The sequence below is a fragment of the Astyanax mexicanus genome, chromosome 1, assembly GCF_023375975.1.
Source record: "Astyanax mexicanus isolate ESR-SI-001 chromosome 1, AstMex3_surface, whole genome shotgun sequence".
Lineage (NCBI taxonomy): Eukaryota > Metazoa > Chordata > Actinopteri > Characiformes > Acestrorhamphidae > Astyanax > Astyanax mexicanus.
Window position 1 is genome coordinate 8302558 of NC_064408.1, and position 246597 is coordinate 8549154.

General features: G+C 38.3%; 9 protein-coding genes across 16 annotated transcripts; 5 read left to right on the plus strand and 4 right to left on the minus strand.

Annotated features, from left to right (window-relative positions):
- Positions 1-1125: 1125 nt before the first annotated feature.
- LOC111192170 (uncharacterized) lies at positions 1126-6781 on the minus strand. The gene is made up of 2 exons (XM_022668811.2): positions 6679-6781; positions 1126-4817 (listed from the first exon to the last, which is right to left on the minus strand). Exon 2 carries the CDS (start codon positions 4762-4764, stop codon positions 2899-2901), a length of 1866 nt encoding a protein of 621 aa, XP_022524532.2. The 5' UTR covers positions 4765-4817; positions 6679-6781; the 3' UTR covers positions 1126-2898.
- A 1704-nt stretch (positions 6782-8485) lies between these two features.
- On the minus strand, positions 8486-13980 carry surf2 (surfeit 2). Its single transcript, XM_007252080.4, has 6 exons — positions 13645-13980; positions 12109-12260; positions 11510-11613; positions 10119-10325; positions 8769-8905; positions 8486-8592 (listed from the first exon to the last, which is right to left on the minus strand). Exons 1-6 carry the CDS (start codon positions 13717-13719, stop codon positions 8503-8505), a joined length of 765 nt encoding a protein of 254 aa, XP_007252142.3. The 5' UTR covers positions 13720-13980; the 3' UTR covers positions 8486-8502.
- An 830-nt stretch (positions 13981-14810) lies between these two features.
- On the plus strand, positions 14811-18078 carry bbln (bublin coiled coil protein). Its single transcript, XM_007252081.4, has 2 exons — positions 14811-15133; positions 16609-18078. Exons 1-2 carry the CDS (start codon positions 15049-15051, stop codon positions 16845-16847), a joined length of 324 nt encoding a protein of 107 aa, XP_007252143.1. The 5' UTR covers positions 14811-15048; the 3' UTR covers positions 16848-18078.
- A 654-nt stretch (positions 18079-18732) lies between these two features.
- On the minus strand, positions 18733-42650 carry ciz1a (cdkn1a interacting zinc finger protein 1a). The gene is made up of 16 exons (XM_007252079.4): positions 42528-42650; positions 40012-40258; positions 39450-39574; positions 37451-37617; positions 36091-36184; positions 35862-35949; positions 35104-35180; positions 33453-33529; positions 33123-33356; positions 31318-31448; positions 31059-31152; positions 30224-30337; positions 29483-29602; positions 28334-28412; positions 28121-28242; positions 18733-25925 (listed from the first exon to the last, which is right to left on the minus strand). Exons 2-16 carry the CDS (start codon positions 40185-40187, stop codon positions 25485-25487), a joined length of 2139 nt encoding a protein of 712 aa, XP_007252141.3. The 5' UTR covers positions 40188-40258; positions 42528-42650; the 3' UTR covers positions 18733-25484.
- A 1370-nt stretch (positions 42651-44020) lies between these two features.
- On the plus strand, positions 44021-189085 carry dnm1a (dynamin 1a). Of its 2 annotated transcripts, XM_049486370.1 has the most exons (23): positions 44021-44466; positions 88854-88927; positions 92502-92651; positions 92779-92982; positions 94321-94419; positions 96565-96725; positions 98017-98159; positions 98664-98799; positions 104175-104242; positions 110745-110883; positions 115693-115779; positions 116748-116818; positions 117766-117817; positions 120231-120242; positions 121570-121683; positions 162701-162810; positions 163907-164018; positions 165372-165542; positions 167864-168105; positions 170597-170803; positions 175558-175594; positions 183128-183176; positions 185180-189085. In XM_049486370.1, exons 1-21 carry the CDS (start codon positions 44306-44308, stop codon positions 175577-175579), a joined length of 2535 nt encoding a protein of 844 aa, XP_049342327.1. In that variant the 5' UTR covers positions 44021-44305; the 3' UTR covers positions 175580-175594; positions 183128-183176; positions 185180-189085. The 2 variants fall into 2 exon arrangements, with proteins under 2 accessions (XP_049342327.1, XP_049342304.1); XM_049486347.1 differs by lacking the exons at positions 110745-110883; positions 120231-120242; positions 121570-121683; ... (6 more) ...; positions 183128-183176; positions 185180-189085 and adding an exon at positions 107052-107190 and having other exon boundaries at positions 117766-118647.
- A 1935-nt stretch (positions 189086-191020) lies between these two features.
- golga2 (golgin A2) lies at positions 191021-218046 on the minus strand. 7 transcript variants are annotated; one of them, XM_049485985.1, is made up of 28 exons: positions 217913-218046; positions 213484-213606; positions 212294-212374; positions 211036-211182; positions 209848-209897; positions 208898-208961; positions 208573-208635; positions 206908-206988; positions 205570-205608; positions 205222-205284; positions 204859-204952; positions 203931-204037; positions 203755-203813; positions 203489-203630; positions 202966-203055; positions 202764-202871; positions 201624-201711; positions 200780-200916; positions 200394-200612; positions 199339-199452; positions 198024-198248; positions 197654-197753; positions 197457-197545; positions 196965-197121; positions 196659-196826; positions 196361-196467; positions 196101-196269; positions 191021-195115 (listed from the first exon to the last, which is right to left on the minus strand). In XM_049485985.1, exons 1-28 carry the CDS (start codon positions 217958-217960, stop codon positions 194844-194846), a joined length of 3204 nt encoding a protein of 1067 aa, XP_049341942.1. In that variant the 5' UTR covers positions 217961-218046; the 3' UTR covers positions 191021-194843. The 7 variants fall into 7 exon arrangements, with proteins under 7 accessions (XP_049341942.1, XP_007252135.3, XP_049341993.1 ...); XM_007252073.4 differs by having other exon boundaries at positions 209848-209900; XM_049486036.1 differs by lacking the exon at positions 212294-212374 and having other exon boundaries at positions 209848-209900.
- A 1019-nt stretch (positions 218047-219065) lies between these two features.
- On the plus strand, positions 219066-223694 carry haus4 (HAUS augmin-like complex, subunit 4). Its single transcript, XM_007252066.4, has 10 exons — positions 219066-219217; positions 220114-220198; positions 220322-220461; positions 220614-220745; positions 221487-221627; positions 221775-221871; positions 221951-222096; positions 222207-222337; positions 222985-223053; positions 223228-223694. Exons 2-10 carry the CDS (start codon positions 220135-220137, stop codon positions 223400-223402), a joined length of 1095 nt encoding a protein of 364 aa, XP_007252128.2. The 5' UTR covers positions 219066-219217; positions 220114-220134; the 3' UTR covers positions 223403-223694.
- A 1311-nt stretch (positions 223695-225005) lies between these two features.
- ddrgk1 (DDRGK domain containing 1) lies at positions 225006-231900 on the plus strand. Its single transcript, XM_007252065.4, has 9 exons — positions 225006-225188; positions 226520-226669; positions 227349-227488; positions 228417-228518; positions 229400-229522; positions 230185-230223; positions 230435-230491; positions 230582-230630; positions 231604-231900. Exons 1-9 carry the CDS (start codon positions 225101-225103, stop codon positions 231762-231764), a joined length of 909 nt encoding a protein of 302 aa, XP_007252127.1. The 5' UTR covers positions 225006-225100; the 3' UTR covers positions 231765-231900.
- A 2406-nt stretch (positions 231901-234306) lies between these two features.
- Positions 234307-241893, plus strand: LOC103023503 (transmembrane protein 127). Its single transcript, XM_007252064.4, has 4 exons — positions 234307-234646; positions 236466-236664; positions 236868-237029; positions 237846-241893. Exons 2-4 carry the CDS (start codon positions 236490-236492, stop codon positions 238184-238186), a joined length of 678 nt encoding a protein of 225 aa, XP_007252126.3. The 5' UTR covers positions 234307-234646; positions 236466-236489; the 3' UTR covers positions 238187-241893.
- The last annotated feature ends 4704 nt before the right edge of the window (positions 241894-246597 follow it).

Here is a 246597-nt window from a genome sequence, read left to right on the forward strand (position 1 = left end):
ATATATGAGTTTCATATTTTCAACTGAATTACTGAAATAAGCATCTTTTCAATGATATTTAATTTTTTTGAGATGCACAAGTATAGTATTTCAATTTGATTAACACTCAGCACTGTCTAAACACCTGTAAAGTACTGATATACAGTATTTCAATACTTGATGGTGTTTGCGACTGCACTTGAGGATACTTTCAAATACGTTTTTCTGATTGACTGATCTTCATTTATTTATATTATATCTTAATTATTTGAGTAGTTCTTCCCATAATGTGGATTAGAGTATTACTAAAATAGAGCTATTCACTGTATACCAACTCTACCTCTTCACCACTTTACAACTGATGCTCTCAAACTAATTAAAAGACAAGAAATTTAAGTAATTAACTCTTGAGAAATTCAGCACAGCTGTTAAATGAAATCCTGAATTCCATGTCACTCTACCTTATAAAGCTGACTGAGTTGCTGTCATCTAAGCATGAGGTGTACTTTGAAGAATCTAAAAATAAAACAAATTCTGATGTATACCTTTTTTTGTTTGCTAAATAATTATATGTTTCCATAGTTCTTTATGGTTTGGATGACTTCAGTATTAATCTACAATGCAGAACAATTTTAAAGTAATGTTAAAATAAAAACTAGTGAATTTAAGGTTTTGATTGGTACTGTATATACACGTGTAATAAGGGATATTGGCATTGGCTCCGAATTCCCATATCAGTGCATCTACACCTAGTCCTTATATACATTAAAGATATAAAGGAAGGTGGCTGCTATGATGGTTGGTGTGTATACACTTATCATGTAGAGTTTTTAAACATTGTGTCACTCACTCTACACTCCTACCAATAGCTGCTACTTCTCTAGTCCTTCATCAGTGCTCACAGGTTGCTGTTCGTGGAATATTCACTAAGGTGTTTAGCAGCATCACAACTGCACTGTGCCTGATCCACTGCAGTGCTGAGAATCATGACCCACCACAGTAAAATTAACATAATACAGTATGCAGGATCAGATACAGGACTACATTCTGTAATTATAGAACTACAACATATCCTACATAATCAGTGGAGAAACAAAAGGTGATCATAATGTTGTGAAGCACAAAAGGATTAATTCAACTCAACAGTACTGTTTATTTAGTTATTTTATTCACATACATACAAGTATGCAAGCTGTTGGTCTCAGGGAAGCTATAGAAAGTAGTTTGACTTTTTTCTAATCTGTGTCCAATATCTACGTTACAAACATCTGATGCAATACAGAGTACGTGTTTGCAAGCATAGTAAAAATATCAAACAAGAAAAAAAGTCTTAATATTTCACACGTCAAATTTAGAGCAATGCAGTGCAGTGTGATGATTTTGGACAAGAACTTAAGAACTCTGGTTCTGACACCATATACTGTAAATATGGCTGCCTTTAGTGGACTAGGCTTAAATATGGAAAAACTACAATGCATATTGAACTAAATTTAAAAAGTATAGTGTTGAAGATAATTAGGAGATGTAAAACTGGCCCTTAATAGCTGTACTTGGTCACTCCAGCTTTTACAGTAAATATTATGCCACTGAAGAAGCAAAACCTTGCATCTCCAAAGCAGTAACTTTACCTGAGAAAGAACTAAAAAAAAAAATAACAGGTCAATGGACCTACAATAGATGTCCAAATGTTTGTAGACACCCTTCTAATAAATGCATTCAGCTACTTTAAGTTACAACCTTACATTTCTGACACTGATGTGCAAATAAATGTAAATGCACACAGACACACAGTTTGTCTAGGCCCTGTGGAGAAGTACTGCCTATAGAATAGGACTCTCTAAAAGCAGCAAAACATTAACCTATTTTGGCCCTATGCCTAATGCCAGGTGTGGGCTTGAGGGGTATAAAGAGTTTTCTCTGGACAGTAGAGACAGTTACACCAACAAAAGTTAACATAGAAACAATGAATGAGCAGGTGTCCCAATTTTTTCTGCCAATATGGTTTAGTCAATTAAATATTAGTGTTTTGTGGAGAACTGTAGGTGCTGGTGGCATACATCTCATTAAGTAATCAGAACAATTTATTTCCATCCCCCCATGAAACACTGTATTTCCACAATTTACAGACCAACCAATGTTTATAAGTTATGGGTAAAAACACATCAATAAATCAACATCAATAGACATGGAGATACAAGTTTTTGTCCTGATGATATATAAATAACCTGTATTAACATCTTCAGTCAGTCAACAGTAGTGACCATTAATTTCTACACCAAGGAAAAGAGGTTTGTTTTGAAGGTACACTGATCAGAGCCATAACATTAACACCACTGGCAGGTATATGTAAAAACCCTGATTTACTGTCAAGGGGTGGAAAATAGCTAAGCATGCCAAAAGTCATGGGATAGGAACTACTACTGTGTACCAGGAATCTTGCCATGAAAATCAATGCACTGTCCTCCTGCATTGAATGTGGATTTGGTTGTTTCTTCCAGAGTTACTTGTCTGTTCACATGGACAATTCTAGCCAGAAGCCACTGGTCACAATCATCATCACCCATTGCTCTGTGCTGTCTATGCTGGGTAGCAATGATAGTGGCCTTTTAAGACATTTTCCCTGTACACACATGACCCTGTGGATCACAAAGCATTAAATACCCACACTTTAGAACTTCATAACTGGAATGCCCCATCCATCTGGACCCACTATCAGGCCTTGGTCCAACTACCATAATTCACAGGACCTACTCGTTTTATATTAAGCAGGTGGTTGTAAAGCAATGGCTGATCATATCCCATTAAAATCAGACCAAGACTTCATCAAATATCAATCACAACAATAGCAGCCATATCACATATTATAACAAGTCTTCAAACTACAGCAGAAACATAGAACTTTGTAGGACAGGCACATCTTCAAGTCTCCTGTCTGCACAACCCGTCACTTGAGCTGGAAGCTGCGTTCTCCCCAACTGAATGTCCTACAACAAACGGTAGGTCAGCAACTGTCGCCTTCACAGAATCCGTGTAATTGGTCTTGGCCATCCATACCTGTCGCCTGACAGCCACCGACGCCGCCATGATCCTTCCAGACAGTTCCGCCTGGTGCGAGGAGAGCTGTAGCATGAATTGTCCGATGAGTTTCAGCTCATTTAGAACAGTTGGAAGCTTTTGAGAACACAGTTCCTCTGAGATCTCTGCTAGAAGATGCTTCTGATAGTCTGAAAGGTATCGCAAATAGTTAGCAGTCTTGGCCAGCATGCCTGCAGTCTGGTAGGCCTTTTCCACGAGAGCTTCTGTGAACTTCCAGTGCTCTGAAGGAATGGAGCGCTCCTTGTTTTCTGAGGGACTGACCGCTTGAAAGATGGCGGACATGAAGCTGTTGACTTGAGGCATGTGGTCGTAAGCTGAGGACTGGCAGTCGTGGAGCTTGTACAACTCTGAAAAAATTGGCCTGAAGGGTTTTGAGCTCGCTGGGTTGGACCAAGTGATTTGCAACAAATCTTCGAATTCCGGCACCATGGTTGGAAGTGGTGGGTCAGAGGAGTTTGGCGATGCTGGAAATTCAACGCCCAGATGTTTGGCAGCACGATTTACGAGATTCTGCAACTCTTCGGACGCGAGATCCTCTTGCAACTGCATGTCGTTCGCAAAAGTTTGAGGCTGAGAATCAGTGTCTCCTTCGCCCTCAAGTGGCAAACCTGGCTTTGAACCACTTGAGATACTTGAGACACCTGAGACTAAGATACCCATTTGCCCTTCTTCTTGTTTAACCACAACTGATGATGGGTCAATGGATCCAGTCACCATGGGTTCAACATTTAAACCTGTTTGTTCTCCTCGATCCACCTGGGTTGAGAGGCTGAAAGGTTGGGAGATTTCCAAATTTTTATTAGTATTTGAACAATCTGGAAGAGAAATCGCTGAGGATCCTTTCTTCTCAAGAACCTCAATCCTTCTCTCCAGCATGCTCCAGTGCACTTGCATTGCCCTCTGCTGGGCTTCCAGTTTTTGCTGCACCATCTCTAAGAGCTGTCCGTTTCTTCGTTCCAGCCTGGCGGACCTTATGGATTCTCGACATGCCCTCTTGCCCTTGACAGATGATTCGAAGGTTGATTCACAGGAGGAGCTCCAGGATGATGAAGACGATGGAGATGGGGAACGTTTTCGCCTACGTCCGCAACCCCTGCTTGAGTGTCTTGTGCAGCAGGAGTGACATCTTGAAGAGTGGCGCCTTTTGTGGGACGTAGAAGGCATTGGTGGAGGGTTTGGATGCTCCACAGATGGAGCAGAGTCAGATGTATGCTGCAAGGCTAAACGCGATACGTATGTTCCCTTTACAATGCCAGCATTAGGCTCAGACAGTCCAGGAGATGGAGACAGAATAGTGAACATCACTGGCACAGTTGAAGATGATGGAGCTGCTGCCCCCATATCAGTCCGTGAAGTGGTTGGTGTGGCAGCCGCCACCTTCACTGGTCTGGACTCTGTAACCAATGCAGGTGGAGTCACGGGCTCCAGCTTGGGCTGAAGTCCAGCCTGAGCAGCTTCGTTCTTCTTCTGCTGGGTCTCCTGGTGCATCACCTCCTGCACCTTGGTGAGACGCTTGATGCAGGTGCTCCAGTCCATCTTGGCACAGTGTGGGCACTTGCCGTACTCCAGGACGGCCTCCTTGGCATGCTGAATGCCCAAGCAAAGCAAGCACTTGTCGTGGGTGTCCTTGGACTGGATTTTGTAATTGCGGCAAGCACACCAGGTGAACTTCACAGTCGAGCTTGCCATGGTGTACAGCCAGGCTTGGTCAAGGTGATTCCACGGACCTCATAAGTACATTCCTAAAAAACATAAATACAATAATAAGTGCACGTGTGCATAGAAAAATAAGTAATTGGGCACCTGTTCAATCCCTGTTTCTTCTAAAATCAAAGGAATTCATCTAAAGATACTGATGATGTGAGATTTGGAGCACTGCGAAAAGCCTTCTCCAAAACATCCCAAAGATTCTCAATGAGCTTAAGATCTGGACTCTGTGGTGAACTCTCTCAATCCATGTGTGAAAATGATGATGTCATGCTCCCTGAATTACTTTTTTGCAGCCCCATGAATCCTGACATTGTTATCTTGGAATATGTTCGTGTCATCAGGGTATAAAAAATCCATTAATGGAATAACCTGGTCTATATTCAGTATATTCAGGTAGTCAGCTGACCTCAATCTGGATTAATCATATGAACTTCCTCCATTGCTCCAGAGTCCAATCTTTAAGGTCTCTAGAAAACCCAAGCCATTTTGGCCAGTTAGCCTTACTGATAAGTGGTTTTCTTAAGCTACATAGCTGTTTAGTCCCAATCCCCGGATCTCCCTTTGTTTGCATTGTGAGTGTGGAAATGCTCTTACTTTCACTATTAAACATATTCCTGAGTTCTAAGGGTAACAAAGCTAATCTTTACTACTTTAATTAGAACTTCACTAATACCATTAGTGATTCTGCCTTTAGTAGTCCCATCCCAAAACTAAGTTGAATCTACATTTATTTTTCCATTTTTAATGGATGGTATTGTATTCTGTACTGGTATTGCAATTTAATATTAATTATAAATATTAATATAATTATTTGTAGGAAGCACTTTTCTTTTAAAATAATTAAGGTAAAAAGTTACAGAGGCACTAAAGCATATTTTTTCATTAGTAGTATTTTATAAACCTTTACTTACCTTCAAAAAACGCTTTTACTGCAGTCATTTCTGCCTTTACTGTGCTATAGGTGAGGATAATAGCTATTTTATTAAACATAAGGAGATGAAACTCAAAGATGTGCGTCCAGATGGGAATAAAATTACCAGAGGACCATGGAGTTTAGCGAAAAACAGTAGATAATTTTCTGTAATTTTCTCTGAGGACGTCTGAGAAAAACACATACATGGTCGTTCCAGACAGGAATAAAATCACAGAGAACCCCCGATAAAAGAAAAAAAATCACCCCAGAATAGGGGTGGGCAAAATTATATCGTATACAATATATCGTGACACAGAAATATCATGATATTAAAAATCCATATTGTGATAATAGGGCTGTTCTGTCTTAAAAGTAGTCTATTATTTACTGTGAAGCTTTAGGTGTATTTATTGTATAGCTGTTTTAGTTTGCAGTTTATATGCATGCACTAAATATTCTGCAATACTGCATTATTTTATGCTTTATTATTTATTTTGCCACATTATTATACTGGTATAGAATTATACTATATTCCTGAAACGAATGAATTATTTTAGTTTTCCTATATCGCCAAGTATATCGTTATCGCAAAAATACCCTGAAATATCGTGATATTATTTTAGATCAATATCGCCCACCCCTACCCCAGAACCCCCTGAGAAACTAATCCTAATGTGTGTTTTACTGGATGAGCAGCTGGTCTTTAGCTGCATTTTTAGCAGGGTAGTCTAAACTTTAAGATGATAAATGAATAAAAATCCTTAATTTCAGATGAGGGTGTGAATGGGTAAGGCTGCATTCCTCACAGCTCGTGGTTTATCATCTGCTTTTTGCTGTTTTTTTTGTTTTCAATTTTATATCAGGGTGTTCATCAGCTACAGCTTCAGTGCTGCACTGTGCTACTGCAGCGGCTCTATAGCTACACACACACAGAGGGAGAGAGAGAGAGAGAGAGAGAGAGAGAGAGAGCGAATGGTTACCTGTAAACGCGGTGTATTTTATATAAATACTGAATTTCAGCCTCTTCAGCACCCTGAGCCACATAAACACACACTCCCGCTGCGGTGACGTCATACACCTGCGACGGACCCCCACTCCCCTCCTCACTGATTTAAAGAAGCAGTCCTTAACATTCTTCTTTTAAATTTAAAAGCAGAAGTACTTAATATTTCTCTTTTAATTTTAAAAGCTAGAGTCCTTAATATACTTCTTTTTAATTAAAAGCTGCAGTCTTTAATTTTTTTTTTTTTAAAGCTGTAGTCCTTAGTATTTCTCTTTTCATTTTAAAGCAGCAGTCCTTAATATTTCTCTTTTAAATTTAAAAGCAGTAGTCCTTAATACTTCCTTTTTACATTTACAGCTGTAGTCCTTAATATTTCTCTTTTAAATTTAAAGCAGCAGTCCTTAATATTTCTCTTTTAAATTTAAAGCAGTAGTCCTTAATACTTCCTTTTTACATTTAAAGCTGCAGTCCTTAATATTTCTCTTTTAAATTTAAAGCAGCAGTCCTTAATATTTCTCTTTTAAATTTAAAAGCAGCAGTCCTTAATATTTCTCTTTTAAATTTAAAGCAGTAGTCCTTAATACTTCCTTTTTACATTTACAGCTGTAGTCCTTAATATTTCTCTTTTAAATTTAAAGCAGCAGTCCTTAATATTTCTCTTTTAAATTTAAAGCAGTAGTCCTTAATACTTCCTTTTTACATTTAAAGCTGCAGTCCTTAATATTTCTCTTTTAAATTTAAAGCAGCAGTCCTTAATATTTCTCTTTTAAATGTAAAGCAGCAGTCCTTAATATTTCACTTTTAAATTTAAGCAGCAGTCCTATATATTTCTTATTTTAGATTTAAAGCAGCAGTCCTAAATATTGCTTTGTTTAAATTTAAAGCAGCAGTCCCTAATATCCATCCATACATCGTCACAATCGGTTTATCCTTCAAGGTCACGGGGGTGGAAGGTTCCTGGAGCCTATCCCAGCCCGCATCAAGCGGAAGGCAGTATGCACCGTAGAAGGTCCTTAATGTATGTACTTAAAATTTAAAGCAGCAGTGCCTAATATTTCTCTTTTAAATTTAAAGCAGCAGTCCTTAATATCTTCCTTTAAATTTTAGGAAGCAGTCCTTAATATATCTTCTTTTAAATTTAAAGAGGCAGCAGTGTTTCTCAGTGGTATAGAATCCCATTTCGACCTACTGCTAAGTCAAACTAAGTCATAATTATGTGATACCAAGTTGTAATTTGCATCTCGTAATTATAACTTAGCATTGTGTAATTATAACTTAGTGAAGGACACCCTTTTTCGGCAGAAATGAGATATGACACAGTGGACCAACATCAGCAGATGACATGTTTCTCCAAACCATGTCCACTGTGTTACATCAAGCCCAAAGTCAGTGCAGTGTTTTCCCAGAAAATCTTACAGCACTTCATGCTTCCCTCTGCTGACAACTTTCATGGAGATGCGAATTTCATTTTCCAGCAGGACTTGGCACACTGCCCATACTGCCAAAAGTATCAATTGGTCTTATATAAGATTATAATTTTCTGAGACACTGATTTTGGGGTTTTATTGGCTGTAATAGTCAACAATAAAAGAAATAAAAGAAATAAACACTTAAAATAGACCACTTAGATAGATAATTATTATTTTTTTAATGCACCTGTAGACATCATGAAGACAGTTAATCCTTCATAATACTGATTTGGCTTCTTTTCACAGATATCAGCAGTAATATGCGAATGTGAATGAGACATATTCAGAATCATAGTCAGAAAGGTGGAGTCAGGGTTAATGCACACAGAACTTTATTTAGCTTTTTTAACTTTGCCAGCAGGCTTAAAACCTCTCTTTTTCCTGTTGTTCTTCAATTTCTTGGTAAAACCAGCAGACTGGACCTGCAAAAGAAGTGCAACACTGTCAGAAATTATATTTAAAATATAATAAAAGTATATTACCTTGTACAACCTTTATTTACAACAAGTTATACATTTGAAATATTTTTAACCTCATACTTTCACAGTTAAATCTCAAGGTCTAAATTGTATTACATTCTTCCTAAATGCTAACAGACCTTTTTGCGTTTCTGTTTTGCTTGTTTTTCATCTTTTTCAGAAATCTCCATTTCATCATCCTCATCTGTCAGGAAATTGTCTTCATCTTCCTCCATTTTTTCTTGCTCCTCTGGCTCCTTTAGAGTAAACAATGTGGCTGTGGGGAACAGAAAGTGAGAACATAATCTTAAATCTGCAGTAATTGGCCTAGATGTGCCAGAATTCAGTATATAAATTAACGCCAACCATATGGAACAGTGGGATAAATATTTATATCGTATATGAATACATATATGTATGCTAGGCACCCGTTATAAATAAGAAAATGGTCATTAGCATTTGTAGTGAGCTGAGCAGCTTCTTTTAAAGTGGTCATATAGACTATATTGCCAGAAGTATTTACCCATCACTGAAACTAAACTCTATGGCCACAGGTTTATAAAACCAAGTGCAATACAATGTATTGGATGTAGGATTATAAGTATGACAATAGTAAGGTTTTTTCTTGTGAAAACTGTTTATTTGGGTGAGTAAACCGTTTACCATTTATTTCAGAAAGGTTAGATTTCCAGATTTCCATGAAGGCTGGGTGAAGCAGCATTAGCATTAGAGGCTAACCACCAGCACCATACAGAGAAACCCTGACTGTTCCAGTAAGCCAGGGTGACATCAGCTAAAAGTTCGTCCCATGTGGCTTGTTTTAACATGGTAAAAATGCAGGCTAAAGTCCAGTATGCTCGTCTCTGAACAGCGAAAGAGCTAGAGCTAGCGCTTAACGGCTAATGCTAATGCTGCTCCAGCAGTGTTAACCGGGGTTAGCAGCAGACTGCAGTCTGATAATATTCACCTCTGAACGGAGAAAAAGCTAGCGCTGTGGTTAGCGGATAATGCTAATACTGATCCATTCTAATACTGATCCATGTTTACACTGATTGAGAACTAAACTGAAACTCCTGTATAACGCTGTACTTTAGCAGATTGGCTCTACTGCTTCTTAAAAACTGACTGATAAAATTCATAAATAAGGCACACCAGATTTTTAGGTGCACTGATGATTTTAGGGGAAAATTAATGGATTTTTAAGTGCGCCTTATAGTGCAAAAATACAGTACTTTAGCAATATAGTGTATTCATGATTTTTGTGATTTTGTTTTGGTTTTAATTTAATATAATATTGAAAAATGCAGTATGATATGCTGATATGGTGAGGAATAGAACAATACTGGGAATTCTGGAGCACTGGCATGTATACCTGCAATAGGAACAGTATTTTTTAATTTTCAGAGGACTTCTCAGCATTAAATTCAGTGTGCGATCAACTTTAGCATACATGTTTTTGTGCTTTAAGAGCTGGAGTGTGGGACACTCACGTGGATAGAGGTCGGACATGCTGTCCTCTGAGTCGCTGCCCTCCTCGTCGCTGGAGCTGGGGGCCCAGATTCCACTGTCCTGCTTCTGTTTTGGCTTGTGTTGCTTCTCGCTGGCACTCTCCATGCCATCATCTGTGTGCTTGCGTTGTTTCTTGTGTCTGAGACGGGCTGGAACGAACTGCACCCCCTGCTTCACACACTCCTCATCTGAAACCAGATTAGATTAGATTAATTTATGGCCGGTCTAGCACAGAGTACCGTGTGTGTGTTCCAAAAGAGTTTGTAGACCTTAACAAGCATCTGAAAACGAGATGTTATCCATTTTATTGCTGCAGTAATCGCACCTACCCTTCCTAGAACACCTTTAAAGAGACTAAAATCACTACTTAGTAGGGGTGTCACAATTCTCTAAATCCTCGATTAACTTTTATTTCCGATTTTAGGGTCACGATTCGATTCGATTCTCGATTTTCTTTTTTCTTTTTTTTTTTACAGCAGAGAGGCCTATGCCAGTTTTAGATTAGTCTATGGTCATTCATTGGTTTGATTTATCAAATTTACAATATCTTATCTCAAAAGGTGGGCTTGATATAAGTGATGCAAAGTGATACAAGTGATCTGTAATACACCACATTAGGCACTAATGGTCAAATTTAAATGATTTAATTAAGATATATTTGTAATGCCATCTAGTGACTTTTTTTGGTAGCAGCAATGTGCAACATAAAATATATAATAAAAAAATACAGGAATAGTCATGTATAAAATAATAGAACAATTAAAGCCTTAACAAACTGAACTCTATCCTACTGTTACAGTTAAACATGAGAAATAAGACTTTAAGACTTTTTCGGTTCCTGAGAATGACAAGTTTTTTTCTTTAACAAAGATACATTATTAACTTCATCTGAGAGAAAGATGCTCCTTAAGGTACCAAAACTATTAACATATTTCAGGCTAGACAAAACAACTGTTATTTTTATATTTTCAAGTTTTTCTTTAAGAAGATGAGAATGTCTAAATTCTCTGGAGAAAGAGCTGCTCTTTGAGCTACAGTGTGCTGCGCCATTTGCGGGAGGGATCATCGATCCGCTTTTTGACTTCGATGCTCGAGACCATGACATAATTTCGATCGATTTCGATGAAAAATCAAAATCGCGACACCCCTAATACTTAGAAAGGAATTAAATTAAATAGGAATACCTGCGTTGAAGAATTCTGAATGTTAAATTTTGTGAAACTACCAATACCAAACTACTATTCCGTGACTCCAATAAATCTATAATTCCTGATATTTGCTTATTTTTTATCCTCTTCAGATGTACATCTTTAAAATTAGATCCTAAATCTTAATAATAAAATATTCATGTCATTATTAGAGAGGTACTTACATTCTCCTAGAGCTTTTTTATAGCGTTTTCCATTAATGTGTCGTAGAACGTGCTCAGGAACTCGATTGAGGTGTCTCAGGGTCAGCTTGCAAAAAAGGTGATTTCTGTAGTGAAAGAAACTTTGAATGTTAGCTAATACAGCTAAGCTAACAAGATATTATAATCAAGCCCTTAAATAAGAGGTCAGAATATAAATAAACAATAATAAAATCATGTTCGCCTTAGCCTCAGTTTATCTTTCCGGCACCAAGATTCAAGGCTGAAGCAGCATTAGCATTAGTTGCTAACTGGGCTAAGTGCTACCTGGGACAAACCGCTAGCTAATATCTTCCAGGCTTACTGGAACACTCAGGGTTCCTCAGTGTAGTGTTATTGCTAATGCTAATGCTGCTGTACCCCTGTTCCTTACTAGTGTTGCATTATCTGCCTTATAATCTTGTGCGCCTTATGTCCAAAAAATAGGGTACAAAAATTGTAATATGGATTCGGGCCTATTTATATATATATAAAAAAAAACATATCTGATAAGATTTCTAATGATATTTAGAACACACAAAAACTATAAGAAACCTGCAGATATTAGCAGTGACTGGACTTACGGTTGTTTGGTACTGGGGACCAGATGTGGTTCATACTGGCTGTAATTGAATTCAGCATTGGCAGACAGTTTCTTGTATTTATTTCCAGATATGAAATGTTGCAGCTCTGTAAGGTTGCAGGGAAACTCGTGTCCATTCAAAGTGCACTTGACCTGAAAGCGGAGAACAGTTTTGATTAGACTAGACTTGTCACATAATCCCTTAAAGGCCAGTATACTGACTGACATGCCATATGTCATGGGACAGGAACCAGTATTGTGTCCTGTGTCTTTTGCCATGCCCCTAAAAATAAGGTAAATAAATGATAAGTTTGCAGATACAGTAGCAGTCCAAGGTTTAGACACACCTTCTCAGTCACTGTTTGCTTAATTTACTTATATAAAGCAATTTCTATATTGTAGATTAATATTAAAGACATGAAAACAATTAAGGGACACTTACTGTATAGAATTCTGTAGTAAACAGTAAAAAAGTGTTAATCCTCCACATTAATCCCCTGATCTAAACCTGATGAACTGAGATGGTGATTTGAGGTGGTTTAATTGGGATGAGCTGCAGCTTCACAGCATGAAGAAAAACCAGCAGCAACTATTGTTCAGCACCTCCAGAAACTCCTTCCTTCAAGACGCTGAGAAAACTATTCCAGGTGACTCTCCCTCATGAAGACACTGAGATTAAAATACCATTTAGGAGATTAGAAGCTACTTATAAGCTATGTAGGAGCTACTTCTAAAACATATTCTGGTTTGTTTAACACTTTTTGTTTACTAAATTACTCAGAATGTATTCCTGTATATCTTTAATATAGTCTTTAATATTAAATTTACAATGCAAAAAAAAAAAAAACATAAAAAAAAAGAAAAAACACACATTGAATGAGATTAGGTGTGTCAAAACGTTTCACTGGTATTGTAACTATATAACTTACATATGTAATATCTGATAGAGCTGTGTGTATTTGCAAAAACTTACCAATACAATACAAATCATGATACAGGGGTCACCATTCAATATATTGGAATTCTTTCAAATTGTAATAGTATAAAAACACAATTATAAAATCTCAATAAAAGAATAATTAACTTTTTTTTAAATCCAGTCAGAACAGTGAATAGATCTAACTGTACAACACTGCCATCTAGTGGTCGCGGTTTAATCACCACACAAAATGAACCACTTCTGACCCCAATCTTGACATCTAAGCTAATAATTATTTTTTTAAATTAATACAGTATTGCAAAACAAAATATTGCGATTATTTGATATATATCAAATTAATATTTTCTTAGACCCCTAATATCTGATATTGGCATTGGCCCAGAATTCCCACATCGATGCAAACCTAATTCCAACAATTTGTCGAACACATGTAATGAAGAATAAAGGCTTTATTGTAAGAAGTTCTCATGGAGTATATAAGCAGCACCAACATCTAGAAAAGTTTACATGCAAGATTGAGCCTATACATATTATACCCAGGACAAATAAAGAACACACACATCTATAAATGTCATATATTAAGAAGTATTAAAGCACCTTCTTGCCATCAGTGAGCTCCAGAAAAGGCTGGTTCTGGAGAAATTTCCTGAGCTCAGCTGAAAGCTCATCCATCTCTGTAGATCTGAAGCTGAAGATCCTCCACGTGTGGAAATAAACCAGCTGTTTGTTTCAGTTCACTGATCTGATTTTCATACTGATATTCTAAACCAGTTCACAGATCAGCAGCTCTGTACCTGCAGCAGATTATTAATCTACAGAGATTATTAACACACAGCTAGATCTGATAACTTTCTGCTGCTGTGTATTATTTACTGTGTGATCTGAGCGGCCATGCTGCTTTTTGAGGGTCCTCCAGGCAGAAAGGCAACCTGCAGAGCGCCTAAATAAAATAAAACAATACAAAATAAAAGCCCATGTAGTCGTGGCTAATAAAGATTTTGTAATAAAGATTAATAAAGATTACACAACACATGATGCTGTTTTGGTGTTTCTTTGATAATTATATAATAAAAAAATATTCTTACTATCGTTATATATGTATTTTTATTATACGTAATACAAACAAAACAATAAAAATAAACAATAATGATAAAAAAATCACAGTATGTGTCATAAATAATAATAAAAATATATAAAACTGAATCGTTAAATTAAGGAAGTTTCATAAATAAAAGAAATAAAACATTTAATATGGATTAAAATAATAGTACAATTATTACGAAAATAAAAAAGAGTAATAAAATAATCATTATAATCACACTGTAGACAATATATAATAAGAAGTGATGTTAGACAAACATTTTATTACATAAATAATAATAATAAAAATAAAAATAAAAATAAAACAATAGTACAATTGTCACGAAATAAAAAGTATAATAAAATAATAATTACACTGTAGACATAATATAATAAAAGTATATATCAACACATTAATATTAATTATTTATTTAAATATTTTTAAATACATTTTTGGGTACAACTGTATGCCATTTCATTCATAATAAATTCATAATAATTAAAAAAAATGCATAAAAAAATAAATAAATATGTCAAAGCTAAAATAGTTGCATAGTAATTTAGTTTAGGTTAAATAATGTCACAGTAGATAGTAAATTATTTGTAACCCCCCTTCTTATTTTATTTTATTGTATTTTATTATTTTATTTTATTTTATTTTCGACAGGCAGTTAAAGGGCCTCAGTGTGGTGGTTGTCAGTCAGCTGATACAGTAGCCGCAGCAGCGGGATCTCTATGGCGCATTAACAGCACTTTAATTCAGGTTTTATTTTAAAACTGTGCTTTTAAATTACTGTATTCGTTCGGGATGAGATAGAGCAGTGCTGTGGGGTTATATTCATATCCGCTGTGTGTAGTTTGCGGCTGTTTTACTGTTGATAATCGCGCTGTTTTGGTGAAGTTGGGGTGATTTTGAGTGAGATGAAAATGTCCGGACCAAACGGAGACCCTAACCTGACAGCAGATGACGGAATTATTGATGATGAGGATGAATTCAATGAGGAAGGTGAGTTAATGATCACTGTCATCTCATTAACCACGAGTCTGTAGCCATTTATGACCTCTGGGCTTGAATAAATCAGTTTTTTTTTCGATCATAGCTTCTTGGTGGATTTTTTCCGTTCCACCTTAAGAGATTCAGTGCGTACTGTACTGAACAGGGAACTGAGTGACCAGACAGTGTATGGGTAACGGCCGCGTGATTTAAGGTGGAACGGAAAAGTTGTTCATGAAGCTAACTAGGCCATTATGATGGGTTTAAATTAGGAATAAACATATTTTAGGGTAGATTTAATCTATAATCATATATTTAATTCATTTAATTCATTCATAATAGTTTATTATATATGTATATGTATATTATATATGACCTCTAGGGTTCCAGCAAGGGTTCAGATGGAAAGGTCTAACTATTATGTATTCATAAGGCAATTAATAAGAGCAGTTTTTAAATAGCATTAATGGAGGAAAATAACAATTTTATTATGTTGTGTTAATATACAGTACAAGTCAAAAGTTTGGACACAAATTAAATGTAGTGTTTTTTTATTATTTTAATAATAAAATCATCTAAACTATGAAAAAAATGTAAAAGAAAGGTAAACAATCCAGAATATGTTTTATATTTTAGATTATCCAAAGTAGCACCTCTTGCTTAGATGACAGATTTTATAAGGTAGTCACCTGGAATTCAGGCTTTCAGTTAACTCATCAAGCATTAATTACTTGAATTTCTTTCCCTCCTAAAGGGGCACTAAACCCCTTGATTTTAGCTGACCTCACCCTCAGCTCAGATTAATTAAAAAAGGCTAAAAAAATCGGAGGGGTAGTTTGGGAGGGGCACTGGGTGATGATGGGTATGGGTTTAGGGGCAGGTCAGAAAGGAGAGCTGATTGGCTGAGCTGCAGCAGCAGCAGTGTGCCTCTGATGGTGGTGAGACCCAGAGAGTTGTAGGTCAGCAGGAGGGCGGTATTATTGATTGTCTGATCTGCATGTTGTGATGTGTCTGCGTGCCAAAGTACACGGACAGTTAATTTGCACACTATAAGATGTGTAACAGGATTCAGACGTAGGTTACTCTGAATAATTAATTAATGTAAATGATGTAAAAATTATTTTAAAGTAAAAAAAATTAGTGTTTAGGCATAAGAATTACATGATCCAAATCATTATGCACAATTTACAATCCTTTTATTAGGTGGATATATCAAAATAATTTCTATTTAAAAGAGTGTGACCATTTTTCTTACAGTGCATTGTGGGAATCGTAGTTTAGTGTGCTTACTTTAAGAATAATGATGCCTTGAACTTTCTTACTTTAGAAACCAAGTAAAAAAAAACAATTGCATTATCAGTACAAGTACTATTATAAAATAAAAGCATTATTACTATTTTAAAAGTATTATTAATGTACCAATAAAATAGCAAACAGATTGACACTATAATTAAAAAATAATTGTACTTTTTCTTTAATTAACCAAGAGTATGCAGCTATTAACTCCATGCTGGACCAGATCAACTCGTGTCTGGATGACCTGGAGGAGAGGAACGATGCCCTGAACGGAAAACTGCACGAACTGCTGGAGTCCAACCGGCAGGCCCGGCAGGAATTCCGGGCTCAACTGAGCCAGAAGGACCAGAAAGATCAGAAACAGCAGCCCCCGTCTCCTCCACCACCTCCTCCTGCTTCTTCCTCTAATGAAGACTCACCTTCCAGTTAGTCACAGTGGAGTGGAAATTATATTCCAGTCCAGTCCAGTATAGACTCCTTCTGCTGTGATGAATCCCTGCGATGCTGTAGAGCTGCTCTGGCCTCAATATTCCTCAGCATGTTGGTCCTGATATAGATCAGTGTTCATCACCTCCAGTCCTGCAGTCTGTCTGTCTGCACTGTGCTCCATGTCTGCAGTAAGATGAGGTCAGCTGAGTGGCATAGGCTGTTTATCATATCTGGCAATATAATTTAATATCATATTCTTATTTTTTTAAACTAGCTTGTCCAGAATGTCTGTTACTGTTCCTCAGCCCTGTCCTGAATGTTGAACTGGCACATAGTTCAGAGTTCTTGAATCCAGTGTCTATTAGTGCTTCTCAAAAAATCTCAAAATGAATATCAATGAAAAGTTACTTTATTTCAGTAATTTAGTTCAAAATGTGAAACTCATGAAAACTAAAGAAAACCCAAAAATCAGCATCTCAAGAAATTTAAAACATTTATAAAAGACACTTTTAGCAGTGTGGGCAGTGTGCCAAGTACTGCTGGAAAATGAAATCCACATCTCTATAAAAGTTGTCAGCAGAGGGAAGCATGAAGTGCTGTAAGATTTTGTGGGAAAACAAAACTACACTGACTTGAGCAGATGACATGTCTCTCCAAACCATCACTGATCATCAGTAAATTTTACATTTCATTTGTAAATCAATGGAGCAGAGTCTGGAGGAAGAGTGGAGAGACACACAGTCCAAACTGCTCGAGGTCTAGTGTGAAGTTTCCACCAATCAGTGATGGTTTAATGGAGAGACATGTCATCTGCTGGTGTTGTTCCACTGTGTTATATCAAGTCTAAAGTCAGTGCAGTGCAGCTTTTATTTTCCAGCAGGATTTAGAAAACTGCCTACACTGCCAAAACTACCAATTGGTCTTATATAATATTAAACATTTCTGAGACACTGATTTTTGGGTTTTCAGTCTGTGTGTAATACATCTATATAATATGAGTTTCACATTTTAAACTGAGTAACTGAAATAAGGTAACTTTTCAGTGGCATTGTACATTTTTGACATACACTAGTAGTTTTCATCAAGCTATAGCCACCTGTATCTTCAGTACTTCTTAATTAGTGTACTATGCAAGTCAAGAAATCACAAAGCAAAATAGAGCATTAAATATTTGTAATGGAACAAATCTAGAACATATATATATATATATATATATATATATATATATATATATATATATATATATATATATATATATATATATATATATATATATATATTTATTTATATGTAGATCAGTGTGTAAATGCTATAGTTTTATCAGTTATGTAGTTTACTATAGAAGGAGCATAAAGGGAAGGTATTTGAGATTTAACTATATTAACAATACTGATTGTCTCCTGTCCACATGAAAACACGGAATACATAGCTTTTAAAAATAACCATCTTGAAGAAAGGATTTGGACTGGAAACTGGATTCATTGTTCAGATTTGAAGATTTTGACCCAAACAGATTTGCACACTAATAAGTATCCATTGTATTGTAATTGGGACAAGGCCCAACATTAGCTAATGAGTCTTTAAAGCTGTAGACTGGAGCTAAGGGGAACACTGAAATCATGCAAATGTACATGCAAAAAATGTAAGTCTTTTTTTTTTTTTTTAACTTAAATTATTAAGTCATTCCTGGTCAACACATCTCCAGATAAAGTCCATAGGCTATAATGCATTGTGTGTAATACCTACTGTATTTTGTCTTTAGATATACAACTCATAGTTTATAGTGTGTGTGTGCGTGTTTGTGTATTTGTGTAATGTCCTGTATCCTATTGTGTGTCTCTTCTAATTTTAACAGTACAACACAAAAACAATCCAAATCCAAGAGATAATCATCAAATATTTTAATTAACATTAAAACGACCCAAATGCAGAAAAACAAACATCGGAAAACATACATGGTACTTCCAGCTGCTATAAAACCATATTTTTTGATCTATTCCTTTTTTTGTCGTTTGTTGAATAAAAATAGATTATGAAATGTCCATTCCATTCTGGTGTTCATTCTAATTTTCCACATTTCCTTAATGCTGTGGTCCTGGAGGTAGGACTTCTCAAACAGAATAGCTTGCCTCTGTGTAGCATCATTATCTCCTCAAGGTTTGTCCAGAATGTGTGCGTGTTATGAATGATGATGATTACCCATTGGTTAGCTAGATGTTGATGAGATGTATGATGAGTATTATCTGCTACTGCTGCTTCTGCTGTACAATATACGGCTTCCAAAACACACTGGCCTGATAAATATTACAAAAAGGCTGTCTGTTAGCTCCACTGGTACCATATACAACACTCAGGATGTAGCTGTGGCTGCTGGGACTGAATAAATTAAAGGAAATCCATTTTTGTGCTGGATTCACAAAAGTGTTTTAAGTCGACTTTTTTGCCTGTGGGTTGTTAGCTCTGGTCTAAAGGGGGGTTTCCTATATTTGAATCTTAAGTAAAGTTTGTGTTTGCTACACTGTACACATTTAGTTCAATTAGTTTTAGTCTTACATTGCAGTTTAGTGAATTATGGGACTTAAGTAAATTTCCTTTCCAAGTATTTTGCCAAAACCCAACAAATTCCCCTATGATTTCTTTCATTCCTGTGTATAAATAAGGGTTAATCTACAGTTACAGTAGATACAGTAAACACCAGTGTCATCTGATGTACCCATGCTGCTGCGTGAAGCACCTTCACGCCAAGGGTAGTCAAATTTCTGTAAAAGCAGGCGTAAAAGAAAAAGGTATCAACAAATGTATTTATTTTTAGTAATTTGTTTTTATAACTATCTTTACGAAGGGAGTGAGATCATTATTTTTATATCAGAGCTGTAAGCAATTTTGCAGTTAAAAATAGAAATCGGGAATCTGCTGAATTATGTATCTTATGGACTTTATAATAGATATGTTTTGCAGAATGAGGCCAATGGTTATGAACTTTAGTGTTTCTCTTAACATTCTTTTCTCTTTGGTGCTGAGTGGTCCAGCGGCCTCTGGGTTCGAATCCCAGTCATTCAGCTTGCTTAGCGATACAGCTATGTAGCAGCTTAATGGGTGGGACAATTGGCCTAGCCTAATAAAAAAAGTTTTTTTTTCTTATGAAAGCTTTTGTTTATCCAACCCCTGGATCAGAGTGAATAATACTGTGTACGGTGCTTGTGTGTATGTTCATGAGGACGCTGATTAATTTCCACAACTGCAAATGAGTAACACCATGACTGACTCTACATGCCTGATGGAGGCTGAACATTAACTACCATGTGGATGAAACGACTCTGCCTACATTTAACATAACATTTTAAAGACCCAAAAACAGGCTCTGCCCACAAATATGTTTTCATAGCTATTGTTGCCAGATTGGACACACTGTACAGACGAATGGGGGGGGGGGGGATGAACTAGCAAAATCATTAACATCCCTTTTTTTAACAGGAAGCATGTATTATGCTTTTTTCAAACACCTTGACCATTTGAATGTGACTTCTCTGGTATTGTGCCAAATATTGCAGCTGTATTCTCAAAATATTATGAAACTTTTTTTCTCAAAATTGTTTTACTTTATTCTTGAAGCCTGCTATTGTCTTTTTTATAAAACACAGTCGCAGAACACAACCTGTCTGCATTGCACTGTAAAAATGAAATACACAGCTGAAGATAGAGTTTAGCTGCATTCCAAAGCCGAGATTACAGTCAAGTTCCTTGGTAGAACTATCTAGAATCCTACTTTAGTAGACTATGTCACACAAATTCAACTGTGGAATTGTGGGTAACTGATGGCCAGGAAGTATACATCAGCTGCGTCCTCAGAATTGCTACAAACATTGGCTGCATTTCTTGGCTCTGTATGAAGGGTACCTCACTTTGGACACACACAGTGTTTTATAAAGTAGTGGTGGAGAAAAGTAGCTCATATTGGTTGCACCATAAGCATGGGATTCAACTTTTCTGATCTCTTTTTGAATGTTTGGAAGTGAAATGAATGGAAAGAGTATTTTAACATGGTTCTGGTTCAGTTTAGAATTAGAGTTTAGGTGTTGATTTAAAATAATGAAATTATGTTTCACAAATGTATGTTTTTTGCTTGGTTACAGTAAAGAAAGGTATTTGGGTACAGTAAATATAGCAAGAAAACTGTGAACTGTGAGATCAAGCTGGAACTTTCTCAACATTGTTTCTTGAATTTGCCTAGCAACTCAAAAATTCAGTATTAAAGCATCCCTATTGAAGACGTGTGTTCTCTGAAGGTTTTTTGTTTATAAAATAAATTCTAGAATTATGCTTAATGTTGCCATTTAATTCAGCCACCAGGAAACTTCCATACATGAGACACATTAATGCCCAAGTGATTCTACGTAAACAGTACTGAAATTACAACCGTTAGTCTATGTATCTGCTGAATGATTTAGCTACATGTCTCCAGACCATTCGTTGCATTAGCCAGGCCAAGCATTCACACATCTGCACTTTCACTTCTTCCAGTGTGTAATCAAAGAGTTTCAAAATTAAAATACACAAAATTAAATAAAAACAATAAAACACAATATTTCAACTGGAAAAAGAAAAAACAGAAGAAATTAAAACACATCAACATCCAACATTGTCCACACAGATAATGCCACTGAGGATGTAAAAAGATCACAAAGCTTCTCAAAGACCACTGAATAAAATAAAATAAAATAAAAAACTGCACTAAATTCAGTGTTTTACACTCTTCTCTACACACAGCTATGAAAAGTCAGAAAGTCATCTATGCATTTTCCTAGTTTTATGACCTTGAGGAGGGGCTTGTTACATTTGCACAAATGGGATTCCAACGGATACCAGCATTTCAATGCTTTAAAGAAAATAATTATATTTGAGAAACGAGTGGTATCTTCTTCTTGCGCAGAAGGACTACAGTCTGTAAGTGTAGAACTACAGAATAAGGACTATAAGTAAGGGAAAAATCAATATGGACATGTTTTTAATAATGTGGCAGATCTGCGTATTTTCTCATGCTAGAGTTCCTGCTCAACTTCCCTCAACAACTTTGTACAGTACTTTTCCTTTACTGTAGAATCTGTAGGGGTTTTTTTATTGTGAGTTTTGGAAATTAACCAAGAGTTTGCTACTAAACTGACTAGAAGAGTCTGTGATGATGACTATTCCTGGCTAAAAAGAAGAAAAAAAAATGATAGTATTATAGTATAGTTAGATACACGAAAGTCAGTCCTTCCTTCGTCACACCCGCTTTTCCAGTGCAGAGCAGTTTTTCAGAAAATAAAAATAATAAAGAAAGAAAGACGAGAACAGCATGGTCACATAATCAGCTAAGCTAGAAACAACACATCCACCAGGACTACGACGGGCCCAGAACACTGGTGGAGAATGCGGGTTACTCTGGTTATGAACGGAGAAACATTTACCAAGGATTTTAAAAAGTCATCATCAAACGCCTCAGGCTGTAGCCCAAGTATTGGTCATTGGAACAGCATGCGTACAAAAAGCTCTTTAAAGAGTGCTGGCTTTGTGTGATCCTGCTAGAGCTAACCTGAAATGTTCTTCTCATCGTCTGTTTAACCCCAGAATACTCTGGTCTAGAGAAGCACTCCTCTGAGCTGAGCATGTCCACTCGTGTTGCGTTACGTAGAGGGACTTCGTAAGCGGGTGAAGCCAATGTGAGAACGATTGCTATCTAGGACAACGTTGGCATATCAAGTCTCTGCTCCTGTCACCTCTCAGTGATACTGTTTTCAGTACTGAATGAGCTCTCCAGAGGCCATATGTGCCTATTCATCCACGAATAATGCTGCATTCCATTTAACTCAGATGTGGGAAGACCAAGCTGGGAATGTGTCACTAGAGACGGAATTAAAGTTAAAAGTTCAAAATTGTATACCATTTTAAAACTTTCCCAAAAATAACAGTTAGCAAAAGGCCCAATCCAATTTAACCCCTTGGCCCTACCTCTTACCCCTACCCATCTGTTTTGTGTCCCGATTCTTCTTAGGCTGGAGGGGAAAAGAAAGGGATTGTTATCTATTTAAATGGAGATTTTTCAGATGCACACTTCAAACAAAGGGGATTTGATAATCACTGGTAAGAAACCCACAAATGTATTACCATATTACCATAGTTTTGATATTGTTTTAATGTTTTATCGCCCATTTCTTCATAACAAGCGTAAAAAAAGATTGCTAGTAGTTTGCCTATCTATCTAACTTTCCGGTTCCACCTTAAATTGTGCAACAGGCAGCAGGGGCTGCAGCATTTAAGGCGGAACTAAAAAATATAAAATAAAATAAAAGCTAATCAAAGCTCATTTTAGGAATTAAGGAAAGGACAATTATAATACATTTCTGCACCACCTCTCTCTTTTTGAATATATACGGTGCCCTAAAGTTAACTCTGATCCAAGGGAAAGGGTTACACTCGAAAATAAGGGGTAGGGGTAAGTGGTAGGGTGAATGGGTGAAATGGGCTGGATTGGGCCAAAGACTTTTATTGACGCTTATTACAGCTGGTTTGACAATTATTGACCCATGTTTTACGAGTGCTGAATCCAGCAAAAAAATATTTAACCCACATTTTATATTACTAATAATCATTGTAAGCATTTAGCATTATCCCAGGTTAGCATTGCTTGCATTATGCAGTATTTTGCATACCCAAACACCATGAAAACAAGTCCACAGATAAAAACTGAACAATATTGTGTGTACAACATGAATAAACAAAAAGATTAATAATCTGTATGAAACTACTCCTTTTACTGCTGTTGAAGTACAGAACAGCCATCTTGGATTTCTAACTCCGTGTTGGGTAAGGCTCTCCCTACTTTCCAAATACTTTATCGGAAACCCAACTTGAATGTGTTCTAGTTTAAATTTCCACTTGAAACTCAAGAGTTTAAACGGAATGCAGCATAAGACCACTTACAATGACCCTACTGACTGGTTTTACTGAAGCAATGGCTAGCTACACAATTGTCAACTACTCCACTGGTTTCAAACCCTGGCTGTGCTCCACACAGCACGTTTAACCCAAGAAAGGCTTGTTAATTAGCAGATAAGCTTGTTTAGATGTATTAAGAACACGCCCTCCAAGAACGCCCTCAACGACACCCCAGGGTTGGTATCCCTCCAATATTTAGCTGATCAAGAATTGTCTGAATTCTCTAAAACTAATGCCAGGCAAAACATGTTTGCATTTTGTGAGCCAGGGTCTGTTCTGTAGACAAAAGGAACAATGAATGGCCTGAGGTGTTTTCACATTAAAAGCAGAAAATTCAAATTCAAATTGAATTTACAATTTCATCCCATTTTCTCTCAATTTACCTTGCCAATTGTCCCACCCACTCAGCTGCTAGAAGCTGTATGTCCACCATCACTAGTGATGCCCCAACACAAGAAGAGTGAACTAGACTAGAAATCACTTCTTTTTTTTTAACTGCTGCTGATGCAGCATTGCTGTGTACCATCACAGTGCGCTCTGAGGAAAGCGCAGTGACTCAGTTCTGATACATCAGCTCACAGATGCCTTGTGTTGATCAACATCACCCTAGGAGTGATGGGGGAAAGAGCGCCATCTACCCACCCAGAGAGAACATGGCCAATTGTGCTCTATCTGGCTCCGGCAGCCGATGGCAGGCTGCATAATCGGGATTCGAACCAGCAATCTCCCGTTCATTGTGGCAGCGCCTAAATCCGCTGGACCACCCAGAGCCTGCTGTGAATTTTCAATGGGATGCATGGTGAAGATGCAGCAACCTGTTTATTGCTGCACCTACCTTTATCTATGTGCCACAAGTCAAAGCACAGTAAATTGCAGAGCAGCTAATTTAATTATCTTTAGCACCTCACACTTTTATTTTATTTATTTTTTTTTATTCAACGGACAAACAGCTTGAACAGACTGCATTTAGTGTGAAAACAGCTTCAGGCCAGTAAGGGTTACATCCTTTCAAATAATGTATTAATTCTAAAAAAATGTAATAAAATCAAATTTTACAAAAGGGCGATGGGGGTCTCATTTTTCTCAGTTGCACGATTTTTCAAAGCATCCGAACACAACTTTTTAAGACATCAATTTTCAAAATATAGTACCTTGACTGTTTTTTTGTAATTTTCCTTTTTTTTTTATAAAACCACCTTCTTACTTTTCTCAAAATGCTTGTTTTTAATGTTGCTACATTCTAAGTCACTACAAGCCTGTGCAGAATCGAGCACGCACACATCAAGAGGGCTAACGTCCGTTTTGTTTTTTTGTGCAACGTCCTTTAAAAAAAAAGATTAGTCACACAGATCCAACCGTATTCTTATATCCCACCTTTTGACCGCCTGAAGCTCAGATAAAAAGAAAAACGAGAACTATGACCTACATGTTTTGTTTGGTGGTTTGAAAATCCGAAGGGGGCCGACACCTACAACGAAAGGCTGAGTGAAAGAAAGACCTATTCTCTACCGGGATTGTCCTGGTGTTCTGCGGTTTGAGCTGAAGAGGTGCACTTCGGGGGACAGGTTAGACAGAGATCCAATCAATCAACTTCCCTCTCATTCACATTAGATAGCAGCTCAGTCCTCTTTTTAATGCTTCCACCGTTGCTTCTTCTGTTCACTCAGCGTCTTCGTCCTCCCCTTCCTCGTTTCTTTGCTGATGACCTACCGCGCCCTCTGCTGGGCTTCTCCTCTAGGATGCTGCTTCCAGCGTCTTCACCTTCCTCCGGCTCCTCCAGAACTGTCTCTTCCTCCATTTCTCCAGCCTCGCCGGGGGTTTCGGGCGCTGCCGGCTGCTGGCTGGGGGAAGGGCATTCGCTGCTGCTGTTGCTTGTGCTGCTGGTGGTGGTTGCTGCAGTGGCTGCGGTGGTGGCTGCAGTGGTGGCTGCAGCGGCTGTTGCGGTAGTGCTTCCCTGATGAGTAGTGGCTGGTTCGGTGGAGCTCTCCAGAACTAGTCTGCTGTCGCTGGCCGAGGGTTCCGTGTCCTTGGTGTGAGGGTCTGCTGAGCTGCCGCAGATAGACTCAGCTGTTGAGTCCTCCTGGAGCTTTAAGGCCTTATATTTCTGTAATGAACAAATATAAAAATAAATGTATTATATTTATATGCGGTTGTGTACTAGAACGAAAAGTAGCTGTGTTTTTGTTTCGCATCGCATCGCATCTAAAATGTCCCGCGATGAAGCTTGGCGAAACCGACCCTAACCGAGCGGATCTCAGCCGGATCTCTGCTTCGCACCTAGAATGTCCCGCGATGAAGCTCGGCTGCGCTCCGGTCCGGTCTGTTCCACCACTTCAAGCAGTTTCACTACACACAATATCTGGAGCACTTTTGTAGTTTATGTTGTATCTAAGTTATTTAAGGTTAACTTGGTTGAAGCACTTTTGTTTTGATCTGTTAAATATGTTTACAAAAGAATAAGAAGCTCTGCCTCTGTTGTAATGTAAAGTTATTTATATTGGTAATATGTATATAGCTTATAGGTTTGTGTTTGACAGATATGTCATGTTTTTTATTTTGCTACATGCAAATAAAAGTAAGCATTGATTTATTCTGACCATTTTTTATTTCTAAAGTATTATACAGTTTTTGTGAGAGGAGGCTTTAAAGACTTACATTAAAATTTCAGACAGTATTGTACAGATTTTCATTGCAGGGATTCTTAGCAGTTTTTCTGAGGTCTTCAAAGTATTTATATCGATATCGAAATTATACCGTATCGACCGAAATTAAGGAATATATCGTGATATAAATTTTGGCCATATCGTCCAGCACTATTTGTAACCCTATAAAAGTTATTTCTAGTGGTTAAAAGTGCAGGACAGTCTACTAAGATGTGTTTAGATAGTAGCTGTGTACTAGGGGTGGGGAAATTTATGATTCTTACAAACATCTTGATTTGGACATGGACGGTTCTGAATCGATTTACAAACGACAAAAATCAAGTCAGACCTGCCAACGTGTAGCTACACATTTTGTGCTCAGGAAATTACCATATTCTCATTTAAATAGAATCAGAACTGCCCTAAAAAACAAAATCTCTATTATATAAAGTGCTTTGCGGTATACTGGTTCATTCGATATACTGTGGGGTGAACTTGAACCGGTATGCATTTCTCTCATACCGCCACACCACTAGATGGCGCTGCGGAGCGCAGTGTGGAACAGAACCGCCAAAGAAAAGAGTCAAACGCTGGTCTAGCTCCATCCGGCTGAGTAATCAGAACCTTCTGTTTCTACTGTATGAGTGTTTTTATCTCAGTAAAATAGAGCAGCAACTACAGCCCTTTTGAATATATTAATACTGTAGCTTGAAGGATAATCTGAATGCATTTGTTAACTGGAGAAAGAAGGGAATTGTAGCTGATTTAAATTGTAATGCCTCTAATGGCTTCAGGAATAACATAGTAAATTGATATTAAACTTGTATCTAACTTGTGCAACAGAACTTTTGAGAAATATCTTTTTGAATACTTAAACATTGAGTATTTTAGGGTTGTTTATAGTGTTTATGAAACTATTTATTAAAACTTTAATAATAATTAATATTAATTTTGTAAAGAAAGCTGTGTTGAATTTATTAGCGTATCTTTTTTAAGGTCTATTGTTTACATTTTAGCAATTTTTCTGATAATAAAGTCTGATTTCTTCATATGTTGTGTATATATTTTGTGGGTAAAATAAAAAGGAAACCCGATACCAATCAAAGCCTTAATTTAAAGCCTTAGTGTTTTATATTATATGTACTCCTAACAGAACAGTAATTCACAAACATATATTAAAACGGAATATAAATAAAAGGAATAATAAAAATATCGTGATATATCGTGAAACCGTCAGAATCTTGAAAAATATCGTGATATGCATTTTTGGCCATACCGCCCAGCACTAATTATATATTTTGCGTAATACTTTATTCATACATAGAATAAATAGATTCATACATCTAACAGATCAGACGACATTAAAAAGAGCCATAACATAAAATTACCTTCTTGTGTTAATATTGTGGCTGAAGCTTACCCAACCATTACCCTAACACTAATCATAGTTTTTTTTTTATTCATTTGGTTAATTAAAACAGACCTCTGAATCTTCATCAAATTGGATTATTAGGCGCCTAGAGATTCCCACTCCTAGTAGCTGTATATTTACTGTTTGAATGAAGATGCATTTTTGGTGAAATTTTGATTTTAATTGATGGATTTTTAAATCCAGGCATTAAAATGATGAAGCAATGCAAGTGCTGTCTGGACTTGCCTTCATATTCTGAAAGTGTTGGAGTGTCTTGCAGTGAGTGCTTCTCGCAGACGTCTCGAAGTGATAGAACTGATTACACAGTCTGCACAGAAATCCAGCGACGGGAATCACGAAGCTGGAACCTGGGGAACAAAATTCAGAGTTAAATGTAACATGTGACAATATGGGTATCACTTTCTACTGAAACACACAATAAAGGGTGTTTTTGCTTACCATACACTGTGCCCTGGTCAAACTCCTCCTCCTCGGTCATGTCTTCCAGTGTGATTTCCATCTGTACAGGCAGCCCTTCCTGCCAGAGTGAGAACAACCAGAATTACTTAGTTACAGTTAGTGAGGCTAATGCACTGCACCTGTTTCTCTACTTATACTAAAAAGAACATTTACTAAAAAGACACATTTACAATTTTACATGCAGATGTCTCCATTAACACTGGAGTTATTGACTTTAACTAAACCTCTGCATCATCCACTCCCTTAAAAAGTGACTAAACAGGAGCTACACTCACATCAGAAGGTAAAATATAGGCTTATTTCTTAAAAGTAAAATAAGGTAAAAGGTAACAAAAAGATACAACAAACAAACATCTTAAGATTTTGCACTGAATTTACCCATTTAGTATTTATACATCAATTTACTTAATCAATAAACAAATTCTTTATCACATTTTATGATGATGGAAAATATACCAAATCAATTTCATAATTGTTTCTCATTTTCTCCCCAATTTGGCACGGCCAATTACCCATCCCACTCATTAGGACTCCCCCATCACTAGTGATGCCCCAACACACCAGGAGGATGAAGACTAACACATGTCTCCTCCGATACATGTGAAGTCAGCTACAGCTTCTTTTTGTGCTGCTGCTGATGCAGCATTACCGAGCAGCATCACAACTCAGTTCCGATACACCAGCTCACAGACGCCCTGTGCTTCGGACATCACCCTAGGAGTGATGTGGGGAGAGAGCGCCATCTACCCACCCGGAGGGAGCAAGGCCAATTGTGCTCCCTCTGAGCGCCGGCAGCTTGATGGCAATCTGCATGAGCAGCACTCGAACCTGCGACCTCCCGCTCACAGTGGCAGCGCTTTAGACCGCTGGACTAGGCGGCGCCCATTTAAGTTTCAATTCTTAAAAAATGACCAGGATTACGAAGAGGAATAGGCTACAAAAATGATGTACACATGTAAGTGTAAGTGTAGTGATAGTAATTAAAAATAGGTTGTATGAGGCAATTCAAGCAATTGGGAAATTTCTAAGTGTAAAATATCTGTTTTACTTAAAGTTAAAAGCATCTACTCTAAAGCAGTACTTTATAAAACAACTGTGTGTGAAATATAGCATGTAGTTTTTCCCTACTCCATTTTCTTCATCAGGTCTTTCCTCCTCATCACTGTTATCCCCCGTTTCGTCTGCTCCCACTGCGTAAGCGTCCAAACACAACTCGTTCAGATTCTCCTTCCCAGTCTCTTTCCACAACTGCACAGAAACAACAGATGCTGAAGAAATCATGCAATCAAGCAGTCAAGAGAGTAACAATATAAAAACAGCATGTTGAAGAAAAATGTCTAACATTAAACATTATAGTTTGTTATGTATAATGCTAAAACATTTTTAAAAATTACATTTACTGCAGTTAACAGATGCTCTTATGCAGAGTGACTTGATACTTCAAGACATAAGCCAAACAATAACCCTATGGCTACTAAAACAACATTTCTAATCCCTGAATGCAGAGATTATTAAATTAGGAAGAGGAACAGGGCATAGTAGCTGAAATAGAATTAAGTGCTCTATTAGGGGGGGTTTCACACTTAAAGCCTGGACCCGACTCCAGAACTTGGTTCACGCCACTTTTTATACCTTCTACTTTGGATTGGACCCAAACTGAAAAGTAAGAAACAAGGCAGTTCTCTTCAAAGAGACATTTTTTTAAATGTGAATTTTAAAAGTGATTCTGCTGATTGAACACTAAGGGGAAGTTCATGCTACCATGGTCATGTCAGGACAGAGAATATCCTGGATAAACACTTATTATTAGTATTGGTTCCAACTCAACAAAAAAAATCCACTTGTGAGTGAGTGTTGTATTGAAGTTACCTGCTCCATGTGCTGCCTGTGCTCAGTGGACTGCATGTGTTCTATGAACTCTCTTGACGTTCTGAACTGCTGCCGACACAGAGTGCAGGTAGGGCTAGAGGAACGGCTACAGATCTGCAAAAGAACCAAAAGAACATAAATATATACATCAGATTCTAGTTTTATGTTTGCGTTTGGTGTTTTGTTCAATCAGAAGAGTGAATATTAAACTAAACTAAATTAAACTAAAAGAAGAGATTAACAGCACTGCACATAGTAGGGGTGTGACGAGATTAAAACGTGACAGTATTTCTCGTCAGGGAAAAGAAAAAAAAGGAAAAAAGAAAAAAAGAGAGGAGGGAAAAAAAACAAACAAACAAAAAAAAACAGTATGTGAGCTCCGCGCGACAGTTGGTACAGTCAAAGATTCACAGCCCTAGTAAATACTGTAAGTAAATCCTACACGTGACTGTTTCATAGGCAGTTGTACTAATCCCTAAGCTCTGTACTGTATTTTAAAAAATGTACTGTCTCTGTTTGCACTTCAAGCATAGGCTTAATATGACTGTTTGTGGTTTGCACTTATTGTTTGCCCTATATAAGACCTAGAATTGTTTTATTTTAATTTTTATTCTTATTCTTATTTCTATTTCTTATAGAATCAATATGTGAGAGATACCAGTCTGTTAAGTGTGCGTTGTATGATTTTGTCAAATAAAACTCCACTTTTCATTTTTGACATTTTTTTAACAACGTTTTTATTTTAAAATCTTGTCTCGTCCCGTTCTCGTAAACCCAGTATCGTGTCTCGTCACACCCCTATTATTTATTAGCATTTACACTGTTAATATCGCACCTTGTGCTCCTTGGTCTTGCGATGGTCCATGACGTTAGTGGTGAAGTGGGTTTGGCAGGTGGCACACCACCTCTGCAGGCCTGGTCTTTTCTCCCTACAGTATAAAAGACATATTACACCTTTAAATCACCTCCTGAGTCTTTGACACAAAATGTCATTCATATTTATTAGATTTTGCTGTTTTTGTTAATACTGCTTTAGCAATTCAACAATGTTTAGCTTTTGAGTGTGTGTGTGTGTGTGTGTGTGTTCAGTTTACCCATCCTTGCGTCCTCCCTGCAGGGACTCCTGCACACGAGGCAGTAATGTGACGAGGCAGGCATTACTCATGTGCTGAATTTCCATCATTCTCTGCTGGTGGGCCAGTCCATTCATATGGCTCTGGAAATTCTGAATATACAGACACACGTGTAAATTCTGTATTCTGAATCACAGTTTAAATGCAGAATAAAAAGTATTTTTCATTTGTTAATACGTTATTTTACTCTGCCACAGTAAAGGCAGCATTATTACCCACTGGCTACACCAACCATGGTTGGAGTTGGCGTCAATTCCAGCCTTTCTATGCTGTAATAGATGCTAAGGAGGTTCAGATCTTGTTTTAGGCACCCACAATCAAATCTGTATTTGCTGTCTGTGCTCCTTGTGCAGAAATTTAACTTTCACATCAACAATAAACAGAATAAAAAAAAAATTAAAAAAACATTGCTGTTCCTGTAAATGATCTGCTCATGCACATTCACAGCGTGAATAAGCAGGTAAATTTCCTCTGCTGAGAAACGCAGAAGTACTGCGCCATTAAAATACCAATTTGCCAAAGTCAGAGCACATCTGGCTCTTAAATGCCAAGTGACACGCTGACTGGTTTATTTTACGTTACATCCAAAACGCACTCATGAGTAACTAAAGTGGCAGTCCATAATATTTTGTTTCTAAACTGAAAGCAGAAGCATATCTAAGTGGAGAAGTATATGGATAAAATATAGTGTTTAATGGTACCATTGTGCTGAAACGACCATTCCTGCTAAGCCTAACATATTTATTCTAAAACTGGGGTGTCGGGTCGCTTTTCACTGGAGTTCTTCTGGCCACGTCACGTGTCTTTTCGTACTTAAGTCACACGTACAGCCTCTAAAAGAGGATCAGTCTCAGTCTTACTGAACGTGAGCGGCTGGTGGAGCAATGGAGACTTCAGAAGGGGAAACTCGGACCTCAGTAGCTCATTCACTCATTGTAAAAATTAAAGAAAAGGAGTGAAGTTTCTAACTGAGTGCTCTCTCTCTCTCTGACAGAACATAACCTGGAATCGGATTCATCCGCTCAGAAAGGAGACCGCATCACACCCGCCCAGTTTAAAATGAATCTTCCGCATGCTCGGTGCAATTACCCATTCTTACCAGAGAGGGCCCTAAATCCCAAAACTTACAGGCATCAGCTTTAAGAGAATTGGTACACACAATGTGTACTTTTCCTGTCTTTATGATATGAAAGACACAATAACATGCCCTAAATAAAGGTGCATAGTTGATCACGTACCAATAGATCGCTAAAATAGGGCTTAAACTGCCCATCACCTTTTTTCCCAGGTTAAATTGTATTAAAATCAGCCATAAAGCATTATCTGTGATTCTGACTGGGACGTACTTTAGTTTTTCAGCTATTTTTTTAGTTGGGAAAAGCAAACATCTGCCTAAATTTGCCACTGTAAAAACAAATGATTCTTTCAGAGTAAGTTATTACACTACTATATTACACCTGCAAAAAATATTAGTAAGGACAGGGTGTTGGATGAGCACCATCCTCACTCCTCAGCTCATCCCAAAACTATTGGATGGAGCTCCACTATTCCAGAGAACACAGTTCCATTGTGCTCCACAGCTTAATGCTGGGGGCTTTATATATCTGTATGTCTTTATATGCTTAAGAGAGTCCTAATATTTTGGCAGTACGTCTCCACAGGGACTGTGCCAGCAGTGGGTGCAACTCAAAGTAGTTGAATGCATTAATTTAATCAATGAAGTCAGTAATAAGTGCTATATTATAGGCAATATCACATAACTGTACCTGCTGGTTGTGACAGGTGATGTTGCAGATATAACAGTAGAATTTGTTAGAAGTTTCTCCTCCTGTGTCTCTGCTTTCCTCAGCACTCTTGACTGCAGTCGACCCGACTGCGTCCTCCTGAGCGACTGCGTCTTCCTGACCGTCAGCTGCGACCTCTGACCCCGCAGGCTCAGACTGACCCGGACTGTTTTGCTGCTTCACATCTTCAGGTGATGATTCAGGTTCCTCCACCTGCTGTATCAGGAGAAGATGAGTCAGGAGTGGATCACTATATTTATAAATGACATATCTGCCTTAACAGCATTTGGCACAGTGCAATATGCTGCTAACCTCAGCTGCTCGGCTCTGTTCCACTGCCTCGGCTGCCTCTGACCCCGCCACGGTACCGTCTTCCTGCACTATGCAGTCTGTAAGAAGTGAGTCACAAACACAGCAGAGATTCATTTAATATATCATTGAGAGACCACTACATTACAGAAATGGAGAATTAGATCATAATTTTATGGTTAACTAAGACTTGTACAAAGCATTTAGTCGTTACCTAAAGAATTACAACTGAACTAAATTACGGCAAAACCAAAAAAAAAAAAAAAAGTTTAAGCCCAATAACATAGTAATAATTTTCCCCCCATTTTTTAATCCTAACTCATCTGGCCAATTGTCCCAACCAGTCAGCTGCTTGCAAGCTGTATAACCCCCATCAATGGTGATACCCCAGCACAAGGAGGGTGAAGATTAGCACATGCCTCCTCAGACACATGTGAAGTCTGCTGCTGGTGCAGCATTGCTGAGTAGCATCACAGTGCGCTCGGAGGAAAGCGCAGGGACTCGGTTCTGATACATCAGCTCACAGACCCACCCAAAGAGAGCAAGGCCAATTGTCCTCTCTCAGACTCCAGCAGCTGATGGCAAGCTGCCTGACTGGGATTCAAATCGGCAATCAACTGATCATAGAGTAATACTTTATATCTGGCAAAAAAATAATAATACACTGTAAAAATAGTACTGTATTAAGTGTCTTATTCCACTGCCAGAACAACTGACTTTTTTTTTGTAATTTTATTTCTAATTTTTCCCCATTTTCTCCCCAATTTACACGGCCAATTACCCAACCCACCCTATCACTAGTAATGCCCCAACACACCAGGAGGGTGAAGACTAACACATGCCTCCTCCGATTCATGTGAAGCCAGCCACCTATTCTTTTCGAGCTGCTGCTGATTCCACTGCCGAGCAGCCAGCGCGCTTGGAGGAAAGAACAGCGGCTTGGTTCCGGTACATCAGCTCACAGGCGCTCTGTGCTGTGGACATCACCCTAGGAGTGATGTGGGGAGAGAGCGCCATCTACCCACCCGGAGGGAGCACGGTCAATTTTGCTCCCACTGAGCACTGGCAGCTTCGAACCTGCGACCTCCTGCTCATAGTGGCAGCGTTTTAGACCGCTGGACCACTCGGCGTCCACAACTGTCACTCTTAAAAATGTTATTAACTCTTGTTTATTAAGAATATTCAGATATTAGATACAGATTATGAAAATACACTAAACCTGTAAAACCTACAAACCCAAGGTGACATACCAGCTTATTCATTTTAAGGGGAAATAGTGGAGTCAGAATAAATGATTGACAAAGTTAAATTACTTTATTATATGAGTAAATAACAGCAGCAAAATGAAGGAAACGGGAAATGGGTAGGCTTAAACCTCATCTGTGCATGAAAAAATATTTTAAATAGGAACAGTTTTTCTTTCCAGGCTTACTACATCTTCATATGTATTGTATACCAAAGTGAAGTGTAAGGTTTTGTTTAATAATTTACAATAATTACACCCCCATATAAGATAAGTTATCCCAATATAAGATATTGTTATAAAATTACATATCACTACATTGGTACATTATACACTACACAAACGTATCTAAAAAAACAAAACCAAAGCAGAAGTGGTTCCCTGTTTGTTATGTTTAATATCTGTGTGTACCTGCAGTGTCTGGATCTTCAGCAGGGCGTTCATATTCAGTGCTCAGGGAAGCTTCAGTCTCCACTTGATCATCTGAACTGTAAGAATCAAAAAGCCAAATAGCAAAATCAGCCATTCTGAATGGCTGTGATGGTTATAACTTGTAAAAATAAATCACCAGTGACAAATCAATAAAAAGCTGCAATAGTTTGGAGGAAATGTTTGGAAACACCTTCACAACAATCAAGGTTTTTATTTATTTCTTTATTTAATGGATTTTTTACATTGTAGATTAATATTAAAGAAACAAAGACTAGTTAATGGACACATATGGAATTACATAGTAAACAGTAAAAAAGTGTTAGTTCTCCATATTAATCCCCCAATCTAAACCTGATCAACTGAGATATTGATATAACACAGTGGATCAACACCAGCAGATGACATGTCTCTCCAAACCATCACTGATCATCAGCAAAGTTTACATTTCATTTATAAATCAAGGGATCAGAGTCTGGAGGAAGAGTGGAGAGACACACAGTCCAAACTGCTTAAGGTCTCGTGTGAAGTTTCTATAATCACTGATAGTTTGAATGCTTAAAATAGATCACTCTGGGTGTAATACCTCTATATAATATATGAGTTTCACATTCTGAACAGAATTACTGAATTAAAGTAATTTTTCAATGATTAGTATACTGGGACAACACACTGAAGACACTGTGCAGCTTATTAAATATGACAAAAATATTGCAAGAAATTTAAAAAGTGTACTATACCCTTCTGTTCTCTGTTTCTTAGCTGCAGGCTCGTCTGACTGCTGTGCAGAGGACTGACTGCTCACATCCGCCACTGCTGCTGCTTCATCTGCACCAAAAACATTAATAAACTCAGATATTAAGGATTATAGAGCATGAACAAAAAGACATGAATAAGAGTGGTGTGACTGGTTTAAACTTAAGTCAGGTGAATAAATTCAGCTCCACAGGTGGCTCTGAGTTCACACACCTCGGCTGCTGCTCGCCCCCGGCTGGCTGTCTGTGCCCCCCGCGGGCCTCTGCTCGATCTCCCGCTTCCTGTCAGGCTGCCGTGACTGGAAGTCCTGCGTGCAGACGGGTTAGTCTAGTCACTGCCAGCTCCAATAATAACAGCATGAGAGAAATCTGGAACCAAGCTTTGCTCTTCAGTCTAGCTCACAAGATCTGACACTAAACACAAAATGATTATTCCTTTTATTGTGTTTCTTTCTTTTAATTTACTTCAAATATTTTCCATTTTTCTCCCAATTCCAACTGCTATTTAGCTGTATATCCCCATCACTAGTGATGCCACAACACCAGGAGGGTGAAGACTAGCACATGCCTCCGCCTCTTTTTGAACTGCTGCTGATGCAGCATCGCCGAGTAGCATCACAGCGCTAACTCTTGGAGGAAAGTGCAGCAACTCGGTTCTGATACATCAGCTCACAGACGCAGCCTTGTGTTGATCTACATCACCCTAGGAGTGATGAGGGGATAAAAGAGCACCATCTACTGTACCCAGAGAGAGCAAGGCCAGTTGGTTCTGTTAGGACTCCGGCAGCTGATGGCAAGCTGCATAACCAGGATTATAACCAGGACAGTGATCTTTGACTCATAGATGCAGCACAGTATTTATGTTTAACGGCATCCGTTCTAATCGAATCTGGAGTATTATGATCTCTACTAAAAACAGTAAATAACATCCAGTTTTGTTAAACTATTGTAAAAAATCTAAATTACTTAAATATTTGCAGTTCATTTTAATAATTTTAAGCAAGGCTGAAATCTTTTATTATTACAGAGCAACATATTTTAGCTATTAATGTCTCTTTAAGACATATTTGAATAGGCTAAGATCTCCTGAAAACAAAAACAGGCAGTAGGTTTTACACTGTTCGTTTCGGCATCAAAATTATATAGTGTTGACTGAAATTACAAAACAAATACTGTGTAACAAATTCTGGACTTATCATCCAGCACTATATTAAAGTACTTACTCCCATATCTGGATAAATTCTCATATCGGAACAATTTGTCCAAATAAATGTAATAAATGATCACAGTATTCTTTTTAGAATTATTCTTTACATTGTAAATTTAATGCAGACACTAAACGCTAAGGTCTTATTAATACGTCTATATTTATGCGATATGAAAAGAGAATGTGCTTATTACTAATACACAAACAAAGGTTAAGCCAGTCTAATAGCATGTTCCTCTTTCTTGTATCATTATTAAGTGTCTCAACAGCCACAAGTAGTATAAACCAGTGAGATCAAATCATTTACTCAACCAAATAAACTTGTAACACATAAATAAGTAATATGAAGCACCGAACATTGTCTTACGTTGTTGAAATAGCGAGCGTGAGGGTTGAAGTGTCGTGGAGGAAATCCCATGTGTGGAGTTTTGATGGCGACCCCGAGTGGAACAGGTCCCAGGATAGAGGACCTAGACCCTGCTGCGAAAAACTGCTGGAACTGCTGCCCACCCATGGCAAAGCTCCTCATGTTACCTGAAGAGAAGAGAATGAAGGAAATTGAGTTAAAAATCAGATTTAGACAATGAGAACATTTTATCATATTGTGGTACACAACATATGTTGGATATAATTAGTGTTTAAACCAGCACTATTAGATTATTAAATTACATTCAGTCCACTGTAGTAAATACACATTGCACTTTATGTACCTGGGATCCTATAAAGTCTGGTTTACTTTTTTTCGTTTTTGGTTTATATCGGGTTTTTTTTGTTACATTCCAGATTTTTATGTTTCTAACAGTTTTCATTAAATCAATTAAATAGAATTACACAAACAATAGCAAATGGCAACTTACTGAAACAGCTGCAATTACATTTAGCAACTGTTGCAATTGTTACATCCTTAATTCAATGCTCCTGTAGTTAATTACAGTGCCTAATATGGATTCTAAAAGAAAAATTCAACATAATTCGGGGGCTGAAATCTTAAGGTACAAATGGCACATGATGAAGACACATTGTGAACACAAATCACTGTACTAGGCATGGTATAGTATTTATTGCTACAGGTAATTTCTGTCTCTACATATCCCGATAAAACCTTCATCCATCCGCCCCACCCAGTTAAAATATCCAATGAAAACAGAAAAAGATAAAAAATAAATAAATAAAAAATAAATAAATAAATAAATAAATAAATAATAATAATAATAATAATAAATATATATATATATATATATATATATATATATATATATATATATATATATATATATATATCACACATGCTGATAAGACTCCTTTGGACACTTGCCTATATTAAAATCGTGTCTGTGATAAGACAGTCTTTATACAGGTCAGGGTTTATCATGCAGCTGATAAGCCTGTTTATTTGCGTGACATGCAACCTCTGTAAATCTCTTCCTTTACACACACTGATAAGATTTACAACATGGCATACCAAAGGTGTATCTGTTTTACTACTGCAGCACTAATAAGTGAAACACTAATAAAAGCCAAAAAAAGTGAGATTTGAAGTGGTTGTGTTATTAGTTTATATTTTTTAGTATTTTAAATTTTTTTCTGAATTTTCAATGACAACAGATGTGTAAAATTTACTTAATTTTAATTTATTTTATTAAAATAATTTTCAATATCCTGATTTAACTGTCACAATGTTGTATTTCTATTTTTACTTTTTGACACAATGCAAAAAACGGCCAGATTCAAATTATGTCCAAATTGCATTATAAAAAGGGACGATAATAAATGTTCCAAAATTATAAGTAAAATGGGTTTACATTAAGAAGTATAGCTGAATGCAATTTTGCAACTTTCTACACTCAATAAATGTATATTCAGAAGCAATAATAACACAGATCTCATATAAGTGACTTATTAAATTATTAAATGCTTTGTTTAAAAGAGGCTGATGAGAAGATATGGAGATTTAGGTCATTAATTATATGTGATAAATCCTAATGGAGTGTCAATGAATAACACATCAGTTACATCCTCAGTTTAGCAAATTCATTTAGAATGTGATATGAGGAGGCTGATGACCATTAAGGCACAGCCAGTGTAAAGTGCAGCCAATTAGAGGCCTTTCTGATTTGTACATCACTGCAGTATTCAGCGAGAGTCTAAACATTCATAAGATCGCCACCCACCACTCGGTAACAGTAAGTAAAATCCTCTCAATTTCATTACTGATCGAGTTACGTAAGAAAGAACCAGAACAATTGCATTGCAATTCACTCCCAAAATAAAAAGTCTAGAAGCTTCACATGACTGTTCTTAAATCATCACAGGCACCACAGGACAGCTATATAAAGAAAGCCATGCCTGAGAGGGACTCGGCTTACCCTGCATCTGCTGCATTAGTAGAGCCCCTTGCAACATGGGGTTGGGGGCGATGATAGTTTGAGTGGCTGAACAGAGGTTGACCATGCGGGCAGGGGGTGGCGCCGGAGCTGGTACAGCCATGGGCCTGAGAAACAGAAGCAGAATTAGGCTTGAGTAAGTAGCAATCAGCAGCTACAATAAAGAAGCTGAAGAAAAGCAACCGCAAACCCCCACAATAATACACTGTTCCTAGCAAATAAATGGATTTTATTTTACATCATATACAAATGATTACCCTTTAAATTTAGAAAGAACATATACCAGCATGGATTTACAAGCTAAGCTGACTGTATCACTGTGTATCGGCAAGAACTAGGGCTACAGTGTGTGATTCAATATATCGTAATATAAAACTACTTTAAAAAAAAAAATAAGGAAAACTGTCAAAGCATAAACTAACAACATTTGCAAAAAAAAAAATCTCATAAAATCTAAATTAAAGTCAAGTTTACACTCTGACACCAATCTTTATACTGAATCTATGAATCCACAACTCATTTTAGACCACTCCCAGTGTCTTACCGGCCTCCCGCGTGGTGATGCGGGATGTGGTGGCTGGGTGGAGGCTGAGGAGGTGGTGGAGGGGGAGGAGGCGGTGGAGGGGTTTGCTGCTGGAAAAGCTGCTGCAGCTGCCGCAGGTGCTGGTGGAACTGCTGCTGCTGCTGCTGCTGGTGGTGGTGGTGATGTGGGTTAAACATCTTCACTGGCCGAGACGGTGGTGGTAGTGGTGGTGGAATCAACCACGACACTTCAGCCTGGGGGAGCCAACCTGAAACAGTCAGATAATAGTGATGGTAAAAAGTGCAAATTATTAATATTCATTCAATATTGTGTATAGAATATTTACACTGCTGACATATACCAGCATCTTAAATCCACCCAATATTGTTTTCTGGGCTTCAATAATGGACACATACTGTGCATAATTAAAATTATTATATGTGACTTGGATTTTTAATATCACAACATTGCAGACAAACAAATTGCAAACTCATAATTTAACAATCCAGGCATATTTACTAAAACTAGAGATGCACAATATCATTACATTAGTAGCTGACGGAATTATTGTATGCTTATTTAATGTTTTTCTTTATTTCTATGTTCCTTTACTCTCTACATTGTAGATTAATTAGTGGACACATATACAATTATGTAAACTGCATCATATGCCTTTATATTATCATTTTATCAGTGGTATAAAATGTTTAAATCTTAACATGACAATAATACCATGTATTGCAATACTTTCTAGGAAAATATATTGCAGAATGTGGCAGTTACTTCCCCTAAACCATGCCAACACTACTTACAGCAGCTATAACAGGACTTTTTCGAGGTTACAAGTGGGAAAACAATGATTTATAAATATGTAGCAGTAACAATAATTCTATTACAGAGAAGACCTCTAGAACCAAAAGATCCCTTACATAATCATATTAACCGCAGTGCCTATGGTTATGGCAGCTTTTTGAATGGCTGTGTGAATGCACAAGATTTAAGTTGCATGTTTAGAGACTTAAACCCTTTCAGACCCTGAATCCATTACAAAAGACATCATGTATTTTCTTTCATTTTAAATGTTTTGTTGCACATAACACTGTTGTCATACAGTATAGTAACTAAAAGGTCAATGTGAAATATAGAATATTTCACACATGCTTCCAATGCAATGGAAATAAAAAAACTACAAAATAGTTTAGTTAATTTCATTTATTTGCTATATACAGCTCTGTAAAAATTTAAGAGACCACTTTAGTTTCTAAATCACTTTCTCTGATTTTGCTGTTTATATGTTAGAGCAAAACGAACATTGTTGTTTTATTCTATAAACTACCAACAACATTTCTCCCTAATACCAAATAAAAAATATTGTCATTTAGAGCATTTATTTGCAGAAAATGAAAAATAGCTGAAATAACAAAACAGATGCAGAGCTCAACTAATGCAAAGAAAACAAGTTCATATTCATAAAGTTTTAAGAGTTCAGAAATAAATATATGGTGGAATAACCCTGGAGGTTTTTAATCACAGTTTTCATGCATCTTGGCATCGTGTTCTCCTCCACCAGTCTTACACACTGCTTTTGGATGCCTTTACTCCTGGTGCAAAAATTCAAGCAGTTCAGCTTGGTTTGATGGCTTGTGATCATCCATCTTCCTCTTGATTACATTCCAGAGGTTTTTAATTTGGTAAAATGGCCTTATTTTTTCCAGAGATGTATATCTTGCATGAAATATGAAAAGAGTAAACATAATAAACCATGTACAAAAGTAATGGGATACCTGACCATTCATTTCTTTCATCTGAAATCAAGAGTTTTTTTCAAGAGCTGTACATTTTATAGAAATGTTTTTTCTATATGTTTCTTTCCATCTCTTCAGATAATTTAGACCTGAAAGGGTTAAAAGCCTTGTGGGAGCGTTTATAAGAGGTTTAATAGGTAGCTAACTAGCTACACATTTCTAAAAGGGCTTCAAAATGAAATGCTGTAAATGCTGTTAGCTGGCTAACTAGCCATCTTAACGTTAGCTAGGCTAGCTACAACAAGTGGAAAGCGCTAGCTAGGTACCTAGCTAACCTAGCTTATATTCTTCTTTAACTGAATTTGTCTTCAAATTATTCTAAATATTACATAATATAATACATATTACATAATAAAAATAGGTTAATTATAGACAAATATTTAATCTTAACACTTCGTTTAAATAAGCCTAACCTACCTAGATTAGTTTAGCTACAACCAAAACAACACAATCCAGCAGCCTACATAACAGGTTAGCTAGCCAGGCTAACGTCCCCATTCATTTTCTATAATAAATGCTAACTTCAGCTAGCACCGTTTCCCCAAACATGACCATACGATTTCAATACAAGAAGCTAAGCTAAACTAGGCTAAGCTAAGCTAAGCTATCTAGTTAGCTAGCTCAACTAAAGACACAGCACAGCGCCGGCTGCTGCAGCGGCTCCTGCCCTCAGTTTAAGCAGATATACCCCCGCAGTTCTGCAGTAACTGAATAACCCGCAGTATAACCTACTGTATAACTCCGCTCCGGGTCAGAAAGCGCCGGCCGGGGAGGATGGAAAGCGGTAGCCTGCCGAAACTCGCTCTTCACCGGATAAGCGACTGCGCAGTGCCGCTGCTAATGCTAATGCTAACCACACCGGCTCAGATTAGACTGAATGGAGACATGACTCACATCAGTGTGGCGCTCCCTGCTGTACCGGATGATGAACTGCTGTCTAAATACATTTTTACAAACATTTTATTTTAGTAATACAGTTCAAAATGATGTGAAACTCCGCGTTTATTTGTTTTATTGTTGATGATTACGGCTTACAGCCAATGAAAACCCAAAAATCAGTGTGTCAGTTTCAGAAAAATTGAATAATATTTAAGACTAATTGGTACTTTTGGCAGTGTGGGCAGTGTGCCAAGTCCTGCTGGAAAATGAAACCCGCATCTCTTTAAAAGTTGTCAGCAGAGGGAAGCATGCTGTAAGTGCTGTAAGATGTTTCAGAGGGACCAGAGTCTTGCTGCTTGATGTCTAGTGTGATGGTTTTTTGGTCCACTCTTTTGTTATCAATTCCAAAGCCAGTGCAGTGTTTTCCCAGAAAATCTTACAGCACTTTATGCTTCCATTTGCTGACAACTTTTATGGAGTTTCGGATTTCATTTTCCAGCAGGAGTTGGCACTGCCACACTGCCAAAAGTACCAATTGGTCTTATATATAATATTCTATTTTTCTGACTGTAAGCCATCATCATCAACATTAAAAAAATAAATAAACACTTAAAATAGATCATTTGGTGTGTACTACATCTATATAATATACAAGTTTCACATTTTGAACTGAATTACTGAAATGAAGTGAAAAAAACTTTTCAATGATATTCTAATTTTTTTAAGATGCACTAGTACATTTAGTAATGAGCATAATCTAATGCCATTTAACCACCCATTTATTTAAAAGATTGTTATGACATTGTTTTGCCACCTGTGTTGCCAGATAATTACTGTTGCTTAGAGACAGTTACACCAACAAAAGCAGGATGAACTATTTTTAATACCCTCGATTTCAAAGGAAACAATAAATGAGCAGGTCCCAATATGGCGTACAGTTCACTATTTACAATGTTTTTAGAGTTTAACCATATTCAGCACTAATAGTTTATTTATTGTCCACTGTTTATATTACTACAATTTGCACGGCTAAATTGCTATATAACTGCATACTTGCACATCCTGTACAGCTAACATCATGGTGTTTATTGTGTTTTATATATTTGTATCATATCCTTGTACTGTATATACTTGCTGCTACAAGATGTCCAGAATCTATCGTTTGTAAAATATGTTTTATCCATAGCAACTAAAGTAGTGTATATATGATTAATGAAAGAGAATTTGATAGATAATTCAGGTCTAAAAGGGTTAAGATGTGTAAAAAAAAAAAAAAAAAAAAAGGAAAACTAACACTGCGGCTGAACTGCGGCCAATAGCGGTGAGGACGCGGCGGTGCAGCGCTGTCCCTGCTGACTGAGAGCAAAGCAGAGATCATCCTGTCCTCCCCCTCTTCTGCAGACTGCCCGGATAGACAGAGAGAGAGATAGAGGAGGATAGAAAGAGAGAGATAGAGAGACCAGCAGAGAATGAAGCTCCATGCAAAGCTGAAATAGCTTAAATCTGAATCTTCCTGCATTATTATAACAGCGTGTTTTTATTATAGGGGGGTGGGCTGAGCACCCCTATCCAGAATAGAGTGACACTCGCTTTTACGCGCAGCGAGGAGGACAATCCGCACACCAGCCAGGATGGGGAACCGTGGCATGGAGGACCTGATCCCTCTGGTCAACCGCATGCAGGATGCCTTCTCTGCCATCGGCCAGAATGCCAACCTGGACCTGCCTCAGATTGCTGTGGTGGGCGGGCAGAGCGCAGGGAAGAGCTCGGTGCTGGAGAACTTCGTGGGAAAGTAAGTGGTCCAGGGGAATGGTGTGTGTGGTTTGTGGTGTATGTGTGTGTGTGTGACATTGTGCAAGGATAATGTGTTGAATCTGCATCTCAGAAGCAGCATTAGTAAGTAGTACCATTAGACTTGGTCAGTGGTGTAATAGCTGTTATTATAATGCTTGGTGGTGAATGGAGGTGGTCAGTGGTTGCAGTGGTTGGAAAGCATTCATTGCATTTGACCATCATTACTACGGTCATGATCATCCTCTGCCCCTGCTGCTGTCCATGGCTCCCCTGCAGCGCAGGAAGAAGCCACAGAGAGATTATTTTGTTACATAAAAAGGACCCAGTGGCTGATTACTGCATTGAAGAGCTGCAGTGGCTGCAAGGGCAAGGCTGACGTTGTTGTTATCCTTCACAATAATGTCCTTAGTTGGCCAAGGTCAATACAGCAGTATTAATGCCATTATAATAACTAATATATGCTTATTTATTACATTACAGTATTTTTACAGCCTTTCCAGAGCGACCTACAAGGTTATTCCTATTACAGGAATTGAGCCAATGTAATGTTAGGAGTCTTGTCCAAGGACTCTTATTGGTGTAGCACACTGCATTCAGTCACCCAGACCTGGAATTGAACCTCAGTCTCCCACATGATAGCTCACTGGCAGGCGGTTTCATTGTGTACACTTTGCATTGTGTATGTTGTGTGAAATATGCATAAACTTATATGCTTTAAAACATGCTTAACCATCTTTGGCATGGTGTTGGCCTTTAGGCAACAAAACATTTTTATTTATTTTTTCACCTTCTTCTTTGTTTTTATTACTGTGCATTAATGGCTATATATATTTTTGTATTTACTTGCTAAAACAATTTATTTAATTGTTGCCTCATAGCAACATCATGCAGCTAAGTAACAAGACAACCATGCTGAATCAGTGGGTCTTAGTTTTTTTTTATATATCAGTGGGTCTTAGTAATTTTATATCAACTGTGACCCCCAACTCCAAAAAAGTAGGCTAAAATATATTTTTTACTCAACAAATATAAAAAGCATGCAATGGAGGGTTAAAATATAGCTGCTAAAGTAGAAGTTGAGGGGTGTAAAGCCCCCTTGTGGCTGCATGCAATCAAATCCTTACAGCAGTGATGGTCCAAATCTAGTACAAAGCCAACCCTGGACAGAAGAGAAAAAACTTGTTTTAATACCCCTAATTTCAGAAGAACAAGTGAATGAGCAGGTGTTCCAATACTGTCCAATATTGTCCTTGCAGTATGTATTATATGTTTAATATATAGCAACTAAAATAGTATTTGTATGGTTAATGGGTGAGAGAACTCAAAAAAACTATAAAAATATCCATATAATGCGAAAAGTTATGTAAATGTTTGCTGTTTAGTAGTATTATGAGGACATTCTTGCATGTGATGATCATCATACATGAAAACAAGACTTTTAAGCAAACCTTGTTTGGCCATAGTATTTGTCATTGAGGTGTCTCTGCCTTTAAAGCAGTGGGGGTAGGGTAGGGTCCAAATCCCCCGGGTGCCCTATGCAGTCCTCCAAGTGGAAGGTCATTTCTGGTTGAGAGTACACAGTTGGCTGCTGCATCTTGATTGAGTGCTGACTGTAAATTGTTGTGTGTAGAGTGTAGATTGTGAAGCATCCTTGGGTATTACAAAAGCGCTATACATATATCAAAAAAAGGCTTACATGGTTATGTCTATTTATGGTTTGTTTTGTATATGCATTTTTTTGTATAATTGAAAAAAAGAAAAGCACTATATATGGTTTACTTTAATTTATTTATGTATTTATTTTAATAATTCATTAATGCTCATGGTTGCTCATTGTTAAATATGGATACAGATATGGATGGAGCCTTCGGTCTGTACTCTGCTTTCATTTTCTCTGTATTTGTCCAAATTCTCTGAAAGTTCACATTCTCAGAAATGGTGGGAGCAGTTCAGCCATTACTTTTTATACTGTTTACAGTAGTTTACCGTGCGGCCTCTTTCATTTTTTTTAGCAGTAAGTACATTATCACCACCTTCACACCATTTCCATAGCTGTAGCACAGTGTTTGCATGCTGTAGTGTCCTGTACCTGGCAACCCGGGGTGTGCAAATGAGACTCAGGGAATGGCAGTTGAAGCAAATTGCTGTGCAATGCAGTCAGCTGGGATGAATATGAGGCCTACAAGCCTGCACTGAAATAATGACACTCAGAGTGTGCTGGAGGAAGATCATTGGTTATGTTCATCGTTTTTTTGTCCTCCTGCATTAATTCCACTGTATGAGTTCTGGCATTTGCTCTATGGCTGTGCAGTCATGCATCTGTTATTTCTACCCAGTAACAGAACCCAGAAGCTCAGGCTGTAATGAGCGGAGCGTAAAGAGAGGAAATCAGTCGATTGCCTCGGATCATGACTGCACAACGCTCTGGTGGAGGCTGACTGTCACCTGTCATCTGACTGACTGTATAAATCGGGTCCGGACAGAACCGTGAGCCGTGTTTCAGATGTAAAACATTTAGTGTATTCCAGTGAACCACCTTTAATTAGTTCTTTGATTCTTTAATTAGTCTCACCTCTGGGTAAACGTGGTCTGTTCATTTGTACCATAACGGCAGGTAATTAGCGAGCTTTGCTAAGCTGTCTGTCTGACGAATGCTTTACGAGCTTGCAGGGCTGTATGCGAGTGTATCCTGTGTGTTAAAGGGACTGCATCCTTTATTACTAATTAAAATATTTAGAATTAAGAGACCACTATCGAATCATATAGACCCAGAACCAGTCTTTAATTAGTTTATTTTTTTCAACTGTATAGGCATAATGTCAGGATTAGACCCAGGCAGAGAGACGAGGAGGCGGATGTAAACACAGGTAGGGTGAGAATTTATTAAACAAAGAGACAAGTAAACACGTAACAACAAAATAACTAAACAAACGAGGGAGGCTAGAGAACATAAAACTAAACAAACGCTGGAAAATAAACTAGGAATAAACAAGAGAGAGAGACTAATGATAAATAAACAAATAAACAAGTAAACAAGAAACAAAGAAAAACAAGAAACAGAGGCGAGCTAAAACTAACAAACAAACAAGAGATACTAAAGATAAACAAACGGGGAGACTATAACTAGGCAGGAAAAACTAAAACAGGGCAAGGGAATAAACTAGGGATATCTATACAAGAAAATAAAACAAGAAACTAAACTAGACAGAGGATGAATACACTAAACAGGGAAATGAGTAAACTAGGGAACTAGAAACTAAACAGAGATATACACTAAACAAGGAACTAGGGCAATGACCAATGAAACACAGAGAGACAGAGAAACGCAGAGAGACAGACAACGGGGGACAGTGCAAAGACCGACAGAGGACAAGTAACAGAGGAAGTCTTTTTAACATAACAGGAAACACACTGGGAGTGGAAACACCTGGGGAAGGGGTGGAGCTACAAATGAGACATGAGGTAATGGAAAATCACAGGCAGAACACAGGGGCACGGGTCACGTGGGACAACACAGGCACGAGGACAGACAGGAAACAGGGCCAGGCGTGACAGAAACCTCCCCCTAAACGCGCAGCTCCCGAGGCGCGTAAAAACAAACCCCGGGGGCTGGCGGCAGGGAGAGGCCGGGGAAAACAGGAGACCGAACGGGAGACTGGACAGGGAACTGGACAGGTGACTGAGACTGGACGGGGAACTGGACAGGTGACTGAGACTGGACGGGGAACTGGACAGGTGACTGAGACAGGACGGGGAACCGGACAGGAGACTGAGACTGGACGGGGAACTGGACAGGTGACTGAGACTGGACGGGGAACTGGACAGGTGACTGAGACTGGACGGGGAACTGGACAGGTGACTGAGACTGGACGGGGAACTGGACAGGTGACTGAGACTGGACGGGACCGGACATGGGAACAGGGACGAGAACATTGACGGGGACGGACACAAACACGGTGACTGGGACAGGAACAGTAAAACCACAGGGGACAGGAACAGGCACGAACACAGATACAGGGACCAGGACAGGGAGAGACAGGGGAACCAAAAACACAGGTGGGTGCCCAGGACCGGCAAAAGTCTGTGGGGATAGCCTGGGCACATAACTGGGGGCAAAGTCAGGAGGCCTAGGAGCAGGCCTGGAAATACGGGGCCTGGGCCCAAACATAGTTCTGGGAGCTGCTGGTGCCGGAGCTGGAGCAGCTGGGATTGCTGGTACCGGAGCTGGAGCAGCTGGGACTGCTGGTGCCGGAGCTGGAGCAGCTGGGACTGCTGGGGCCGGAGCTGGAGCAGCTGGGACTGCTGGGGCCGGAGCTGGAGCAGCTGGGACTGCTGGGGCCGGAGCTGAAGCAGCTGGGACTGCTGGTGCTTGAGTTGGAGCAGCTGGGACTGCTGGTGCTTGAGTTGGAGCAGCTGGGACTGCTGGTGCTTGAGAGAGCGGCGTGGCCGCCGCAGAAATCTCGGAGAGCGGCGCCGCCGCCGCTGCAGTCTGTGAGCGCGGCGCGGCCGCCGCTGAAATCTCGGAGAGCGGCGCGGCCGCCGCTGAAGTCCCGGAGAGCGGCGCGGCCGCCGCTAAAGTCTCGAAGAGCGGCGCGGCCGCCGCTGAAATCTCGGAGAGCGGCGTGGCCGCCGCTAAAGTCTCGAAGAGCGGCGCAGCCGCCGCTGAAATCTCGGAGAGCGGCGCGGCCGCCGCTGAAATCTCGGAGGGCGGCGCTGCCGCCGCTGCAGTCTTGGAGAGCGGCGTGGCCGCCGCTAAAGTCTCGAAGAGCGGCGCGGCCGCCGCTGAAATCTCGGAGAGCGGCGTGGCCGCCGCTAAAGTCTCGAAGAGCGGCGCGGCCGCCGCTGAAATCTCGGAGAGCGGCGCGGCCGCCGCTCGTATCATGGGGTGCAGCGCCTCAGACGCGTGCTTCACGGGGCGTGGCATGAAGAGATCCGCTGCAGCACTGGAGCCCGAAGCTGCGGGTGAAGTAAAAACCCGGACTGGATTCCTACTCTTTCGTGCAGAGTCCGGCGTGAGGAGCGCGGGGAAAGTCATTGACCGCGGCTGGCTCGCCGCGCGGGGGTTCTCGAAGCGCGGTTCCACTGCCACCGTGGAAGGAAGTAGCGGCAGGAGGGCTGGTGCTGGAGGATAGTCCTCTTCCTCCTCGCTGGACGCAGGTGTGAGGAGATCGGAGTAGTCCCAGAGAAAGGACTCCTCACAGCCTGCATCCAAGTCACCCCCTTCCTCCTCGGGGCGAGGACCGAGGCTGACAGCACACACCCCCAGCGCCCCCCCAAAATTTTCCCCGCTCCGGAGGGAGTCCTCCCGCGCCTTGCGGGCTTTTCGGGCCTGTTTCCTCCGAGACTTTTTTCCCTTATGAGTCTCGGTGGGCACCGCTGAAGCCGGGTTCACGGGCTCCAACCCGAGGAATGGCGCCGGGAGCGGGTCATCGCCCCGGATTCGCTCGGCGAGGAGGCGGAGAAACTCCAGGTCCGCCTTCCGAGCAGCATGCCACCGGTTTACATCCATTTGGTCGGTCTTTTTGTCAGGATTAGACCCAGGCAGAGAGACGAGGAGGCGGATGTAAACACAGGTAGGGTGAGAATTTATTAAACAAAGAGACAAGTAAACACGTAACAACAAAATAACTAAACAAACGAGGGAGGCTAGAGAACATAAAACTAAACAAACGCTGGAAAATAAACTAGGAATAAACAAGAGAGAGAGACTAATGATAAATAAACAAATAAACAAGTAAACAAGAAACAAAGAAAAACAAGAAACAGAGGCGAGCTAAAACTAACAAACAAACAAGAGATACTAAAGATAAACAAACGGGGAGACTATAACTAGGCAGGAAAAACTAAAACAGGGCAAGGGAATAAACTAGGGATATCTATACAAGAAAATAAAACAAGAAACTAAACTAGACAGAGGATGAATACACTAAACAGGGAAATGAGTAAACTAGGGAACTAGAAACTAAACAGAGATATACACTAAACAAGGAACTAGGGCAATGACCAATGAAACACAGAGAGACAGAGAAACGCAGAGAGACAGACAACGGGGGACAGTGCAAAGACCGACAGAGGACAAGTAACAGAGGAAGTCTTTTTAACATAACAGGAAACACACTGGGAGTGGAAACACCTGGGGAAGGGGTGGAGCTACAAATGAGACATGAGGTAATGGAAAATCACAGGCAGAACACAGGGGCACGGGTCACGTGGGACAACACAGGCACGAGGACAGACAGGAAACAGGGCCAGGCGTGACACATAAATCTTTAACCCCTATTAGAAGTACACCTAGTCCAGCATGGCTACCACACTGTTAGCATCATTACAGCACTATAAACATAACATTATCAGGACTACTATAACATTAAAATGTGTAAAAATGAGAGATTTTTACATTCAAAGCACTATCAAATCATATTGACCAAGGACCAGTCTTTAATTAGTTTATTTTTCAACTGTATAGGCATAAATCTTTAACCCCTATTAGAAGCACACATAGTTCAGCATGGCTAACACATTGTTAGCATCATTACAGCACTATGAACATAACATTATCAGGGCTACTATAACATTAAAATGTGTAAAAATGAGAGATTTTTTACATTCAAACCACTATCAAATCATATAAATACAGGACCAATCTTTAATTAGTTTATTTTTCAACTGTATATGCATAAATCTTGAACCCCTATTTGAAACACACCTAGTCCAGCATGGCTACCCCACTGTTAGCATCATTACAGCACTATAAACATAACATTATCAGGGCTACTATAACATTAAAATGTGTAAAAATGAGAGATTTCTACATTCAAACCACTATCAAATAATTATAATAATAATAATAAAAATAATTATAAAATAATATGCATAAATCTTTAACTCCTATTAGAAGCACACTTTGTCCAGCATGGCTACCACAATGTTAGCATCGTTACAGCACTAATAACATAGCATTATCAGGGCTACCAAGCAAATATTAGTGCTACTGCACCGTTAACTGTGTCACTATGACATTATCACTGCCACTGCACTGTTAGCTGTGCTAACCTGCGATGATTAGCAGTGTTGCAACATTAGCAGTGCTACCCTGCCATTATCAGTGCCATTGCACTGTTAGCATCGCTACAGGACTATAAACATAGCTGCCGCAGCATTATTAGTGCTACAGTGTCATTATCAGTGTCATTGCACTATTAGCAGTGCTAGCTTGCCATGATAACACTGTTGCACCGTTAGCAGTGCCACAGTGCCATTATCAGCATCATTGCACCATTAGCAGCACTGTTGCACCGTTAGCAGTGCTACCGTGCCATTATTAGCGATAAAAACATAGCATTATCATGGCTACCGTGCCATTATCAGCGGTACTGCACCATTAATGGAGTTACAAAGACATTATTAGTGCCATTGCACTGTTAGCATTGCCAACCTCCCATGATTAGCACTGTTGCACCGTTAGCAGCTCTTCTGTGCCATTATCAGCGCTATTGTGTGGTATTATTGTGCCATTTTTAGCACTGTTGCACCAATAGCAGCTCTACCAAGCCATTATTAGTGTTATTGCACTGATAATGCACTACTGTGCCATTATCAGCTCTATCGTGCTGTGGTATTATTATGCCATTTTTAGCACCTTGTCATTATCAGCACCATTGCTCTGTTAGCAGCATTACTGTGCCATTAGCAGCTTTTATACACAATTAGCATGGCTACTGCTAAATTGGCATCACTAATGCGCAGCTAGCACCAATACCACTTTGCTAATATTAAATTAAATCAGAAATTTAATATAACTGAATCAAAATCTCATCTTTTTGTTAAATCAGTGATGATACCCAGCCCACATTAGAACATAGTCAAAGAGGTTGTTGGAGGAGCCTGTCTTATTTAAACTTCTGACATTATCTTGGTTTGCTCTTGATAATTGAAGTGAGTGGATCACCATGGCCAGATACAGATCCAAAGAGTTCTCTAAGACCTTTACAATGAAGTGTTGTCTGTTTTTACTATAAAAATTTTTTTTAGAACAACAGCCAACATATTCATTCCATTACAGGATCTACAGGTAACATTCAAACACTGGTACCAATTAAATATAAAATAAAAAAGACATTTCTTTAGTGTTATGGCTTAATTATATTCCTTTACATAAAAAATAAATATGTCAATTTAAAACACGGGAACCCGTTTGAAGGAATTAAGAGAAAAAGAGATTTGGCCATGGCTTTGAATGAAACAGAGTGTATGGGCCCTTTAAGAGTGACACTCCTCCTCACTTTGGCTCTAACACAGTCTGGATCACCAGCACTGCCATGGTGCTTCGTGATTCAGCATTTATTTGTGCTGAGGCAAGGTCGTGCACGCAGCACCCGGAGCCATAGTCTTATAAAGCCTCAGTTTCTGGGATGTATCATTTGCAAGCAGCATTAAAAAGAGTGGACATGACAAAGTGTTTAATTAGGTTGTGTATTAAGTTTACCAATACCAAGATATACTGTACTGACAAAAGCATTGTGACATCTGTCCCAATTAGATTAACTGTCCCTACTGGGACTCCCTATTTGGGAGTTTTGCTATGAGCATTTGATTGCATTCAATGACAAGAGAATTAGGAACAATAGGCCTCAGCTCCACAACTCATCCCAAAAGTAATGGATGTAGCACCATCATTCCAGAGAACACAGTTCCACTGCTCTACATCTTAGTGCTTGGGGCTTTGGACCCCTAATGTCACACCATGGCATTAGGTATGCTGCCAATTGGTTCATTTTTTATCTGCTCCAAAAACTCCTCTTCTATTGGCAAAACATTTCTACAGGGACTAGACAAGCTGTGACAGCAGTGGGAGTCCATTAAGTGTATCAGTAAATCACTTGTTATAGATCACTAATGTATCTGATATGAAGGGGCTTAAAGGGGACATATTATATCCTTTTTATACAGGTTGGAATAGGTAGGTGGGTCATACTAAACATGTTCATGAAGATCTTTGCACAAAATCATTCTCACAAAAAAATTATAGAGATCTCACCAGCTCTATTCTTGCTAGTTTCAGTCCCTTTCAGAACGATGACTCTGTCCCTTTAATGCAAATAAACTGTTGCTGGCCATGCCACATGTATACGCTGAGCGTTTACCACCATGCTTAACTTTGTGATAGAAGCACAAAATTGTTAAAAAAAAATATTTGAAAGTACTTACATTTCCCTCATCTGCTGACTTTCCATTGTCAGTAGGTACAGATCCCTCCCTCAGACGAAGTCTGCTGGCTAATTCAGTTATGTCTGTACTGTCTGAGGTTTTTCAACTAAAATTACCGAAATGGCCTTTCTTTCATTGATCTAATGAATAGGGCTCTGTTAGGGGGTTGACAGGTGAGGGAAGCATATGATTCCTGACAACAAACTCTTTCAGCTGATTCACAGAAAATGGATGGATGGATTTTTTAGCCACTTGTAGTGTTTATAGGGGAAGTCAAGACCCAGGTGGATATACAAAAACACGCAAAAAAAGTAAGTTTAGCATAATATGTCCCCTTTAATGGGAGTCTACACCAAGTTGTACACTAACAGTGCTGGTCAGGGTGGTGTAAACCTGCTGGAGATTTGCCTTCCTAGTGGTTTCACCTCCAACCCAAATCTTACACACCTGATCCAGTGAGCTGGATCAGGTATGCTGGATTAGGGTTAGAGACTGTAAGAGCAGTATGCCAACAGTTTTCAACCTGATCTCTAGTTAAAGCATATTGATACACTATATCAGGGGTTGGCAATTAAGTTTGGCAGCGGGCCAGATATTTTCCAAGCAATTACGTGGAGGGTCACAAAAAAAATCTGGTTTTAAATATAGTGTAATTTGTGTAATTTGATGGACTTCTACAGATTAATAGCTCTCTAGCCCAGATGGTTGTTGAACCCAACTGCGGAACAGATGATCTCAAAGCAGGTAAACCCAAAAAGAAAGGAAAAAAAACAATAAATACACACACCTCTCCTCACACTGGATCGAACTCATGTCTTCAGGGTCGCGGTCCAATATACCCCCACTGCCCTGACTAGTGAATTGGGTCATGGCTGGGGAAAGGGAGATAGGGAGCCGAAGAAGGGTCGGAAAAATAAGAAAGGACGGAAACTAAAAAGGGGAATGTAAACAAAAGCTCACAAGAGAAGCATTTTATTTCTATATTTTTTCCATTATCGTTCATTACAGTTCAAACAAGCTCACAAGCCAGATGTTTCATGCTTGCGGGCCACATCTGGCCCGCGGGGCGCCTATTGCCAACCCCTGCACTATATGGACTAACTAAAAGTGATACAGTATTGCATAATATTCATACTTTGACATATTTATATATTGATATATATTTTCCTACTCTTTTATTAGGAAGGTGTTGAAGCTACTACTACACTGACATGCTCTATAGAAGTCACTCCATAGAGTCACTTGTCTGTTCATATGGAGAATTGCAGCCAGACGCTGCCAGTCACCATCATTACCACGCACTGCGCCACTTTCACCTCACTCCATTTAGATTGTCTTGTCATGAGCACACTGGCCAGTGTTCAACCTCATTATCAAGATAACACCTCACAACTTACACAGGTGTGGACATTCCCAAGCCGTCCCTAGATGTAACACTTCGTGATTGGTTTACAGACTGCTGTCCCATGACTTTTAGCATATCAGAGTCTTATCACCGGTAATCTACTGTATGCTACACATGTGGTCAGTAGAGACAAACAGAAGCTGGACTATGGCTTTAACACAGAGTACAACTTGTTCAACAAATTGACCGAAGGCTAAAAATAAGCCTAATTATGACTGTGAAGGCAGTGATGGAGTAATCACAGGGTTCCTCTCAAAAGAGCCGGCTACAGTCGCTCGTGATTTCCTGCTTAGGTAGCTGTGAACTCCTGGAGGTGCAATTACAGCAGGACATGCAGCGGCGAGCTTCTCCAGCAGCCGTTTAACTCAACACTTATTCTTCTGAGAACATCCTCGAGCGGTTAGCAGCGTGTCGTCAGCTCTGCTAAAGTGTTGCCTGCTGTGCAGTTTCAACTTCTGCTGCTGCAAAAAAGCAGAAATGGCCCTCTAATAGGGTTTGGTTGGTTACTGCGACTACTACCGGTTTCCATGGTGAACACTGAAGAGCTAGAGATGTTCTTCTCATATTTTTATGATTACCTCCTCAGTAACTACTGTGATCATGTATGACCTCTATGTTACAGTATGTTACATATCTCTGCTCCAGATCTTCACCACACACTTTTAGACTGTATGCACTGTCCTGTCTGCTAAATCATCTCATCTCTGCTGTATTTATTGCATATATTGTAGTGTTTTAGTTCTATGTAGCACAATTTGTTGCACATTTGCACTTGTCTTTATTAGCTGTAATTTCTTTGCACTGTGTACTTGCACAGTGCAAACGACAATAAAAGTCTCTTGACTTGACTTATACGTTTATGACTTATACAACTTGACGTATATGATATTTAAGTATTTGTGGAGGTAAAACACACCTTTTCTTCTTCTTAAGCCTAAGCTTTTAATAATGGGTATTACATGGAAATAAAATAATCAAAGTTAGATTCATGGAACAAAAATAATTGAGATTGTTAATGTAGGAAATTAATGCTAGCTCCATATTCCACCTTCAACAACTTGGAAAGTGTGTGTGTGTGTGTGTGTGTGTGTGTGGGTTTATGCACAGAGCGAGAGTTATATATCAGTATAAATGAAAGGTAATCTACCCTCTGAACTAGTAAACCTGTATTTATGTTAGCTAAAAAACAGGTAAAAACACAAAAAAACTAGTAAAAACTAATGAATTACGGCAGGTGGTTGTGGCCAACCTTTGTTATAGGATTAATCTATGTTAAAAAAAACATTAATGTGCTACAGTTTCCAGATTACTGCCACACATTAACATATTCACATTAACAGCACTACTTAAAAGACATTTTGGCACTAAATGCGGGCCAAACCAAGGACAGACACTTGCAGATGCCAATCAAACAATTTATAATCAAGCGGACTAGGCTTACAGGAGTAGTTAGGGACAGGCAGCGTCAGTATCAGGAAGACATTTTGGCACTTAATGAGGGCCAAACCAAGGACAGACACTCGCAGATAACAATCAAACAATTTATAATCAAACGGACTAGGCTTACAGGAGTAGTTAGGGACAGGCAGGGTCAGCATCAGGAAGTGGGCAATAGCAGAGTGTAGGAGGCAAAATGGGGTCATACATGGGGAATCCCGCAGGTGAAAAGGCACGACAAAAGCAAGACAAAATACAAAAATAGTTGGCAAACAAATGATACAGTGGGCAAGGCAAGAGAGGGGTCGGTAAAATAGAAGCGCACCGTAGAATAGCTAGGAAACTAGATTCAATATTCTGTAAAGAGCTAATGAAACGGAGGGTATTTATACTTAAACAGACCAGGTGTGTGCAATCAGAAGCTGGGAGAGCGTGAATGCCGTAGCGTCACATGATCAGCAGAGTCAGGAAGGTCCCGTGTAAGTGCATGCTGGGAATTGAAGTCTTTGTTGTGTGAATCCAGATCAGGCAGACCAGTCCAATACCCATGCCTCTGCCTTTGTGATGTAATGTGCGGAATGTGGTTTTGCATTGTTTTGTTGTGTAATGCATGGTCATTCGTGAAAAATATCTAATCTAAGGCCAGTGTATATTACTTTTGGGTCGGTAAATACTCTCGTGCTTTAGTGCTGTATTACAGAAGTGTACTGACACAAGGCACAACCCAAACAGCTATAGAATGAAACCTTAGTGTAGTTATATAATCTGCACTTATTTGCTTATACTCTATTTTAATGCTCTCTTTGCATTTTGATATGCTGCCCTTCATTAAGCAGCTTGCTATTCATTATGATTTTGTGTCAATAGAAATACAATGCATTCACTCAGGTGCCCTTTTATCTATTTTTCTATATGGAAAACCATTGTGAGCTGCTTGTTCTTCAGTTCAAAACACTGCTGCACACAGTGAAGTGCAGTGTTTGCATTTGACCCTGCAGTGACTTCACTGGTCTAATTGGGATCTGCAGCAGGGAAAGCCTAATGCACAGGGATCTGCTGAGTAGAAGCAGCTCCACGTGCTTTATTCTGGCTTACAGCTGGCACAGGAGAGGCCTGGGCATGCCAAGGTAAACAGTGTATACACAAACACTGCCTTTAAAAAGAAGATCTAGGTAAAAAACAGTGAACAAGAGACAGCAGCAAGAGAGAGAGAACATACCATACACGATTAACAGTCCAGTGGTCGTACACAGGCACGGCAACCCAACATAAGGCCTCAATATTTCAACCTGTCTGTTGTTGAATTCCTAATAGATCCTGGATTTGTTGCAGTAACAGTCTATAGTAGTCCAGGCATCTTGTTCACAAAACCAGAAACCAGGGTTAAAAAGGATTAAAAAGGGTATAAATTGATGCTTCCCCTCTGTTTTTAGTGTGTTAAGTCAACAGGAGGTACACTACCCAAAAGTAATCTCTGAGAACCTATTTTAGGCCCTTTTTCTGGCCGAACTCAGTGTCTAATCAGACCACCTATTTACATATCTGCCTGAGACTTGCTGTATCTACTTAATTACTTTATAGCTCAGACTGAGACTAAAGATTGCTGTAAATCATCTCTTTCCATAGATCAGGGGTGGGCAATTAAGTTTGGCCACAGGCCAGATATTTTTCAAGCCATTACATGGCGGGCCACACAAAAAAGTGTAATAGAATGGAGTGCTAAAAACTGAAAGTTCTCTAGCCCAGAGGGTTGTTGAACCCAGTTGTAGAACAGTTGATCTCAAATCAGGTAAACCCAAGAAAAAAGGAAAAATCAATAAATAAACACACCGCTCCTCACACGGTATTGAAACCCATGTCATCAGGGTCACGGTCCAATACACTACCGCTGCCCCGACTAGTGAATTGGGACAGGACCGGGAAAAGAACAGCCTTATAAGGAGATAGGGAGCCCAAGAACGGGTGGAAAAACGAGAACGGGCAGAAACTAAAGTCACGCCGAGCACGACAGAAAGACAGGAGGGGAATGTAAACAAAATTTCACCAGAGAACCTTTTTATTTGTTTCATTATCGTTCATTATAGTTCAAAAAATCTTGCAGGCCAGATGTTTCATGCTTGCGAGACACATCTGCTGACCCCTGCCATAGATACTCTTCAGGGCATTGTTTTAAAGCCAGTAATGACTGTTCTCATAGGTGATACTTCCTCTGATCTGGTATACAACTTAAATTTAAAATTAATTAAATGAGCAACAAACAATCCTTTATTTATTCATTCACGCTATTCTTGGGGGGAAATATAAGATTCTCTTGAGCACAGGGGATTAATTTCCCCCAAAACTCCTTTGTAGGGAAAATAATCTATTGCATGTATACTTGATAAAAATCTGTTTAACAAGGGAATGATTTGTTAGGAATATTGTTATGAAGATAAGGAATTTATGTCTTTTGATCAGTCACAGAGTGGTCTCAAGCGCTGCCACTATGATCAGGAGATTGCTTGTTCGAATCCCAGTCATGCCGCTTGCCATCAGCTGCCGGAGCCCAGAGAGAGTGCAATTAGTGTTGTTCTCTCTGGGTGGGTAGATGGTTCTCTTTTCCCTCATCACTCCTAGGGTGATGTCAATCAGCACAAGGCTGCATCTGTGAGCTGATGTATCGGAACCGAGTCGCTGCGCTTTCCTCCGAGTGTGCTGTGATACAACTCGCCAATGCTGCATCAGCGGGTGGCTCTAATATATGTTAAATAATATAGATGTATTTTGTTATTTACAACTTTAATTTCATTATTGTATTAGTAGTGTTTTATGTTTAAAAAGCAAATTAAATAAAATATACTTAAAAATCCATAACATTAACAAGCCATTATAGTATCATGATATCACTAATCGGTACTGGAAAATACAAGCTCTATTTTGCCTTCTCTACTGGTGTGTGTTTGTGTGTGTGTTGGGCAGGTGTGTGGTGTGTGTATCAGACTCAGTGAGGCAGAAATGGCTGTTATATCTCAGAGACGGTGTGTGTGTGTTAGTAGGGCGGCCACCCAAGCGATGCTGTGTTTTCTTCCCAGGGAGGACGTGTCACGCTCTGATTTGCATACACAAGTCTGGGTCGCTCTCTCATTGGCTGGTGTCTGGGAAGCGATGACAAGCCTCATAGATCACCTTGTGATGTCTCTTTTCCTCGCCTGCTCTCTCTTTCTCTATCCTCTCTCTTTCCTCTCGCGTCCCTCGACAGGGACACCCAGAACAGCACAGGCACTGGAGTGGGAATACAAAGAGGACGGTCCACACATGTTTATACTGGGAAGAGAAACTGGGGCTTTTATTTCATTTAGGAGAATTTAAAGTGTTATTAGCGTACCAAGTACCAGGACCAGTACATGACAATATTACATAATAACTATGCTGACCAAATTTTGTCTTTCAAAAAGAGGACACTGGGGACGAATGGACATCCCCCAAGCTATGGAAATTGTGGCTGGGGGCTTTTAGTAAATTGTGTGTGTATATGTTTTAGTGTGGCAGTTGTGATAATGATAATGATATAGCATTAATACATGAACGTGTATTCATGTGTATATAAAGGCTGTAGATAAATCAGATTTTATTGTATTGTATTGTTATTTTGATATGAGTTTTCACAATAAACAATATTATTTTTATAAAAATAAAAATTTGAATTTAAAAGCTGCAACAACATTGTAAATAATGGCAGATAATGCTTATGTGTTAGTAGCGAAGTATTCCTCGAAGTATGCCATCCCTCTCTCCATTCCTTTATTCCTCTCTTCTTTCCTTTATCCCTCTCTTCTTTCCTTTATCCTTCTCTCATCCCTCTATCCCGCTCTCCATCCCTCTATCCCTCTCTCCATCCCTATATCCTCTTTCTATAACTCTGTCCCCCTATCCATCCCTCTCTCCATTCCTTTATCCCCCTCTCCATTTCTTTATCTCTCTCTCCACACCTCTATCATTTTCTCTATCCGTCTATACTTATCTAAAGCCCTCTGTCCCCCTCTCCATTGCCCCATCCTTCTCTACTTTCCTTTATCCCTCTCTCCATCGCTCTATCCCTCTATTAATTTCTTTATCCCTCTCTCTTTATCTGTCTATTCTTCTCTCCACCACTCTATCCCTCTCTCTATTCTTTTCTAAATTTCTTTGTCCCTCTCTCATCCCTCTATCCCTCTCTTTATTCTTCTCTACATTTCTTTATCCCTCTCTCCATTCTTTTAGCTCTCTCTCTCCATCACTCTATCCCCCTCTCAATTTCTTTATCCCTTTCTACATCCCTCTGTCCCTCTCTCCATTCCTTTATTCCTCTTTCTATATCACTCTATCCCCCTCTCCATCCCTCTATCCTTCTCTATATCACTTTATCCCTCTCTTCATTCCTCTATCACTTCTACATCTCTTGCCGCATACCTTTATTCCTTTCTCCATCCATCTACCCCCTCTCACTTCCTCTATTCCACTCTCCATCCCTCTGTCCATCTCTCCTTCCCTCTCTTCATCCCTTTATTCTCCTTTCCAGCCATCTATCCTTCTCATTAGCCTTACACCCCTCTCTCCATTCCTTTATACTTCTCTCCATCCCTCCATCCCCCTCTCTATTCTTCTATTCCTCACTCTATCACAGGAATTTGAAAGCAGTTTAAGTTGGGGGTATTGAAGGGTTAAGGCTAGGGTTAGGATTAGGGCTATACATTCTATATCATGGCCAATGTAATGGCCAGACCTATCCCTGATTGACAGAGTGTAGGAGGACATGCCTGGTAGAGGAGCTTGACTGATTGACATGCTTGGCGGAGGAGGAAATATATAAAATAACCAGCAGAGTGTTGTTGACAGTGTTAAATGTTTTTTTCCTGTTTGTTTATCTGATGTCTAACATACTGCTTCAAATCTCAGCATGTAGTTGTGACTGTGTTCTGATTGTACAATGTATTTGTCACAAGCTTCTGCCCTATGATAAGGCTCTCAGAGGTAACTTTTGGGTAGTGTACCTCATGGTGAGAGATTGTTTACTGCTAAACATGCCTCTATGATGGAATTTTGCCCAGTTGACAGACTTTGAGAGGGGTTGCATCATTGGGCTAAGAGAAACAGGATGGTCATTTTGACAAATTGCCTGTAATCTAAGCTGTTGGTCAGTTAGCCACCATATTACCTTTGTTGGCAGTGGTGTGGTCTTGAACATATTGTCATATTGTCTTTAGCGACAAATCCAGGTTTCGTTTAAGTCCCAAAAGAAGACATCCCAGGCAAAAAGGGCAAATTGTCTTCCTAAGGTATAGGCATCTCTTCTGTAAGTAATGGCATAACCATCGTAGAAGTTAGGTGGAGGAGGACAGATAGGAAATGAATGGCTCAGTATTGGTGACAGCGTGAAATAGACTCCATTCTGTTTGTTTAGTTGATGCCGAGTCCTGAACAAATATTTGCTGGGAAGCCGTAATGAAGCCTTATGAAAGCTGACAGCAGACTGTGTGGACGATTTACTCTCGCTCTCTCTCTTCTGGGGAGTGTTGAGGCTGGGCGTATTGATCTGGAGAGAGATTACCTGGGTTTGACAAATCACTCCAGGTGTGCGATCCCACGCTCTGCCTTGAACTGTTCCATTTCTAAACATCAGGCTTTTAGTGGAGTCATTGTTAGAGGTAATAGAGGGCAAACAACAGGTGTTGGTTCATATTTTGCCACCAAAACAGCTCTGACCTACTGAGACATAGACTTCAGAAGACCTAACCAAGTCATTAGCAGCAGATCTTCATCAATTGCATTAATAAGCCTTGAGCACCCATTAACCGTTTTACTGGTATACTTGTTGTCCTTCATTGAAACATGTTTGGTAAGTACTGACCCCTGCATTTTAGGAACACCCCACAAGACAAGCCTGATGTTTTGGGGATGGGGCTTAGTGGTTAGCACGTTCGCCTCTCAGCACTGGGGTCTTGGGGTCAAGTCCCTATCTGCGTGGAGTTTCCATGTTCTCGTGTCTGTGTGGGTTTCCTCAGGGAACTCTGGTAAACTAGATACTCTAAATTGCCCAGAAAAATGTATACTCTAAAATTGATGTGGTATTGTTTTGTTGTGTGTGTGTAAATGTACAGGGGTTGGACAATGAAACTGAAACACCTGTCACTTTAGTGTGGGAAGTTTCATGGCTACATTGGAGCAGCCTGGTGGCCAATCTTCATTAATTGCACATTGCACCAGTAAGAGCAGAGTGTGAAGGTACAATTAGCAGGGTAAGAGCACAGTTTTGCTCAAAATATTGCAATGCACACAACATTATGGGTGATATACCAGAGTTTAAAAGAGGACAAATTGTTGGTGCACGTCTTGCTGGCGAATCTGTGACCATTACATTACATTACATTTCATTTGGCAGACGCTTTTGTCCAAAGAGACTTACAATAATGAAGTACAAAAGTAATAGGAATTTAGACAACCCATTTTTAGATAGGGCTTAAAGGAGGTTGAAGGGAAATAAAGGGATAGAGAAGTGAAGGAGGGGAAGAAGGAAATGGGGTTAGAAGTAGTTAGTGTGTTAGAGGTGTTAGGAGAGTAAGTGTTCTTTGAAGAGCTCTGTCTTCAGGAGTCTCTTAAAGATAGCAAGAGATTCTCCTGATCTGGTAGTGGAGGGTAGTTTGTTCCACCATTGGGGAACTCTGTATGAGAACAGTCTGGATTGCTTTGTGTGAGTGTTTGGCAAAGCGAGGCGACGTTCATTGGCGGAGCGCAGCGGCCGGGAGGTAGCGTAAGCCTTCAGGAGTGAGTGCAGGTAGGAAGGAGCTGTTCTGTCATCACCTTGTAGGCGATTGTAAGAGCTTTGAATTTGATGCGAGCATCAACTGGTAGCCAGTGGAGCTCAATGAGCAGCGGGGTGACATGTGCCCGTTTTGGTTGGTTGAAGACCTGACGTGCTGCTGCATTCTGGATCATTTGGAGTGGTTTTACTACGCAGGCCGGGAGGCCAGTTAGCAGGGCATTGCAGTAGTCGAGGCGTGAGATGACGACTGCTTGTACCAGGAGTTGGGTGGCCTGTTGCGTCAGAAACTGTCTAATTTTCCTGATGTTATAAAGCGCGAAGCGGCAGGATCGAGCAACCGAGGCCACATGGTGCGTGAAGGAGAGCTGGTCATCAACCATAACACCCAGGTTCCTAGCAACCTTTGTCGGTGAGAGAGAGAGAGAGTCAATGCTTATAGAGAGGTTGTGTTGAAAAGATGGTTTTGCTGGTATGACCAGAAGTTCAGTCTTTGAGAGATTTAATTGAAGGTGATGCTCCTTCATCCAAGAGGATATGTCAGAGAGACACTGCGATATCCGTGCAGAGATTGAGTTATCTTCAGGTGAGAATGACAGGTATAGCTGGGTGTCATCAGCAAAGCAATGGTAGGAAAAGCCATGTGAGTGGATAACCTGACCAAGAGAGGCAGTGTATATTGAGAAGAGAAGGGGACCCAGTACCGAACCCTGGGGAACCCCAGTGGATAGGGAGTGGGCTGAGGACAGCTGTCCTTGCCACGACACCTTGAACGAGCGCCCAGTGAGGTATGATCTAAACCATGACAGCACATTGTCTGAGATCCCCATGTTTGAAAGTATAGTTAGGAGGAAGTCGTGGTTGACCGTGTCGAAGGCGGCCGAGAGGTCCAGCAGAATGAGCACTGAGGACTGGCCTGCAGCTCTAGCAGTTTTCAACGCTTCAGTCACAGACAACAGAGTCGTCTCGGTAGAGTGTCCTTTTTTGAATCCAGATTGGTTCTGGTCCAGGAGGTCATTCTGGGAGAGGAAGCCAGAGACCTGATTTAAAACTGCTCTCTCGAGTGTTTTAGAGAGAAAGGGTAGTAGTGAGACCGGTCTGTAGTTATCAACCTGGGCGGGGTTGAGAGTGTCACATGTGCTTGTTTGAAAGCAGTTGGGAAAACACCAGAAGTTAAAGAGGCATTGATGGTGTGAGTGATAGCCGGAATGATTGCAGGTGCGATGGTTTGTAGTAAGTTTGAGGGAATTGGGTCAAGCGGACACGTAGTAGGACGGCTACGTGTTAGGAGAGCCAGTGTCTCGTTCTCAGTGAGAGAAGTGAACGAGGAGAGCGCAACGCCTTCGGTGGAGGGACACCGGGCTGCAGAGCATGTAGTAGGACTGCTACATGTTACATCAGTAAACTGGTTGCTGATAGCTGCCACTTTTCCAGTAAAGAATGATGCAAGCGTTTCAGCAGTAAGGCATGTAGCCGGAGGAGGAGCAGGAGGGTTCAGTAGTGATTTAAAAGTAGCAAATAGTTTCCGGGAGTCTGTGAGGGAGCTGAATTTATTGTGATAAAATTCAGCTTTAGCAGTCGTGATGCCGGCTGAGAAGGAAGCCAGGAGCAGTTGGTAGTTTTTTAGGTCTGCTTGTTTTTGGTTTTTATGCCATTTTCTTTCGGCAGCTCGGCGTTTGGAACGTAGTTCCCTCAGTGAGTTATTTTTTAGCCATGGCTGCGGTTTGCTAGAGCTAATGGCTCGAGATGTAAGAGGACAGAGGTTGTCCAAACAGGAGCTTAGTGTGGAGCAGAGTGTATCGGTGGCATCATTTACATTGAGTGATGAAAATGAGCCTGGTGGGGGCATGTTGTCAGTCACCAGCGAGGAGAACTGGTCTGCTGAGATATCTCGTAAATTTCGGCGGAACGAGACCATCGTAGGAGTAGCCGTGGGTTTGTTTGAAATATGAATATTGAGTTTCATGAAGTAGTGATCCGAGAGGTGCAAAGGAGTGACAGTTAAAGGGTCGGTGTCACAGTTACGAGTGAAAATCAGGTCTAGATGTTTGCCAACTTTATGTGTTGGAGGGCTGGGGACCTGCTCCAGTTTGAAAGACTGCATGAGGGATGAGAAGTCTGTAAAGTTGGTACTGTCGTTGTGGATGTTCATATCCCCTAGAATGAGCATGGGACAATCTTGCTCAGGGATAGAAGACAGTAGCATGTCAAGTTTGTGTGTGAACTCGCCCATTTGTCCAGGAGGACGGTAGATAACAATAATGGCAAGTTTTGCTGGAGTATTAACCAGTGTGGCATGATACTCAAATGAACTGTATGAGTTTGCAGGTAGTAGTGGAGTATGTTTTAAGCCATTAGCGATTAATAGGCCAGTTCCACCTCCTCGTCCTGAGGGATGAGAAGTATGGGAGAAGGAGTAATTATTGGAAAGAGCCGCCGGAGTAACAGTGTTTTCAGGTTTGATCCAAGTTTCAGTCAGGGCCAGCAGTTGCAAGGCCAGATGATTTGCATAAGAGGCGATAAAGTCTGCTTTGTTAACAGCCGACTGGCAGTTCCATAGCCCAACAGAGAATGAGGTAGTAGTGGGCGTGGTTTGTTTTAGTGGCCGCAGGTTAGTATGGTCCTGGCGCCTGTGTGTGTTTTTTCGCCTTCTGTGAGTACCGGAGATAACAGGAATGTGATGGGAGCACATTTTAGAAAGCAGTGGGACGGGCTGCCTTGTCGGTGGCCTTGCTCGGTGGACTCGCGCAGGTAGACTCGCAGGTCTTTACCCGCAGGTAGACTCGCAGGTCTTTACCCGCGTTGGTCTTCACACGAGAGGGTCTTCACACAACAGCTGACGCCTTCGGCTGACGCCTCGGCGAGTGTGAGTGATGTAATAGGACTCGATATAGGAAATCAGCACCACCAGACTGTCTTTTAAAGCCGTGAGTAACGCCCCCGAGGTCCGCAGACAGAGAAAGTGTGAATGAGGGGGTTTGCCACGCCCCGCTCTTAAAAAACTCGCCCAACATTGTCCGAAAAGCGCGCTAAAAAGCGCGTTTGCTGTTGCTGCTACAGCGTAGCTGAAGTGAAAGTAAAGTAAAAGAGCAGTCTGGTGTAGCTTGAAGTTCCTGTTAGCCCTGCTAGTGTGCCCTTGTCTTGTGACCAAGACAGCAAGTCTTTGTGATGTATCAAGAGCCACGGTATCCAGGGTATCCAGGGTAATGTCAGCATACCACCAAGAAGGACTAACCACATCCAACAGGATTAACTGTGGACGCTGTAAGAGGAAGCTGTCTGAAAGGGATGTTCGGGTGCTAACCCGGATTGTATTCAAAAAACATAAAACCACGGCTGAACAAATCACGACAGAATTCAATGTGCACCTCAACTCTCCTGTTTCCACCAGAACTGTCCGTCACCACAATAAATTATTGTGCTCTAAAACCAGGTGTTTCAGTTTCACTGTCCAACCCCTCTATGTATGACTGTGCCCAGATATGGATTGGCACTCTGTCCTGGGTAAATGCTGTAGGGTTGAGAGTACGCTGTGCGTTATTGGCTGCTGCTTCTCACCGGTGTGTGAATAAGTGCTGAGTATAAATGGTTTAGTGTAAATCATGTAAATTGTAAAGCGCCCTTGGGCTTCTAGAAAGTCACTATATAAGTTAAACTTTCCAGTTCATCAACTTCAAGAGCTGAATGTTCACTTGAAGCTTAATGGTGTCTGTTAAAACCAATGGTACCCAGACATGCAACAATTCATGAGACAGCAGTATGTAAATTGACATGAAGTTATCTCAGAGAATAGCTTGGGAACACCCTCGCTGCATAAGTTGTCAGGTCTTATCTTGTGAGTTAGGTCAAACCTTGTCCAGCATGCAGTTTCTGGATGTGAATTAGGCCATGAAATAAGTGTAGGGCTGATTTCAGCACCAAGGACAGCTCCCAAGGAATGGATAAATACCAGAAAGCTCTGCTTTTAGACTGGTAATCTGGGTCACTTCACTCTAATGTTACTGGTGCAAAGGTAAACTGGTATAGGCCTAAGAGCTTATGTTATTAACTCTTTAATTCAGTGGCAAAGGCTGCTATTTAGGGCTAAAATTATGTTCTGATGTGATTATAATGTTATTTCTTAGAACTGTTTGTGCACCTATACACCTATATGAAGCTATACTGTATACAATTGAAAGGCTTTAACATTTACAAAAACACTAATTATTTTTTTCTTTGAGTAAAAAAAAAAACACACTAATGGGATATTAAGTCCGCCTGATGCTCTTCATGTATTTTGTCAAAGTAATAATTAATAAGCCATGTAAAGAACCATCATCAATATTCTTATGTTTTTAACTCATAAATACTCTAGTCTAACATTTTTGAAAAGATATCTTGGGTGTGAATATATTTAAAGTCTATACATTTGAAAATAAGTAAAAAAAACAGGCGTTTGGTAAAATTTTGACCAAAACATAATCAGTTCCAGGAAAATATAACAATTCTGCTTCCTTTTACATTTTAAGTGATTATATTTTTGAGCAGCCGTATGTCTTCTGGAGTAAAAGAGATCAGGGCATGTGTCTGTCTGATATAATTACTGTGTTATAAGACCTGAAAGAGGAACTAACAAAAACGAAGGATGTGTTTACATATCTCTTTCAATCAAATGTTAATCAGCTGACATCCCAGCGGCCCCTATAAATAATTGCTCTACTGGTGATCAATCTCGGGACCAGGCAGGCTAAGGAAGTGTTGCAATTTAGACATTCCTTGAAAACCCTTGCCATGTAAAGATGAGTATTATTCTGCTTAAAAATGCAGTTAGAAGCCTGTATAGTTCATTGGAATTACTTAGCTGTTAGTGTCCCCTCATAGCGCTACTAGGAGTGACTGAGTTGTGTATGCAATGAGATGTTATAGATCAGGGGTATTTAATTAGAATTCAGTGTGGTCCAGTTAGAAAACATTTCGTCAGGCCAAGGTCAGGACCATCATCATTTTTAACTTCTGTTATGATTCAGTGCAATATCCTTTATACTGAAGAAGCCTAGTAGTTTTGTTAGTGTTTTATGTCATTAACAACAGAAAGACAAAACACATTACAAATACCATTCAGTATATTTTAACAATATTTATTGTTTCAAATAGGCCTGTCACAATAATTACATCATCGACCTTCAATAATTTAACTTATCGAGTCTATTCATGTGAATTTGTATGTCAACTTTGTTTCAAAATGCTATATTTATTCTATTTGATTTTATTCATATTAGATTTAGCCCTGCCTGTCATGATAATTTCATGATTGACAAATCGTAGAATATATGGAGAAATGTTTGCTGAACTTGGCAAGAGTATCAGCTTTGTTTAAAAACAGCAGTTTTATTTTTTATTTAATATTACTACTGTTAGTGTTTTATAAATGTAGTATTTTAATTTCTTTTTCTGTTGCGCACCATTTGATTTAGTCTTTCTCACTTTATTCTCTGACTGCAGATTCTCACCGCCTGCTCCTCCTGTGTTAGCTCCGTGCTCCCGCATCTGCACAGATCTGATTGGCTGAGGGGAGCATTTGGTGATCGTACAGCACACATTATTGGTCCGCAAAGCACGTATACCGTAAATACAAGAAAAGTTCTGCACACTGCCAGAATTAAATCCTTCTCAGTAGTTTATTGGTTTGAGTTCGCATTGGACAATGTCTGGGTCAGGACCTGGACCACGATCCGCCTATAAATAACCTCTGATGTAGATGGTGGGCAATTGGTTAAAACAACCCTTCTCACTTTAATGCTTCTTTCTGTACCATCTGGGAAAATGTCTCCAAGTGCATTGAAGAGACATGTCTAACAGTCAACAATCTCTCACCAGGAGGTACTCTACCCAACAGTAGCCTCCGAGAAAGATTTTTTGCTCAGCAGGAGAAGCATGTAATGATTACAGTACATATCTGCCTGATTGTACTATCATTGCATACTTCCAGCTCCACTTCTCCATGCATTGATTCATTCTACTGTAACCAGTTCAGACATGTCGCTCACACACATGTAGCTCACCCAGACCTGGATATTATACACAGGAATCTATCCAGCAGCAGAGTGAGAGATTCAGCCTGTGCTTTCCTGTAATCCGAGGATGGAAAGGAGATGTGTGTGTAATTCAATACCAAAATGAGTGTCCTAATGTTCCCGAAGCATCTAATCCTTCAGCAGGAGCAGGAAAACAACCCATTACTGTCCAGCCATTCATTCCTTCATCATCTAATGGCTTTTCAGTGTGTATTGGTTGACGTAACCTTTAGCGATGCAGTTGTTGGTTTTAATGTGAGTGTGGATTCATAGGAACCCGAAAGGAGGTACATAGTATACTGAATTTATTTTCTTATTTGACCCATCAAATCTGACGTATAGTTTTTTTCTTTATTTCTATTAAGTACAGATACGTGTGAAGTCAGACTCCGCCTCTTTTCTAACTGCTGCTGATGCAGCATTACCAAGTAACATCACAGCGCACTCGGAGGAAAGCGCAGCGACTCGGTTCTGATACATCAGCTCACAGACGGAGCCTTGTGCTGATCAACATCACCCTTTTGAGTGATGAGGGGAAAGAGCGCCATCTACTGTACCTACCCAGAGAGAGAGCAAGGCCAATTGTGCTCTCTCAGGGCTCTGGAAGCTCATGACAAGCTGCATGATCAGGATTCGAATCAACAATCTCCCAATCATAGTGGAAGAGCATAGCCCAGCCCTGATGTACAGTTAAGTTCATAAGTGATTGGACAGTTACAAGAAGGATAGAGACTTAATTAAAGCCAATGTCTGTAAGTTTTGGGATTTAGGGCCCTCTCTGGTGAGAATGTGTAATTGCACCTTGCATGCGGAAAAATTATTTTAAACTGGGCGGGTGTGATGCGGTCTCCCTTCAGAGCGGATGAATCCGATTACAGGATATTCTCAGTCAGAGAGAGAGGGAAAGAGCGTTCAGTCAGAAACTCCTTTGTTTCTTTGGTTTTACTATGAGTGAATGAGCTACTGAGCTCTGAGTTTCCCCTTCTGAGGTCTCCGTTTCTCCACCAGCTGCTCGCGTTAAGTAAAACTAAGCCGGATCCTCTTTCAGAGGCTGTACGTGTGACATAAGCATGTAAAGACACGTGACGTGGCCAGAAGAACTTCCTGCTTTCAGTTTAGAAACAAAATACTACAGACTGACACTTTAATGTTAAATAAAAATATTGCATAAACTGTTTAGGATTGCAGTTTTACACAGTTCTTCAATTTTTATAGACTTAAAAGTAACTGGACAAAATAACAACATGATCATAAACCCTCCTTTCTCTTTATCAAACTTAAGTTGATTTGGTTTTATCTATCCAAAGAATCTTGTTTCTAGAGCTGGAAAGACAGAACAGTAGCACGGCGAAGGATGGTCTCCCCAACTACCTAACACATACCAAACAACATAAGCACAGCCCAGTGCTATGTTATTATTGTATGTTATTTGTATATCGCATGTTAATATACAGTATTTTCTACAAGCTGTTTTAGCAAAATGTAGATGTAGATGAAAGCTACTGCCTTTATTAAAAAGGATGGTAAAATATTTGGTGTTTTGGCCGTGCAAACAGTGATTTGAGAGTGTTCATTCGTGTGTGTGTGTGTTTGTGTGTGGGAGGTGTAGAGAGAGAGTGAGAAATCCTCACACTCCCTGAGCCTCTCTCGCTCTCAACAGGATTACTTGTAATCTGCTAGTGAACCACAGCCCAGCAACAAACGTTCTGATTCGCTGTCTCACTCCCTGAAGCTTTAATCTGTCTACCTAGCAGCCGTCCTATTGGCCAGTAGCACTAATTTAATCTGTGGGTTCATTTTTCTACACCATGCTCTCATACCTCATCACTTAATAATAACAGACCTGTATGTGGTGGTAATGACAGGGTGGGGGTGGCGGTTGGGGGCGGCAGCTTCATCTTTAGTAATGAAGGTTGCCTTCATGTCCACTTAATAAGGACTAAGTCATTGCTAAAGTTAAGAGTATATAGGTATACATTCATTGAACTTTTAGGTAATGTACCTCTTGGTGAGAGACTGCTAGACGGATCTATACAATAATTGTAGAGAGGGATGCATCATTGGACAGTGATGTTTAGTGAACAAGAAACCTACATTACATTACATTACCTAGGGCCCTATTGTACTACGCGATGCTCATTGCTAACTTACACCCCATCAACAGTCCATTTTTTTTACGGGTAACCCTGTCTTTGCTGTGGAGCAACACAATGCTATACTGATACTGATGATCTGGAGAGCCATTGTATGACAGTCAGTCATCAATAGTAGTGACCCCTGTACTGTATGTGTGTGTACTGCTAGGCATGACCCCTTGTGCTATTGAACAGTTCTGTTGACATCATTTGTCTTATGATGGTGGAGGTTGTAGGTTGGTATGGTTTGTTTGTGTGACAGTATCTCTAACCACCTCCCGTTAACCACCTGCCAGACCCCCCTGGCCTAATCAACAGAGGGCAAAGTGTCTGCAAATCAATGGATGCAAATGAACCATTGAGTGAAGCTTCACTGCTTAACAACAGCTCTTTCTCCTGCTTTCCATAGAAACCTTTGTTAATTACCTTTAACATAATACAGTGGACCAAGAGGGGGAGGGGCTATGCTGTGCAGCCTATTCTGTTCCAATATTAGGAACTCAATGTGTAAGGTGTTTACCTCAGTTGGTAAAATTCAACACTTTTTTGGAAATCCCCCTAAGCAGAAATTATGGTTGGCTGTTTGTTTGCTTGGTTTGTTGATTGGCTATTTTTTACCTGGGTAGGTTGATTAGTTGGTTGGTGGGGGTGATATGTTGATTGGATGGTTGATTGGGTTTTAAGTGGTTTTTGGTTGGCTGATATTTAGGTGAGAAGGTTGATTGGTTGGTTACTTGGTTAGTTTGATTGGTTGGTTGGTGGAGGTGATAAGTTGATTAGATGGATGATTGGTTTGTGAGTCGGGATTGTTGGTTGGCTGATTTTTAAGTGGGTAGGTTAATTGGTTGGTTGGCAGGGGTGATAGGAGGTTTATTGGTTGATTGTTTTTTTAAATGGGATGGTTGGTTGGCTGTTTTTTTAAGTGGGTAGGTTGATTGGTTGGTTGGTGGGATTAATAGATTGATAGGTTGGTTTGTTTAAATGGTTTGTGAGTGGGGTTGTTGGTTGGCTGTTTTTAAGTGGGTAGGTTGATTGGTTTGTGATTGGGGAAGATAGGTTGATTGGTTGGTTGATTGGTTTGTGAGAGGGGTGGTTGGTTGGCTGTTTTTTAAGTGGGTAGGTGGATTGGTTGGTTGGTGGAGGTAATTGGTTGATTGGTTGGTTGGTTTGCTTGATTGGTTTGTGAGTGGGGTTGTTGGTTAGCTGTTTTTAAGTGGGCATGTTGATTGATTGTTTGGTGGGGTGATAGATTGACTGAATGGTTGGTTGATCGGTTTGTGAGTGGGGTTGTTGGTTGGCTGTTTTTAAGTGGGCATGTTGATTGGTTGTTTGGTGGGGGTGATAGATTAATTGAATGGATGGTTGATTGGTTTGTGAGTGGGGTTGTTGGATTGCTGTTTTTTAAATAGATAGGAGATTGGTTGGTTGGTGGGGTGAAGGATTGATTGGTTGGTTGATTGTTTTTTGAGTGGGCTTGTTGGTTGGCTGGTTTTTATGTGGGTAGGTTAATTGGTTGGTTGATTGGTCTCTGAGTGGAGTTGTCAGTTGGCTTTTCTTTAAGTGGGAGAAGGTTAATTGGTTGGTTGGTTTGGGTAATATCTTGATTGGTTGGTTGACTGGTTTGTGAGTGGGGCTGTTGGTTGGCTGTTTTTTAAACAGGTAGGTTTTTTGGTTGGTTGGTGGAGGTAATTGGTTGAATGGATGGTTGATTTGTGAATAGGGTGGTTGCTTGTTTTTAATAATTGTTTTGCCTACTTCACATTGGTAAAAAAAAAAGCCTTCTGTAGTTCTTAAAAAAAAAGGTTTGCATATAATACCAAAGTGTTGTTAACGTTAAGAACCAACGAAGAAACCAGCAAACCAACCAACCGTCCTCAAACCAACCAAACCACCCACCAGCCAACCAATACCACCGATGCATTAATAAACCTACCAACCTACTAATAAACTTGCTTACCTGTAAAGCCAACCACCTAATGCCATGCTTCCTGGTCACCCTTCTGCCTGTATCAAAATAAACTACAATTCCCATGATCCCCTTTTTTTCAAGAACTGTGTCTGGTGCTCTACTCCAACCAATCATGAACAGTTTCCTCCTCATCTATCTATCTATCTATCTATCTATCTATCTATCTATCTATCTATCTATCTATCTATCTATCTATCACTATATGTATGTAATGTGCGGCGTTTTCGATGTTGTTGTTTGCTTTGCTACTTTCCTTCTCATGTTTCTCCTCCTCCCCTCCCCCTCTCTGTGTACACTCACACTGCACTCTGTTTCCTCAAGCCTGCTTTTCATCCCACCATCATCTTCCTCACTCTAATAGTTCCTCTTTTCTGTGCATCATAACCTTACATCACTCCTCATCCCCCTCTCTTTCTCTTTCTGTCACTCTATCTCTGTCCCTTGCAGTGCTGTGTTCACTGTGTGTGTGTGTGTGTGTGTGTGTGTGTGTGTGTGTGGCCTTCTGGTTTGCTGCCACGTGAGAGTGTGAAGACAGTAGAGAGAGAAAACAGGGCCTAGCAGAGAGAGAGAGAGAGAGAGAGAGAGGGAGAGGGAGGAGGGGAGTGAGGCGCAGAGGGATTAGGATGAGTGGGCGGGGCCAGAGTCTGTCCATCTTCACTGCTGCCTGCAGGTGCCTGCTGACTAGAGCTGTGCTGCCTGAGTGGGGGATGGGCAGAGAGAGAGAGAGAGAGAGAGAGAGAGCGCATTACAGTCTGTATTTTTCTGCGCTGTATGCAGTACATTAGGGAAATGAGTCAGTACTTACTGCTCTTGATAATTATTTTCTCATTTTCTGAGATGCAACTCCCTCACCTGCTTATTTTGACTAAAATTGTGCTTTATAACTAACATTTTACTCTCTAATAATAAGGGTGGGAATCACACAATACAATATTATCATAAAATGTTGCTTATGATAACGTTGATATCATGATAATGTGATTCTGCAATACTTATATATCACAAACAATTCTTTACTATACTTTATAACACATCTATGTTACTGAAGAGGATAAAATACTCCAATACCAGGAATTATGGATTTATTGGTATCAGTTTTACAGAATTTAACAACCAATATTCTTCACCGCAGGTTTACCTTAATTATTTGATAAGTGCCACCATGTGGAGTAATGAAGCCATAACTTTACTGCGAATCTTATATTCCAGGGGTCAGCAATAGGCGGCCCACGGGTCTATGTCTACTCTTTTCATATTTCTTGCAAGATATACAGCTCTGGAAAAAAATAATACACTACTTAATGATGATGTTTTCCTTGATTTTACCAAATTGAAAACCTCTGGAATATAATCAAGAGGAAGATGGATGATCACAAGCCATCAAACCAAACTGAACTGCTTGAAATTTTGCACCAGGAGTAAAGCAGCATAAAGTTATCCCAAAGCAGTGTGTAAGACTGGTGGAGGACAACATGCAGGGACGCATGAAAACTGTGATTAAAAAACAGGGTTATTCCACCAAATATTGATTTCTGAACTCTTAAAACTTTATGAATATGAACTTGTTTTCTTTGGATTATTTGAGGTCTGAAAGCTCTGCATCTTTTTTTGCTATTTGAGAATGAGAATATTTTTATTTGGAATTTGGGAGAAATGTTGTCTGTAGTTTATAGAATAAAACAACAATGTTCATTTTACTCAAACATAAACCTATAAATAGCAAAATCAAAGAAACTGATTTAAAAACTGAAGTGGTATTTTAAATCTTTTCAGAGCTGTATATTATAAAAACAGTTTCTTTTGTATTGTATTGTATTGTATTGTATTTAGCCTATTTGTTTCACCATTATCACCACCACCGTCGTCACCAGCACCAGTACACTGAGCTGCCCCTCCAGTCAGGCCCCAGGTTAGTTTTGATGAACGGCCAGCTCTTGATGGAGGGTGTCTGAGTGAGGACTGGCTGCCACCCATATGGTCACTCCATATGGTGCAGTATCCGGAGGAGGAGCTGCCACTGCAGCCTGCAGTCGCTGCCATCTGGCTCAGGCAGGGTGTCATTCACTCAGGAAGGGTGAAAGGTCAGAGGCGTAAGGGTGGGCAGGACTGTTGTGAGGCTCCAGACTCACCATTGTGGTCACTTGCATGCCATTCTTGCAGGTGAATTTTTATGAATCAATATATATATATATATATATATATATATATATATATATATATATATATTGAAACAATGGTGTGAGGATATGATGACACAGTTCTTCTGCTGCATAGCCTACTGCAGGGGAGGTGTTACAGTTGTTATACAAACTAAGAGACACCCACAATTAGCCTAGCATTGCACTGAGTAATGGGGGAGATGGAGTGCCATCCTCCCCACTAGGGTTGTGCCATATCGTATCAAATGGAATAATATTGCCAACATTTTTGAATATTGTGAACAATATTATACCCCTAAATATGGTGCCATATCACCCAACACTAATTATCACATTAGCCTCTTAATACGCCCTGGCCCGCCGGCGGGCCAGAAAAATATGATATTTAATATCTGGCTGTGTTTATGAATAGTTATAGGTTCAATATAGGTTCAATATAGACACCCAATATACCATTTTAAAGCTTAGAATCCTTGCTTTTCAGTTATATAGCCTATTTAGCTGTATCTCCTTTCAGAAAATAAACATTTAGGGCGAAATATGCCTTGGTTATGAAAATATTAAATCATAATTTTCATATTTCCGTTTATCGGACGTCCATATTTGATCGAATGCGGACATGTTATACACCATTCGAACCGTCTGGCTCTCCGGATTCCGAAACTGTGCTCCGTTTTAGTGTAGGATGTACGGTCCCTGAATTAGAGCTGAAAGAGCGCGTGGCAGCGCGTGTTCAGAGTTGAAAAATGCACAGGTTTGGTCCTATATTTACCTACAGTCACTCCCCCCACCCCCCCAACACCCACCAGCGCGTCCCCCACTCTCTTACCTTCAAAACGAGTCCACACGCAAGAAAATCCATCAATCCAGTCTCCTATAATCCACAGTTATATCCACCCCGCGCGAGGAATAATGTGAGACGGAATCTTAACTTTAATTCCGAATTAAAAGCATTTTATTCGACGCTGCTCCGATTCTGGCCCACAGCCAGACAGGGCGGAGCCTACTGGACATGACGGTATGAGAATGAGGTCTCTCAGCCAATCAGGTGGCGAGCTCGGCCAGCTGAGAGGCTAAGGAAGAGAGATGCTTGGCCATAGATACTTTATCTAATAGATTTTCCACTGAGCAGAACAACCGCTCTTAAAGAGACAGTGCGGATTTCTGTTTGTATATGAGTAGACCACACAAAAACCCAGAGTTTACTGCAAAATGAGTTATAAAAGTGGTATTTTTTATTCTTATAAAGTTTCCAGTCCTTTGGAGAAAGAAAAGACCATTACTGGTTCAAATCACTATAACTTCTAACCAGTAATAGGTAGCAGTTTAAAATTTTATATGATGATTGTAAACACATTATAGTAAAATATAGAGTTGTCAAAACCCTTCATCCATATAAATAGTTCATTTTATGTGTCTGAAAATAAAAAAAAATAATAGAAAATCTGAAAAGCGCCTAAAAATTTTCCTGGTTTTTACCATATATTGGCCATTACATGTTCAATTGAATAATTAAAATGCCTTAAATGAATTGTGTAAAGGCTTCTAAGTAATATTACTTCATAGAATTGACTCTAAATAATTTAATATTGGAGTGATAAGCCTTCAAATGTGAGTATGTAATTTCAGGCGGAAAATGGTAAAAATAGGCTTGGAGCATAAGAGGTACTACTTTTTTGATGTTTTAGCAAAATAAAATTTCACACTGTTCTCATTTCCATTATATATCTACTAGAGACAGATTATATCTGTCCAGTATCATTTATTTCACTTTATTCCTGGGTATATGGAGATATTTGGAGTGCATTATTTTTAGTATCATGACATTCTGGATCATTGACTTCTGTTACAAATCTGATAAAATTATTGTATTTTTTAATATCTCAGTTAGGGGTGTGCCAATAATAAAAATGTAATTTTGTTGCAGTATTGCATTCTTAAAATTGTTTTTAAAATTTTGTCTTATCGCCAAGAATATCGTTATTGCGGAATAGCATGAAATATTGTTATTTTAGGGCCATATCGCCCACCTCTACTACCCACTGAGAGAGTAGGAAATAAGGTATGGTCAAAATAGGTATGGTTTGTTCCAAAATCAACTGAACCATGGGAGTTAATAAATTATTATTATATTTTTTTGCTATTTGGTTGCTACAGTATAACAGGTAGTTGCTATAGTGATTCTAAGGGTTTACTAGAGAGATGTAATAATCCTACTAGATTTTTGCTGTGGTGTTGCTACATGGTTGCAATGATTTGGCTTGATGATTGCTATCCCAAGTGGTTGCTATGGCATACCTTGTTGTTGCTATAGTGTTAACAGATTAAGGTTTTTTTTTTTAACTATAAGGCGCACTTAAAATCCTTTTATTTTCCCAAAAATCGGCAGTGCGCTTTATGTATACATTCTAGCAGTCAGGTATTAAGAAGCAGTAAAGCCACTCTGTTGAAGTACAGCATATATAACCATTAGCATTAGCCGCTAACCGCAGCACTAGCTCAATCACTGTTTAGAGGTGAGTATATTAGACTGTAGTTTGCAAGTTTGCCGTGTAAAAACAAGCTATGTGGGACAAACCACTAGCTAATAGCACCCTGGCTTGCTGGAGGAATACTCATGGTTCCTTAGTCTAGTGCTATTGGATGGCATTTCCGTACTGTTAGGGCTGCGTTTAGCAGCTAATGCTTATGCTGTTACTGAAAACTCACCTATAGACCTTAATGCACCTTACAATCCCGTGCGCCATATAGACCGAAAAATACATTACTATATATATATATAGTTACTATATTGTTACTAGATGGTTTCTAAGCTATCACATGTCACAGATCATAGATTGTGTCACTGTGCATCGTTCAACTATTCAGCTTACTTTGCACAAGGAGAGGCTGTATGGGAGAGTAATGCAGAATAAGACGTTTTGGCGCCACAAACAGAGTCGCTTGAGGTATGCTAAAGCTAAAGCACATTTAAACAAGGCAGCTTCATTTTGGAATAAGGTGCTGTGGACTGATGAAACTAAAATTGAGTTATTTGGTGGACGGTATGCATGGCAAAAAAAGAACACAGCATTTCAGTCAAATTTGGTGGTGGTTCCATCATGCTGTGGGGCTGTGTGATCAGTGCAGGTTTTGGGAATCTTGTTAAAGTTGAGAGTCACATGGATACCAGTCAAAATCAGCAGATTCTTGAGAACAATGTTGAAGAATCAGTGAGAAAGTTGAAGTTAAAACGCCGGGGCTGGATACTTCAACAAGACAACGACCCTAAACACTAAACACTGATCAAAATCTACTAAAGCATTCAGGCATAGAAACAAATACAGCGTTCTGGAATGATCATCTCAGATCATCTTAGTCCCCAGACCTGAATATTATTGAAATTATTGAAAATCTGTGGTGTGATTTAAAGCTGTGCTGTGATTCATGATCAGAAACCATCAAACCTGACTGAACTGGAAATGATTTGAATGTTTTGTAAAGAAGAATGATCCAAAATACCTTCAACCAGAAGCCAGACTCTCATTAGAAGCTATAGGAAGAGTTTAGAGGCTGTTATTTCTGCAAAAACAGGAGGAGAAAAATATTGATGACATTTTTCTGTTGAGGTGTTAAAATTTATAAATTTACGCAGCTGCTTAATTAAGAATTATTGCACACTTTCTGTAAATCCTATAAACTTCATTTCACTACTCAGATATCATTGGTTATCTGCTATAGGATACACATTTAACTGAAATTGCTGATCTGAACAACCAATGATTTATAAAGGAAAATGCCCAAAGTTTTTCATTATGCTGTATATTAGCTGCATTAGCCTCATAGCTCCCCTCACTGTAAAACTACAGAAGCACAGCTACAGACAGTAAGCCTTTCACGACTGATGAGCTTCGTTTGTGGTGAGGAGCCAAATCATCGCTCTAATTAAAGAGGGGAGGAAGAGTGACGGCTTGACAGGAAATGATTCAGCACTTTGCAGCTGACATGATGAAGCAAAACTGCTGTTGCTGTTTATTTCTCACAGGCAAATCCCCAGCCACCCCCGCTTATACTAGAGTTCCCCAGACACTCATCTGTACTCTCCCTGCTCTGACACGCCCACTTTAACCCTCGCTGTGATACAACAAGTGGTTGCTATGGAGTTATGGCTTGTGTTCTTTGCAGTGTGAAATGTGTGGATTGGATATTCAGACCAGTTAGTGCTGTTGCTATATGGCTGCTATGGTTTCCTTTTTTTTACTATTGTATTGCTAAGTGGTTGTTAGTTAGATGCTATTGTGTTGCTATGTGGTTAATATGGTGTTGTTAGATGGTTGTAATGGTGTTGCTACACAGCTCTCATGGAATGCTAGGTGGTTGCTATGAGGTTGCTAAGTGGTGTATAGGTGGATGTTATAATGCTTCTAAATGGCTGACATGTATCATCAGCAAGAACTGTAGTGGACTGTAACTTTATATATATATATATATAAAGTTATTGTTGTGAATGCAGGCCAGAAAGTTGTCTTCATTATTTGTTGCCATGGTGTTAATGTGTTACTATGTGGTTCCTATAAAAACTCAGGTGGTTGCTATGATGTTGCTATGTGGTTTTTAGGTGGATGTTATAATGCTTCTAGATGGTTAACATTTTTTTTTTAGCAAGAACTGTAGTGGCCTGTAACTTTATATATTTAAAGTTATTGTTGTGAATGCAGGCCAGATTGTTTTTTATAATTTTGTTACCATGGTGTTAATGTGTTACTATGTGGTTCCTATGAAACCTCAGGTGGTTACTATGGTGTTGCTTATTGGTTGCTAGATTGGATGTTAAAATGTTGCTAGTTGGTTAATGTGTTGTTTGTTGCTAGGCGGTTTCTACGGTTTTGCTGTATGATCGCTATGGTATTGCTAGATGGTTACTATGGTGGTGCTAGATGGTTGTTATGGTTTGCTAAATAGTTTCTATGTGGTTAATATCATATTGATAGATAGTTGCTATGATTCTGCTTGGTGGGTTGTGTAGTATCCCAAGTGGGTGCTATGGTTTTGCTTATTGGTTGCTAGATTGGAGTGGATGCTAGATGGTTACTATGGTATTACTAGACGATTTCTATGCTATTGCTAGATGGTTAATATGGTGCTTGTATATAGTTGCTATAGTGTTGATGGATAGTTGTTATGGTATCACAAGTGATTGCTAAATAGTTTCTAGGTGGTTATTATGGAGTTGATTTATGGTTGCTAGGATTTTGCTTGGTGGGTGTTGTAGTATTCCAAGTGGGTGCTATGGTGTTGCTAATTGGTTACTAGATTGGAGTGGATGTGATATGATTACTATGTTATTACTAGATGATTTCTATGGTATTGCTAGATGGTTACTGTGGTAACACAAGTGATTGCTAAATTGTTTCCAAGTGGTTATTATGGAGTTGATTGATGGTTGATATGATTTTGCTTGGTGGTTGTTGTAGTGTCCCAAGTGGTAGTGCTTTGAGGTTACTTTGCTGTTGCTTGCCAGTTGCTATGATGTTGATACTTAGATTACTACATTGGTTGCTATGGTGTTGTTAAATGGTTGTTATGATGTTCTTAGATGGTAGTTATGATTTGCTAGATCCCAGGTAGCTACAATAAAGTGTCTTGGTAGTTTCTCTAGTGGTTGCTATGGTGCCTATGCAAAGATGATTGCTATAGTTTCTCGGGTGGTTGCTATGGTGCTTCTGCATAGATGATTGCTATAGTTTCTCGGGTGGTTGCTATGGTGCTTCTGCATAAATGATTGCTATAGTTTCTTGGGTGGTTGTTATGGTGCTTCTGCATAGATGATTGCTATAGTTTCTCGGGTGGTTGCTATGGTGCTTCTGCATAGATGATTGCTATAGTTTATCGGGTGGTTGCTATGGTGCTTCTGCATAGATGATTGCTATAGTTTCTCGGGTGGTTGCTATGGTGCTTCTGCATAGATGATTGCTATAGTTTCTCGGGTGGTTGCTATGGTGCTTCTGCATAAATGATTGCTATAGTTTCTTGGGTGGTTGTTATGGTGCTTCTGCATAGATGATTGCTATAGTTTCTCGGGTGGTTGCTATGGTGCTTCTGCATAGATGATTGCTATAGTTTATCGGGTGGTTGCTATGGTGCTTCTGCATAGATGATTGCTGTAGTTTCTCGGGTGGTTGCTATGGTGCTTCTGCATAGATTATTGCTATAGTCTCTTGGGTGGTTGCTATGGTGCTTCTGCATAGATGATTGCTATAGTTTATCAAGTGATTGCTATGGTGCTTCTGCATGAATGATTGCTATAGTTTCTCGGGTGGTTGCTATGGTGCTTCTGCATAGATTATTGCTATAGTTTCTTGGGTGGTTGCTATGGTGCTTCTGCATAGATGATTGCTATAGTTTATCGAGTGATTGCTATGGTGCTTCTGCATGAATGATTGCTATAGTTTCTTGGGCGGTTGCTATGGTGCTTCTGCATAGATGATTGCTATAGTTTCTCAGGTGATTGCTATGGTGCTTCTGAATAGATTATTGCTACAGTTTCTCGGGTGGTTTCTGTTTGTTCGCTATGGGGTTGTGTTTGGTAGCTATTTAATTTAATTTAAATAAAGTACACAAAATGAGTAAAGTAATATTATAGCATCTCAACATCGCAATACACCAGTATAAACTACATAAAGCCCAGCCCTTGGGAGCATCTGGCAACCGGCAACCTTCAGTTCTCCTAAAGTACTGTCTCTAAGGAGCATCCAGAGAGCAGCGTTTCAATACTGTCCAACACACTGGACTCTGCTCGCTGTAAAAATAGACACCGCCACAGGCTCTCTAACTATGTCTGATATCTCTCTTCTTTAACAAAGAAATACAGAATGTACACTCACACACACACACACACACACACACACACTTTGAGCACCATCTGGCAGCACAGGCTCCCAATAGCTCACGACAAATGAAAAGACACTCATCTGCAGAACACAGTAGTACACGGTACACGTCAAAAGTTTAAGACACATCTTAAATTCAATGACTATTCATTATTTTAAAATGTTCTGCATTGTAGATTAATACTAAAGTCATCCAAACAATGAAGAAAAGTATATGAATTATTTAGTAAATGAAAAAATGTTAAACAAACCAGTATATGTTTTATATTTTAGATTTTTCAAAGTAGCACGTCTTGCTTAGATTAGACAGTTTTGCACATCTCAGCTATTTTTTCTTAGTGAGTTTTATGAGGTAGAGTCACCTGGAATTCAGGCTTTCAGTTAACAGCTGTGCTGAACTCATCAAGAGTTAATTATCACTCGAATTTCTTGGCTCTTAATCAAGTGTTTGAGAGCATCAGTTGTAAAGTAGTGAAGAGGTGGAGTTACAGGTATACAGTGAATAGTGAATATTTGAGTAATGTTTTAATACATATTATAAGAAAGCAAGAACAACTCAACTAAGTAAAGAAAAATGACTTTAATGAATAAAAAAATGCCAATGCAAAGACCATCAAAGATATTAAAGATAAAACTGGCCCTCATCAGCACCGCCTCAGGAAAGGAAGAGCAAGAGTTCCCTCTGTTGCACAGGATAAGTTCTTTAGAGTTACCAGCATCAGATACATTAAGAAGTTAATAAAACCCCAGGTAAGAGCACCCAAATGCTTCATCACAGACTATTTTTTTGGTTTGTTTAACACTTTTTTTAAGTTACAACATGGTTCCTTATGTGTTCCTTCATAGTCTGGATAACTTCAGTATTCATTTACAATGCAGAAAAACAAGAAGTGAACAAGAAGGGGTGTCCAAACGTCTGACTGGTACTCTATATGCATGTATGTGTCTACGCTAAAACATATTGCAAATTAGGCGTGGAACAAAATACAGGAATTGCGATATATTGTATTGTTTTTGTTTATGGGACATTCTTTTTTTACAGAATTCATTGAACTCATTAAGATTCAGCAAAAGCTGTATTTTTTCAGCAGGGTATCCTCAGGGCAGCTGTATTTGGACTTGTGTATAAAACAGTAGTGTCAGTTTAAAGCCCTGAGGCCCACATCAGTGCAGCATATGTACTTATTATTATTATCATCATCATGTAATCACGTAGCTCATATTAATTGATTTATATTAGATTTTCTAGAAGGAACCAGTGTTTCTGATTGGATTTAAACAGAATTAAGCTTTAATTTAGCTTTTTTTCCCACTGTTGTTTATGAATAAACTATAAACTATATACTTTATATAAAATATTGGGACACCTGCTCATTCATAGTCAAATCTGCTTTTAGCTACATAACACCAGCAAGCTGGAATTCACTACAGGAAACTCTAAAACTCACTAAAAGTCACTAAATAATTTTGAGCTTTTAACATTTCTAACCAGTTTTTCTTTTATCTTTTATTTATTTAATAATCACATTTTCTGTTTTATCTTTTAGTCTTTTTACTTATTTAATTTACTTTACACATTTAGTCCTTTTATTTATTGCTTACCTTGTTTTACTTTATTTTATCATTTTTTTCATTTTTTTATTTTATATACTTTATTATTCCAATTATTTATCCCTTTATTTTATTGCTTTATCTCTTTATTACATTTTAGCTTGTCCACTTATGATTTTATTCTAAATAGTTTTTATGCTTTTACCATTTAATTTTGATTATTTTGTTTATAAAGTTACTTATTTTAGCTCACCTGAGTTGTGAATGCTTGGCTGCATTGAAAATGAGGGATACAGGCTCTGAGTGGTCCAGGAGGCTAAGTGCTGCCACTATGATCAGGAGATTGCTGGTTCGAATCCTGATCATGTAGCTTGCCATCGACTACTGGAGCCCTGAGAGAGCACAGTTGTCCTTGCTCTCTCTGGGTGTGTACAGTAGATGGAGCTCTTTCCCCTCTTCCCCTCTTGGGTGATGTCAATCAGCACAAGGCGTCTGTGAGCTGATGTATCAGAACCGAGTCGCTGCGCTTTCCTCTGTTAAAATCACAAAAGATGCAGAGCTTTCAGACCACAAATAATGCAAAGAAAACAATCTCATATTCATAAAGTTTTAAGAGCTCAGAAATCAATATTTGGTGGAATAACCCTGGTTTTTAATCACAGTTTTCATGCATCTTGGCATCATGTTGTCATCCACCAGTCTTACACACTGCTTTTGGATAATGTTATACCTTTACTGCTGGTGCAAAAATTCAAGCAGTTCAGCTTGGTTTGATGGCTTGTGATCGTCCATCTGGTAAATTTGGTAAAATCAAAGAAACTCATCATTTTTAAATGGTTTCTTAATTTTTTTTACAGAGCTGTATTAGCTTACAAATAACACTATTCTATTGGCAGTGCTTCTCTATAGTGACTAGAAAAACTATTTGCCAGCAATGGGTGCATCTTAACGTAGCTGAAGGCTGAAATCATTAGAAGGGGTGTAAGCATTTTAAATATGTTCAGTGTAAAGTGTGTAACAGTATTACTAGAATAATTAAACACTGAATATTGTGGCCATTATAGGACGATAGGAAATTATCATACTGTCCTACACCTAATTTGCATATGAGAGCATCCTGGCAGCGTCTGCCGCTCGCCTCGCTTCAGCCAGATGAATAAAGCGGAAGGTGGAAAGACAGTCCTGGTGCTGTGTTGGTTGGGCTCCAGGAGTCTGAGCTGTGGATGGTGATTCAGTGTGCTGCACACACACTCACACTCTCTCAGCGGGCGGGTAATGCTGCCGGCAGCTTTAAACACACTGTCATTTCAGTAAGCAGTGAACGAGCAGTCTGCAGCGACAACTGGGAAAATCATGATTTTATGCAGAAACTTTCTTAATCCACACTATTCCATAGTAAAGGACACATTTACTGTCATAATATAACTTTACATCTCTGAAATATGACAAAAAAGTCTCACACAATTTTATTTAGTTTAAATTTTGAACCATTTGTAAAGATGCTATATAAAGCTCTGGAAAAAAAGGGCACTTAAAAATTATGGGTTTCTTTGATTTTACCAAATTGAAAACCTCTGGAATATAATCAAGAGGAAGATGGATGATCACAAGCCATCAAACCAAACTGAACTGCTTGAATTTGTGCATCAGGAGTAAAGATATAAAGTTATCCAAAAGCAGTGTGTAAGACTGGTGGAGGAGAACATGATGCCAAGATGCATGAAAACTGTGATTAAAAAACAGGGTTATTCCACCAAATATTAATTTCTGAACTCTTAAAACTCTTTATGAATATGAACTTGTTTTCTTTGCATTATTTGAGAACTGAAAGCTCTTCCTCTTTTTTCTTTTTTGTTATTTCAGCCATTTCTCATTTTTTGCAAATAAATGCTCTAAATGACAATATTTTTATTTGGAATTTGGGAGAAATGTTGTCTGTAGTTTATAGAATAAAACAACAATGTTCATTTTACTCAAACATAAACCTATAAATAGCAAAATCAGAGAAACTTATTCAGAAACTGAAGTGCTCTCTTCATTTTTTTTATTTTTTCCTGCTGTATATTATGACATATGACATTATGACATATTTACACACTGTTAAGTGCAGCTAGTATTTTCAAACGGTGCCAAATAACATCACAGGAGATCTATGAGTGATGATTAGGAGTAAAGAAAAACATTGATTCTTAAATAATGTATATTGTTATTAATGTAAAATATTCTTTGTTGATGGCACAGAATGGAATAATTGCATAAAATTCTTTAACATAGGCGTACTCTTATTTTTTACTCTAAATTAATATAAAAGTGTAAAGAACAAAACAAGGATACTGTAAAGATAACTATACATTTCTGCAAATTCATATTGGAATACTACTAATCTTTGCAATTCTGCAATTACATTTTGAAATTCTACATAATACAAAAATTCTCTAAATACCTATTTGAATTCTACAAATTCAATGTTACAAATTATTGCCAACTTATTGCAATAAAACAACTTGTTAGATTACTGCAGGTATATATCAGAATTGCGTAATTTGTTAAATTTACATATTTGAAGTCAATCTTTTTTACATTTCCATATTTGTATATGCATACAGCTCTGGACAAAAATAAAAGACCACTTAAAAAGAGTTTCTTTGATTTTACCAAATTGAAAACCTCTGGAATATAATCAAGAGGAAGATGGATGATCACAGGCCTGCTTGAATTTTTGCACCAGGAGTAAAGCAGCATAAAGTTATCCAAAAGCAGTGTGTAAGACTGGTGGAGGAGAACATGATGCCAAGATGCACGATAACTGTGATTAAAAACTTGAATTGTACAACTTGTTCAATTTATTTAATTACATAATATCTTACAATTTGCCATAAAAATAATGTGGAACGCACATGGTCCTGCTTGTCTGTATAATTATACAATAAATAGTTAATTGTTTATAAAAAAAAATTAACAGGTAATAAATTAAATGCAACAGAGTACTATAGTTATCATGGTGAGATCAGGACATGCGAAGAGTTTCATCACTACACTGTTTTCTAAAGCACTGGTTTGTTAGACAGCACAGCAGCAGGGCATAGAGGCAGAGCCTTCTGTTTTAGAGTCAGCGTGACACTAAACATGAAACACCAGGGAGTAATGAGGAGGGGGCGGGGCTACACACAAGACACAGCTGAGCTACAGAAATCCAGCCAAAACTGAAACAAGCAGAGCATCACAGGGAAAACTGAAACAAGTAAACTGAGACTGGGCTGGATTTGAAGAAATTCATAATTGATCTGTTACCTATATGACAATGTCTTGTTTCATACAGCTTCAAGTTAATAAAAACTAGTTTTTATTATTTGAAGATAATATAAACTAGTTCACAACTTGCGACAAGGGCACCAAGATTTGTGTGTTTGTTACACTGAATTATGTACATTTATTCCGGTTAGTTTTGGCTTCACACTGTAGTTTAGTGACTCTGTGTACTAAAGACCTAATCATGCATATACCTTAGCAGTGCTATTCTAATCATGAATTCACCTCAGCAGTGCTATTCTGATCAAGAATTTACCTGAGTAATACTATTTTAACCATGAATGTACCTCAGTACTGTTACTCCAATCATGAATGTACCTGCGCAGTGCCATTCCAATAAGAATTTTCCTTAGTAGTGCTATTTTACTCATGAATTTACCTCATTATTGCTGTTATAGTCATGAATTTACTTTGGTAGTGCTATTCTTGTCATGAATTTACCTTAGCAGTTATATTCTAATCATGACTTTACCTTTTTAGTGCTATTCTAATTAAGAATTTATCTCAGCAGTGCTATTCTAATCATGAATTTACTTTGGTAGTGCTATTCTTGTCATGAATTTACCTTAGCAGTGCCATTCCAATCATGAATTCACCTCAGCAGTGCCATTCCAATCATGAATTTCCCTCAGTAGTGCTATTCAACTCAGTTTTGCTATTATAATCATTTACCTTAGTCATGCTAGGCTTGTCATGAATTTACCTTAGTCGTTATATTCTAATCATGACTTTACCTTAGAAGTGCTATTCTGATCAAGAATTTATCTCAGCAGTGATATTCAAATCACGAATTTACCTCAGTACTGCTACTCCAATTATGAATTTACCTCAGCAGTATTATTCTAATCATGAATTTACCTCAGCAGTGCCATTCCAATCATGAATTCACCTCAGCAGTGATATTCTAATCAAGAAGTTTCCTCAGTACTTCTATGCTAATCAATAATTTACCTCAGTACTGCTACACCAGTTATAAATTAACCTCAGTAGTGTTATTTTAATCATGAATTGCCTGAGCAGTGGGACTCAAGTCACATGTGAATGCAATTTACTCAGAAAAAAAGGCAGACGGTCTTTTGGTGAACAAACAAATCCTATTGCTAAGTTATCTCAGCTACTGGTACTATCCTAGCCCTGTACAGCTCGTATCTTTCAGCTAAACATCAGTCAGTTTGTGAGAAGGCAGCAAACAGATACCAAGAAAGATAAGTGATATTGATAGTGAACATTTAGCTAAATATATATTTTTATTTAATGCATGCTTAGATGCTTAAACCACTCTGCTGAGGAAGTGCATGGCCAGTGTTTTCAGTGTGTTTATAATCAGGTACGACAGCAGTAGCGCTGGTGCTGTAATGGTCTGACCTTGAATGCACTGGTGTGACTGTGGTAGACTGGGTAACAGGGCCTGGTTGTGTGTGTGTGTGTGTGTGTGTTATATTGGTGTGCTTTCCTCTTCTGTTATCTGTTGTCCTGTCTCCTAATTTCCCACCTCACTTCCTGCTCTGTGTCACAGGGACTTCCTCCCCCGTGGATCTGGCATCGTCACCCGCCGCCCCCTGGTCCTGCAGCTCATCAACTGCCCCACAGGTGAGCTCGCTGCCATGCTAACATGCTAACACGCTACAGCTACTCCACAAAGTGTAGCTTACTTAATTACTGAACATGTTTCCTTCTAATACATTGATTTACAATGACTGCATTTACACTTATGCTTTGTAATTTTGTCCTAATACTGAACAAACTGTACAGTTTACAGTAATGTGCAAATGTTTTAAGCACCTGTGAGAATTTCAGTAAAAAGAAAAAGCTTCTAATCTGTAAAGTAAGTGTTTTTTTTAGCTCAGTAAAACACATAACAGCATTACAATAAACACAAACAGCAATTTTTCAAAAAGCAGAGCTTTTACAGCCCTGTTTTCCTTAAAACATCTCCAAATCTCTCCTCTTAATCTGAGTTTAATTGAGTTATTTCATTTCTAGTTCTCATCATATTAATCATAACCTGGTTTGGTAAATTGGTAAATGTGGTAAATCAGGTGAGCTGCCATCGGAATTGAACATATAGTTACACATGCTGGCTGAGGGAAATCATCCAGGAGAAATCTGGAATCTCTACACTTTGTTCTACAACTTCAAAGGTTCACAGGATATTACATACTTAGTTAAAAATGAGAATTACTTGTTACGTTTTACTGTATGTATGTTTATCCAATCATATGTGGTGCTTTTTTCAGGTAAAAACACTCGTATTGCTGAGATAAATGAATTAGTGTAATTTGCTTTGGTGCCTAAACCTTTTGCACAGTACTGTATGTCCAAATTTTGGTGCAGTCACCTACTTTAAGTAACCATTGCTGATACAGATGTGCACACGTACACATATAGAGCTTGTCTATTCCTAGTCTATTCCTACTGGTAAAAAGCAGAAAGTCAAGTGTTGCATTAACTCCCACAGAGTTGATTTGAACTCTTTTTTTAGGGTTTATATACAGTAGCTCCACATTCTTTGGAGATAAATCAACACTTTTAAAATAGTTAAACATTGCCAGAGATCCTTTTTAACTCACATTTGTATTTGTTTAACTCCCTAAATTGTGACGCTAACACTGAAAACAGTTAAAAAAATAAATAAGAAGACAAATAATCAAATGTTATGATATGACTATTTAGTATTGAATTATTACTAAGGAGAGGTTAGAGTGTGTTTTTGGTTCGTAATACAGGATAAAACATCCCTTTACTTGATGCTTTGCCAATACTTTGTCACAGTTTACAGTACAAAACATAACGTAACTTGCTCTTATAGCCTACAACACGTTGGCTAGGCAAGCAACCATTATGCCAAATAAATGGGAATACCCACTGATGGTAAGTTAGGATTGGTGGGGGCAAGCCCATTGTGGAAATAATGAGTTTAATTGGGTGGAGTTTAATTAAATCTCTGTGGAGTTTAACAGTATTTACTGGATTAATTTGAGTGAATACTGAAATACTGTATTTAACTCTGTCAAATAACTCCAGCACTGAACACTATTTAAATCTGAATGAGTTAAAATTCACTTTAAGATAGAAAATTCCCAATTCCCCAACTCTCAGCTGTTTAACTCAGATCCTCACAGCCCGTTTTGGTCTTTGCATTGTGTCCAAAATTGAATCTTTGATTAAACCAAATAAATCGACTTCCATTAAAAGTTCCACTGAGCTAATTTTAAAGAGACAGAGCGAAGATAAAAATATCTGCCAGCTTGCTGCCGTGGTATCAGTTTACAAATGACTAAATAACTAAACCTAAACTTCATTCTACAACTTCTTTTTCTTCATTTTTTATTTAGTTGACAGGGACAATGCTCATTAATCAACAGAAAACAACTGTAAATAAGCCAGAGTTAGCCGTGAAGGCTAATTTTCATCTGTAGTCCCTGGCCAGCTCTAAAACAATTATCCATAATACACAATACAAACAATACAACATAATAACAATTAACAATACAACACAATAACAATTGACAACACAACATCCCTTACTATACACAACAATATAGAATGTTCAGTGTTTAGTATTCAGTAGGCGGCGGTTCATGCTCTAATGTTCACATATTTGATTATTAACAAGCCACAATTTGAGCTGGACTGGCAACAAATTCCATTCTTTAGAGGCTGACTGACTAAAAGTACTTTTTCGAATGGGAATTTTGCAGTCTCCTCTAGTGGAACCTCTAGTAACCTGAACGCTTGTTCTTTGTGTAATAAAAATCCTAAGAGGAGGATGGGCAGTGTTGTGTAGTATTTTAAAAACGAGACATCATTTGACATATTTAACCAAATTATATTTAACCAAATATATTAAGTATGTACCTTTTAAAAATTTGACAGCTGTGAAAACAATTAGGTTTCTGATCTAAAGCTTTAAGAGTGCGTTTATATAAGATTTCAAGTGGCTTCATTATAGATTTACTTGTCTGTGCCCAGCTTGTCAGAGAGTTTTATTTATTTAGGATTTATTTAATCCTTCAATAACTCAACTAAATCTACTGAATCCCAGATTTTCAGGACTCATTTTCAGTGCTTATCAACACTGCCATCTAGTGTAGTAAGGTGTTCTAATGATAACATACAGCTCTGGAAAAATGTAAGAGAGCACTTCAGTTCCTGAATCAGTTTCTCTGATTTTGCTATTTATATGTATATGTTTGAGTAAAATGAACATTGTTGTTTTATTCTATAAACTACAGACAACATTTCTCCCAAATTCCAAATAAAAATATTGTCATTTAGAGCATTTATTTGCAGAAAATGAAAAAAGTCTGAAATAACAAAAAAGATGCAGAGCTTTCAGACCTCAAATAATGCAAAGAAAACAAGTTCATATTCATAAAGAGTTTTAAGAGTTCAGAAATCAATATTTGGTGGAATAACCCTGGTTTTTAATCACAGGTATCATGCATCTTGGCATCATGTTCTCCTCCACCAGTCTTACACACTGCTTTTGGATAACTTTATGCCTGCACTCCTGGTGCAAAAAATTCAAGCTGTTCAGTTTGGTTTGATGGCTTCTGATCATTTATCTTCTTCTTGATTATATTCCAGAGGTTTTCAATTTGGTAAAATCAAAGAAACTCGTCATTTTTAAGTGCTCTCTTATTTTTTGCAGAGCTGTATTTTATCTGTGGTTTCTGTATATAAAGTATATTTTGTCTAATAGAAATTATGTTGCTTCTATTAACAACGTTTCTGTGTTTTTCCAACCAAATCCTCACAGCAATTGTCCACAATCTAGTAGAAAGTCTTCTCTACACAGTAAAGACAGTATAGATGTGTATTTTGTCCATATACTGTCATGTGAAATAAATCAATGAAGACCTTTGAATTTTTTGAACAAATTTAAACATATCGACATTTAAGCTCCATTTGAAAAGTACAGAGTGTTAAAGCTTATATAACAAAATAAAAATGAAAAAAATATTATGGTACCATATGCTGTAATAGCTACTATTAACCCCTTTCCAATTTGAAATATCCCTTAAAGCATCTAGCAGTCCCTGACATGTATGGGAGGAAGATTTTCCCACTCCTCCATGCAGAATTCTCTCAGCTTTGTAATATTTTCTCTTCCATTTTTGTATCCCTTAAAGATGAAGAGTTTCTTTTCTTCTCTTTGCAGAATATGCTGAGTTTTTGCACTGTAAGGGGAAAAAGTTCACAGACTTTGATGAGGTACGGCAGGAGATCGAGGCGGAGACGGATCGGGTCACCGGGCAAAATAAGGGCATCTCTCCTGTGCCCATTAACCTGAGGGTTTACTCTCCTAACGGTGAGATACACTTATCATTATTCATTCAAATGTATTCAAAATAATACATTAACAGGTTACAAATCAACTTACCTAACTCAAATATTTTATTTGCTTCTCAACACTAAATATCCTCTTCTCCCATCAGTTCTGAACCTGACTCTGGTGGATCTTCCTGGAATGACCAAAGTGCCAGTGGGGGACCAGCCTGCGGACATCGAGCACCAAATCAAGGAAATGCTGATGCAGTTCGTCACTAAAGAGAACTGTCTGCTGCTGGCTGTGTCTCCTGCCAACTCCGATCTCGCCAACTCTGATGCCCTGAAGATTGCCAAAGAAGTCGACCCGCAAGGTGAGCCGGTGATCTTCTGAGATATGTTCAGAACGCCGTCATAGCCCTGAAAAAAAAAATTGGTAAAGAAGGACAGTAGTGTTGCAGCAGGGATGTGTCTCATGAAGCACACTCATCTCATCTTGTGTTAAACAAACCAGAATACTTTGTGAAGCATATAAATACTTTTATCTGGCGATACTCTTATCTGGTACTTATCTTGTACAACAGAGAAAACTCTTGATCTTCCTTTCCTGGGGCGGTCCTGATGAGAGCCAGTTTCATCGTAACTTTTTGATGGTCTTTGCGACTGCAATTGAAGATACTTTCAAATGTCATGATTTTTTGTATGTTTTTTTTTTCTTTACTTAGTTGAGTAGTTCTTGCCATAATATGAATTAGAACCCCACACCGTTTAACAGAAACACCTGCTTATACACAGAACGCTAGATGTGGAATCCACATATACATATCCGCATGCCATGTCTTTCGCCAGTTGTTCGTCACCTGTGGTGTGGAGCTTGCCAGCTTTTGCAGTCTGTAAGTTAGTGTGGTTAGTTGCGTAGTTGAGTATTGTTTCTGGATAATACAGTATGTCCTACTGAGACATCTCAGAAGCATGTAGACAGAATAAAACAATCGATGTGCCAAGCAGTGAACTACAGTGTTTACCACCTTATTTAGCTATTAACTGTAATGCAGAAACTGTAGTGTACTGTTGGTGACTATTGGTTGATATAGAGTGTATGGTATTCCACAGGGTGTTATCCTAATGCCAATGAAACTGATGTTAATAAATAAAAATCTGTAGATCTTAGAGTGAAGGACTGAAGTGTAGGGTACATTGGTAAAGCACTAAACACAAACAAATGTAATGTTAGGAAAATTACATGTGGAATCTTTAAATATTTCTGTTTTTAGAATTTTCAACATTTTCAGAGGACATCTACTTAAATAGAGCTATTATTCACTGTACACCTGTAACTCTACCTCTTCACTACTTTACTTTAACTGATGCTCTCAAACACTTTATTTAGAGACAAGAAATTCAAGTAATTAACTCTTGATGAGTTCAGCACAGCTGTTAACTAAACGTCTGAATTCCAGGTGACTCTACCTCATAAAGCTGACTGAGAAAATGCAGCCAAGATGTGCAAAACTGTAATCTAAGCAAAAGGTGCTACTTTATAGAATAATCTTAAAAATAAAACATATTCTGGTTTGTTTAACACTTTTTAAACACTTTACTAAATTATTTCACACAGGTGTAGAACTACACTAGGCTTAATCTAAGTGATGCTGATTTTGTGAGTATTTGTGTGTGTGTGTGTGTGTGTGTGTGTGTGTGTGTGAGAACAGGTCTGCGCACCATCGGTGTGATCACTAAGCTGGATCTGATGGATGAAGGAACAGACGCTCGAGATATTCTGGAAAACAAGCTGCTGCCGCTGCGCAGAGGTGAGAGGAGCCAACAGCAGTGTAACATCATTTGATGGGAACTCAAAGTATTGCTTCCAATCTCAATAAATGCACACAGTACAGTGTTTAGATTTTAGGCTCTTATAAGCACATTATTGTAAATAATTTATTTCAGTAAGAAGGGTTTTCATACTGTAAAAACTCCAGATCACTTTAAAACAGATGCTGAAAAACAGAATAAAGATCTTGTAGTGTTCAATTCCATCATCATATCACCTGATTTACCATCAATAAGCTCTGATTTACCAAACCAGCCTCTGAAATGATTTGGATTTATTCTTTTAATAGTTTTTCATCTATTGACATCAAGTGAATGATTATAATAATAACAAAATAAATGAAATAATAATGAAATAATGCATCTTTTATTCATTTTTTTCTTTTTCTTGCAAATTATATGTACTATACAGCTCTGGAAAAAATAAGAGACCACTTGTAGATGAAAATGATGAGTTTTTATTTTTTTTATTTTACCAAATTGAAAACCTCTGGAATATAATCAAGAGGAAGATGGATGATCACAAACCATCAAATCAAGCTGAACTGCACCAGGAATAAAGGCATAAAGTTATCCAAAAGCAGTGTGTAAGACTGGTGGAGGAGGAACATGATGCCAAGATGCATGAAAACTGTGATTAAAAAACATGGTTATTCAACCAAATATTGATTTCTGAACTCTTAGAACTCTTAAAATTAACATTGTTGTTTTATTCTGTAAACTACAGACAAAAATTTTCTCAAATTCCAAATAAAAATATTTTAATTTTCTTTAAATGACAATATTTCTATTTGGAATTTTGAAGAAATGCTGTCTGTAGTTTATATAATCAAACAACAATGTTCAATTTATTCAAACATATACCTATAAATATATTCCAGAACTGTATATCTCAAGCAAACAGTCTCTCTCCATGGCTCCCTCTAGTGGAGGAAAGGTTGTGAGACTCACTGCGGCATCCAGTACTGCAATTTGAGAGTGAGAGAGGAAGAGGAGGAGAGAAAGTGAAGGAGAGAGTGAGAAAGTGAGAGGGAAAGAAAGATAGAGAGAGTGGGAGAACACCCAGGGGTTAGAGGAAAAAAAAACAATGTCTTGATTTCAGCGACACATCTGGAAAAAACCCTCTGTTGCTTTTTTTGCTTAGCAATAAAACATATTTATGGGAAACCCTTGAATGCATTATGCTGACGTGCCATTTTTCCGCTGGGCTCCGGGTAGAGCTGGATCTGCTCTGAAGTTTTTTCCATCATACGCTCTTTACCTTCCCAGAGTCCTCAGCTTACTCATGTAACATGCTAAACCGCACGCATACTTTATCAGACTGCTGGAGCACGCGGTAAACGGCCTGCTGCACAGAGCAAATACTCCAGAGCAGATTAACAGAACATGAAGCGTGTTTTACACTCATCTACATGATTTCACAATCAAATACACTTTATTACAAACACCTATACTATTGCCATGTGCTTCCACTCACTGGCCACTTTATTAGAAACACCTATTAATACTATACTACATTGTGTTTCCACTCACTGGCCACTTTTTAGAAACACCTACTATACTAAAACTACCTTGTACTTCCATTTACTGGCCACTTTATTAGAAACACCTACTACTACTATATTACATTGTGCTTCCACTCATTGGCCACTTTATTGGAAACACCTATTAATACTATACTACATTGTGTTTCCACTCACTGGCCACTTTATTAGAAACACCTATTAATACTATACTACATTGTGTTTCCACTCATTGGCCACTTTATTAGAAACACCTACTATACTAAAACTACCTTGTGTTTCCACTAACTGGCCACTTTATTATAAACACCTACTATACTACTACACTACATTGTGCTTCTACTCATTGGCCACTTTATTAGAAACACCTACTATTCTACTACATTGTGCTTCCACTCACTGGCCACTTTATTAGAAACACCTACTACTACTGTACTACATTGTGCTTTCACTAACTGGCCACTTTATCAGAAACACCTTCTGTAAATCATAATTCCAATCACTGGCCACTTTATTAGAAACAGGCCTTCTGCATCATTATTGGATCTTCCAGCAGAAGATACAGAATCTGCTTGTTTGTGACGCTGTGTGATATCTCTGCAGGTTATATCGGTGTGGTGAACCGCAGTCAGAAGGATATTGATGGGAGGAAGGACATTAATGCTGCTATGGCTGCCGAGAGGAAGTTCTTCCTGACCCATCCAGGCTACAGACACCTCGCCGACCGCATGGGAACTCCGTACCTGCAGAAAACGCTCAACCAGGTGAGAGCAGCGTGTTTCACTCATTTTACTCACAATGCTTTAACACTTGCCGTATGTTTTACACTATAAGGCTCATATAAAATTCTTTAATTTTCCCGCAAATGCTTATATTGTATGAATTTTACCAGTCATGTTGTAAGAAGCAGTAAAGCCACTCCACTGTAGTGGAGCCTTATACAGGAGTTTCAGTTTCTTCAGCACGGAGACTGCAGCAATATTAGCATTAGCCGCTAACAAAGCTGAGCGATAGCTCTTTCATCATTCACCGTTCAGCAGCTAACCTCGGCTAGCTATGCTAATGCTGCTGCACCCAGCCTTAGAGGAAATCAGCAAATCTAAGCTTACTGTAAATAAACAGAAGCACTTTACTCACCCAAAAAAAAAAAGTTTTTAGGAGAGAAATCTATGTAGATTAAGAATCTATGTTTAATCTATTTAATCTATGTTTTTAAGAATTACAGTTTTGTGTACTTAGCTGAACTTTACATGTCTTGCCACCCAGTGCTTAATTTAAAGGAAAACATGGCGACACCCCTGTTCCTTACTATTGTCGCTTAATGCACCTTATAATCCAGTGCGTCGAATGTATGAAAATAGACCAGAAAATAGATGTTTATTGATAGTGGGAAAATATATATTTTTTATTGCAGGAAGTTGAATCAGGCTATTTTTACATGTTAAACAATAGAAGAAGAAAAAGAACTGGTGTAGTGCCAAAAATCCCACTTACCTTCACATGATTTCACTACACAGCAGTAATGGTATTTCTGTATCTACTGTAACTAGATTAACCCTCACTAATACCCTTTATAAAGAGGAATTATAGGAATCTGAGGGGGTGGAGATGACTGGGGTTCAATTCCTGGTCTGGGTGACTATGCTGTGATACAGCAATAAGAGTCCTTGGGCAAGACTCCTAAAACTACACTGCTGCACACGCTGCAAATGTAAATGTAAATGCAACTATTGTCAAATATGTGGAGACTTCGCCCATACAGATCATCATGACAAGATGTATAAAAGTTCTTTAAAGTGCTCTCAGTCACTAAACTGCAGTGTGAAACAAAAACTAATAAGACTAATAATAAATACATAGTATACAACGTAACAAACACAATTCTTTAACTTCAACTTTAAGTCAGACTTTCAAGTGTGAATTTATTTTTTTATGTAAACCCCAGTTTCATTAATAAAAAACTACATTTATTTAATAAAACATTAGCAAATGTAAGTGGTGAATGTTCTATTTGCAGTATTTTATCTCAAACCATCTCTGACATGTTTTCCTTAGCAACTGACCAATCACATCCGTGACACGCTGCCCGGGCTGCGCAGTAAGCTCCAGAGCCAGCTGCTGTCCATTGAGAAGGAGGTGGAGGAATACAAGAACTTCCGGCCAGATGATCCGTCCCGCAAGACCAAGGCCCTGCTGCAGTCAGTAACTCACTGACACACACATATACTGTACACACACATTTATATACTGTACACACACACACATATATACTGTACACATACATGCTGTTTTTAACTCCTAACTATTATTGTCTTCATCTTTATTATAAATTCTTTTCGATTAAAATGTATATTTTATACTTGTAAACTCTACACTGTGGGGGTGCCGAGTGGTCCAGCAATCTACAGTACTGCCACTATGTTCAGGAAATTGCTGGTTCGATTGCTATTTATGCAGCTCACTCTTTCCCCTCATCACTCCTAAGGTGATGTCGATCAGCACAAGGCTGCGTCTGCGAGCTGATGTATCAGAACTTCTTTGTATCAGAAAGTCTTTGCTCTTTCCTCCGAGTGCGCTGTGATGCTACTCGATAATGCTGCATCAGGAGCAGTTGGAAAAGAGGCGGAGTCTGACTTCACATGTATCGGAGGAGGCATGTGCTGGTTTTCACCCTCCTGGTGTCGTGCCTTATCTGTGTGCAGGATGGTACAGCAGTTCTCTGTGGACTTTGAGAAGCGTATTGAAGGATCTGGAGACCAGATTGACACATATGAGCTCTCAGGAGGTGCCAGGATCAACCGCATCTTTCATGAACGCTTCCCTTTTGAACTGGTCAAGGTGCGTAATGGTCTCTCTCTCTCTCAAACACACACACACACACACACACACACACAAAATCTGGCTTTTTCTTCTGTACTATCCCCCTGGACACTGTATTTTATCCAGTCATGCAATGATCAATACTTAAACTGCAATTCCATACACACAGTCATTGGCGTAGGAACCGGCGGGGATGGGTGGGACATGTCCCACCCAATATTAGCAACAGGTGGATTTGTCCCCCCCAAAAATGAAATAGTTTCGTTTAGCTCAGTCGTACTGTTAATGAAGAGACCGACCGCTAAGCGCTGGGAAACCAATCACGGTGCCGGTTCAGGGAGAAAGTCCCGCCTTTCAGGAGAAACAGCCAATCAGCTCGCTGGTCTTGCGAGAAGAGTTAGCTTGCTGGTGGAGGAGAAGCCCCTCCCCCTCGCTGTGAGATTTAGAAGTGGTGTCCAGCATCAGCTGGTGTTGAAGTAAATCTGGATATACGGCGATTTTTCTAAGAGGTAATGGAGTTTACCATGTGGCCTGTGTTGAGATTATTTCTGATAGCTGGTTAAAAAGACTCTCCAAATCAAAACACACAGATTAAACCCACCGTGTGATAATAAACTGCAGCTGTGTTAGTCAGTTAGCTTAACTTTGGAATTAGCTAGTCAGGGAGTCAAGGCTTAAAAAAAACATATATATTATGTTCAGCTTGCCCTGATCAGCTAATCACTATTTCATTTTCAAATTGTGTTTATTAATTTAGGATTGCAGGACTTACTGTAAGCTATAGTAAATGAAAAAAATAGTTAGCTAGAAGCCAGATGTAGTGGATAGTCAGAATTTAGTACAGTACTTTATGTTGGTAGTTTAAAGCAGTTTATTAACCCTGATCTCTGCCCTAAAATTGTGTGTTTTCTACCAGATCCAACTGATTAGCTAATAAACAGTCCTTTACTGAGTTTACCTGTTTAAATCCTTTTCATTATGTATGTCAGCAGTGTATTAGACACATCATACCTCAACTTACTTTATTAAGTGACTTTAAAGCAGAGTAGGCAGTGGGGATATGCAGTAGAATGTGTAGGAACAGGGTTGAGAAACACTGCTCTAACCTGACTTCTGTTTATTTGTAGTTCACAGTAAGACTAAATCCTGAGTAAATAGAGGGATTCCAGGCGAATCCAAATGTTTTTTTCTTTAGTCTAATATTTATATTAACTTCTGTCAAAAATCTCTATGAAACATAAAGTTACATTCTTTTTTCAAAAAAGGACACCATCATAAGAAGTGCTTTCAGTAGAAACAACTAAAAGCGCAGATGATAACTGATCAGTTTTTGTCATATATGTATATAATTCAGACATTTCACGCATATTTGTTTAAATGTAATGTGGAGTAACATGGCGGTTGTAAAGTCACCTTTACTTGGATGTAACTAATAATAAACAGAGTACAGAAAAAAGGGATTATTTGTGATTAAAAGTAATTCCTTAAATGTTGTTCTAAGAAACTATATGGGCTTTGGTGCATTAGCAAAAGTGTCCCCCCCAATATCAAACCCGCTCCTACGCCCTTGCACACAGTGTCCAATGTGCTCATGACAAGGTGATGTGAATTATTGGAGCGAGAGTTGAAACGAGGCCTGATAGTGAATGCAGATGGATGGGACAGTAAATTTCTGAATTTAACTTTGCTCGATCCACAGTTTCACTGGCATTGTGTACTGGAAAAACATTATAGAAGGCTTATGTTACCACCCATACTGTCATGGTGAGCACAGAATTGCAGACACATGCAGATACTGATAAAAATATATGTTTATTATAAAAATAAACAGATGTAAGACGTGGTTGATACAGAAAATGGGTAATCACCAGAAACCAGAGCAATGTAGACAAAACCATACCATAAACGAGAGACAGTCCAGAGTTCATACACGAGATATCCAATGTCAGAGGTAATCCAAGAGGCAGTAGTGAAAACACAGTCCAGGTAATACACAAGCAATCCAATATCAGAGGCAAAGGCAATAATCTGCGTCGAGAAAACAAAAGCAAGGTCATACACAAGATAAACTGAGACAGGAGATAAAGTAACGCTTTGTAAAGAGGAGAACCTACAATACGCGGCATGGGTGTGTGTGTGGAGTGCTCTTTTATAGTGCCAGTAATCAGTATTCAGGACTTCCTGGAGGAAGCAGGTGAGGTGTCACGTGATCAGGTGAGTGCGTGATGTCAGCGGGTGGTGCATTCTGGGTAATGTAGTTGTTGACCTGAGAACCTCCGTTAGAGCTGGGTGTGGAAGGGACAGAGGAGCTAACAGCACCAGACGTGACACATACTGGACAGTGCAGTGATGGTGACCATCTGTGTGACTTTCCTGTAATTTAATATAATTTAACATGAATTAAGAATATAAAATACTTTCTAAACAAATTATTCTTATTATTTTTATAGAGCTTATATTTTTATATTTATATTTTACGTTTAAAAACAGCAAGACGGCTATGCACTGCACAATCATTAAACTGAAATAGACCAACAACAATAACAGCATTTACAATGACTTTCCTTTACTCTAACATAATTAACAAGTTATAAGAATATAAAACACTTTTTAAACAAACATTTTAGCATATATTTAGCATATAGCTACGTCCAAAAACACACAAAAAACAGCAATAAGTCTATGCACTGCTAGTCCAGTGCGCCCAGATCTGCATGATTATAACATTCTAACTTGTGTAACTTTTTGATCTTAACACAGATTGATTTGTTATTTTGCTGTATTCGGATTATAACTCCATAGCTTTATATAAAATAAAAAATAGCATTAAAAAACAGACGCCTGCATCACAGACTATTTTCTTGGGCAGAGAATCTATAATCAAGATACAATACTAGTGCTTGGTGTTTACATAATGTCTATATTCTCATACTAATCCTAAATAATCTTAATAATGAGAAATATCTATTATAGTTTAAATGTTTTCACAGTGGAACCGATTGATGTGCCTGGAGAGCTAAAACAGCAAGTTCAGAATGGATTTAGGGCAGCTGGGCTTTGCCGTGATTACTATATTCCTACTCTCCTGTGTGTGCATGTGTGTGTGTGTTTATAAATGTGTGTAAGTGTGTGTGTGTGTGTAGAAAAGCATCGTGGGTCTCTCTGCTATCACTTAGCAGCTTCAGAGTGAGTCACGGCTGAAACTCGCGCCTCCCTCGGGCCCTGACTGCAGGCTTTATGAGTAAAACATTCGCCTTCCCGCTTTCTGAGAAAAGAAAAACTACACACACACACACACACACAATAAAACACTGTCTGGAGCAACCCAACAGGAAGTGCTGCTCGAGAGTGGACGCAGCCAGCTGCTTGGAATCACTCTGCTACATTCTAGCTGCTCTGAAGGCAGTGAGATCCAGCAGACTGGTGGAGGCGAGCGAGCATGCTGTAGATTAGCATGTTGTGCTAATGGGAACGAGCAGATCATTCAGAAGCCAGTTTGCTGTAACTGGAATGAGTCAGACACCCTTTCATCCTCAGAGAGAAAAGTGACGTAAATGGTGTAACGAAAGTGGTTTTTACTTCAGTTCTTACTCATTGAGTTTTTTGGTAACAGAGGAAATGAGTAGATGAGAAGCCCTCGGCTTATATCAAAGTATGACATGCCAAAAGTAATGGGACAGGAACTAGTATTATAAAGCAAAAGAACACTACACTTACAGTGATTTCTGATGAAGTTACTTGTCTGTTCGCAAGGATTATTCTAGCCATCTATGCCACCAGTCACCATCATTACCTCCCACTGCACTGCACTGTTCACTGTCCACTGTGAGTGGTTATATTAGCCATTTATGGTGTATTCCCAGTACACACATTAATTACACTGTGAATAAAGAAATGTTAAATACAGTACCTGTCTGTGCAACATCAGAAATGGTACATCCCATCCATCTGTACCCATCCATAATTCACTTTATCACGAGCACACTGGTCAGTGTTCAAAGTCACTCAAAAGATAACACCTCACCACTTACACAAGTATGGGTATTCCTAAGCCACCCACTGAACTGAGATAATGCTTCATGATAAATTGGCATGTCATTGTAAAACAGTGTCCTACACCAATAAGGCTACGTTCACACAGTGGGTAAAGTGGCCCAAATCCGATTTTCAATCCAAATCTGATGTTTGATTTAGTCTGTTCACACTTTGTCTTTGTGTCTTAATGTGACCTACATCCTACATTAGTCTGAACAATTCATCAGCAGTGCTTCACTTGAAGTTTCGGTTTCATCATCTCCAGCATCACACGAGCTATTAAGAAGTTTTCATGGCTGACGGCATGGTTTATCTCTTAGAATACATTTAATCTCATTGTACAAAGGACACAGTTCAGTTCATAGTTACTTTAACCTCTATATATATATTTTTTACTTTTACACTATAGTTACACCCTCATGTGGTTGCATTGGAGCATTTATTTAGAAATTTTGTCAAATACTTTCCCATAACTGAAAACCTTCCTCTCTACTGAGCGAATGACGTAAAATTTGCATGACTTCTGATCTGAGTCACATTGCTATGTATCATACGCAATAATATCTGCAACATTTTTGTCGTGAAATATATTATACCCTGAAATATTGTATCACCCACCCCTAATTATCACATCGGGGTACTACTCTCATTTCCCATTATACATCTACTACAAACAGATTATATCTGTCCAGTATAATTTATTTTACTTTAATTATCCTGGATATATGGTGATATTTTTAGTATCATGACATTCTGGATGATTGACTTCTGTTACAAATCTGATAAAATTATTTTTTATTATTTTATTTAATATATCAGTTAATATCTAATATATATCATATATGCAATAATACAATTTGATTTTCATTTTGTTGCAGTAGTGTATTTTTGATTAATTAATTATTGTAATTTAGTGTTTTGTCATATCACAAAGAGTACCATGAAAATATCATGAAATATAGTGAAATTATTTAAGGGCCATATCACCCACCCCTAGTATTGGATTCTATTTAATCCATGGGCAAGATTTCTAACTCTTCATTGTCCTACATATTGTTGCAGTCCAATGAAAAACAAGTATCTCCATTTTTGTTGATTTTTAGTTCACTACATAATTTAAACACACAAATTGTTCCTTACACAGTGCCAAAATTTCTTGATGAATGGACCAATATAAATTCTCCAACATGACTTCAATTGAAATTTTAGAAGGTTTTTCTGTCTCCTATAAAGTTGCTGTTTTGGAGATAAGTGTTTTTTTTTATGGGATAACATGATTTAAAATATTGGTAAGTATGTTGCTCTGATTTCTGGTAGGATGGTACTCATGCTTTACTCTCCTACCCTCTTCTCTGTAGATGGAGTTTGATGAGAAGGAGCTACGCAAGGAGATCAGCTACGCCATCAAGAACATTCACGGCATCAGGCACGTCTGTCCTCTGTCTCCTCACCTCTGTCTTACTGTCTCTGTGTGCATGCCTGTCTGTCTGTCCAGAACAACTCAATTTAACTCAATTTAATTGCAAAAACACATCTAATCACTGCAGCACCTTGAGCCTCCCTCCAGCCCAAGGGCGATTTACTCTAATAGATACACGAGCAGAGCAGCTGCTGATTAGATTTGTCTTCACTGATAAAGTAACTGCACTCACTGTACCCTGGAACTGACTGTAGGTGGGTTCAGCCGGCCATAAACTGTTCTTGTATGTGGTAAAGTTAATGAGAACCACCAGGGCTCGACTGATATAACAGCTACATCCTTTGCACAACAGTTCAACAGATTACAACCACCAGACTTAAATCATCCATGTCAGTGAACACACTATATGGTGAACAATTGCTCACTTTCTTACAGTCCAGGGCATTGAACCAACTATCTCCTGTTGTCAAACCCACTTCTGTAACCTTTAGGGCCACAACTGACCAGAAACAGTAAATAAAAAAGCTCAAATTTACTGTTGACACATTAGACAGTAAAGAATTGGAGACAATTGGAGACTAATAAAGACTATTGGAGACTTATGAAGACTATTGGAGACTTATAAGGGCTATTGGAGACTAATTAAGACTGTTGGAGTCTAATGAAGACTATTTGAGACTAAGGAAGACTACTGGAAACTAATGAAGACTATTGAAGACTAATAAAGACTATTGGAGACTAATAAAGACTATTGGAGACTAATGAAGACTATTGGAGACTTATAAGGACTATTTGAGACTAATGAAGACTATTGGAGACTAATGAAGACAATTGGAGTCTAATGAAGACTATTGGAGACTAAGAAAGACTATTGGAAACTAATGAAGGCTATTGAAGGCTAATAAAGACTATTGAAGACTAATAAAGACTATTGGAGACTAATGAAGACTATTGGAGACTAATGAAGACAATTGGAGACTAATGAAGACTATTGGAGACTAAGGAAGACTTTTGGAAACTAATGAAGACTATTGGAGACTAATGAAGACTATTGGAGTCTAACAAAGACTATTGGAGACTAATGAAGACTATGGAAGGTGGTTGAAGTCTACTGGAGCCTACTGGCAGTTGAAGAGAACTGGAATCACTTGGAAAAAAATAGAGACTATTTTTTTACTGAATACTTTATAAGACAATTGGGTACTTGGAATTATTGGTGACTATGTTAAACTAGTGAATACTGAAATTATTGAAAGATTATTGGAGAGTCCTGAATGCTTTTGATGACTATTGGAGATGACTATTGGAGAAGGGCTGATGGAAGTTATTGGGAACTACTGATGACTACTATAGACTATTGGAGACTTCTGAAGTCTGATGAAAACTATTGGAGACACAGAAGAAAACTGGAGACTATTGCACAAGATTACTGGTGAATACTGGCAAGACTGGTGAAGACTACTGAAGACCACCAAAGAGTATTAGAAACCATTATTCACTGCTGAATAATACAGAATATTACCATAGACTAATTTTACACTAGTAAAGACTATTGTAGACTGCTGAAGTTTACTGAGGATAATTGTAGACAACAAAAGACTACTGTGCACTAGTAAAGACTATTGAAGACTTCTGAGGACAATTGTAGACTGCAGGAGACTACTGGAGAACACTAGTATACACTAGTGAAGACTTTTGTAGACTGCTGAAGACTATTGGAAACTAATGAAGACTACAGAAGATCACTGAAAACCACTGAAAACTTTTGGAGACTACTATAGACTATTGGAAATGATTGGAAAATACTGAAGACTTTGGAGGCTATTAAATAATTCTGAACATACTGGTGACTGTTGGAGACCACTGAAGACCACTGGTGACTGTAAACTGTTAACCCATTAAAGAATAGTGGCATCTATTGGAGCCCATTGGAGAATAGTGACGTCTATTGGAGGCTACTGAAGTTTGTTTAATTTTAAACCATGTTAGATTATATACAGACAGATTATTAACAGTCATTTGTCTTCTTTTTCAAGGCTTAATCAGTAAATCAAGCTTGATTTTAATATTGGGTGGTCCCTAATTACAGTTTCTCCACCGACTGTTTCAAGTCAAATGTTATTCTAGATTTTCCTTTTCTGAACAAAGCCATGAAGTGCATGAACTGCTTTAAATCTATTCTGGGCAACACCATTAATACATAAAATATTATTCTCTTCATCTTTTTTTTCTTATCTATCTGTTGGGACACAACTTAAGGGCTTAAAGGCATTTTAAGAGAGAGTTCTCTCTATTCTTAGGAGTGGTTGCAGTAAATTTCCAACATTCGCCTAGTTCAGTTTTTATGACAGATGAGTCATATTTTCTGGACTGCTTGACTGTGTTTGACCACCCAAGAGAAAAAAAAAACAGTTTTTTCATAAGTCTATTTTTAATATATAGTAGATTGTCGCTGTCACACAAAACAACTTGTATTGCTATTTTTGGCGTTTTTTTTTTTTTTTTTTACCTAATGTGATTCTAGCAGGGGTTTTTTCCACATTTCGAGGAAAATGGACCGATAGAAATGTTTTAGAATTATCTGGAAATTTACATTTTGTGTGACAACAACAATGTCTTTTTTTACATTAACCAATGCTAAGATTCTTTTTTGCCATTCGTTTCGTCTTTGTAATCAATTTTTTTGGAGTGGATTGAGCATTCTTTTGGATTAAAACTCTTCTTTCTGCCTGACCCTCTCCTCTTCCTTCTCATTTTTCCTCCCTCTTTTTTTAATCTTTCCTCTGGGCCTGTCTATCTCCTCTCTGACGGGCAGAACTGGCCTCTTCACCCCGGACATGGCCTTTGAGACCATTGTGAAAAGGCAGATCTTGAAGAATAAAGAGCCGTGCCAGAAATGTGTGGACATGGTCATTTCTGAGCTAGTCAATACCGTTAGGCAGTGTACCAAGAAGGTAAAAGCCCCAGTGGAGGGTGATCATGTGTCCTAGCTACCCCCTCCCTCCACACAAACTACCCACGAGCATCCCTGCACTCCCTGATTGGCCCCTGGCTCTTACAGGGGCCTGGGGGAATGGGTGGTGCATGCGAGTGGGTTTCTGTGCGTGCTAGCAGCTTCGGGAAGAGGACAGCGTTGGGAGAATGGCCACAGCATGGCCACAGTTAGCTTGCTGTGCTGAACAGAATGTAATGTCTGGACGCTGGTGTCCCACTGCTGGGTGGACAGGTTCAATCAAATAGATTCAAATGGGCCTCAGAGTAAATAATCACAGATTTCCTGACGTTTAGCAGCTTCAGGCTGAATTAACTTCACCTGAGGGAGGCACTGTTATCGAAAATATAAAAATATATCATCACTGTCCAATGAAAAACAAGTATCTCCATATTGATTTTTAGTTTACTAACAGACAAACTGTTCCTTACACTGTGCCGACCAATAGAAATACTTTAAAATGACCTGAAATAAACCCTTTTTACATTGACTTCTATTGAAAGTCCAGAAGTTTTTTTCTCTCTCCTGTAAAGTTGCTGTTTTGGAGATACTTGTTTTTCATTGGACAGCATTGGAAGATATGTACTATATATTAAACCATTAAATACACAATGACTTGCAAAAGTCATGTGACAGCATTATCTAAACTGATAAATACGGCCTTTGACAATGCCCATACCTGTATGTTGTGAGGTGTTATCTTGTGAGTGAGGTTAAACACTGACGTTTAACATTCCTCAATCCGCCTCAATCAAGTCTCATGTATGTACATCATAGAAGGCATTATCATCCACAGTGGACAGTGCAGTGGGTGGTAATGATTGTGACCAGTAGCTTCGGGCTAGAATTGTCCAATCATTGAACTCCGTCACATCCACATTCAATCCCATAGATCTAATAGATCAGTGCAGCACCCTTTAGGTTCTATTGGGCATGCCAAAAGTCCTAGGACATGACTTTTCAAATCTTTCAAATAAAATCTGTGGAAATTTGAGGAACTTACATCCAACAACAGCCTCCACTGGTAAAATTAATCCAGCTTATAAATGAACCAGTTATGTATAATTTATGGTTATTTTTGTGTTGTACAGATGTATGAGCTTTAGACACACAATACACACCCAGCATTAAGACATCAGTGTGCAGACACCAGCTGAAGAAGTCTGCAGCAGTGCTCCTTACGGTCAGTCAGTACAAACATGCTCCAATTCTGCAGACCACCCCACATTACCCCCAAAAATATGTGAAATACAAAGGGATTTTTGAGAGCTGCCAACTACAGGGGTTGTACAATGAAACTGAAACGCCTGTCATTTTAGTGTGGGAGGTTTCATGGCTAAATTGGATCAGCCTGGTGGCCAATCTTCATTAATTGCACATTATTGCACCAGTAAGAGCAGAGTGTGAAGGTTCAATTAGCAGGGTAAGAGCACAGTTCTGCTCAAAATATTGCAATGCACACACCATTATGGGTGACATACCAGAGTTCAAAAGAGGTCAAACTGTTGGTGCACGTCTTGCTGGAGCATCTGTGACCAAGACAGCAAGTCTTTGTGATGCATCAAGAGCCACGATATCCAGGGTAATGTCAGCATACCACCAAGAAGGACCAACCGCATCCAACAGGATTAACTGTGGACGCTGTAAGAGGAAGCTGTCTGAAAGGGATGTTCGGGTGCTAACCCGGATTGTATCCAAAAAACATAAAACCACGGCTGCTTAAATCACGGCAGAATTCAATGTACACCTAAACTCCTGTTTCCAGCAGAACTGTCCGTCAGGACAATAAATTGTTGTGGTCTAAAACCAGGGGTTTCAGTTTCATTGTCCAACCCCTGTACGTCCAGCAGTCGCATCCACTTCTCTAGTAGGCTTGGAAAAATCTGGGATAATGAACCAATGGATAATGGAAAAAGTAAAAAGTACAGCCCATTGGTCAAGTTTAGCCTTAAAAATGCAACAGAAATAAAAATTGGCGAGGTTGTAACCCAATCTGTCCTCGCTGCATTGAAGCTAACGGTCATTGGAGGTCTTGCTGAGCTCTAAGGAGGCCCAGCTCAAGGCTGCTCCTTCCTCCTGGCTCGGAGGAGCGGTGGAGAGGTGGGCCGGGGTTTGGGGTGGTCACTGAGAGAGGAATGTGAGGAGTTTGCTGATTGGCCGCTGTGTGAAGTAACGCTGCAGCCTTGGCTTTGAGCTGTTGGCCGGTGGACAGGGCAGACTGAGACCCCCCTCTCTCTTTCTCTCTCTCTGGTGGGGGGATCTCAGTCCTCTGCTGAATGGCTTGAAGAGATACTAGAGGTTCTGACTTGCCTTTTCTTTTACTCTGTGTTGTTTTGTCTGTCCTTCCTCCCCTCCTCTCTCTTTCTTCTTATTCCTCCCTTTCTCTGGGTTCTCTGTTACTTTCATATGTGAATCTTGTGTATGGCACTGCTTTCTCTCTCTCTCTCTCCATTTTCCTCTACCTTATGCTTCTGTCCTTCCGTCTTTCTCTCTCTTTGTTCTCTCTATCTCCGTCTGTGTCATCCCATCTCTTTCTCACCTCTCTCTCTCTGTCATTCTGTCCCCTGTCTCTCTCTCAATCTTGTCCCTTTGCATCATCTCCCATTATCCTATTTTTCTATTGTTCTGTTCTGTTTCTATCTGTCTCTCTGCCTCATGTCTATCTCCCTCCCCTTTATCACACTCTCTCTTCCCCACTCTCTCTGTTCTCTCTTATATTCTTCCTCTCTTTCTCTTGTCATCCCCTTTCTCTTTGTTCCTCTACCCCTCTGTCTCTACCCTTCTGTCTTTTTCTCTCTTTGTTCTCTCTATATCTGTCTCTCTAACCCACTTCTCTTTTTCACCTCTCTTTCTGTCATTCTGTCCTCTGTCTCTCTCTGATTATGTCTCTGTCTTTCTGTCTTTCTCTCTTTGTTCTGTTTCTGTCTCTCCGTCTCATGTCCTCTTACCTCTTTTCTTTATTTCTTTATTTCTCTTTTTGTCATCACCCTCTTTATGTCTTTTCTCTCCCTCTCTCTGCCAATCTCTCTCTCCCCCACTCTCTCTATATCTCTCTTCCCACCACTCTCTCTCTCCCCCACTATGTCTCTCTCTCTATGTCTCTCTCTCCCCATCACTCTCTCTATCTCTCTGTCCTCATCACTCTCTCTATCTCTTTCTCCCCCATTATGTCTCTCTCTATGTCTCTCTCTCCACCACTCTCTCTATCTCTCTCTCCCCATCACTCTCTCTATCTCTTTCTCCCCATTATGTCTCTCTCTCTATGTCTCTCTCTCTCCCCACCACTCTCTCTATCTCTCTTCCCACCACTCTCTCTCCTCCACCTATCTCTCTCTCCCCAATCTCTCTCCTTTTATATCTCTCCAACTCGCTCTCTCTATCTCTTTCTCTCTCCCACCCTTTCTCTCTTCACCACTCTTTATTTTTCTCTCTCTCTCTCTCTCTCTCTCTCTCTCTCTCTCTCTCTCTCTCTCTCTCTCTCGCTCTCTCTCCTGTGCCCCCCGTCTTCCTCTGCAGGACGGGCCTGTTTACCCCTGACCTGGCCTTCGAGGCCATAGTGAAAAAGCAGATCCAAAAGCTGAAGTCTCCGGTTCTGAAGTGTATAGATATGGTAGTGAGTGAACTGACCTCCACCATACGAAAGTGTAGTGAAAAGGTAATGCGCAAATGCAGCTGCGCCCGTCTGCGCCCCGCCTTAATGTGTAGGGATAGACCGACGGCTGGACTCTAAAACACAACTCTAAAACCCCTCCAGACTCAGAGCTGTCAGTCAGGTCTTCATCTGCCAAACGACACCAATACTACATTCAATACAATACAGCAGAGCAATAAACACACTCTTCTAAAAAAACACACTTCTGGACTCAGATATAAGAGAGATGTTTAGAGTTTAGACATGAATTACCTTTAACCTTTAACTCTTCATATTCCTTTATTACAATGACTGTCTCTTTTAAAGCTCTGAATTCTGAACAGTCACTACAGACACATCTAAAATCTGCCAAGAAACAATGGTTGAGTCAGTATTTGTGAATAATAATTCTCTCAAACATTCAGACACTCCTGAAAAATGTTCTTTTACTGGAAATAGAGTAAAATAAATTCTGACCTCATGAAGTTAAATATTTAGCATTTTTTTTACACATTTAAGATCATTTCATAGGTGATTTCTGTGGTTTGTTTGTATTAACCAGTTGTTAAACTTTGCCTGGAAACCAGGAAATACATAAGAGATTAATTACCCATTTAGTGGTGCACAGTTCGACTGTGCAGCATCTCCTGCATTAATAAGATCTTCATGGAAAGTCATAAACATTTTTATCTGTTCTCACCACTAAATTCAGTCCCAGAATAAAAGTACAAATAAAACGAAAAGTTATTACTGTAATTAGGTAATTACATAAAACATGTGATGAAGCGATGAAACACTAAATGAGCCAACTGAGGAAATCAAACTGCTTACATCGAAAAATAAAGCTATTGTCTATTGTTCATTAAATTTATAGCTAGTTAGTCTTAATTAAGGTGAAATGTTCAGTAAGTCAAGATATTCATTTGAGGTCATATCACTCAGCACTACTTACTTTAATTTCTTAGAAAATATACATATTTGTCCAGCATCACTCGGTCTATCCTTAACACTTACACAGTTAATGTTCGTGTTCTCATCACAATTTATTTTGATATATATATATATATATAGAATTTATCATCGTATACTAATCTTTTATTTTGGTTCTTTAACTAAATAATGGCCATATTGACAATTACTAAATTGTCGCTTTTTGTTGCCATTTTGAGACGCATGCTCACTGGCGTAGTCCTTTATTTCACTAAAATTACTTCTAACTCTGTTCTCATCTCCTTGTGTCTTTTCTGTCTGAGATTTCTTTTGGTTTTAGTTCCGTTTTTCGTCTTTGTGAGATTCCCATGTCCACTTAACTCGTTTCTACTGGATTATTTTGAGTAATCTCAGTTTTGTAGGTCAGCAGGTCCTGTTACACTCGCTCACTAACAGACGTACCATAACATCTGTCTGCTTTCATGTGTGACCCGGCGGGAGCCTTGACCACTGTGGCCCTGTGTGGATTTTGACAGACGGCTGAGCAGCGTCTCTGAGCTCCAGTACAGTATAGGCTGTGTACATGTTGCACAGTCACATGCTGTTTTAACGCATTTACAGCACTTTTCACAAAGGTCATGTGACTTTATGAGAGGATGTGGCTGCTGAAAATCCACATTAGGTCACTTTGATCGTCTCTCGCCCTTTAAACATCCTCTCTTCCCTCTCTTCCTCTCTTTTCTTCTTTGGTTCAGTGCATGCGTTATTGTGCCTCTTTTGGCTGCAGACCCAAACCCGGGCTGTTTCTCTAATATTCTCTAATCTTCACACTCTTCACTCTTTGAACTGTGAAATAACCTGAGTCGCATCCCTGCACCTGACTGCTTTTCGTGTGTTTCTGTGCATGATAGCCTGTGTGTTGAGGTTTAGGTGTGATTGGAACGTTGCATGGTTGACTTGTGTTGCAATGCATCATGTACATAAAAAATAGTATTATTTTAAACATATTTTAAAGCTATTACCATCTTTATGAATGTGGTTGACACAATTCTGCATCATTGCATGAGTGGTTACAATAACATTCAGCAAACATAATGCCACTCTCAGTAGAGTAAGTGGAAAATGATTGGTAACATAGCCTGGAGGGGATGACTACACACTGATGGTGAGTTTGGGATACAGCCAGTAAACTTCCCTGAAAATCTCTCAATACTCTCAAGCCCCAAACCGTCATTTACCGGATACGTATGTTGTGTGAATGAATTACGTTGCATATACAAGAAATAACGAAGTATTAAGTCAAAGGAACATGATGCATCCATGTTTAAATGCAAAACTTAATAGCTGTGAGTAATAGCATCGTATCTTCTATTATAAAAAGGAAAGATTGGTAAATGATATTGAAACTGCATGAAAGAGGGTTAATTAAACTCTGCCTTACGGCCAAGAAATGCTCATTTATTTGCACTTTAAAAGAACAGAAAAACAGCAGGATTAGTGGCTTGGCTTGTAGTGGTAATAATAGGGGCTGGTACGCACACCAGCCCACAGAACACGCTAGATGCACACATATGTGTGAAAAGGTGCCATGAACCACAGTTTGAGCCAAATGATCAGAGTTTCTTTATTTAAACAATAGAAGAAGATTTTAAAAGAAAAGGAACCAGTGTTGTGTCCAAATCTGCCCCCATTCCATGTGTGTCAGGCAGCAGTATAAGCACATCAGATTACAGTGCTGGTGATTCTGTATCTACTGTAACTGTAGATTAACCCTTATTTATACACAGAAATAAAACAAGCCTTCACTTAAAGGGAGTCAGATCAGATTTTGGCAAGGAGGCAGACCTTTTAGCACAACAATAGATAAGGAATGACAAACAAGGTGTCTCTCAGAACAGACCATATTCTACAGGCCAATCAGTGTAAAGTATAGGGAGACTCCTCCTATGTAGTTGATGATGACAGGACATAGTAAAGCCCTTTAGTGCGCTCAGTCACTAAACTGCAGTGTACAACCAAAACTAACTGGATGAAATGAACAGAATACAGTGTAACAAACACTTGAACTCTGGTTCTGACACTGTACCAGACTTTGAGGTGTAAAAAAATGGCCCAAAGTAAAAACAAAAGGCAATATATTACATCATAACACAATACATGTCAGACTAAAACATCTCTAAAGAGGTCTCAGGTCTTACTCATTTTACTGTGCCGTGCCCAAGACCTATTGACTGTAATGATGCATTGTAACTTAGTACTGTTTGTCCTTTTAGTTCTTCCTCCATCTCTCCTCTACATGGTACTGTGTTCTACGTGTATGTTCATGACTGTGTGGTGTGATCATTGTGTCTAATACTAAGAAATATTGTTTAGTTTTGTGGCACACTAAGCAAATAGAATTTCTCATGTTAACTTTTTTACTTTTAACTGTGCATCTTAATACCATGTAGTACACTCACTGACAAAAAAATATAATAGTAAATATAAACTATAAGTAGTTTCTGTTATGTAATAAAATGTTATATGTTTGAATGTAATTATGGTTCAGTATGTAAGTGATTACAGTATTAAAGTAAAAGGAAAGTTTATAAGGGAAAACTGTACCCTCTAGTAACCTGTTTGGCTCCTCTATCCTGGATACAGGATGAGGTTACAGTTAGGAGCAGTTAGATATGGAGGTGTGCAGGTTCTGTATGGCATCCTGCAGCACATTTACCTACAGATGTTGCTACAGTTGGCCCTGTAGATTCTGTTCTATACCCGTAGGTTGCTGGAGCTGGAATCCCAACTGCTCTTATAAACACTTGTTTGGCAATAAATCTAACATGGTGGCTTAGTGGTTAGCACGTTCACCTCCCTGTGCTGGGGTCCTGGGTTCAAGTTCCTATCTGGGTTCAAACGCAATGTCTCTGGGGACTCTGGTTTCCTCCCACAGTCCAAAAACATGGAGATCAGTTCAATTGGATTTTCTAAACTGTGCCTGATGCCTCAGTGTCTGATGCAGTCCTCCAGGTGAACAGTGGTTTCCGGTTGAGAGTATGCTGTTTACTATTGGCTGCCACTTCTCACCGGTATATGTTAAGTGTGCGTCGAATTTAATTGTAAGTGTCTTTGAGAGGCAAAAAGGTGCTGTATAAGTGTAATTGTAAGTAAAAAAGTTAATCTGGCAACCAATTAGTCCAAGAAAGTGTTACAACCATTGCTGTGTGTGGGTGAGCATTATCCTGTTTATTACCTTATATCACTAAGCTGGTGTCCCTTGTATCACTACAATAAGTGTCTCTTTTATCACTACTAGGAATGACCATCTGTCGTAAGCGATGGCTCCCTAGATCATCAAACCAGCAGTTGGGGCACTGTGCCACTTCACAGCTGTGCAACACCCTCTATTAATGGGTGTTAATGGGCTGTATGATGTGATGTTTGGACAGTTCTACTAAAGTGATGAAAATGTGGGCTGGTTCACTAAAAAGCATCATGGTTCTCATAAGCCCAAACAGATCTGGCTCAAGAACCAGAGTTCTTTTGGTGGAAAAGCGCTCATAGAGCTGTGTCTAGTAGTCAAATGTCTTTCACCAAGAGGTACACTACCCAAATGTAGCCTCTGAGAGCCCTTCATGGCAAGATTCAGTGTCTAATCAGAATGCATCTGTAATCATTTACATATCTGCCTGAGTGTGTGTTATTTTTTTTATTTTTTTTGTCAATGAGTTTATTACAGTTCAAATCTAACTCGCACTTACTGTTATCTTTCTGTATTTTAGCGTAACTTTACTGTGGTGCAAACATATGTCTTATTGAGATAGCAATTGAGAAGAGTGGTACCCAGTGTATAATGCTGTGCTTTTGTCGTCTTTCCTGTATTGTCTGTGTATATGTGTGTCTGTGTGTGTGTGTTCATAGCTGGCCCAGTACCCTATGCTGCGAGAGGAGATGGAAAGAATTGTCACGCAGCATATCCGTGACCGCGAGAGCCGCACCAAGGACCAGGTGAGCCACAGGCCAATAAAACTGTAGCAACTTGTAACAGCTAACAGTTAAGCTAGGTTTTAGTGTGCTGGGGGTTCTGTATGCATGCATGTTGATGCCCTGTGGTGCACTAGGTGGCACTAGAGTCAACCTCCAGCTGTTATAATAATATTATATAGACATGATGCTATGAATCTTATGGTGTAAGGTAGTTTATAGCATGCTAGGTGGTGCTAGAGAGAATTGGGGCAATGCAATGATATGCTGTACTAGCTAGAGCTGGAGCCTGTAGGGGAACTTAGAAATACATACATGTTTAAAAAAAGTAAAAATCTGATTAATTTGTACACTTTCACACGTTAATCATTTTTAATGCAAATGAGTCATGTAACAAAGTTAACAGAAGCTGGTGAAGCATTCGTGATTTGTTAGTGAGTGGCGAGTTTTCTCTTACCAGGTTGATGAATGTGGAATATGGAGCTACACTAGCGTTTATTTTCTCCAATAAAGCTCTTTATTAAACCTTAATTCAACACATTAAAATATCCTAATGTACACTAAAAATCATCAGTTATCCAGAGAAATTATAACAATTGTAAAGTCAAAAAGGCTTCAGTCTAGCAAGCCTATATCACAATACACCATTCATTTTATCCTCCTTTCAAAAATACAAGAAAATACCAGCATTTTAATGAGTCTTTTAGACCTGAGAATTTGAGAATCTGATCATTATTAGATCGCAGGATCTTGTTGGGATTAATACTATGCATTTTTTAACACTTATTATAATGAATTGTTTAGTAAAGATTACTTGGTTCACATGTAAATATCCATTATTAAGGCTTAGTCTAAAGAAGCAGAAAAAAGTGTGATTAATCATGATTAATCATGAAATTCTGTTGTGATTAATACGATTATTAAGTGATTTACTGTGCATTAAAGACAATTTAAATAAAAGTTTACCATGTATTATTCTCTCTCCTGTGAAGGTGATGTTGCTTATTGATATTGAGTTGGCCTACATGAATACCAACCATGAGGACTTCATTGGATTTGCAAAGTGAGTTTTCTCATTTAATGTTTTATGCCAGATTCACACTACACAATTTTAGCCCAGTTTTCCAGTCGTCGACAGTTATTCGTTGATCACAAACAAAGACTCTCACTGACAAGTCGCAAACGCCTGTCAAAAATATATTTGGCATGGTAGATATCTGACCCAGTCGGTGACTGGGAGTCACCTGTTAGTCACCCTGTTATATTATGAAATGACTGTTTAATTCTAGAGGGAGTCCGTGAGTAAGTGATTCATAAATAGAGTAAATGGAGCTAAAAGCTAAAAACTTTAAATTAAAAATTGTAATTTACTACTTGTCCTGAGTATTTCTTTAATTTTAGAAAGTAGAAAACGGTATTTAACTAAAAAAGCAATAAAAGCCTGTCTGTATATTTCAGTTTATCTACAGTAAACTGGTTTTACACTGTAAAGATAATACCATTACTGCTACTGTGAGCTGATTGGTTGGCGAGCTGATCCTAGAGATACAGGTAGAGCACTGAGTTTAAAAGGCTTATAATTAAAGTTTATGTCTGTGGTACAGAAACATTTGATATAGTTCTGTGTTGAGGACATAAGTACATATTTCAGTATAAAACTGATCAGACATTTATAAACTCAAATTTTGCTCAGTTAAATATGAACCCTTTCATGTTGGACTCACTTTAAGTGTGTATTCTCCTCTATAGAGATTCTCTGGTTCTGGTTAAAAGTCTCAACAAATCTGAAGGACTCATGATTACAGCACAACCAGTCGTGTAGTGTGAACTGCACAATGACTGATGACTCAAAAAGTTGTGTAGTGTGAACCTGGCATTAGTTTTTGTTAGTCTTTATTGTATCACTGTAGGGATATTTGAAAGACTTCGTAATTCACGACACAGTACTGAAGGGAGCAAACCACAAACAGATAGGGCTTATCTGGTTACAATGTTCTATTTCCCCATCAGTGCTCAGCAGAGAAGCAGCCAGATAAACAAGAAGAAGGCACCCGGTAACCAGGTAAGGCTTGTTGTTCTTGCTGCAGTGCCACCTTTGGGACTGGAGTGGAATAACTCAAAAATGCATTGAGATTTTCTGATTTTGTAGTACATAACTCCTGATATTTAGTGATTAGGGGTGTAATGGTACACAAATATAACAGGAACTGTGTAAATGTACACACACACACACACACAAACTAGACATATCATCCTATTCATCTAATCCGCTATGATTTCTTCAGTCAGTGTCAGTGAAACACTTTGTTTATTTTCAGTTGTTTCAAACCAAAGGTGAGAACAGTGAGAGATAAAGAATAAAGAAAGATAAAACAGAAGTATTAGTAAAAATAACCTTAAACAACTACAGTTCCCACAATGCCATGCCAGGAATATTTACCTTAACAGCATGTAACATCTATGTACCGTATTTTTCGCACTATAAAGGGCACTTAAAATCCTTTAATTTTACCAAAAATCGGCATTGTGTTTTATAATCAGTTTCAGTGACGTTCCTCCATCACTAAGGCTGGAGCAGTATTAGCATTAGCTGCTAACCATGCTAAGCGCTAGCTCTTTTGTAGCCTGCTGCTAACCCCGGCTAGCACTACTGGAGCAGCATTAGCATTAGCCTTCAACACACGAAGCACTATCTTTTTTACCATTCAGAAGTGAGTATTATCGGCCTGTAGCCTGCTGCTAACCCTGACTAGCACTGCTGGAGCAACATTAGCATTAGCCTTCAACACACTAAATGCTAGCTCTTTCACCGTTCAGAGGTGAGTATATCAGACTGTAGCTTGTGTGTTTACTGTGTTAAAAGAGCTTCATGGGATGAACCACTAGCTAATATCACTCCTGGAACACTCAGGGCTGCTAATGCTAATGCTGCTGCACCCAGCCTTAGTGAATATCTGGAATTCTAAGCTTGCTGTAAATAAACACAAGCACTTCACTCACCCAAATGAACGTTTTTTTCAGGAGAAAAACCTGTGTAGATTAACATCCAGCACTTTAATAGAAAATGTATAAAGCATTTTTTTTTTAAATAATTACAGTTTTGTTTACTTAACTAAGCTTAGCTTTACAGGTCTCTCACCCAGCGCCAAGATCTGCTGAATTAGAAGAAAATCATGGCGACACCCTTGTTCCTTACTTGTGTAACATCATGCACCTTATAATCCGGTGCACCTTACGCAAGAAAATAGACCAGAAAATAGACATTTATTGAATCTATAGTGCGCCTTATAGTGCGAAAACTACGCTACTATATACTCTCCCTTTAACTGCATGCACTGATCCGTGACCCCTGTACCATACATACATACATACCCTTACACCCCTACTATTAATTATCAGTATCTCAACTCAATATATTACGTAGTGTTAAGAGCATGAGTGCAATATTTAGTTAGTAAAATGTATTGTTTCTGGGGAGTTTCTGGCCCTTTGCCTTACTGGATGTCTGCATACTGCATACTGTCTTCTCTTCTCTTTATCCGTATGTCATTCCATGCTGGTTCCTTCTTGCCCTTATCAACTGGTCCAGGGCCAGGTTTGTGGTCATGTTCATACCAGTTGATCTAAAGGCCTCTGTAGAGAAAACTGATCTTAGATCAGTTGTTGTTTTTTTAAGAGCAGAGAGGCCTTTGTGTTAGTATGTTTATTGCATTCTGAACAGCTATTTTGGCTTCAGTTGTTAAGGGCAGAGACTAATGTTATAGATGGTGCTTTATAAACTTTTATAAACCGTACGTAACCTACCCTGTTGTTCCTCAGCTGTACTGTATTTCAGGATCAGCTAGCAGTAGAGTAGATGCACCAGTAGAGTATTATGTAATTGTGGGGCTATTTGTATGAGACGAGCGGATGTGACAGCATTCCTGAGGCGAGCGTGACTCACACTGGCCATGTTTTCACGCAGGTGGTCAAGATGGCAGAGCACGAGTCAGATTCGTAGACGTTTAAAGAAGCCATATTAAGCTTTTTGGGGTTTAGCCTTAACAGCAGGCCATAATCATATTGCTTAACATGGATTTAAAGCCTGTCTCCCTTGTTGTTGTTGCTGAAAACCTCAACGCAAAGCCTTTTCCTCTCATCTGATCTATAATATATATTTTTCTTAATCTATTTCTACTACTAACATTACCTCTGAGTATTATTTATTGATTGATTTGTAGATATTTAATGTATATTCTAATGTTTAATAAGTTATATTTAAATTAACATTACATATAATGCATATTATATTATTATTTCTATTACTAACATTACCTCTTATTATTTAATATTGAATATATTGCTTTGTAGTTAGAAATGTGCTCTTTTGCTACTTTTTGTGCTATTTTCTTTTAATATTTTAATATTTGAGTCATAATTTGTTTTCTTTGTATTTTTCTGTGCTTTCCCCCTTTCTGGCACTTCTTCCACCATAGGATGAGATCATGGTGAGTAAAATAATCACCAATATCTTTATATATTTTCATACAGTTCTTCCAGTTTCCAGTTTGTGCTTAGGTGTATTGGAATATTTAATCTTCCATTACTATTAGATCTGACAGGTGGGCAATCAATAACTCTGAAAATGTAAATAGATAGGATTATTTCTGATTGTATTTATGGAGAGCAGAGAATGTGAATATTATCAGAGTATATTTGATAATGACTAAAAAGAGAGAAGACCAGGAGGTAACACAGACATGAAGGCAGCCTAAAACTCTCACATGCAAGCTGCAGGACTGTACCACCAATATCTGTGTTTCCAATTGGGGCCAACTTAAAATAATACAACAACTGAATACAGAGAATTACACAGACAGTTTACTCAACTCTCCCAGTCCACTGGAGGCAGGACTAAGTACTGCTAGAAGTCCTTGACAAGGCGCTTACTGCATGCATAAATATATATACAAAATTTTAATATCAATAAAAAGTTACTTTATTTCAGTAATTCAGTTCAAAATGTGACACTATTATACTATATATATGTATTACACACAGAGTGATCTATTTTAAGTGTTTATTTCTTTTATTTTTAATGGTTATGGCTTATAGCCAATGAAAACCCAAAGAATGAGAGTCTTAGAAAATTAGAATATTATATAAGACTAATTGGTACATTTGGCAGTGTGGGCAGTGTGCCAAGTCCTGCTGGAAAATAAAATCCACATCTCCATAAAAGCTGTCAGCAGAGGGAAGCATGAAGTGCTGTAAGATTTTTCCAAACCATCACTGATCATCAGTAAATTTTACATTTCATTTGTAAATCAAGGGATCAGAGTCTGGAGGAAGAGTGGAGAGACACACAGTCCAAACTGCTCGAGGTCTAGTGTGAAGTTTCCACCAATCAGTGATGGTTTGGAGAGACATGTCATCTGCTGGTATTGATCCACTGTGTTTTATTATCAAGTCTAAAGTCAGTGCAGTTTTGTTTTCTCACAAAACACTTACAGCACTCCATGCTTCACTCTGCTGACTTTTAATGAGATGGAGATTTTATTTTCCAGCAGGACTTGGCACAGTCCCCACACTGCCAAAAGTTCCAATTGGTCTCAATAATATTGTAATTTTCTGAGACACTGATTTTTTTGTGGTTTTCATTACAACAACAATAAAAGAAATGTGAAAAGAAATGTAATTGAAATTATGCATTATTATGCTTTGATAGGACATTTTTTGATTGCCCTGTACAGGAGCAAATGCCACCTCTCTGAGACGGGAATGCAAATTAATGTGCATGCATGTGATTACGTGTGTTTATCTTGTCTTCTTCAGGTCATCAGGAAGGGCTGGCTGACCATCAACAACATCGGCATCATGAAGGGCGGAGCTAAGGAGTACTGGTTTGTGCTGACGGCCGAATCCCTGTCCTGGTACAAGGATGATGAGGTGAGCACGTTATCATTACTGTCATAGTGTAAAAAAACAACACTCGCTGCCAATTCATACTGGATCTTTCCATACTGTACCTACTGGAAAACAAGAACACACTGCAGATTCCTGCTGGATTACATTTCCTCCACATTTATTACTGTTAATAATAGCAACACAGCAAAATCCACTGCAGATACATACTGGATTGGAACAAACACTTCACAGGCATTGCTTAGAGACTTTAAATAATACACACTGCATAAAAACATCCAACAGTTAGAAAGTAGAAATCATATGGGAATCCGCACATTGTAAATTCATTCTGGATTATAATTGGCCCACATTAATTACTCTTCACATTCATACTGGATTTAATTCACTTCACAGTTATTATTGTCAGACTGTAAAAACCCACACATACTACAGATTCATACTGGATTTAATTCACTTTACAGTTATTACTGTTGAACTATAAAACTGTGCACACTACAGATTCATACTGGATTTAATTCACTTCACCGTAATTACTGTTGAACTATAAAATCTACACACACTACAGATTCATACTGGATTTAATCCACTTCACCGTAATTACTGTTGAACTATAAAATCTACACACACTACAGATTCATACTGGATTTAATCCACTTCACCATAATTACTGTTGAACTATAAAATCTACACACACTACAGATTCATACTGGATTTAATTCACTTTACAGTTATTACTGTTGAAATATAAAAAATACACACACTACAGATTCATACTGGATTTAATTCACTTCACAATATTTAAAAACTACACACACTACAGATTCATACTAGATTTAATTCACTTTACAGTTATTACTGTTGAACTATAAAACTACACACAATACAGATTCATACTGGATTTAATTCACTTCACAGTTATTATCATTTAACTATATAAAACTGCACACACTACAGATTCATACTGGATTTAATTAACTTCACAATATTTAAAAACTACACACACTACATATTCATACTGGATTTAATTAACTTCACAATATTTAAAAACTACACACACTACAGATTCATACTGGATTTAATTCACTTCACAGTTATTACTGTTAAACTATAAAAACTACACACACCACAGATTCATACTGGATTTAATTCACCAACACAGGCAGACACATTAATGCAGCTAATTTGGAGTTTTGCGGCGTGAGATCCGACGTGTCAGAACTGTAAATGATTGATGGTTTTTCACATCGGAGGTCTCAGACTCTCGACCGCATCGTTACTGTCCACTGTCCAAGACTCAAATCAACGTTATTGATTTACAGTGGAAAACCAGCCCGAACGACCCGCCGTGCTCCACACACACACACACACACTGGTGCCAACACAAGCATTACACACTCATCAGTGCGTGGCGTTTTAATGGCAGCCCTTTTATGTGGAATCGTTGATATTGATTTTCCGAAATAGAAATGATCTCAATCAGACATTTTTAAGTCATTCTGCTTCAGCTTTTTTCTGCTGACTTTGCTGTTCCTAAAGCCACCCAACACCCCCCTCGCTCTTTTCTGTGGAATTCTTTCCACCGCTGTAAGTTTTCTAACAAATGAAGCTCACTGGACGAGGTTCCTCTCAGGAACAGCGGGATGTCTGAGGAACGGCGGTGTTCTCACCCAAAACCAGCATGTTAAAGTTTGCTGCACTTTCAGGATTATACAGCTCCTTTAACTGTTATTTTAATGTGTTTTTGAGTATTTGATCCAGAACCAACAAGACCAGTACTCAGATATAAATATACAAGCGTATACGCACACACACACACAGTCATACCAAACACAGTTTATTAAAAAGGATTTAGACTTACAGAGGTGGTCAGATACAAGCAGGGTCGGAATCAAAATGGCAGAAGGGCTAGGCAAAAAAGAGAACTCTAATAACAAAATAAAGTGTCGGCAACGATAAAAAACAAATCATACAAGGGCAAGGCAAGAGAGTAGTGGAAAAATACAAAAACAGTCCGGTAACAAAAGAGCAAACACAATAAGAAACGCGAGATAGAAGTTCTAGGAACAAGATTTAGTACTGGGTGAGGGGCTACTGAAAACAAGGGGTATATATATACTAGCAGGACCAGGTGTGGGTAATCAGAAACTTGGCGAGTTTGAACACCGTAGCGACACGTGATCAGCGGAAAGTTTGTTGCAGGTGCATGTTGGGAGTTGCAGTCTTAAGTGTGTGTATTAGAGTTCATGGCAGGCAGGCAGACAATGTCAGGACTGACACACACACCATTTTGAATAACAGTGTGTTCCTTGTGAAAACAAAAGAATCTAAAAGCAGAGAGGGTGCGTATTTCTAGCGCAGAAAAACGGGCCAAAGAGTCTAAAAGTTGCCTTAATTAAGGAGTTTTATATTAAGAGACATCATGAAATTAAACATCAATTTGAAAAATCTTAGTTTACACAACACTGTCAAAGATAAAGATAGTAAGTCAAGTAAAATGGTGTGTAAATGATTTCATTTACAATCAGGAAAAAAGTATTATTTAAAGTGGTATATTTTATTATTTGCCTTATTACAGAGTCTTCAAATAAATTTCTCCTTTTGGCCCCCAACAAAAAAAGTTTGGACACCCCTGGTTTAAGGGGTTGGTGCGTAAGTTAGATGTTGTGGTCATTGTGTCTCAAGTACCAGAAATTGTGTGTAAACAATCCAGAAAAACTGTAAGAAGGATAGTGTGAGAGATAGTGTCAAATGCTGCGTTAAAATAGAGAAGAATGAGAATTGATAAAAAGCCAGAATCAGCAGCCATAAGCAGGATATTTTTTGGATAGTTTTTTGGAGATAAAGGGGAGGTTCAAAATGTTAATTTTATTACAATTATTGGGATCTGAGCCAGGTTTAAACACACTTATCATGAATAAATATAGTTTTATGCTTTTATAAAAGTGAAGGAGAATCTGTAGATTTCTCAGGAAATTTTAAGACACGTTTAAGTCAAGTGTAAATTTTACCCCGGGTCAGGTTGTCCTGGTGCGGTGCAGTGCAGCCGACGGTGTGGTCAGAAGGTGGTGTGTTCATTTACGACTAGCCCGCCCATTTGTAGTGTGTGTAGTGTGTGAAACACACCAAAGCTGGCACACACATGTGCATACCAGAGCGTGGAGCTGTCAGCGGCGCCTGTTCCCCCCAGACCGGGGGGCTGCTTCTCATAAAGACCCTCGCTTTCAAAGGGAAAAAAGGAGGGGTTAATGTGTGTACGTGTGGGTGTGTGTGGGTGTGTGTGGGTGTGTGTGTAGCTCAGAGGCTTGGGGTGTCTCTAGTTAGCTGGTTAGGGTGGTCTTAACGAGGAGCATGTGGAGGACATAGAGAGAGAGAGAGAGAGAGATATGCTATAATTCTCTTTAATCTCTCACTCATATATATATATATATATACACACACACACATATATATATATACACATATGTACATCTTTATTCCTCTCTCTCAATATATATATATATATATATATATATATATATATATATATATATATATATATAGTGTCAGATTGCAATGCTACTTGGAAATAAAATAAAAGTTACCAGGAAAAATAAATGATTAAACATGATTACATTTTTAGGACTCTATCGTACTCCCTGTGTAAAGCGCATCGTGATGCTCATTGCTATCTTACACCCCATCAACAGTCTATTTTCACACCTTGCCCCCGTGCCGTTAGAATAGAGTCAGGGTTTAGGAATAAATCTACATATTAATGGGCGTGGTGGTCTGGAAGTGAAGTGTGTTCAGGTAAATTTCTAGCATGTTTCTATTTTGGCGAAAGGAAATACAGCTGCTCCACTGACTCAACAATAAACAGAATAAAGAATAAAATAACACTACTGTTCTCTTAAATGAGCTGCTGGTGTATCTTCACAGTGTGAACGAGCAGCTCAGTATCTGTCTCTGCTGAGACGCACAAAAGTGCCACGCTGTTAAGATACGAATACGCCAAAGTCAGAGCTCACCTGACTATTAAAGGGAATGACAACTGACTCACTGATTGGTTTATTTCATGTTACAGCCAAAGTTAACCACACATTGTTTTGCCCTCACCGAAGACAAACCAACACGACCTAAATCAAACTGCGGGATGTGCATTTGACTGGTTGTAGAGGTTCCTAATGGAGTTCTGCTCCAATATTTTCACACAGTTCCTGCAGTAGATTGTGTGGTAGGTATGGTTGAGAGTGTTGACAGCACATCCAATAGCATCCCACACATTTTAATTGTTATGAAGACAAAGGGTGATCTGGGATGGTATTAAATTGCATCACACACCATGACACACCGTGACAAAAGCAGGACTCACCACTGAGTTTTTTTTCACAATATCATTGGTCATATCTGGTCATATCTGATTAAAATATTTATTTTCTCTCTCTTTCTCTATGTTTATTTATTTGATTATATGTGTGTGGTTGTGTGTGTGACTGTCGAAACCACTGTCTCCTCCTGCTAGGGGTGGGAATCGTTTACTATCTCACGATTCGATTCGATTCCGATTTTGGGGGCCACGATTCGATTCAAAATCGATTTTTGATTCAAAACGATTTGAATTATAAAAATTTCTGCTTCTGGCTTATGAATCTTATTGAAAAAAAACCCTCCATAATATACACTGGTCCTGGAGCAGGTAATGTGTTACAAAAACAATAAAATGTGCAGGAATGTGGGTCTTCAGTGACAGAGGAATCACTGGGATATCACAATGACGTTAATGAACAATAAATAAATAATAAATAACACTGCTTTATTACCAGGCTACTAGCGGTGGTGTGTAGGTGACGCTGCTGGGCTGATGTGATGATAGCAGTGGAGCGCTAAAGTTCAGGAGCAGCTGCTGATTAACTAGTTAATTTTAGGCCGTTGTATTTCTTCAGAAAGGGGGCAGGAGGTGGAGAAATTAATTCATATTGTCCATTCCTTAATTCCTCTGTGATGAGGAGCTGAAATTAGCTCTGATTAGCTTATTGTATTTTTCCGTTCCGCCTTAAATGCTGCAGCCCGCTGCCACCTGTAGCGTTATTTAAGGTGGAACTGGAAAGTTAGCTAGTTAGCTAGCTAACAGTTACTGAAACTAACTACTAGCGATCTTTTTTATGCTTGTTATGAAGCATTCTGCCATAAAACATTGAAACTACACGTTAATCTAAGGTAATATAGTGCTTGTTCTGCCATCTTACCGGTGATTCTCAAACACCTACGCTCTGTGTGTGTCTGGAAGATCTCCGTTTGAAGGGACAAGCGCTATCCCCAGGGTTGCCAGGTCCAACAAAAATACCCAGCCCAAAATCAGTCTAAAACCCGCCCCTCAGAATCGATTTTGGGACATTTTAAATCGATTCTGAATCGTAGTAAATGAGAATCAAGATTCTTATGTGAATCGATTTTTTGGCACACCTCTACCTCCTGCACAGTCTGTGTTTCTTTTTTAAACACACACACACACACACACACTCAGGCCGCCTATGTGTGTTTGCTTTGTTTGGGTGGCACAGGGGTGGCCGAGGTCAGAGCCCACGCTGAGGCCATTTACTGACCCCATCCCTCTCTGTCTAAATAATAAACAATAACCCAGACCACATCACTTACACACACACACACACACACACAGCACTTCATTCATTTTTCTCTCTGGGGTTTCTGATTTGACCTGTCTGAGTTCAGCCCACCACTGTTTTCTTTAGCACTGAGTAGAGCTGCTACGATAACACTCTGCCTGATTACATCAAATAATCTTTAAAACCAATTCACATTTAAAAAAAGAAAGGAGTAAAGGAGAGACAAGAAAATAAGAGCTAAGAAGAGCTAAATAAGAACAGAAAATAAGAGCAGGGAAAACATGAGAAGAGAAGAGAACGAAAAGAGAACGAAAAAAAGAGACTAAAAGACAAGAGAACAGATAAGAAGAGATGAGAAAACATGAACTAAGAAGAGCTACAATGAGAAGAGAAAATAAGAGCAGGGAAAACATGAGAAGATAAGCGAAAAGAAGAGAAGAGAAGGAAAACGAAGAGACTAAAAGATAAGAGAACAAATAAGAAGCTAAGAAGCTAAGAAGAGCTGAAATAAGAAGAGAAAATAAGAGCAGGAAAAGCATGAGAAGAGAAGAAAACTGTAGAGAAGAGAGGGAAAAATAAGATACTAAAATATGAGAACAGATAAGAGGAGATGAGAAAAGATGAACTAAGAAGAACTGAAATGAAAAGAGAAAATAAGAGCAGGAAAAACATCAGAAGAGAAGAGAAGGAACAAGAAGAGACTATAAGATAAGAGAACAGATAAGAAGAGATGAGAAAACATGAGCTAAGAAGATCTAAAATGAGAAGAGAATATAAGAGCAGGGAAAACATGAGAAGAGAAGCGAAAAGAAGAGAAGAGAAGGAAAACGAAGAGACTAAAAGATAAGAGAACAGATAAGAAGAGATGAGAAAAGATGAGCTAAGAAGGGCTTAAATGAGAAGAGAAAATAGGAGCAGGGAAAACAAGAGAAGAGAATGAAAAAAAAGACTAGAGGTAGAAAGAGATGAGAAAATAAAAGCTAAGAAAAGAAGACGAGAAAAGAAGAGATGAAGAGAAATGAGATAATAAAAGCTGAGAAAAGAAGAGATGAAGAGAAATGAGAAAATAAAATCTAAGAAAAGAAGACGAGAAAAGAAGAGGTGGAGAGAAATGAGATAATAAAAGCTGAGAAAAGAAGAGATGAAGAGAAATGAGAAAATAAAATCTAAGAAAAGAAGAGGAGAAAAGAAGAGATGAAGAGAAATGAGATAATAAAAGCTGAGAAAAGAAGAGATGAGGAGAGATGAGAAAATAAAATCTAAGAAAATAAGACGAGAAAAGAAGAGATGAAGAGAAATGAGAAAATAAAAGCTGAGAAAAGAAGAGATGAGGAGAGATGAGAAAATAAAATCTAAGAAAAGAAGACGAGAAAAGAAGAGATGAAGAGAAATGAGAAAATAAAAGCTGAGAAAAGAAGAGATGAGGAGAGATGAGAAAATAAAAGCTAAGAAAAGAAGACGAGAAAAGAAGAGATGAAGAGAGATGAGAAAATAAAAGCTGAGAAAAGAAGAGATGAGGAGAGATGAGAAAATAAAAGCTGAGAAAAGAAGACGAGAAAGGAAGATATGAAAAGAGATAAGATGAGAACAGAAGAAGAGATGAGTTTAGGAGAGATGACATGAGATGAGGAGACATGAGAAAATAAAAGATAAGAAGAGATACAAAAAAAGAGAACAGGCTAGAAGAGATGTGAAGACTAGAGAAGATAAAAGGCTAGAAGATATGAGACTAAAAGAAAAGAGAAAGGGACAAGGAAGAGAAAACAGTACAGTACTGTACAGGACGCCTGCAGGGGGTTAATAAAACCCTGCATCAGCTGCAGAGCTACAGGACACAGCAGCAGCAGCAGCAGTGAGGAAACTGGATCCTCTCATTAAAAATCAGAACCAGGACACACACAGGACTCACTGACCACACCCTACTGGCCCTCACCTCAACCTGGAGTCAGCTGTCCTCTTCATTACCTAACATCAGCTTTATTAATCCCACCAATCCCACACAAACACACATCAGAAATATCAGCTCATATCATCTCTTCACATCACATCTAACCTCCTCACTTCTCTTCTAATCTCCCCTTTTCTTCCCATCTTATCTTATCTTTTTTATCATTTTATCAACTTATCTCTTCCTTTTTTTAATCTCCTCTCTCCCATCTCTTCTTTTTTCTTCTTTTCTCATCCTGCAGTATCTTATCTCTTTTCTTTTTTATCCTATTATCACCTGATCTCCTCTCTTCTCATCTTTTCACTTCTCTTCTTTCCTCATCTTATCTGATCTCTTTTCTTTTTTATCATCTTATCACCTGATCTCTTCCTTTCTTATCTCCTCTCTTTCCATCTCTTCTCTTTTCGTCTTTTCTCATCTTACAATATCTTATCTTTTCTTTTTTCATAAACTTATCACCTGATCTCTTCCTTTCTTATCTCTTCTCTTCCCTAATCTTCTCTGTTCTTATCATATCTTATCTCTTTTCCTTTTTATCAACTTATCACCTGATCTCTCCCTTTTTTATATCTCTTTTCTTCTTTTCTCATCTTATCTTTTTTCTTCTATTGTCTTATCTTATTACCCGATCTCTTTCTTTCTTATCTCCTCTCTTCCCATCTCTTCTCTTTTCTTATTTTCTTATCTTATCTTATCTCTTTTCTTTTTCTTTATTTTATTACCTGATCTCTTCCTTTCTTTTATCCTCTCTTCCAGACTCCTTTCCTTTTATCTTTTTTCATCTCATCTGATCTCTTCTCTTTTTATCTCTTCTCTTCTCATATCATGTCATCTTTATTATTATTTTTTCATCTATTCTTAGCTTTTCACTTCTTTTCACTTCACTTCTCAACTCTTCTCTTCTTTTCTCCTTCTTTATCCTTTAATTTTCATCTTTCTTCTTTTCTTGTCTTTTTCTTTTTGTTTCCTCTTTTTTCTGTTCTCTTCTCATCTTTTATTTTCTCTTTATGTCTATTTTCATATCTGTTCTTTTTTCTTCTCTCATTCTTTTTTGTTTATACATCTCTTTTTTCACCTCTTCTCTTTAATCATCTAGCATTCATCCCTCTCTTATTTTCTCATCTTCCCTCTTATATTCATTCTTCTCCTCTTTTCTCTGTGGTGCTCTGCGTGTTCTGGCAGGGTGTTTGGTGATGTGGTGGTAGTGGTGGGGTATGTGGGGGTCTGTGGTTTTGGGGGGATGGTGGGAGTGTAGTGTAGGGTTTGGGGGGGCTGTGTTGGGGGGGTTGGGTCTGTGGTCTGTTTTATATTAGTGAGTCCGGCTCTTTGAATCAGGTGAAGCCAGCGATCCCCAAAGCCTCGCAAAAAACTCAGCAGACATGAATGAAGGAAAGCCAAGCACACGAGCCAGCGCAATCCCCCCCGATCCCACCGTTCCACTCTCACTGACCCCCCTATTAACCACACACACACACACATACACACACATATACACACAGGTATACTCAATCACACACCCTTACAGAAACAAACACACACATGGCCTGCACACACAGTGCTTAAGGAGTGAAATACGAGACATGTGCATACCCTACCACGGCTACCACACAAGGACAAATGGGGGGAAAAGCGTGTGTGTGTGTGTGTGTGTGTTTAAGGAGCTGTAGGCATCTTTATTGAGTTTGGCTTGTCCTCATCAGCAGATGTAAAGCAGTCACCACCAGCAGCACAATCAAAGCCCTAAACCGAGACCAGTCCAGCATCTCCTGTTTGTTGTTAGGTCTCTCGTCCATTCTCTCTCTCTCTCTCGCACTCTCTCTCTCTCTCTCTTTGAGTTACATTAGCTCAGTGTTTGGCAGGGATCTGGTATAAGTGGCTCTAAACTGTGGAAAAGTGCATTTTCCACTGATATCCAGTAGAAAATCCCTCAGTATGAGCAGATTTACAGCAGCACTGTGTAATGTTGTGTATGTAGGAGCTTTTATTCTGTAAAACATATAAAACAAATAGTATTAAACTAGTAAATATGCTTTTTTTTCTTAAAATATCACACCTATTTTCTACAGAATAATCTTAAAAATAAAGGTGTTTAAGTAATGCAAACATTTGTTAAAAATATTTTTCTTTTTAAATTTTTGAAAAACGTATCTGATTTGACTAAATACTGTACATGAATTATTATTTTTTAGCTGGCGAAATCTTCTTTGATTAAAAAAAGAAGGAGCAACATTTTCTGTTTTTTTCATGTATTAACTTAACATGAATCTAGCAGTGGTTTTTTACACCCTGTCCAGTGGACCAATAAAAGTGCTCCAAAATAGTTGTCTGATTTTTTGGGGGGGGGGTAATCGCCATCATATAATGATATTTGTGAAAACTGTTGATTGGATTTTAAACAGAATCCTGTTTTCATAATGCACCATGAACGTATTTATAATACATTATGTTGCATACATAATACCTTATAATGACCATCATAAGCTTATAAGCTATGATAACTTATACACTGCACAGTAGTCTGGACAAAAAATGGTCACACACTGTAATATTTGGTTGGAACGTCTTTAACTTATTACAACATGTAGAAATGCTCCAAAATGACCTCCATTAAAGGTGAAAAGGATTTTTTTTATTCTCCGGTAATTCTGAAGATACAGGGTGTGTGTAATTGTGTGTGTGAGTGTATGTGTGTGTGTGTGTGTGTGACAGTGTAGATATGTATTTTCTCGTTGCACAGACTGGAAGGTCTGTAATAACTGGTTTCAGATTTTTTGGCTTTGTAGGAGATGCTGGGTCTCCCTTTAGAGCACAGGCACACACACACACACAAGTATAGGAAACCTACATTGGGGCTTAAAATAACGTGTAACCCTGAATCTCTGAGTGTGTGTGTGTGTGTGTGAGACGGGGTTGTATGGTATGTGTGCTGTTTGTGGTGTGAGAGGATGTTGTAATGCAGTGCAGACGTTTAAGTGGAACCATGTATGCCTGTGGTTTAGAAGTGTGTGAAACTCAAGTCTACACGACCCACACATCTAACACTCCTCTTTCTTATCCTCCATCTCTTTATCTCTCTCTCTTTCTCTCTCTCTGTCTATATATATCTTTCTTTCTATCTTTGTTTCGGTTTCTATTTCTTTGTGTTTTTGCTGATAGACAATGCTCCCCAGCCTTTGGGTAATTTAAACTATTACTGTGACTAAATATTATGAATTGAGATTCCACACTAAATCCTATATAAATCATTATGGTCGTGCAAAGGAAAAAATATATATTGCCCTCATGCAAAAACCTTGTATCTTCATTTTTATGTTTTTCACTATTTGATATGAAGTTAGTCTGGTAGTTGCTTAAATTTTATGATGAATGGACCAATAGAAATGCTCCAAAATTACTTTGCATTGACTTTCTTTCAAAGTTAAGAACGTTTTTTTGTCCTTCTGCTCTGTTTGACTACATTAAAAATATCACTTTAGTATCATAGTGCAGCCCTTATAAATATCATTGCCCTTTTTTAACACCTTTTTAAATGCTAATTTTACTGGTTGTTTTATTCTGCTTTTGTTATCAACTTATCAACCCTTAAAAAAATTAAATATACTGATGAGTAATGTTCCTATATTATATGATCATATTATTACTTTTTATACTGCTTGGTTCAGGTTTGATTTTTATATCTCATCTAAATATGAGCTGTTTATGGAGATTTATAGTTGTTTCTACTTCTGAATCACCCGTAATTCCCTTTATTACATAAAAGCGTAGAGTAAAATGTGTCACATGAACATACAGTAAATCCTCTTTGTTAATTAACGGTGTTCGGTTAGAACTGTGAATAAAGTGAAAGTCAACAATATATATATAAATATAAATAAAGTAATTAGTATGGTGTGAGGTGTGGACACTTGTGAAATAAAAAATGAAAAAGAACAAGCTTGTTTTTTTCTGGAACATTTTTATAGTTTATTGAGGAGTTTTTACACAGCTTTTAAACACATATCATGTCCATCAGTTTACAAACACACAGCACAGTTCACAGTGGCCCACAGTGCTCATCCGCGTAAGCTGCTGACCGGGTCAGTGACGGGGTTGTGGTGATGGTGATGATGATGATGATGGTGATGGTGATGATGATAGTGATGGTGGGTTTAAGGGGGGACGTCTCTTGAGCTTGCCCACCCAGCCTAACCAATGTGCAGACTACTGTACAACCGCTACTTCCTGAACAGGTAGTCTGAACACTGGGTAGGCGGGACAGGCCACTGTCCACTCCCCTCACTGCAGCAACACACACACACACACACTCATACACACACACACACACACTCATTCACATGCACAAATTAATATGGACCTATACTACTATGGCTTGTATGTGGGGCAATTAAGTTAATTTCATAATTCTAGAGAATTTTAGTATAATTTTAATACTGGCTAATACTGAAATTCTAAATTCTGCTTAAACTATTATTAACTATAAACTGTTTGAAATATTATTTAACATAATTTAATAATATGAATTAGCAATTAACAATTGTGCAACCACTCATAACTATTGAATAATCACTGTTACTTTTACTGTAAATAATGAATTATATAGAACACAATAAATATAGATTATTGTGTATCCACTATGAATCACTAAGAAAATATCATTAATCTTTCAGTTTTAACTCAATAATTTTTAACTAAATTATTGAGTAGCCACCATGAAGTACTGTGAAAATTCTATAAATTATACAAAAACTTTTACGAACTATAGACTTTAGATTTTTTTAAAGTGACTGTAGTAAATGTATTGTAAATGTAGGAAACTGTAAATACTACTATATTTGTAAATTTATAAATTTATAAATTCTATGAGTGAGTACTACGTTTTTTTACGTTTTTTTATTTTACATAAATACATAAAATACATCACACTAAATTTGCATACCTTGTGTTGTTTTTTTTTATTAAATGCACAAATGTGTTGGGTATGACTTAAATACTAAAATACAGTTAAATACTAAATAATTAAATTTAAAGTTAGAGTTATCCAGCAACTACTATAAATGAATATAGTTAATATAATTACTATGATAAAAGTTATGTCGTTTTGATAGTAAGATACTGAAATGTATTATTGAAATGTATTATTTTAGATTCTCTATTTACATATACACTCACAAGTATTTATACCTTATTTCTGTTTGTTCCAAATTAAGCACAGACTGTCGCCCACTGCTCGCGGTTAGTGTAGAGACGTTAGCACACTCACCCAAATCTGACCAATAGCGGCAAGGTTTGCCAGTGATTGGAGAGAAATGATGGCTTGTGATTGGCAGTTTCAGTGCCACTTCCTGCCTCCTGTAGAGCAGAACACATTCCATAAAGTCTCAGGTTTCACACAGAAACCCCCCAAATTTTACAGCGCACTGCTGAAAGTACCTAAACTAATGTGTACGGCTAAAATTTCCATATCATTTCCATTGTATAACTGTGGGTTATATTCGTTTAGGTCATTTTTTAATAGTTAAAGCTTGATTTTAAGCTCGATTGTCCATTTAAAACTTTTTTATATATAGTTTAAAGGGAAATTGCATAGATTTAAATCAAGTAATTGTGGCATTTTGCCGCTTTTAGAAAATACGAGGATATTTTACTGCGCTAAAACACACTTCTAGCAGACGTACAGTGAACTTAAAGACTTGATGCCCTCGCTGACCCCTTCCTCAAGCCCACCTACCTATATCTAATGCTCTAAACAACCAAATATCAAACTATATAACCATGTAATGCATGAGAATATCAAATTTTGATCAATAATTCCAGAACAGAGTCAGAATCCAGAGTCTACTGACTTAACATAGTGAATGTTTTTTTTTTTTTTTTTCCTGCCTAGTCCAGGTCAGACAGAGTCTTCGTGTCTTGAGTCGTCGTCTCTGGGAAATCCATTACTTTTATTACTTACCCAGCGATGTGTCCCAACGCTGCCTCTTCACCTCTCTTTACCGTGGCTCTGTAGGAAGAATTAGAATGCAGAGCATTAGAAAGATCATTTGTCTTTTTGCTTTGATTTGTTATAGTTTTTTTAAACTAAAACATTAAATACAGACAGATTAGCAACAGATAATTTGAGAAAACAACTAATATTCGATTAAAATTGGATATTAAAGACTTATTATATTGTTTGACCACTGCTAGAAGAGTGTGCTTAAGGCCTAAGATCAGTGGTACACTGTTAAAAAGTATGTTAAACTCGTAGGAACCTTAAAGAAACGTTTTTTTGAAGAATATTTCTCCATTAACGTTTACTTTAAACAGTGTAGAGTGGATGTAGGATTGATTTAATCAGTAAAAAAATGGAAATTGATCAAAATTGACTAAAATATACTGGATTTTCTTCCCAAAACTCTAAGAAAGGTTAAGGTTGAGGCAATCCTCAACTTTAAAACCCAGATCTTAGCACTTAAAACACAAGCAATACTCTACCCCATCCATCCTGAAGCTTCTGGTAGAGTCTTCTCAGCACAGATGTTTCTCCTCAGGCTTCACCCATCCCCTCCTCGTGGGTCTCTTGAGTAGACAGCAGACAGCCAGGCCATACCGGTCAGCACTGCCCTCTCCAGACCCTCTCCAGAAGACCCCTGAACCTAAAGATACCAAACCGAGGTCCACCACCGCTTATCGTAGTAATTTCGTAGACGTGTTCGGCCCCGGGCGCTGCTGGACGCATCTGTCCTACCGGGTGGCACGGCGGCTACTCGCAGGCTTGACGTGGCAGAGCGCTGTTAACTTTCCCAGTGAGAGAGAGTGAAGAAGAGAGGGAGAGAGAGGGAGCGAAGGAGATGGAGGAGAGAGAGGAGGCGGAGCTAACTTAAATAAAAAAAAACTAACCACCCCCTTCTAACCACCCCCCTCTCTCGTCCGCCCGCACGTCTGTCCATCCGTCTTGCCCTCCTCTGTCTGGCTTTTCTTTCCTCCACTCCTGCTTTTTGGGGAGGCAGCAGCAGGAAGTGGCGGGTCAAAGGTCAACAGGAAGTGGAGCGCATTAATTTGCAGCACACGTTGTGTAATTGTTAGGGAAAGGGGGGTTTAGGGAGGAAGGTGAGGGGAGAAGAAGAAGGAGGGGTAGGCTGGTACACTCTTTTTTGTGGGGGAATGTTCAATATTACTATTCAATATAAGGAACGTTTATAAATGTGTTACATGTGTGGAATACACTATTACACATAATAATAATAATAATAATGTACACATATATAAAACCCATCCAGACTTGATGAAGGAACAATTAAGTAAACATGTAGTAACCTATACGTGTTAAACAATACAAAAATACTCTGTGAAGAAGCGTTTAGGCGCTCTTATCTGGGGAGCTGTTAACTTTTAGCGGTTTCTGAGGCTGGTAACTCCTGATGAGAGCCAGTTTCATCATCTTAACATTTTTTATGGTCTTTGTGGTGAGTGTACTTAAGGATACTTTCAAAGTTCTTAAAATTCTTCTTTTCAGATTGACTGACCTATATTTCTTTTTAAAGTATTTTTTTTTGGTAACACTTTAAAATAAGACTACTTTTATAAAGGGTTTATGAATGGTTTATAAATGAGTTTATTAATGGTTATTAATTAGGTTGCAAATACTTTAAAACCCATTCATAAGCAGTTAATATAACACATAAATAGAAATGGCAACAGTGAGCTGCCAATTAGCAAAATAATGATTCCACACTCATTTACACTGTCAAACCTCAGATCTTTCTAGATACTGAGTTTTCCATCAATCAGCATTAAACTTGTCATATTAATATATTTGTAAATATGTTTAACTATTTACCATAAATTAAATGACTAAGTTGTCACTGTTGATGTGTTTTAACTGCCTATCAATGGTTTTTAAGGCATTTACAACTTAATCAATAATACCTAATGATCTAATTTATAAACCATTTGTAAATCTTTTATAAAGGAAGTCTTATTTTAAAGTGGTACTTTTTTATTTCATTATTTAAGGTAGTTCTTGCTTCTCATAATCTGGATTAGAACATTACTCAAATAGAGCTATTATTCACTGTATACCTGTAACTCTACCTCTTCACTACTTTACAGCTGATGCTCTCAAACACTTTATTAAGAGACAAGAAATTCAAGTAATTAACTCTTGATGAGTTCAGCACAGCTGTTAACTGAAAGCCTGAAATTCCAAATGGCTCTACCTCATAAAGCTGGCTGAGAAAATACAGTCAAGATGTTCAAAACTAAAGTCATCTAAGAAAAAGGTGCTACTTAGAAGAATCTAAAATATTTTTTGTTTAACACATTTTCATTTCAAATTAATGAAAAAACACTGAATTTAAGGTGTATCTTTTCCACATTTTTTTACGTTACAGCCTTATTCCAAGTTGTATTAAATTGATCTCTTTCCTCAAAATTCTACACAAAATACCCCATTATTACCATGTGAAAAGGTTTTCTTGAGAGTTTTGAAACTTTATTACAATTAAAAAACAAAGAAATCATATTTACATAAGTATTCACAGCCTTTGCTTAATACTTTGTAGAACCACCTTTGGCAGCAACTACAGCCTCAAGTCTTTTTGAATATGATGCCACAAGCTTGGCACACGTCTCTTTAGGCAGTTTTGCCCATTCTTCTTTGCAGTACCTCTGAAGCTCCACCAGGTTGGATGGGAGACGTCTGTGCACAGCCATTTTCAGATCTCTTCAGAGATGTTCAATGGGATTCAAGTCTGGGTTCTGACTGGGCCACTTCAGGACATTCACAGAGGGGTCCTGAAGCCACTCCTTTGAGATCTTGTCTGTTTGTTTCTGATCGTTGTCCTGCTAAAAAATGAACCGTCGTCCCAGTCTGAGGACAAGAGTGCTCTGGAGCAGGTTGCTTGACTGTAGGGATGGTATTGGCCTCGTGATGAGCAGTGCCTGGTTTCCTCCAAACATGACGCCTGGCATTCACACCAAAGATTTCAATCTTTGTCTCATCAGACCAGAGAATTTTGTTTCTCATGGTCTGAGAGTCCTTCAGGTGCCTTATGGCAAATTCCAGACGGGCTGCCTTGTGCATTTTACTAAGGAGTGGCTTTGGCCTGGCCACTCTGCCATACAGGCCTGATTGGTGGATTGCTGCAGAGATGGTTGTCCTTCTGCAAGGTTCTCCTCTCTCCACGGAGGAACGCTGGAGCTCTGACAGAGTGACCATCGTGTTCTTGGTCACCTCCCTGACCAAGGCCCTTCTCCCCCGATTGCTCAATTTAGATGGCCGTCCAACTCTAGGAAGAGTCCTGGTGGTTCCAAACTTCTTCCATTTACGAATGATGGAGGCCACTGTGCTCATTGGGATCTTCAAAGCAGCAGAAATGTTTCTGTATCCTTCCCCAGATTTGTGCCTTGAGACAATTTGGTCTACAGACAATTCCTTTGACTTCATGCTTGGGCATGTTTGCACTCTGACATGCAGTCAACTGTGGGACCTTATATAGACAGGTGTGTGCCTTTCCAAATCATGTCCAAGGAACTGGATTTACCACAGGTGGACTCCATTTAAGCTGTAGAAACATCTCAAGGATGATCAGTGGAAACAGGATGCACCTTAGCTCAATTTTGAGCTTCATGGCGAAGGCTGTGAATACTTCCGTAAATTTAATTTCTTAGTTTTTTAATTTTAATAAATTTTCAGAACTCTCAAGAAAACGTTTTTTCACATGGTCATAATGGGGTATTTTGTGTAGATTTTTGAGGAAAGAGATTAATATAATACAATTTGGAATAAGGCTGTAACGTAACAAAATGTGGAAAAAGTGAAGTGCTGTGAATACTTTCCGGATGCACTGTATACATATATATATATATATATATATATATATATATATGACTCCATGTGCGGACATTATATGAAAATAATCTGTGTGTCTTTATGTGTGTGTATGAGCAGGGGTGGTGTGTGTGTGTGTGTGTGTGTCGGGCCGTGTGCATGTGTGGGAGTCGGAGTGGATGACTCTGGAGGCTGCGTGGCTTTGTAGCCGGTGGAGGAATGTCGGAGTTTTCTGGCGAGCGGGCAGGGTTGTAATAACTCCAGATGTGCGGCCCCGCTCGGCCTGCTGTGTTTTTTCTGCTGAAGCTGATTTCCTTTCCCTGTCCCGCACGAATAAAGAGGCCTTTATGCAGCACCCCTCGCAACCCAGCGGCACCTCCAGCACACCCCCGAAAGCCCCCAACACACACACACACACACACACACACACTTACCCCAACCCCCCGAAAAAATCAGCGCAGAGGGCAGACAGTGAGCGAGGCTGGGGAGCAGGGTTGAAATCTGGAGCAGATTTGGTGGATATAGAGGTAATAGGACGGACTGAAGGCAGCGGAGTGATCTGTACACTCCGGCAAGTGGCTCCAGACTGCGGTTTAGCACAGATCCATCATGGAAAGACTTCTAGTCTGTTTTCTAGTCCACAATTTTCAGTCACTGTTTTTCCTTACATCTCACTGTTTCCATCTCTCTCTCTCTCTCTTTCTCTCTGTTTACCTTTTCCTCTCTTCACTCTTTAACCTTTAAACCCTAGGTGCTTTTATAAATAAATATATATGATATAATATAAATACACTGCCTAGCCAAAAAAAAAAGGTCACACACTAATATTTTGGTGCACCGCCTTTATCTTTAATTGCAGCACACATGCACTGTTGCATTGTTTCGATAAGCTTCTGAAATGTCACAAGATATATTTTAATACAGTGTTGCTGGATTAATTTTTCACCAAGATCTTACAGCTGCATTGATGATGGTAGAGTCTGACCACTGCACAAAGCAGCTCTTCTCCATCCAGCACATCCCAAAGATTCTCAATGAGGTTAAGGTCTGGACTCTGTGGTGAACTCTCTCTCAATCCATGTGTGAAAATGATGATCTCATGCTCCCTGAACCCTGAACTCTTTCACAATTCCAGCACCATGAATCCTGACATTGTTATCTTGGAATATGGCTGTGATCATTACTATAGTGTCCAGGTTCAGGTTTCCCAATCAAGATAAAACTACACACAAAGGAGACATTGGCTGGCTGACGAAAAGCCTTAATGGCAGGCAATCCATCCATGAGAGAAAATACCATTCTCCTCTCTTAGTCTGATCATTTCCCGCCTCTTAAAGTCTTTAAACTGGGCAAATTGTCTTTAAGTACATTGTAAAGGCATGGCTAGCAGTGAATGATCTCTCACCAGGAGGTGCACTACCCAGATGTAACCTCTGTAAGCCTTTTTATAGGGCTGTATAAAATGTATTGATGATACTGAGGCTTTTACCCATTTTTTTAAGATTTTTAAAGTAGTGAGTGAGCATCAGGTCCATGTTGGTCACAGTAAAGTGGATCAGCATGTCCAGTTGTTTCCTATCACTGTGTGAGGTAGCTCTGTTGTGCCTGTACTGTTGGATACATTGTGGCATAATTGTCTATTTAGTTTGTATAGAACTGTCCTACATTCTTGTATCATTCATCACCTACATTATGTGGGCGGAGTCTCTTTATAGTTGACTTTACTTCAATCAACCTTTATTTAAACTTGGAGTACATTGAGGGTGGCCCTCCTTTACAGTGTAGCCAAGCCAATATATTGGAAAGGGATTGGTAAAGAAAAAGAATAAATAAATAATTAGACCCAGCATTTTAATAAGACATAAGATATTCAGAGTGGCAGTCTGTATTATTTTGTTTCTAAACTGAAAGCAGAAGCATTTCTGAGTAGGAGTTCTTCTGGCCACATCACACAAACTTACGTAGTTACGTCACATGTAGAGTCTCTGAAAGAGGATCTGGCTCGGTTTTACTGAACGCAAATGGCTGGTGGAGCAATAGAGACTTCAGAAGTGGAAACTAAAACCTCAGTAGCTCATTCACTCATAATAAAACCAAAGCGTGAAGTTGAAATTAAGTTTCAGACGGAGTGTGCTCTCTCTCTCTGACTGAACATAAGCTGGAATCGGATTCATTCGCTCTGAAAAGAGACCGCATCACACCCACCCAGTTTAAAATGATTCTTCCGCATGCTCAGTGCAATTACCTATTCTCACCAGAGAGGGCGCTAAATCTCAAAACGTACGGACATCACCTTTAAAAATAAAATAAATAAGATAAAAAAAATAAGAATCGTAGGTAAGAAAATCTAAATGATAAGAATGCAACTACAGATTAATAAATAGAACTGAGAACATAAAGGAGTAAAAAAATATCAATAACTAAAAACAATAAAAGAAGAAAAAAAGAAAAGAAAAGAAACTACAAAAGAAAGGTTAAAAGACACCAAAAACAAACCAAAATCAAAAATAAATACGTATAAATATACCAAAATCATGGAAAAAAAAGTTTGTTAATTTTGGTGAGTTGTTTTCCATTATGCTAGTGTTATGCTGAATTGTGCCTCCCTACCAGAATCTGATTTTCTTCATGTGTGCACATGTAACAGATTCATCTACAGTTTTTTTAGGATTAATCTACAGTTACAGTAGATACAGGAATCAGCAGCATAATCTGTTGTCCCCATACAAAGTGGAGTTGGATTTCAGCCCAACACTGATTCTGTTTCTTCTTCTATTGTTTATAATGAGTGGTGATAGACTTCCTCAGTTTCCTGTAATTAGTCTGAAAGTCTTACCAAACGAATTGGACCAATGTTCAAACTGACCCTGAAGAAGAAAACCTTCTTTTTTGATCGAACCAAATGTTGGCCCTTTGATCTGGTTTCATTCTTGCTATTTTGGTTCAGACCAAAGCGACATCAGAAGGCAGTAGCAGGAATGAAAGGGTTAAACCACTAAAGATCCTCAGTCTGAGTCATTTAAACACTCTTTTGTTTAAACTCTGAGACCTTTGCGTCTTCCTTAACCTCTCATTTGCCCTTTATTTTGTATAACTGCAGCCTCCGTCAGTAAACTGTGGGGGGTAAATAGGGATGGCAGCGTTGGCGGAGCTGGGGCAGCGTTCCTGAGACACAGATCCAGAGAACGCTGTGTCTGTGGCTGAACGCTGTGCGGTGACTGTGTTTGCTTTAGCTACGGTTTCTCCTCTCGAACCTGAGCAAAGCACGTCTCCTCAGGGAGCTGGGTCAGCAGTCCTGAAGTTACACAGCCCAGCCAAGAGAAAGAAAGAGAGAGAGAAAAAAAGAGAGAAAAGGCGGGGAAAGAAAAGAGAAAAGAGAATGCTGAAGGTTTTACTCAGGACTGGAAGAAATGACTAGTCCAGGCTGTCTCGTTTCTTATTGTTTCCAGTACAGCTCAGCTCTGCTGCATTTCAGAAGCAGCGTGTTCTTTCTTGAGCGGGTTAAGAATGATAGTTTGGTTTTAACCCCTTAAACCCCACAATTCAGACTATATTCACATCCTTCTTCATATTCAGCTTTATATTCAACACATGCAGTTGTCATATAATGAGTTTCAGGACATATGGCATTACTGGATTAATGTAAAGATGAATTTGTTGTTTAAGATGTTAAAGCATTAAAGTAAATAAAATTTTACTTAAGTTTATTTGAGTTAAAAGCAAAGCAAAAAGAAGATCTTGCTTCTTATTTAAGGGGTTAAAGTAAAGGTAAAATTGTGTCAGTGCAAGATGACTTGGATGGGGTTAATATACTACAGTAAACTCCAACATAAAGGGTTAAAATAAAGTAAAAGATGACTTTATATGGTTTAGGGCAGTAAAGTAAGGATACGTTAAGGGTTTTCACATAGATGACGACTGGTTAGTGTTCACATACTTGTGAACTTTGCACTACATGTGTTACTGGATGAGCAATATTTATCACTGTGCAGCGGCTACCCGGAAAGTGTAGCTGTAGCACTGTTGCTATTAGCATAAACGCAGATCATTCCAACTGTCCACACACCGTTGCTGCACTGCCATAGGAAACTAGCGGTCGCCTGTCGCTTTCCAGTGTGAACGCAGGGTTAGGCGCTTGTACTGGGTCTCTTTCTCTCTCTCTCTCTCTCTCTCTTGCTCTCTACATTTCACTTGCGCCGTTTGTCTGTCTGTCTCTCTCTATGTCTTTCGCTCGCACCATCTGTCTTTCTCTCTCTTGCTCTCTCTCTTTCACTTGCAACGTCTGTCTGTCTTTCTCTATGTCTTTCGCTCACCCATCTGTCTGTGTCTCTCTTGCTTGCGATGTCTGTCTCTCTCTCTGTCTCTCTTGCTCTCTCTCTTTTGCTCATGCCACCTGTCTCTCTCTCTCTCTCTCTCTCTCTCTCTGTTTAAAAATCAAATGCTGATATTTCTTAATCAGTTAAAGTAATGCTGTTGTTTTTGTTCTTAATAAAAGGCCACAATCAGGCTCATTGTTTGTTTGTTCCAACAAGATCTGAAAGTTGAAGCCTCTCATGATGACAGTAGGAGAGAACCCTGGTTTCAAGCATTTAATAAAAAAAACTTGAGCTTCGTTAGAACATTCCATCCCAAAAAAGATTCATTGTTATTATGAAATAAGAAAATGTGAAGCTATACAGAATGACCAGCCTCTTTATTTTTTCCACCAACCGTACTGAAATCTTTTCGAACTGTGGGGTTAATACCGAGGTGTGAACCATACTGTGAATTTTTTGTACCGTTACACCCCTAGTTTACACTGATTTTCACAGTAGTGGTGATTCTAACAGTGAGCAAGCATCACACGGTACATGTGCTGTAACACAAAGCATGTGGTAGTAATCAACTTCAGCGTACGGAAGATAAGAGCAGGGCTGAGAAACCCGTCTGCAGAGCTGTGAGGCCTGCGAATCTCAATGAGCTGTAGAGAAGATAAGAACGAGCAGAATACAGCCTCTGCACTGTGTGTGTGTGTGTGAGTGTGTGTGTTATCAGTGTGATATGTAGTGCGCGGGAGTAGCACTCTAACACCACTGCCAGACGTCCCTCTAACGTTGATGAGATCAATATCTGTCTACACACACATTGCTGTATAGTGTGGTGATGAGGTATTACACCTACAGATCCACACTTAAAAACACACACTTAAACACACACACACACACACACTTACACACACTCCGCAGCTTGAGAGGAATCAGACTGAAAAAAAAAAAAAAACACAGCATGTTGTAAATGGCAGCCGTTGATAAGAAGAAGCTGAAACAGGGCTGCTGCACTGTAAACCGGATGACGGGAGGAAGAGTGAAGAGGAGAGAAGAGAGATGGAAGGGAAAGCTATGGAGGCATGCACTGTTCCCACATCCCCACTGATGAGATAAACAAGTGTGCTCGTTTTTTATTCAGCATGTTCTGCCTTTTTTAGACCTTTGATTCTCCTCTTCTGCTTACTACGAGAATTAGAATGATGAATGGCAGCACGGTGGCTTAGTGGTTAGCACGTTCACCTCCCAGCACTGGGGTCTTGGGTTCAAGTCCCTATCTGGGTGGAGTTTCCATGTTCTTTCTGTGTCTGCATGGGTTTGGATATGGACAAAAACATCTTAAAGGAGAACTCTGGTGTAAAATGTACTTTTACTGTAGTAAAACATGATAAAAAGTTCTTACCTTTGATGAAAAGCACACCTCCACTCTCCCACAGCGTTCCGAAATCCAGAAATTTTAATACTTTGTCCAAACACCCTTCAGACTGGGTGATACGGGGCATAATTTTCCCTGATAAATCGCGTTTTCCTCTGTTATCCAGCTCAAAGTAGCTCCACACCTCTTTGCTAGAATCTGTAGAGCCCTGACATTTAAAACAAGGAATTAACAAACATTGTTTACATCCCATAACGCTAGCTTTAGCTCCGAGCGCCGCCATTACTGTACTGATAATAGCATAGACATGTATATACATAGACTCTGCATAGCCTGCCACCTGGCGTCGGCTGCAATGCTAGGCGGAGTCTATGTATACATGTCTATGACATCAATATAAATATGGCGGCGCACGGAGCTGAAGCTAGCTCTATGGGATGTAAACAGTGGATTTTAATAAGCTTCTTGTGCACTTTTTAAGTTATTAATGCCTCGTTTTAAATGTCAGGGCTCTTTGGATTCTAGGAGGAGTGGAGCTACTTTGAGCCTGAATAAAGGTGTATAAAGTGATTTATCAGGGCAAATAATGCCTCGTATCACCCAGTCGGAAGGGTGTTTGGACAAACTGTTCGAATTTCTGGATCTCAGAACGCTGTGGGAGAATGGAGGTGCGTTATTCATCAAAGGTAAGTACTTTTTATCATGTTTTACTAAAACAAAAGTCCATTTTAAACTGGAGTTCTCCTTTAATTTCTTTGCAACTTTGAATTCCAACAAAGCAGCATTATCTGTTATTATCTTTTTGCGTATAGATCAGAAGCTACAATTTTCTTGGTCAATTTTGTGTGGGCTAACTGTTAAAAGAAGTCTAAAACCATGTAGGAAACTTGCTTTTACCCTCTTTTCTCTCTCTTTGCTTTTCCTGACCTATAATGCTGCATCAGTGTCGATCAAATGCTGCATTTTATGTCATGTAGAGCCACGGATATGCATCAAATGCATGGTCAATGCAAAAAAACAAACTTTCATGCCCAAACAACAGCACTAGCAAGTAGGTGCCACTCCAGTCCTGCCAGCTCCCCCTCTAAAAACCAGTCTCAGTTACACACGTATACGAGACCAACTATAAAACAGCTCCTAAAGTCTCATAACAAAGGAAGCCATTTCATTTCCCAGCACTTTATGGTCATATTAGCCTGATTCAGCCTCTGCTCCTTTGATATACTTGAAACGTGTGGGTGAGCTTAAACTAGAGGGATGTTCTGGCTGGAGATTGCTTTTGGTTTCACGAGTGCAGGCCCGCAGTCTTCTCGAAAGGCGTGAACTGCTACAAAACAGTACGTTTCAAAGCTTTTTACTCTCGTTCCGCTGTTAACAAACCATTGCCCTCTCATTAAAGGCCCTCCCGAGCCGCGCCAGGACGCTCATGCTTTTTAATGGAAGATTTAGAGAGGTTAGAGCGCGAGCTCAAACGGACACCCAGATGTTCGGCCCCGAGTTGAACAACCTTAGCCTTCTGTGTAAACACAGTTTCAGGAGCTAGACTATGCACAAACTCCAGTCATGCTACAGTTTATGAATGGCTGAGACAGCACAGTGATGTCAGGACTGACTCATTTCAGTTCTCTGAACATATCTGCAATCAAAAGCACTTGAAAATGATGAGTTTCTTTATTTTTACCAAATTGAAATCCTCTGGAATATAATCAAGAGGAAGATGGATGATCACAAGCCATCAAACCAAACTGAACTGCTTGAATTTTTGCACCAGGAGTAAAGCAGCATAAAGTTATCCAAAAGCAGTGTGTAAGACTGGTGGAGGAGAACATGATGCCAAGATGCATGATTAAAACTGTGATTAAAAACAAGGGTTATTCCACCAAATATTGATTTCTGAATTCTTAAAATTTTATGAATATTAACATTTTTCTTTGCTTTATTTGAGGTCTGAATTTGAAGTTCTGCATCTTTTTTGTTATTTCAGACATTTCTCATTTTCTACCAATAAATGCTCAAATGACAATTTGGGGAAAATGTTGTGTATAGTTTTTATATATATATATTTATATATACATATGTATATTAATGTTATATATATATAACAAATCCTGATAGTGAAAAAATTCAAATAAAAATAATAAATGCAAACATTTATTTGTATGCAGACAGTATGAAACTAATGTATGTTATTTCCTAACTGCTCAATTTAATTTAATTTGTTGATATCTATCCATCTATCCATTCCTTCATTTCAGGCCTGCAACACATTCCAAAAAAAAAGTTGGGACAGTAAGGCATTTACCACTTTATAATGTTGTTATTTCTTCTCACAACACTTCTCAAAAGACATTTAGGTAGCAAGAATACCAAGCAATGTAGTGTTTCAATGTTGTGTTTTTATAGATTTTGGGGTATTTCTGTTAGAACCTGATTGTCTTAAATTAGAAGAGTGTTATATATATATAGGTTAATATATTAAAACATTACCACCGTACCTCCTTCACAACTCAGTCCAATAGTATTGGACAGAGCACCATCATTCCAGAGAGCTTCAAAGCTCGATGCTGGGGGCTTTATACCTCTGTAGCCCACACCTGGCATTAGGTATAGTACTTATTATACTGTAGGTTTATATTTTCATCAGCTCTAGAGAGTCTTATATTATTGGCAGTACTTTTTGACAGGGATTAGAGTCCAACTAAAGGTAGTTGAATGGCTTCATTAGCCTGTACCTGTTTTACTTGAGTTTTTTTTTTCTTTTACCTTTTTATTTATTTTAATTATTTTGTCTTTTTATTTATCTAATGTTATGTTTTACCTTTTAGCCCTTTATTCAATTTATTTTATTACTGGTTTTATTTTTAGCCTTTTACCTAAATATATATACCTTTTATATATTTTTAACTTATTATTATTATTATTAGTATTATTATTATTATTATTATTATTTATTTTAGTTCCATCATTTGCTTTTTTATAGTTGTGATGTTATTTTAGTCCTTTATTTATTTAATTGTGGTTATATTTTATTATTCTATTTATTTATGTCTTTGTTTTTGTTACGTTACATTTTAGCCTGTCTTCATATCCTTTTATTCTGAATATTTTTTTCATAATTTAAACTTATTTTTCAGTCCCTTTACTTTTGGAAATGCTTGGCTGCATTGAAAATGAGGGTTTTCCACAATGTATTTACAGAGTGAAAATAAAGGCTGGTTGATTGATTGATTGATTAATTATCATAAACTATGGTGTATAAACTGTATGGACTGTTTGAACCAGTGTTTACACACCACGTTAATTTCTAATTTAAAACAAGTGAGGAAATCTGGTTTTCCAGGAAATGGGCTCTTTAGGTTAATTGCCTTTAACCAGTATAGTATATGTTTATTGATTTACGGTTTAACCAAAATATTCCACTGGTTTGAAAAATGATCTGGCCCCTCTGAATCTCTCACCAGTCGAGCTCCTGTGGGATTAAAAGCACATGTGGTCTACAGGAAGGTATAGAGGAACTTCTGAAGGTCTGGAATGTCAGAGCAGAAACATACCTGCTGAAATTTCCTTAAAAAAGTTAAATTATATCAGGCTGTTAAAAGGAAAGGTGGATAAAAAAGTCATTCTTGAATTAATGTCTTTGTTCTCATTGGCTGTAGGAAGTCACTGCACTAACTTCCAGTCACAACACTTTTCACACCACTGGAGGTACTGTATAATTAAACAATAGAACACGAGAGGGAGTGTGTTTTACAAAATGAATAAAGAAAATAAATCAAAGAACTTTAAGAAATTAAGAATAATTATGGTTTAATATGGACTGTGCCTTACGCCAAAAAGTAGTTCCACCACAACTGTAACAAAACTGAAACTTAACTAAAAAACGGTGTATGGTTCATACAGACAAACACCACGAAAGTTAGCTTGAAATCTAAATTGGGAATAAGTGAAGATGGTAACGTTAGGAGCGTGAAATAGCGCTAATACTCTGCTCTTTAGGTGAACGCTGCGCATTTTTGAGCATTTCTGCTTGTTTTACTGGGTGGTGTTGGTTAGCTAGCCGGCTGGACTGTGGTTAGGTTAGCGTAGTTTGCTTTAGCTCAGCATTAACTTAGCATAGCTTAGCCTAGCCTGGCTGGTTAGCGTTCTGGCTGTCAGACGGCATTAGCCGAGCGATTTTCTTTCCCTTTTTTCCACAAAAGACAGCCAGCGCTGCGGGCGAGCATGCCGCGGTTGAGTGCAAGCCTGTGCTAAGCTAACGCTGCCCCTGATGCCGTTGATGATTCTAAGCTGTCCTGTGTATATACGCCGTTATTCGGCAACGCGTCGGCAGAGTGATACAGGTTTAGTGTGAGAAGGCCGTGATGTTATCACAAATATCATCACGGCTAGAACACTTCTCAACTAATTAGATTGTGAGGTCGGAACTAACTGTTGTATAATCGCCAAACATCTTTCACCAAATGTACATTCTGCAGACTTATAGGTTGACAAAGCTGGCTCCAAGCGTGTACCATAAATACTCAATTTGTGATAAATCTCTGATGTGTGTGTGTGGGTGAGCATTATCCTGCTGAAAAGTGCTAAGTGGAAGCCCTGCCTCTAGCCAATACCTGGCTTTAGGCATAGCAGCAATAGGTTCATGCTTATCTGCTCCAAAGTGCATTTTTTTCTGGCACTGCATCTCTACAGGGGATAGACAAGTTGTGTGTGTGTGCATTTGCACATCTGTGCTAGCAATGGGTGCAACCTAACCTTAGAACGCTAACGCTGGGTGATTTTCACCCACATCATTTTTTTATGTGATTTTTATTGTGTTGCTGCTGTCTGAGCTACATGGGACTTTGGGGAGCTTCAGGGTTAGGCACTCCTCATTGATGTTATATGTCATTAATGTTATGGTTGATTCTCTCCTCCCATCTATGTTTTTTTGAAGAGGCGTGCGTTCAGGTGATTTTCAGCCGACGTTAGTGATAGAGAGTAACATACTGTATTTTATGGGTATAATTTACCTGATGTATGTTAGAGTTTTTCTGTTTAAATCAGGCACTCACATGTTCCAGGAATGGGTGGACCAAAGCCCAAGTTCCCAACAGCATTTTTATTTTTTGTTAGAAAATGACCTGTTAAGGATTACCTGATTTTCCAATTATTTTTCTGCTTTTTTATAAGGTCATCCATGGTACCTTTTTTATTTTATGTGATGTTGTACATTGTAAAATTTAAGAAAGGTTCCAAAAAGTTGTCATACAGTGTATCCCCAACGTTAGTGATGGTGTTACTAATTTTAACGTTAGTGTTCTAGAGTTATAGTAGCTAAATGCATTCATTCATTTGAAGGATTATCCACAAACACATTCAGTATAGTGTATATTTATATAGGCAGGTCAAGGAAGATACTGGAATATGGAGAAGACATTCCTGGGAAACCCTTGCTGTGTGTGTTTATGAGCATTATCCTGCTGAAAATTGCCAGTTGGAAGCCATTTCTCTGGTAGTTTACTGCAGAACTTTGATATTTTATTATAGTGTAGATCAGGAGTGAATTAAAACCACTGTTCTATAACCTCTTCAGTTCTTAATCTATGTTTTAAACTGCTTCTATTGCACATCTACTCAAGTTTCTCCTCCAGGCTTTAGTTTAATGATGAAAGCCTGGCTTTAGGCTATGCTAACCGCCGCTGCTTATAGCGCATGTCTCAGAGTTAACCGGGATAAAAAAGCGTTTTGTAGGATTTCCCTCAGACACTGGATGGTTGACCTTGTCTGGTTTTGAGGGGGGGTCGCAGTGACAGCCTTCACCGTCGCCTACGTGCGAGTCTGTTAAAGATACTCCACATCCTGTGGCCTTTGTAGGGTTAACGGGTCGGTGCCATTGTTTCATAGAGCGCGAGTCATTCTGGAAGCAGGGCCTGGTTTGAATTTGGAGCGCCGATGATTCTCTGCCATTCCTGTGGTAGACATGGGCTCTTTCTTCTCTTACTCTCCATCCCCCCACAAACCCCCCCTCCCCTTCACTCGTTTTACCCAGAGATCTGTCTCTCCTCTCTCAGAACGTCTAGTCAGAGTGAACTCAGCTAAAGGGAACGCTCTGGCAGGAAGAAAAAGAAAAAAATATATATACATATATATATATATATATATATATATATATATATATATATATATTCAGTAGGTCATCATATCTGCAGACAGTGTTGGTGCAATCCATAATAGCAGTTAATAAAAAAAAATGTTGTCAGTGGTGTCTTGAAAAGCACTCGTTAAAGGTATCTGATGTTTATTAAAAGTGTCTAACATTCATTTAAAGTATTGGATGTAAAACTTGTTAAACAAAAAAAAGTATCTAGAAGTCAGTACAAATTAAAAAGAGGAAAGTGAAAAAGAGAAAACGCTTTAAAACTTAGTTTTAAAAAAAGTTGGGAGCCTAAAAAAGGCTACACAAGGCTGGAAAAGTTAGCAGTACTAATTAAAAACAGCTGCAATGGGAGAAATTGGTATACTTAGTATAAAAAGAGCATTTCAGAGAAGAGGAAGAGTCTTTCAGAAGCAAATATAGACAGAGCCTCACCAATCTGCGAAGAACTGCATCTAGAAATTGTAAGAAAATTTGGATAGTCCACCATCTACAGCCCATAATATAATAAGAATATTTGGAGAAACTGAAAAAATCCCTGCTGATGTTGGTGATCTTCAGGCCCTCAGGCAGCACTGCATTAAAAACAGGCTGTACTGATTCTGTACTGGAAATCACAGCATGTTCTGAGAGACATTACTTTTTTTAAACACAGTTCATCGTACACAATTCAAAAATCCAAAGAGGAAGCTATATATCAACCCGATCTGGGGCAAAGTTTAAATTGGAAAGCTGTTCTGTGGTCAAATTAATTAAAATTAGATGTTACAAAACTTTTTACTTAATAATTTACTCAGTGTCTTACACCTAATTGAAGTATCTTACACGTTTTTAGCGTAGAAGTGAGTTTCATTTAGAACAATTTGTTAGATGTCCATTGGTGATGATAAGGGCTCCCACCACCATGTTTAACAGCAAATCCCATTTTTTCTTTTAGGTGTTTCTCTACAGTTTGTATAGAAATATACAGCTCTGGAAAAAAAATAAGGGACCACTTATTTAAATGATCAGTGTCTTTGATTTTACCAAATTGAAAACCTCTGGAATATAATCAAGAGGAAGATGGACGATCACAAACCATCAAACCAAGCTGAACTGCTTGAATTTTTGCACCAGGAGTAAAGGCTTAAAGTTATAAATCCAAAAGCAGTGTGTAAGACTGGTGGAGGAGGAGAACATGCCAAGATGCATGGTTAAAAACTGTGATTAAAAAACAGGGTTATTTCACCAAATATTGATTTCTGAACTCCTGAAACTTTATGAATATGAACTTGTTTTCTTTGCATTATTTGAGGTCTGAAAGCTCTGCATCATTTTTGTTATTTCAGCCATTTCTCATTTTCTGCAAATAAATGCTGTAAATGACAATATTTTAATTTGGAATTCGTTGTCTGTAGTTTATAGAATAAAACAACAAGGTTCATTTTACTCAAACATAAACCTATAAATCAGAGAAAATAAATCAGAGAAACTGATTCAGGAACTAAAGTGATCTCTATTTTTTTTCAGAGCTGTATATATATATATATATATAAACTTTATATATACAGCTCATTGGCCTCTTTTTTCTCTTTCTCTCTATTCACCCCCTCCCAACAAATCCCTTACATTTCACTTATTTTGTCCAGAGATGGCTGTTTCCTCTCGGAGCGTCTAGTCAGAGTGAACTCAGCTGAAGGGAACGCCGTCTTTTCCTCTCGTCCCGCTTTATTCCAGCCATGTGCTGGAGAACGTGTAACATGAAGGAAAGCTTTTCGTGAGCAGGAGCAGAGGAGAGTTTGTGAGAGTAAAAGAAGGTCTCTTTTTTCCGTTTTTGCGAGGGAATTAAAGAAAGCCAGAGCGAGGGAAAAGAAGGGCGCATTACGAAAATTGCCATTGGCCCCCGCCCAAGGCTCAGTCTTCTTGGTAATGAGGGGTTAGCACAGCCTTATTGCTCCCATATGCAGCCCTGCATTTCTGCTGCCTTTGATGCTAACCCAAGTCACCAGCACTACAATCTGCACACACACACACATATATATATAAATACACACACACATATACACACACACACAGTCTACATGATTGCAGACACATATTCTGAGTCACACATATGTATATATAGACAGATATACAAACACACATATATACATATCCAAAGAGTTATTACCAGTATATTGTTTAAATATATCTAAATATGAAAGACCCCAGCAGAGATCTGCTGCCTTGTGGATCCCAAGTCAAAATTTGTAACTTTTACAAATGAAATAAAAAAAAAGAAATCCTAACTTTTAATGGTTCCAAGTTATTTTGGTGCATTTATATTTGTCCATTCATCATGAAATGTTGGCACAGCTTAGGCTTGTGCTTTTTGCTCTATATGCACTAAAAGTTCTCCCAGTTTCTTGAATGGTTTAATGATATTATGGGCTGTAAAATGAGAAACATGCAAAACTCTTCCAATCTCTAAACTTTGAGAAACATTGTTTTTTCATGCATTTTTTTTTACAAATTAGTGAGTCTCTCTTCATCTTTGCTCCTCTAACAGTCATTTTTTGAGGACGCTGCTTTAGTACCAACCTTTCGGTTTGCATTTCCTTTACTGTTGCAACTTTTTTTTCAGATTCTCATGCAATTATACTCTCATACTTAAAAAATGCATAAATCTCACACACAGAGTACACACAAAAATACATGCATATACATGCACAAACACAAAATGCACAGAGTAAAAGATTGCACACTCTGATGTTTTTGTTCTGTATTGGCTTGTATGCATTTTTTTATGATCACACGCTACACGTCATCCTCTTTGTTGTAAATGAGTGTATACAGTAAAGTAAGGAAGTGTGTGTATGGGTATTTTGTTAGTATCGCTTACGGCGCTATCCACAGTGCATTCATGTCCTGGAGAGTGTGTGTGTGTGTGTGTGTGTGTGTGTGTGTGTGTGTGTGTTTGCGAGCCCCCCGTTCTTGTTTGGATTAGCCAGGCGGGGGCTGGAGTGAAACATGTGAGGTGTGTTTATGAATCCAATCTGAACTTCCTCCGCTTTTATAATTACACTGGTATTAGTCACAAGCAAAACAAAACAATGGAAAGTATTTCGAGTTTTCTCCTTGTGGTCTCCAGCCCAAATGTGCCTGCGGACCCCCTCCCCCCTTCCAAAATCCAGTGCACCAGTGCCACTCAGAGCTTTTTAATGGTTTCCAGTCGGAAATTTTATTCCATCAGCTTGACATTCCATCAGCTCGCAGCTTTCAAACTGTTTAGGCCAGAGAATTCAGGGCTATCATTGTGCCACTGCATTGAAATGTACTGTAATTACATACTAAATTACAAACTACACTGTATGGTCAAAAGTATTGGGACACCTGCTTATATAGGTTTGCTATACAGGGCTTGGACAATGAAACTGAAACACCTGGTTTTAGACCACAATAATTTATAGTCCTGACAGACAGTTCTGGTGGAAACAGGAGAGTTGAGGTGCACATTGAATTCTGCCGTGATTTGATCAGACATGGTTTTATGTTTTTTGGATACAATCCGGGACATCACCCGAAAATCCCTTTCAGACAGCTTCCTCTTACAGCGTCCACAGTTAATCCTGTTGGATGTAGTCGGTCCTTCTTGGTGGTATGGATACCGTGGCTCTTGATGCATCACAAAGACTTGCTGTCTTGGTCACAGATGCTCCAGCAAGACGTGCACCAACAATTTGTCCTCTTTTGAACTCTGGAATGTCACCCATAATGTTGTGTGCATTGCAATATTTTGAGCAGAACTGTGCTCTTACCCTGCTAATTGAACCTTCACACTCTGCTCTTACTGGTGCAATGTGCAATTAATGAAGATTGGCCACCAGGCTGCTCCAATTTAGATACACATACACACATATACAGCTATGGAAGAAAACAAGAGACCACTTAAAAATGATAAGTTTCTTTGATTTCACCAAATTGAAAACCTCTGGAATATAATCAAGAGGAAGATGGATGATCACAAGCCATCAAAGCAAGCTGAACTGCTTGAATTTTTGCACCAGGAGTGATATAAAGTTATCCAAAAGCAGTGTGTAAGACTGGTGGAGGAAAACATGCAAAGATACATGAAAACTATGATTAAGAACCAGGGTTTTTGATTCCTGAACTCTTAAAACATTATAAATATAAACTTGTTTTCTTTGCATTATTTGAGGTATTTAAGCAGTTTTTATTTTCAATTACTGACTGTTTTATATCAGCACTACTGGTGTGGACTGAACATCCAGAGTCTGGTGATATCTCTTGACTGCCGTAGAGTTGAGTTTAGAAGGAAAAGCTAAATTCCAGATCAGTTCTTAAAGACTTTGAAGCATCCTGAAGGATCAAGGCTTTTACCCTGAAACTGAGGGAGCCAGCAGAGTCTGGCTGTGCTGCTTAACTTTATGGAAACACATGGAAAAGCGTTCAGTGTGTGTGTGTGTGTGTGTGTGTCTTAAGGGAGCAGGGGGGAAGTCAGAGGTCTGCCCTCACACACACAGTGCAGGCAGCCTTCTCACCTTCTGATGACTTCCATTCACCGCCTTGCCAAAATGGTTGTGTGTGCGTGAGTGTGTGTGTGAGTGTGTGTGTGTGTGTGTGTGTGTGTGTGTCTTAAGGGAGCAGGGGGGAAGTCAGAGGTCTGCCCTCACACACACAGTGCAGGCAGCCTTCTCACCTTCTGATGACTTCCATTCACCGCCTTGCCAAAATGGTTGTGTGTGCGTGTGTGTGAGTGTGTGTGAGTGTGTGTGTTTGTGTGTGTGTGTGTGTGTGTGTGTTTAGGTTATGTAGGGGGGAGGGTAAGTCACACCAGGGTGAAAAACATGTTCAGTTTGGTTTGATTCACTGAAACAAAGAAGATGTGTTGAAAATATGGTACAGCTGAACTGTGGGATGTGATTAATTCTGAAGGGATTCATTTGATTGGCGAATCAGTAGTAAATTAGCTTAGAGAATTAATCATTCTTTTGATTGGAGAATCCATTATTTGTTTAATTGCAGATATGATTATTTGTTTGATTAGTGAATCAATGAATCATCTGATTAAAGAATCATTGAGTCATATGATTAAATAAACAATGAGTCACCTGATTAGAGAATCAATAAGTTATTTGATTAGAGAATGAATGAGTCGTTTGATTAGAGAATAAATGAGTCATCTGATTAGAGAGTCAATGAGTCATTTAATTAGAGAATCAGAGATTCAACTGATTAGAGAATCAATGAGTCATCTAATTAGAGAATTAATGAGTCATCTGATTAGAGAATCAATTAGTCATCTGATTAGAGAAACTTTGAGTAATTCCATTAGAGAATCATTGAGTAATTCCATTAGAGAATCATTTAATCACATGATTAGAGAATCAATGAGTCATCTGATTAGAGAACCATTTAATCATCTGATTAAAGAAACAAAGAATCATTTGATTAAAGAATCAATGCATCATCTATTTAGAGAATCAATGAGTCATCTGATTAGAGAATCAATAAGTCAGTTGTTTAGAAAATCAATGAAATTCAATTTTGAGAATTGATTTTGGGTTTTAGATTAGGGAATCAGTGAATCAGTTTATAAAAAGTGAATAAAAGTTCATTTAATTTCATAAATAAGTAGTTGGTAATGAGTCATTAGAGAACTGGTGAGTCATATTACTAAAGTAATGATTCATTTGATCAGGGAAACAGTAATTATCAGTGATTCATTTGGTTGTGCAATTTCTCTTTGGCAAAAACAATTTAAAAACTACAGTTCAGCCACCTAGAAACACCACAGCAACTCCCTACCAACCAGCTAGCAAGAGCCTGAAAATCAGTTCAGAACTTCTCTCACACTAAAGTTGGCAGACATTCTAAAAAGGGAGACTGGTGTGTGTGTGTGTGTGTGTGTGTGTGTGTGTGTGTGTGTGTGTGTGTGTGTGTCTGGGTTCTCCTGTCCTGAATCATGACAGATAACCCCCCCCACCCCGTCTTCCTTTTTTCTTCCCATCTTCCCACTCCTTCATCTCCCATAACCCCCCTCCCACACCATCCATCTCTCTCTCTCTCTCTCTCTCTCTCTCTCTCTCTTCTAGTTTTACTCTTTTTTCTTCATCATTCTGTCTGTCTGTCTTTTCCTTTATCATCTCTTTCTCAATCATTTTAATTCTTTCTCCTATGTGTATCTGTTTATCTCTTTCTCCTTTCTTACTTTTTGACCATTTTAGCTGATAACCTCTCTCTCTTTTTCTATCACTCACTTACTTTCGTTCTTTCTCTTCTTATTTTCCTACTGTCATCTTTTCTTTTTTTCTCTTTATCTTTTCTCTATTTGCTATTGAATTCTCTCTCCCTCTCCCTCTTTCTGTCTTTCTGCCCCTTACTCTTTTTCTGCCTCTTTCTTTCTCTGCTTAGTGTTTTATTCGTTTACCTATTGTTCTCTCTTACTCTCTATTTTACTTCACTCTCACACTCTTTCTTCTCTTTTCCCCTCTTTGTCATTACTTTATCCTTTTCTCTTTTTCTTTTTTCTACTTCTCTCTCTTCTCCCTCTTTTCCCTTTCTTTTTTCACACTCTGGCCGAGGGAAGGGAAAATGAGTCACAGAATAGACCGCTCCTTTGTGTGTGAGAGAGAGAGAAAGAGAGAGAGAGAGAGATGGAGCGAGTGTCAGGTGACGTCACTCTCTCAGTGCTATAGTAACGGAGTGTTGTGTCTCTAGTGAGGAGCACCTAGGCCAGCTGGCATCTCCACCTGCCCGAGTGGACCATCACTCTCTCTCTCTCTTCCTCTCTCTCTGTCTCTCTCTCTCTCTTGCTTTCTCTCTCTCTCTCTCTCTCTCTCTCTCTCTCTCTCTCTCTCTCGCTCTCTGTCTCTCATGGAAAGCCCCTGAGCTCCTGGACAGCTCAGAGTAGTTGGATGGCTCGTTATTTTAGATCTAGGACTGCCTGTAAACCTGCTCAACACCACGCTTCAGATTCTGGTTATTTAAGAGATGCCATAGCAGAACCACTTTTGTTTCTCTCATTACTTTAAGAACCATATTTGTGAGAGATACAGTTGCAAGAAAACGTATGTGAACCCTTTGGGATTACTTGGATTGTCATTAAATGTGTTCTGATCTTCGTCTAAGTCACAACAATAGACAAACACAGTCTGCTTAAATTAATATCACACAAAAAATATATGTTTGCATAGTTTTATTGAACACAACATGTTAACATTCACAATGAGGGTGGAAGGCGTATTTTCTTCTGTTGAAGTCATTTGGTTGTTGATTTACTTCTATGTTTTGGGTCACTGTCCTGTTGCATCATCCATCCCCTGATGAGCGAGCTTTAGTTGGCGGACAGATAGTTTTAGGTTTTCCTGCAAAATGTTGTGGTTGAATGGGGAATTCATTTTTCTGTTGATGACGGCAATCCATCCAGGCCCTGAGGTAGCAAAGCAGCCCCAAACCATTATGCCCCCTCCACCATGTTTCACAGTTAGGATGAGGTTTTGATGATGGTGTGCTGTGCCTTTTTGATTAAATATTTTGGAAGCACGTTTCTTTATGGTTCTTCAATCCTGCTCCTGGTGGCTAATGTTCAAAGTACAGTTTTCCACAAAAAATCTCAAATTCTAAACTATATGGGACACTTGCTTGTTCATTGTTTCTTCTGAAATGAAAGATACTAGATTTTTGGGAGAATATGGAGCATTGATGTAAGCATTTTATTGCATTTTTATTCCATTTAGCTAAAAGAGTCTCCCCAACTCATCTCAAAAGTTTTGGATTAATCAAAATAATAGCAGAGAACACAGTTCTACAGCTGAATGCAATTAAGGTATTTCCACAGTTGGACATTTAATTTTGTAAGACCAAAAGAAAGGCATGCATATTGGCTCTCACTTTCTGCTGAAGAACCTAAAATTATTTGGTTCCAGCTGGAAATTAACTTTTTGCTTGCAGAACTTTTTGTGTAAGTGGTTCAAAATTAGATACTCAACCCACATTGGTGGAAAAGGGCTAATAGTGCATGGTATGTGCATAAATCACTGCAGTTTAATGGGAGAAATTTCAACTTGTCACTTAATGGGTGGTGGATTCCCATGAGAAGGCTTGGAGAACACTGCTCTATGGCATCAGTCAAAGAACCACTGGAAGCACCGCTATATGTGAGAGTGTGTAATAGACACAAGTGATGCTGTAAATAGCAGTACAGCTGTGTTGATTACTCACCTTCCGGGCGTGCAGCCGAACCACAGCTGTGATGTTCTTCTCATCCCTGAGGGTTCTCCTGATTTTCTACCACAGCTTTGCGAAAGCTGAGAAAATCCCAGGACACTGGCCTCGTTCACATTTCCGGGTTCATGGTTCAGATCTGTGTCAAATTCGATTCAATTTGAGTCACTTGTAGAATGGTTCTAGATTGAACCACTCACTGTCCTCCACTCTATTAAACAAATAAAATAAACAAATAAACATGACACTGTTAGTGGACTATTCTCAGTACAGCAGTGACACAGAGGTGTTTAAAAACTCCAGCAGCACTGCTGCATCAGATCCATTTATAACAGCTAATAGCTTCTCTGTGGTGGTCTCTGCTATGGGGTCCTGAGCACTGAAGAACAGGGTGAAAGGAGGATAATAATAAAGGGTATCATTATAAAATAAGGCTCCTTTATAAATAGTTTATAAATAGTTTATAAAGGAGTTTATTAATGGTTATAAATTAAGTTTAATAAGTACATTAATAAGCACTTACAACACATACATAGAAATAACTACAGTGAAAATAACCTTTTTAAACATATCTATCAAAAAATTATATAGAAAGTCAGTTTAGTCATTTAATATGTTATTACTATAGTTAAATTAATAAAGTTATTAAAAGTCTCATTCCATCGTTTTTTTTTATTCATTTTAAAATGTATAGTTGTGGTCTCTAGTATGAATGAATGCCATATGAGCTGTTTTTTGTGAAAAAATTGCTTTAGAGTTTCTATTTAGCCCTGCTTTATATCACTGAATTAGAGGTCTCTGAAGAAAGACAGGTTTTAGCTCTTGTTAATGAATATTCATACATGCAAATATATCACCTCTGATTGGCTAATAGCACTGCAGCAGAGAATGCCTACATGCCTTTAGCCCACAGTCAATTTTACAGCTCTAAAACTCAAAGGACAAAATGTTTTCAGAGATACAGCCTTAGTTAAAAAGATAAAGCAATGAGTGCTAGATAAAATTAACCCTTAAATTTCACTTAACTCGAGCAGCCCTGCAGCCTGACTGATGAATAAGACAAAGTAAGATAAGCATCTAGAATGTGTAATCATTATTTGGTACATGGCAGGCAACTGTTGCCCTTTTTTATTTATGTGTTGTAACTGCTTATTAATGGTTTATAACCTAATTAATAACATTAATAAACTGTTTTGTAAACTGTTTATAAACCCTTACATTTTTAGCGGTGCCTAATAAAACATATACAGAACTACAGTCTCTAATTATTTCGAACTACACAGTGTCCTATATCATCGAAGCTGAAAAATGGACAATGGGTGTAAAAACAAGGAAATATTATGTTTATTTAATAAGCATAATATAATGTTTATATAAAATTATGCTTAATCAGTGTATGTGGGTGTAGTTATAGGAAGGGAAGCTGTTCCTTGGGTGTGTACTGATAGACTAGATATTTTTTTTTATCTGTGTTTGAGTGTTGCTGTTGGATGTGTTTGTACTCTGTGGTCTGTGACGAATGAGAGAAGAGTGCAGATGAAGGCAAGCCGACCTGCAGTCACAAACCACAGCGCCAAATCACCAGCGGGCAGCGCCTCATCCAATCCGGTTTAAACTGACTCTCAAATCCAAGTAACCAACACTGACTGTACTACACACACAGACACACACAGACACAGACACACACACACACACACACACATACACACACATATTTCTGGGACACACTTAGGCCCTCCACCCAGGTCAGATACACAGGGTTGAGCTGGTGCTGTGCAGCTGGCATGAAGGAGGCCTCCTGAAATAGTCCTACAACCATCTATTGAATATTATAATATTAATCAACAGCTTCTAGTACTATTTATTCCTCTCAGTCCATTTTGGAACTGGTCTGAACTTCTAGGAAGTTCTTTTTATTGCTCCTAAGATTTTACAGTGTGGTTAGGTTCTTTAAAAAAAGAGCTTGAAAAAAACAACAACTTTATAACAGGATCTTCCCACTCTCACATCTCTTTATTTAAACTCTTCTTAAACAAACCAATCTTCTGAATGTCTATAATGAATTATTACATATCAGTATGTAATATAAATTGTTCAATATCTACTATAAATCACCCAGTTACATCTATGAATTCTCAGTGATAACTATCTGCTATACACTATTCTGTATGTACTATGAATGTATCAATATCCACTTCTGCATAAGCTTGGAATTAATCAGTACCCACTATGAATTATTCAGTATCTACTTTAAATGAATCATTAGAATGAATGACCTAGTATGAATGAATCTTCACTGGTCTGTAAGTGGATCACTGCTGTGCTGAGCTGAGCTAAGCTGCAGTGTTTGGTTGGGTGGTGTTTATGGGGTTAAGGCTGTGTTGCTGTGGTGTTGTAGCTGGCAGTGCAGGGCGTGGTGCCCCCTCTCTCTCTCTCTCTCTCTCTGGGTTAGGGGAATACCAGCTGCCCGCTGAGCTCCTGACGGGCCGCCAGGCTGCTGCGGTGCTCCGGCCGGCTGCAGACTGCAGTGTGTCGCCCGACGCTTTATTTTAGCTCCACTCGCTCTAATCACTTCCAGCCCTGCTGCTGCTGCTGCGGTGGGGCCTGAGGGGGGAAACCAGAGAAAAGAAAGCTTTCCTTCTCTCTTTTTTCTTTCTCTCTCTCTCTTTTTCTCTCATTCAGTACTTTTCTCAGTTTTTCACTCTTTTTATCTCTCACGTTTTCTGTCTCTGTTTCTTTAAATCCTTCTATACTGTTTCCAAACCTTTTTTTCTTCCCTTTTTTCTCTCACAGTTTCTCTTTTTTCTATCTGTCTTTTGTTTCTCCTTCTCTCTCTTATTCCTATCTCTCATTCCCATTTCGATCTGTCTCAGTGTACCTCTCTCTCTCTTAAAATCTTTCTATACTGTTTCCAAACCTTTTTTCTCACACAGTTTCTCTTTTTTCTATCTGTCTTTTTTCCTCTAGTCATTTCTCTATTTCTCTCCCCTTTTCTCTCTTGTTCTCTTTCTGTTTCTCTTATTCCTGTCACTCCTTTTCATTCTGTCTCAGAGTATCTATTTCCAAACCCTTTTCTCTTCACCTTTTTCTCTTTTTTCCATCTGTTTTTTTCCTGTAGTCATTTCTCTATTTCTCTCTTCTTCACTCTGTTTTTCCCCCTCTTTCTTATTTCTGTCACTCTCTTTATTGTGTCTCAGTATATCTCCTCTCTTTCTCTCTCTCTCTCTCTCTCTCTCTCTCTCTCTCTCTCTCTCTCACACTTTCTCTTTTATTCTTATTGGTTCCTTTGTTTTCTCTCCTTCTCTGATACTCTTAGTCTCTCTTAGCCTATTACCCCACTGACACACTGCTCTCCTATTGCCATTGCTCCCATCATTCATCACTTCTCCTCCGTTTCTGTTCTTCTCATTCAGCTCTTTAAAGTTTTCAGTCTTTAACTCCTCTCAATCTGGAACCATCACACTGTTTCTTGTGTGTTTGCCAGAGTGTGTAATGACAAAAAGGATGGGACGCATGTCAACAGCACTCATCATCAGCCTCAGAGCTGCTGAACAGAGTAGTGAGCTGAAATTAGATCTCTCTCTCTCTCACCGTGCTGTTTTCTCACTCAGTGTCTCTCCTCTGAGTTCCTAAACGCCTCTCTCTCTCACCCTCTGCAGGAGAAGGAGAAGAAGTACATGCTGCAGGTGGACAATCTGAAGCTGAGAGATGTGGAGAAGAGCTTCATGTCCAGCAAGCACATCTTCGCCCTGTTCAACACTGAGCAGAGGTCAGAAAAACCTCTTGCACCATACAGATATCAAACAATAAACATTACATCTCACCTTTGCCCCTTTAAAACCCTAGCAAAATTTATCAGTCAACATGTGCTTGGTGTCTGAAATTTGCTGCATTAGCTTTTTCCAACTTTTTAAATCTGATCACTCCAAAAGCACTTCAAGCACTCATAACACCTGGATATAAAGGGATGGTTCAATGGTAAGATTGCTTGTAGATTGGTCCCAACATGAGGGTACCCTCCAACACTAATATCCATGTACTCTTGGGTTCAGTACCTGGGACTAAAACAGGCAAACTAAAAGGAAAGGACCAGAAGAAAATATAGACATGAGGACACTGTAAAACACTGGTGTTCCTCAACTCCACGCTGGGTTTAATACCTGGGACTATAAGAGCCTAAGTAAATGGAGAATGCCAGAAGGTAACACAGTACACAAAAGGGGTTTGTACATGTCGTCAGCTTTGGTAAAGATATGGAAACTCCTAAATATAGAGCTCTTCAAAGAGCACTTACTCACCTAACACCTCTAACATACAGTACTAACTACTTCTAACTTTATTTTCTTCTTCCCTTCCTGTTTTTCTTGAACTTATATGTCCATTATTGCTAATGTACATAATTATTTGTACGTTGCTTTGGATAAAAGCATCCGCTAAACATAATGTAATGTAATGTAGTGTAATGTATAGTTGTGTATTGTCTCTGTAGCAGCAGAAGTTGATGCTGTGTTTGCTTATAACTGTGCCCAGTGGTAACAAGCATATACATCACTAAACACGCAGATCTAAAAATGATAGCTAATAGACTTGTAGCTTTTATTTTATATTATCCACATTAGCCCAAGAGCTTTAATCAGGAACTTAAGAAGCAAAATTTGTGTGACAAAATTTTGAATTAAGGGAGAAAATAGCATCATGTCACTGAACCATCACTTAAATAAACGACTCCTAACTTTAGCTTCTGTTACTTATAAAAAGCTATATACGCTGTGATTTATCATGATGTTTCTTTGTCTTTTCTCTCTATCTCTCTCTCTCTCTCTCTCTGTTTAAACACACACACACACTCACATATACATACACAGGAATGTGTATAAGGACTACCGTCAGCTGGAGCTGGCCTGTGAGACTCAGGAGGATGTGGACGGCTGGAAGGCCTCTTTCCTGCGGGCTGGTGTTTACGCAGAGCGTGTGGTGGTGAGCTTTACTTCACCTCACTGAGAAGCATCAGCTCAACACCCACTGATTCACTCTGTCCTGATTCACTATATAAAGGGAGCGATTCTTTTACACCTGGCACAAATGCATTATTTAAATTATGAGTGTAAATCTCTCATTTCACAATTATTTGATTTAATTTATAATAGAACACATTATATTGAATAATACTCTCAATTTTTCTACTGCTATCAAAACACATTTATTTTATATACATGTAAATGTGTGATTAAAATGCTGTGTTCCGTTTGTCTCATGCTGGGGTGTGTCTCTTTTTCTCATTGCAACCCACTAGGAGAAGGACAAGGTATGAGCTTCAACTTGAAAAAAAAAAACTTTTTAATCTGGCAACACTGGCTGTTATTTGTGCTCTTGTATACATGTACTCCTGTATTAGAGTGGTATTACTATGTCAGTACAACCTGGCAACCCTGAGTTTTACTTTCCTTAAATGCCACATTGATTTTACCCTTGCCAGTGCAGTCCTTAGGATATTAGTATATGGCAACCTAACATGTTCCTTCGCTTTAAATGTTTTCATGCAATCTGGCAACCCTAAGTGTTATTGTGCATTGTTATATTAAACCAATACAGAAACCTTCTGAATTTTTTAAGGTTTTTTTTCTCTATCCTATACAATTAATTCACATACATTTCTCCCAACAATCTGGCAACCCTAAGTTTCCTATACCCTAATTTTTTTATTACAACCTGGCAACCTTTTTTTCTGTCAATGTATCAGTCTCTGTTTTTAATTAATGCCTCTTTAATACTGCTTAGTCTGTACAATCTGGCTACCCAATACTCTAATTTCACTTAAATGTCTTAGCCTAATTTGCAACGTTGAGCTTTATCTTTTATCATATCAACACAGTATAAAAGTAATGTGAAGCACCTTTTCTGCCGTGCATTTTAACACAGTCTAGCAACACAAAATCCCAATTTTCTTTAATTTTACTGCCTAATTCATTCCAGCATTGGGCTAAAATATCATTATGATGATATAGTTGGTAATGACTCCAAATGCAAGTTCTTAAATTCATGTTTAATGCCATTATATACTCAGTTCATACACTGAAAAATACTTGTTAAAGACAAATCACTGCTTATCAATCAAAGTGTGCATTATTGGGACAGAATACAGATAAAAAAAATCCATAAAGCAGTTTCGGACCATTGCCTACTTTTATTACACTGTAATTAAACAGAAGAACTCATTTCATTTTGACTGTATGTAAATTACATTTTGGTAAAATATGTGTGAAGCACATCTTTTCATGTCTTTTGGAGCTGCTAAAACATAATTTCCTGCTCTTTTCTGTCTTTGTTTAGAGCGATACCAGTGAGGAGAATGGCTCGGATAGCTTTATGCACTCTATGGACCCCCAGCTGGAGAGGCAGGTTGAAACCATTCGTAACCTGGTGGACTCCTACATGGGCATCGTCAACAAGACGGTCCGCGACCTCATGCCCAAGACCATCATGCACCTCATGATCAACAATGTGAGTGCAGGACAGCTGGAGAACACAGTTTATACCTCAGGAGCTCATTAGTTTAGTTAAATGCACAATGCTTGAATACGCTATGGGTGTTTCTAAGGTCCTAAGACGATTTCAGATGATATCACAGCACTTTCTCTGACATATACAGAAGTTTTGTGAGTAAGAGCGAGTAACTTTCTTCTCTGTAATCTTCTGAAATGATCTTAGTGGTCAGTGTTCAGCTTAACTACTGCCCCTGTGCAGCTTGTTGATAAACATAGTACACACACCCCAAAACACCAGGGCACACAAGCACAGTATCGTTAAATATACTGTACCATATTTTTCACATTAAGGTGCACCAGATAAAGAGGCACAATATGTAACACTAGTAAGGCACAGGGGTGTTGCCATGTTTTCCTTCTAATTCAGCAGGTCTCGCTGCTTGTTGGTGAGAACTGTGAAGCTAAGCTAAGTACACAAAATTGTAATTCTTAAAAAAAAACATTTTCTTTTAAAGTCAAATGAGCAATGGATGTTAATCTACACAGATTTCTCTCCTGATAAAGGTGGGTAAAGGTGCTTCTGTTTATTTACAGTAAATAAAGCTTCCAGATTTACACTAAGGCTAGGTGCAGCAGCATTAGCATTAGTGTCTAACCACTAGTGCTAGCAATGGTTAGCAGTTAATGTCACCCCATAGGGCTACACTGAGGAATCTTGAGTATTCAGGTTTGTCAAGTAAGTCAGGTTGATATTAGCTAACGGTTCATTCCAGGTAGCTTGTTTTAACGCTGTAAATGTGCAGGCTGCATGCCGATATGCTCACCTCTGAACGGCTGAAAGTGCCGGTTAGAAAGTGGCGGTTAGAGGCTAATGCTAATGCTGCTCCAGCAGTGCTAGCCGGGGCTAGCAGCAGGCTATAGTCCGATTTATTTACCTCTGAATAGCGAAAGAGCTAGCATTTAGCATGGTTAGTGGCTAATGCTAATGCTGCTCCAGCAGTGCTAGCCAGGGTAAGCAGCAGGATACAATCCAAAAATACTCACCTCTGAACGGCTGGAAGAGCTAGCGCTTAGCGTGGTTAGAGGCTTATGCTAAAACTGCTCCAGTCTCAGTGCTGGAGAAACCTCACTGAAACTCCTGTATAACTCTGTACTACAGTAGAGTGGCTGTACTGCTCCTTATTACCTGACTGGTAAAATTCATACATAAGCCCCACTGGGTTATAAGGCACACTGACGCTATTATAAGTTGCACCCATTGTTGACGCAGATGAGCAAATGCACACACAATCTGTCTAGTCTCTGTAGAGAAGTAGTGTAAAGAATAGGCAGGGTTCCTGCAGGTCCTTAAAAAGTCTTAAAATATCTTCAATTAAAATCTGGGTAATTAAGGTCTTAAATTGTCTTAAATTTACTGTCAATTTGCTGTAGATATCAAATTCTCAGATGGTGCATTTAATGCAGGTGGGAAAACACAGTGGCCTATTTTAAACATCTAATCCTGGGAGAGAACTAAGATTAACGGAGATTAACTAGCTAACATTAGCAGTGAGCTAGCTAACATATTAAGGTTAGTGGCGAGCTAGCTAACCTACTAATTTTAGCTAGTTTAAACAACCTAGCTAGCTTAGCAAGGAGAGAACTAAGGTTAACAGAAAGCTAGTTAAAATTAGGAGCGTGTTAGCTAACATACTAACATTAGCAGCAAGCTAGCTAACAATAGCAGCAAGCTAGTTAACCTACTAATTTTAGCTAGCTTAAACAAGCTAGCTAACGTTACCAGGGATAGAACTAAGGTTAGCGGAAAACTAGCTAAAATTAGCGGTGAGTTAGCTAACATAATAACATTAGCAGCAAATTAGCTAACGTTAGCAGCAAGCTATATAACCTACTTATTTTATCTAGCTTAAACGAGCTAGCTAACATTACCATGGATAGGACAAAAGTTAGCAGAGAGCTAGCTAACATTAGTGGCAATATAGTTAACGTTACCTAATAGACAACTAAAGAAATTCTGACTAGATTTTGGGGTCTTAAATTATATTTATTGAGGTCTTAAAAAGGTCTTAAAAAGCATTAAATTTGACTTTTAAAATAGCGCAAGAACCATGATGGGACCCTCTGAAGCAGAAAGGAATGGACCCACCATGCCTAATGCTAGCTGTGGGCTTGAGGCATCAAAATTGATAATTGATAAATGGACCCATTAGAACATTTCTAAAGCTCCTCCGTTGAAAGTTAAGAATGTAGTTGATTCTCATGTCAGATACCATTTTAAGAAGGTTTGAAGGTCAAGCTCTAAGTTCCAGTTCTATCGTTGTTTCTTCTCTCTATCAGACGAAGGAGTTTATAAACGCGGAGCTGCTGGCTCAGCTGTACTCGTGTGGAGATCAGAACACTCTGATGGAGGAGTCTGCAGAGCAGGCCCAGCACAGGGACGAGATGCTGAGGATGTACCACGCTCTCAGAGAGGCGCTCAGCATCATCGGAGACATCAGCACCACCACCATCTCCACCGCTCTTCCCCCGCCTGTGGACGACTCCTGGCTACAGGTGCAGCGCACCGGCTCCGGGGGAAGGTACGAGAATGCATTCACATACTTTAAGTGGCTCCCATATCTAGGGTCGGGTTAGGGTTGCCACCTTTCAGAATTAAACATTTTAAATAAGTGACACCCACCACGGCTCCTCTAGGCCATTTCCACCACAGGCCTGACACCTGTGAGACGGGGCACCAGCAGTGCTGGTGTTTTTAGTAAACCACTTTAAAATATTTTATATAATGATCACTGGAAACTGCATTCCTCAAAAATATTAATATTTTGACACAAAATACACAGTAATCTGTACAAAAGGTTTTAATGGGAGAATTAATTTCTTAGATATTTTTTGTACAGATAAATGCAGTTGTTAAGAGAAAACTATATATATTTACTGGAGGGAGGAGGGGTTTAGTGAGTGACAGACATTAGACATTTATGGAAATACGGAACAAATCCATTTAGTTTAGGTGGCTGGGTATCATTTTAAAAATTCCAATACCGATACCGATACGATATTTTGATTTTGATATCGATACCCGATAGATACTTTTTTCGATACTTTTTTCTACATTGTAACAAAAAATACAAAAAGCGATAAATATTCACACAAGGTATTTATTTAACAGCTGACATGAGTAATTTCATTCTCATACTGTCATCATGAGAGACTACCATACTTTTTAGATCTTGTTGGAACAAACAAACAGTGAGCATGATTATGGCACTTTATAAAGAACAAAAACAACAGCATTACTTTAACTGCCTTAACTACAAATACTTTTCCCTAAGTATAATGCTGGATGCAGTTCAGGTTTAAGAGTTCTTCTTAAGAAATAGCAGGATTAAATTGGCAAAATATGTAATATAATTAATATTAATAGTAGTGGTGTCAATCATGTTTCTGTTCGCACTCTCCGCTTGTGTGCACCAGTGTAGCATCGCGCAAAGTCTCAAAAATTGACACTGAATTTTCTTAGACCTTTTGGTACTTGGTACATTTCGGTTGGTGTCTTTTTTGGTTTTGAATTTTGATACCAAGCCCCACTCAAAGCTGATACAGATGTGCAAATGCACACAAACTGCTTGAGAAGTACATCCAATAGAATAAAATAAACGTGTAAACATGAACTTATGGTTTAGAGTGTATAAAGCCCCCCCATCATCCCCCCATCAAGCCCCCCCAAACAGCACTAAGTGATGGTTCTCACTAATGCTCTTAATACTGAATGCAATCAAATTCTCTCAGCAATGCTTCAAAATCTAGTAGAAAGTATTCTCAGTACAGTACTGACAGTTACTTCAACAAATGCAAGATAAACACTATTGAATACCCTTGATTTCTGCAGAAAGAATGAATTAGTAAGTGTCAAAGAACAAATAGTATGATTCTAGTAGTACAGGGTTAATGTGCAAAGCTCCACATACAGTTCTGCAGAGTCCAGCTTCAAAACAATGAAGTGGCTCCCCCTGGTGTTAAGCAGTGGTCAATGCACTTTTTTTGAAGTTCAGTACAACATCAAACTATAAATTTGCCCAGTTAAAAACTGCTCATTCAAAGTTTTTTGTGATGCAAATTGAATCAGTAGTGGGCTTGCCTACCATTCACCTCAGTAACCTCAGCATGTTAGATGTTAGAACAAAATCTGATCATTAGTTCTTCCACTCCAACTCCATAACTGCTTTAACTGCATAACTGCTTTAATACCCCTCTAACCCATTGGGCATGCTCACCTTAGGCTCTGCTATCTTAAATTAGCTGAATTTGCTAGTTTCAAAATAGCAAGGAGGGGGCGGAGTCTTGTTTCGAGCAAGAATTATAGGAAGAAAGCTGGTAATCCCTTTAGGGTTCTTTAAGGTGTGAAAATGACCTTAGTCAAGTATACACAGTTTCTGACTGACCACTTCCTTCTGTGGAACAAAAAAAAGAACTGTGCCTTTCATTGCAAAACCATCTTCATGCATGACAATGTACTAAATCTCTTGCTGCAAAAAATACCTCATTGTCATTGGCTGCTATGAGCATAAAAGGAGAGAAACTCATGGTGTCGCATTGACTGTTTAGGAAAATCTGAGAAAAATACCACTTTACTCTATATCACTCTCTCTTAATCCAATGAACTTGCCTGGCAGAAACCTTCCTAATTTTCAGCTCTGAATCAGCCACAAAGCTCTTCACAGTAAGATGATCACACATTTCATGTTTTCATCGACAGAGAGATGCTTTTTCTTTCCCATATTGCTTGAAACCTGTAGCCTGCTTAATCATGTGGAAAAATGCATTTTGACTTTTTTATTATTATTATTTTTTAATTACTGTTATCATTGGGTCATGACTTTATACTGAAATTATACTGACTGGCATTGGCATTGACTGTAGAAAAATATCACTTGCATAATAATTTGGAACATGGTGTAGATGTAGTGTCTGAATTTTTTGGGGCTTTTTGTGTTGTATTGTATGGTATCTCCATTCCCAGATCTTTGAAAAATGAAAATCTACATCACTGTCATTTTCTCTTTTCGCCAGATCTCCAGCTACTAGTCCCACTCCTCAAAGACGAGCCCCTCCTCCGGGACCCCCGGCTCGCCCCAGTTCTCGTGGCTCTGCCCCTGTGCCCCCTGCTGCGGGTGGGCCACCCGTGCCCTCTCGCCCTGGGGCCTCTCCCGACCCGTTCGGAGGGCCACCCCCTCAGGTGCCGTCCCGGCCTAATCGCGCTCCCCCCAGCGTGCCCAGGTAAGAAATAGCCGATGCGATGCTGATTAATCATGCAGATCACTGTTTACTGTCAGTATAATTAGTCCTGCCTAATGAGAACAATCCGTCTGCTCTCAGCCGAGGAGTGTGAGACCCCTCCCAGTGGAGCGGTGTGGGTGAGTGATGGTTAGGACTATTCACCGGTCACCATCTCAACATTTAAAGGATAAGAACTCACTAGCCTGCAGCCATCAACTGACCGGCTTGTGCACGCAATGGCCAGAAACACCCCTTTTAACCACTGCTTTCTTTAATAATGTCACACATTCCCTCATTTATGCAGAATTAACTGCCCGTTAGATACAGTGTATGCATGGTGTTTTTAGATGGTCCTTTACTGATGAAGTACTCTGACAAAAAATTTTTATATATATAATATATTAATATATATTTTTTTACTTTTGGGCTCCCTCTGGAGGTGGGGAGCATGATTCACTTAATAAAGGTTTAACTTGCTCCTTTTGGACAGCTGTACACATACAGTATATTCAGACATGGTACATCACCAGGACAAGATAGTAGAAAAAGCAGGCAAACAATGGCAAAGACACTTCGAGTATTATTGGAATTCATGTTGTTTTTTTACACTAATTCAATCTCGAAAATACAACTGTGATCTAAAGTTTACGTACGCACAAAATGGGCATTAAACAAATTGCAGTATTGGGCTTTCAGTGATTTCTTAGAATTGTTCTATTTCTGAGGCAAAAAAGCTACAATAAAGGGCAAATTTTTAAATTCTGAGTACCGTATTTTTCGGGCTATAAGGCGCACTTAAAATACTTATTTTTTCCCAAAAATCGTCATTGCGCCTTATAATGCAGTGCGCCTTGTGTATGGATTTTGCTTGTGTTTACTGACCTCGATTTTTATGTGGTACACGCGCTCTGTTGTGCAGAATTCCTCACCCACGCCAGAAAAAGATCCCCCTCTTGGGCTAGCGCGCGGTTACCTTTGACTGCCGTACTGCCTCTCGGCTGTGGTTCAGGGTAGCTAGTTTCCACTGTAGCTCCGTGGCCAGAACAAGGTGCCGGTAAACTTTCCTTTCCACCCGTTCTGGGGTAATAGCACAAACTGTTTCTTTTTAGCGCCCACTTCTAAGTAAAGTTAACCTCTTAACACGCGCTGGCCCACCGGCGGGCCAGAAATATTTAATATTTCATAACTGGCTGTGTTTCTGAATAGTTATGAACAGTTACAGGTTCAATATAGACATCCAATATACCATTTTAAAGCTTAGAATCTCTGCTTTTGAGCTATTTAGCCTATTTAGCGGAATATCCTTTCAGAAAATAAACATTTAGGGCGAAATATGCCTTGGTTATGATTTTAATAATTCATAACTCTCATATTTGCGTTTATCGTTCGTCCATATTTCATCGAATGCGGTCATGTCATACACCATTCGAACCGTCTGGCTCTCCGGATTCCAGAACTGTGCTTTTACTGTAGGATGTATGTTTCATGAATTAGAGCTGCGTCAGAGCGCATGTTTCCAGTAATAAAAGGCTCTCCTTTTGTCCTGGGGTAACCTCCGGTCACTGCCGCCACCCCCCGAACACACACCCGCGCTCAGCCACAAGTCCTACCTTCAAAACGCGTCCAGACTAAAGAGAATCCATCAATCCAGTCTCCTGTAATCCACAGTTATATCCAAACAGCGCTGGAAATCACTTCATCCAGAAATGAAACTTATCCAATCTTTATCTCTGTTTTAAAACCGTTTTATTCACCGAATTCGGCACAACACGCTATTATAGTCAGAAGCCTCGCGGAGTAATGCGGTACTTGCTGTGCTTCAACATAATATTATGGTCTGTCGGAGCGTTGCGGCTACCGTTGTCAGGAGCCTCGCGGAGTAATACGTACTTGCTGTGCTTCAACATAATATTATGGTCTGTCAGAGCGTTGCGGCTACCGTTGTCAGGAGCGTCGCGGAGTAATACGTACTTGCTGTGCTTCAACATAATATTATGGTCTGTCGGAGCGTTGCGGCTACCGTTGTCAGGAACGTCGCGGAGTAATACGTACTTGCTGTGCTTGTTGATTTATTGCTCAGAGATGTTGTTATTTTTCACAGATATTGTGAAGGATTTATTGCTCAGAGTTATTGTTACTGATATAAATAAAGTTTCATTTAGTGCGCCTTATAATCCAGTGCGCCTTGTGTATGGACTAACACTAAAAATAGACCGTTCACTCATCGTGCGCCTTATAATACGGTGCGCCTTATAGTCCGAAAAATACGGTAATAAAAGTCGTTCTGTTTATTCCAGCCAATGTATCAATTCCACTGGCAGCAAAACATATCTACACAGATACTCCCACCACCGTGCTTAACAGTTGTTACAGTGTTCTTGATGACAAATGCCTCACCTTTACTTGTCCAGACAAAACTCTTGTCATTATGGTTACCATTTAAGCACCATTTAGTTAATAATCTCAACAAAATTTTAACACTTCAACTGAAGCACAAATAAAAGCCAAGTTCTGCAAAATTGCCAAGACCTGCATGTCCATGATGAGTGTATGTATGCTTCTGACCACAGCTGTATTTTATATTATATTTTATTTGAGCTATTGTACAAGGTGCTGATGAGCAGTTAAAATGTTCAGATTGTAGGAATTGAGAGGGACTGTCTGAAAACACCATCAATCTTTTACTTTCAACATGACTGTTTCAAGCATCCGTCCATTTAGAGTCTAGCATATTCTCAGCAACATCTCCAGTATGAAGAGCTGCTCCAGTATGAATACTCAAGAGCACACAGTGTAAGACTGCTAATGACACTACTGTAATGTTTATAATGACACTGCTGTTAACAGTCACCCACATCACCCACCCACCAGTGCCTTCACCAATACTCACACCCTCCCTGACCCCTCACCCGTATAGAATGAAGTCAGATGGGATGGAGGGATGGTAGGAGATGTAATAACGAGCAAACGAGTAATAAAGGGATGAGAGAGTGAGAAAGAGAGAGAGAGTGATAATGTTTGCTTTCTCTTTATTTTGTTCTTCTGCACTGCTGATGTGGCTCTGTGCTGTGTGGGATTGGCGGTGTGAGCTGGTTTTACACTAGCAGGGCAGCAGCTTGCCTCCTGATGCCCAAACACATGCCACACCATTCTGCTGTCCGTACACACACACACACAAACACACACACACACACACACACCTGTAACTCTCCTCTAACATCTGTAGCAGGTGGTGAATCCCTTGAACCCTTTTTACTAGAATTAATCCACTCTTGACTACATTACAAAAGAAAAGAAAGTAAAGAATGTAAATTGTATTATAGAGCCCTGTTGAAACTGGATTACTTCTGGTTTTACTGACTAAGGTTTTAAAATTTTAGTAATTACTGAGAAGATCTGGTATGAATCCAGTATGACACTGTTATGTTAACTTTCTCTTGTCAGACAGTAATAAATGTGGAGTAATCCAATGTAAATCTTCAATTGTTTTAGTTACTACAGTCTCAGAGTCTGGTAATCATAACTGCACTAAAAGTAATTTTAGTCCAGTAAGAATCTACAGTGTGTTTAGTGTAGTGTCTAGAGTCTGGTAGTTATAACAGCACTAAAAGTAAGTTTATTCCAGTTTGAATCTAGCTTGTGAATCACTTTCCTAAACAGCAAATATATGTATAGTAATCCTAGTCTGATGTGTGATGTTTTTATATCAGGGTTTAAGGGTTAGTTTTCTGATTATGCCTAGTCCTAAACAGAATTTTTGTAGCTTCTACAGTCTATCATCAGTAACTACAGCATGATTTTAGTCCAGTAAGAATGCACAGTATGATTTTTTACAGTCGGTTTATATGTCGGTTTCCTGGATAAGTAATAATTGAATAAGTATTTTTTTGGAGTAATTATATGCAAATAATAAGCAAATATGTTTAGTTCTAAAATGGTCTGATGATAAAAAAAACTGTAATCCTGTATAAATCTACAGTGTGATGTTTTTACAGTGTGAGGGTTATATTTCGGATTATGCCTAGTCCTAAACACTCTGACAATAAAAATTGCGCAGTCCTTTTTTTCCAGTATGAATCTACAATTAATAGTATACTCTATGTTGGGATTTTATAGTTTAACTATTAATTGTAATATATTAGTCATTTAGTAATTTTAATCCAGTAAGAATCTGCATTGTGTATAGTTTCTACAGTCTGACTGGAACAACTCTGGAGTGATCTTATTCCAGTTTGAATATGCTGTCTGTATTTTTTGCTGAGTATAAATTTGACCCGTCAGTTAAATCCAGTATTATCCAGTATAATTTAAGGGGATAACAGTGTAATGTAAATGTGAACACTGGCCTATTACGCAATACAGGGGAATTCATCCAACTTTAAAGAACACTTTTCACCACTTGCTACAAACTCACTACTGACCTCCAGTTCTAACCTATGAGCTAACTCTCCTGTCCTGTGTTATAATCCATTACCTGAACTGCACAGCCTCTGAGAACAAACAGATTCAGACCTTTAACTGAGAGACAGTAATTATTAAGTCCAGTTAGATCAGTTTGATTGGCCACTCATTGCCTGTAGTCGGAGGTTTTGCAGTTCAGTGTTGTGATCAGCTGAGACTGAAGCAGTGTTAATGTTCCGTGGGTCTCTCCTCCATCTAAACACGTGTTTCTTGCACATTCCCTCCCTTTTCCCTGTCCTCCACCCCCTCACTCCGCCTCCACCCCACCTGTTGATTATGATTGCTTTTCACAGAATTACAATCAGTGACCAGTGAGGACCAGCGCGTCCGGTATGTGTGTGGTGCTTGGCCCCCTACTCCATGGCCTCGAATCCTGCCACTCGCTCGCTTACTGCTGCATGGCTGTCTGCGTCTGAGCACTCCCTGAACACACACACACACACACATATATTACCAATTAGAGAGTCCTTCACGCTGTTAATACATGTTAACAAGCACAGTCAGCATGTGGTAGCAGGGCTGAAGGGCTCTCTGGGAGTGAACAGAATATGAAATCTCTGAGACACTGAGAAATCCTCTAATGTGCCTTAATTAATAATCCAATGTTTAAAACAAGAAATGTGTGATTGACTTATTCATGTTCTATTCATGCTCCAATGTTGACAGACACCTGTTACCTGACTGAATGTAGGTCATAATGTCAGGAGACCAAATTTGATTGGGTCTATACCAGTTGTTGCAATGCTTACATGTTGATACACTAGATGGAATACAAAAGTATTGGTACATCTGCTCTCATTCCTCAGAAATCAAGGGTATTAAATAGAGTTTATTCTCTGTTACTCCTTCTACTGAGGGTATTCAACTACTTTAGGTTGCACATACTGAAGACATGCATTTTGTAGAATAACAAAATAGAATAGAATAGAATAGAATAGAATAGGACTCCCTGGAGCACCATTTCTAATACAAAGAGTGGGATAGATAGATATAAAGCCCCCTGCATTGAGCTGTGGAGCAGTTGAACTACTTGTGTTCTCTGGAATGATGGAGCTTCTTCCAGTACATTGAGGGTAGGTGGGGTGAGGTGGTAACATCCAACATCAAATCCTCACATCCCCACTTTTTAATACCCTTGATTCAGAAAAAACAATGAATTAACTCATTTCCCAATATTTATGTCCATAAAGTGTAATTTGTCATTCTACAAAACACAGTATTTGTGGGCGGAGCATGGATAAATTAGTATTGTATTAAGGATGAAAGTAACCAAGCTATTTCTGGACCAAAACCCTCCAGAGCCAGATACATAGATCCCTGGAGATCAAAAAGTAAAAAAGAGACTTTTATAATTAAGAAATTGATACGGCACTATTAGAAGGATGGCGAGGTCATGTTCAGTACTGAAGGGTTGCAGAAGATAGAGATACATTTACTGGAGTGGATGAGTGTTCATACACTCGAGAAATGTTTACTCTATTCAGTGTATTCAGTGTTGCCTAAGATTGCTGACAGCATTTTTCAACCTATTTTCTGATTAGTAACTCCAGAAAGTAACTGTTTCCCTGTATTTTGTAGGAAAAATTCTAATTAATGCAATTAATAAAGCTAATTATTTTAAGATACTTATCTGTTATTTGCACATAATTTACTTGGAAAGATTTTCTCACATAACTAAACCAACAAAAATAATCTTGTTTATTAAATGTTATTTAAATTTATTTCAATATTTTTTCAAATTTCTCCCAATTTAGCTAGGCCAATTGTCCCACCCAATCAGCTGCTACTTAGCTGTATATCCCCCATCACTAGTGATGCCACAACACAAGAAGCGCAAAGACTAGCTCACGCCTCCTCCGACACGAGAAGTCAGACTCCGCTTCTTTTCGAACGCGGTTCTGATACATCAGCTCACAGATGCCTTGTGCTGATCCACATCACCCTTTGGAGTGACCTGGAAATAACGATCTGAAGAAATGTATATGGATAACTTGGTAACTTCACAATAATTATCTTGATATTTGTAGTGAAAATGTAATGATATAACCTACACTGCTATATAAATGGCACCAATACAACATCCAAGCAGAATATATGTTTTTTTTTTTACAGTGTAGGTTTTAGGATGTGACCAACATGATAAAATTTCTCAAAAGTCCCGAAAGGTTTATCCTGCAGTGGCGCAACATAATATTTTACATAATTTAATTTCAGTTTTATAAAACTAGTCTGGTTGCAGGCCTATTTTTTTGTATTTTAGTGTTGAGTTTCAAAAGAATGTATTGAATAATTAATAGAGTACTAAAAAGCTGCAAATAAAAACACAATATGATAATAAAAAGGTAAAGAACATGACACAGTTATACTTAATCATGTAAAAATTAATGAGTAAAAATCTTAAATGCCTTTTGTCAAACCACTTTAAATATATTTAATATATTAATATATTTAAATACATACCTAAATTCACAAAAAGTGTTTGTATTGCAAATAATCTCAAACTTTTAATCATTCTGCAAATGAATTTAATTATAAATGCATTATGACTGGCCAGATTTTCTATTTTAATCCAGGGAAACAATTTTAATTTTAGTGTCCTTAATATTTGTTATCCTACTGATACAGCAGATAGAGATTAGGTTGAAAAATGCTGGACTTTTCTTGTGTTGCTATACTGAACGTCCTGATGGTCTCAGATCAGATTTATAATAGGCTATTAAGCCTATTGGGCTCACACTATGTGTGTGAGTGAGTGAGTGAGCTGGGGTGTGAGAGTGTGTGCTGAGCCTGCTGACCTTTTTTTATTTTTTTATTTTGGTAAGTTTCTGTTGGAGACATTTATATTCACAGAATCAAAATAAGGACGGATCTTCTTTTTACCTCTTAGTTCATCTCAAATCCCGTCCCTTTATCTTTATCACTAAATATCACACACACACACACACACACACACACACTAATTCCTGTACAGTACAAAAACACACCTGAACTAAAACACACAGTGTCCTCTGTGTTCTGTCAGTCAGTCGATTTCACTGTTGTTGTCTTGTCCTTGCATCACACTCATCTGCAGTTCTGGTTGCTGAATTTATCATGTCTGATGAACATGATCCAGATATTCAGCAACGTCCTCACACACCACTGCCTGTCAGTCCTGTAAACCAGTGTTATTTGCTTTGACTGAATTTCTAGGGTGTACAAATTATACTGCCAATTCAAATGCATTGATTTTGGAGTGTTACAATAATTACAGTGTAATCAATTATAACAATGGTTAAATATATGCTTTGTTTTTGACCAAAAAAAAAATTGTAATCAAAAGATTAAGTGTAATAATCTTAAACCTAGTTAACATACAGGGCATTTTCTTTAAAATTCTGGGGTTTCAGTGGTTTCTTAGAACTGGTTTTATGGGGCTGAATGTGTGACAACATCTTTAAAAGAAAAAATTTACAACTCAACTGTAAAAAAAACTAAATAAACAGTTCCAAAAAATCTTGAAAAACGCACAATTGCCCTGATAATCATATTAATGTGTGTAAATTCAAGACTGTATGTACACTGTAAAGTAAAAACCAAAAAAATAAGTTGACAAATCTAAAAAATTTAAAGCAACTTACTGCACAAGATTTTTGAGTTTTAAGCTTTTGAGTTTTAAACTTAACTCATGTTTTGAAGAAAAACATTCTCAGTTGTGCCAACTACAAATCTGCACAATTGTTTAAAAGACCCCATTCAACTGAAGTGAAAATAGACCAAAGGTACCATAATTTTCGCACTATAAGGTGCACAGGATTATAAGGCGCACTATCAATGAACGTCTATTTTCATACATAAGGTGCACCAGATTATTGAAATTAGATGCTAAATACATCTAATTAAATTGAATGAATCAATTACAGTAATATTATATATATATATATTTCTATTTATATAGATATAGATTTATATAGATAAAGAATATCATTCATATTCTAACAGTTGATGTTGACTGTGAAACTAATTAATTAATAAATCAATCCATGCATGTATGGTACATGTCATCTTATGAATGTAATGCTGTTCAGTCAGAGTCCATAATGTATCGCTCATATGTTGTGAAATGTGAATATGTTCTGCATAATGCCCCCCATAGTCATTAATGTACAGAGAGAGTGGACAAAATAATGGAAACACCTCATTAAATACTTAGATTCATTGGCCATTTTATTAGAAACACCTATGTGCCATGTGGGTTTACAGTTACTGACTGAAGCTCATGTATAGCTTATACAGATTCTAGCCCATTTAACCCTATACATTAATGGAGAAATATCACCACTGAGCAGATATGATCCAGTAGAGCAGGGACATGGGTGTATCAGGTTCAGCACTCTAAAGGTAAATGGAGAGTGTTTCCCAAAAAAGTATTTTATAGCCATTCATTTTCTTAAATATTAAACATTCTTAAAATGATGAGTGTTTCTCAAAAAACCTGCATAAACTACAAAGAAATTGAACTTCCAAAAGGTAAAAATGTTCTTAAAGTTTGTAAATTGTTAAAATCAGTTATTATACACTGTTGAACAATATTAGCACACACAACCTGTGTATCATTGAACTAGCTTAACTGGTATTTTATGAGAAAAAACGATGAAATTTGTATGTTTTTTTATTGTTTGTATTTGTTAGTGCTTTTTTTAAGCTTGCATTAGCCAATCACTGTCCAGTTGCCAGTGATATACAATTAAACTCATATTACAAGCTGATTACAAAGAACTATTAAATGACAACAAATATTTACCTAACACAAAATAGTTATTAATAGTGGTAATTGGTATTAATAAGTGTAAATAATTTTACACACAGACAGAGCTATAACTTACAGTTTAAAGTTAATTTAACTCTTTCCAAATGTCCACTTCACTCAACTAACTTCATTGAAAACTTTCAACCTGAGTTGAAAGGATCATGAACTCATGAATTCTAGTTAAAATCACAAAACTTTGATGAAATGAAAATTTGATGAGCTAATTTTAATGAAAAAAATGAGTTATTATAATTTATGGCTCACATATTTTTTACAGTGTAGAGCAGGGGTCACCAACCTTTTTGAACCTGAGAGCTACTTCTTGGGTACCAATTAATGCGAAGGGCTACCAGTTTGATACACACTCATGAAATTACAACTTTTCTCAATTTACCTTTAATTATATGTTGTTATTAATAATTAATGACATTCATCTATGTGAAGACACATATCAATATGCAACACTATTTTTATAAATCTCTGCAATTGTTTACATTTTATATTATATTATATTTTAATATAATATTACATATTATATTACATTATATTGTATAATAATATATAAACTATAGGCTTATCTCTAAGCTAATATTAATCTAATATAATCTAAAATTACACCAATGCAACTGTGATTTAAAAAAAAAAGAATAGCAACAAAAATGCTATTTTTAGACCAGGTCTGCGGGCTACTCATAAGGTCCTTGCGGGCTACCTGGTGCCCGCGGGCACCATGTTGGTGACCCCTGGTGTAGAGAAATACCCATCTGATCAATGGTGGCCCTAGAGAGGGGCTGTTCCTTGGTTAGTAGCAGATAAGCAACAGTCATTAACTATAAATCTACAAAGTGCGCCTATATGGTAGACGTTTCCAATAAATTGGCCAATGACTGTGGTGTTTCCATTATTATGTCCACTGCCTGAACATTACATGTGTGTAAGTGTGTGTGTGCGAGTCCTTGACTCATTCGTGTCTTCTCTCTGTCTTCTGTGTGTTCCTGTCTGTGTTTTCATGACAGCCGACGACCCCCAGCCTCACCCACCCGGCCACTCAGATCCACAGACTCCTCCCTCTTAGACTATTAGCCCCTCCCACCACTGTGACAGGCAAAGGAGACAGAAACGTCCACCCGGTCCAAACCCATCCCTCCAGTCCTCATCTCCTTCAGCTCCACCCCACACACTCTGCTGCACTCTGTGTGATGGAAAACTCACACACACACACACACACACACACACACACACACACACACCACACACACTCTTGCATCAACACCTTCATGCAGTAATGGAAACAGTTACAGCTACTCGAACCCTGTGTCACAAAACCCAGACAGACCCCAGGCCATATATATTATATACTATATTATGAAAGTTTTTTTAGAGCCTGAATGATATATCAGTTAGATGATAACATTGGCTGATATTTTGGTACCACCAAATAAATCCAACAATGTGAGGTTTTGATGGAGCTGCTCATTAATGGAAAAACTTCATTCATTCCATGAGTTTCTCTACTGTTCTCTGCTGTTCTTGATCTAATCTGAAGCTACATGAAGTTTGGAGGTGTGTAGTGACTATGCAGAAAGTTGGTGAACTCTGTGCACTATGCTCCTCAGCATCCGCTGACCCCGCTCTGTTATTTTACACTGACAGAGCACAGAGTTGCTGTTGTTCCCAGTCTCTTCCAATGTTCGTTTACTTGGAGCGTTTTCTCCCTCTGTTTGGTTTGGTTTCAGACCAGCATAAACCTAAACGCACCAAAATGTGCACCAATAAACCACGCGAGCACGTTGTCGCCTCTGATTGGTCAGAGCTGTCTGGCGCAGGAGCAAGAAAGTAAATACAGTGAGAAGATTTTGTGTATATCTGTGCAGTGTTAAAGGAGAACTCTGGTGTAAAATGGACTTTTGTTGTAGTAAAACATGATAAAAAATAATTACCTTTGGTGAAAAGCACACCTCCGTTCTCATTTGTTTTCCTTTTGCATTGATAACTTAAAAATTGCACAAGAAGTGCAATTGGCGCCAGCTGCTATGCTATGCGGTGTATATATACATAGACTCCGCATAGCAGCTATGCGGAGCTGCGTAGCAGCTTATAAAAAAACACTGTTTACATCCTATAAGGCGAGCTTCAGCGCTGAGCGCCGCCATTATTCCTGGCTCCGGCTGCTACACTATGCGGAGCCTATGTAGTCTGCAGTGCTGCTATGAAACCTGCAGTGCAGATGTACACGTAGTAAATGGAGTCGCTTGCTTGTGAGCAGTGAACGCTGCTCAGACCACGTATGTAAACAGCATGGAGCAGAGACAGCGTGTGTTCATAGCTGTGGTGACCAGCATTATCTGGCTAATATATCAGATTAAACTGCACCTGAGTATGATTACTTTTTTCACACCTGCTCAATTAAACCGCAATAAGGGTACAAACGAACCAGATTCAGTTTAAACCAGACCAAATAGTTTTGGTGTGAAAACGCCATTATATTGTTCAGGCTCTACTTGGCTTAAATCCTTTCTAATTAACATTCCCGTTTTTTTCTTCTTCTCTTCTTCTCTTGGCTGCTGGGGGGTTGTGACACAGGGTTTAAGTCAAGCTTATTAATCCACATATTCCAGGCATACTGAGATACTGAGATGTTTACATCTTTGTTTATTCTACACATTTACCTTGCTGTTTATTACGCTTTCTTTAAAACGAGCTAGCCAAAGACTCACTGTAAGCCTTCACACACAGTCTTAATGCACTTTTCTGTTCTCCCTCTATTTGTTTGCCTTATATATGATATATAAGTACAGAACTGTATGTCTGCTCTCTTCCATCTCCTCCTCCTCCCTCACGCTGCTCTATCTATCGCTGCTGAGCAGCCTCTGAGTTCTGTAGTGACCTCTCGTTTCTGCTGATGACATGCTGATTGCGTCAGGGGCCTTCTTTCTGAAACGGATGCATTATCTCTCCAAAGTGACGCCTGGAGAATGAAGGATAACTGCATCACTGTGTGCTGTTCTCCCCATTTCTTTCTGTCATCTTCTTTTGCTTTCTTTTTGTTCTTTGTCCTCCTGTTTCTCGGGCAGCGGTCCTTGAAGTCATGGGCCGGAAGGCGGCATCCAGCTATCGTGAAGGGTAATGAGCTTTCCCATGGCTTTGGGTTAAGAGTACAGAGCTGCAAGCTTTTACTTTTACTAGTTTTACTGGTTGTAATGTCTTAAATAATCTTAGATTAGGATTGTAGAGCTCTGCATAAGCATTCCTTAGTAGAGGATATGAAATGTTTATGATTTGTCATTTTTTGCACTGTGTTTTAGGCCTGGTATTACTGTTCAGAGTTTAGTTGAATACTTCTGTCTATCAGAATTGGTCTGTATAGTCTGCCACATCTGTATTTTACAGCTGATCACCACAGACAGTACACTAAAAACAGTTACCTAAACAATCCTAGAATTGTCTATAATTACAGATAACAAAGAATCTCATCCAGAAAAAAAAAACATTTTTAAAATTAAGACATAAACCTGTATTATTATTTCTCTTTTCTTTCTTTTTATTTTTTCCCCCATGTCTCTGTATCTCTCCTTCTTCTTTATATTTCACTCTACATCCCCCCTTCTGCACACCTTTCTGACTTTCTTTCTTCTCTTCTTTCTATCTATATTTTTACTGTTCTGTATCTTACCCCTTCTCTTTTTCCCCTTTATTTTTTTCCAACCTTTTACCCTTCTCTCATCTCTCTTTCCTTCTGTCCCTTGTTTATATTCCTCTTCTGTTCTGTTCATCTCTTCCTCCTCTTTTATCTATATTCTCATTTCCTTTAGTACCAATTTCCCTCTTTCTCCACCTGTTTCTCTCTTTTTCTGTCTTGTTTCTTTGACTCTTCACCCTAATTTCTGTTTTACCTCCCTTATCTCTCATTCTCCTCTCTCTATTGCTCGCTCCTTTTTCATCCTTCACCCCTTCATTCTCCTATTACTCCCTTTTTTCACTCTCTCATTCTCTCATCTCCTTCTTTTTCTCCTTTTAAGATAACCTAGAGAGAAATACTTTAAGGAACATTAATGGAGTTCAAATGAAAGAAAATTAAATAAACAAGAAATAAATGAGATAAAAGTAAAATTAAATCACCTCTGTATCAAATACAATTAGTTGTGGTTGAAAATCTCTGTTGGGATGTGCAATCAGCTTAAATCTATTTGATATGGCTGATATATATCTTAAATATACAGGGGTTGGACAATGAAACTGAAACACCTGTCATTTTAGTGTGGGAGATTTCATGGCTAAAAGGAGTTTTGCTCACAATATTGCAATGCACACAACATTATGGGTGACATACCAGAGTTCAAAAGAGGACAAATTGTTGGTGCACGTCTTGCTGGACCATCTGTGACCAAGACAGCAAGTATCAAGTATCAAGAGCCACGGAATCCAGGGTAATGTCAGCATACCAACCAAGAAGGACTAACCACATCCAACAGGATTAACTGTGGACGCTGTAAGAGGAAGCTGTCTGAAAGGGATGTTCGGGTGCTAACCCGGATTGTAACAAAAAAACATAAAACCACGTCTGATCAAATCACGACAGAATTCAATTCTTGTTCTCACCAGAACTGTCCGTCAGGACAGTAAATTATTGTGGTCTAAACCAGGTGTTTCAGTTTCATTGTCCATCCCCTGTAGATTAGATGTAAATTTAAAGTATTGAAAGATTTTTTTTTACATATCTGCTTGTTTTTTGTTTTGTGATACTTTGTGAGACTATAGTTGATTTCTGTTTGTTACACCTCATTACATCATTGGATTCAAAACCTGCCCATTTCTTTCAATTATAATTAAGTCTCTCAAGTGAACAGATTGGAGTTTGTTGTTTCCTAAAGCAGATATCTCAATATCAAGTTACTGTCTGTGGTAATGTGTGATGTAATACAGATGCTGCAGGAGTAAAACTGTGAAGAATTAGATGTAGAAATTGCTTGCCTTGCTCTATGGTTAAAGGTCTTCCAGCCTTGGTGACTTTGGGGACTCCATTTCTACACACTTCTAAATTTTATGTATATGTGAAAGGTATAATTTGTACCCATATTTACACTTTTCTCTCTTTCTCCTTCCATTTTCTTCCTGCTATTGCTCAGCCGGACATGCAAGGGCAGCCCTTCATACCCTGAAAGCCCACTTTCTTCATCTGAATCCTCACTATACCCCCTTTTCGCACCTTCTCTTCTTCTGTCTTCTCTTCTCTTCTCTCTTCTATATGACTTTACTCTTGGACTCCCTCCAGCTTCAGCACCAAGCAAAGCTAAACCCAATCCCACCTTCACAGAAGAACGAGTGATTAAACACTTGGGACAGAGAGAGAGAAAGAGAAAACTGGGAACCCACAGAGAAATTCTGTACATTTCCGTATCTGCTAAAGGATGGATGGATGTTTTTCAGCGTTCCTCACAATGAGAGGAGGAGAAGGAATGCTATTGGCACACAGTTGAAGAAATGCAGTGTGTTTCTGTTGTGTTTGTCTCTCTATTTCTGATCTTTTCTGTCTCCAAACCCTAAACCCAGTTGGACTGCTGTAACATACAGGTTCTAATCTTCTTTAAATCTTATAGATGTGGAAACCTCTGCTGAATGTAGACGTACCATCAGTAACGCAACCAAACCACTGTTGCTCTGAATTTCCTTATATATGTTTAAAGCCACATTTCCACAGACATTTTTTTAAAAAACACTCCAGCATTTTTCAGCCTGATATCTGTGTGCATCCCAATTGTGTACTACTAACTAAAACTAACTAGTACTAACTATTTTTTAACTGAGCATACTAAGTTATTTATGATGCAAACTCAAAATTTTGGTTTAAAAGTAGTTTTTAAAGTTCTTTGCTACTAGAAAAAGTGCAGAAAAACATTAACTTGAAAACTTGAAACTCACGTTGAAATAAAGCCAGTGGGCATTTGCTCAATTCCAGAATAAACACTGTAAATGACTCCATCAATTATGCTCCATCAATATCAGGTGTTAGATAGAAACTTTATCGCTCCTGAAGGAAATTTAGGAATAAACTAGACTGTGAAAACATCAGATCAAAGACATCTTTTAAAGATAAAAGATATGTATCTTTCTTTTGAAAATAAAAGATGTGCCCTAAACTATACCCTATTCACTATATAGTGCACTACTTGAAGGTTTCATCTTTTTGTTTCGACGTGTGTAAAAGAAAGAGGCCCTGTCTTAATATTAAACATAAACCTTAAGGGACAGGTAAAGACATCCTGAGCATTTAAGCTGAAAGTGCATTTTTATGAAGTTGTCAAAGGCCAGGTGAAACAGGTGTTAGCGTTCAAGCTGTGAAACTGGACCCCTGTTCACTATATAGTGTTTACTGTATTCCTAAATTTGCTTCAGGGTCAAGTACCTACTGACTGACAGACCTATGTTATTTCCTACTTACCTACTGACCTACCTACCATGTGACTAACCTACTGACCTACCTAACATTCGACCTACCTACATTCCTGCCGACCTAACATCTGACCTACCTACATTCCTGCTGACCTACCAATCAACCTACTGACCTACCAACCATCTGACCTACCTACATTCCTGCTGACCTACAATTTGACCTACCTAACTATCAACCTACTGACCTGCCTACCATCCGACCTACCTACTGACCTACCTAACATCTAACCTACCTACCAACGTACTCACCTACTTTCCTACTTACTTACTCACCAACCTACCTACCATCCGGCCTACCTACCCACCTACCTACCTACCATCTGACCTATCTACCAACCTACTGACCTAACTACTTACTTTCCTATTGACCTACTCACCTACCTACCTACTTTCCTACTTACCTACCATTCGATGTTCCTACCTACCTTCCTACCGACCTACCTACCATCCGACCTCCCAACGTTCCTACCTACCATCCTTCCTATCTACCAACCTAACTTCTAACTACTGACCAATCTATATAACAACATAACTAACACCCTATTTACCTATTTATCTCTCTAACTACTAACCTACCTATCTATGTATCTACCAACTGACGACCTATCGACTAACCAACGTACCTACCTAATGACTTTCTTTCAGACTAACTTACTTTGGTGTTGTTAATTTTGCAGTGGTGTCCAAAAACCAAGGCCCGGTCCCAATTCTCACCCTAAACCCTAAGCCCCTCCCAGAAGTGCACTTTTATCAAGTTGTCACTTGTGTACAACACTGCTGCTTAAACACCAGATATCACAGTTGCCCTGATGCTCAGTTGAGATTCCCATTGCAGCCTAGAGCCTGATCCTTTGCCTGAGTCTAATATTTCTGGAATTGAGGTCCCCTGCTCTCTATTACAAGTATGTTTCATACAAGTATGTCTTTTCTAAGAACAGGAAACTGCTTTTGGTGGTAATCGGCCATACTAAACCTCTTATACATTGATGCTTCATGTTCTTAGGTAGCATCAAGAAGATTCCACCACCATTGAAAGTCACTTATACAGAGTACCGATAGACAAGTGATCAGTCTTAAATGCTGGAGTGTTTCCTTCATAGTCATCTTTTCCCCTTACTTAACACTGCAGGTAAACTTTCTAGACCATATTGTGGATGTGCTGTGTGTGAATGTGTGTCCACTGTCCTAACAATTCTCTGAGACTCCACCTCTCCACGTAGCTAAATCAGTATATTCAGTGAGGCGGGATCTATATGGAACGTGCAATAACTTCAGAGGTCGGCCTTCTCACGGGCTAGCCAACTCTCACACCATGTAACACACAGTAGAACTGGAGTCTGTGAAGGTAAACACACGTTCTTTGGTGGTTCTCAGAGTTTATGTGGCCCCTATCAAACCTGTACTCGCTTTAAAATTACATTTACATTATTTTTTAGTTGACGCTCTGATCCAGAGCGATTTACAAGGTTATTACTATTAGACAGTTGAGCCAATGTAGTGTTAGGAGTCTTGCCCGAGGACTCTTATTGGTGTAGCCCAGCATTCAGTCACCCAGACCTGGAATTGAACCCCAGGCCCCCACATTGTAGCTCACTGGCAGGCGGTGGTGTTATCCACTGCTTCACACCAAACCCTACTTAAGCTGAGAAATCATCATAGCTGTTCTTCCTGGATCCTTACATCATACATTTATGTTCATTTATTGAATCTTAAGGCTGCTTTTCCCAGTTTTCGTTGGTGGTGGACGTAGAATATTCAGGTTTTTAAATAAAAAAATACAGTAAATAAAATATATAAATAATCCCTGCTGGTCTATGCATAGAGATCATAATTGTTTGGTCCAAAATGTTTCATTGATAAGAAAAACAATCACTCCTCAGTCTCACCCCTCGGTAAGGAATACTGTTGTAATACTGTCTGTAAGTCTGTTTGTACTGTATCTGTGTGTGTTGGGCATGCCAACTCCACCCTCGCTGGGTACCTGGCTGGGTACCTCCTCACTGTGCCGCACCAAGGCAATATTAACGTCCCCGTTTCAGCATTCGTCCTCATTTCTGCCCTGAAAAAACGAAGCAGCACCCTCCCCCTCCCCCTGATCTCCCTTACTCAGAGTCTTAGTAAACCCCAGTATAAATAAAAAAAAAATTCTTATTTAAGAGTAAATATCTAGTTTATCACGGACATATCTGACGTGCGTTACGTATCTTTGTGGCATTTATGGAAATCGTGCTTCCACTGTGTAGAGACTAGTGTTTAGTCGAAATGATGTATGATTATTGAATATTAAATTATTCTGGGTGATTACTCCTGTAATTCTTTAAAAATGAAGTGTGTGTATAATGTAAAAAGAGGCGGAGACAGACAGTGCTGCATTACTGCAGATGTACTCATGTATTCACTGGGGAACGTGGGGATTCTGTAGCATGCAGAGTCCTGGAGTCGCTCGTTCTGTCAGAGTTATGAGTGAAGATGACGTGTGCTTTTGTCCTGCTGTGATGTGTCCCGTAACTTCTGCTGTTGGGTGAATGAGTCTGTATAGCAGGACTGCTTTATTCAACACAATAAAAATCAGCGTACCAAAACTTCTCTGCTCTCGTTTATAATTTAGAAGACCTCCACAGCTGATTCAAACGTCTTGTATTTGATTGCACATGGTCATGTTTTATCTGCTTAACTTCATTTCAGTTATTAATATGCTTTACATTAATTCCTGAGCATTTCAGGACTGTAGCTTATTCCTAAAAAGGTTAAGACAATGAATCTGCACTTTCTTCTCTCAGCTAGGTCATGTTTTAGATGTTTATTTTGTCCCATTTAACTTAAGGTGTTCAAATCTTTTTGTAATGTAGTGTGCAGCACATGCTTTTGCATTGTTTTTTTGAAAAATGCTTGAGTGTCGCTCTGAAAAATATGTGGTCTTGAAGGCAGCATATGTGGTTCTAAGGGCGTTTTCACACCTGTAGTTGGTTTCTCTGGTCTGAATCAGTGATTAGTTTGTTTACTCACGGAGCATTCTCTCACTTTGTTTGGTTTGTTTTCACACAGACATAAACCTTAACGCACCAAAATGCGCACCAATAAATCACGTGTCCTGTGATTGGTCAGAGCTGTCTAGCGTTGGAGTAAATTTAAATATCTGAAAAAAGTAAATATAGTGAGAAGATTCTGTGTTCCAGCGTGAATATCTGTGCTTTAACACTAATCGCTGAAACGCTGAGCTTTTAAACAGTTTTGGTCATGCTACGCAGATGTACATGTAGTAAACTGAGTCCCGCGGCTGTGAGCAGTGAACACTGCACAGATGGAGCGTGCATGGACACAGCGTTTGTTAATAGCTGTGGTTATTAGTGGCTCATATATATCAGTTTAAACTGCACCTTATCAGCAGTTTAGCTCAAATAAATGGACTATATTTAATAGCTGGGTCGGATCGAGACCGGATCGCGCTCAATCAAATCGCACTAAAGTTACAAACGGACCAGAGTTCGTTTTAACTGGACCAAATCGTGCTGGTGTAAAAATGCCCTAAGATCTCTTCTCTGATCACTTTTCTGCATTAATGCTTTTGCATCACAGAAGTGACAGAACCTGACCATACATAGTCTGGATCTGACCATCTTTGCTTATCAAAGACCCAGCTTTTCATGAACGCTGCTGTTGTATTAAATCATTTTTAGAATGTGTTGCAAGGCTGAAATGCAGGAATGGATGTATATTGAGAAATTAATCTGACCAGTTTTCCAATTTGGGTTGTATTTCTTTTGTAATTAAATATTTCTAATTTGAGTTTATAACCTGGGGACTTTAAAATTCCCCTAATTGAAAAATATTCCAATAGTACTGTTGTTAAATACTGTTGTTAAAGCTGATGTCCGCAAGTTTTGGGATTTAGGGCCCTCTCTGCTGAGAAAAGTTAACTGCACCGAGCATGCGAATAATTTTAAATTGGGTGGGTGTGATGCGGTCTCCTTTTAGGGCAGATTAATCCGATTCCAGGTTATGTTCAGTCAGAGAGAAAGAGAGCGGCATTTCTGTGGTTTTACTAGGACTGTTTGAGCTACTGAGCTCTGAGTTTCCTCTTCTGAAGTCTCCATTGCTCCACCAACCGCACAAGTTCAGTAAAACTGAACTGGATCCTCTTTTAGAGGCTGTATGTGTGACATAAGTACGTAAAGATGCGTAACGTGGCCAGAAGAAGAACTCCAGCAAAAAGCGACCAGAGATACCAGTTTTTAGAATGAATATATTTGTTTCAGCACACCAGTACCATTAAACACAATATTTTATCCCTTCTCCACTTAGAAATACTTCTGCTTTCAGTTTAGAAACAAAATAATACGGCTTACCACTTGAAATAACTTTGTTAAGACATTAATAAGCCTTAAAAGTATGTATTCCAGCAAATGATACATTATACTATTAATAAAAAACTATTATTCTATACTAAATGATGTACATATTAACACTGCTCCCTATTTACTTGTACAGAAATGTACAGAAATACACAGAAACCAAAATATTCTTATTTTGCTCAGTTTTATTTAGGAGGAACAAAAAAAAAAAAATCAGAGGAGGGAAAAAAATCACATCAGAAATACTTCTGCTGTTCTGGATTATTCCTTCATTGTGTTCCCACAGTCTTTACTGGATTAAAACCGATTAGTGTGAGTACTGATTTCAAATAAATAGATTCTGATTTAACTTTGAATTGTATTAAATCACAGTCACCTCGCACCCATCCAGCCACTCCCACTGCTTCAATCAATCATCTCCTCTAGCACGGTGTGTATTCTACAGTAGGCAAAGGGTAGTAATAGTATTAATTTATATCCATATCCCACACACCAGCTCAAATGAATATACAGTATGTTACACAGTTACACTATTTACAGATCTGTTACAAGCGCAACAAGCCTCTTTTTTTCAGCTCACATTTCTTTTTATAGTTGTTCAGAAATAAGAAATGTTTGAGAGAAAAAAAAGGAAAAAACACCAGCATAAGCCTTCCCAAAATGAGGAAAGTAAAATTATCAAATCAATTCCAGACAGAGAAAGGAAAAACCACACCAAGACCCCCAGAAATTAACCTGTCCATCTCCTACATTCACTTCTGACACCAGGGCAGGGGGGCCTGCTGAGAAAAGTGCTCGGGTTTAGCGTATTCCAAGTATTTTTCTACTCTCCAAGCCTATTCACAAGTGCAATACTCTCCAGTTATAAGGACACAAGCATTCATACAACCAATAACATGGTGTTCAATGGAGACAACCATCATTAGAACCAATCACCACATTATAAAGTTATCGCATCCTAAACACACGGCTGATAAGTTCAATTAAAAGGTACTATAAACGATTCTGTAAATGATGCCATATAAGAAAACATTTTGGTTCAATAAATTAAATAAAACTTGCGCAAACAGAGATGTGTGAATTAGTAAAGAATGCTTTACACCATGTGATGGTTCTTTAGCTGGTTCTTCTATGGAATCACTTAAAAAATCATTTTTAGCACCTTTCAGCTTAATTTCATGTGTGCAGGGGTGGTGGGCAATATGACAATGTTTTGTATTTATTAGAAAATAGAAATATCACAATATTGTTTTATCAAGCAAAAAAGCTTTTTGACATATTTTAATACTTGTTCTTTACAGTAAAGCAAAATTTCACAATTGATGCACAAAGAATTGCTCCAAATTGCTTCCTGTAATTAGGGCTGGCCGATATTTATAACTCTGAAACTGGAATTGTTACCAATGACTGAACTTTAAACATTTACAACCTTTACAGTCTTACAAAATCATCACTTACACTGCTCTACCACCTTCCCCAGAGCCAAACTCTCAGCCAATCAGGACGCAACGGAAACACCACATGGTTGGCATCATAGAGTTCACCATTAATAAACAAACACATCATTACTATTAAAGTATAAAAAGCAGCCATTCTTCTAGTTATTCTACATCTTTCATTTCATTTCATACATCTTTTTTTGTTTTGTGTTTTTTTTGCAGGTCATTAAGAATGGGAACACTCCGCTAAAGATTATGTACATATAAAGTGATATCCTGGGTGTCTGGGGCACAAAAACATGGGTTGATGCTGTTCCTTAAATTATTATATATATATATATATGTGCAATTTGTCATAAGTATATGACATAAATCAGCGAAAGGTACACATCATGTGAAGCCTTTGCTGTCTGTAAAGGTTAATGGAAGAATGTTTAATGGGAAAATACTGCCAGAAAATAAAATTCCCCTTCAGTTTTAAAGGAATACTTCAGTGTTTGGTAAATAAATCTTAAAATTCTGCATTTGTAGCACAGAGCAAATTACCAAATCAAATTACTTCACTTCTTTACAACTACAGGAAAACATGAAGACATGATTTGGTGTGTCCCAACTAGTTGTTTTTAAATAGATAAATAGATGATCAAATATCCATTGTTCAAACCCAGAACTCAAGAGTTTTGGGCTGTGCATGGATAGATAATAGTATCCCACAATGCAGTGCTACACAGATCTGGAGAAGACACTCTCATCTGGAACATATTGTCAGATAATGTTATATAATCATGCAAGTTTAGCAATAATGGCAGATGGAGAACTTGCATTGGCGAGATGCCTTTTCGGTCAAGTGTTGTAATAAAATTCTACCACCCTGCCAGAATTTGGTTCCCTATAAGTGCAGGGGCATCATCACACAGTAGAATATAAGAGTGTAACAGATTCCCCTGGGATTCCTTTTATTTCTGTTCATAAATAAGGGTTAATCTACAGTTACAGTAGATACAGAATCACCAGCGTTATCTGTTGTATCCATACTGCTGCATAATGCATGTGCACATAAACTGCTTGTGCTTAATGGGATTGGACAGCCTGCCTAAATTTTCTGTGACAGGTCTGAATCAAGCCTGAACCATCAAGTATTTTCATACAGTAAATGATCCAGACTGTGGTTCAGTAAATTTAAGCCAAAAAAAATATTGTTGCTTTGGTCCAGACTGTGATTTGGGGCACCTTTTACTTTTAGTTAAGTTTTTACTTTTAGTCTTTTTAGTTACTTTTAGTTGGTGTAAAAGAACACTTAGTCTGTAGTACACAATTGGGACACAATCTCTGATAATCAAACGTTTATAATCGAACAGATACTAGATGCTGAAGTATTCCTTTAAATGTGTTACTCTAATGCTCTAACACGTGTCCTTTCAGCTCGCATCATCTTTTCCCTCTCTTATATCATCTTTCAACATGCTGGACACTTTACTTAAAAGTGTGTCCTTAGCCTAGCACTTCATGCATCAGACATTCAAGGCCTATTGCCTACTGATTCATACACACAAACATTTCCACACAGATCTTAAAGGCCTAAAAAACTAGATCAATCTTTCCCTACCTTCGGCACATTCTCAATATTCAGTATTATCTCAAACACTCCAGGCTCTTATAAAGCAGAGCAAATTTCAGTTTCCTCCAACAGTCACCTACTAATCCAACCCTAATACTACAGATTAAACAGAGAGTGAGAGCTACCTGGCCAGTTAATGCCCATTTGTTGAAATTAGAGAGATTTTAAGGTTTTAAGATTTTCAAGCTTCATAGGGAAAAAAATTTCACTAATCCAACAAATCTGTATTCACTCAAACTGTGTACTGGTTACAATGTTCTGCCAGTGGACAAAGACTAATATTGCAGAAGTCAGACTTAATTTTACTATTGCACCTATTGTCCAGAAGATTAAAATGCAGAGTGGAAACTGCAAGGAGGAATAGCAGGTCTTAAATGTTAAATAGGACTATAAAACTCTGTTCTTGGGCATACTATACCCAATTAAGGCCAATTTATTCTTCTGCGATGAATCTACATCATAGCCTTCGTGTACCCTACACCATAGCCTATTTTGTAGCCTATGCCACAGCCTGACCAGCATTGTTTTCTCAACTTTGCATTTACACCATCAGCAGAGCGAAGCAGACACACCAATGGAGAAGTATAAACGCTCACAATGGCATAGGTCACTCGCACAGGTTAAGATGTATATTGTATTGACTCCATCGTAGAAGTATAAATCAGCCTTCAGAGCTAAGAGCCTGAGAAGGAACCGAAAAAAGAAGAATGCATGCCCAACACCGAAACGGGAAGAACCAAAGTGCAGAAAATGAAAAAGATTGCACACACACACACACACATTCACACTCACAGTCCAGCTCCAGTTACTGTGTGTGTGCAAAAAGCTTCCAGGACAAGCCAGAGAGCAGAAAAGCAAGGACTTTTTGTCCTCATCCAAGAAACAAAAAGAAAGTAAGGAGAAAAATGGGAGGCATGGAACATGGTGTGCTTTAAATGACCATTATTTTGACTTCATCGTTTTCGTCGGGCCTGTAAAAGAAGGGAATGCAGGGGTTCTCTCCCAGGAAGGGAGCAGGACGGGCCTGAGGGTTTTGGATCTCCTGGAGGAGCTGCATGATCTGCCGGGCTGTGCCGTCCTCCCTGGGTCTCAGTGAGGGGCCTACTGGGGGCTCTGTTACCTCAGAGGGGCCCACAGGCCCCAGATCTGTCCTGGCCTGCGAGTCTGGAGACAAATCTACAGCTGCACTCATGTCCATAGAATCTGTGGAGAAAAGAAACAAAAGTCAGACAGAGGAAATGATCAAAATGTCCCAGGAATCGCTGTTTATTCAGTCTTCATTTGTTTTTGTAGATATAGTTATATAGATGAACATTTCAGTACTGATAATGTGTACAGCACTTTTAATAGATTCTAAAAAAGAATGCTTTCTTCGAATGTATATGTACTAGGTCTATAGCTTCTGTCCGTATATCAGGGTTCATACACTTTTTAATCAATACATTTCCATGACTTTTCCATGGCTTTAAAGCACATTTTCATAACCGTACAATTTTTTAAATAGTACAGACATGGACAATAAAACCAAAAATCAACTAATACTATAATCGAAATTGTTAAAGTAGGCCTAAAATGAATCTGACATGCAATCTTTAATAATAAAATGTGTCATATCCTTAGAGCTCCATTGTGTAGTGCTAAATTACTGAATGAACTCTGAGTTGACGTATTTGTTAGCTTAAAATAGATTTTTGTCCATAAATAAAATGAAACACAAAAGATTTGTAGACCAAATTTCCATGACTTTTCTAAAACTTTCTGGGTGTTTTTATTTTTCCTAAACTTATCCAGGCCTGGAAATTGCTATTTTCAAATTTTCCAGTTTTTTCATGACTGTATGAACCCTGGTATATAGACCAACTAATTGAACTTACTAAAGGTCAGAGTTTAAATGGCAGTAGACGGAAACCAACTGTTATAGCAAAATACCTTTAAATTGTGTAACATTTAAAAAAGTGATTTATGTAGCCTAATTCCATAAACCTTTCAGCCATTTCTGATTACAAAAAGCAAAAAAATATTAATCCCTACACAGCTAAATAACAAACTCATCCTCTTTTTACAATATGAATGTTGTTTTAATGATGGTCTTTTATAAAATTTAAAAGACATTTTATCTATCCTAAGATTTCACATTAGCTACGCCTTAGTTTGTATGTGCATATAAAATATACATAAATATACATACCTGGGCTATCCACAGCATTGAGCTCCATACGACTCTCTGCAGGGTGGACAATCTCTTCTCCAGCAGGCAGAAGGTCAGGGTTATGGATAGCACTCATGTACCGAGTGTACCACTCATTCCTTTCCCCGACTAAACGCATTACCAGGTCCTGCAGCTCTGCCAACTTTGCCTACAAATGTCAAATAAGTGGAGCAAATTGTGTAATTGGTATTTTTAAATACTCCAACAACAGTTTTTACTAAATGAAGTAATAACAGTACCTTCATCTCCTCTTTGTCTTTGGCCAGCATGCTAATATACTCCTCCTTTTCTATATGCTTCTGCTTCATGATGGCTCTCTGGTTCTGATACAGAGCAATGTATTCACCTAAAAACAGATTAAGATGAATACAATTATTACAATGCAGAATGTGATCATGTAACAGAAGGTTTTCTCTCTTTAATACATGTGTACTTTTGTATGTTTATGTCCCATCTGTGTCTGGGAATGAGATTTTTTCTATTAAGAATGTTTAAAACCTAATTTCAAGCCCTATTGTTGTCAGAAAGTTTCCTCACCAATGGTGTCCGTTTCTCCAGACAACTGAATGCAGCGGTGCTCCAGCTCCTCCACTCTCTCTTTCAGATCCACCTTTTCTTGCATCAGTCCTGTGAAACGCTCCTGGAGCTTCTCCATCGCAAAACGCAGGGCTTCATGCACCTCAATAGGAACACCACCTGAGCTCCCTGCATACATACGAAGTAGAGTCAATCATTTGGGGCTCCAAAGTGGTGCAGCCATCCATCAGCTTGCCAAGTGCTGGCCCCACACATGAGGTGAAGTAACAGAATTAACAGAAGAGTATGTGTATAATGGATCCTCACCTGTTTCTGTACATGTGCTGTGGTGCTTGTGCTCATGGCTCATAGCAGCCACCTGTTGTAGGGCAGCCTGGTGGTGCCTCCTCTCATCTTCTAATCTGCGCATAACTTCATCCCTCTCTCCCTCCAGTCGGGAAAGTGCAGACTGCAGGAAATCCTCCTGTTACAGTGAAGAAAGATACAAGTTTAACCATAGGTTTATTATACACTATTGGAACACTTGCTTGTGTACCTTTTTTAAATAAATCAAGGGTGTTTTAGAGAGGATTTGATTACATTCAGAGCATTAGCACGGTCACCTCATTTCCAACTCCGCAGTTTGTCTCAAAAGTACTGCCTGAAGCACAATCATTCCAGAGAACAGAGTGCCACTGCTAAAGCTTTATACCCCTACAGACACTATGCCTGGTGTTTGGACAGGTGGTTAATACTATTACTGGACTGAAATTTTAACTGGTTTAAATAATATTTTATCAACTTAACAAATAATCTCACCATTTCCTCTCGGCTCTCAAAGTCTTCTGGGATGGCTATAGAGGATTTTTGGAAGCTTTCTGGAAGTGAATGGCTTTCCACGCCATCTCCTTCAAAAGAACAACATGGAGTCCATGAATAATCAATTTATTACACTGATTATTATTACACTGTTAATACAATGCCACACATTGTAATTTTAACTGTGAGAGACTAACCTTGATCCCTGAGTGATGTATTTAAAGCAGAACTATTCAGAAGCTCCTGAACCTCTGTCTTAAGCTGTTCATTGTCTTTGGCCAGCTGATTAAGTCTATCCTGTAAATGATATTAGCAAGCAGTGTTATTAGTACACAGGGTTGATACAACAGAGTCTTAATATTATCTTATATATAATAAAAGCTAGCTTATATAACATAACAGCTCAATCATGTAATCGGTAAAATTAAATTTTATTAGTTAGTTTAAGCCTTTTGAAGAGCTGTTCCTCATATTTTTATTGTGTAAAATAGAAAACACAATACACCTGAGTACTTCTATTACTACTACAATTAATACTGTGTAGTTTAGTACTGGACCGTTACTGACCTGGGCTTGCTGCAGCTGCAACTGACTCTGCTCGAGCTCCACTTTGCCCTGCACCTCATCGTGCTGTAGCCGGTCCATCAGCTGTGTCTGCTGTAGGAACTGCTTGTGAAGGTGTTCTCGCTCCGTGGCTAACTGCTGATAACCATTTGAGTATTGCTGCAAGTGGGCCAGATACTGATCCCGCTGCTCCTGGATGGATGAACACTCCTGCATTCGTTCCTGCAACTGAAAAAGAAAACAAAATTCAGTTACAGAAGAAAGGATAGAATAAATCTGGAGGCTTTTTAACTAAAAATGTTTTTTCTTCATTAAAGAAAAAAAAAAGATTATAACATATAACAATACTGTTTTCAGGGTTCATACACATTTCTTCCCTAATTTACATGGCCAATTACCCAACCCACTCATTAGGACTCCCCCTATCACTAGCAATGCCCCAACACACCAGCAGGGTGAAGACTAACACATGCTTCCTCCGATACATGTGAAGCCAGCCACCGCTTTTTTTCAAGCTGCTGCTGATGCAGCATTGCCGAGCAGCCAGCATGCTTGGAGGACAGCGCAGCGACTCAGTTCTGATACATCAGCTCACAGATGCCCTGTGCTGTGGACATCACCCTAGGAGTGATGTGGGGAGAGAGCGCCATCTACCCACCCGGAGGGAGCAGGGCCAATCGTGCTCCCTCTGAGCGCCGGCAGCTTGATGCAAAGCTGCATGACGGGGGGGGTTCGGACCTGCAACCTTCTGCTCATAGTGGCAGAGCTTTAGACTGCTGGATCACTCAGTGCCCCTTCAATGATTTTTTCATGAATTTTCCATGCCTTCAAACTAATTTTCATGACCATGAACATGGACAATAAACCCAAAAATCTAAAACAAAAAAAAATCAAACTAAAACTATAATTAAAATTGATTATAGTAGGTCCAAAATGAATCAAGATAAAATGTTGACACACAATCTTTAATAATAAAATGTGTGTCAGGTCCTGAGAGCTCCATTGTGTAGAGCTAAATTATTCATTTAACTCTAAGCTTACATATTTTTTAGATCAAAATAGTTTTTCTCCATCGATAAACTGAAACACAAAATTTGTAGACCAAATTTCCATGACTTTTCCAAAACGTTCTGTGTATTTTTATTTTTCCAAAACTTATCCAGGCCTGGAAATTGCTATTTTAAATTCCATGACTTTTCCAGGTTTTTCATGACTGTACGAACCCTGTGTTTTAGTGAATCTGAACTGGACCCAGAATGAAAGGTGATTAGTACTAATAGGTAAACATACAGAAAACTTTAAGTGTAAAGACTCCAACCTGTTCTTTGGCATTGTGAAGTTCCTCCTGCAGCTGACCCATCTTGCGGGCTATCTCCTTTTTAATGTGCTGCTCTGACTGCAGCGCGCTGGTGAGCTCCATGTTCTCATTAGTCTACAAAGACATGGAGAGCAGAGGTTACATTCAGGTGAGTCAGGATAACAGTCTGAATATGTAGAGAAAATAAATAGAAAAAATAAAAATACAAAACACAAAAAAATAAAAAGAATTCTCCCATTCATTTTTGCAAAAATATTTTTAGATCTTTATGGAATAAATGAAAATTCATTAAACAAAAATTTTACTTCTGCATCAAGTCTATGTGTTGCCTACAGCGTAGCGTGTGCAAGTGCCCTACACAGCTGCTCGCGTTTATAATGTTGTGTTTGTGTGTCCATGTCTCTGCATCACTCTGCAGTTCAGGCGGGAAAGTTGTGGGTGGCTAAGCAGACCAATCACAGCCTCTGCTCTTCACGACACGTAGTTACATTTCTGAGGAGGTGCGCATCGACTATGGCATAGACTACAGTGTAGGTTATACGATAAAGAAGTGCAAATTGGCCTTTGGCCTGCAAGTGTGTCCACCCTAAATTTGGAATAACGTGGGCTAACAGATACTGTGTTACAGCAATCTCTCTACACTAGCCCTTGAGGCCCACTGACCTGCACATTTAAGCACTTTTCCTGCTTTAACACACCAACTTTAACTAAATTATGAGCTGGTAATCAGTTGATTAGTTGGATCAGGTATGTGGGTAGCAGATAAAGCACTACAATGTATGGGGCACTGGTCTGTAACCAGGGTTGAGGAATACTAAAAGTCAAAGACAAATCACTTTATGAACTGAACCACAAAATCAGGTATAGATAACCTTTTATGAATCGAACCACAAAATCAGGTATAGATAACCTTGTGTGATTATAATCTGCCTGAAAAACAAATGTAATTTTTTGTCCTGTTTTAGAATAAAAAATTGACTTTATGAATATGGTGGACTGTTGGAACACTACATCACCACGCCACACTGACACCCACTGATGATGTTCATCCTTACCAGCTTAACAAAGCCGTTCTGCAGCTCGGCCAGCTGGTCTTTGAGCTCACGGTTCTGAGTCAGGGCTCGACTGATGGTGGCCTTGTCACTCTGAACGTCCTCCAGAATGCGCAGCTTGTCTTGAGCCTCTTCGGCCGACCGCTCTGCTTGCCTCTCCAGATCCTCCAGACGGGATTCCTGCTCCTGCACCAGTCGACTCAGCTGCTCGTTATCCCGAACCTGTAGTAGGAAGAAAAACAAATATTTAAAATATGTTGTTATGGACTGTATAAACAGAGCAGGGAAATTAAATGACAGATAACTAAGTCTCACAACTGTGGCTCAGAGCATCTGCCCTAAATCCACTGTAATTTCAGTGGACCAGATTGTGGCTAGGTGTTGCTAACCTGTTCTTGGTATTGTAGGCTAAGGGCCTCTTTCTCCTGCTGCAGGTTTTGAAGGCTCTCCTCCAGGGCCAGCTCTCTTTCTGATGGACCTGAAGACTGAGATATTGGCTGGGTCTCCTGCTCCTGGTACATCAGAGCTGAGGGTGAGGGAGAAATGGACACTGTCAGTTTCAATTCATAAGGATCATCTCAGCAATCATTTCAGCTAACATTTATGCTATTTAGTTGTGAGAATATTGTCCAATAACTGTCAGATACATAATGTAGTGATAATGCTGTGAGAATAAAATTACTGAAGTTGGGGCACAAATACTGTTGTTGAAGTTATGACAGATATACATAGTTATAAAGAAGTGTTTAATGCAGTTTGAAAGAAAGACTAACATACTGAGGACTGAGGGCTTAGTTCTCTGATCGTTGGTTTTTAACATCTATCTATATACCCATCCCTTCCTTCTTCAGATTATACAGTAGTAGTTGTAGCTCATAGGCTATTTTCCTGGCAGGTGCGGTTAAGTTAGATACAGTTTTGGGGGGTAAGGGAGTGTTCATATATGTGCTTTTAATAGAGTGCACAATAAAAGTTGGTTTCCAGGGTTGGTTTAAGTGAAAATGTCTTTTATAGTAGATGGTATACAAAGTTGGCATTCAAAGTTGGTTCAGATCATGCAGCACTTTACACTTGACTTCAATTGCTACGTGGAGGTCAGATTTATCTAAGGCTCTTTATGTATTGAGCTTTGTATTAAACTACCTGTAAAAAATCAATTAACACAATGCCTTTAAAAATAGTTTCAAACTGTACACACAGTGTGTGAGTGAAGCAGAGGGGTGCAATAAGAACCTGCAGCATTTTTCAGCTCTGTAATTTGTCCTTGTAGCTCCTGGATCTGAACAGCAGTCCTGTCCCTTTCCTCGGACATCAACGTCACCTGTTTAAGACAAACAGAGTCAATAACCTATTGCAGTTTACCCTGTTAAGCTTATATTTTGTTGTCATGCAAAACCTTGTATCTAAATCTTGACAAATCCCTTTACAATATTTGTCAATATTTTATGATTGGATTAATAGAAATGTACCAAAATCTTTCCACTGAATATTATTGTGAGCATCCTAAAAAGCAGACATTTCCTGGACATACAAGGTTTTGCAAAAGAGCATTGATATATAATATGGGACATACACTATATGGAAAAAGTATTCTGACACCTGCTCTTTTATTGTTTCGCCCAAGGTCAACTACACAGCTCTGGAAAAAATTAAGAAACCACTTGAGTTTCTGAATCAGTTTCTCTGATTTTGCTAATTATGGGTATACGTTTGAGTAAAATGAACATTGTTGTTTTATTCTATAAACTACAGACAACATTTATCCCAAAAATATTGTCATTTAGAGCATTTATTTGCAGAACGTTAATATCATTCATGAAGTTTTAAGAGATCAAAAATCAATATTTGGTTGAATAACCCTGGTTTTTAAATCATATATTTCATACGTCTTGGCATGTTGTCCTCCACCAGTCTTACACACTGCTTTTGGATAACTTTATGCCTTTACTCCTGGTGCAAAAATTCAAGCAGTTCAGCTTGGTTTGATGGCTTGTGATCATCCATCTTCCTCTTGATTATATTCGAGAGGTTTTCAATTTGATAAAATCAAAGAAACTCATGATTTTTAAGTGGTCTCATTTTTTTTTTCCAAAGAACTGCTTGGGGGCCTTATTCCCTTCTAGCCCACACGGCATTAGGCATGAGGTCAAAAGGTTCATGTTTATCTGCAATACTTCTCTACAGGGATTAGAAAAGCTATGCGTCGGCACAGCTGTGTCAGCACTGGTTGCAATTTATAGAAACTGAAAGCCTTCATTAAGAGTTTAGGGTGTCCACAAACCTTTGTAGATATAGTGTATATACATGAGAGACACCATCCCACGTACTGGCAAAATATAAAAACATCAGTGCATGAAAAAGAACAGGCTGTACCTGAGTCAGAAGCTGCTCTGTTCTGTCCTTCCACACCCTGCCCTCCTCCTGAATCTGTTCTGCATACTGGTCCCTCTCTCTCTGCAGCTGTGCAACCGACTCCATTAGCTGCAACACAAATCACACACACTTTACAGCACTGTCTAAAGCAAAACACACACACATACACACTCCTCTCTCACACATCAGACTCAACACAAACCTGAGCTGTGTGAATCTCAAGCTGATGCTTCTCTTCCAGGAGGAGCTGAAGCTGCTGGTGCTCAGACGCTGGACCTGACTGACTGGAGAACTACATAAAGTGAGGAAGAAAAATATGTATTAATACAATCAACAAGTCAACAAAGCATTATAACAAATAGGCTAACAAAAACCAATACACTGACTTGCTGGATGCTTTAGACCGATCTAACCAACACCTGGCAATAGGCAAGGTGCCAACAGGTTCATGGTTAACATGGACTAGCTAAGCTGCATCTGTGCACATCTGTCTCAACCAAATTAGCTAAATGCATTCATTAGAAGGCTTGGCCTTGAATGTTTGGACATGTAATAAAATGAATTGTACTCATTTTATTTAACTTGAAATCTTCATCAAATGAGCACAGAGTTTGTCCACAATGCTCATTCCACACATTACCCATCGGAGCATCCCTACAAACCTACATACCATTAATTAATCATACACTTTAAACTTTGGAAAAAAGGGATGACTGCTTTCTTACCTGCTGCAGCATGACGTCTGCCATTTCCAGTCGTTTGCGGAGGTCGTCAAGCTCCATTTTCAAAGCACTGTTCTCATTCACTCTGAGTTTTAGCTGCTCAGCCAATTCCGAGCCCTGCTGCTTCATCTCCTCACTGACATTCCTGAGAGATGGACGGAAAATGGAATAAGCAAAAAGGAAAAAACAAATGAAACTACTTGTGCAAGTCATGCATCCTGTGCTATACAAGACTGTAAACTGAACTGACAAACTGAGAAAACACTTACTTCAATCTGAGGACCTCCACTCGCAGACCGTCTCTGTCCTTCTCCAGGTCTTTATTATGCTACTCAAGTTAAAAAAGATAGAAAAATGTTTGCCTCAGATTAGACATCAGAAGACGTACCTCGTATGTATATTAAACAAGTGAATCATGCCAGCAGTTATGCTTTACATACAATACCTTCTCAAGCTGCTTTTGCTGTGAAGAAACTGAGGATAAAGTTCTCTCAAGCTCTGATATTCTCTGCTTGCTGGCCTGCAACCGATTATTCAGCTCCTCTGCCTCTCCTGGAGGTTAACATTTAGACACAGGCAAACACAATGAATAATAATAATAATAATAATAATATTGTTTGATAAGCTTTTATCTTACACCCAAGAAAACTACACTATATATATATATATATATATATATATATATAGATAGATAGATAGATAGATACTTTATTGATCCCCGGGGGGAAATTCTTGAATATATATATATATAAATATATATGATATATAATATATAAACAAATACCAATATGTACAATTTTTAAAAATTAGCTGGAAAAGATAGGTTTGCCACCGGTAAACAAACACACAATTTAGCACGGGATTGTTAAAACAACCTCCCATTACTGCATTTACGCATGTCATAGAACCTGAGAGTAAATGCTGTAAAGTATTAATAAAGCAGACTGATTGTGTCACCATGAAGGAGAATACACAGTATAAAAAAGAACAGGCCAAAATCTGAGACCCAGGGGACATCACATCAAATCTATAATCCCCCAAAAGAGACAAACAGCCTCCTTTCTGCGAGACAAGACTCAGGATTCAGGCAAGTACAGTACCAGATATGCCAATCAAATTACCAAAGGGAGACAGCAGAATGCTATGGCACACAGAATCATAAAACTGTAACCCCTAAACAGCTGCTATTAAAAGATCCTTCACCACCCAAACAAGTGTAGTTTCAGTACTGAGATCCTACATGATCGGTTAACCGGCCAGATACAGTCTACTCTAGAAAAACAGAGGATCAAAGACTGGCCTGTGATCTTTTGATTTGTAAGCACAGAAAATTAATAGTCACAACAAAGATCTTATCTAATCTAATAACACACCTGTCTTTTGCCGTGCTGCTTGCTGTGTGTAAGACAAGGCGGTCTGCAGCTCAGACTTCTCAGACACCAGAATTCCAATGGTCTGTATGTGGACCTGAAATACAATATAAACAAATGTTCAAATATACACACAGTGTGTTGTCAAACAAAAAACGTAGATATCTACAAAATGCATTTTAACTGAAAGTGAGTGTAAAAAAACTGGAAGAAAAACTGGAAAAATAATGACATACTGTGAAGTTATATAATTAATGTAGTCATTAAATATATGGTTACTGCCACTGCTATTTGGACAACTTTACAAATAATGGCAAAACACTGAACATGTTAAATTTAAATGGAAGATTCAAAAATGTTTCTCACTTGTAGCTGCTCACGCATAGCTCCCTGTTCCTTCACAAACTTCTGCTCAAAATCCTTCCGCTCCTAAAAATAAACAATTAAAACACAAATCACAATTACTCATCTAACAAATATACTCTAGCATTTAAATGTTGAGGCATATGAATCATTTATATAATGGAGAACAATTAGGCTGATTTCTGATAATAGGTTTTTCACTGCGTGGGCTCAAATCATAATAGATTTTTAAAATTATTTTCGAGTAATTATATGCTTTAAATATGCTTTATCTTAATAAAGCATTATTTTAATGCAATCAATTCTTCCACATTAAAAAAAGATTATTATTATTATTTTTTTTTTTTTTACCTTCTGGAGTTGGTCTGACAGCTCTTGGGACTGCTTCATCTAAACACACATACACACACACATAAAACACACAACACCTGTTAGCATGGAAAGCTGTTAAAATGAGTTCAGGTTAAGACCAGTAACAGGTCATAGCTGGGTTTTGGCGGCTGACCAGGACACCTCCAGCATGGTGAAGAGATATGAGCAGACAGGGGGATTAGTAGGGATTAACTGTAAGGACAGGCGGAGAGACAAACAAGTTTTTAATGCATTCTGCAACAGCAAGGGCTCGGATCACCTGAGTTAGCTAGCCTGACAAGCAAGCTGGTCCAATGAGAAATTAAGTTATTAACAGAAAATGGTACACTGCAGAAAACAATAAAAAAACTCAAGAAAATGAGAAGAAAACAAAGCAAACAAACAAATAAAACAATGTAATGATGTTGTGCTGCCCAGACGTGTTAACTGTTACACTACTACAGCATCCCAGCTGGCACACGACAGACCTTTCACACTGAAATATGGCTGGAATAATGTTGCTTGTAGTTTTAATGTTGACATAAACATTGTTTAATGTTAAACTGTGGTGAAAAGAACAAAATACTTAAATACTTAGAATGCAATTTTAACTTAATGTCTTTGTCTTGAGCAAAAAAATGTCATTATTGTGGTTTTATTACCATTTTATTACAAAACTTTACAGAAACTAAACTATGTGAATAAATGATGAGTTATGTATTATTTTTATTTCAATCTGAAGAACCTTTTCAGCTGCACGTTTTATTGTGTGTTGATGGTTCTATATAGAACCAAAACCCAATAAACTTTCAAAGAACCATACATTTTATATCTATACAATGTACTAAGAAATGTGAATATGATATATAGTTTATTAAATGTTGTAAGACACTTAATAAACTGTTGATAAATCTCAAAATGTAGAATATTGATACAGAATATCAAAACAATTTAGCAGTAAGGATCGCCGGTTTGAATCCCGGGTCACGCTGCTTCCCATCAGCAGCCAGAGTCAGAGAGAGAACAATTGGCCATGCTCTCACTGAGTGGGTAGATGGTTCTCTCTTTATTTAACCATGATATTTATTTATAATCACCCAGCCATAATATGACACTGAATCATCTGTGAATAAATGTTTGAATGCCAGATGGGCTGTAGTAACCAGTGCTGCATTTGAGTGTGTTAATAGTGTGTACACATGCAGTTAAGGATGCTGTGAGGTACTATACAAAGCAATTGCTGCACAGCCGGAAGAGTCATTAGCACACAACATGGGCAAGACCCAGACAGTACACACACACTACATTAACTGGGCACACTCTTCTGGACACCCTTACCAGTGTCTCTATCTTTGTAGTAAGCTGGGAGTTTGTTAGCGTGCTGGAGTCCAGAGCGGCTGCCAGCTCCTGGTTTCGAGTCTAACGTGCAGGCATGCAGAGAGAGAGAGAGGGAGGGGGAGAGAGAAAGAGGGGGAGAAAGAGAGAGGGAGGGAGAGAGTGGATGTAAAACGTCAAACAGATGGAGAAAAACTCAAAACAAAGCAAACAAAAACTCTAAAAAAATCAATTATAAAATAATACAGTACTACAAACTTTTAAGACCAGAAAAAACAGTCAGGATTCAGAACCAGCTTAATGGAATATTTCAACCTTTACTTTTTTTAAAGTTTTAGGCAGTTGAGGGCAGGAAGCATTTGTTTAAAATGGACTGAGGCAAAATGGAAAACTGTTCTGTGGTCAGATGAATCAAAATTTTAAATGTAAAATAAGCTTTGGCCCATAAAAGGGTGGCATTTCTGTAAAGCTTCTTCCTTGTTCGATACAGGTTTAACTCGCATTTGAGGATTTCACAGCAACGACAATTAATTCAGATACAGTTTTACCACCTGTGCATGTGTCCTCGCTAAAAAAACTATTTTTATAACCACACAAGATTGTTCAAAATGCTTTAGCTGTTTTTTTTACTTGTACCACTTAAGTTTCCAGCATTATTTTGCCCCCTCCCACCTTTTTGAGATGTGTAGCTGCCATTAAGTTAGTAGTTTTTGTTACTACTAATACAACACACAAAATGGCACTGAGGCACAGAACAATCTTCACAGGCCTTAGAAGCTGATAAGAGTTTAATCAGTGTAATATATACAAGGGCATTGACTGTACTGGTGTATTTTGAACCTTGAATGTATTCAGGCTGGTGTAGAAGCTTGGTGGGAAAAGTCATGTGAACACTGGAGCTCAGGCCAGAAGCATTCCTTTATCATGCTGGCTAATAACTGACCATGTGTGTGTGTGTGTGTGTGTGTGTGTGTGTGTGTTTAGGTCATGGAGGGGGGAGGGTATGTCACACCAGGGTGAAGAACACTTTCAGTTCGGTTTGATTCACTAATTTGTAAAGAAGTAAAAAGAACAACATGAATAATAGCTGTAAAATTTTGATACAGCGTGGTGTAGGAAATATAAAGTTAGGGCACCCCATGAAAACCACAGTTTTTGATGTTTTGGATACCCCTTCTACAGTAAGCTATACCCATTGCTGACGCAGATGTGCTGTCTACAGAACTAGACTTGCTTTTCATGTAAAGTAATTTAAATATCTGCTGTTATTGAGGCATAAGTTGTCCTAAATTATTTCCTCAAAAGAAACTATACATTTATTGCATATACTCCATATAAAATTATACATTTTATAATCTCTCTATGTTTATAATAAAAATCAAATGCAGAAATATTTTAATATATTACAAAAAGCCAATGGTTTTTAAATTGTGATTTATTTTAAAATGATTATAATCCTGACATAAACTTAAAACACTATATCTGGCTTATGTTTGTACACAAAGCTTCTGAAATCCTTTCTTTTTTAAATCTTCCTTGTATCTATTTCAAGATCAAGAACATAAAATGCCCGGCTAATAAGGTCACCTTAGGTCATCTAAAAGAGCATCTGAAGCTTTTTCTTGGCTCTAATTTGATCTGATGTATTTAGAGTTCACATAAACTCACCTCCAGTTCTCTCTCATTGGCAGGAGATGGCCCACTGTCCCCGTTGACATATGATGACGGTGACTGGTGAACCAAGGAGGAACAGCAGATTGATTACAAAATAAAACAAAACAGAATAATATATTACACCTTTTTATTATTATATATCAAGAATGCATCAAACATTTCTACAATAAAAGCTAGGAGATCCTCACCAACCCTGAATTAAGAATCCAAAATGCTCAATAAAACATTAATAAATAATACACAATACTCTGTACAGCACTACGGTATAATAACACTAGCAGCTTTCTGAAGCTATAAAGACAGGAACTTAGGAACTTACCTCAGAGAGAAGGCCATTGAGCTGCTGAGAAATTTGCCGCAGGCTCTCAGTGGAGGACAATGGCCTGGGAGATGACAGCAAACACAAACAATAAGTTTGATAACATGAGAAACAGAATATTACACAGCCTTCTGGCTGTATTTACCTCATTCCTATTATTTTTTCTAAACTGAACCAGTCTACAAGGACATAAATCTCTGACCTCAAATTGATTAAACTGTAACTGTTAGGGAAACACTTCAATGCATCAGAAACTTTAAATTATCTCACTTATCTGATTATCTTTAATTGCTTGAAACAAAAGTGTTTTTTTTTCTCTCAAATGAACTGTGCATCAAAAACCTTTAAATTCTGAAAATTAACTGCTCAGGGTTGCAGTGTGAGGTTTCTCCAACAGATGAACAATTAACCTTTGCTATCTGTATATTTTTTATCATTCTCCAACTGACTGAGATCCAGTGGATAATTAAATTGGTACCTATATTGGTAGGTAAGTAACTCTTATCAGGGGTACTTCATGGGTTTAGTAATACACTAGCCTTAAATCATTACTTTGATTAAAATGTTAAGTGACTTAATTATAACTTTTCTAAATAAAGACAATTCAATACTTTATTCAATACGACCTTTAGTATGATCATTCTTTTTCTGTTTTATTTGACAATTTGGAGAAAAATTAAACATTTAACAAAGTAATGGATAGCTCAATTACCAGTTTGTTAGATTAAGCAGCATGCTAACTGCCTACGCTAATACACGCTCACATGCAACAACACAAGCAACCTCAAACGCAGCCACACAAGACAAACTTGGTGCGACATAAATGACTTGTTGCCTGCCTGTGTGAATGCAGGGTTAGCACTCTATCAGAACTGAGAGTCTTCAGGCAGGAAAGGACAAAGACACCCAGAGGCCTGGATTTCAAACACACACAACTCACGAAACCTCACCTGTTTTCTCCCAGAGAGTGTTCATCACCGTTGGCATCTGGGTCACAGTTCTGCTGGGGACAAAGATGAAAGAAGGAGAGGGAAAGAAAATAGCAAGTTGAATATGAAGCAGTGTGATCGAGGGCAGACATACTGACAAGATAAAAGTAATGCAATAACAAGCTGACAATCCACTCTTTAAATCCAGAGAGACCAAATTATCACCAGCAGACCACCAGCAATCAGAGCAAAACAAGACACGTAGCCTGCACAACACTGAGTACAAGCTAAAACACAAACAGTGAGCGCTGACACAAGAGAGTTACAGTGTTTAGAATATGTTACCAGATACTGTTAATCTCAATGGACACAATGACATGGACAAAAGAGAAAAGGACTGGTTTGCACACAGATTTAACATACATTACACAAACTAATTCAGATTATAGCTTAAAACATTTGTCTGACACCAAAACAATCAAATTCACATTGAGATGATTTCTAGACAATTGCATTTATTTAAATTAGCTATATTTATTTTTAATTATTTTAAACAGGTAAGCAGTAAATCTGGAATGCCAGAACTCAATGACAGCACTTTAATTCTAACGTTAAACAATAATTCAATATCAAATTTACTGAAAATGTTTCAATAGCGCTAATATGATATGAACACATTCCCAAAATTTTATACACATTTTTTTCAGTCTGACACTTACTGATTTTATTTATTTATTTATTTATTTATTTTTTATCACAGACTGGGTTAAAACAGGGTGCAGAAATCCATTGTGTTTGTTCTTGGCAATCTGTCTGATTGTATTATTCATATCAATATTAAAATGATATTCAAATAAACCACAATTAAGAAATATATTGTGATAGAAAGTTTGACCATATCGTCCAGCCCTGTCTGGATACAACACTGATGCTGAACAGACAATGAAGAAACTTTGAGAAAATATTTAGCAATTGAAATTAGCTGAATAAGTTAAAAGATTAATTAATACAGAACAATAACATTTTCTCTGAAAACAAGACAAAATATATGTTTAGGCTATTTAATTTATGCAATATTAAATAAAATAAAATAATAAGAAAACCTTACAAGTGTATCATAAGTTTATGGTCTTGTTTCAGATCAAATGTTCAGGACTAATTTACTGAGGCCTAGGCTTAGGTTATATGGCGTCAGACAGTCAGACAGACCTGCAGGGCTAGGTTGTCAGTGAGACACTCTGAGTTAGTAGCAGCGGAGGTGTTAGACACAGGCGAGCAGCGGGCAGGTTCTGCACTGGGAGCATCCTCCTGCATCTGAGAAACTGGGGAGTCCCGCACTCCCACATCAGCACGGTCCTGATTTAACACACAGCAACACACACACACATATAAACACATACAACAACTGAAACTCTAACCTGTTAGTGTGTTAAAACAGGCAAAGCAGAGCAATCTCTAAAGCACCTGGAATGTATGGTCACAGAAAACAGTTCAGAACCCAAAGATCTCATTCTTTTTAAATAATCCAGAGAGTTTGTACGGCATCTTCTTATATCTTCTATATATCCTGCTGCCACACCATTCATTTAGTAAGGCTTATTCTAGAACAGCATTATTGTCCAGTAAATATGTGGAACACAACAATGTATAGGGATTGTGCATTAACTTTACAGTAAATAAGCTTATTGTAGTATTTACGAAGTATTAAAAGGTGGCACGTTCTGAGAGAGCTTAATCTAAATCAGTAAAAAAAAAAAAAAAAAGAAGAAGCAAAGAAATGAATCATACATTTGAAAGATTGGGAGAACCCATGAAAACCCTTCTTTTGAAACATATTTTTTGATATATAAACACAAAAAATTAATATGCATTTATACTAAAAAGATGAAGGTAATACACGCCATGCCAAAAGTCATGGGACATGTGCAAAGTTATGGGGAAAGCATAACGGATAATGATTGTGACCGGCAGTATCTGGCTAGAATTGTCCGTGTCAATACACAAGTAACTCTTGCAGAAATCATCTTCACATTCAGTGCAGAAGTACCCTCATGCAGTTTAGTGCAGCATTTTTAGCTATATCAGTTCCTGTCCCATGACATGTAGCATGTCATTGTAATATTATCATGGCATCTCCTTCTTATTTTTAACCTGTCTATAGCTTTGCTTTCTAACAAAAATAAAAGTACACCAGAAAAAAAATCTGAAGTATGTCAGAAACCAGTTCAGAGCATTAATAAATCAGGCATGCCTTTGGAATTTGAGTGGAACACAAAATGCAAAACAAAAATAAGAAATAAAAAGAGCAAACAGCATCACTTACACTGCTCTAATTAACGTAATGCATCACTAACATCATTAGTTCCATGATGAGAGACCTGAGGTCATAGAATAGCATGCATGGAACAAAGGCGGTCATACAAAGAAAAAAGGAGGAATGGGGAAGGAGTGAGAGACCCCAGCTCACCTGACTGTTGACCAATGGAGGAAGAGCTACTCCATTAGTCAGACTAAGATCAGACACCATAACATTCAGAATATTCTCAATCTACAGGAGAAGGAAGAGGAGGAATGAAAGAGAGGGGTGTTTCTTAGTAAGTGAATGAGAAAGAAAGAGGTACAGTGAGAAACCATAAAAACGGGGAGGCAGGAAAAGCTTTAAAACGTAAAGACTTACAGGAATATAATATTTAAAACAAAATCTCTTTATCTCTGCTGCAACAGTAGCATAACTAAAATGATCAATGTGTTACCCACAAAAGCTACTTTGTTAGAAACTGTTGCTAAGCAGGGAAAACCAATTTTTGGTCATAGTTCTGAAATTCTGAGTGTGGCAATAATTTGGGCTGTAGCAGTTCACCCCTTTCAAATTTCATTTTGGTGCTTGTTTCCTGGGCCATAGCTTCATTTTGACCACATTTCAGCTTGGAAGTTGACACATCAGACATTGGGGAAAAAAAGCACTAAACAATCTTTTATGACATCCAATTCCAATTCTATAGACATGGATTAGGATGTGCTCTCCTCTATAGCATTATCCCTCCTCCACCAAACTTTCTACTTTGCAAAATGCAGTCAGGCAGATAATGTTTTAATGTTCTAATGTCCAAACCCAGACACGTTCATCTGACTGCCACATATGGAAGTGTGATTCTTCATTCTACAGAACAGATTTCCACTGCTTCAGAGTCCAGTGGTGGTATGCTTTACACATACCCATACTCCATTTGTGGGTGGAGTATAAAAAAAGCAATTACCACGGACAACAGTTTAAAACTACTGCCTATTAACATTCATCATAAATGGTATTTTGATGCTACGCTCGCAGCAGAGATTAGGCAAAACAATCTAGAGTATTCCTTTAAGTCATCCTATGCCATTGTTATCTGTCACTATCCATTTCCTCACTGTAACTTGCTGACATTTAAACCAACTAAGGACAGCACAAATAGCAATCCAGCAGAAAAGGTTTTGTTCCCACAGGCAAAATTCCATTCATAATTAAGGATGGCCCTTCGAAACAATTAGCATCAACATAACAAGCAACACTTTTAAATATCTTTAAAATAGATAAGCATACTTGAGTACCATAAACCAGCAAAACACTGTTGTATAAACATTATTGGTCAACATGGAGAGATTCTGGCTGAAACACACCTGATCTGGCGAGTGTCTGTCAGTGGAGGTGCCATCTGTCTGGCCAGCTCCTTTCACCTTCTTCTTCTTTTTCGGGGCGGAACTGGCTGGTGACGGGCCACTCTTCTGCTGAAACTCTTTCAGCTGTATGGAAAAACACAAGTAGTTAGCAAACAAACATACCTGGCCAAAACACCTGTTACTATTAAAAAGAGTATGTAACTATGTACTCAGGTCATGCAGATTAACAAAGGGCATAAGGTTAAATATAAAAATTTTTAGTAACATTTTAGTAAATATTTTATTTCCACATTTCTCAGTTTTATAGTCATAAAATAAATTGAAAAAGGAGAAGTTTGGGAATTCTGCATGGTCAGAACATAGTTACGCCATTTAATTTGTGAGTATCACAGATGGTTAAAACTTTCTAAAACTCTCTAAAAGTCAGTTAAATCCATTCATTTCAGGTAAATTATTGTATGTCTTCTTTGTCAGTTTTGACAGGGATCACTATCCTACTTTCTGCTATATTAAAAGTATTTGGACTAAGTTCTTTTCCAGAGCGACTCACATCTGAATCATACGACTAGGAAAATAGGAAATAGGAATTTATTGGCGAATCATCGTGTGTCAAACCAAATATAGTGTCTGTTTTAAGAATTTATTGGTAATTAATTGAATCCAGTATTTCTAGTAAAATTTTCTCTATGCCACTAGCTGCAGCAAAAAGCTTAATCCTGTGCTTAACATTTTGAAAGCATATTCACATTACAAATCATATCAACCAATCACATTTTGCAATCATGCCAGTGACATTCTTAAATGATCTGTTCTAAAATGGCACATATACACACATTAATACATGGACGATGACGGAAGCACAAATTCACAGCTGAATGCCCATGAATGCCCTGACACATATTCAATCTAGGACCACATATGATAGTGACAAAAATGCAATTAAAGTACAGATCTGACATATCCACACATTCCTGTAAAAACATTTAATGATCAGCCAAAGTGTATGAATAAATGCATGAATGTCCTGCCATTCTTTGTGACAGTTGTGCAAAAGACAAATAAGCATTGACCTGGCTTAACATTCATTCAAATAAATCACCAGTTTTACTACAGTTTATTTATTGGCTTACAGCTATGTAAACATGCATTATCCTGTTACATGGTTTGAGGTAAGACTGTTACCAAAGACTGAGACTTCCACTTTGACTTTCTTATCATTATAGCATATCAATAAGTCTGAGAATGCTTTCCTTTTAACTTGTGTACATCTACTTAATCAGAGCACTTCATTTTACTGTAACTTTTGGAAAAACAATTACTGCCAAAGGGGTGTGGCATCTCCTGTTAATGCAGTAATGCACTGTTCCCTCAATCTCTGTTCAAACAACACTAAACACACAGCCTACCATTGCTTTACTCAAGCAGCTCGAATCAGACTTTTAATTATGCTGCACTGACTGTCATCTGTCACATCAAACAAACAAACACAAAAAGAAAATGATAACTGTAGATATATCTTATTCATGGCATAACAGAATTTATGGCATAATGGTAAAAGCTAATCCGAATTTAAAGAACAAGGTACAGAATTTTACTTGTAGGACTTTTTAATCTTCTTTTATGACAAAATATGACAATACTGTACTGTGAAACAAAACATTTTATTCTGAGCATACTGTGATTGTTGTATGTATTTAAAGAACACTGCAGGTTTCATTAAATTCATCAAGAGAATGAGCAGTGCTGTAAACATTCAGAAATTTAAATGCAAAACACTGTACCAAGCATGGTATTGTGTAGTATTTAGATTAGTAAAAATCTGTACAGGTGAACTATAGTGTGATAAATAATCATTATATCCACTGGCATGCCTCATATCATGGTACAGGAACTACAAATGTGTCCCATGCTGTTTGTCACTCCACTGACCTGCAGGATGTGTGTGTTGGGGTCTACCACATTGAATAGAGATGTACTTTATGCCACAACCAACTCTCTGTATGCCCAAGATCTCTGGCGAGTATTTAACCTCACTAACAAGATAACACCCCACAACTTCAACAAGTATAACTCTTGGATACTGCCCAATACTGCCAAGAGCAATACATTAAAACATTTTCTAAGCCCAAAAATATATCACTCCGCCCCTGTTGCGAACTCCAGCTCCAGACTTCATTTAGAGAGGACAATGAACTACCTTACAAACCAGTCACACTAACTTTTATCAATATATATTTTGTCAAGTTTTAAATCCAGAAATAAAGTCAAATATTTCACTATCACTTTCATTCGTTTGCCATTTCTGCAGCTTGTGTTGACATGCACTGGGGACAGTAGTGAATTTGCACCAGACACAAACTGTGACAGCTGCCACAAGAGGAGTGGCAAAAGGAAGCCAGAATCTGATAGAGCAGACCAGCTCTGTCATAACTGACATTCCTCCACTCAGTCTAAGCAGGATGGTTATCCAGTTCGCAGAGCAGTGGCAGGCCAAACAGAACAGCTGATTACGTCAAAACTGCAAACAATGCAAACCTTAGATCCATCCTCATGAGATAAACTCTGCTTGAGTTTGTATGATGGGTGTAATACCATTACAGCCAGCATGCTGGGTTGGAGCGAACATGCTTAATTGTGATTAAGCATTTTTATGGGCTGTTTTAAATACTGTATTTGACTAATGGCGATGAATAATCTTATAAACTGAAACTGCCAACATTTTATGGTTTTCAACTTTTTTTCTACCTACTAATAAACGAATATGTTGATCGACTTCTTGACATGTTTTAAATGGCCGATGGCTAATCAGTGTATAGTTTTGCAGTGTAATGCAAAGTTAAGCAGATTTAGGCTATATTCCCAACCACTTATCTCAACAGTTAAAGATTGTGTAGGGGATATATTGGTATGGTAATTGCACACTCTGGACTGTTTACATTAATCAATCATTCAATTTATCAATAAACCACAAAAAAAGCCACAGCCTGTTTTGAGACTTCCAGCATGATAAGGTGCCATGTCATAAAGCAAATGTCATCGCAAACTGGTTTCGTGACAACAAAGCAATGTGTTCAAAGTTCCCCACTGGTCTTCCCATTCACTCCAAAGTCAATCCAATAGGACACCTTTAGGATGTGGTAGACCAGGATATTCAGAGCATGAAGGTGCAACTGGAAAATCTTCAGAACTGGAAGCTGGAAGACTCTTAAACTCCACCTAGCCAACACACTGCACTGACACTTTTAAGGTCAATTACATTTAAATTTACATTTACAACAACACTGATACAATTCTCACACTCTTTGGGTGTAAATGGACTATGGGAATACAATTTCGTTCCAACTCATGTGACACATGTAATGTAAAATGACAATAGAATCTCCTTGAATCCTTAATGCATTAATGTCAACATGGACCAGAATGTGGACCAAAGAATGTGGAATCCCTGCCATGAAGAATCCAGGCGGTGTTTTAAGAGCAAAATGAGGACATATTTAGTATTAATATACTGTTTAATATGTGGGATGGCTCATTTCATCCTTTACACTAAATATCCTTTAATATAACAGTTACTGTTGCGACAGACCAACACCCTGAAACGTCTCATCACTGCAATGCTAGCTTCATATGTCAATGAAACAACACCACTTCAGTACTAGTGAACATGTCAATATTAGTCAATATTGACTTAAAAGGTTAAGCTGTGACTTGGAGTGAACAATCTTTTAGAGAATCAGGTCTAACTGGTAGCTTTATGAATCTATTGCAGGCTTCCCAACAGCAATCTGATTAAGTTAGCTAAAGCTAGCTAACTAGCTTTAGCTAGCTAATGTAAGCTGGGCTGGCACCTGTCAGCTGACTGAACATTACTGACAATTAACTTACAGCCAAAAAGTAACTGGACACTTACAGCTATTAACTATTTAACTACTTAAACAGACTGCAGGTATTTCCTCCCACTTATACAGTGCAATTTGCTTGGCTGAAAATGCCATATTGTTCCACAGAATCCTGAATTGGCCTGTGTGCTAAAGCAGCAGAAGAGGAGGCTAAAATAGCAAGACATGCATTCAAACAGACAAATAACGTTCCCACTCTCACACACTTTATATGTATAGGCTGCAATACAGCCACTGTTCCCATTTTCAATTAAAAATATCAGCCAGGTTCGCTTGAAAACGTCAACATCAAGGCTATCACCAGATAACGTCCCCTCAAGGCCAGGCTAAAGCCCCGATCTCAGGTGCAACGGACAGCCGCGACTGGGCGAAGCACGGCCGGATAGGCGGTCAGGCACACACCGGTAGACGTGGAAGTGTCAGCGTACACAAAAACCTTTACCAGTTCACAAATTCGTAACAGACAACACAGCAAACAGTCGCATAACGTTATAAATGATCCCTGGAAGCAATAGAGCTGTATAAATTACCTTTTTCTTAGCTGCAGCGAGTTTAATTTGCCTGCTCTGGTCGGCCATCCTCTCCGTCCCCGGCGAGCCGATGGCACCACGTCATCAATTCAGGATCCGTATCCGTGTAGCTCGCCTGTCCCACTGCAATGTCTTTCCTGTCAAACAGCCTCTTTATTGGTCGTTTCGATTCTATGTAGCTCAATATTTATTTAAAAATTATACTTAACACAAAAGTAAAGTCATAAAACGCAACAAAAAAAAAAAAAACCCAGTGTACTTTAATGCATCCTGATATCCATGGCGGTTTCAAGGCATTTTGGGGCCCCAAGCTAAATAAACCCCACCACATATCATCAAACATACACAAATCATACATAGATCTATAAAGGCATACGTTAGCATTCGTTTCTCATTACTAGATCACATTTTGAGGAAGTAGAATATATTAATTAAATTATAGTAGGGGTGGGCGATATGGCCCTAAAATAATATCACAATATTTCATGGCATTAAACACAATAATATGTATCTAGTAGATATATAATGGGAAATGGGAACAGTGTACCCTGATGTGATAATTATGTTGGGTGATCTGGCACGATATTTCAGGATTTAATATCGTTCACAGTATTAAAAGATGTTGGCAATATTACTGTGTACGATACCATATGGCACACCCCTAATTTAAGAACATTCTAATAAAATACGTCTGATCAAGTGTAGTTATATATTTAAATTCAAAATCAGTCTTGTCTAGAGGCCCCAGGCCAGCTCGGGGCCCCAAGCAAAGCAATTGCTTGGTTTGCCTGTCCTGTTGCAACGGGCCTGCTGATGCCACAATATAAGACCTCTTATCTGCTCAAATTTCCTCTGACTTATAATATACATGTATCTTAAATATAAATTTAACAAAATTCATAATGCATAATTTCATCTTTATGCCCTTTCATATTCTGGCAATAGTTTGCAAATTATTTTATATTTTTATCATTCATTTAAATAAAACAACATACATACATTATACAGACATTTACCTAAAATAAATAAACCAATGAACAGTGTAATTTTCTTTTATTTTTATTATATTATGATTATTAAAACCAAATAATGAACTAAAACATTTTGGAGATTTTAGGTTACGACTGCTGGAGATAGAGGCGTGCTTCTGGGTGTGAACGCGCATGCGCAGCAGGACGGCGGTAAACACGAAAGCAGGGCAGTGTTGTAAACAGTGGAGAAAATAAGCATACAAATAAGATTTTCCTGTATCATTAAGAGGACTACGTTAGGGGTATTGTGCAGTATTCTGGTGGTCAAGAAAAGGTTTGTGTTTCGTAAAACTAAATAGTATGGCTATTTCGATTACAAGTTACTGCTTTTCTAACTGTTAGAGCAGCTTATGGCTAACGAGGCTAACCCTGTGCTGCGTAACGCTATCTTAACTAACCTAAACTAGCTAGTTAGCTAATTTACTAACAGTATCGTTTATTCTGTTCTTATTTTCTGTAATTTAGCTCACAATAAGTCACAAGTTTGGGTTAAAACTTTTTATTAAACCATTTAAATTAGTTCACTTCTACGCCTTGTTTCCACCCTGTAATGCTAGTAAACTAACTAGCTATATGTCAAAATGTAACGTTATCTGGAACCTCCTTCTAATAAATACATTTAGGTTAGCTAACCTTGCTTTTCTTTAACCCTCCTACTATCCTCAAATTAACCAGCACTCTTTATTTTCTGGATCAATTTGATCCCAGCAATTTAAACCACCGAATACTTATTATAATTAAATAAAAAAAAAGTTATTTTGCAAAGTTACTTTACGCTTATTTGATAAGTGATCAGCGGTTCTGGCATTGATATAATGTTATATTAGTATTATATAAGTATAGTAAGTGTTGTGTTGTTAAGTTAGGGCCTAAAGTGAAGAAAAATTTAGAGAAAGATTATAAAACTGAATGTCATTGTTACCTCAACATTATTACCATACAAATGTCTCACAGCAATGCTCCAAAATCTTGTTGGAGTAACTGTCTCTACTATCCAGTGATGGCTTTCTAATAAAGGGGAGGGCTTTATAAAATAGAGAATGTGCAGATGTCCCATGTGTATACTTTTATAGTTTAACAGTGATCTACTGCACATATCAAGATTTGGAGTGATAACAATAATGGGTTAATATCTTACATAGTGTATATCGTGTATGTGTGTTTCCGCAGTGTTGTGCAGCATAGACTAAGATGTTACAGTGTCCAGATTCTGTGTGCATCTCCGTGGGAAAAGGTGACAGCTTACATCACCAAGGTAATGCCAAATTTCCCATTCCTGAGTCTAAAATTCTTATTTACTCCACAGTTAAATACATAAATTCCATACCAGGACCAGGAATCGTATTACAAATGTGTTTTCCTATTATTTATTCTTTAGTTTTAGCTGCATTCCCACTGTGCTCACTGACAGAGGAGGATTTGACCCAGAATCCTCTCTTTTGCAAGCTCCTGGCCACACTGTCGCAGCATGTAGATCACACAGGACTCTCTTTGCACTTAAGAAAAGAACTGGAGAAGGTAACTTAATTCACACACACTCTGCTGTGTATTATGTTAGATGGATTGAACAGAAATAGCTGATATATGAATAGAAAAGTCCAGTTATGGCCTATTTTGAGATCCATACACTGAATTTAGAGAATTTAAATGAAAATGAATCTTCTGTGTAGGCAGAGAAGGAGCTCCGTTCACAGAAGTTGGGCTGGCTGCATGTGGAGAGCCTCCACAGGCTTGTGCTTGAGATGAGCCAGGAGCATCGCTTCAGTCAACATCACTCCATGGCCTCACCAGCAGAAGATAAGGTATAAACTAGAAAGCTGGATTTGCGATAATGTAAACATAAAAAAATGCACATATCAAATGGTGAAAAACTCTGTGAATGACTTTTAGGGCAGTTTACATTATAAAGTCACTTTATACTGGCATGATTGCATTTGGGATATATAACATAATTATTACACACATAAAATGCATTGAATAATTTTAAAGCAACATTATGTAGCATTTGTACCTTTAAAATATCAGCTTTACAACCATGTTTTTGCTTTGCTCACTGTTATGAAGTGAATGGCATCTCCATCATTGCCACTCAGGGCCACTGCTAAGGAAACTTTGGTGGAGCTGCATGAGGCATCTCTCCAGATCTGTATAATACTGTTATATTTATGTAGAATAATGTTATATTACTATACTGCTTCAGTCTGCATTTAATATCGCTTTCAACTTGTCCAGAAATGCCTGTATACACCTGACTAAGATATTGTGATATTGTTGACAGTTTGTTACATTAATTGCTCTATGTTTTGATAATTTTATCTATTTTTATATATTTATATATTTTTGGTCTGTAAAGCACTTTGTGAATTGTTCTGAAAAAGTGCTATATAAATAACCTACTTACTAAGAGAGGGTGCTTATATTTATGGTACTAATGTAAAAGCAGATTACACATCATCATAGTTCAACCGGGAGTGAACAATATCAATTCCCATATAATACTGTTTAAAATTATTTTATTTGTTTGTTTTTGTTTTTCTTTTCAGTTCTACTGTACCCTGGAGCAGTGTTTGATGGTAGCTAAGTGTGCCAGGCAGCTGGACCCCAGCAGTACTGTTGACCAGGATCAGCCGCTTATACTGGGGCTCTCTGCTGAAAAAGTGCTGAATCAGATGCCTCCTAAACAGGTATACTTCCACATTAAAAAGAGAATAAAAGAAATCTCCAGCTGTAGTCTAGTAATAGACATTAAGTCTGATCTGGGAAACCTAATCTATGTAAAGGTTAAATTTAAGTTACATTATGTCTAAAAAAACTTATTGTTCTATAAATAGGAAGTCTGGCAGATGAAACAGAGGTTACCAACAGAACTGCAAAAGCACCTGAAGAAGAAGCTCTTCAACCTCCTTTCTTACTACCAGCCTGAGTGGGGTAAACAGTTTAAAAATATATTTATTTATATGTCCTTCCTGATACTGATGCTCATTATCTATTTTTGTTTTGATTTCAGAAAATGAAAGTGAGGGGCTTAAATGTGTGAAGCTATCTAAGCTGCCAGTACTCCTGGAGAGTGAGCACAACAGAGCAAAGAGTTTAATTGAAAAGAACAGAGAGAATGCCACCTTACTGCAGCGGCAAACTCATTCCTACCTTTCTGTAAGTTAGCAGATGTGCTTTTTTCCACCATCAATAAAGTAGAATCAAAAATCTAAGTTAAATCAAAAGCTTTTTTCATCACAGTCTTTATTTGTTTGTTTTTCTGACAGGAACTGCTTGAATGCATGCAGCTTCTACAGACCTTGGTGCTGGACCTTCGGTTAAAAGTGCAGAAAGATCTTGACAGGAAGAAGATTGAGTACTTTGAAGCCAAATGTGAAATTGGTATTCAGAAGATTAGGTAATTTGGTTTCATATATGTATTAGGGGCCCCAATGAGCTAAGCTCTGTTGGCCAAAACTCTATTGCTGCTTTTGCACTGCATGTTACCTTCACTACTCATGTCTTCGAAAGGATAAGGTAATAGGAAAAAACACTGAAGGGTCTATTCTGCTTTCTTAGTAGCATGAGTGCCAGGTACTGACAAAGTACCTGATTTCAGGTACAAAATGCCAAATTTGCCTAAAGGAAAAGCAAATAAGATGAGTCAGGTCTAGATGAATTATGTTGATACCATGCAGTGGGACAGTGCCATATTATAGTAGGATTTGTACAGTAGCACAGTATGAAGCATGACAATTCAGATTTTAATTCTATAAATATTTAAATTTTCCTTCTTTATCACCAAATATTAAGTTGAATTTTGTCTTTTGTTGTGTAGTTATAGCTTATGTCCTGTTAAAATGAATCGTGAAACATTCATAAACGGTTTGCAGAATGACATGAGATGGCCTGCATCTTTTCAAACTGGCTTGTTTAATAATTTCTTGCAAATAATGCAGTCCCTTTCTTGTATGGAGTAAAGTCAGCTCAATAGTTATCTGAAATATAAATATAAATAAATATAAAATATGAAATGTGTAAATATGAATTCTTTTTATCCTGCAGGGCAGAGATGCTTGAGGTCCAGCTTGACATGTACACAAGAGACAAGATAGCGACCCATCGCAAGATAACGTGAGTAATCTTTACTTAGTAAGTCTTTTATCCAGGATGCTGGAAGATATTTGTGTTGTTTTGGGGTTGATATCAAACAAGCTGTGTTAGTTTAAAAAGTCAGAGATTGATTTGTGACAGTTGTTTTCCTCAGTCATTTTTATCCATCCCATTCTTGTTCGTTGCTCCTCTTAGGGAGAAACTGAATACTGAACTGAAAGCGTCCCAGATGGAGAAACAGTCGCTAGAGTCCAAGCTGGCATCCTTTGAGATCTACGGCAGGGAATTTGAAGTCCTTGCTGAAGAATACTCCAGATTGCAACAAGAGATAGCCACCAAGTCCTGGGCACTGAGAGAATTCACACCATAGAAATACAAATGATGTGTGGGAGCTTTACATAATGTACCTAATGTTAGGGCCTGATGGCAAATTTAACTATATGAACATTTTTGTTACGTTAACTCTGGATTTTTCTCTGATGTCTTTTTTTTTTATGTAAACTGTCATACACCTCCTTGTTCCTGCAATAATATATCACTGCTCTTTATTACGATCTCATCAGGGGGAGTTCTATTTGAAAAATAATGCTATTCATGTTTTTGTAATATACTGTACAGTATATACATGTAATACTATAATAAAGTCAACGTCCATTGCTTTATATTAAGTCTGGTGCATAGATAATTTAAAATCAGAGGTACAGAATGTTAAATCAAGATGATAATGCATTTTAAAAACTGCAACTTGCTGTACTGCACCGCTCCTGACCAGTAACCAAGAAAAGGGCATTGTCCCTGTACTGTCATCATTGCACTGGCTACCAAAACTTTTAAAGCTTTCCATGGCCTGGCTCTGACCTCCTTCACTCTTGTTTGACTGCTCATGCTTTATGCTCCTCCAACATACTGTTTTTAGATATCCCTTGCTCTTTGTTTAAATGTGAAGGTCACCAGGCTTTATCTGTAGCTGCTTCAAGATTGGAACAATCTGTCACTTTTTATAAAGAATTCAGCCTCAGCAGATACAGTTAGGTGCAAATATATTTGGACAGTGAAACATTCTTCAGGATTTGGGCTCTGCATGCCACCACACTGGATTTAAAATAAAACAAATGAGATATTACTGAAGTGCAGACTCAAAAATGCATCAGAGAGGTAGTGGAGATGTTAGGATTGGCCAACATCTTTGTCCGGCGCTCGCTGTCTTTTAAATGTTGCATAGAAATGATGACTTGAAATAGACTTAAATTGTATGAAAATTGCCCATTTTTTTACATTAATACACTGCAGTTGTTTGTTACATTCATTTTGGAAATTAAACAACTGTATATGAAATATATGCCAGATATTAAATAATACATGCCCATACACAGCTCTGAAAAAAAGAGTCCACTTAACAATTATTAGTTTCTTTGATTTTACCAAATTGAAAACCTCTGGAATACAATCAAGAGGAAGATAAATGATCACAAGCCATCAAACCAAACTGAACTGCTTGAATTTTTGCACCAGGAGTAAAGCAGCATAAAGTTATCCAAAAGCAGTGTGTAAGACATGCCAATATGCATGAAACATGCCAATATGCATGAAACTGTGATTAAAAAACAGGGACATTCCACCAAATATTGATTTCTAAACTCTTAAAACTTTATAAATATGAACTCTGCATTATTTGAGGTCTGAAAGTTCTGCATCTTTTTTGTCATTTCAGCCATTTCTCATTTTCCTCAAATAAATGTTCTAAATGACAATATTTCTATTTGAAATTTGGGAGAAATGTTGTCCGTAGTTTATAGAATAAAACAAAAATGTTAATTTTACTCAAACATATACTTATAAATAGCAGAAATTTAGAAACTGAAGTGGTCTCTTTATTTATTTTTTTTCTAAAACTGTATCAGTTCTGTGTGTGGGATGGTACAGCAGCACTGCGTCTCCGGGCCGCAGGGGGGAGCACTGTTCCTGAACAGTGGCGGAAACTGGAGAGCAGCGTCAGCTCTGGGTTCATGGTGGGGTTGATGTTTTGATGGCTGCGTGTTGTGGTTAATTCATTATTACAGTATTAATTATGGATGTTGCTCTGTATCTGATCGCTGCAGCGATATTAGTAGTCCTGATTATATTTGCTGTGAAAGTCCGGGGACGCACAGAGGAAGGTGAGTGGGTCTTATAGAGAAAATCCCTGTTAGGAAATGTGACAGGCTAGGGTTCCTAAAAAAGACTAACTAGCTAAATGTGTATTTATGATTACCTACAGAGTACTGACTGTTATTTAGCTAGCTAGGTAAGAATATATGCAAGGATGCTGAAACGACTATTACTGAGAATAAGAGCTCTAAAATAAGACAGAAGTTGTCAGAGCAGGTAAACATGTCTGAAACACGTTAAAATAATGTTTTGTTATATGTTTATACAGCTGATATGTATCAGATTCTGTTTTCAGAGGCTGTTTTAGACTTAAGCAAGATTCTTAAAGGGCCCTCCTACCTGAACTTTGTCAAATAAGCAGCTGGGGAAGAGTAAAAAACGTCAAATAAGACGCTGTTAATGTGATTGTGTGAATATAGCGGCAGAATTTAAGGTGGAACTCGTGAATATAGTGGTAGTATTTCAGGTGGAACAATGGGTCAATATCGTGGCTGTATTTAAGGTGGAACTAGTGTGATTGCGTAAAAAAGATGCAGATTTTAAGGTGGAACTAGTGTGGTCGCGTGAAAATAGCGCCAACATTTAAGGTGGAACTAGTGTGATTGCGTGAAATTAGCTGCAAATTTTAAGGTGGAACTAGTGTGCGTGAAAATAGCTGCAGATTTTAAGGTGTAATTTTATTTGATTATAGCACCACAACTTGGAGTAATAAAGCAGTAACTTGCATGTTTCAGTAAAAATATTGATATTAGATGGCATGTGTTAATAATGTATCACAAAAGAAAACAAAACTATATCTCAATCTCAATATCCATATTTTAAAATGACTATATTAAGTGGTCCAGCAGACTAAGGCACTGCCACTATAATCAGAAGATAACCGGTTCGAATTCTTTTCATGTAGCTTGCCATTGGCTACCGGAGCCCTGAGGGAGCACAATTGGCCTTTATCTCTCTGGGTGGGTAGATGGCGCTCTTTCCCCTCATCACTCCAAAGGGTGATGTTGCTCAGCACAAGGTGTCTGTGAGCTGATGTATCACAACCGAGTCGCTGCGCTTTCCTCCGAGCGCGCTGTGATGCTACTCGGCAATGCTGCATCAGCAACAGCTCGAAAAGATGCAGTGGCTGACTTCACATGTATTGGAAGAGGAATGTGCTAGTCTTTACCCTCCTGGGGTTGGGGCAACACTAGTGATGGGGGAGTACTATTGAGTGGGTTGTGTAATTGGCTGTGTAAATTGGGAGACAATGGGATAAAAAATTTTAATAAAAAAAAAAAAAAGACTATAGGTCAGATGTTAATGCTGGTGTTCTTTTTCTGTTTTTTTTTCACACAAGCTGACCATGAAGACCATCAGAATGTGGCTGTTCGAGTGGCAGCTCCCCCACGAGTGGCAGAGGAGCGGGGGGCCGGCATGCCCCGCCGCCGCAGAGGCCTTGACAGGATGATGGCACAGAGACGTGCCCAGAGGGAAGCCCCAGAGCCCGGTAATACCACCTATTCCAACATATCTGATGTTCTTATGCAATTTACTCTTCTGGTACAAATGTAGGTAGTTTTGGTGTATTTTTTTAAGTGCACATAGTTTTTAAATATTAAGATCATAGATTAGGATTAAGATTATTCTGTCTAGCCAAGCAGCACAACAGAATTATTTCTCCATCAATAAAGGTTTGTCTATTTTGTGAACAGTAACTTACCAAGACCCTGATTTTGTGTTAAATAAAAGTAGTGTAACACACTAAAGTGCAGCATATTTTTAGAATATGCATGTACACTGCAATCAAACAATTAAAAGTAAATACAGTGAAACTCTTTTCAAGAATGTAGCTGTTATTACAATATGAAGATTTTTTTTTATCGTGTCAAAAATTCTTGTGATTACTGTGTACGATACGATATGGCACATCCCTAGTGGCCATACACATGACTGTTCACCACCTTCAGTTCCAGGAGATCAAACCAGTGACCTTCAAGTTCCAAATCTCCAACCTTTTGGCTACAGCTATCTGATAATTAAGTCAATCAAAATTAAAATATTATTATAATATGTTAAATTAAAATAATTTTGATTAGATTAGTGTTCTCATTCTTGTATCAAAATGGTAAAAGATCAGTGGTTTTCTTCACACCTGTTTATTCTTTTTTTTGTCTCCTTTTCCTCAGAAAACATTGGTGCAGAGGTAGGTGAGGATGAGGAGGATGAGCGGCCACAGGCTGAGGAGCGTTCTCAGGCTGCAGGGAAGGTGGGCGCTAAGAAGCAGAGAAAGCTGGAGGAGAAACAAGCCAGAAGGGCACAGAGAGAGGTGAGAAAGTACACATATTTTAGTGAATTTAGTGAAGTTTTAGTGCCTATTTCACTCATGCTCATGTAAAGTTTACATGGCAATCTACCGACACAAAACTTAAAACCATTTCCAGGTAATTGTTGGGAGAGTTGGGGTCAGGTGAGGTAGTGGCCCCAGCCTCCCACTCGCCAGTGTTTTGAATCTGTTTATCAATCACTGATGTGGCTTTGATTATCTACTCACCAGTGTCTTCACTCCACTTCCTATACTCCAATCTTTTGCTAGAAAGCCTGAAGAGTATAATTTTACTTGTCAGATTTTTACTGAACTTCTCACCTAACCATCATACTGTCACTGGGATAAAAAATATCATAGTGATTTTCAGCCCAGTGTCAATATTGGAGCCCATATTCACCTTCCGTGTTGAACAGGATTTTTTTTTAATAGAAAGCATTAGCACAAGCATATCTGTAAAATATCACTTAAGTGTTGCAAATCATCGCTGTCCACTAAAAAACAGCAACTTTACGGGAGAGAGATAAAACCTTCTTACCTTTAAATGAAATTCAATGTTTTAAGTTAATTCTGGAGAATTTCTATTTGTTCAGTCATTAATACATTTTGACACAGTGTAAAGGACAGTTTGGGTTTTTAAATGTGTAGTAAACTAAAAATCATCAAAAATGGAGATACTTGTATTTCATTGGACAGCAACGAAATATAAATGATGCAAAACCTGTACATACAAGTTATACAGTAATGTCCCAGTAACACAACTTTCTGATCTCTGTACAAAGTTTCACATCACATAATGTTGCATTGTTCATTATTTGTGCTACCTTTCAACCAATTTGCATGGTTTTAGGTTGATATAAGAATGAACTTAAGAAATCTTGGTTGTCCTGGTAGCATAATAACTTGCATTGTGGTGTGTTCCCTATCACAGGCTGAGCTGGAGGAGCGAGAGGAGAGGAAACGCATGCAGGAGCTGAGGGAGCAGGAGAAGAGAAAAGAGGAGGAGAAGGAGAGACTGCTGGAGCAGAAACAGGTAGCTGCAGAGGACAGTCACTTACTAATATTGGCCACCAGATAGCACCACATGCATATCTGGTTTTGGTTCCTTTGTTTCTGAGTACTGAATATGAATATTTGATGCTGTAGATCACATAGCATCGTAAAAGGAGATGAATAAAATCTTAACGTGAAGATACTTGATTAGTGAAGTGATATTCAGTTCAGAATTTGTAAAATATTTAAGGATGAACAAAACAATAAAGGATTTACATTAATGGATCTGCTTGTTACTGTACACTTTATGCAGTTAATATAAATGTTTTGTTGTTTACAGGCACACTGTTTAATATTGTTGATACCATAATACTCACAATATGTTAATAATTTATCATGATGTTAATGACAAATCATCATATAACTCATCACTAAAGGCAAAATCTCTAGTTTATTATTAAATGCTCATTGAACAAAAGTAATTTAGCCTTACATTATAAGAAAAGCTAACACTTTATTCATCTATTAGTAGTAGTAGTCTTAGCATTAGATTGTTCCAACAGCTTACAAATAAAATTAAACTATAAGGTAATTAACTAATTGATTGGTTTATACACACATGTGAAGTTTGTGCTGATATGTGTTACAATTGAGTGTACACAGCAGCAAAGTGCAGTAGAGTATATAGCATGTAGAATGAAATGCAGTACAGAAGTGTGTGTAAAAGAGCATAACTTGTGTAAATAAAGCTGAAGTATTTTAATATGAATAATGAATGCACAGATGATGCTACATGGATGGATGAATTAACATATATTAAAGTCCAGAGATGGACAGTTTTTACAGCCCTGACACTAGACTTCAACATTTTCTGTGGGTGCAAGGTTTGGCCTCATCTTAACACCTTTATTTCTGTTACAGGAAGAGGAGTTGCGGCGTGCGAAAGAAGAGCAAGAGAGGAAAGAGGAGGAGGAGTACCAGAAACTCAAAGAGGCTTTTGTTATCGAAGAGCAGGGAGAGGCTGACGAGCTCAGTGAACAGGAGGTGCTGCTTTTATTATCTATTTCAGCTTTAAATAGATTGTAAATGCATATTAGCCAAGCCACGCTTGGGGTTTGAAACTACAAGCTTATTGTAGCTAAGCTTATAGCCCACCAACCAGAAAATGTGTAAATGATCACTCACACCCTTCAGACATCTGTGGTTTTCTATAAACATGGGCTAAAGTGTTTTGCATGCATGGTTTGAACACAGTTTGTTATGAGTTCAGTACAATGACTGACAAAAACAAATGAAAATGTAACATTTATAAGACTAGGTTTGTTTGTTTCATTGTTCATTTCAGACATAGATCAGCTTAAACTGAGCTTAAAAAGTGCCTCAACCAAAATGAAAAATCTAGTTTTGGGTGGAACTTGAATCTATGAAATGTGTTTCTGCCTTAAGTTCCTCTTTGCAGATGATTATAATATATGTACTAAGGCTATGGGTTCTCTATAAGCTTGTGTGCACTGAACCATGACAGTATTATCATGTATTTAAATTTTATGGTAATTGTATTGCTGTATTGTATTATAAACTATTTTTAAAGAATGTTTTGGAGAATCAACGGCAGATGGAGAGAAACAGATAATTGTTTACTTTTTTATTTTTCCATGTTTGTCCAGTTTTAATGATTTCTCCTCTTTACTATTATTTCTTTCTAGTCTCGGAACTTGCTTCAGGAGTTTATCCAGTATGTTAAGGTATGGAGATGTTTTATGTCCCCTAACCTGATTAAATATGTCCATACTGTACCCAAACTACTTTCTCCAAAACGAGAAATCCTTGTTTCTAACTTTTCTAATGAGTTATTTGGAGAATATTATTTGGAGAAATTATTTATAATGATGTGTTATGGACCTGAAAACACTGCACAGTACTGTATGTGACTTTTTACACCACTTATTTTCACAGGACTCCAAGGTGGTGTTACTAGAAGACTTGGCATCGCATTTTGGAATGCGCACACAGGTAAAAAAAAAAAAAAAAGGCTTTTTCCCTTCATTAAATGTAAAAAAAAAAAAAAAAACTAAGAAAGCATTTTTTTTTTATCTTTTGTAGGATGCTATTGCCAGACTACAGGACTTGATAGCAGATGGTTCACTTACAGGTATTTTACCTACCACAGCATGATGAGTATTGTTGAAGCATATTAAGTAGATTAAAAATAAATTAAATATATTTAAAATTTCATATACAAATAAAATAATCATTTATGTGCTTATTACAATTTACATGTTTGCATTTCTGTTTATAGATATAAACATAGCAAAAAAAGCACATAAGCCTGTCCGTTAGAGATTACTTAACAGTTTGACATGGTGTAATGAGATGCAGTTTACACATAACAACACTGTGTCCACATGGTTGTAGAAACCTGCCAGGTTCTTTTGAAATCAAGGCTTTTAAAAGGGGAGTTTGAGCCTCTTTGCAGCAGTAACTGCAGCAGAAGGCTTTACACTATATGTTGGAACATTGTTGTACATAGAATTTGATTGCATTTAGACACAAAAACATTTGTAGTGCAGTTTATTAATAAGGACTACACAGTATTGGGGGAAAAACTGACATTGTGATTATTGTTTTGTTCTGATATATATTGCAGTATTAACAAATACAGAAATGTTTACCAGATTTCACCAAAACCCACTGATCCAATATCTCATGTTATTTGGTGATAAAGCAATCTGTTAGTCCAAGATTGAAGTAAAATAACTTCTATTGGGCAGTCATAATCTTCTTCTGGTTGATATGTTGTGAAAAATGGGAAGAGTGCAAGCTGCAAGTTGGAGCATGATGTGTTTGCTTAAACTTGCCTCATGCATGTACTCAGATATGTCTACATGTTGCAGTAACTGCTGAAACTATATATTATGTAGCAGCTGTTGCACATGTGCATCTTCTCAATAGCATGCATGTAAATGCATGTATCAGAAGTGGCTGAATGCTTTAATTTAAAGTATATTGAACATTGTAGCTCGAGTCAACAGGCAAACTTAGATTAAATCTTTTAGGAGCTATGTTTAAAGAAAGTTAATATACATTTAATTTTCTGACTTTTCTCTTGGTTATTCTCCCTTCAGGCGTGATCGATGACAGGGGAAAGTTTATCTTTATCACTGTGGAGGAGATGAATTCAGTGGCTCAGTTCATCAAACAGAGGGGAAGAGTTTCCATTTCAGAGCTCGTCCAGGCCAGCAACACCCTCATTAACCTGAAGCCTGCGATTCAGAACACAGCCTGAATATTATCTTCTATTCCAGGTTCTGACACATGCCAATGGACATTCTTGAATCACTAAACAGCCCATCCGGATGCATATCATACATGTTATGACTTATTTTTTTAAAAGTAAGTGTAAATAAATGGAGCCTGAACTATGTTTGTGTGCTTTAATCCACAGTTCTTTAGTCTTCATATGTCTATTTTTGGTGACCCTGTTGCCTATTCCAGACTCAGCTTTCTGTTTTGGCAGACAGAACACTGAGTGTAAAGGATAAAGGGAGCCTGAGATACACTGGGTGGGCAAAAGTGTTGGGCCATCGTCTCTTCTGTCCTTGGAGGGCTTTATACTAAATTATGGAGGTCTCCAACTCATCTCAAAAGTACTGGATGGAGCCCTATCACTTAAAATAACACAGTTTCCCTATCCACAGCTCAATGTTCTCTAACCCATAGAAATGCATTAAGTATAGTACCAATAAAACGATTTGGACATGTGGTATAATGTACGTTGGTGTGATTTAGTTAACGGTTTGTCGGCACTGAGAGGAGTGTGTAGGCCTGACCCGATCACTGGTGATGCGCCATACCATGTGCTTCTAATCTGACTGTAAATCTGTTTTTCCTGTTCCTCTTTGCTTTAGACGCAACTTGAAAAACACAGCTAAATACATTGAGGAAAGCTAATCTACTGAATCATTGCAGTGATGCAGCTATTGGGAGGGTAGGAGGGACAGTTATACAGAGCCTTGGGGTGTGGCAGAGGGCATGTACAGGACAGCTCTGTTTATGTGATGCTTATTTATTAACATAATGCAGCTCATTATTAAGTTATCTTATTTATACAGTGCCTTGCAAAAGTATTTGACCCTCTTGAACTTTTCAACCTTTTGCCACATTTCAGGCTTCAAACATAAAGATATGAAATTGTAATTTTTTGTAAAGAATCAACAACAAGTGGGTCGAAATTTATTGGATATTTTAAATGGCCAAGTTAAAGTCCAGACCTGAATCTAATCTAGAATCTGTAGAAAGAGCTGAAAACTGCTGTTCGCATACGCTCTCCATCCAACCTCACTAAGCTCGAGCTGTTTTGCAAGGAAGAATGTGCAAAACTGATAGAGACATACCCCAAGCGACTTGCAGCTGTAATCGCAGCAAAAGGGGGCGTTACAAAGTATTAACGCAAAGGGGGCCGAATAATATTGCACACCCCATTTTCCAGTTTTTTTATTTCTAAATAAAAGTTTAAAATATCCAATAAATTTCTTTCCACTTCACGACTGTGTCCCACTTGTTGTTGATTCTTCACAAAAAAATGACAATTTCATATCTTTATGTTTAAAGCCTGAAATTTGGCAAAGTGTTGAAAAGTTTAAGGGGGCCGAATACTTTTTGCAAGGCACTGTAGCAACATATACAAAATTGTTTACAATTTATAGCACATTACTTATATAACTTCTAAAGAGAAAAAAGGTCAGGAAGTTTCATTACGTTTAATGTTCTTTGCGACTGCACTTGAGAAAACTTTCAAAGTTCTTGAAATTTTTCGGATTTCTTATCTTAAAGTATTTTTTTTCCTTACTTAGTTGAGTTGTTCTTGCCATATTATGGATTAGAACATTACTCAAGTATTCACTCAAATGTTCACTGTATACCAACTCTAGCTCTCTAAGAGGACACTTTTTTTTGTTTGTTTCACAAATTGGGTATCAGATGAAATTGCCCCCTAGGTGTGAGTGTGTAAGTGAATATGTTTGTGTGTCTGTCAGTGTCCCTCTGCCCTGTAATGGAGTGGCGGGCCTGTCCAGGGTGTATACTGGCTTCCGCTCAATGCTGGCTGGAATAGAGTCCAGCCCCCAATCCGCGACCAGGATGAATAAAGCGGGTATTGACAATGGATGGATTTCTAATTTTCTGCCAATTTATCTGGCCAATTATTTCACCAATTGAGCTGTATATCCCCCATCACTGGTGATGCCACATCACAAGGAGGGTGAAGACTAGCACATGCTTCCTTCGACACGTTTTAAGTCAGACTTCGCCTCTTTTCGAACTGCGGCTGATGCAGCATTGCCGAGTAGCATCACTGCGTGCTCAGAGGAAAGCGCAGCGACTCGCTTCCGATACATCAGCTCACAGAAGCCTTGTGCTGATCGACATCACCCTAGGAGTGATAAGGGGAAAAAGCATAATTTACCCTCCCAGAGAAATCAAGGCCAATTGTAAGAAATAATTTAACAAGTAATTAACTCTTGACTAGTTCAGCACAGCTGTTAACTGAAAGCCTGAATTCCTGGTGACTCTACCTCATAAGCTAACTGAGAAAATCCAGCCAAAATGTCCAAAAAGCTGTCCTCTAAGCAAGAGGTGCTACTTTGAAAAATCGAAAATATAAAACATATTCTGGTTTGTTAAACATTTTTGTTCACTAACTAATTCCAGATTTTTTTCTTCATAGTTTGGATGAGTTTAGTATTAATATTCGCCACAGAACATTAAAATCATGAATAAAACACTGAACATGAGAGTCCCGTGTAGTTACAGATGGAGCCCACACGGGGCGCTGCTCGTCCAAACAGCTGAGCGTTACCAGTGTATGTAGTGAACACAGTATCCTAGGACGGTAACTATGCTAGCTAACTGAATGTGCTTAGCTCGTGTTTTATTACAGTTTCGTTAGGAACTCGGCTCATGGTTTATTTTCCTTTTTATCGTCTTATTTTTCCTGAAGTGTGGGCGGTTGTTGACTGAATTAGAGCCGCCGATCAGCTGACCGGGCACTACCTCACTGTAATAACAGCGATGCGGATTATTCATTACTGAAGCTGACAGTGAGCATAGTCTCATTTCCTACCGTAATGAGGCCGAAAAGAAGCTGTTTTTGACTCAAAAACTGTGCAGGTGAGATCTAACCTACTTAAACTAGTTAATCTAGCTAAAATAACCAGTCGTGATAACCTAACTAGGGTTACAGTCCCTGTATTGTTTCACTCTTGGTGTGGTCACATGGTTCACGTTTGTTGGGATTGTCTTTATGCTGCAGGTTTTAATGCTAGCGTTAATAATTTATACTACTTGTATATAAACCATTCTTAGCTTAACAGCTGTTGTAAAACGATATTCTAGTCTATTACAACCTCAAAGCATGTCTTAATCATCTTCTCTTCCAGGAAACACGAACAGGACAGGCTGCATCCCAAATAGCTCCCAGCTCCCTACATAGACAACTAGGTAGTTAACTAGTTAGGTTGTAACTAAAGCTCCTACTGTCTACATTTGTTTTCAAAATTAATTTTTAGACAAAATAATCATAAGAAAAATAGTGCCAGTCAAAAGTCTCTTCTCATTCAACATGTTTTTTTTTTTTCATTTTGTATTTTAAAGAGCCACTAAACCCTAAACCATATTTTTGTATATATGTGTTCCTTTGAAGTACTGAAACATAACGTCCTGCTTAAATGTTTTTATAAACATTTTCTAACTTTTTATTGTGGTAATTTCTGCCTCTGCAGTGGAATTTTGGGTGTAAAACATATTTTCTGCCCTCACAGTTTAAATTTCAGGACAAATGAAAAATAATAATTTACTTGATTTTCCATTTTTCTATTTTATAACAAAGTTATTAAAAATTACTTACATTTTCTTTAGGTCCTTCACATTGGGATGTCTTAGAAATTGTGAGGCCAGTTCTGACTTTATACCCTCTTTGGGAATTTGCTATTAATTTACTTTTAAATCAATTGTTTTTTGTTTTGTTTTATTGTTTATATTCCTAAAGTGGTATCTGCTTGTCAGGCCATTGTTGTAAACAAAGAACTTTTTCTTAGTGACTTGCATGGTTAAATTAAAAATTAAATAAAACATGTTGGGTCGTTGAGCAAGGCTTTTTGCTTCAGTTAAGTATGGAGACAATATGAGAAATATAGGTGAAATTAATATTATTAATTGTTGAACATGTAGCAGTAATTGTTTCCAGTTCCTTTAAAAATAAAACAGTGTGAAGGTTGTGATGTCACTGATGTTAAAGGTTACATTCCTAAAGGAACGGGGTTATCCCAGGATGACAGGTAGGTCAGGGAATTCTTGGACATGATTAAATAACTTGATATTTGTATGAAAATAACTAAATGAATAATTTATATGGCCAAATTATAAAAAAATCTGAAAAATAAGAAAATATCACAAAATCCACCACCCTGCATCAAACAAACTGTATGAATTGTACAAGAAGTACTTAAAAATAAAAGTTAACACTCCTCTGTATTTGTAATAATGTGAGCATTCAGAATAAATCTTGAAAAATTAATTGTTACACAGTGTTTATGTAAAATTTGATAATTACATTGATATTGACCCCACAAGAATCTTACATAGTTCTAAAATAAAGCAGAAAGTGCACTGGAAGAGATTATGGTAAGGTTTCATGGACAGGGATTTGATCTTAGTCATAGACTATATTTTCTATAAGTATATATAATGTTAATGTCCGATACTTTAGAGGAAGCTTGTATAATTTTACCTATAAAATGAATCTGAGTCTGAGTTGAGTACAAAAGCGCTTTGACCAGAGAACACAAAATACAAAATACGACTTAAGATGAAACAAATGAATTCCACACTGGTTATTGCTGGATAATAAATATAGCAAAACTTGCAGCAAAACTTGCAGCATATTAAGATTCAAATCTACTTGTTTAATCACTGTGCTGAACTTTTGCAGTCTGGGCCTCCACCTTCCCCCACCATGACCCTGAGTTTGTCCCCTGCCGCCGTGTGCCAGTGCTTCACCCTGGTGACCCTCTGCACGTCCATCGCCGATCCCAACTGGATTAATGTGAAGAACGGCACGGACGACAGCAAACAGCTCATTTATGGAGTGGCGTTCACACTGCACGCTGCACAGAACCTCACAAACACCGGTAGGAACTTAGCTTAGCGCATTTTTGTAAGTGTGAGTGTGAGAACTTCTAGATGTGTACAGTAGATGTAGGGCATTTGACGTCAAATTCCTGATGATCAGAGGCCAGTTATGCTCTCTGGGGGTCTGGGCCATAAATAACTCTGGGTTCACCAGGGATCAAACTTGCTTGCCATGCATTTTTTGTTATTATTGTGGTTGTAGGTCCTCTGGGTGGAGTGAATGGATGGGGTATGTGGCTGCTCTACACCCTGGCTGCAGTCTGTTATGGTGCTGTGCTGCTCTCTAGCTCCTCCTTCCTCGCAGACTTCCTGGGTGCTGGGTTCACCCATTCTAGACTGGTGGCCTTGCTCCATTTTTCCACAGGTAACCCTCTTCTTTACACAACCCAAATGAACCACAGAATGCATTTATTCTGAGTATTTAAGTTGTTGTTTGATGTATTAATGGTAATGATCAGATTTTGGTTGGGGTAAAATGCCCTGATGCAGTTTTAAAACATGTTAGATTTATTGTTATTGTAATGTGGGCATGTGAAATAAATTGACGTGCTTTGCTTTTATTGGCTGGTGTATGTCACCATGATAGCTCACATTAGCCATTGTGGTATAGCATATGGTTATAGCTCTATTATAATAGGACTATTGTAATTATCTTTTGTAGATATTTCCCAGTTTGTCTGGAGATTGTTGTTGTTGTTATCTCTGTGTCCTCTCAGTGTTCTGTCATCACAGTGTGCAGTTAAATAGCTAAAGCAATTAGTTGTAGTAAGGTCAGGATTTGAATAGCTTTTAGCCTAGAACTTGCTTACCACTGGCACAGCAATAGTACAGCAATGACATATCTGTCCCTGTGCTCTAGTGGTTCATCTGGTCAGCTATAAGATAAATGTTTTTATTCATCACTTCTGACTAACTTTAGCTATTTATTTATACGTCTATTTAATTAACTTATTTAATTGAATTTATTTAATTTATAATTATGTATAAATGAATGTTAGGGAGATTAAACAATTTGTAAAACTAATTATTTTTATGTTTGACTGATGGTTTTCTCACTAAAGTTTATTGATGGTAACATGCCTCTGCATTGTCTGTTCTTAAAGTCAGTTAGGAACACTGAACACTGGCAGTTAGGCTGTTTTATAACCGGTCTTTTGTGTCTTCCTCACTCTCTGTCCAGCGTTGCTGTGTATGGTGATCGTAGGAGTCTGTGGTGCATGCCTGTATGTGATCCAGCAGAATTTGCAGAAGGGCAAACTGGCCTGGTTCTGGGGCCAGACTGTACACACAGCCCAGGCCAGCGAACTTCATGCTTCACCTGGTGAAAGCCTTTATATCGAGATACTGGGCCTTTTCTTCTCCATCCTGGCTTTGGTCTTCAGCATCAAATGCCCTTCACAGGCAGTCACTTCCAGCCAGTTCCTCGATGTAGACTCCGACGATGAAGAGAGGCAGCCTTTAACTGGGGCAGTGGGACTGGACAGAGAAGATTGGGTAGCAGGAGAGGAGTCCAATAGCTAATAGTCTATTTGATCAATGAGCTTTTTACATTGTTGCCGTTGTATCTTCATAACGGTGAAAACGTTCTTAACTTTCTTAGGCATTATATATAAGAGAATAGGTATTCCTTGCTCCTGGGCTCCCCCTACTGTCAGCAAGTGTAATTTACACTTCGAACAACCCCTTAATGTCATGCTTTACACATGCATTTCTGGACAGAATGAGAGATACAGAACCATCACTTAAAACGAAAAAGCATGTGGACTGAGGTGGTGACGTAACATTACAGAATTCTACACTACTAAGACTTAGGTTATACAATGTTATACAGTACTTGCAAGGATTATCTTGCCAGCTTCACCTAAGTTATATAGTGAAGTTAGCAGCATTCTAAGCCCAGAGTAGCAACAATAGAGAAATTCAGAAGTTGTTCATTTTACATTTTAGGTAAGTAGAGCATGAACATGCTCATGAAGCTGCTATTTTAAGCGTAAACTGGTACGTAATGTTGCTTTAAAGTGCATTAATGTACTATGATATTCATAGTGATTTTGGACCATTTATACTTGTCCATCCATCCAGGATGGCAATTTTAAGTTGATTCTTAACAAGAACACTGTGACCTACACACTTAAAAATATAGGTGCTGTACACATCTCTATTCCAAAAAGAGTTATTTGTGGAACCAAAAATGGTTGTTTTGTGCCATCACTCTTTTGTAGCACCTTTATTATTAAGAGTCTATTGCACAAATGAGAAGGAAAAGTGTTTATTTAATTAGAGCCTTTCTGTACTCTTGAAAATAGAGCCCTCTGACCTATACTTGACTTAGATGTGCAGTACTAGGGGAAACAAATAAACTTTTGTAGAGAACAGGTATACAATACTTATGTGTGGATGAGCAGCCTAATTTATGTAGCGGCAAATGTGAACAAAATAGGCTAACCCTAAATTGTTTTAGGTATTTGTCATACTCAAGCTGAGCTTTAATGCAGTTACATGTATGGCAATGCTACCTAAAGGCCTATTCAGATCAAATATGATGTCTTTTTAATTATTTTTTATTTTTTGGATGGAAAAAAACGGGTGCAATTTTTTTTAACCTAGTTTAACTGTTACACCATGTCTGATGCATTTATTGCCTTCTGTACTTTTGTCCACAAGGCTAGAGATTCCACAACTCTTAAAATGTTCACTCTTTTTGTTTCTCTGCTCCCTGTCCACTGCTGCTCTGTTTAATTTCCTCCTCCACATGATTGCTAATTAGCTAAAGTTTGATTGTTTGTGGAACAAAAACAGACTTGGATGCTCCTGAACAAAACGCTTCCAAAAAAAAAATCACTGTAATTTCCCAGTATTGATCAGAATATAAGCGTTCGTGTTCTGATTCGAACATTATCAGCTGATTTGCTTCTGTATTGATGCTTATTTGTTTGATCTTCAAGTATGACAACAGTTCTGATTGGTCAGCTGATTTTAATGCATTCATATACTGCTCTAATAATAAAATAGAGCAGACTCTAAATGAAAGGGTTACACAGTGTCTGACCGCCAGTTTCATACTATTCTGAAAAGCAGAATATACCTTTTTTCGCAGTTAAAAAATGTTAAAAACTCTTTGTGAATAGGCCTTTACACTGGTGCCATTGTTTCAGTCTCTCAGTGTGTGCCACTGTAATCAGGTTTCATTTCAAAATGTATACATTTAGAGGTACATACCCGTCGGTGAATTTTATTATATAGTCACAAAATTCCTAAAGACATTCAGGTTCTTCTTGCAATTACCTTGTTGTAACACTCTTCATGTAAATAACTTTATACCTCTAAAGATATAAATATGGTATAAAATCTTGTTCTATTAGCAGCACTTACAGCACTATCCACCCAGAAGTAAGGTTATTGTGTTATTGTGACATAACTTATGTTATATCCTATTGTATCAGCCTTGGGGCTGCATGCAGAATCAAGCATAAGACCAATTCAGAAACCAAAGAAATGACCAAAAGAGTACAAAAACAGCCCTCTCCTATTTGCAGTAAATTTTGAAACATGAGTATTAAGCTGGTTCCTAACATTAATATTTAACAATGCTTAGTGAGTAAGTGCATCTATCTAAGGGAAGCTAAACTGCACAACGCTCATGGATGATAACACCTACCACGTAAATGTAACAGGCAGGTCTTTGTGCCTTAGTACCTGTAGCAGACTGTTGTTTATAAATATTTGTTTTCCTTTTATGCATAAAAAATATAGATAACATTTTAAAGTGATTTTACTAGCAGTATCTGCACAACATGTGTCTTTGCTACTATGTGTTTTCTTTTGTTTAGTTTAGTGTTTGTGTTTACACCAAAGGTATTAGTCTTATAATGCTCAGTGAAGATATGCTGGACTGCATAAATTAAAATGATGACAAATATTAGGATTTTAGTTGTAAAAAAAGTTGTGGCTCCAAGGTTGCACTTTTCCAGGGAAAACACATTCATGAAGGATTTATCTCTAGAGTTTAAAATGTTCTGATTGAAGGAGAATGTGAAATGCTAGGCTAACTTTGTTAACAATGGATTTAGGCTGTCACACATCTTGTCTCTGTAAATACACACTCAAACCCACTCTAAATTTCTGTTTTTATTTCTATATTTGTTTATTATGGGCTTAATAGGTTTAGAACACTTTGGGTCGGCTTTCCAGGCTTTCCTGGGATTAAACCTAGTCTTATTTATATTTTTCTTTTAAAACAATTTGGACAATCTCCATTCAAAATGCTGTACACTGGGAAAATGGGGATGAGGTGGGGTGGTGATCATGCAACATCCTGACTAACACTATTGGTGCTAAATGCAGTCAAATCCTCACAGCAGTGTATAATAAACTCTTTATTACCATTGATTTCGGAAAAAAACAATGAGTAAATAAAAGTCCCACCACATTTGTTAAAATAGTGTAAATTCTATTGGTTTTAATATTTATAACATATTATTAATGCATTATTACTACTTATTTTTTATTGTAAGTTAATGCGAAAAACCTCAAATACATTGGTGTATTTTTTCCAAGAAGAGATAGGTGACAGTCCAGCTCTGTGTCTCTTAACAGCATTAGCCTAGCATGCTCTATTGTAAAGTGAAGAAGCACAATTCATATATTAGATATGTCTTGGCTAATGGACGGCATTTGTTGCAGGATTGTTCTATTAAACATTGTATTGCTTTGTAGGCAATAGATGGATGTTGCGTGTTTAAAAAGCTCATGATGGTACGGATGCAGTTGGAAAGAATGTAATATAATAATCTCTGCTATGACGAACCAAACCACTGCTGTATATCTGAAACATTGCATTTCTTGTGTTTGTATTTGCTGCATGTTGTCATTGCTGTGTTACAAATTTTTCTGTTTTTCAGAATCATTACTCACCCTCTTTGCTGTGACACACTAAATATTGCTTAACAGTTAATGTTCATTTTACTCCTACAAGAGATAACTAAACTGAGTTGTGGTGTTTACAGATTGTCTGTTGCCATTTTTCCTTTATTAAAATTGAATGAGTATTTTAAGTAGGGTAAAGTGTTAACACTATGCAGTGCACCTCACCTGTGCAGGTAGTCGAGCAATCTGATAGATCCTGATGTCCTGGCTATGAATTAACTTATTTTTGAGATCTATTTATCTGAGAATGTATTATTAATTAACATTATTTTGTGTTTGCAGTAAATCATTCAGTAATAGTTTTTCAGTGTCTGCTATCAATTATTTAGTTTTTAAACAATATTATTTTGTACCTACTGTTAATCAGTCAATCAACTCAGTATCCACTATGCATTATCCAGTAGCCACTATTAGTGATATAATACACACTAGAATTTTTTCAGTTACTACTGTAAATTAAGTATCTGCTTGTAAAGGATTAATTTCTTATGATTATTAAGTATATGCTATCTAATATTATTTTCAGTATTTACTATAGATTGTATAGTATCCAATATGAATCATTTGTATTCAGTATCTACTGTGAGTAATGAAACTAATAAAATTCATATGTCATTCTGATACTATAAAACTAATAAACTTTAATAGCCTCAATGGGCAGGTCTTAACTGCTGTAAAATAAATGGGTGGAGTTAATCTGCTGTATACTAAATGGGCTGGGTTACTGGTATGCAGTAGGCTGAATGGATAAAAGCTTTTTGAACTTGTCAAGTATAAAAATTGTGCATGAAAACTTCATCAGGCCACAGAACATACTTACAGTATTTTAATACAATAGCTCATATTCATGTGTTAAAAGTAAGAAATCTGAAAAAGAAAATGTAAGCACTTAAAATGCAAAAATCACAATTGAATATAAAGCAGTGTCATTGTTTGTTGAATTATTTCAGAAACAGGTATGATCCCTATTCACACCTCACACACAAGATAGCGTACCTGCTTAACAACTGAGATGATAATGAAGCACTTGCTTTCCCTATGGCTCATCCTCTTTCTCCCCACCCTCTGTCATATGACAGCAGCTTGTGCTCCAGTTGGATGGAGACCATCGCTATAGTAACCTTGACAAATTGTTGATGTCACCAGTGAATTTGTGAATGGAGAGAGGAGGAGAGCGAGAAGCCGAACCAGGGATGAACACTGTTCTACATTAATCCTCCACAAAATGAAGAGCCGTGTATGTGTGTGCAGCTTTTGGACAAACATAGTATATATAGAAAAACAGTGTGAAATATACACTGGAGACTGGTGCTGTGCTCGGTCATATGACTAGAGCTATTTTTTGTTCCTCCTCAGCTGATTATTCTTGCTAATAATGGGAGAGAGAGAGAAAGAGAAAGAGACTTTGGCTCAGCCCCTACTGTGGCTGAGTTAACTTAGGTTCCTCTATATTTTGTCCTTGCTTCATCTCTCTAGGGTTGTATTTCTTATTTGTGTTTGTGCATCCAAAAGGGAATATATGAAAAGCTGGTCTACATATTGTCCATTAGTGTCTTCGCTACACTTCCCTTTGCTTTGTGTTTGTAATATTTACACTATAGGACAAGTTTGGAAACAAAAAACAATGGGGTTAGACAATGAAACTGAAACGCCTGTCATTTTAGTGTGGGAGGTTTCATGGCTAAATTGGAGCAGCCTGGTGGCAAATTTTCATTAATTGCACATTGCACCAGTAAGAGCAGAGTGTAAATGTTCAATTAGCAGGGTAAGAGCACAGTTTTGCTTAAAATATTGCAATGCACACAACATTATGGGTGACATACCAGAGTTCAAAAGAGGACAAATTGTTGGTGCACGTCTTGCTGGCGCATCTGTGACCAAGACAGCAAGTCTTTGTGATGCATCAAGAGCCACGGTATCCAGGGTAATGTCAGCATACCACCAAAAAGGACCAACCACATCCAACAGGATTAACTGTGGACGCAAGAGGAAGCTGTCTGTAAGGGATGTTTGGGTGCTAACCCGGATTCATTCCAAAACAAAATTCAAAAAAAAAAAAAAACACTGCTGCCCAAATCATGGCAGAATTAAATGTGCACCTCAACTCTCCTGTTTCCACCAGAACTGTCCGTCACCACAATAAATTATTGTGGTCTAAAATCAGGTGTTTCAGTTTAATTGTCCAACCCCTGTATATAGTTGAAAAGCCAAAAACAAAGTGTGAATCTTTTGTATAAACAGAAGATAAGGTTTTAAATGGTCTTATTCCTGTAAATACACCATTAAAAGCATTTTCTGGCCCAATCAAAATGCTTGAATAATGGCAAATGTTTAAAACATTTGTGAGTAAGTCACAGGCCAGGCCTATGAGGTGGTTCATATCTAGATAATATTGTTAATTTTATGAAACAATGCGCTATTATACGGTCAGTTCAGGTGGTGCCCGAATTCCAAGATACAACATAATTCTGGGCCAAATATGGCCCAATTACAGCTCTTTTCTCAGTGATGGCAATGGCAAATTTAATTGTGGGCCAGCTGCAGCATTCACACATATGCTAACTCATAGCATTTAAACTCTGGGCCACCTGTGGACCATATGCAAGCTACAAAGTGAGATGTTTGTAGCGGTTTTCTATTTTGTCCTATTTTGTTCAACCAGTATGTGGGCCGGATGAAAGTAGTTTTGGCCTGAACTGGGCCATGACTCATTTGCTATCTGGGATGGAATCACTCACACTTGAGTACATATCTAGAAGGCTAATCTGGAGCAGTGTATTGAAAAAGAAACAGAACTTAATCAAAATATCTATCTGTGACCTTGTGTTTGTGTTGCTTTGGTTTAGATGTCAAAGCCTTATCACTTATCGCTTCCGAAAAAAGAAATCTTGGAAATGGTCTTTTTTTAAGAACACATAATAAAGGATGTATGAAGTGTCTTGTTTTTTATTGTCGTTCCTGTGAGGTGAGCATGCTACTGCTGATATTTCAAAGCTGTTTTGATCAAGAACGCAAGTACACAATTAAGAATACAAGAAGCTTCATCTGCCGCCTATTCACATATAAAACTATTTATAATCCCAAAACCCTCTTCTGTTTTTTGGGCCATAAGAATGTCTTTCAGGTTCACAGAAACAATGTAAGGAACTTACCTCTGCTTTTTGCATTCTTTCTTTTTTTTTTTTAAGAAATTGAACACTATACAGAAACCACCTTAAAGGTGGTCTGTACCTACTACTGTACCTATCGCAGTTAAGCATAAATTAACATGTGAAAAACACACAGTTTGAACATCTTATTTGCAGAAATGTGAGAGAGCATTTAAACAACTCATTCTGAAAGGGACTAAAACAGGTAAGAATAGAGCTGGTTAGATCTCTGTATAAAAGAGAGAGATTTTGTGTAATGAACTTCATAAACATGTTTTGTATAGCCCATAGACCTATTGTAACAAATAATAATGTTAATATTAATAATTGTTATTTAAGTGTCTCTTTCTAAACAGTACAAATTTGTGCACAATAAAAAATGCAAGCCACTATTTTAACATCCAAAATATCCTTGGATCCCTTAACCTTCCCTCTTTGTTTATTGTTTTTTTTTAGATTAGCATGGTAGCTTATTTACTACTAAGCTTTCATAAATTAAATAGATTGGTTAGCTAGTATATTTATTAAATATTCACACACATAGGCCCATTGAAACAAGGCAAGTAAACCAATTAATTGCCTAGGGTTCGAGCTGGTCTTCCATTATAAACTTATCCATTAGGATGCCAGAAAATAAATAAGTGAAAAGAAGAGGAAGAAAGGCAAAAAAGGAACTAGGTCTGTTCCAGATTCACTATTTACTGTATGTAATGACAGGACATTGCATTAGCCTAAAATTCTGAACTTCGGTTTTCACCAAGGTGGCATAACTTCCCTACCCATTTTGCTTGGGCCCCCCAAATGCTTTGAAACGGCCAGTGCACACAAGACACACTTTTTTGTCACTTTTTAACGTCCAAATCAACCTTGAATCCCTATACCTCCCCTGCTTTATTTTTTACGTTTTTTTTAGGTAAGCAGGTTAGCATGCTAGTAGCTAACCTAGCTAGCATACTAGCTTTTAATTGCTGCTGAACTGTCATAAAAGAACTAGCTTGGTTACCTAACTAACTAGTATGTTTATTAAATATGTGCACAGAAGATAAAAATTGCCAGTTTATTTATTATGGAAAGAAGCAGCAAATATTGTGATAGGGATAGAGACATATAGGTAGCTGTGTTTGTGTGTAGAATGATGGGTGAGTCTAGTACAGTCTTTGTGTGTGTGTAGAATGGTGGGGGTAGGGAGGGGTGAGTTCCATCTCTATTTGTTAAAGAGTCTGAATGCCTGTTGGAAGAAGCTGTTGCAGAGTCTCGTAGTGAATGCTCTGTGTGTTGAGGAGTCTGACTGCCTGGTGGATGAAGCTGTTGCAGAGTCTGGTAATGGAGGCTCAGATGCAAAGAGTCCATGTGAGGGGTGAGTAAGGTTGTCCAAAAGACTGGTGGCTTTGTGGATGCAGTGTGTGGTGTAGATGTTGGTGATAGAGGAGAGAGACTATAATTATCTTCTCGGCTGTGCTCACTATGTGCTGTGGGGTCTTGCGATCCAAGATGTTGCAGTTCCCAAACCAGACGGTAATGCAGGTGCTCAGGATGCTTTCTACAGTCCCTCTGTAAAACATGGTGAGGATGGGAGGTGGAAGATGTGCTTTCCTCAGTCTCTGCAGGAAGTACTGCTGGGATTTCTTAGTTATGGTGCTGGTGTTGAGGGACCAGGTGAGGTTTCTTTACAATCTGAACACCGAAGAACTAATGTTTTGCGGATGGTGGACACATGGTGCTCTTCTGAAGTCAATAACCATCTCTTTGGTTTTATCCACGTTTAGAGATATGTTACTTGCTGCTGAATTGTCATAAATAAACTAACCTAGATTAGCTAGCTAGTATATGTATCGAAAAGGTGCACACAAGATTCAA

Excerpts from the sequence above, each read along its gene's own strand:
- LOC111192170 (XM_022668811.2), bottom strand. The coding sequence starts at position 4,764 with ATGGCAAGCTCGACTGTGAAGTTCACCTGGTGTGCTTGCCGCAATTAC.
- surf2 (XM_007252080.4), bottom strand. The coding sequence starts at position 13,719 with ATGGATGAGCTTTCAGCTGAGCTCAGGAAATTTCTCCAGAACCAGCCT. Across the intron at positions 10,326-11,509 it reads TAAAAAAGCTCTAGGAGAAT|ATGAGGAGTGTGTGAAGCAG; the intron begins GTAAGTACCTCT and ends ATCTGGTTTCAG. Across the intron at positions 8,593-8,768 it reads CAAAACAGAAACGCAAAAAG|GTCCAGTCTGCTGGTTTTAC; the intron begins GTCTGTTAGCAT and ends CTTCTTTTGCAG.
- bbln (XM_007252081.4), top strand. The coding sequence starts at position 15,049 with ATGAAAATGTCCGGACCAAACGGAGACCCTAACCTGACAGCAGATGAC. Across the intron at positions 15,134-16,608 it reads GGATGAATTCAATGAGGAAG|AGTATGCAGCTATTAACTCC; the intron begins GTGAGTTAATGA and ends TAATTAACCAAG.
- ciz1a (XM_007252079.4), bottom strand. The coding sequence starts at position 40,187 with ATGTTTAACCCACATCACCACCACCACCAGCAGCAGCAGCAGCAGCAG. Across the intron at positions 31,449-33,122 it reads TCACCTGTCACAACCAGCAG|AATTTCCAGAGCCATATGAA; the intron begins GTACAGTTATGT and ends CTGTATATTCAG. Across the intron at positions 31,153-31,317 it reads CAGGGAGGACGCAAGGATGG|GGAGAAAAGACCAGGCCTGC; the intron begins GTAAACTGAACA and ends TTTATACTGTAG.
- dnm1a (XM_049486370.1), top strand. The coding sequence starts at position 44,306 with ATGGGGAACCGTGGCATGGAGGACCTGATCCCTCTGGTCAACCGCATG. Across the intron at positions 110,884-115,692 it reads TACGAAAGTGTAGTGAAAAG|CTGGCCCAGTACCCTATGCT; the intron begins GTAATGCGCAAA and ends GTGTGTTCATAG. Across the intron at positions 170,804-175,557 it reads GCTCCCCCCAGCGTGCCCAG|AATTACAATCAGTGACCAGT; the intron begins GTAAGAAATAGC and ends TGCTTTTCACAG.
- golga2 (XM_007252073.4), bottom strand. The coding sequence starts at position 217,960 with ATGGCCGACCAGAGCAGGCAAATTAAACTCGCTGCAGCTAAGAAAAAG. Across the intron at positions 211,183-212,293 it reads CTCCATTGGTCAACAGTCAG|GACCGTGCTGATGTGGGAGT; the intron begins GTGAGCTGGGGT and ends GTGTTAAATCAG. Across the intron at positions 200,917-201,623 it reads AGAGCTGAAAAATGCTGCAG|CTCTGATGTACCAGGAGCAG; the intron begins GTTCTTATTGCA and ends CCTCACCCTCAG.
- haus4 (XM_007252066.4), top strand. The coding sequence starts at position 220,135 with ATGTTACAGTGTCCAGATTCTGTGTGCATCTCCGTGGGAAAAGGTGAC. Across the intron at positions 221,628-221,774 it reads ATCAGATGCCTCCTAAACAG|GAAGTCTGGCAGATGAAACA; the intron begins GTATACTTCCAC and ends TTCTATAAATAG. Across the intron at positions 223,054-223,227 it reads GCGACCCATCGCAAGATAAC|GGAGAAACTGAATACTGAAC; the intron begins GTGAGTAATCTT and ends TGCTCCTCTTAG.
- ddrgk1 (XM_007252065.4), top strand. The coding sequence starts at position 225,101 with ATGGATGTTGCTCTGTATCTGATCGCTGCAGCGATATTAGTAGTCCTG. Across the intron at positions 229,523-230,184 it reads ACGAGCTCAGTGAACAGGAG|TCTCGGAACTTGCTTCAGGA; the intron begins GTGCTGCTTTTA and ends ATTTCTTTCTAG. Across the intron at positions 230,492-230,581 it reads ATTTTGGAATGCGCACACAG|GATGCTATTGCCAGACTACA; the intron begins GTAAAAAAAAAA and ends TATCTTTTGTAG.
- LOC103023503 (XM_007252064.4), top strand. The coding sequence starts at position 236,490 with ATGACCCTGAGTTTGTCCCCTGCCGCCGTGTGCCAGTGCTTCACCCTG. Across the intron at positions 236,665-236,867 it reads ACAGAACCTCACAAACACCG|GTCCTCTGGGTGGAGTGAAT; the intron begins GTAGGAACTTAG and ends TTGTGGTTGTAG. Across the intron at positions 237,030-237,845 it reads CTTGCTCCATTTTTCCACAG|CGTTGCTGTGTATGGTGATC; the intron begins GTAACCCTCTTC and ends CTCTCTGTCCAG.